Source organism: Callorhinus ursinus, unplaced genomic scaffold, assembly GCF_003265705.2.
Source record: "Callorhinus ursinus isolate GAN/ISIS: 27379988/994484 unplaced genomic scaffold, GSC_fseal_2.0 scaffold12, whole genome shotgun sequence".
In the NCBI taxonomy this organism is placed as follows: Eukaryota; Metazoa; Chordata; class Mammalia; order Carnivora; family Otariidae; genus Callorhinus; species Callorhinus ursinus.
In genome coordinates this window covers 33387168-33668838 of record NW_027397074.1, presented here as the reverse complement: position 1 = coordinate 33668838, position 281671 = coordinate 33387168, and the positions used below count along the sequence as shown (strand labels likewise).

The 281671-nt window shown below is 38.6% G+C and overlaps 5 protein-coding genes and 1 pseudogene across 31 annotated transcripts in view; 2 read left to right on the top strand and 4 right to left on the bottom strand.

Moving 5' to 3' along the window:
* Positions 1–9000, bottom strand: part of TSPAN13 (tetraspanin 13) — a 32482-nt gene extending 23482 nt beyond the window's left edge. The window contains exon 1 of the mRNA XM_025872981.2: positions 8750–9000. Coding sequence (XP_025728766.1) covers positions 8750–8812 — 63 coding nt within the window. The 5' untranslated portion in view covers positions 8813–9000. The remainder of the gene's footprint in view (positions 1–8749) is intronic.
* Positions 9001–51113: 42113 nt separating this feature from the next.
* On the bottom strand, positions 51114–112407 carry BZW2 (basic leucine zipper and W2 domains 2). 4 transcript variants are annotated; one of them, XM_025872978.2, is made up of 12 exons: positions 112268–112407; positions 90197–90261; positions 81397–81573; positions 77400–77503; positions 75026–75091; positions 71757–71892; positions 68096–68205; positions 63440–63610; positions 61423–61569; positions 59521–59659; positions 52630–52752; positions 51114–51581 (listed from the first exon to the last, which is right to left on the bottom strand). In XM_025872978.2, the coding sequence occupies exons 2-12, from the start codon at positions 90252–90254 to the stop codon at positions 51553–51555; spliced, it is 1260 nt and encodes a 419-aa protein (XP_025728763.1). In that variant the 5' UTR covers positions 90255–90261; positions 112268–112407; the 3' UTR covers positions 51114–51552. The 4 variants fall into 4 exon arrangements, 3 of the variants coding, with proteins under 3 accessions (XP_025728763.1, XP_025728764.1, XP_025728765.1); XR_012380239.1 differs by lacking the exon at positions 51114–51581 and adding an exon at positions 52845–53219 and having other exon boundaries at positions 112268–112399; XM_025872979.2 differs by lacking the exons at positions 90197–90261; positions 112268–112407 and having other exon boundaries at positions 81459–81573.
* Positions 112408–112759: 352 nt separating this feature from the next.
* ANKMY2 (ankyrin repeat and MYND domain containing 2) lies at positions 112760–150498 on the top strand. 5 transcript variants are annotated; one of them, XM_073898905.1, is made up of 12 exons: positions 113012–113078; positions 118383–118447; positions 122452–122578; positions 125872–126010; positions 127718–127816; positions 137069–137229; positions 141815–142029; positions 142804–142939; positions 145624–145752; positions 147728–147857; positions 148442–148645; positions 149334–150498. In XM_073898905.1, the coding sequence occupies exons 4-12, from the start codon at positions 125878–125880 to the stop codon at positions 149516–149518; spliced, it is 1392 nt and encodes a 463-aa protein (XP_073755006.1). In that variant the 5' UTR covers positions 113012–113078; positions 118383–118447; positions 122452–122578; positions 125872–125877; the 3' UTR covers positions 149519–150498. The 5 variants fall into 5 exon arrangements, with proteins under 5 accessions (XP_073755005.1, XP_025728761.1, XP_025728762.1 ...); XM_073898904.1 differs by lacking the exon at positions 122452–122578 and having other exon boundaries at positions 112760–113078; positions 148442–148801; positions 149334–149414; XM_073898906.1 differs by lacking the exon at positions 122452–122578 and having other exon boundaries at positions 112777–113078.
* On the bottom strand, positions 143495–199717 carry LRRC72 (leucine rich repeat containing 72). Of its 7 annotated transcripts, none has more exons than XM_025873287.2 (9): positions 199583–199717; positions 195189–195343; positions 189934–190003; positions 179707–179788; positions 178479–178589; positions 169693–169782; positions 168197–168349; positions 161536–161563; positions 155045–155280 (listed from the first exon to the last, which is right to left on the bottom strand). In XM_025873287.2, exons 1-9 carry the CDS (start codon positions 199706–199708, stop codon positions 155115–155117), a joined length of 981 nt encoding a protein of 326 aa, XP_025729072.1. In that variant the 5' UTR covers positions 199709–199717; the 3' UTR covers positions 155045–155114. The 7 variants fall into 7 exon arrangements, with proteins under 7 accessions (XP_073755009.1, XP_025729072.1, XP_025729073.1 ...); XM_025873288.2 differs by having other exon boundaries at positions 195189–195262; positions 199583–199715; XM_073898908.1 differs by lacking the exons at positions 155045–155280; positions 161536–161563 and adding an exon at positions 143495–143912.
* LOC112825272 (ATP synthase peripheral stalk subunit F6, mitochondrial-like) lies at positions 175015–178514 on the bottom strand (annotated as a pseudogene).
* SOSTDC1 (sclerostin domain containing 1) lies at positions 198356–255307 on the top strand. Of its 14 annotated transcripts, XM_073898917.1 has the most exons (9): positions 198356–198442; positions 200288–200373; positions 208172–208267; positions 226739–226842; positions 232033–232131; positions 240445–240538; positions 250195–250313; positions 251036–251432; positions 253933–255307. In XM_073898917.1, the coding sequence occupies exons 8-9, from the start codon at positions 251228–251230 to the stop codon at positions 254346–254348; spliced, it is 621 nt and encodes a 206-aa protein (XP_073755018.1). In that variant the 5' UTR covers positions 198356–198442; positions 200288–200373; positions 208172–208267; positions 226739–226842; positions 232033–232131; positions 240445–240538; positions 250195–250313; positions 251036–251227; the 3' UTR covers positions 254349–255307. The 14 variants fall into 14 exon arrangements, with proteins under 14 accessions (XP_073755018.1, XP_073755014.1, XP_073755023.1 ...); XM_073898913.1 differs by lacking the exons at positions 198356–198442; positions 208172–208267 and adding an exon at positions 199806–199916; XM_073898914.1 differs by lacking the exons at positions 198356–198442; positions 208172–208267 and adding an exon at positions 230202–230298 and having other exon boundaries at positions 199925–200373.
* The last annotated feature ends 26364 nt before the right edge of the window (positions 255308–281671 follow it).

Here is a 281671-nt window from a genome sequence, read left to right as displayed (position 1 = left end):
CAGGGTAAATGATTTGCTTTGAGGATGAAAGAGGAATATAGAACATTTGACAAAACTGGATTCGATTTTGTATTAAATTAATCAAAAATATTTTGTCAGCACTAAAATAAGAGAGAGAAGTTACGATACTAGTGGAGGATAAGAAATTTAAAACAGGAGTAAGACTCAGAGGGACTGCACCACCAAAATGTACCCCAGCATCCACAGATGCATGAAGAAAGCAAGGGTTCCAGACAGTCTTCCCTGTACCTGCTTCAACATTCATCATGAGCAATTACACTTGAACACTAAACTCTCCCTCTGAACTTCTGCCCAGTGTGGAAAACTGAAGAACAATTCAGTGATGATCAAGCAAGTGTTTCCATGATGCCAAACATCTGGATAGAAATTTGAAAATTCTATAAATAATCTAGATATTGCTAAATATCCAGACATTTAGTGTTGAAGCCAGGACCTCAGTTCCTTGTTTCATTTTCATTCTTCAAATGACACAAAGCAGCTTCACATGCCATTGTCACATGTTTTCCTTCCTTATGTTCTCCATGTTTCCAAGCAGATTTTCTACTTACCAGGCACAAAACACATATACATGTTACATAATATCTGCTAAGAAGAAGTTATATAAAAGGATTCAAAAGTAAGGGATCCTGACTTGTCATATTCCAAGAATAACAGTTCGAGGTGGCACTCACAGCTGCTAACCAAGTGCCAACCGCCCCCTACTCCTGCCTGCTGTGGGGCAGTTCTGGGAGACAAGAAGTGGGGTTACGGGTGCAATAGCCCCGCACTGATTCTGTCATTCAATTAACTAAACGTCAACCATATGCCAGGGCTGTGTTGGGCAGTCAGAAGAGGAAACATGATGAGGACCCTGTCCATACTGCTGAGGGGCACAGAGTTTGTCCTATGAAAAGCAGAAGGATAAATGCTCTTTCCAACAACCTTATTGATCAATTCCAGAACCAAGTCTTAGTCCCCATCTTAACTTAGCAGCATTTGAGACAGATGTTCAATTCTACCTCCTTAAAATGACTTGCACTTGGCTTCTAGGACACCAACCTCTACCAGGTTTTCCTCTGACCTTCTCAGGCTCCTTTCCTGGTTCCCATTTGTCTTCTGAAGCTCTTATTGTAAAAGGGCCCTTGGTTCACTCCACAGATGTCTGCACTTCTCTATCTAGTCTCACTAACTTGTGGATCTCATCCAGCAACACCCCTAAATCCCATTCTCTATGTTGATGGCTCCCAGGATTTAAACCCCCAGCTACTACTCTCCCCTGAACTCCATTGTTGTCAGCCTAACTGCTATGTGACATCTACATTTGGGTATCTGATTGGCATTACATCTAATATTGAACCCCTTTTCTTCCTCCCAAAGCCTTTTCCACCCACAGTCTCTCCATTCCTATTAATAGAAGATCCATCCTGCCAGTTGGTTAGGCCATACAACATGAATAATCCATGGCTCCTCTCTTTTTCTCATGTCCCGTTCCAATCCATGAGAAAATTATGTTGGCTCCACTTTCAGAATACACCCCAAATTGGACTATTTCCCTTACACTGGTATCACACTGGTCCAAGCTCTCCAAATCTCTTGCCTAAATTACTGCAGTAGCCTTACATATGATTTCACTGCTTCCACTGTGGCTGCCTATAATCCATTCTCAATTCAGTAGCCAGACAATCTTTTAAATGAAAAATCAGGCCCAAGGCCACCAATGGCTATCCATTTCACTCTGTATAAAAGCTCTCACCCTCCCAGTGGTCTCAAGGCCCTTCATCATCTGCATCTCACACTTTCTCTGACTCACATCCTACACCACTCCACCCCCTGCTCACTCTGTCCCAGTCATAATGGACTCATCTCTGTCCCTTGCATAAAAGGCGTACTCCCCTTCCTCTATCTTTTCAAAGTTCCATCTATCTGAAACACTTTTCCCAGATATTTGTCTTTCATTGCCTTCAAATCTTTGTCCCAGTGTTGTCTTCCCAAGCAGGGCAATCCTGGCCATATATTAAATATGCACTTATCCTTCCCTATCCACCCACGGCCTCACCACTCTTCATTTTTCTTGCTCCATTTTTCTCCACAGCACTTTCTTACCTTTTCATATGATGTATAATTTACTTACTTATTCACTTACCATCTACTTCATCCCATAAACGTAAAACCCATGAAAGCAGCACCTTTTGGTTTGTTTTGTTTATTACTCTTGATGTTCAATTAATATTTATCTTTGGAATGAATAAAAGAAAATATTATCTGGGTTCATCTTATATAAGACTAAAAATAATGTATTAGACTAATAAGGTAAAAAACCCTAGCCAACTATGATTTAGAGTACAATTTTACACAAAGTGGATTTGTCCATGGGAAATGTTATAGGAAAACCTGGGAAGTGTATGAAAGGTTGGCCAACAACAGAGGATAAAAGAGTATTTCAAGAAACATATTAGATCATACCAGGGATATATAAAAGTAATGCTTACTTATTATTTTTTAACCCAATGCTAACTTTAATGTTTTAAAATAGTTGGCTGCCTTCTAGATTTAACTTTGAATAAATTATCTTTTTTTTTTAAAGATTTTATTTATTTATTAAGAGAGAGAGTGAGCATGAGGTCAGGGGGAGAAGCAGAGGGAGAGGAGAGAATCTCAAGCAGACTCCATACTGAGCACAGAGTCCAACACAGGGCCCGATCTCACGACCCTGAGATTACGGACCTGAACCAAAATCAAAAGTCAGATGCTTGGGGCTCCTGAGTGGCTCAGGCATTAAGTGTCTGCCTTTGGCTCAGGTCATGATCCCAGTGTCCTGGGATCGAGCCCCGCATCGGGCTCCCCGCTCAGCGGGAAGCCTGCTTCTCCCACTCCCCCTGCTTGTGTTCCCTCTCTCGCTGTGTCTCTCTCTGTCAAATAAATAAATAAAATCTTTAAAAACAAAAAGTCAGATGCTTCACTGACTGAACCACCTAGGCACCCCTAGTATTTAATCATTTTTTTATGATACAATATTATAATCATTTTATCATGTTTATGAAGTTTTCATTAGGTATGTTTTGCCCCTGGTGAAAAGGGAACAACCAATTCTGTAAATTTAACTCAAGGAGTATTTAGAGGGTATAGCTTCTGGTTTTTGTGGGTTTTTTGTTTCTTTGTTTAAAGAAAATGCTACACACTGAAGGATCTAACAAAGAGAAAGCTATGATCTCTGCCAACAAAAAAAAATGGTTAATGGTCTAGCTGGCGTAGAGCAAACACAAAGCTATCTACGATATGGAGAGTCAGGATGGTCAACGGCAAAGACAAAGTAAAACAAAATCTTACGATACCGACTCTCAGCCCTCACTGTAATTTAGAACTAGGTAGGAAAAAAATAATCACATGCCTTCCCTTTCTCCCCAGATCTGACTGAATTAGTCTGGAGTGGAACTCAAATAGTAAGATTCCCGAGTAAAAATGTAAGGAAGCAATGCCTTCTGACTTAAGAAATAAGAGGCTTTATTTGAGTAACTTTACTAAGACAGAGCAAGGTATTCTAGGTTGAGGGCAGAGGATCAGCAAAAACAGAAGGGCAACAAAGGGCATTTTGTGTGGCGAATTCTCTGTGGCTAAAAGATGTCAAGGGCTGCAGATGGAAGGGGCAGTTGGTGAAAGATCTAAAAGAGCATGCTAAAGAATTTGAGTTGATTCCCAAATTGATTAAGAGTTTTCATCTATTATCACAAATGGGTTTGGATCTCTCGTTTTACAGTGGTAGAATAATGTGGAGTATAAATTCAGATGAAATGTGACATGAACAAAGAGGATCTAAACCTAACCTGCCTTTACCAGTCCTTCAAATGTATTTGAAGGGATAATGGCCCATTTTTAAACCACTTAAAACTGTATGTAAATCAAGCCACTGAAATATTCAAACCTCACACTTTGAATATGGGCTGAAATACAATTTTTCCCGAAATGAATTGTTTCTTTCTTTGTAATCCCTCTTAGGTCGCTAAACTAAAGTCAATAACCTCACTTCAAGTGAGAAATGGCATAAATAGCACATTTTTGTTACCGTCTTTAAATCAAAAGTTGGGAAATTTTACAAACATACTTGGCAAAAAGGCAGACTATAAATATCAGCACCACAGCATCACATGAAAATCTCAGGTTCTATAAACAGTGAATCATTTTTAAATCAAAATGCAAGAAAATAACCAGGAACCACTTAGATATTTTAAATTCATTCAGTAGTTTGAATGACAACACAGAGAGAAAGAACATAAACCTAACCACACATGAAAATATTAAACAAGAATAATTTGAAAACTGATGATTGGAATTTTGAAAAATGACAGTGCAATCATTTGGAAGTAACAGCAATGAGGAGATCTTTCTTTGGCTGGAGTACTAGTGTTTCTCATTTATTTTGGAGTTAAGACTGAACAAAATTATAGGTTTCCAGCACTCTAATAACCAGAATGGGACTCAAAAAAATGTACAGGTAAATCATTCCATATTTTTACTTACGTACTTCATTTTTTTCTTACAATAAAAGATTAATATTACGACTTTGAGGGCATGAACTCCTGCCTCCATAGGGCCTGCTTGAGTCAACACCAGCTAGCGTTAAGGGCTAGAAATTCCAATAGCTTAAAAATCTTCATTATCACAAGCAGGTTTGTAATTCAGAAATTTGAAATAAACTTTTTCCTCTTGAAGCTGTAACAACTTATTTTTTTCTTTCTGTAGCGCATCCAAAGCATTTATCCACATTTTTCCATTTTATCCTAAAAACTCATGAAGGAAGAATGAAAAATATCATCACCAGTTTATAAATGGAAAAACTGAAGCTTGAATAAAGTAAGCTGTTTGCCCAAGGTTAAATTCCAAGCAAGCTGTAGAGTTGATATTCAAACTTAAGTTTTCTTCCTGAACCCAATTCTTTCTCTCCCTATAGACTGCAGAGATCATTTTTTTTTACCTTTACGTATGGTATGTTTTATCTAAGACAATCCAGTTTCAGAAATATTAAAATGTAAATTATTATAAATCAGGGCCTGAGAATGGATATAAATTAGTATAATTTTTGATGCTGTATGGGGATTTTTCCCAAAGCAAGCAAAGGTATAGGGAAAAAAGTTGCAAAAAAAAAAAAAATCAATAAAACAAACTTAGAAAGAATTCAGGAGAATGAATATGGAAAAAGAAACAAACTTCTGAAATGACCCTTCTCATTTTAAGAGCACAGTTATTTATGTTCTTTACATTCTCAATTAAAACTATTCATATAAAGGAATATGTATTATATATATAAACTTAATACATATATTAAAAATCAGCAGTGCAACTCCTAAAAGTCTCTTCTTCTCTGCTTAAGAAGCACAAGGACATAAATTATACATCTTCTAAATGTTAACATATTTTAGAATAACCTTTATTTCATATTCTTAAAATTCCCCAGAAATCATACATACAATTTTAAAAAGTTTTTTGTGACTATTTGTCAAAACATTTTCAATCAAAAGTATTCTAAAAAAAAACTATTAAACATAAAATAGACTGTTTCACCAATTTTCATTTGCATTTATATCCTAAGGATTATGAAAAAGATACACGCTATTTCTACCTTTTCCCCAATTTCATTATATCTTCTTCACTCCCCCAACTTCTCTAACCCACAAAGATGTCCCCTCGTCCTAAATTTTAAGGCACCTAAAGTCAGTCATTCCCTTATATCACATTTAATTTTCCCATTCCATGAATCCCAACTAGATCCTATTTTCCCAGAGTAGGCAGGTATTTGCCTTTGTATGTGTTTATTACTTCCCACAGTTCTCAGCAGAGAATACACATTAGGCAAATGTTTATTGACTGAATAAAGCTCCTGAGGTCATATGGAGAAAAGACAGTAAATTAAAAAGAGGCTTCATAAAGCCATATTTATTTTAAAGCCCAGTTTGCTTCACTGATGTCTTCCCAAACTGAGAACAGTACCTGTCATAAATAAATATTTATTGAGTAAAGAAACGTTCAGTTTCTTGAAATATACTGAAGTTCTGAAGCCAGTCTCTTACAACACCATGAAGGTACAAGGAAGAGAATTCTGCTTCTCCTCTTCCTACCATATCTATAAATAGTTTATATTCACTATACTAACTTATTCAGTACTAGGAATTCTATTGATTAAAATGACCAAACCATAAATAACAAGAATCAACTGCACCTTTGGCTAGTGACCAGAAGTCCATGACAAATTTGGGGGACGTTCCTTCCATGCTATTTTAGTGACATGCTTTCTGGCCGGATCATGAATTCTGCTCTCATCTGAGGCTCATAGGCAGGCCACCTGAGCATGTTGACAGTCTGGCTCATAGAGTCCTGCAGGCCGTGGCCTTTACACCTGCCACTCCCATATGCAATTCTGGCTTTACTAACACTTTTAGAAATGACCTCAGACTCAATCCTGCAACTCTGTGCATATTTTAGGGGTAGTTACCCTGGTGGGATTGGAACCTATAAAAGGTCCACCTATTTGTACCTTAGAAAGAAATGTCTCCCAAGTCTTCAACTTCAACCCTGCCCCCAACTACTTCACATTTCTCATCTTAAATTGTTGAGGGAGAGATGAGGGAAGATATAGAACCTAAGTAAGAGTAGTGGCTCATTTTCATCATCTATTTAAGACTTAGTCCAACTTTTACCTTTCATTCACCTCCAATTTAAATTGCTGACCTTATTTAAGCTTGTTCACAATATATAAGAAGTAGACATTAATTCATTTTAAGAAATATCCTTTTAATCTAAAAAGTCTAGCATTTAAAAGATGCTAACCATTTTATAACCTTGTGAATTTCTAATTAAGGTTTACTGCATAGCTATTAAAATCAATAGAATACACTTTGAAGGTAAGTTGGATTAGCTATAAAAGTCTTAAAACGTTCCTTTAGAATAACCTTTCTCCTCGCTTTCCTGATACATAGTAAATACAACTAGAAGTGACATATCTTGAAAACAACTAGACTTAAAAATAATTTGCCTTTTAATATATACTGCACATTAATCTATATAAATTAACTGTATTATATATATATTGCACATTAATTTATATAGACCTCTCAGTCAAGTGAGCATGCAAAGTAGACCTTCTACTGTAAGCAGACATTATAAGGCTAAGTGTAGGGTGAACAGATGACTAAATCATGGGGGGGGGCAAAAGTCAGGACACAAAATGGTGAATTCAAAGTTCTAAGCAGGCCATTCATGCTAATAAAAGAAAATACCTGGAGAATTGGTCAGCATTTAATAAACAATCAATATGATCAACATGCTTCAGATGAGACAAAGGTGGATTTTGCTGGGAAACTTGATACAGCTCTCCAATTACAAGGAGCTGAATCACCAGGTGTTTTACAATTCCCCTCCCCCCATGTCTACTATCAGTGACCAAGTTGATTAGATTCCTATTAACTAGCCAGAAAAGCATACTTTATTCCACTGTCTCGCCTTCAAAGCTTTGCAAGCATGTTCAAATACAAAGGAACAGTAATGGTAAAACGATCCAGCCTCGCTCTCCTGTTGGTGACCAGAAGGCATCCTCTCCATTCCAAGGATGTAACCTAAGCTTGCACAGATGGCCTAGCTCTCTGCTAATACAGGGGAGGGGGCTTTGCTTTCAGGGTGGGTGCTGCAAACCGCCAGGTGTATTTATAGAAGGGAGCAAGATGAGGTTGGAGGGATGATGACAGAAGTTTCTTCCACCTGGGAGAGAAGCCTGGGGAAAGATCTGGATCCCACAGTCTAGGTCCTATTCCTCACTCACCAACTACCAGCTATGTAAACTTATTAAAAACCCTTTTTGGTCTGTTATTCTACGTATAAAATGTAGACAATGGCCCTTGCCTCGGATGGCTCAGAACGAGAAACGAAATTCTGGGTTGTGGTAGGCAATCGGTAAACCTCAGCCTGCTCCCCCATTCTCCTGTTCGCCCTGAATTGCGCCTCAAAAATCACAGAGACAGACTGCACCTTAAAACTAAAAGGCCCACGCTTGTTAGCAAAGAAATGACTTGGGTGGAGGCTTGCTTATTTACTGGAAGATTTCGCTTAAAATGGAGTTAGGATATTAATAAGACGGGAGACCACATCGAAAAAGCATCCAATATGAGCAAGCTGACAAGAAAAAAAGAAAAGAGAACCCTTAATGTAAGCACGAAACAAACTTCGGAAGCTGCGGATATCCTGTGAACCTAGTCGGTGACCTCAATTCAAATCACAAGAGCATGTAGAGCTAACCCAGATGCACACTATCCATATGCCGCCTTGTCAGTTTCAGACCACGCTATTTTTGCAAAACTGTCCTCAAACCTGAGGCGGCTCTCCCGCCTCCAAACCCGCCCCAGATGGGTTTGGAAGCCAGGAGGGAGTATCAGAAGGGATAGCGATGGGAAAGTGGGAAGGTCTGGTAAAATGACTGAAAAACAAGGCGGTGGGTGAGGGGGCGGGGTAGAGCAATGTGGCAGAGACGCGGCCAGTGAGCCAGAAAGACGACGGCTTCACAATGAGGGAAAGGAAGAGACTGCGACAAGCGCCGGCTCCTGGTCTCGGGCGGGCACTAATGGGGAGGCCAGGGGCGCGCAGAGCGTGGGAAGACGGGAAAGGGGTGCGGAATGAAGTCAGAGTCGCTGGTCAGGCAGGAAAACCTAGGAGCAACGGAGCAGGTGCAAAGCCCCCGGGAGGGGAGGAACGGGCTCAGGTTACTCACTGTGTAGAGCAGGTTCAGCGCACACAGGCAGTTCTTGGAACACGCGAAGCCCCCGCAAACCATCTTGGAGCCTGTGGTGCCTGCAACCGCAGGTAACCGTGGCTCGGGCGGAGCCTCCGGGACAGCCTCTTTGTCCTTGACTGTGGGGCCTGGCCGAGGCCGGGGTGGGGGGCCCTGGGAGGGGGCTGCAGTGCGCTGCGCGCCCGCCGCGACTCGAACCCGCTCTGGAACCTGCGGCCGCCGCAGCTGGAGCCGGAGCCCGAGCCCCGCCCAGCCCTCCCGCCTCGCCCCGCGCGCTGATTGGCCGCCGGCAGGGAACAAAGGTAGAAATATGCAAATAAATGCGCTCCGCCAGCCGGCAGCCGGGAGGGGCGGGGCGGCCCGGGGGAGAGGGGGAGGGGGCGGAGGCCGTAGGGGACCTAGCTTGAGGCCAGAGCGTGTGACAGTGGCCTCGCGGTCGTTTCCTGAGGAGCAGGTGAGGAGAAGAGGGCGGGGCTCGACGGAGATCCACGCTGGCAGGGAGAAATATGACAGCACCTCTCGGTTCTTGACCCTGGTGGATGACGTGGCACCATTTTGAATGAGGTTTTAAAATTAAGCACCTGGCCTTGTTTGAATGAAGGAATAGCGGAGAAATAAATTAATGAATGTGAAAGATTTAAAAGGGACAATGAAGTGGGGGAAAATGAAAGGAAGAAAATAAGTGAAAGAATAAAAGGAGAGAATGAAATCTCTGCTACTCTTAGAAAATAGGTAAAGTACATGGCCTATAAATGTGACTCCTGTCAGGTCAAATTTATTCTACGGGATTTGCAAAATACTAATAACTATGAATATGTGCATGCAAGAGAAAATCAGGAGAGATAATTTTTGTCTTTGAATCTTGATTTTCAATAAGCTTCTCTTTTTTCACAAGTAAGGATTGTGAAATTTTTTTAAATGATAGTCTTCACCTCAGTCAGTCCATTAACACTATTGAGTGTCTACTGTGGAAATACATCTTGTATCCTCAGAATCCTCAATCATAAATTGAGTTATTATGTAAAGCACTTTTTGCAGTGCCTGGCACAATGTAAGTGCTCAATACATATCAGCTAGTATTAGTAAATCTAACAGTTTTTTAATACCTGCTATGTTCCAGGCAGTAAACTAAGCCAATAAAGACTTGGTTGTTTCCTAGTACCTTCTACCAAAAAAAGGTTCCTTTTATATAAAGAAATGTTCAGATACTTATGTGGAGCCTAAAGGTTCATGTTGAGTAAATTATGTGATAGCAAATGCTAAATATGTGTTAAACAGAACACTGCAGCTGATCAAAATAGCGTTCGTTTAATTTTCTGCTACCTCTTCTAACCTCTCCTTACCTCTCCAAACCCCGCCACACCAAGAAGGCTCCACTGATTCTTTTGCTTTTGTATTACACATTAACCTTTTGTATACACCCAGAAGTATTCCAAAAATTAATCTGGAAAATGACCTTCTAACCCAAACAATACAGTGCTGCTCAGCTTTCCATTTTAAAAGCCAGAGACTTATTAAGGAGGTACTAGCAGGGAGATCTATTTTTCCTCTTCTCATTCCTGGATGCTGCCAACATTGCTCCCCCAACCATGGCAACTCTTCTTTGACTTCTTCACAATACCCTCTCCTATCTCTGTGTGGGTTGAATCTCTTTCTTTATCTCAGAGAAATGGCACCAATATATTGGTGAGGGGTCCAGCAGGAGATATAGCTCATTGAAATAGCATAATTAAAAAGAATTTAATAAAGAGATTATTTTTAAAAGTGTGGACAAATTTAAAGGAAGCCAACAAAGGATAGTGGAGCAGCTCAGATCTAGCAAGAACAGGTAGTTGTGATTTCCCTTAAGTCTGAACAGCAATTTAGGGAACAGTTACAAAAGTCTAGCAAGAGCTGTAGCTGTAGAAGCATTGTCTGATAAGAGTTATGGGCTTTAATAGAGAAAACTGAGGAACTACTACAAATTAGGAAAAAAATGAACATAATGAATTTCTCTTTAGGATTTATAAAACACCATTTAGTCCCATCTGAACAAGAATGAGCCAGAAACACTACAAATTCAGCTTAAAAAAATATATATATCAGAGAACTGAAGACCCAAAGACACCTAAAAGAACTAAAATCCAGGGAGAAATAAGATATTCTTAGGAAGAAAAGTTCACAGTTGCTTTTATCTTGTGTGCATTGGTTGCAGAAAGCAGACTCCATGGAATGAGAGACAAAGAGAAACTAGTTAATCATTTAACCATCTATTAACACCCATATGGGAACTAGTATGACAGTTCCAGGAGGCCCCAGCCACAGAATGAGTCAAAAACTACTTGCCAGCTTTAACCCATGAACCTTCACTTAGTACAAGGGTTACATGTTTCAAAGTCTATGGTCAGGGGCGCCTGGGTAGCTCAGTCGGTTAAGCAGCTGCCTTCGGCTCAGGTCATGGTCCCTGGGTCCTGGGATCAGCCCCATGTCGGGCTCCCTGCTCAGCAGGAAGCCTGTTTCTCTCTCTCCCTGCTGCTCCCCCTGCTTGTGTTCGCTCTCTATCAAATAAATAAATAAAATCTTAAAACAAAACAAAACAAAAGTCTGTGGTCAGAGAAGAGTGCTCTTTCCCCAAATATCTCAAGATTCACAGATCTTTCCCAAATACCAAAAAAGAAAAATAGTGGTTAACAGCTGGGGTCAGGACAGGAAAGATGAGAAAGACCCCTACAGAGCAATCCAGGTCTTTAATCCAAGGCACTGACTGCTGAAGACTAAGGGAGTAGCAGAAGAGAAAAATCCCTCTATGGTATACTGTAACAGCCCTCCAAATCTGAGACAGAACAGCAGGATAAGGAGAAATCTCACAAGGACATGAATGAACATGACTGGAGAACAAAGACCACTCCCCAGCAAACAAAATGGTAACAACTATATTGTAAAGCACAGAGACCTTCCAAGGCTCAGAAAGCTGGTGACTGGACATAAGGTACAAGAGCTCTCTACACAGACCTCCTTCCTGTCGAAGAAAAGTCTTGATCATGCCTTCAAAAATATTTGAAGCCAATGCTGATTGAATCTAATTAAAATTGTAACAAATTCTGACCCAGCTCAACTATAATTTTGACTGAGTTAGGCACCTGGAGTAGCAACCTGATAGAATAAGGCATGTACCATTTTCTGGGAGTAAATATTCCTTAATTCATTCTCAATAGTTCTTTTATATATACTATCTGACATATAATCAAAAATTATGAAAGATGTGGATAATCAAAAAAATGGTCAAAAGAAGAAATGGTCAATAGAATCAGACCCAGAGATGATTCTGATGTTAGAATTATCAGACAGGTCCTAAAAACTCAATGTGACAAATTTGTTAAAGGATTCAGTGAAATACATGCAGGAATATATGGGGAGTTTCAGTAGAAAGATCAAAATTGTTGAAAACAATTTAAATGAAATGAGAAATACACTCAGAAAAATTTTTAAATGTGATTTAAGCAAACTGGATAAAATAGAAGAAAAAAAATCAGTTGAAAGTACGTCAAAAGAAATTACTCAAACTAAAACACAAAGATAAAAAGTGAAAAAAAAAATGCACCCGGGCCTCTGATATCTGTGGCACAAAATCGAGTAGCGTGTGTGCTGAAGGTTAAGACAAAGAAAATGTGACAGAAGACATATTTAAAGAGAATAGTGGTTAGGAATCTTCCAAATTTTGTAACAGATATCAACCCACAGATCTAAGAATGGTCATTTCAACCATTCCCTACTGAGCAAAGGAGCATGAGCCTGCCCAGATTCAACGTGAGAGGAACACAGACTCCACCTATGATGGGAGTGTTGTAAGGTCACATTACAGAAGAGCACATATATGGGAAACACTGCAGTGTATCTTTGAAGAATAAAATCTGCCACAAGTAATGTCCTTTTCCATATTATGCCTCCAAACTGCCACTTTATTGACAAATTGTCCCCCCCTCTTTTTTTTTTAGAGAGAGAGAGCAAGTGATGGGGGAAGGGCAGAGAGAGAATCAAGCAGGATCCGTGTTCAGCGTGGAGCCCAAACTAGGGTCAATCTCAAGACCCTGAGATCATGATCTGAGCCAAAACCAAGAGTCAGATGCTTAACCGCTTGAGCCACCCTACAAATTGCCTTTGTTTATGTGAGAAAAAGAACAGGACATTGGACTGTAATTCTCAGAGAGTTTCAATGGAGACTAAGATAAGAGACTATATTTTATTAAGTGGAAGAGGAAGTTTTATGTTTATACAATAAATTTATCTTTGGCCATAAAAATCAATAGAATGGATAACTGAAATTTATTTTCTTTAAAAATTGGGTCTCCTAAGCAAACTGTTTTTAACAATTTTTAAATGGGAGTAACAAAGATAAACTAAATTTAATCAGTTTTACATGTAATGTCTTGGTCCTTAAATAAATCTTTAATATGAAATGATTTTTTAACAATTCAGAAGATTGGTACACTCCTTTCTCCTTCTCCTACTCCTTTGTTTTAATTAATTTTTTTTTTTTGAGCCAGGGAAACAGCATTCTTATGCATTAGTCCAGTTCCTCTGAGAAGCAGACACCAGGACTGGAAGAGATGTGCAAGAAATTTATTGGAAGACACATCTGTGAGCTTTCCTAGGAGTTACAGGAAGTTGTGATTGCTAACAGAACATAATGGAGATCTGACCCCTGTGAAGCAGAGAAGGAAGAAAAGAAGAGAGAAGGAAGGAGAGAGGGAAGCAGAGGGGAAGAAGAAAGATGAAGGAGGAGGGAGAGAGAAAGATGTTAGACGTCAGGGAAGTTTTAAGAAGATTTGGCAAGGCCAGAAAAGAGTCATTGAGCCAAGGTCATATGTCCAAAAAATCTAGCACATTCCCCTGGAATGTAGCTGCCTCAGTATCCCTACCACACTCAGTCATTGGCCGGAAACATCAGCATAAATGCAATGATGGATATCAAAGTATAACATTGAGACTAGCTTCAATTATGCTCTCCACAATAGATCTGACAGGGGCATTTTCTTGAAAAATAATTCTAACTACATTTTCCCCTTATGTCCTAAAAATATTTCTGTAGTCACATTTCAAACCATCTTTCAATTTTTCAGTCCTCATCATTTATCAGGGAAGGAAATACTCTAACTTCCTCTGGGTAATCCATTTCAGGTTTTAACAACCATTTAAAAACTCTTCATGGGGTGCCTGACTGGTTCTGTCAGTAGAGCATGTGATTCTTGATCTTGGGGTCATGAGTTTGAGCCCCAGGCTAGGTGTAGTGTTTACCTAAAAAAAAAAAAAAAAAAAAGGCTGTTAAAAACTTTTAATAAAAACTTAAATAAATAAAAATTCTTCATGGTTTAAATTGAGCTTGACATTGTCTTAATTTTTTATTATTTTTTTGCCATTCAAGTTTAAGGTCAACATTTTTTTTAATAATTCAATACAAGGACTTCATTGTGTTCAATAAAATTTTTTTTAAGATTTATTTATTTATTTATTTGACAGAAAGAGAGAGAGAGAGCACAAGAAAGGGGAACTGCAGGCAGAGGGAGAGGGTGAAGCAGGCTCCCCACGGAGCAGGGAGCCCAATGCCGGGCTCGATCCCAGGACTCTGGGATCATGACCTGAGCCGAAGGCAGCTGCTTATCCGACTGAGCCACCCAGGCGCCCTGTGTTCAATAAATCTTAAGCAAAATGACTCCTAAGCTTTTGTACAGCATTGTTAACTGCTCTACCAAAAGACTTCCTCGGCTTCTCAGAAATACAAACATGAAATTAGATAAACATGAAATTGTTCATGCACATTTTATAGTCACATAAAATATCTGTGATATAGCAAATTTAAAATCACTTCAACTACAGTACACCTTGCTATGCTAAACCCCTGTATGTTTCCTGAAATATTACTAAATAAATCAAATACAAATTTTTAAAATGTCTGTTAATGGTTTTAACTAAAATTGATCCAGGTAAATGATTTCTAATGACTAATAGATTTTTTATTACACATTTTTTTCATCCATTATTCCTCTGATATTATTCTGTCTCCAGGACAAATAAAGGAAAGAACTGCAGAATCTTTCCTTTGAAATGATTTGAATTTTTGGATTCAGTGAAGCATAAGAAGGGAGTTTCTTGGCCAAGAATAAGACAAAGAAGCTGATCAATAGCTGCTCCTCTCGTTCCAAGTCTATCTCTTCTGCTATTTTCCCTGTGTTATCCTTTTTGATGTTATGCCAGACCTTAGCAATTGAATGCAACATATTCTCCCGTCCTACAATAATAGTTTCCCTTTTGCTATGCAGGATGTTTCACTATTATTATGCCAAAGGATTTCAAATAACAATTCATTTACAGAAAATTTTTTTCTTCTGACCACAAATTAAACTTGAAGTTTTTTTTTGTTGTCGTTTTTACCAACTTTTTTTTTCCTTCCATTTGATGTCAATGGGACTAAAAGTATGCATATATAGGACCATCTTGTCATATGCTATGGCATTAAAATCTTAATTCTGAATTTCTGTGACTATTTTTAGTGGCATATTCAGCTATGATAGCATTGCATACAATTCCAGGGCCTAATGGGCAAATCCAGCTTGACGGCCAGACAAATCCAACCAGACCACTGATCAAGCTGCCTCTAATGAAGGGGTACAATCAGCTTTCAGGATGGGATAATCCGCTTACTCTTTGTCTCTGTTTTCTCCACATCCTCCCTTCCAAATTTTTTTTTCATGTGCTATATTAGTGAGGTACCAATGAGAGTACAATTTGAAATACACTGATATTTTTAAGGTTCCATCACACCTGAAAGAACTTTCTGGAAATCTACTCTATTAATTCTAAGGCCTGAGTCTGTTTCCATTTTGAGTATTGTAAATCCGCATGTATTGTATTTATTTAGTCCAAAGTTTACTTCAGTAAATGCATACTTTTTATATCTGAAAGCTAAAAATACTGCCTTAGTTAATACACACATATCAGAGAACAATAGGTAAAAATGAATAGGAAAAGATGCAATTAAAGGGGTCAACTGAATTTATTTCAATAAGCTGTCATTATGTTTGAGGAAAATGGAAGGAAACCTGACATTTATAAGGGCGACCAAATGTTAAATTTTTTTAAAAAGTATCTTTTTGCCTCTTATCTATAAACAGCTTATGAGTTGTAAAAGTAAGACTGATATAGTATAATGCAGCTCCTGGTACTGTGGAAATCATTCAAGCTGGAAACACTCAGATATCCATCAATACTGGAAATGGATAATGAAATCATGCTACAATCACATAATGGAAATCTACCTCCAAAGTGATAGTGAACCAAATACAGCTACGTCAACAATATGGATACGTCTTACAAACACGGCGTTAAAAGAAAGCAGAAATACAAGACTGTATATTGTATGATTCCATTTATGTAAAGCTCAAAAACACCAATTCTAATGCAATATTTAGAGATGAGTGCTAAAGAGTCAAACTAGAAATAAAAGCAAGGAATTGAGAACCATAAATGTCAGGAGAGTCAAGTATTTGAGGAGGTATGTGTGGAAAGAGTGATTAGAAAATGGTAAAGGGGGACTCCTGGGGTGAGAGTCATGGTCCTAGAGGATCCCTTTGTGATTACACTGTGAAATAGTGGAAGAGGGGAGAAAAATTTACAGCCTGAAGTAATCTCAGATTTTATATTATATAAACAATGTTCTTGTTATTCTAGAAAAAAAATAGTAAAACCATGTGTATTTTTCAAAATTGGTTTCTTGCACAAATTTTTCACTTGCACAGTAACTGTTTTTTCGTGAATAGAGCTGATAAATTGACCCTTGTCTTTTCACATCAGAGGGTTTTGTATATTAGCCGTTATTGCCATAAAGTGCCAACTGTGTCTTCATGATATTTTTGGCAAAGTCTACCAGGTACAATTTAGGGCAAAGAGACCTAGTTTTGGGAATTAAAAGTGTGCCAGAGTTAGGTCATATCCTGTTTACACAAGTTTAAATATACTGGCACACAGTGTTTAAAACTTTCCTGAAATAAGGACCATGGTAAATTTTCTGAGACTATACACTGGTCAGAAAATATTTTCATTCTTCTTCGTCATTTTATTAACAGCTCCTAGTATATTGACTTCCAGGTTGGAAATTGTTTCTCCTTATAAGTTTGAAGGTCTTTCTCTAATAAATTTATCTTGCAGTGTTTTTGAAAATTCCACAGTCTTTCTGATTTCTGATACTTTAAAGATTTTTTTTTTATTGACTTACTTGAGAGAGAGAAAAAAAGAGAGTGCAAGCATGGGGAGGAGCAAAAGGAGAGAATCTCAGGCAGACTCCACTCTGAACATGGAGCCTGAGTGGGGCTTGATCCCACAACCCTGAGATCATGACCTGAGCAGAAATCAATCAAGAGCCGGACACTCAGTTGACTGAGCCACCCAGACGCCCCTCCTGATAATTTGCTTATCATAATTTGTATTTTTTTTTCTCTTTGGAAGCTTGTAAAATCTTCCCCTTGACCTCAGTTTTCTGAAAACTTGGAGGAGCTCTTTAAGAAAAAGAATACCAAAGTACAAAAAAAAAAAAAAAAATGAACTTAGGTATAAAAAAATAATTGTCTAAAATGGAAAAAGAGGGCACCTGGGTGGCTCAGTTGGTTAAGCGACTGCCTTTGGCTTAGGCCATGCTCCTGGATTCCCAGGATCGAGTCCCACATCGGGCTCCCTGCTCAGCGGGGAGTCTGCTTCTCCCTCTGACCCTCTTCCCTCTCGTGATCTCTCTCATTCTCTCTCTCTCAAATAAATAAATACAATCTTTAAAAAAAATTAAATAAATAAATAAATAAAATGGAAAAAGAAAACAAATTCTAAATTTCTAAAATGATATACTACAAACCTCACAAAATGCCAAAAAAATCATATTGTTTTATTAACCACCTTATACAACTCTATAATACATTTTTCCTACATTTTGTCTACTTACTCTCTTCTTTATATGACAACCATTTTGTAGTATTTTCCACAAAAAGGATAGAAGCATAATTCAATCTTTCCTCTAGCATGGTTGATTGAAATTTCTTTTTATTATGAATAATTTAGATGAGCATTTTCTGCTTTACAACTTACAGTCACAATTCATCATTGGTAATGCTATATAAATTTGGGGAAAACCCCTCATCATTATCTACTTCTACAGAACACATTACCCCCAAATTTAATAGCTTAAAACAATAAACATTTTATTATATGTCACAATTTTATAGGTCAAGTATTTGAGCAGGGCTTGGCTGGCCAATTCTTCTGCTCCATATGGTACTGACAGGGCCATTTGGTGATATTCAGGTAGCAGCCAGGCTGGTCTGGAGGGTCCATCCTTACAGGCTGGGGTTCACCTGGGACATCCTTTCTCCATGTTATTTCAGGGTCTTTCCATGTGGTCTCTGTGAATTTACCACATAGTGGCTCAGTGCTCTAAGAGCAAGGCGAACACTAACATTCCTCTTAAAGATGGGACTCAGAACTGGCACAGTATCACCTCCACAGGACTTACTGGGCAGAGCTGTCATAGGCCAGGCCAAATTCAAGAGGAGAGGGAAATAGACCCAAACTCTTGATAGGATTGTGGCAAAGATTTTGCGGCTGTCTTTAATTATACCACAGTGATTCTTTTTTTTTTTTTAAGATTTTATTTATTTATTTGAGAGAGAGCGAGAGCACATGAGGGGGGGAGGGTCAGAGGAAGAAGCAGACTCCCCGCCGAGCAGGGAGCCCGATGTGGGACTCGATCCCGGGACTCCAGGATCATGACCTGAGCCGAAGGCAGTCGCCTAACCAACTGAGCCACCCAGGCACCCTACAACAGTGATTCTATTTCAGTTATCTCTCAGCTACCTAACAAACTACCCCTAAAACAGAGAAGCTTAAAACAATAATTTGTTATCAACTCTCATGGTTCTGTGTGTTTTGTATACTCAGCTTGGCACTTCTCACTTGAGATTTCTCATCTTGTTGCTATCAGTTGGAGGCAAATGTTAGAGTGATCTGAAGGCTCAAACTGGCCAGACATATAAGATGGCTTCCTCACCACATGTCTGGAACCTCAGCTGGGATGGCGGAAGCATATGGGGCATACAGGCTCTTCACATGACTAGCATGAGCTTCCTCACATGGCAATCTCAGGGTAATTGGACTTCTCACACAATGTATTGCTGCTCCTGGAGTACATTTTCCAAGAGATCCAGGCAGAAGCTGCAAGACTTCTTAGAACGTAGCTTCAGAAGTCAACTCTATCAGATCTACCATACTTGATTGGTCAAAACTCTGATGTGGCCAGCCCCGATTTCAGGGGAGGAGACTTAGCCCTTATACAAGGTCATAGCCCCCACCAGGCACTGGGGACTATCTTTGATGCTAGCTGCTACCCCCTAACAAATCTCTTTCATTTCAAGGCATTTCATAATCTTAAATACTCATGAATTGACAACACTCAATAAGTTTGCATTGATATCCATGTGTAGTGAAATATCAGGAGTTTTATGTATTTCTCTCAGATAGGAGAAAACTTCCATTTTGATGAGGTGTGGCTGAGACAAAATCTGCCATTTACAGTTTTACATATCTGATGATTGAAAAAGTTTTCTATGGACTTCTGGCCCTATATACATCACAAACTTTCTTTTTCATATTCTTTTTGTGCTGGGTTCTATAGGATAAATCTATAACACACTATGACTTCTGGCACTGCACCTTCATGTTTCATGGGGTGAGGTGACACCGTGTCAATATGAATTTTCCTGGAAGCCATTCCTACATGCGACTGGCTAAACTATATATGAAATATATATGGAATAACTAACTACATATGGAAGTGGCTGCAGGCTACAAAACTATTCACACTAAACCCAAACTAAATATATCCCCAACTCCGCTTTCCCTAACTCAAATCCAAATATGTTGACAGCCTCTACAAAACCATTCAACAAGAAGGAGCAGATTAACAGAGAGGGAAGTTGGCGTAGAGAGAGTCAGCTGATTAGGGTTAAAATATCGTATGTTCTCAAATTTCACAAAAACATTGAACTATTTGAACACATTGCTAGAATCCCTCCCAAAGCCTGCGAAAACGTTTATTTATATTCCTCTCCACCCCACCCCCACCCTTCATCCCCAGTCTCTCCATCCATTCAGGATAGCTTTTCTGGAGCTTGCTGTGCTAGCCTCTAAAACTAGCCTCCTCACTTCAGGTTTTAGCCTGCTCACACATGCAAAATTCGAAGTCAGAACAGCTGTCTTCCATGCAGTGACCCAAGAGCCTGGAGAACATCCACCTGCCGTTAAAGTCTCCAGTCAGAAGGGATCCATGCACCTTCTGCTCACTGTCCCTTGACTAGATGAATTGAATAATTGGAATAATTGGAGAACACCACGAACCTGGTCACATTATTCATCGAAGCAACCCCATCTACCAGCCCCATTGCCATCTTTACCACAACGTTCCCAGGTCTTTTCACCTATCTCCCTATGCTTTATTAATATATCATAAATTTTGTGAGAAAAAGAAGCAAATTAGGAAAGCTTAACGTTTTGTTCTCTCCTAGTCTCAGCAAATTCTAGGCATTCGGTTCATGCATATTGAATGAATAAACAAATGAACAAAACACTGCCACTGTCACATGTTTATTACAAGATTTCTAGCCCCTACTTTCCATAATCACCTGAATAAAGTATAAATTATAAAACTTATTTTTATCTATTCCTTCACTTGTTTTTTATGATACTCCAATGAGATCATTATAATATGTTATTTACTCCATTTCAAGGATCAGAAAGTTGAGGTTTTAGGGATTCGTTATTGAGCACACAGCAGAGTTGCTTTGTTCTAATTCCAGGTCCCAGTCTATATCTAGGGACAAAAGGGTTCATTATTTTGTGCAGGCCTGAGTCACTCAAGCCCTGCATTCCAAAGAAAAGCCAGTCTTGAGGACTGCCCTGGACCAGTTCCTCGGAGATGGCCTGAGCCCTTAGAATAGCTTACCTAAGTGTGTTTGTATGTCTGAGGCCATGGACTATGTTGTTTTTATAGTAAATATCTGTTTTGTTCTGGCAGGCGATGGGGACAGGGGAGGGACTGGAGTCTGAGCTGTGGTCAGTCACACTTGACTGAACATCTACATGACTGAACCCCAGTAAAAACCCTGGACATGGAGACTTAGGTGAGCTTCCATGGTTGGCAACACTTGGCATGTGTCGTCACACATCATTGTTGGGAGAATTAAGTGTGTCCCTGTGAGACAACCCTGGGAGGGAACTCCTGAAAACTTGTACCTGATTAATCCTGGGTCTCTCCTCATGCACCTTTTTCCTTTGCTGATTTCAGTCTGTATCTTGTCACTGTAATAAACCACAACCATGCATATAACAACCTTTCTGAATCTGTCTAGTGACTCATGGGGCCTGAGGGTGGGTTTGTCTCCCCACCCCATGCACAATATCTAATACACAGTGCTAAGTACCCTGCCAGGTCCGAAACTATGTTCATTGTAAACTTATGCTTTCAGTTGGAAAATAAATGCTTTTCATAATTAACATTTGTGTAATAAAACATTCCAATGCCAATTTCTATACATACATAGTTTTAGATTTGGAGTTTACCTACAAAATAGCACAAATAAGAAAGTTTTCAATCATTCTTGTGTTTCTTGGCAAGCATAAAGTAAACTTCCAGTTCTAGCCAATTAGCTTAAGGCAAAATGCAGTAAATAAGTTTATGCTGCTAAAAGTAAGTCTAATTATTGCCTCATTTTTTTTAGAAAATCATAGGAAATATGACTATTATATTTATTTAGAGAAGTGGTTTTGACATGTGGCACGATATAAATACCACTGATTTGGGAGTCTATAAATCTTGTTTTAGCCACGGATTAGACCTTGGTTAAGCCTGACCCTCAGTTTACTCATCTATAACCTGCAATTATACTCTTCTTGTAATACCTCATTAAATCACAGTGAAGAGAAAATGAGATAAAACATATAGAAAAAAATCTAAAAACATGAAAGCAGTATGTGACTATAAAACCTTGTTATATATTCTCAACTTAGGAGCAACAAAGCAGTATTTTCAGTGTAACTCATTTATTGCTCTTAAGTGGACTCTTATAGTAGTTACTGAATCCTAAGCATGAAACTCAGACTTAAAAACTTAAGAATTTTAGGGGCACCTGGGTGGCTCAGTCATTAAGTGTCTGCCTTCGGCTCAGGTCATGATCCCAGGGTCCTGGGATCAAGCCCCACATAGGGCTCCCTGCTCGGCAGGAAGCCTGCTTCTCCCTCTCCCACTCCCCCTGCTTGTGTTCCCTCTCTTGCTGTGTCTCTCTCTGTCAAATAAATAAATAAAATCTTTAAAAAAAAAAAGATGGTCTTTAAAAAAAACTTAATTTTAGTCATAGAAGTAACATATACTTCTGTTGTTAAACTATAGACCCAGTGGCAAGGCTGGGTAAGGAAAGGATGTTTTATATATTAATTTATAGCTCTAAAAGAGACAAAGATTGGACCATAAAGAGAAAATGTTTCAATAAACCAGCAGTTGACATCCACCAATATAAATATTGCATGATAAGTAGGAGATAAAAACACTTGAAAGTTATAACAGTACTCAGATAATCCCACGTATGATGTAATAATGACATAATATCTAATCAGGATAGGTTAGGTTATAATGTGGTAACATTAACCTGGATATCTCATGGATCAATGAAACCAAAGTTTATTTCTTGCTCATGCTGTCCCATCAGAGACAGAAGAGGCTCTGCTCTGTACTGTAACCTGATTTGGGTTCATGGAGGCTCTATCCTCTAGTGATGTGAGTATCCCAACATGGAGGCTTCTAAGGTTCTCATCGCACAGGAAGAGGGAGCATGGCAAACTTACCCCCGTCTTAAATGCCCCAGCAACTTCTTATAGATCGTTTTCTAAAGTAACTACTGCAAGGGACCATGAAGTTGCGCAGAAAACCAAATGTAGTCAGCACTGTTCCTGTCACCCATGGCATATCACATGGTAATGACTCATTGCAACTATGATAATACTGGTATGAGAAGATACACAAAGAAGGCATAACCTGAGTCTTCTCTAGAATCTAGTACAACATGGGAACCTGGGTGGCTCTGGGTCAGTTGAACGTCTGCCTTCAGCTCAGGTCATGATCCCAGGATCCTGGGATCAAGTCCTGCATCAGGCTCCCTGCTGAGCAGGGAGTCTGCGTCTCCCTCTCCCCCCTCCCCCGCTCATGCTCTCCCTCTCTCTCAAAAATAAATAAAATCTTTTTTAAAACAACCTTATAGAATCTAGTATGGCAAATTCCTGGGTTCCTTGGTAGATTGTACATTGTACAATTTTATGTAACAGACATGTGTTGGCCTATACTATACATTACGGGTTGGGTACCTCCCCAGTATCCATTTACTCCAACTACCTTCTCCCTTGATAAAAGTATACATTAATTTCCCAAGCAGCACATGTAACACAGAGGAAGGTAATCTCATTCTGTCTATAAGGATGAGTCTTCAGTGGTTTAATAGCTTTCCCTCGGCCAGCAGCTCTGATTCAGATGTAGACATGTGAAAAAAAAAATGGTCTGATTAAGGAGAATCTCAGTAGTCTTGCTTGAAATAGTTGGGCAAAAGTTTCCTTTCATAGTAGGCAGATGTAAAGCATGGAACATGCTGTGATAAGCCTGAGGATGATGGTAACATAAAGAAATCACAACCAATAGAATAAAAAAGAAATGGAGCCTGAGTCACTGGAATTAGTCAATACTGAAGCCCTGTCCTTCCTCTGAACTTGCAGACACAGGAGCTTGCATAAGTCTTCATAAGGCCATTGAGTCAAGTATTCTCTGGACAACCAAAGATATTTCTGAATTTTAAATTCAGAAAATACCTGCAGGTCTACAATATTTACAGTAAGTTCAAATATATGCAGTGAGGTGACCAATTAAACTTCATTCAAAGGCCTGGATAAAACTAAGTTTACATGAGAACACATGTGTTTGTGATCTTAATTGAATTAAAATTCATAACTCTACACGAACATTGTAATGAGGCTCGTTGTATTTGTCAGAGTTGTCCAGGAAAAAAAAAAAAAAACAAAACAGAACCAATAGCATAGAGAGGGAGAGAGAAGGAGATTTATTTATAGGAATTGGCTTATACAATTATGGAGACCAAAAAGTCCCATTATTTGCTGTCTGATGCTGGAAAAGCAGTAAGAGCCCTTGTATAATTCAGTTTGAGTCTCAAGCCTGAGAACCAAGGGAACCAATGGCATGTCTGAGTCCAAAGACCCCAAAATCAGAGAGGGGCCAGTGGTTTAAATCTAGGTCCTAGTCTGAAAACTGGAGAACTAAAAGTGCTGATGTGCAAGGTTCCAGAGAAGTTGGATGTCCGGACCTCCAGCAAAGGAGTGAATTTCACCTTCCTCTGCCTTTCCGATCTATTCGGGCATTCAAACCATTGGATGACCCCCACCCACCTTGGTGAGGTAGATCTTTACTCTGTCTGCCAATTCAAATGCTAATCTCTGGAAACACACTTGGGGACACACCAGGAAATACGGTTTTGCCAGCCCTCTAGGCCTCCCTTAGTCCAGTCAAGTTGACACATAAAATTAACTATCATACTCATTAAATAACCTCTCAGACAAGCTCAGCCCTGATCCTTTCCTTTTCTCTCTTTACCTTTTGTTACCGACTTCAGAAAATTTCCTTATCTTTTCTTTCATTTTACTCAAATATCATCCCTTACCCACTCCATCTCAGCAGTCTCTGACTTACGCAGCAATATTTAAGAGGTACACATATTAATTTTACAAGTGGCACCTATCAACTGCCCTTATTTTATATGCAAGAAGTTACTTAACCATTAACTGAAATTTATCATTAGCAAGCAAAAATGTTGGTAAGAAGGAGTTAAAATTGGCTGAACATTCTCTTTATTTTTTTAAGTAGGCTCCACACCCAGCATTGTAGCCCAATAGAGGGCTTGAACTCAAACCCTGAGATCAAGACCAGAGTTGGTATCAAGAGTCAGAAGCTTAACCAACTGAGCCACCCAGGTGCCCCTGAACATTATCTTTAAAATGTGGCTACTATATCATGGTATAAATTATTGGGGAAATAGAATTAAAAACAAAATCCTCTTTCAACCCAGAAATCCTCTCCACAAAGGTAGTAGAGAAACATCTTTGTTGTTGTTGTTGTTGTTGTTACTGAATAAACATTAAACCAGGATGCGAAACACATCATAGGCAACCCTCTAAGTGACCGCAAGAACAGAAAGGACTCACATGCCTTTGGAGCTAAGCAGACACAACCCATCATGTACATATTTGCAAGAAAAATAATACCTAGTTCTCAACTAAGAAGATGTGACCACACCATCTGTCACACATAGTTCATCCTAACTTTACCTGGTAATGGGGTGACCATCTATGTTAGCTAATTGGCTTTATCGAGAAGAAAAACATCTATCTTTATGACAGAAAGTAGTTCTGCAACTTGGAGCAAGGTGCCCACCTACGTTAGGCTACCATCATCCCATGGAAACTGAGAGAGAGGTGTCCTATCTCCCTTGATGTTCACATTTCAAGGAGATGACTCCCAGGTCCTTGAAAAACACATTCTCTTTCATACCGCTGACCAAGTGCCAATCTAGTCTTCAAAAGAATTTCTATGCATTTCAAAGAGAGGAGAAGTACTTCCAATTACAACTTTTCTGGAAAAAGAAAGAGAGGAAAATCTCTTATTTTCAACAGAGAGAATCAAGCCTCTTATTTTTCTTTATGTGATGTACATATTTTATTTTAGTGTCCAAGAAAATAAAGTAGATGAAATTTCATTCAACACATATTTCTAGGAATGTCTACTATGGGCAGGCATGTGCTGGGCAAATCCAAAGTCCTTTATTCTTATTCTAAAATTTAAAGAGCTCTGAAAATTATAAAGTTGTCATAAGTCTGGTGCAGAGATTCTTTCTGTAGCAAAACAACCTAAAATGACATGAGACTAAGTGTAGTCTTTTATTTATTCCACTTGATGTGAATAATTTTAACACATTTTACTGAGAATTATTAATGTGCTTGAATACCAGACAATATCCCAGACTCTGCTCAGTTAGCTTCAGTGACTGTTTTAATTTTTGAAGGAAAAAAAGCATTAAAACATGGCACAGTGAAAGGGAGGAGATTAGATTCAATACACATAAATTGCATTTCTAAAGAACTTAATGCCACATTATAATGTAGACGTAAGAAGTTAAATAACAAAAGTTTGACTGAATTTTAAAGATCTAATTGGTTTTATTAATTGATTCATGAATCAGGCAGCATCCTTTTTAGAAAGTAGAGGGCAGCTTCCAGGACTACAGAAAAAGAAAGGTTTCTGAAAGTAGAGAGGGCGTAAAAAAAAAGGAAATTATTAGCAAAGATTCCATTGTTGTAGGCAAGGTCACCCTCCTAAGGGAAACAGAAGGGAACTAACAGTACGTTTCCTAGTGCTGACCAGGAAATTCCCATGTTGGCTAGTTAAAGGTTACATTTCTGGGGGGTTGAAACTGCAGTGAAGTTAGGTATTAAGTCTTGGTTTACTGACTTGCGGCCTTAACCTAAGTGATGCCATTTTGAGACTGTGGTTTTCTTTTTAGCAAAGTAGGAAGAAAAATAGACAGACTGAAGGAAAGGGAAAATGCAAACATGATATATACATACATGGGCGAGGCTCATATTTGTTTTGTTTTTTGTTAAATATCCAGAATTTGGCACAGAGCCTAAAACAGAGTAGATACACAATAAACATTTGTGTCATGAAAGGTACAGGAGGAAAGACAACTGGACAAGAACAGAAAATAGAAAAAGACATTCATAGAAAAACCACAAAGGGAAAAGGAACGAGCAGCACATTCCTTAAACTGGCGGGACAGGGTTGGAGAGGGGTGCCACACTCTGAGCCACAGGACAGCTACGAAGAGACAGGAAGGAAGGAGACAGGAGTATCTGAACTATTAGCCTGGTGACAGCTCTATAGAGCAGAGAGAGACTTCAAGGTCTATAATCTTTGATCTTTTGAAATGCTAATTCGCTGATTCAAGACTTTCTGACACTTGTTATTTATACTTAAATTTTCAAGCCACAGCAGCTCACCAGGCAGGAAATTACTCTTTTGGTTGCACTGACAGTGACTTAAGAGCAGAGGTGATGGGGTGAAGTAAGTCCTGGCAGGGTCTGAGGCTGTCCACCTTTCCTTTAGAATGAGTAAAAGATACCCCAGCATCTGAGATGTTTGCCTTTGAAAAGAGATGTGACACAGCATGGCAAGAGCATTGTTCTTTCCCCTGTGATTCTTGTGTTTGGTAATGTCATCTACAGGCATTCATTCTCTAAGGAGACCTCTGAATAGTCATTGTTTCGAAGATCCTTAAACCTTCAAATTGTCCCACGGATGATGTCCCGGATTTTGATTTTTTCCATTGTAAAATGTGGTTGCTCTTGTTAGACCCCAGATTTAATCCAGGCACTAGGGAAGAGCAAGAACCCAGGTACGAGGATAATGGAGACAAGAGAAACCATCTATGAGGAAATGAAGTTATCATCAGTTAGGGGATGTTAGCACGAAGACTCACAAGATAATGAAAAAATTTGAACATAAGGTGAAAAACAACTTAATTTTAGCTTTCTGCTCATCTTAGCCAATAATTCTTAATTTTAGTGGCTTACTAGAATCACCTGAGGAAGCTTTCACATTTTTTTAAGGTTTTATTTATTTATTTGAGAGAGAGAGAGAGAGAGAGAGAGAGAATGCACGAGTGGGGGTGGGGGAAGGGGCAGCCAGAAAAGCAGACTCCCCGCTGAGCACGGAGCCTGACACTGACACCGGGCTCGATCCCAGGACCCTGAGAGATCATGACCTGAGCCGAAGGCAGATGCTTAACCCACTGAGCCACCCAGGCACCCCAAAGCTTTTGAACATACTGGTTTCTTGGTTTTGCTTCAATATATTTTGAGCCAATTGCTTCAGACTGGGTCTTGGACATCCATATTAAATGCATACACACACACACACCCCTTCAGGTGATCTTAATGAAAATCCAGAATTGAGTACCTCTGCCCTAGGTGATCAGCTAGTCTCCTGTCATACTGAATACTGTCTAAATGACCACAGTTCTCTTCTGACTTACACACTTAACTACATGTGTTGTTTTACTTCAAACTTAACTCTTGATTTTATTTTTTAATTTTTATTTATTTGACAGAGAGAGACATAGCTAGAGAAGGAACACAAGCAGGGGCAGTGGGAGAGGGAGAAGCAGGCTTCCCGCAGAACAGGGAGCCCGATGAGGGGCTCGATTCCAGGACCCTGGGACCATGACCCGAGCTGAAGGCAGACGCTTAATGACTGAGCCACCCAGGCGCCCCTAACTCTTGATTTTTATACCTCCCCAAAATTCAACTTCATTCTTCTTGGGTCTGCCGTCTCCTCCAAGGTACCTTCATCACTGCAAACAAACATCATCGCCACTGACTCATGCGAAAAACCTCCTGACATCTTGCCATACCTCACACTACCCCCACATTCCATCATCAAGTCCTGCCGATTTTACTTTTGGGAAATTTTTCTCCTTCCCCAGGTCCCTTTTGTCTTCACAGTGCTTCAGTCCCCCCTTGTATGCACCTGGGTTGCTAGGATGGTCTTTGGACCAGCTTCTTTTCTTCTGCTCTTCTTTTCCTACAATTCATCCTCCACATGCATTTGGTTAGAACTCACTCTTGCTCAAGAGCTTTCAAGATGTCTCTTAGACTTGATGGTTACCAGGGTCAGAACGGAGGAAATGGGGAAGTATTGGTCAAAGGGTACAAACTTGCAGTTATAACATTAAGTTCTGAGGATCCTTGTGCAGCATGGTGGTTATAGCCAATAATACTGTATTATATACTTAAAGGTTGCTACGAGAGTAGACCTGAAATGTTCCCACCACGAAAACAGAATGGTAATTATGTGATAGGATGGAGGTGTTCACTAATGCTCTGGTGGTAATCGTTTTGCAATATATAAATGTATCATGTCAATATGTTACACACTTTAAACCTACACAATGTTCTGTGTCAATTATATCTCAATAAAGCTGGAAAAAAAAGATATCTCTTTTGCTCTAAGAATAAAACCCAATTGTTTAATTTGGCCCAGTCCACTTTTACAGGCTCATTTCTCAACCTCCTCCCCTAACTCCCCCTGCTTCTGTGTCTTCACTGACCGTTTTTCTTTTTCTGTTTCTAGGCCACATCGAATCTGGTCTCCTGTGTGGCCTTCATGCAGGATCATTGTTCATTCTGCCTAGAACCATCCATCCTCCCATCTTTTCTTCCCCAACCCCACGTACCTGTTCCCTGCACCACCTCCCTGTCATGCTGACCTGACTAAATTTCGTGCACCCTTTGTTTCCCAAGTTAAATGTTACCTTCATACTAAATTAGGTCCATCTAATAAATGTTCTAACAACTTGTATTCTTCCTTCAAACCATTTCCAATCATTGCAATTAAGTATTCATTTTTGTATTTACATATTTTTCTTTCCCAGTAAAACTTGAGTTCCACGAAGTCACAGACTAGGTCTGTCTCCTTAGTGCTGAGGGCCCACCATGGATCACAGTATGGGTCTCCTAGTCGTCGAACACTAGATGTTTGTTAAACAAATGATTAAAAGTGGAGCTTCCTCTTTACATGGTATCAGCATCCATGGGATTCTCTTGACCGGAAGATTGATAAATCCTCATGATTCCCAGTTTGGCTCTAACAGGGAAGAGTTGAGGATGAGGACATCAAGATTGTAAGAAACTTTAGACATGATCCAACCGGGTAGGTGTAGCACTGAGGTTTCCTAGTAATCTGTGTGCTTTTACCTAGTCTGTTTTTGATAGATTATCTTCCTTTATAAAAGCATGTGCTTGTTTGCCCAGAAGGTCTTGGTGGATTACTGTTGAGTGTTATTCTAAAGCAGAGATCTGTCACGCAAGATGTGATGTAGCTCATAGAACATGAGCTGGAGGGGAGGTAGGACAGTTAAGAATACCACTGGAGTCACCCGCTGACACCAGGGAGCAGGAGATTTCCAATCACTAACATCCTTCAGTGATTCCATCTCCTGGTCCAGCAACACCAACCCGTCTCTTCTTGAGGAGCTATACAATCTAGAATCATCCTTACCTTCTACCCCATGGACATTTCTAAAGTTCCCCCAGTATTATATTAGCTATTTAACTAGAGTTTCTATTCAGTAAGGATAGTTGAGTCATTTCTGTTTCATAGGCTACTCACAGAAATATAAAATGCTTCTGCCACTTTTATTCTGGCCCAAAGATATTAAAACAATCAAAGAGGAATCTAGTCTTTTTTTTGGCAATCATCTAATAATCTAATTACCAATGAAAAAACAATGTAGTTTTTTTATGGCAAACAGTAAGTGTAAAAATAAGGGGGGTAAGCATGTAGTACCTAGAATTATGTAGGAAGATAGCAGAGGCATAATTTCTAACCAATCCAGCTTAAGCCACTTGGCAATGGCACAGTTAACTAGGCTCTAGAACTCACCAAGGAAACTTCTGGGACTTCTAAAACCATAACCCAGCAGAAGAATGCATAGCCTTCATCCTTCCAGGCATCTGATATCATGAGCTCAGTCATCTGCATGAGGAGCTGCACATTTCAATATATTGAGCACCTCCAGACAGCAAATAATGCACAGGAAGCAATCTTGGGGCAGTCAACCAATAGTCATCCACAGCCTGGAGACCTATTTTCTAATCTCAGGGGAACTGTGGAGAATGAGACACATCGTGAAACACCTGCAGACACCAAGTCCAACAGCCGTCCAGGCCTCCGTGAGCAATCTGGGTCTCCCTGCTCAACTTTCTGGGTTATCCCTACTGATACGCAGATAAAAGTACAAAGGTGTGCAGGTATAAAGAAAAAGAAAACATTATATATTTTGAAATTTATTTAGCATAGGCCAAAGATTTATTTCCCCCTTTTTTTAACCATTTTTTGTTAACTATTATCAGTGTACATAATAAGGACCCATTATTATAACATAAATCTCTTTATCCATTATTCAAAGAATCTTGTTGCTATTATTAACTAATACATAGTCAGTGCTTACTCTGTGCCTGACAATGTGCTAGGCATATTATATGCCTTTTCTCATCTAATTGTGACTACAAGTTTGTAACAGGCTAAGTAATTTGCATAACTTTGTATATGAGATATTGTACTATGAAATAACTTTCATCTCATTCAACTGTGACCCTGTGAGAAGTTAATAAACTTTTGTAATAGTGACTATAATAACATTAATAAAGGGAGGCTTGGGGGAGCATTTGTGGGAAAGCAAAGTCAAGTCAAAGAAAATAAAGTCAGATTTCCATGACTTGTTTTCTGTAAAAATTTGGATAACTTAGCGTTCCTAAGCTGGTTCATCAGCTATAAAGTCAGATTAATAATAGCTGCTTTGATATTAAAAGAGAACATCATTATTCGGCCTTAGGAAATTAAGTATAATTACCGAAACGAAAATTCTATTTGCCTAGTCACATTTATAGAAACCTTATTTGATTACTATAGGTTTTAATTTAGCAAATGTTTAAATTAGCTCTGGGTGACAACATTTCCAATATTGAAGAATTTTGGAAAATGGCACAGTACTGCGTATTTCATAGTATTTATTATATTCATCTGTTTCTAAAAGCAATTTCTGACCAATTTTAGGATGCTTGAAAAGTTGACATTTCATAATAATTCTATCCAATACCTTAAAAGATTTTTTTAGGTAAACTTGGTTCCAGAGAGCCAACAGAGCTGCTGGTGCTTCATCCTCAGAGTTCCGTGTGGATTCCCTAATAGTATTAGTTGGTGTCTTAGTCACCTCAGGGTGCTATGACAAACTGCCACAGACTGGGTGGCTAACGTAACGGACATTTCTCACAGATCTGAGGAAGTCCACAGTTGGGGTGCTAGCATGTTTGGGTTCTACTGAGAGCTCTCTTCTCGGCTTGCAAATGGCCACCTTGTCACTGTGTCTTCACAGGGCAGAGAGAGAGAGACTGCCAGCTCTCTGATGTCTCGGTTTCTAAGAACACTAATCCAATTATAGGGGCCCCACCCTCATGATCTCATCTAAACCTAATTACCTCCCAAAGACCCCACTTCTAAATACCATCACACTGGGAGTTAGGACTTCAACAGTATGAATTTTGAGGGACACAAGCATTCAGTCTATAATATTTGGCTAGGGCTGCCATGACAAAGGGCCACAAACTGGGCAGCTTCAACAGTAGAAATTTATTGTCTTCCAGGTGTAGAGGCTGAGAGTCTGAAATCAATGTCATAGGGCTGGTTCCTGCTCAGCGCTGTGCAGGATAACCTATTCCATGCCTCTCTCTCAGCTGCTGGTAGTTTGTGGGCAACCTCTGGCATTCTTTGGCTTCTGCTAGATCTTGTTCTCCCTCTGTGTCTGTGTCCAAATTTCCCCCATGCCGTAAGGACACCAGTCATTGGACTAGGAGCCTACCCTGCTCCAGAATGACCTCATCTTAACTAATTACATCTGCAGTGATCCTATTTCTGGAGAAGGTCACATTCTAAGGTATTAGGGATTAGGACACCAGCATTTGAATAGGGAGCACAGTTCAATCCCTAAAACCTAGTTACCTTTAGTATCTATAACACTTAGATAAGGTAATGAAACATCATTTAGTTCCCAGGTATTCATAGGCTATATTATTTTTTCACATTACCATAAAATATTATTTAATATATGATGTGGTCTATGTTTTCTCCCTTGATATCTTCTCTTTTGTGAGAAGTATAGGCAATTGAAAGAAAATTCTGAGCTTTGTGAATGAAAGGCAACACTCATCTACAAAAAGAAATTGAATCCTAAATGTCATCTGAGAACACTTTGCCAAATCAAATTAGTAATTTGCTGAGTTTCCTGGTATGGTACCTACAGTGTTTAAAAGTGATTTCTGAATTAGCTATTAAAAATCATTTAATTTTGCATAAAGCAGCTTTCACTACAGAGCCTTCATTAAAAGTCACTATTCAATTATTTATGTACCACTCAGGGTATTCAAATGATTTAGAAGGAACTAGCAAGTCACATTTTACAGATTTGGGCCCACTGACACACAACAACCCATGGCAAATTCAGAATACTATCATGACTTGCCTTCTTTGTGTTTGTCTTTATTAGCCTTTAGACAAAGCTGTCAGCTAATGCATTCTCTAATGAGATCAAAGCCAAGAAGATGCTGGATGTATTCTGAATACTCAAAAGTCTAGAGCAGTTTGGATCTCAAAAGTTTTACCAGCTTGCAGAAGAACAATAACGTTGATAATACAAACAAAATTTTTTTGAGTAGGCTCCAACGCCCAACATGGGGCTCGAACTCAAGACCCTGAGACCAAGAGTTGCATCTTCTACCAACTGAGCTGGCTAGGCGCTCCAATATAAACACATTTTGAAGAGCAAAGTAATAATCACACTGACGGAAAGAAGAAGGTTCTGTTAGCTAATGCAACAAGGCATCTGCAGCTCTTTGGTGACCAGGGAGGCTCTGGGGCCACTGGAGGCCCCAGTCTGGTGGGTTCCAGCCCTGGTCAGTTGCCTTAGGGTCTCCTTAAGGGAGGAGAGTTTAAGTGCATGCCATGGTCTCCCAAAACAATAAACAAAATGAATGACATCGGTACTCACCGCTCCTCTCTGATACCTTGATGATGTCCAAGGGGTGTTCTGCCACCTGGACGTCTACCGCAGGGGAGAGCTACCGAGGGTGATGCCGCCCATCATGGACAAGCAGCTCAGGCAGGAGCCGTAGGTATTATATTCCAGGTAGAAGCAAGTCAAGTAGTTCCAGGTGTGGCTGTTTGGGACCGAGAAGCACGGAGATGCAGCGGGGGCTCTCACCAGCTACAGCTTCAAATGGTAAGCCTGAATATATCTTTTTGTACACACAGTATCCCGAAAGCCTTAGTTCAGTTTTAAGTTTTACTACCTTCAGTAGTACAGATATTACAAACTTACAAAGTGAGTATCATTTGGAAGACTAATTTCTCTACACTTAGCTTTGAAATATTTGGAAAATTAATGGTTAATTTTTTTTAGTGGCAGACACTGACTAAAACAAAAGATTAAATTAAAAATATATTGTTGGGGGGCACCTGGTGGCTCAGTGGGTTAAGCATCTACCTTCTGCTCAGGTCGTGATCCCGGGGTCCTGGGATTGAGCCCCGCATCGGGCTCCCTGCTCAGTGGGGAGTCTGTTTCTCCCTCTCCCTCTGCCCCTCCCCTGCTTGTGCTCTCTCTCGCTCTCTCTCAAATAAATAAATAAAATCTTAATATATATATGTCATTTGGCCCAGAAACATATGTAAAGATGCTCAACATCATTAATCATTAGGAAGATGCAAATCAAAACCATAATGGTATGAACCCTCACACCTGTTAGGATGGCTACTATAAAAACAACCACAACAAAGAAAACAAAAAATAGCATGTGTTGACAAGGATGCAGAGAAATTAGAACCCTTGTGCGCTGCTGGTGGAAATGCAAAATGATGCCGCCGCTATGCACAGCAGAATGGCAGTTCCTCAAAAAAATTGAAGATGGAATCACACTTCTGGATATGGATCCGAAAGAATTGAAAGCTGGGTCTGGAGGAGATACTTGCACAGCCATGCTCATGGCAACATTATTCACGATGGCCAGGCGCAGCAACCCAAATGTCCGTCAATGAATGAAGGGATAAACAAAATGTGGAACACATATACAGTGGGATACTGTTCCGCCTTAAAAAGGAAGGAAGTTTTGACTCATGCTACAATGTGGATGAACTTCTATGACATGATGTTCAGTGAAATAAGCCAGTCACAAAAAGACAAATACCATATGATCCCACTACTCTGACGGATCTACAGTGGTCAAATTCATAGAAATAGAAAATAGAAGGGTGATTGCCAGGGGCTGGGGCAAGGGAGAAATGGGGAGTTGTTGTCTATTGGATACAGCATCTCAATTTTGCAAGATGTAAGAGTTCTGATGATCGGCTGCACAACAACGTAAATATATTTTAATACTACTTAACTGTACATTACCAAACAGTGAAGAAGGTACATTTTATGTTACGAGCTTTTTACCACAACAAAAAATGTATCATTCAAACTTTCTCAGTGCTGCATGAAAGTATAATAAATGTGACTGATTCCATTTTCAAATGATTGGTTTTTGTTTTTTTTAAGATTTTGAAGCATTCATACTTCTCAGATTATCAAAACTTAAAATGTCACTGACTTTTGAGCTAACCTATGTTTTGGAGCTTCCCTGAATTTGTTTTTTTTGGCTGAGGGTGTTCCCTAGTAGGTTTAGGTGAGCTGAAATGCCACTGCTCTAAAATCCATGTGGTAAATAAAAGCTTCAACGTGACTTTGAAGTACTTGATATTTTAGAAGTTTGTGTGGATTTGAAATGCACTTGCATTATTCCAGAAATTTCAAAATTACATTTGGCAATACTTCCCAGTAGAGTCTAAAATAAAATTTTAAGTGTATATTTTAGGATAGTTGTAAGAATAACTTAATTTTTTCTCACTTTGAATTATGAAAAATTTCAAATATCTAAAAAAGGAAGGGAGATGCTGGGACAACTGGATATCCATATTTAAGATTCACTTGCACACTATTGAAGTTGTTGATAGGTCAGAAGACTCACAAAAATACTGTGCTACTGAGGAATAAAGAATTTTATGTTATGTTTTGAAGACAACTCTTTTTAAAATCAACAAAGTATTTACTTGCAAAACCAAATTTTACCAATAAGAAGGCTATGGGACACTCTCCTTATTTAAATGACTAAACTTTAATTTTTCTATTGGCTGAGTTGCTTCTAACAGGATCAGTTAAGTTACAGTAATCATGAGGGCTGGTGAGTCATTTCAACCTCCTGAAACAAACATTGTTTACAACTTCAAGTGAACAAACACAATTCCCCAAAACACATATTTTCACAAACACTGCTTTCCATAAAACAAAATAGTTCTAAGGTCAACAGTGCTTAGAGCATATTTAATAAAACAATATTAAATATAAATACAAAAAAAATAAACTGAAGTATTAGGGGAAGTTCCCTTCTTTTAGTAAACAAACTAAGATACTTTAGGATGATAAGGAACAGATTGAATGTTGATTTAACTTACTTTTGATGGCAAATAAGGGCTAAATATTCTTAATCTTTCTTCCTTATTTCTATAAACATATAGTAATGACTGACCTGGTGTTTGTGAGTTTCTTGGAGTTAATTTGTTTCAGTACTGTTTCATTATTCGTCTCAGGTTTCACTTTCAGAATCATTATCTACAGTAGCTTTTTTTCCTTTAACTTAATCAAGGCTGAATTAAAGTACCCTGGGCTAATCATTTTCCTCTTATAATGGTTCATTGTGAGTGAGCATTATAACCAAGCTTCTTTATATCCTATTGGCATTTTGACCATTGCTGTATGTTGAATAATGCTACTCATCCCGTGCCCCCACCCCCCCCCCCAAAGATACCCATGTCCTAATCTCCAGAACCTGTGAATATGTTTCTTTATGGGGCAAAGAAGCTTTGCAGATGTGATTAAAGTAAGGATTTTGAGATGGGAGAGCGTCCTGGATTATCCTGGTGTAAGGGAGTCACCGGAGTCCTGCAAGAGGGAGAGCAGGATGCACACAACAGAGACTTTGTTGCTGGCTTTGAAGAGGGAGGAAGGGACCACAAGCCAGGGAAGACAGGCAGCTTCTAGAAGCTGATAAAAGCAAGGATCTGGACTCTTCTCTAGAGCCCACACAAAGAGCACAGTTCTACTCCCTCCTCTGTGGTGATTTGTTACAGCACCAGGAGGAAATTAACACAAGAATGGTCTGCAGGCAGCTTTCACTCTTCTCCTTTGTGGGATCCCAACATGTTGCCTGTGGTGTTGCTTTTAGGTGTGTTTGTGAGGCCAGTACTGCTTACATAAGTGCCTCGTGTCAGTAGCCTAAAATGTGGTTGGAACGTGAGGGCAATGGTACCACGTAAGCTGCCTTCTAATAAATAGCTGGGTTTCTCCCACGTGTGATGACCTCAGATACACATTAGAAAGCTGTTCACTATAATAAAAACACTAACAAATTAATTTGAAATAAGACAGACATTCTAGAGGACAATTCAAGGAAATGGTAATACCTAAATCCAATTAGTGACACTAATCAGTAAGTTTCAACTACTCTTCATCACCGCTTGATGTCATTTGAGCTTCCCATAAATTTGAGTAGAATATGGTCATCTTGAACCTTTATTGTTTTGAGATAAGTCTGGAACAATCAGACCAAATTGATATGAAAAATGTTTCCCGACTGCAATACTTTTATTCTCCTTAATTAAATATCGATCTTTGAGGTTTCTCTCTGATTATCCTGTTTCCTATTTGGCTCAGAGCCCAGATTGTCTATGGCTTACTTCTACTGAAATCCTGCTGAAAGATGGCCTGTAAGAGAAGAGATTTTTAATAAGGCAAGGCATGAAGTTATATTTAGTTCACTCTGGGTTTTACTATTCTAGACGCTAGCACCACCTCCAAACCTCCACATCATCAAGTTTCAAAAATCAGATCTTTAGCACTATGTGTTTTAATTTAAAAATTTTTTTTCAGTGTGAATAAGGCAAAGAGAAAAATAATCCAATTTATTCCAGACACTAGTACGTACAGCCTTGGTATAGTGGTGAGCAGAGCAGCCTTCCAAAACGGACACAAATAGGCTGTATTCCTTAGTTCACTATTGTTTTGAACAATTCAAGTTTACCACCTGAGTTTTTTAAAGTCAAAAATGTACCATGAGTTACCTAACCTACTCCATATTTCTTAGAAAATGGGCTATGATTTTTTTTTTTTTTGAAACAGTGCCTGTCGTGTTCTGAGGCCAACTCCTAACTGAGATGGATGGAAAGTTAGTGGGTCACTAGAGCGGGTGCTTCATTCCATCAGCCCCGATTCTTCCTTTGCCCATCCCTTCAGTTCTCTCTACCCTGAGATCCCTTTGCTCTTCATTTTTCCCTTGTGAGACTATGTCAGAAGGAAGTAAGACTAGCACCCAAGACAAAAATGTGTTGCGAGTGGGGGTGTTGACAATGCACACACATTTCATATGGGAGTTAGCCGGCCCAGCTGTAACTCTGCCAGGAGTTAACTTGCTACCGCTATTTGGCTGTTTTTGAATCCGCATATTCTTGCATGAGTTCTATGTACTTTTCCTGAATGTACACATTTCTAACATATTTTGCAGTCCAACCTTAGAGGCATCTACTTTGTTCATTTAGTTATTTGCAAATCTTTCACTACTAGAATCGTTCTTTATTTTCAGCATGATTTCAAGAACCGGAATATTTTCCCCACATCTAAAACAATGCGCACATCGTAAAAACCTCTGGGGAATTAATTTGTTTACTTGAAACTTTGTTGGTCATTGTCTATAGAAAATATTTTTTCTTTTAAACACAAGGGCAAGAAACAAACAAACCTTTGGCCTCTATCTAAAGCAACTTCAGGAATTAACATTTGACTTAACTATTTTTAACTACAGGATGGTGGAGGAACTGGTCAGTGGCTTTTATGAATTTTATTGAGCATTTTAAAAAATTGTGGTTTGTGGCATTAGTGAGTCTTTAAATCTTTCTTTTTTTTAAAGATTTTATTTATTTATTTGAGAGAGAGAGGATGAGAGAGAGCATGAGAGGGAAGAGAGTCAGAGGGAGAAGCAGACTCCCCGCGGGGACCCCCCCCCTCCATGTGGGACTCGATTCCGGGACTCCAGGATCATGACCTGAGCCGAAGGCAGTCGCTTAACCCACTGAGCCACCCAGGTGCCCTTTAAATCTTTCTATTATAACATTTTTTTGCGGTGTTCTGAGGGCATAGAGATGGGGCTCAAAGGGGTCAGAAAGAAGTTCTGGAGAATCTCCAAGTCTCAGGTCTTATGCTTGGAATTATGGAATCATACACACTTAGAAAGATAGGTAATTTTAGAGTTCATCATGTCTAACCATCTGATTTTGCAAGAGAAGTAACTGAAGTCAAGAGAAGATAAGATAAAAGTGAAGAACAGACAGCACGTAGTCTCTTTTTTTTTTTAATTAAAAAAATTTTGGAGGGGGAGACCATAGTCTCTTAAATCACATATGATGCACCTGTCCCAAAAATGATGTTATGTCAGATTTTGAACATAAACAAACATAATCCTCCAAAGCTATTATAAGAATAAATGAATGATATAGATCGATCGATCGATCTATCAATCATCTATCTCCTAGTGGTTTTATTCTTCTGGTAGAATTCTGACCAACACAGATTTTGGTATCCTTATATCTTGATATCACATTACAATAAAAACAATTGAGTCATTGAATAAGTTCTGTAATGTAATGAAACCCACAGTCTATTTTTAAAGTTATCATCAGTCTATTTTTAGAGTTTATCAGTCTATTTTTAAAGTTACCAGTTTTCCTGGTAAAACTACCAGGAAATAAGGCATTATTTATAATTTTGTGTTTTTCCTATCAACTAGAACATAACAAGGTATAATAGCTTTTAAAGGTGCCTATCAGGATACAAAACAATCAGAGGCCTGATAACTGCCCCCATCTCCCATGGTGTGATACTGATGCTCATTCACTGTGTGATATTAACTCTGTTATATCAATTATGACCTCAAGGAAGTCTCTCTTCTCCACAGTAGCATAATTCCCAGTCCCTGATTTTTTTTTTTTTTTATAGGGCATAACCACCTTCCTGGTTAAGTTTTAATAGAGATTTCTGTCCTTGGACCTTAAAAATTATTTTTATAAAACATCTGCTTTTCTTGCTTCTGCTAAGTAAGTAATGCCCAGTGGAGATGATATTTCAAGTAAAAAAGGGTTTCTAGAACCAGAGCCTTTTCCTTGGAGATGTGAGCAATCAACTGAACATAAGTTAACTGACTGTCATGTGTAGCTCTGAGTAGGATCTATGCATGGGATAGAATGTGAATTATTGTTTGAATTTAGCAAAGTCAGATGCCAAATTCATAGCAGACATAGGCTCTTCCTTGTTATCTTTTAGGTCTCTTGTGACTTTTGGGGTAAGCTGAACCCCCCTTTAAGCCATTAACAATAACATGATACATTGTTTCTCATATTAGCTCTCCAGATGTAGAAGCTACAGGGTTTTTTATTTTTTTCCAGGTTTTTTAATGAGACAAATATAACAGAGTCAAAAAAAGTTTACATGTAGTAAATATATACATGAACAAGGATAGGTGTGGGTATTATATGTATAGAGCTATAAGCTGGAATGGTGGGCTGTTCAATAAGATTCCTAAAAGAATTAATTGTTAAAGTTCCTGCTTCTGATAATGGCCAAGTAGTGTCTATAAGACCAAACTCCCTATAGGTAACAACTTCAAACTCCAAACAAAGTAAGAAAAACAATTATTTGAAGATACTAGAGAAGGACCAAAAAATCAGGCAGTTATGGTAGGGGCAACCAATGGGAGGAGTTGACACTTAGAGGAAGACAAGAGCACTGGGTGTCTCCTCCATCCTTTAAAAAAGTGTGTGTGTGTGTGTGTGTGTGTGTGTGTGTGTGTGTGTGTAAAAGCTTTGAGCTTGGGGGCAGTTCCAAAACATTGATTTGAATTCCCCCCACCTCTCATCAAAAAAAATGGAGGGCAGGCTACGGTGAAACAAGTTCTTTAACCAAAATGGTACGTAAATGGATAGGTATACAAGAAGTTTTTTTTTAATTAAAAAACACACAAAACTGTTAAAACAAAAGGTAATAATACTTCTGGAGTGTTTACTATTTGTAGACACAGTATATATGACAATTATTACAAGAAAGGATGGGAGAGAGGGTAAATAGACCTGTACAGTTACAAGGTACTTATATTTTATGTAAAGTATTACAATATTAACTCTAAATAGACTGAAAATTTGTGTTTGTTCATTGTAATCCCCAGGGCAACCACTAAAAAGATAATATGAAGAGGTATAGCTAGAAGGCAACAAATTAAAATGGAATTCTAAAAAAAATCAATTAATATATTGAAGTAGGTAGGAAAGAAGGACAGAGGAGTAAAAACCAGAGGGGAGAAATAGGGAAAAAATTGTAAAATTGTACACTTAAATCTAAATATATCAGTAATGGACCAAACATGCCATTTAAAAAGGCACAGATTATCAAGATGGATTTTTTTTTTTTTAAAGCAAGACTCAGTTTTATGCCGTGCACAAGAGTCAACCTTTAAATACAAAGACACAGATAACTTGGATGAAAAAAGATATGCCATACAAACAGAATCCTAAAAGGGTGGAGAGGCTATACTATCAGATAAAGTGGACTTCAAGATAAAGATCGTTACTAGAGGTAAAAAGGGACATTTCATAATGAAAATTGGCCAATTCATGAGAAAGACATAACAATCATAAATGTGTATGCATCTAATAACAGAGCTTCTAGGTATGTGAAGCAAAATTGGTCAAATTAAACAGAGCCATGGACAATTTACAATCAAGGTTGATTTTAATACCCCTTTCTCAGCAATTAATAGAATTACTGGACAAAGAAATCATTGAAGACAGAATCTCTGAACAACTCCATCAACCACCATGACCTCATATATATTTATAGAACATTCCATCCAACAACTGCAGATTAAACATGATTTCCAAGTGCACATGGTACATTCACCAAGACAGACCTCGTGCTGGGCTATAAAACAAGTCTCAATAAACGTATGAGCTCTGAAATCACAATGTGTATGTTCTCTGACCACAATGAAATTATGGTAGAAAGCAATAACATGTTAAAAAAACAAATATCTGGAAATTTTAAAAAATTATTTATTTTTAAAGATTTTATTTTTAAGCAATCTCCATACCCAATATGGGGCTCGAACTCATAACCCTGAGATCAAGACTCACACGCTCTGAGGTAGCCAGGCGCCCCAGTATCTGGAAATTTTAAAATGCACTTGTAAATAGTCCCTGGGCCATTGCCATTGTTCATAATATTTCAGAAGCCACTGAGTATTCACATGCTATGACGTGAAACAGGTTTTGATGTGAACAAAAGACTATAGAGGCCATATGGGCAAAGTAAACAAACAGCTTCTCTAAGCTCCATGGAAAACTTTAAGGTTTGGCCAAAAGAAGATCAATGATCAGCGAATTCATCTGTTATTTTATCCCCAGCAGTAATGTGGCATCAGAACTTCACAATTTTTTTTTTTTTAAGACTTATTTATTTTAGAGAGAGGAGGGGGAGTGAATGAGCAAGCAGGGGCAGGGGCAAAGGAAGAGGGAGAGAATCCTCAAGCAGACGTCCCGGTGAGTGTGGAGCCCAACGTAGGAATCGATTCCAGGAGCCTGAGGTGATGACCAGAGCTGAAACCAAGGGTTGGATGACCAACCGACTGAGCCACCCGGGCACCCCTTACCAATCTTTTGTTACAGGCTACTTTGCCTAAATGTAATTCTCCTATCTATGCATGTACACACGGAATTCATCTTTCACTACTCTGTTGCCCTTATGTTCCTCTCCATTATCCAGAAGTCTAGTTTGAGATATGTTTGGGAATACTTATCTTCTAGATACCATTGCATTTGGAAAAGCTGCTGCTTATTACTACAAAACCTGTGCTTGGTGATGAGCATATTGGAAAGAAGAAAAAATGAAATATATTTTCATTTCATTGCTCAATAAGAAGATAAAAAGAAAAAAAATCAGTGTTCAGAAGAACTATTACTTTTCAGAAGTCATTCCCACACACTTGGGAATGAGTTCATATCAGCTGCCAGGTACTTCCATGGCTTGATCTAGATCCTATAGCTACTACAGGGCACTGACATCTTCTATCCTCCTATAGCACTGAAGGATGCCAGATCATCTTGCCTCCAGAGATATTTTTCAGTCTCTGATCAGCCTCCAAAAAAGTCATGTTTTTCACCTCACTAACCTCTTATTTGTGCCAATGCCTGGTCCTGCCTGTGTTCTAATTGTCCTCCTACCCTATGTCTTTAGGAATGTGTGCCAAGGTGGTCTTCCACTTGAAGTTTAGGTCCAGCCAGCAGCTCTTAAAACTAAGCCTGCATCAGAATCACCAGAGTGCTTAAAATAGATTGGAGGGTCTACCCCCAGAATTTCTGATTTAGCAGATCCTCAGAGGATTCCGATAATATCCATTTCTAGCTTCCAGGTGATGCTGATGCTGTTGGTTCTGGGGTTCCACGGATAGAAAACCACGGGGTTTTCCTGTTCAAAGAGAGAATGCTAAGAAAGGATCCAGTATTTACTTAACGGATTTTTTTCTCCTGTAAGAAGTGAAGACTGTCTGAATTGAGATGTTTCACATTCTTTCACACCTCTTAAGAATACTTGAGAATTTCAGAGGAGACAGGAGTTTGAGAGAGCTAGGGAAGAAATTATAGAAATTCAAAAGCTTTCAAGCTAGTCCAACTCAAGGTTCCATTCTATGGGATTGGGTTGCTTCAATATCCCAGTTACCAAGGGATTAGAAACCATCTATCCCAGTGGTTCTTTTTTTAAAGAATTTATTCATTTATTTGACACAGAGAGACACAGTGAGAGAGGGAACACAAGCAGGGGGAGTGGGAGAGGGAGAAGGAGGCTTCCCGTGGAGCAAGAAGCCTGATGCAGGGCTTGATCCCGGGACTCTGAGATCATGACCTGAGCCAAAGGCAGATGCTTAATGACTGAGCCACCCAGGCGCCCCTATCCCAGTGGTTCTAAATGTGTGGTCACTGGACCAGCAGTAGCAGCAGGACCTGGGAACTTGTTCGAAATGCAAATCCCCAGGCCCCACCCCAGGTGGGCTGGTCAGAAGCTCTGAGCTAATGATCTAGCCCAGTGAGACTTTACCTTTCTTAGATCTGTTCTAGCATGGGGGTGTGGGCTGAGGGGCTCACAGTTGTTCAACACTGTGTTGTCAACACTCACAGTGCACTCTTATGGAGTCTGGCTAGACAATACTCACAACAAAGTATTTTTGTTTCTTTTGGAAACAGATAAGGGATGTTTCAGGATCATTTTGTACGTTATGGGCCCACATGTTATTGGCTCTGTTTTAGAGAATGACACAATTAATAATGATGCATTTCTGTAGAGTGCAATAATCCAAATTCTTACTAAGTAGCAGTCAGGCTGTGGTCCCAATGCTGAACTTGTAAAAAAAAAAAAAGGCATAGGAAAACATTAGAATGAATTTTTGATCAACCTTTAAAAGGAAATTCTTAAGGCACATTCGCTCAGTTATTTATTCAAACATTTACTGAACACCAACTTCTTACCAAGCTATGCATCAAAGATACACAGCTGAGCAGAACACAACCCACCTCCTTAGCTGAAGACATCAGAGATGGCAGAAATCAGCATGGGAATGGGCCTTAGAAACCATCTGCCCTTGTGGTTCTCAGTACTGTCCTGACACCAGGAGGATCAGTGATCACCCGAAACTTGCCTGCAGACCTTGCCCCTTCTGACCAACTGAGTCAGAAACTCCCGGTGCAGGGTTGGGGGGAGGCACAGCCAGCAATCCAGGTTAAGACCTTTAGGTGATCTGGATGCATGCTGAGGCTTGAGAACCATCACCCTAGCCTAATTATATTTTACCTTTCTTAAGTCACAGACCACTCAGAGAATCTGCTGAAAACAGTCTTGCATATAATATTGGGTGGTGTGTACTGTGAAGTCCCAGTTTAAGGCATGATCGTATCCAGGCCCTTATTTTACAATTAAGCAAAGTAAATACCAAGAGTTAAGTGACTCGCTAATTAGTTAAACAGCTAATTAATGCAGAATGCTGCCTCCAAGCTCAAGCCAAACAATCCCAAATTCATCTCTATACTCCTCTGCCTACACAGCAGCAAAAGCAAAATGTGGGAGGCAGAACACATAACTGAAGCCACAGTAATCTATGATTTAATTTTTAAGGAATCGATCTTGCCCACATAAAAATGGGACTACTCCTTCAGAGAAGGCAGGCATGATTTTCTTTTTGTAATGGCTACCGTGAGGAAATGTGTGCATTCCAAAACTCTCTCTGAAAAACAGATATTATTCTCTGTGCCAAAATAAAATAGTGTAACATTTTGGCTCATTAAAAAAATAATGTTCTCGGGGCACCTGGGTGGCTCAGTTGATTAAGTGTCTGACTCTTGATTTCCGCTCAGGACATAATCTCAGGGCTGTGGGATGGAGCCCACATCAGGTTTCACAGTAGATGTGGAGCCTGCTTAAGATTCTCTCTCTCCTTCCTCCTCTGCCCCTCCCTGCCTCCCTTAAAAAAAAAAAAAGTTCTCATGTTTCCCATGTTCTTTTTTTTTTAAAGATTTTATTTATTTATTTGAGAGAGAATGAGAGATAGAGAGCACGAGAGGGAAGAGGGTCAGAGGGAGAAGCAGACTCCCTGCTGAGCAGGGAGCCCGATGTGGGACTCGATCCCGGGACTCCAGGATCATGACCTGAGCCGAAGGCAGTCGCTTAACCAACTGAGCCACCCAGGCGCCCTGTTTCCCACGTTCTTGCTGAAAGAGCTGGGTATTACTGTCGGTAGACAGACTGTGTTCACTTAATTATATACCAGAAAGGAACTAAACACAAAGGACAGCAACAAAACGGATAAAGCAAAGTTGAATGAAAGAAGGGATAAACAAAATAACCTTGTCTGCATCCACTTCAAAGACAGGCCAAATGACTCTCCGCTGTCAGAACGCAGGATAATGATTTACGTTGAGGAGGCGAAGGTGGAGATCAGCAACGGCATAGGGGCCCTTCTGGGACTCTGCTAATGTTCCCTGTCTTATGTGATGGCTAGTTACACAGGTGTGCTGTTTCTATTCAAGCCATAAACTATGCATTTTTATTTATTTACCAATGAATCATTGAAACACACAAAACTAAGGTGTAGAGATTTTAAATGTGCAAAGATGAGCTCTAAAAAGGTGTTTCTCATGGAAGAAATGCTTTACTTACATCTATTTTACAAGAAGAGGGTCAGAGCAGTGGAGAAGCATCTATCTGGAGGGACCTTGAAGCCTACCATCTTTCAAAAGTACAGCGTGGAGAGAAATAATTGCCATTAGCTCGGAGAAGGTAAGGTCAGAGATGTTGAATCAGCTGAGCTGAGGACGCCACAGCGGCTCAAATCAGACGATTCTATAGCCAGGCAAGACCTGAGGTGTTTTCTGCTGGTTTTCTTGGCTTAAAAATGAAATATTTTACTTTCCCCTACTCTTACGATTTTATAAGTTGGATCTGCTGAATTTCAGAAGCTTAAACTTTCATATCTTTAGAGGCTAACAGTTTTAAAATTTCTGACTAAAATGATAATTGCCTTGAACTATCTCAAGATGGGAGTAAAATGCATTCAAATGTATAAATGCAAATTCAGAAAATAAGACCACTTTGTGTTAAAAATATTCAAATTCTTTGACCCAAATTCCGTTTCTATTTTTCTAAATAATCATAGATAAACAAAGACTTATGGGAAAATATTTTGAATGGTTATTTTTATTTTATTTTTTTATTTATTTTTTTAAAAGATTTTATTTATTTATTTGAGAGAGCGAGAATGAGAGAGAGAGCACATGAGAGGGGGGAGGGTCAGAGGGCGAAGCAGACTCCCTGCTGTGCAGGGATCCCGATGCGGGACTCGATCCCAGGACTCCAGGATCATGACCTGAGCCGAAGGCAGTCGCTCCAAAGGCAGTCGCTTAACCAACTGAGCCACCCAGGCGCCCTGAATGGTTATTTTTAAAAGCAAAAAGTTATAAAATATCTTATATTGAATCATAGAGTCATAAATATGTCCCATCCATAGCAAGAACAATTATATGTATTGTGAAATCATGTTTTTGAAGAGTTACTGATGTGGTAAAATGTTACAGAATAATATTTAATAAAGAGCAGGACATAAAATTGATGTAGAAAGGACTTATTGTTTAAAAAATTAAGCAAAACCATATTTGTAAAAATATAAAAATATTGGAAGTGCTCATCTCTGTGGCAAAAAACTATGTATAGTTTCTTCCAAAAGCTTTTTTATATTTTCCAAAATAAACATCCATTAATTTTTAAAATTAACAAGGTATTGCATGTTCTTTCTAAAGAAATTCAAATATACAGAGTAAAAAGAAAATTCTCCTCTCCTTCTTCCAGCTCTGCCCGACTAATGCAGAAATAACAAATATTAGAAAACATCATTCCCTTTCTATGTATTTGTAAAGGTACATTATATAAACACAGCTTTATATAATTTTCCCCTTAATGGGGAAAATATTCTATTTAACTTGTATTTTCCTTTAATGATATATTATGAACAACTTTTTCAGTCTACCTCAGTCCCTGATATGGATTTATCATAATTTACTAGTTCCTTTCTCAGACATCTTATTTTATTTTTTTAAGATTTATTTATTTGAGAGAGAGAGCGAGAGAGAGCATGCGGCAAGGAGGAGAGGGAGATAATATGCAAACGGATTCCTGCTGAGCACGAGCCTAACGCAGGATGGGTTCGGTCCTATGACCCATGAGATAAAGACCTGAGCTGAAACCAAGAGTCAGATGCTTAACCGACTGAGCCACCCAGGCGCCACCTCAGACATTTAGACAGAGACATTTTAAGAATGTCTCAGTTCATTCCAGTTTCATTATTTTCTTTTTTAAAAGATTTTATTTATTTATTTGACACAGAGAGACACAGAGAGGGAACACAAGCAGGGGCAGTGGGAGAGGGAAAAGCAGGCTTCCCGCTGAGCAGGGAGCCCGACCGGGGCTCGATCCCAGGACCCTGGGATCATGACCTGAGCCGAAGGCAGACGCTTAACGACTGAGCCACCCAGGAGCCCCGTTCCAGTTTCATTATTAATAGAATGACCACTGCACAAATGTCTGTGGGTACACCTATGGGATGGATTCCAGAGCGGAAGTGCTGAGTCAAAGGATACGCGTTTTTTTAAGTGTTAATATTTATTGCCAAATTTTAACTCTAAAGGCCATGTACAAAAGGAAAGAACCCCATATTCTTTTCCACACAGACCATTGCTGATTATTGGTTTTAGGAATTTTTTCCAACACAGTAAGTAAAATACTTTATCTTATTATTTTGCACATCTCTGATTAACGGTAGGATTAGGCATCTAGACTTTTCATACTTTGCACTTTCTCAATTTTTTATTGATTTATAGATGCTATTTATGCTGTATTGTTAATTCTATTATTTTTATAAAAAACATTTTCATCTAATCTTTTGAAACTCTACTGATCCCACATACATTTAGTGTTCCTTACTCATGTATGACTGTTTCAATATGGAAAAAGTTTTGACATGTTATAATCAGATTTTTTGGGGGGGCTTTGTGTTATGCTTTTTCCGGGCCTGTTATAAAGGTATTTCCTACATTTTCTTTTAGTGCTTTCATTGTTTTGTTTTAACATTAAATGAAAATTTGTGATCTATCCAGAAACTTTTGTCAGTTTTAAAAATACTTAAGATGCTTTTATAATTTGAGTATAAATGACACACATATAATATTACATTCTTTCAGGTGTACAGTATGATTCAACTCAATACATTATTATGCTATGCTCACCAGTGTGCCTACCATCTGTCACCATATGCTATTACAATACCATTGATTGTATTCCCTATGTTGTACCTTTTATTCCCATGACTTACTCATTCCATAACTGGAAGCCTGTATTTCCCACACCCCTTCACCCATCCCCCACCCACTGGCAACCATGTTTGTTCTTTGTATTTATGGGTCTGTTTCTTCTTTTTGTTGGTTCATTTGTTTTGTTTTTTAGACTCCACATATTAGTGAAATCATATGGTACTTGTCTTTGTTATTTTACTTAGCTTAATACTTTCTAGGTCCATTCATGTTGTCACAAATGGCAAATATATATATATATACCATTATCTTCTTTATTGATGCAGTAAGTCTTTGCTATTTGAGCATTTCCCCCCTCCATGCTTGCTTACCTTAAAATCACTATCTCAAATTCTGTTAATTCCTTTTGGGAAAAATATTCTGTGCTAAAAAATGTTAGGTATTTAGTATCCTAACATTGCTACATTTTATAATTTAGAAAATTGATCTTCTGATGTCTCCAGATTTTATTCAATAAAACTGCTAGTTTAAAAAAGCCACGTGCTTGGGCGCCTGGGTGGCTCAGATGGTTAAGCGTCTGCCTTCAGCTCAGGTCATGATCCCAGGGTCCTGGGATCGAGTCCCGCATCGGGCTCCCTGCTCCTTGGGAGCCTGCTTCTCCCTCTGCCTCTCTCTCTCTCTCATTAATAAATAAATAAAATCTTAAAAAAAAATAAAAAAACCACTTGCTTGAACTGTAATTTTCACTAATTTGACAGAAGAAAATGAAAATAATAATATTTTCATTAATTTGACAGCAGAACACAGCAGAGTACAGGTGTGGGACTCAGAAGCTGGGTCTTTAGTTCCATCTTGGACACTTAACTTTAAGGCGTTGGACAACTGTGCCTTTCTAGGTCTCAGTGTGGTCACCTTTGATATAGTGGGAACAAAGCCAAATATTCTCTAACACACTTTTTATTCGAGATCCCCTAAAATGAAAGGGGAAATTGTCTTACACATTGATGTATAAAATTAAACATCACATATATAAAATAAGACATAAAAATTGACAAAATTTTTATTACAAATTCCATTAATTTTCAAAATTTTACCTTTAATAAATCTATTTTGTCAAAATATCAGATACATATTTAACTTAATCCACTTCTGAAATATGCCATGTATCCTAATTGGCAATCAGCACTTACCAAATTAGATGGCCAAATTTATGTTCCAACTAAAATTTTTCATTTTTTTCCATTCAAATAAATACATTACCATGAAGTCTAGTATGTGGCTACCACTTCATAATTCTAATTTTTAGCTAGATGAAAGGGTAGCTAAATAAATGGAGGCTTGTCATGTATCAATGGCCTGGAAGGTATCAGACTCTTCTCTCTTCAAGTTCCTGCTTTCCCCTCACAGGACTATTCTGGAAGAACGACGCATTCTAGAATTATCCCCTTTGTTTAGTTCCAGGTGGTTTTCATCCCAGGGTACCATAACAGGATGAGGAGTTAATATTTTCTTTTATAAAAGAGCAGGGCAATTGTGAACAGACAGACTGGAAAAGAAATCTAGTCTGGAAGAGGGGCAGTGCTCAGCAGAATTTCAAGAAAGAACAAGACATATGTACATCCAGCGGTATTCTAATCACTTCAAGGTGCTGTAAAGCTCTTTATTCCTGGCTTAGTTATTCTGCCCTTACTAGCTCCTGTGTAATGAAAATGACATTCTCACATACAGATGATTTTTCAAAAGGATCTATTCAAATTGATATTTCTCTGTCCATTGTTGGGAGAGAGAACTTGAATACTCTAATGGGAAGAAAGGAATTAATCAAAGGCTGAGTGTTTAAAGGAATCCATCATGTTACAGATTTAAGAATGTGGTTAAGTCATAGGGAAAAGATTTCCTCTTCTTCCTGAGGACACATAGGTAACTAGAAAACTGTCTTTTGATACAGGATGATGACATGACAGTGATAAAGTTCTTTATATACTTCACTTGCTGAATGTTGTTTGCCATGCATCCTCCTTGTTTCAACTCTTACTCAGAGAAAATGTTCGTCTTGGAGATAACCATTGTCCTAATAGCAACAGGGGCAGTCCTTAAGTTTTTCAAGAGTTAAGAAAGAAGCATGTAATAAACTGTGAGCTTCTGCAATAAGTAAGATGCTTCATTGTTATTACTGAGGACAAGATAATTTAAAGACTAAACTCACCTAGTGGTAAACATAGACAAAGATCTATATACATATGTACATCAATTAGCTCTCCTCCAAACAGGGAAGAAATAGCGCTGAGGAAAACATGAAAGTGTGGAACTATAAATTTACATACCTAATAATTATCAATACTATCAATTCATGGTATTAGTGCTAATGTGCATGTATTTTGGGTCGATTTCTATTTCAGTATGAAGACAAGTGAAATGTGCTACTTAATGATGGTAAAAGGAACAGGGTTGTTCCTATAGATGACAAGAAACGTAAACATTCACAATGTTGGGGGGAGGAAAAAAGCATAACAATGAAAGGTCAACTGCGTAAGAGGTCATGTGCACTAAAGAAATAAAAGCTCTGAGAATATAAGCCCAGATTTTTAAAAAGCCATTTATTTTAAAAAACTGGTTTGTCAAATCACATACACGAGCAGATACACAACTACCAAAGTGGCCCTGTTATAGACACCAGTGGGGGCGTTCACCACACAGTACCTGAAAAATACAGCTAAAAAAGAGGAGTCTGTTGAGTATTTAATTTCTCAATTTGACTTATTTGACTCCTTGTTGAATGGCTTTAAGTTAGCATATAGTGAGTGAGAGGTAGAGTCCCAAGTGTAACAGCTGATGCCTCAGGGCTCCATTTAAAAACAAAACAAAAACAAAAACCATTTCCCCCTCTGCACAGGGGAAGCCTAGCCTATTTTTTTTTTCTCCTTTGTGAAAACAGAAGCCAAGTTTCTCTTCTCAGATGGTTCAGCATTCCCCGTAAAAGTGTTGTGTGGTAGCCTAGGTTTTGTGCTTCTTGAGCCATCTAATTTTCTTCACCTTCCGATTCGGATTCTAGGGAGAGAAGAGAGAGAAAAGTCAGGGTTTTTATTCAGAGATTCTTTAAAAAAATTTTTTTTAAAAACTTATTTATTTATTTTGAGGGAGAGAGAAAGAGAGAGAGAGCGCACCAATGGGGGCAGGGGTAGGCAGAGGGAGAGAATCATCAAGCAGACTCCCCGGTGAGTGCGGAGCCTGATTCAGGGGCTTGGTCTCACAACCCACGAGATCATGACCTGAGCCAAAACCACGAGTCAGAGGCTTAGTTGACTGAGTCACCCAGGCACCTGTCCTTTTAAAAAATTTTTATTAAGTACATTCTATGTCCAACGTGGGACTCAAACTCATGACCCTGAGTCTCATGCTCTGCCAACTGAGCCAACCAGGTGCCCCCAGAGATTCCTTTAAATAAAGTCATGAAAGAGTTTCTAATCTGTTACCCCACCCCAACCCTCAGAAGACATTTTTTGCCATAGGCATGCATTTACTAGGGAAGACAGACATATAATATGTGAGGGCAGTAGCAACCTCTGGCTCCTTTTTGCTTTTCAATGAATTTTGCCTTTCTAAAAATGCAGCATGCTCATAAATATTATTAAAGACTGTAATTACTTTTACTCTTCTGGGTCATCTAAAATAAACTTTTCATGCTTAGTGGGATTCATTCTCATCCATTATTCTTCCACCTAGTGCTCCCATTTTAAGTACCAGTCAACTGGTTAAGGTGCTATAAAAATCTATATAATCCCACGATGTGTAAGCCAATTTTTTTTTTCCTTTCACAATGGCTAATGATTTATTCCTTTGTCCCCCATTAGGATGGATAATTTAACAGGCTTTCTTTCTTTCTTTTTTTTTTTTTTTTTTTACCATGTAGAACTTTTCATTGCTTTGATTTCAGAAAGGAAGGTTAAGTTTGCAGGCAAGATATTTGATATGGAAAACACCCTAAGAACTTTGGTTTTAGGAAAGCATGAAAAATCTGTGGAAGAAGTAGATACCTTAAGTTAGAATGAGAAAGTGTGTGCTAAATGGCCACCAAAGTTGTTAAATGGAATCATACCTTCTTCTGCGTTTTGTAGCCACTCAACAAATTTCTTCATCTGGTCAAGAAAAACACTTTTGCCTTTGGCAACGTGTGCTTCTTTGTACCATTTCAATATTGCTTCTTCACTCAGTACATCAGCTGCAATTTCAAATCAGAGATTTCAAAGTTACTACATAAATGTCATGTTTTAAAGCAACTTTATGTCTTCTAATTTAATAGAAAGCACTTACTTTAAATATCAAAAGCTCTGTTATCACAGAAATCCATATCTGAAATTTATCAAGAAGACAGGAACCAAGCTCATTTCCATATAGCACAGTGCGGTATTTTGGGAATTCGATTAGCAAATACTTTAGTGATGATGATGATGATGATGATATACATCTCATCAGGCATGATATATTGCAAGCTTATCTGTGAATCACTACCGGGACTTGGAAATCCTTCCCAGTGCTAATGTGCTGGTAGGAAAGTGGGTTATTTTGTAATTTTGCAAATGAATCAGCAATTCCAGCAATTCAGAACACTCTGTGTTCTGCCAACTTCACACACGTCTTGATTAAGCAGCAACCTCCAATGACTGGGCTTTTAAGGGGATTTACTCTCTTAGGAGAAAAAGAAAAGGCAAATAAAACCACATAAGTAGAATGTAATAATGCTATTAATAATTAAATGTGAAGATGAGCTATCTGGGTGTATCATAGAACCAATACACATATTACTCAAAATTATACGTTTATTCTACCACTAAGTCACATGCATTACCTATAACATAATTTCCCAAATCATAAGAGTAATATTTTCCTTGTTACTCCATTAAGAGAAAAACAGAGGCATTAGGTAGACTTCTTACAGGTTTCCAGCAAAAAGCATTATCTGTTAACTACCCATTACCTTAAATTCTAAATTTCACAGATGTGTTGAAACCCTCAAGTTACCATTAATTTAGACTATTTAATGTTAAGAATAGGAAGGGGAATATGAAAATAATTGTCTACATATATTGCCAATGTTCCAATGGGTTCTCTTTTGGGATTTCAGAGTGAGAAATGAGATGGGAAGCAGATAAAAAGGATTTATTATTGTCCCTAATGACTGCCCAATCCATTATAAATGCTGATAAATCATGCTAATAATGTTTTTGCAGTTAAAATATGATTTTAACTTACAAAAATGACAAATAATTTGATAGTGTTTTCACTATAATCATCACTGATGTTTTCATAACCAAAACCTAAAGTTTTTCCAAAATTAATGACTGGCTTGGATTCAGTGGAAGAGACTGAATTGACTGAAAGTGCCCACGATTGCTTTTAGAAAATATCGTTTGTTTTCTTTATTTTTATCATTATATACACTACATTTTGCAAAGAAGAAAGTCTGGATTTACTCATTCATAAGAACTGGGTGTAAAAATTAAAATCAGGAGCCCTATAGAATTACTCTTAGCTTCTGGTCTTTTAGCTTCCATTTCCAGCTCCCGCTCTCCACTCACAGTGATGAAAGAACTTTCCTGCCACTTGCCATCAAAGCCCAGGGTTTGTAGAGGTGAGGAGCAGATACTTCACAGTCCGAGGAAGTGACTTGTTCTTGTGCAAGGCTGCTTTGCACTGATTTCCCAAGAACACTTACTGGCTCAAATATGGATTTTAAAAGTCCTTTTTATATAATTTGTCTTTATAACATTTTTAAGATGTTTGTGATTTATTTTTGATAAGATGCTATTTATTCATTTATTTGAGAAAGTGAGAGAGAGAGAGAGAGAGAGGGAGGGAGAGCACTAGAGGGAGAGGGAGAAGCAAACTCCCGCTGAGCAGGGAGCCCGATGCAGGGCTCGACCCCAGGACCCTGGGATCATGACCTAAGCTGAAGGCAGATGCTTAACCAACTGAGGCACTCAGGCATCCCAAGATGCTTGTGATTTAGAACACTTAATTTCCAAACTGTTTTGTTCACACTCTCTATCAGTAAGACAATTTTGAGCAAGTACACCCAACATATGTCTTTCAGTTTATAAATTATATGCAAGTACTATAGAACTATTACTATTATAAAAATAAATGGAGTTTAAAATATAACAAACACGCAGAAAAATGCTATTTTATCTCCTCACTTTAATGAACTGTGTGCAATACAATGCTCATGGTGGAAAGCTGAATTAGACTGCACGGGAAGGTGACTGTTTCAGGTTTTCCTTCTGAAGATTGAGAGCTCATTCATGTGCTTTATTGCCCCACAGAGGCTGAAAGAAGCCATGCAACTACTTAAACGCTTGTCAACCACAGACCCTAAATCATTAGGTAACACTTATCAGATGCACTGTCCACAGAAAACGAGACAACTGCAAAGATGAGTTCTTAGAAGAGCCTAATTTAGTAATGAATACTTGCTGCGCAACCAAATTTCTAGTACCAGGTAATAAACAATAAAAAAGAGACAAAAGCAACCACACAGGACAACTTTGGAGGCAAAGCACAAATATCAAAAAGTTTAAGAAAAAACTCAACTTTTGTTTAGTGAAAAGTCTAATCTAAAGAGGAGAGAACTTCCTGAGGTATAAAGAGAGAACTTTTTTTCCTCCCACTACGGAAAAGTATGAGAGGAGTTCATTAACACTGAAGAACAACAGCGTTTGTCGGGATCTCCCAGAAATGCCTGCTAGGAATATAGAATATCAGTAAAAATAAAGTAAGAAAAACATTCTATAAGTGCATGTAGAATTCCCTCAGATTACAAAATATTTTTCTCCATTCTATCTGGCCGAATACTGTGTGCCCTTCCTCCAACATTCCATCACTTCTCATCACCCTCTGTGTGAGTCTTATTTTAGAAATGAAATGGGGACTGTAAACCTTGGTTTTCTTATACACTCTGAAATTTAGGAAGTCAGGAACTGTTCTGTTTATCATCTCATTTCCAGCATTTAATGGAAGCCCTGCCATCTACTATGCATTTCATAAATGTCTGATGGACAAATTCATTTTGATGAGAAAACTACATTATTTCTCAATTCGCAGAGTTATAACTTAAATGTTGGGTTTCCACGAAGATCAAAGAGAAAATATAGTACAAATGGTTTAAGAATGGCAAAGCTGTAGGGAACATTACTTAGATATTTAAGTTAAAAACCATGTCACTTGTGGGGTGCCTGGGTGGCTCAGTTGGTTAAGTATCCTACGCTTGGTTCGGCTCAGGTCATGATCGCAGGGTTGTGGGACTGAGCCCTGCGTCAGGCTCCCCACTCAGCATGGAGTCGGCCCAAGATTCTCCCTCTCCGTCTGCCCCCCCCCACCAACTCACGCACTTGTACACGCGCATGCACCCTCTCTCTCTCTAAAATAAATACATAAATACATAAGATCTTTAAAAAATATATTTAAAAAACCCCCAAAACCATGTCACTTGGAATTTAAGAGACATCTTATTAGGGATGTCACAAAGGGACACAAGTCAAAAATAATTTACCTTAAGAATGCTGAGAATATATGGTGAGAGGCTCACTCACTTTTTTTTAGGATGAGAAAATAAAGTTTCTTTCAGAAAAATATGCATGAGGAACAGAACTTAACCTAAGAAATATCTGCAAATAAAACAATCCATGATAGAGGTACTGACAGTACTTGAGAAGAGACTAATATTTTTCAGATCCACATGCTAAGAATATGGTACTTAGCTTTAGGAAGAAAGGAAGAAAAATTATTTTAAGAAGTGAATAATGTGATGTCTGAAAATTAGTGATGGACTTAATATTTTTCCTATTGCACAGACACATAAAAATCTAGGTTTTAATACAGAAAGTGAATCTTTACTAAAGGACCAATCTCTACTTTTTTCTTTCATTCCTGAAATTCAGCACTATCATTTACAGTTTATTCACTTTTATTCCCTTATTTACATGTTAAAAAAAATCTTTCAATGATGGCATTCATTTAAAATAATTAGGTTTGTCAAGGAGACAGGGGGAATCATATCTCCAAGTTTCTGTTATCCTCAAGTTCTAGAAATACAGGGAAGGTATGTGTGTACATAACAAACAGAGAGATTAAATGGGAAAAGAGAAATTATTTCTATTACATTTTAAAAAACGTGCTTTAAAACAAAATGTTCCTTACAATAAATAAAAGGAACCCACATCACTACATAAAAGAAGCAAACAAGATACTATTTGATATCTGTTGAATGTGTATGTGTACATGGAATTAATGAGAAGTATAATCTTGGAATATGTTACTACAGTTCACAGAATTTTTCACATCTGGCAGTCAATAACCCTTTAGACCACTGGTCCTGACCAAGTCTTGGCATCATCTGGAAATTTGTTGAAATGCAAATTTGCGGGCCCAACCCTGGCCCTTCTGAACCAGAATCCCCAGGGAATCTGTGTTTTAACAAGCTCTCAGGTGATTCATATACGCAGCAGCATTGGGAGGAGAGTGCATTAATACATACACACTGTTCAGCACGCCTTTTTAGGCAGATAAAACACAGAACAAGAACAAACAAGTGTGGGGTGCCTGGGTGGTTCAGTTGGTTAAGCATCCGCCTTCAGCTCAGGTGATGGTCCCAGGGTCCCAGGACCAAGCCCCGCATCGGGCTCCCTGCTCAGCGGGGAGCCTGCTTCTCCCTCTCCCTTGGCCTGCTGCTCCCCCTGTTTGTGCTCTCTGTCAAATAAATAAATAAAATCTTAAAAAAAAAAAAAGAACGTCCAAGTCTTTGTAAAAACAAAAAAAGTACATCTCCTGGTGCACAGGTGTTTGTCAGATGAAATTAGGTCAAAGAAAAAACTACTATCAAAAAAGCTAAGAAGGTAAACACAGTAATTCTTTTAACAGCAGGATGGAAAAATCATTCCTCGGGGATTCCATGTTTCCAAGAGAAAAAAATAATGTAATTACTTCGTTCAGAAAAACAGACTATATGTATAATTTTGTGGGAAATTACGAAATTACCTAGAAAATAACATTTAGTTTTCACTTCTCAGTGATGTATTTTCAGCTGCCATTTTACAGTACCCTGATTTCATCTGCAAAAATAACTAAGCCAGGATAAAACTGATGTTGTCACCTTCCTGTGTTCCCTTGGGTTTGCTCATACTTTCCACAGACCTGATTTTTGATTATTTAAAAACTGACCACCTAGTAAATCAATGGCCTAAGGAAGAGCTAATGCTTCTTCTTTTTACTTCTTGGTACCCACTTCTTGGTTACTTTATAAGGTCAGGTCACTGTTCTTTAGCATTTGGGGCTGAAGAATAGGAAATAACTCAAAGCAACCAGTTCTGTTATCAGTAGTTGTAAGGAGCACAATGGGGAAGATGTTGGCATTAATGGTTAAAATGAGAAATTTGAAAAAGGATTTTAATAGATGCCAATACTGACAAAAAGTTGTGTGTGTGTGAGTGAAGTAAATCCAATAATAAAATGAGGTGCTCCTGCAGATAAGGCTCAAACAAGTATGTCTCAGTTACAAAAAGATTTGGTTACAGACACTGTTTAGTTGGGTTAGCTATTAAGTGACAAGAAAGTAAATTGTGTGCTTAGACTACTAGTTTAATTAACAGTTTGCTTTTCTGTAGAGGAAAATGGCCACTCACTAAGTGAATGTGAAACCTGTCTCACAGGTCTCTCTACCAGTTTACAATGGAGTCAGCCAGTGTAGACAGAATGGCCACGGGTTGGGTGGGCTCGGCTTCTCCTTCTTGGCTGCCGGGTACCACAGGTGGGTTGGCAATATGACCTGCAGGTTTTGTTCTGATGGGTCACCTTGGGCGTCCGTTAAGCCCTAGTTTTAGGATGTTGATATTTCATGACCATGTCCAAGAGGACCTCATTTGGATCTGGCCAGAGAAAAACACCAATTACTGAACTTCAGGTGGGACTTGGCAGTCAGCACATTCTCCTCCTGACATAGAAACTGTGCTGAGTACCTTAATGCCGAGAGAGTAAAGTATCACCCAAACACCCGTGGGCAAGATCTACGCATCTGGAGAATCTGGACGGCCAATTAAAACTCTGTGAGATGCTCGAACATTTTAAGACTAGCTATTAATCCATAATGTAAAATTTTTTACACTCCACATGCCCAAATTATCATTCAAAAGAGACAAATTTAAGAACACATCAAAAAGAAAAAAACCATTTGGTTGATGTTAATTTGTACTTTTTTTTTAATATTAAGTTGCCATTTAAGATTGCAGTACCTTCTAATAAGCATTTTATAATGTTCAAAATGTATTGTTTCTTCTGTGCACCTCCCCCCTCCCCGCCCCCCACAAAACTGCATGAACCCAGGCCAAAGAATAGTCCAGGATCATTTTTTATATACTACAGGTGTAGAGATTGAGATCAGTTAAAATTCTAATAGCGTTCATCTATTAAAGGTTGTGCCAGTTGTCACGACAACCTAATCCTTACAAATACAATGAAGACAGTAAAGTGAAAAATCTAAAAATAGTCATTTCATTGAAAAACAGGAGAATGGTTGGGCCAAATAATTAAAATACAAAGTAAAAAGCTGATTATTTCAGTAATTTTAGTCAGCTTTACAGCACCTGAGAAGGTCTGAATATACTATAGGCAGCCTTTGGTAGTCATTGTTATTAGAGCTAATCCTTACAATTCAAAAGCAGACCTAATTACTTTTTGTTACTACGGTATTCTTCACCATCCCTCCCCACCAAAAATAATAACCGGTTTATCACCAGTCTCCTGGCAATGTGCCCAGGGGCCTCATCATGTATATATGGCATTTGTGCTTTCTCTCTTCACACAATATGGCTGCCTCACTCAAACCTGCAAAAATTAGCATGGACCCCCAACGTCCCCTTCTGCCTCATCCCCTGCACTGGGTCTCAAAGAGCTTCAATAAAACATGGAAACATAGTGGTAAAGCAACATGGAGAGATACCTTTATAAAAGAGAACCACGATCTTCTGAAAAGCTTTCATGAAATGGATGTTGTCGTAACAATACTCTTGAACCTTCTGGAGGAGGATCAGCTCTGACTGGCCTTGGGAGCTGAACACAGCCAGCAATGGAGCGTATTGCTGGAACAGAAGTGGGGAGTAAAACCAACCATTAATTTTCATGGGTGGTACAGGGCCAACAATACTTGAATCACAGAAATCTGGAGATGTGCTTAGAAAGCATTCACTTTTAGGACTATCTTATTATTATTATAACACTGTGTCCAATCAAAATTAATTTTTTATCCTAGCATCTTACCAGATTTCTCTCACTGTACCCGCTAAAAGAAAAGACCAAATATGAAATTCTGACTTTTAAAGGTGGTGTTACTACGTCTGTCTAATGGGCACTATGAAAAGAAGGTAGAGGGGCGCTTGGTTGGCTCAGTCGTTAAGCGTCTGCCTTCGGCTCAGGTCATGATCCCAGGGTCCTGGGATTGAGCCCCGTGTCGGGCTCCCCGCTCAGCGGGAAGCCTGCTTCTCCCTCTCCCTCTGCCATTTCCCCCTTGTGCTCTCTGGTTCTATTTCTCTGTCAAATAAATAAATAAAATTTAAAAAAAAAGAAGGTAGAGTGAGGCCTTGGAGTGGCCAGATTAGTATTGGTGGAGTGTGGGGTTCTCTTTCCCCAGACATCCCAGACCCCCGCCCCCCCAGGTCATCTTTGTGGTTTTGTTCACATTATTCCCTTTGTCCCAACTGTCCTTTGTTTCTAGTCACTGATGTACAGCCGCTGTTTTCTCTTAAGACTTAACACAGTTCAACAGAATCTCCTCTGAGGAGCCTTCCCAGATCAACTTGACCTGCAGATTTTACTCACTGCTGTGTTTCTTTCTTTCTTTCTTTTTAAAAATATTTTCTTTGTCAGAGAGAGAGAGAGCACAAGCAGGAGGAGTGGCAGGCAGAGGGAAAGGGAGAAGCAGGCTTCCCGCAGAGCAGGGAGCCCAATGCAGGACTCGATCCCAGGACCCTGGGATCATGACCTGAGCTGAAGGCAGACGCTTAACCGACTGAGCCACCCACGCATCCCATCACTGCTCTGTTCTAAACACTGAGGGTTATCTTTAATCTATATTCTACCTAGTTCCTACTAGGTAGTCTTTGACTTATCAGTTCAAATGTAAACTCTGTAGGAAGGATCTAAGTCTTTTACTCATCTTAATATAGTTTTATAGGGAGACAACAATAAGAGCAAAAAGATGTATCCATGCACAAAAACATGCAATTTACACAATGAGTTGATTTCTTCCGCCACTCAGATACTTTTCAAATTCTAATACCAATCTGTAGTCTACTTAAAAATATTTCCAAGAACTTTGATTGTGCAGAATGAAAAAAAAAACCAAAAAACAATAGTTAGACCATATTTCTTTTTCACTTTAAATACTGAATATATGATTAGTCTGTGAATTTTCCAACATTGTGTTTATATTTTTTTAAAGATGTTTTAATTTATTTATTTGAGAGAGAGAGAGATACCATGAGCAGGGAGAAGGGCAGAGGGAGAAGTAGACTCCCCGCTGAGCAAGGAGCCTGACTCGGGTCTCCACCCCAGGCCCCTGGATCATGACCTGAGCCGAGGGCAGACGCTTAAGCAACTGAGCCACCCAGGTGCCCCTGACATTGTATTTAGTAAGAACTTACTCTACAATATATTTCATAGGCCCTTACATCTGAGACATTTCAGGTAGTTGCAAATTTGAAAAAAAAAAAAAAAAAAAAAAAACACCAGGAAATCTATCTTTGGCCTAAACCTGGGTGAACTGCAGCTAGAACGCACATGTCATGCATACAGTTAAGAGCTGCAACTGGTCTGCAGCCAAGACTGTTCCCTGTTGACCCTGTACCTTCAGGTGCTTAAGGGCCTGCTCTGCAACCAGTTCTTCTTTCTTGTTCCATTCAACGGCATTCATTATACAGGTCCACAGAAGTCCAATCACTGCTGTCTCCGGAAGATCATTCCTCTTCATTTCTTCTTTAACATAGAGCACCACCTACATTTCATGGAGAAAGGGGTCAGAGAGTAACAGGCAGATGGGAGTTTCCCTCTCACCGTGCCTGGTTAGTAAAAGGCTTTGGGTGGATAAATACTCAGCTCTGTCCCTCCTTTCCTGGTACCTATTCTCATATTACAAGAGGGAGGAAAAACACAATGATTTGTTCTCAAAGCACATTTATATTTAGACCAAAAATTAATAGGTTCGGCTCTGGCTAGGAGATGCTAGGGAAGAGGAAATAAGAGGGACTCTTTGTTTCTGAGAAGGTAATTCTTTTACTCACAGCAACCCCTCTGGGTCCCGCACAGCTGATTACTTGAGCCAGTTTGATTCCCTGGGGTTTCAACAAGGCAACAGAGCTGTAAATCTTTACCTCCGACTCTCAACTTTAAACCCCTTGATGAATAATGGTTTGGGTTTGTGTAAGTCCATTCACCACAATTTATTCCTTAATGATTACTTTTGATGACCCTCATGCCCCATGTGAATAAACTATCAAGTGCAAAGGCAATGTTTTTTATATGATACATATCAATGCAGCAACTCTGGATGGGTTATTTTCTAATTTATCCTCAAATCTGATGGCATGGAATAAAAGGTCAGCTTAATATATTTTATATCAAACTTGTTTGGAAAATTTTTTTTTCCTTTTGAAATACAATCACAAAGACAGGTTAGGTCCTCAAAAGTGATTAAACACCATAATCTATGTCAAATATACTATTATTTTGTGAATAGCACAGCTCTTTCCCCCTCCTTGCTCGCTAGTGAAAAGACACTGTTTTCTTCCCCGCCCTGGCCTGGGATACAGAGGTGTCAGGAATGGGTTAAGTGATGTTCGAGAACAGAAGGAACTGGGAAGTCCCAGTGCCTGAGCTGGCTAAAGAAAGCTGCAAAGACAGGTGACACCTTTGTGTCCAGAAGCATCACAGTGTTTTTTGGTTTTGCTTTTTTTTTCCCTCCATGGAAAATCATGTTCAAGTTCTTGCTTGGAAAATGTTACTCAATATATTGCTGACCTTACTGCCATGAGACTTAGAAATATTTTTTGTCCCACCACCTCCATCTGCTGGATAGCATCGGCCTGGAATTCTCCATTCAAACCACGTAAGGTGCCGTGTGGGGCTTAGAGCATGCAGAGTGCTAAGGGTTTGGGACTTGGAAGCAAATGGCAAAAGGGAAGGACCTGATTTAATTCTGGATTATCATGTAAAAATGTTAAAGTTTAAATAGGAAGTTTTCTGCAGACAGGAGTTTTTTAAAAAATTAAAAAGATACAGTCATAGCTCTATGAACTACTGTTATAAAAGAAATGTAGTATTTACATTTACAGGGATACCCAGCTACAGTGAGTGTGATCCAACAAGCCACTGGTCCAACTGGTCTTTTCCCATGATATGAATTCAAAACCCATCAAAATTTGTCTTAAAATTAAAAAAAAAAAGAAAAAAACTCTATGTATTCATACACAGTGATCCATGAAATACCCAGCATTGATTTCAAACACTAACCATATACTTAACCATATTATATTATCTGCGATAAAATGGAAAAACCACCACATAATGGTGTATGCTAATAGTGGATGGCAACTCTATCTGGTAGATGAACTATTTTTATTTTGCTCATCACAGTAGCCAGATAAAATACATCAACTGTGTGGAAATGACCATTCATTTCTGGAACATGCTAGAGGATTCTGAATCAAAACTTTGACACTGAGCTAGTTTAAATGGTATACACAAGTACACAAAGTTCACATAAGTAGACAAATGGAGGTCTCTTTCAGGAAGGTCAAGCTTGTGCGACACAATGCTATTCCTCTCATGCATGGGTTTTGTGGTGATGGAAGCCGATGGTTTCCCACCTCCTTGATTGGGCATTCCTGAGAAAGACGCTCCTGCAGCTCCTTCTGCAGTTCCTTCCTGGTGCCCAGGGACTGCTGGATGCGGAGGAAGTCAGAAAGCTCCTTCAGGCCTGCGTCGGTAAAGTATTTAGAAAAATGATCCACGCTCTGCCTATTAACTGGAAAGAGCTCCTGAAAGACAAAAGGAAGAAGACTGTTACACAAAAAAACCGTTCAAATTTCAGCAAGGCTAAAGGACAACATTTTCATACTAAAACAGCACTTAGATGGGGCGCCTGGGTGGCTCAGTCATTAAGCATCTGCCTTCCTTAATTAAGCGTCTGCCTTTGGCTCAGGTCATGATCCCGGTGTCCTGCGATTGAGCCCCGCATCGGGCTCCCTACTCCACAGGAAGCCTGCTTCTCCCTCTCCCACTCCCCCTGCTTGTGTTCCCTCTCTTGCTGTGTCTCTGTCAAATAAATAAATAAAATCTTAAAAAAAAGCAGCACTTAGAATATCTCATATTTGGAACACAAGAGCAGAGAATGATTGTCAAAAGAATAAATCTTGGGTATATTTCTTGAGCATTCGCTAAGCACCTTCTAAAATTAGGCAGTTTTACAGAGAAAGCGAAAAAAATGCTAAACAACTTACATAAACTGGCTTCACCCACTTTGAACCATTATTTACTTTTTTTCACTTTAATCAGAGAGTAGCATGTATGAATACCAAAGTAATCTTGCTAAATTAAATGCAAATAACATGATAACTTATGAGTTAATAGACAAAAGTCAGTTTTAATAATGCTGAGATGATTTGAGATAACGTTAGAAAAACATTGACTATTACCTCAAGAACCTCTATTCACATTCTGAGAAAATGCTAACTAGCTTGGAGCTAAAGAGAATTTTTGTCTTATCTGTTAATGATGGTGGCTCTAAATGAAGTCACAGTAAGATCTAATCGAAACCCACCTTACCAAACTCTTCAGTTCATTACATAATTCTGTTGGAAATTTTTAAAGAGAGCAATACACCATGGCTGCTTGCATATTTTTTACCTCATTTCCATTTTACCTTACACAGCTTGGCAGAATCTCAGTAACACTTAGTCATGTTCTAATCCTGTGTGATTTCAACACCCAACTAAGATATTAAGACAGTTTTCAAAGCGCTCACATTTTTCAGACTGCTGCAGTCTAAAAAAATAGATCCAAACTTTTATGGTGGTTAGATTTGCACATGTATGGTCAGTGTCTATATGGCTCTGGTAAAAAACCTCAGTAGAAAAATCTGTGATAGGTTTGCCACGTACAGGGACAGAGCCAAAGCCTTCCATGACAGGACTCAAATTTCAATATTCCCTATATCATCATCCCAAAACTTCCCTTGTGGAGTTATAAGCTTTAAAATGCCAGAAGAGTTGGTGGGAGCAGCTATTAAACACACATTCATGTGAAAGCAAACATTTCATATCAGACTAAAATTCTGCCACGACATTTGTTCTCCCGTTCAAGAGGTCTTCCAAATTTGGGATGCGGGGAACAAATTTGAGTTTCTTCTACAGATCAAAATGCGGTGGGCATTCTCCTCATAATTATGTAGAGTAAAAATTTTGACAAGATGAATTAAGTCTCTACAAGGCTAAGTAGCTTGACCCAAATTATGCAGCCAGATATATTTAAGGACATGGCTGAGTGCGCCCACAGCTGATGATCATTCTGTCACCCCACGCCGGCATTCGGTATTCAGTTTGGGAAGAATAGGACGGCAAAGTTTGATCTCCAGTTACGTTCAGAGCAATACGGCGTCAAATATATTACTGGTGGCTTATTTATGAACTCTATCCAAAGTCCCAATAAATGGCACATAATACATTGTAGATTATTATTCAGATTAAACTGAAGTCGAGCCGGTCTGAATCCTATCATGACATTTACTGGCTTGGAACGTGGTTTGTGTTTGCTAGAAAAACCCTATCCAGGTACAAACAACCATCAGATTAAGGTCTCCCTGCTTCTGCTCTTGCTTCTGAGTCTATTCCCAAAGTAAAGCCAAAGTGATCCCCTTTAGACCCCAAACACATTATGCACAGTTCTGCTGAGAATTTCCTGAAAGCTTTCCATCTGACTCAGAATAAAAGCCAAAGTTACTAGATGATATGGGACCTGCTACTTCACTGAGCTGATCTACACTTTCACTCTTACCAAACACTCTTCCTCTTTCTGTCCCCAACATGCCATGCCCCAAAACCTAGAGATACCTAGATAGCTCACTCCTTACCTCCTTCAAGTCTTTACACAAATGTTCCCTTGTCAGAGAGACCCTCCCCTACCACTGAAAACTGCATCCTTCTCTGACACTCCTTAGAGCTTCCCTAGTTAATCTTTTCCTCATAGCACTTTTAATTTTTTATTAGTTAATGGTTGATTTCGTCTGTTGCCTTCCATCCCCTTTTCAGAGTTGCTATAAATTTTTCTTGCTTCTGTATTACAGAAGTGAGTAACTGCTACACTCTGAGATACGCTTTTTCCCCTAAAATGTACTAGTACAGCCAGACAGAATTTTGTTGTGTTAAGGAAACAAAAATTTTCTCCCTGATGTTGAAACTGACCCTCTAGTTCCTCATTCACTTACTGAGTTAGCAAACATCAGGTGGCAGGGTCCACAAAGGATTACCCTATCCTCCCCGAGCTTACAGTGTTTCTGGTAGAAACTTCTACCTGTGCTTCTCATACCCCAAATATATGCAGACACAGAAACCTAGTAGGAACAGTTAAATGATGTGTTTTTCAAAAAGGGAAAGACATTAAAAAAAAATTTATGACATGACCTAATTAGTTTAACCGAGCTCTGCCTATTGACATCTTTAAGGAAGCATGCATTAGTAACAGTCTTGTGGCAAGTTGTTATAGACTGCATACTTGTTCTTAATCATTGGCCCCTCTCCTTCAAATAAGTATTGAGAGATGCCCCTCCTTGCTGTGTCTGTCTGAGGAAGTGCAATAGTAGGCTATGATAGAATGAACTTTCCCACCCACCCCCCTGCCAGGCTTCACTATCACTTCTTTTGGCCAGTAGAAGATGAGCTTTTAATGCACTGGAGTGATTCACTTCTGTTTTCTGTGTTCCTGTCCTTCGCCATGAGGACAGAATGGCCCACATGGGGGGTGCTCCTGCAGGCTGGGTCTCAGAATGGAAAGGTGTATGGATCACAGGGAGACCTGGCCCAGATACAGCTCATCTAGACTCAGGGACAAGAAGAATATGTTGCCTTCACGTAAACTTCCACCCTGCTCAGCCCACCTAGTCACTTATGATTTCTCCTTCTGTATAAAGGATCTACCCTAAGTCCATGAGAAAGTGGGTTCTTGAAGGCAGGTAACTTTTCTATCCTGTTCTCTCCTGCCTCCTCAGCTTCTAGGGCCATGCCTGGCACAAAGTAGGCATTCAAACATAGGCTGACTGAAAATTATTATCAGTGGCAGAAATTAACTAGATTCTACACTTTTTCATTTTTCTTTTCTTTTTTTTTTTTTAAAGATTTTATTTATTTATTTGAGAGAGAGAGAATGAGAGATAGAGAGCACGAGAGGGAAGAGGGTCAGAGGGAGAAGCAGACTCCCTGCTGCGCAGGGAGCCTGATGTGGGACTCGATCCTGGGACTCCAGGATCATGACCTGAGCCGAAGGCAGTCGCTTAACCAACTGAGCCACCCAGGCACCCGACACTTTTTCATTTTTCTTCTTTATCACATTCTAAAGACTTTAAAGACCCAAAAGGGCTATTTTAAGGTAAACTTCAAGAGACAAAGGAATTTTAAGTGATTGAAAGTAAAAGCATAAGCATTTACCGTTAAAATTATTCTTGGGTTTCCTGAGGGGAAGAGCCCATTTTTAGAATTACCCTACAGACTGACAGATACCCGTGCACACTGGAACACCTCAGAAGTGAAAAACAGAGGAGAGACCAGGTGAACAGAAGATGGCAAGGGTGTCTTTCAGTTTTAGACTTTGTTCTAGATTGTAAAAGCAAGGTCACTTGGAGAAATCTGTCATCTGCAGAGCTATTGCTTCTAGCAGGAAGAAATTTTAGGGAGCAGATAGAAATATAAGAACAAAATATTTCTTTTGCTTTTTTTTTTTGGAAAAACAAAGACAGAGAAATAAAAATATAATCAATTGTGATCATCAGAGCTTCAAATCAACCACAATAAACTTACCTGCTTTCTTATATACTTAAGTATTTCCAAGTATTTTGGTATAAACAAGGAATCCTGTTTAAGCTTTTATTTAGTTAACAAATCAACAACTACATGAGATCAGTGTCATCCATCTCTAACCTAACACATAAATGTTTAATTAGGTGGGATTGATGGGACTTTTTAATATTACAACTTTAAATCTATAGTTACTAGTTATAAAAGAACGTGTTAATTCTGATAAATGTTAACTCAGTCTCAACAAACAACAAAATTTGAAAGTCTCATTAGTCTCTTTAATTTTATCATTTCATTTTTTTTAATAAAGATTGAGATGGAATTCGTTTCAATCTGCCAAATATACAGAAATAAAAGGAACCACGTTCCAATTTAACACAGACCCAAGCATCTGTCATGCATCGTCAAAGCCACAACCGAAGCATGAAGCATACAACCCCTTGTCTAGACAACACTTACAAGCAGCCTCTTGTCTAAGTTGGCTTTTCTCAAAGAAGAGGTAACAGAGTTGGCATCTTTTTCTGCCATCCATGCTTTAAAAAGCTTGACAGCAAATGAGGCCGCAATGCCTGTTTAAAAAAAGAAAGAGAAAGAAAAAAGTGAGTTTCATTCCTTTCCTAAGCAAAACCACTTGCGACGATGGACAAGGCCACCCTGCCCACTAGGTGTCCTGAAGTGAGTTAAGAGCTCCAAGACTTGATTTGGTAGAGGTAAAGCAGCTCTGTAGGTACAGTTCTATTCTCTTCATTAGGCACAGTTTACTTTCATTACTCAAAAGAGAGCATTTTCATGAGAAGGAAAAAGAGTCAAAATATTTTTCAAAGTGGGTCTCCCTGATTCCAACCTGGTATAATTGTAAATTTATTTATTTATTTTTACCTTGGTTCAAAACACATTAAAAGCCCAGTATTTTCTAGTGTCTTTTGCCTCTCCTTCACCCTGTGGCTCACCAATATTTCACGTGTATAACACAATGATCCTGAGGCACAACAAACAAATCTTGAGACATAAAATGAAATGGTAACATGTCAACTAATTTGCTGATAAATGATACCAGTTAAGAACCATTAATAGTGATGGATATAAATAAAGTTATACAGGGAAGGACACTATTTACCTTACAATTTTACTTTTGTAAAAAGCACTTGAAAATACTTATAAGTTAAGCTATAAAAATATTGATGCTGTATCAAATTGAACTTTTTTCTTGTTATTTTTAAAGAGATGACTAAAAGAGTGATATTAATCAGAAAACCACTCAATTACATATCCATACTGACATTAAGATTTATTTCCAAATATAAGTGACAATCACTAGTAGACAGTTCTCCTGTGAACACTTCAAATTTCCAAGTTAATGTTACATTTACTGAATGAAGAGTTAAAATGTAGTTGAAATGTTAAACTGATTTTTCTCAATTGAAGGCTTCACTCTTATTGGTCTAAGAACCTCTATTCCCCTTTCCTCTTTCCTAAGAGAATTCCAATTTTGCTTAGGCTAGGTGACTTCTAGTCCAAGTCCTGGTACCACCTCCTTCTGCAATGATTAGTTTAGAGACCTCACCGGAAGCCCATCTGCCCAGGGCATTTCCCTGGCAAGTGCTACTTGGCCAAAAGTAGTCATGTGGCCTATGGCAGCCAATCAGCTGAAGGCAAGATAAACTCTCCTATGTTGAGAATTATTATTCTTCCACTGAATCTGAACAAGAAAGCATGGGCCATAACTGTACCAGCAGACATCTTACAATGACCAGGGAAATCATCCTTGGGGTGAAGTTGATGCTATGAACGGTAGTGAGAAATAATGGGAGAAAATATCCAAGACTTGGATGACATTGTTTCACCCTGAAGTCTACCCGACTTTTATATTTTTTTGTTACATAAGAAATAAATGTTCTTGTATGCCAACAAATGTTCTTATACAGCAATCTGAGTCTTGTCTTCGAGTTAGTTGCAGGTTAAAGCATCCAGTTGATATATTATTTATACAAACACTAACCTGGTCCAATTTTCTTCATTTGAATAAGCAGAGGAACTAGTCAAAAAAGAAAAAAAAAAAAAAACAGAAACTATGGCTAGGACAATAACACAGGTGCTACAAGCTGGGGGATTTTCTATTTGTTGACATGAGTTTTTAACACTCTCAGTTCACCAAGTTAGTGTAAAATTTAGTATATATTTATGTCATTAAATCAAAATAAAAATTAAAATGTGGTATGATCTGTATTTCACTTGAAATAAAGTAATGTTTTAAACTAGGAATCCAAATCTTGGCTTAAACCTATCACTTTGCATTAGTGGTGGTTCTTGTTGGAAAATTTGGGAAATTTCTCTGTACTCAAGATTTTCCTGAGTGGAATAAATCTATCCTCCAAAGCTATTTGTTGGGTGTGGGGTTGGGAAAAAAGTGTAATTTATCAATATGTTCCTATTTAGGAAGCAAAAGTTTAAGCCTCTAGTCTCTAAAGATGGTGGAGTACAAGAAAAAACTATATGACACAAGCACTGTCACCTCCATAGCAAATGTACTTTTCTTCTCCCCCTTTCCTCAAATTTCAATATATAAAAACAATTCAAATATGCAGAAAAATTGAATAAACTGAACTGTAAACATTCATATACCCACTATCTAAATTTTATTTTATTTTTAAGATTTTATTTACTTGAGAGAGAGAAAGAACACAAGTAGGGACAGCAGCAGAGGGAGAGGGAGAAGCAGACCCCCAGTGAGCAAGGAGCCTGATGCAGGACATGATCCCAGGACCCTGGGACCATGACCTGAGCCGAAGGCAGACACTTAACCAACTGAGCCACCCAGGCGCCCCCCACTATCTAAATTTTATACCTGTTAATATTTTATGCTTGCTTCATCACTGTCTGTCTGTCCATCTATATAATTATTTCTGATACATTGCAAAGGAACTTGTACATATCACGAAGGATTTTAATACAACCAGAAAGACAATTATTTTCTGTTATAAAGGCTAGGATAATCTAATATAATTAACATTTACTGTTTACATTTTACCTTGTTTTATCTAAGTGTAAAATGGCTCACAACATAAATAAGATGTGAAATATCACCAATTCTCTTCAGGAAAACACTTTAAAATGTCATAATATTAACAACACACTAATAACAATCACAGAATCTGAACTGTCATAAATCTATGTTAAGTCAAAAACTCTAGAAAATCCCTAAATAAATAACATCGCTTGACTTTCAATTTACTAATCTTTTTTCAGCTACAAGAAAACTATAATCCATTTCACTGCAGGCATGAACGAGGCTGGGACTTCAACATTTGTAGGAGAAAAACTAAGTTCTAAGAAGAAACAGATGTTTTCACAAAAGCCCTTTTATTTTTAAGAAAAAATAACTCTTTGTTTTGTGTTGCATTATAACTGGAATATCATGGTCCTCCTCCAAGAGCCAACTTTTGTTGTATTCTATAACCAAGTGATTGTATACATGCCTATCAAGCTCCTAATGCCTTAAAATTAAAGCAACACTTTGATGCAACCATCTGGACTTTCTTTCTAAAACCGAGATAATGACTATCTTAAACTGTGATCAAAATGAACATGTGAGCACAAGATTTTGAGAAGTAATGGTTTAGAAGAATGGTCCTAACCAGGGAAATAAACATTCGGGGCGGGGGCGGGGGCGGGGGGCATTTGGGAACATGAAGGGGCCTTTTTATGTTATACTAAATAGAGGTGGGTGCTACATGCTGGCATTTTGTGCCTGAGGGCAAAAAGGTTAAATGTCCCACAAAGCACAATGAAGCATTTTCCCAGCAAAATATGCCAGTAGCAACTTAATTGAGAGAAAGAGCTTAGACTGAATCAACTTCAGGGTATTTGACCTCGGCATTAAGTCTTACACCCTAAATTTCAGTTTATTATTAGTTTTTGTCTTTGTACAAGTGTATATTCTTTCTTCCAATTCCCTACAAGAAACAGGTACAATTTGTATTGTTTAAAGATAAACACAAATTTTCTTACATGGAGGATGAGTGGGTAGCAGAACACGGTAAGAAGAGGTGCTGGTGTTTCTCTAACCACATGGGGCTTTACTTTTTACATCTGCCAGGTACGAAAACACGAGAGCAATTACCTTCTTTGACTAAGCTGTCGGTGAACAGACTAGTGAGGATGGTGGCGGGAAGGGTGCCATTGCCCAGCAAGATCCCCGACAGCATTGCCAACTTTGTCTGCTCTGTTTCGGAAAAGGCTTTAAGGAAGAGGAGAAGCTGTGGGTCAAACAAAAGAAACCATGTCTATAAAGCAAAGGACTAAAGTAGGAAAATAACAAACAGAATACACATGCATGCCTAGATGGTGAAGAACTAGTTGATCAGATGCACAGCACAGTTATCATTCATTAGAAACACATACATTTGTTCACTTAGAAACCGGATGCTAAGGAAAGTGACTTTCTCAGGCATGGTTACTTTCTTCCAAGTTTACCTACACGTAGCTACAGATAACATCCACGGGAACAAAAAGAGATCTTTGGAGAACAGTAGGAATAGGTTACATAAAAAATTTACATCTGACTTTGTACAGAACAAAGGGTAAGTTTTACATGATGAGCATAACATTTACTGAAATAGATTACTGTCCTTCACATTTTTCATTTTTTGGGGTCCCCCCACTACATCTACCCATTTTCTTTGGGTTTGTTATAGCACAATGAACAAAAAACAGGAAAAAGTCAATAAGCTTTGACATCAGCATATGCTTTTCTGAATTCAGAGCATATAATACTCTTTAAAACAAGACTGTTCGGTGAGGAAGGGGTTTCCTAAGTTCTTGATGCTCTTTTAAAAATAACAAGACTCAAACTTGGTATTTCTTGGATCACGCAGCTTTACCAGCTCTGGTGATCAAGTAATGGAGGATCTGACCCAAGTTCTTAATGGAGAAAAGGCCAGGGACACGAGCTGGAAAGAGCAATTTTGGAGGGGTAATTGGAAAAGTAGCAACCCCAGAATGGTTAAAAGAAAACCAAAGCAAAGGGGATTATAGCCCACTTCCCATTTTTAATTCTAAGAGTAGCGAGTCACGTGCAATGCCCTGCTCTTTCCTAAGGCACCCACCTAGTGCTGTGACCCTCTTCTAGGACTATCTTCTCGGTTTCATAGTCCTTGGGCATGTTACCAAGATCCCCAGGGCTCACTATCACTACTGGGGCCTTGCTGACTTTTTTCATTACTTGGCACCAACAAAAGGCCATTAACTCTGTGCATCGCATAGGGCGATATTAATTTACTATCCCGGACAGTTAAAGGATTATTACGTTACAGCTAAGTTATGTGAACAGATATTTGAGTCCGTGGCAGAGCTGTAATCAAACTAGTCCATTTCACTCCCAGGTTATGCCTATTAAAGTCTCAATGAATTAAAGACAAAGTCACCTTCAAAGTGCATAAGGAAACACCGAGGGAATGAGAGCATCAATGGGTAAAGCTCCAGGGAACACCAGGAAGGAGGCAGAGTAAAAGGACTGACAAAATCATAGACACTTCACATCAATCTGGCCTTTTCCTCTGATTGTAAAGATGATTAAGATTCAAGTGAATAAGGAAAAATGGCTTCCAAAATAAACTTTTAAACACTACTTTTTAAGCACATCAATATACCCACATTCATTAGAAATACTCCATTATAACAAAATAGTGCAGTTAGATTTTTTAAATTAATATTTACATTGATCAATTATATTAATCAATGTTAAAATCAGATGCTGTATATATTCCAGAACATTCCCTGAAAAATGGATATACTGTGAAAAATAAATAGTTCTTGAAAACATATGAATATCATCACATGAATACAACAGCTAAGGAAGTTTTCAAGGAGCAAATGAGCTAAGAGAAGTAAAACATGAATGGTATTATTAGACAAAAGTGGTAAAGTGTTTATTTAAATGCTTTACATATTCCCCCCATTATTTCCATTCCCTTATTTAATCAAGTGCTTGTTTTTTTGTAGGCACCCAGCAATGTAATAGATCACATTTTTTCCCATTTAAATCTTTTCCTATTTAAAAAAGTTGTAATACACGATAGTAAGAGTAAAATCTACCACTACAGAATAATAAAAATGTGATCTCCTCTCTAATCCTGCTTCCTTAGAATTAACATTAGCTGTTTAATGGGTGTCCTTCCAGATTTTTAAATGAACTTATATAGGTCTACATACTATATATAACTATATATATAAACATGTATTGTTTTAACTGAATTATACATTCGTAACAGCTAAAACTTGTCAAGGGTACCAGCTATTTTTCTGAATACTTTTTGTGTGTTAATACCTACAAAAGCCTTGATCCTCATTTCACAGAAAAGTAAACCGAGGCATATAGAAATTAAGTAATTTGCCTGAGGTTAAACCACCAAATGGCTGCTTTGCACCTTCTCCAATTTATCATGGACATTCTCCCTAATCAATTTAAGTGGCTACCCTTCATTGTTTCAAGATTTTACTGTCACAATCCTCCATAATGTATGGATCCACTTTTTTGGGGGGGAGGGGGTTAGGTATTCACTTTGAATAGGGGGAAGCAAGTACATAAGTAGCAAAGTAGATGTTATGGTTCCTTTACTCCCTTGGTTTATAATTTAGGCAGATATCTAAAATTGGAAACAATGATAAAGCAACGTAGTTAATGTAGTGAGTGCTATATATATATATATACACACACGAGTTAGAAATTGGAAGAGGGAACATGTTGCAATTACTGAAAGCAGGGCTTCTTTAATGAGGTGCTACTATTTCTTTCCCTACTTACTAGAGGCCACTTAACTCTATTAACCACCTTATATGTTATCTCGTTTATTCCTACAAAACCATGAGGTATGTCATCTTATTGCAGCTATTTTACAGATGACAAACACCACTGAGGTTGACATTCACATATTATCTCCCAAGAAATGCTTTTATTCCCTTTGCTAAACTGTATTTTTGGAAATTAAAGAATTTTGCTGGGTATTAGCTGCTGTCCATATATTATTTCACATGCTTGAACTGATTAAATCACATACCTCAACTCTTCGCTTGATATAATCATTTTTCTTGCATATTTGGAATCTCTAGTTTTTATTTTAAGCCCTGCGAGGTCAGGAATCAGATGCTATAAAACCATTCCTATGGAATAAAGCATGCTGTCTTACATTAAACATGAATGAACAAAGTCTAGGCTAATCATGTATTTTTCCCCATAGCTATTAGCTAATGCTCTGTCACACTCATTCATTCAAGAAACATTAAAAACTTACTATGTCCATGTACGTCTGCACTATCACTGTATATGTAAAATTTTTGTCCCTTTCCATTTTATTACTTTAAACAGATAAGGCACTACAACTGAATTTTTACCTTTTTCATTTCATCCTCAAATGCTTTTTCCAAATACTTGTATCTCCTGATGAGTTTATTGAAGACCTAAACATAAAAGAGAACCATTCAATATTATGTAAACAATTTTAAATAAAAGACAATAGGGGTAGAAAGTCACCATAACCACAACATGGGCCTCTAATAATAATAATAAAAAAATTGTAGTTAAATATGTGCATTCTGTGATACAAGAGCGGGAAGCATTTCAAAGGAGTTATTATGACCCCTGCGGGGAAAAAAGGATGACTACATCAATGTAGAATAAAAGAAATTTAGTCAAGAGTAAAACAGGTAAGAAATCAAAACTAATTTTGATGAAAATACCATAATGTTAAAACTGTGAGACGCAGAGATTAAAAACAACTGAAATGAAGGGGGCTGCATTTACCATCACAAAGACCATGGATATGATGGAGAGGAGAGCAGACTTCAGGGGTATTCTACTCTTAGACCGACACAAACATGTTTATTGGCAGACAAGTAAAAATTGGTATAACTTAATAGTAATAAAAGATTACTGGCCCCCAGAATCTAGTTAGAACATTCAAGGAGGGTTTGCAACTGTGTCGGTGGAATTCTGGGCTGTTTTTTTTTTTTTTTTTTTTTTTTAAGTGGAATGATGTTTGCTATGGACTGAATGTTTGTGTTCCTACTAAGTTCATATGTTGAAGCCCTAACATCCAATGTGACTATACTTGCAAGTAGGAACTTTAAGAGGTAGTTAAATAAGGGTGGGGCCCTAATCTGATAGGACTGATGGCCTTATTAAGAGCCAGAAGAGAGACTACGCCAGGAACGAAACTGGCTGACACCTTGATCGGGCCTCCCCAGCCTTCCCAGCTGGGAATAATAAAGTTCCCCATTCTTCATCCATTCTATGGTACTTTATTATGGTAGCCTGAATAAAATAATACAGTGTTTTTATTTAAATAGAGATTTTATAAATGTTGACTATTTTTATAACCGAAAATGATTTCTGATTCTAATTCTTTTCTCTTATATTCCACATAATAAGCGCTCATCTAAAACTTTTAGCATGCTTATTGCTTAATACGATCAAGATGGAGCTCAAGGGTAAAAATGACACTGGTGCCCCATGAGGAAAGAATAATGACCCAGAATGCAATAAAAGAAAAAGAATAAATGGTATCAAAATCCAGCAAACTTGCTTTCCAGTTTGCACAGTCACTCGAGTCCTGGGACTCGCACTCCTAGTCTAGCTGAGAATAACACCTGACTGTTAAGAGCCAGTGACAGCACAGGAATACACCAATCCCAAACCAGCTAGTCACGACGCAGGTATGTTCAGCTTTACAAGGTCATGTTTACCAGGCTGTTCCATTTTACAGTCCCACCACTTCCTGACCTTCACTAGGGCCTAAAGACTTATTTTTTTTACCAATCCAATGAATGCAAAAGGGTATCTCACGATTTTCATTGAAATTTCCCTAATTACTAATAAGTTTGAAGATGTCTTCATCTGTTTCGGGGGAGACTTGTGTTTCCTCTCCTCCGAAATGCCTATACATCCCTTCCTAATAGGCTGCTTGTCCTTTTCTTACTGACTTGTAGTTCTTTATTGAATCTGGATGTGATTCCTTTACAGATTTTACATATTACAAATACCTTCTTGTCTCTTTCTTTTGAATAGCCACACGATAATCTACTAATACGAATTAGAAAACTTTAACGAGTACTCTGCTGATAGACTTTTGTGCTGTTTCCATGCCGTGAGGCTCTTACAAGTGACACAGATAACTCCCACTGTCTGTGTCATTCTACACACATGCAAGCTTATCTGCAGGATAAGGTCCTACAAGCGGAACTGCTGGGTCAAAGGGAGTGTGTAGTTTTAGTTTTAAAAGATAGCACCAAATTGCTCTCCCTAAGGATTGTACCAGTTTATACTCCCATAAGAATTTATGTGAGCATCTATGGGATGCCTGGGTGGCTCAGTTAGTTAAGCGTCTGCCTTCAGCTCAGGTCATGATCCCAGGGTCCTGGGATCGAGTCCCACATCGGGATCCCTGCTCAGCGGGAAGCCTGCTTCTCCCTCTCCCTCTGCCTGCTGCTCCCCCTGCTTCTGCTCTCTCTCTCTCTGATGAATAAATAAAATTAAAAAGCGGATTCTCTGTGTTCTGTATGGGTGAAAAGCAAAAAAAGTCTACCTTTGCAAAGTTTTAATGCCCACTGCCTTACTATGAATGCAGTTGAGTATCTCTTCATAGGTTTAAAAGCAATCTAACTTTCCTATTAGAAAAGTGGCCTGTAGAATTTCTGAACCCACTGTTTCCCTAAATCCTGCTCAAATGTTTCCCTTCTTACACAACAATCTCTCAATGAGGGGCTCTACCTGAGCATAATTTCGGATGGTTTCATGGTCTTCATTTGCTGAAAACACACAGTGGTTGGTCATCTTGGTCTTGTCACCATCATCTATGCGTGTTCCTCCAGGGGCTGAAAAGAGGAAGGTAATGATTAAGACAATACTGAAATGAGAGGAGCATTTGCAGAGCAGATCAATTCCTGCACATCGAGAACAGTAAAAGTAGATGTAAAAATTTAGAATCACATAAAAACTCATAGGATGGGGTGCATGTGTAGATGCATACGTTGTTACATATTTGTGTATGTTTCTAATATAAAGCAAACTGGTGGTTCCATTTTATAGTACTGCCATAGTGTGTGAGATTAATGTTCTACCAGGATCCTATCACTATAAAATCTTTGTCACTCTAAGTCTGGACTCAATTATTCTCAATGTTGTTCCTGATGTGTGCGACCTCAAGACATGGTTCGCTTTTTCAGGCTTAATAATATTTTGCGGGACTCCAGTTCACCAACACGGAGGTTGGCCAGACTTGGCTCTTGTAGCAGACCTTGCTAGTTCCTACGTGAGTAGGTTTTAAGACTGTTCCCTCCTCCACTAATGCCGTTATCCATGTAGGGTTGATCAGTCTACATTCCGACTCCTCACTATTTGTCTTGGAAGACCTGGCAGCTGTGTTGGCTAGGAAAGAGGGTATTTTACTCTCTCTCATCTTTTTTCCCCATGGCCTGTATAATATCATGGAATAAATGGACTAGAACAAAAGAATGTCTTTTTTTCTATGACTCAAATTTGCACATTCAAAGGCTCCTTCTGGAAGTTTCAGTGATGGCCATTACAAACACTGGGTGATTAGAAGAACAGAATCAACACTAGGTGTTTTTGTTTTCTGACTCTACTTCATTGTAATTAGGGGAGGGGGGTTCAACAAGCCAAGTTAGACTAATGCCTTTCATACACTCAACAAATATCTGAAGAACATATACTTGCACCAGCCACTTCTTTTATGCATTTATGTAACTGCCTTGATTTAACTTGTGATTTTAGATCTTTGGATGAAAGTGCTATACCTAGTCAACCTTTTTCAGACTCCAGCATACCATTTAATAAGCAAATTACTTTTCAGAAAAGTCAGCTCCTTCAGGAATCTATTTTCATGCAATTAATTTATGCCTAAGATTTAATTAGCTCTCTGTAATGAATACAACCACCTGGAACAAAATTTTATTAAGATGATAATCTTCTAAAAACTCTAGGCTAATGACTCCTATCTGACAGAAGTTACATAACTGAAAAGTCTGATTTTGAAACTATAGTGTTTTCTCTTAAGAGGTAAGTTTTAAAAAACTGCATTCTTTTATAAAACATTTGTTATACATTAATAATATTGCTACAGCTTCAGTAAATTTTTTTCCCCCTGATACCGGAATCAAGTATTAATTGCCCTTTCTAAAATTTTGGTGAGCCTGCTCTTCTCCTCAAAATATAAGTAAAAGAAAAAATAGTTCTTGTATCTACTCTACAAAGAACACAACTGAAAAACCAAGATGACTATTGTTTTAAGAACAATGGAAGAAGGTAAAATTTTTTTTTTTGGTGGGTATGAAGACAATTCCCATAGTCACTAAGTAAACAAAGTGTTTATGTAAAAAGAATGTGCCTGGCTGGCTTTCTTCATTACATCATAGGTCTGGCCCTGGTAGATATCTGGGGGTTGTAACAACTGTGCTCCTAAGTCTTACCATATGCTTTGCCCTACCTTTCTGGATATATGGATGTAGAGCAAAGGAGCAAAATCTGGGTTGCAGATATAAATTTGCTGATTATCATTATAAAGACGGTTAATGAAGATTTGAGATTATTGATGCAAAGTGTACAGATAATTTAATATATACGTGGGGGCAGTAAGTATGGAAACCCAAGAATCATGTGAGAGGCATCCAGAGAAATACAAGTCGAAATGATCTCGTGTAAGGGAAGAAAATAAAACATTTCAAGAATGACAGAGGGTCAGCAGTAGCTGCCAGGAGGGCCCTGAGAACTGAAAAAGGTCTATAGGATTCACTATTAAAGTCATGAGTGACTTTGGCAAGAACCAAAACTCGCTGAAGACTATTCTTGTGTAGAATTTACCAGTACATCAATAAAAGTATGTCATAATTAATGAAATACAAAAAGCCAATCATCACATCAGAAAATGTTCAACTTTACTATTGATTTAAAAGTTTTTGAATGAAAACATCACTTACCTAATTGGCAAAATTTAAAAAAACTGACAAGCTTGAGAGTACCTAATATAATTGTTAAAGGTGTATGTAAACAGGTAGGAACACATGATTTTTGGTAAAATGTTAATTAGAATCTTCCTTTTGAGGGCCAGTCCTTCTCCCTCTGATAGGAAGACAAAGATAGATATAGATATCTCTATTCTTCAATTCATTAATCCCTTATTAAATATATAAAGATATAATCAGATACAAGTACAAATCTATGTGTATGCAGATACTGATTACTTATAATAAAGGAAACAAGGAACAAGTTAAATATGCTTCAAAATCGGTATGATTTTGGTTCTTTTTGGAATCATCCAAGGTAACACCCCTGGGCATGAAAGGAAACAACATATTGTTGAATAAATACGAAACAGCCATGCAGAGTATCACACTTGTAAAATATCATCCCATTCTCACAAATTAGCATATGTAGGTAAAGAGATTGATAGAAGGGAATTAATCAAAATATTAACAAGTTATCTCTGGGTAAAGGGAGATATAGCTCTTATACTTGGACTTGAATTATCAGCAGTGAGAATGTGAGATCTTTAGATACAATGACAGCAACAAAACTAACGTGGTACGTCATGAAAAGCAGCAGTACAGATCAAAAGGGGGCCTGGGAGTTAAGTGGAGCCATGTCGCCAAACGGAGAGATTTCTCAGAGGGAGGAATTGAAGTGTGGCTCTACCTCAATATGGATGAAAGTATGTACCTTGTCCTTAATTAAGTAGGGTGGCTTAAACTGTGTTTCTCAATGAAAGGCACTGATATAGCACACTGGACAGGGCCATTTTTCGTTATTTTGAATAGCCCCTGTCCAGCAAAGTAGGAGGCATACCTATCTCCACTACCAAGTCTTCGTAGCAACCCAGACATTTCTACACACTTGCAAATGCCCCCAGGCAGTTGAAAATCCCTAGCCTAGGGGTCTGACGACTCCTCCTGATTTATGGTTACCACAGGAACTAATTATAAAAACTAAGTTCTAAGAATAACTATAAAAGAAACAATGGGTCATTATGACATCTCATCAACATTTAGATCAACATACCATGTCACTGAAATAGTATTCTAAAGCCTTCTTCCTAGATGCTTCTGCTCCCTAATTTTTATTCTGCTTTTAACCTATCTTTAATAATTTTAAAACTTCTATCCTTAATCCTTTTAGCTCTATCCTCACAACTACACATTTTTTAAAAACCAGATCTGAACTATATTTCTGACGTTTTATTATTTACAGATAAAATAGCATTTAATGACAAACAGAGAATTACTTTTAAATTTGTTGACACAGTTACATTTCACTGCATGAAAAAAGGGTGGGCGTCAAAAGAAAAGGTGCTATGGCATTGGGGGTTGATTAAATATACTGGAAGGAACTAGCAGACACACACAAAGTTGTACTCTACTGCATGAATTACTTACTCCTCCTCCTCCGTCTGCTCCAGAAACATTTAAGAATTAGGGACACATGGGAAGCTGGCCTTTGGCTATAAAGCAAAGTGGCTGTGGGGTGACATCAACAACAAAAAAATCGATATTTCTATGCCTTTCTTAACCAGTAACTGTGTCTATAGCCACACTACTACCATCCCAACTCGTAAACGAGGTAAAAATTGTACAGACTCCCATTTGTATTTCTTATCAACTCTCATAAATATAAATTTATAAAGATTCTACCTCATAAGGAAGTATTTCAGTGGAATTTCAAGTACTACAAGAAGACTCTACAGTGCGTGGCTTACCAAGCATACTGCCCGCCACCAGGATATCGAAGAGCGTGTCTGCATAGCGACGATAATCTAACCTTGAGCCTGTGGAGTCCAGAAACTTGGCTACAGCTTCAAGGTCGTCACCAGCTTCATTAAGCCCCTGGACAAGTGTATCCCTGAAGACTGTGGGTTCGAATTTCTCTTTTTCATCTAAAATAAGTAAGTTACGAAATTATTTCTTTTACTAACACATCCGATTCCCAAATGCAACCATACACTTCCTTTGTTCATCATTCTTTACTTGACAGTGTGATTATTTAAAAGTTGGAAGACAACTAAGTTTTTCTGAAACCCCTTGTTTGAACATTTGTTCAATCAAATTATTTATTTCCTATTTAAAGGGGCCACAAAAATACATTAACTCTAGTACATAATAACACTGATAACTGATCATTTCTGTCATCCACAGGCCACTGTAATCTATTAACCCTAACCACCTGAGAAAAAATAAAGTATAACAATCAAAACTTAAAATTTTCTTTGATTTAGGATAAAGAAAATGACTCAGGGAGAACCGCCTAAGAATAAAGGAGAATATACACATGAAAATAAAGATTAGGAGGGAGGAAATAAAGAGGGACATCTCTTTATTATTTGTTATTATTACTCATTATTACTCCTAGTATTGACATATATTAGTTTCAATTATCAATGTATCAATTATATAACTGACATATTAGTTTCAGATGTGCAGCAAAATGATTACCAGAGTAAGTCTAGTTAACATCTATCACCATATGTAGTTAGAATTCTTTTTTCTTGTGACGAGAACTTTTAAGATTTAGCCTCCCAGCAACTTTCTATTATACCACACAGTATCAGTAACTGTAGTCACCAAGCTGCAATTCACATCCCTGGAACTTATTTATTTCATTACTGGAAGTTTGTTCCTTTTGACTACCTTCACCCATTCTGCCCGCCCCTCACTCCCTGCCTCTGGCAACCACCAGTCTGTTCTCTGTATCTATGAGTTTGGGGGTTTTGTTTTGTTTTGTTTTGAAAGATTCCACACATAAGTAAGATCATATGGTATCTGTCTTTCTGTCTGACTTACTATCATAATGCCCTCAAGGTCTATCCATGTTGTCCCAAATGACAAGATTTCTTTCTCTTTATGGATCAATAATATTCTATTGCATATGTGTATATACCACATCGTCTTTATCCATTCATCCATCAATGGATACTTAGGTTGCCTCCATACCTTGGCTATTTGTAAATGCTGCAATGAACACAGGTGTGCCTATAACTTTTCAAATTACTGTTCTCATTTTCTTCAGATAAATACCTAGTAGTAGAATTACTAGATCATATGGTAGTTCTATTTTAAAATTTTTAAAAAATATTTATTTATTTATTTGAGAGAGTGTGTGCATGGTGGACGGGGGGGTGAGGAGAGGAAGAGAAAGTCCTCTAGCAGACTCCCTGCTGAGAGTGAAGTCCAATGTGGGCTGGATCCCAGGACCCTGAGATCATGACCTGAGCCGAAATCAAGAGTTGGCCACTTAACTGACTCAGCCACCCAGACGCCCCTTTAATTTTTTTTTTTTAAGATTTTATTTATTTGACAGAGAGAGACACAGCGAGAGAGGGAACACAGCAGAGGGAGTGGGAGAGGGAGAAGCAGGCTTCCCGCAGAGCAGGGAGCCCGATGTGGGGGCTCGATCCCAGGACCCTGGGATCATGACCTGAGCCAAAGGCAGACGCTTAACGACTGAGCCACCCAGGTGCCCCTAAATTTTTTGAGGAACTTTCATCCCGTTTTCCGTAGTGGCTACGCCACTCTATATTCCCACCAACATTTCATGAAGATCTCCTTTTCTCCACATGTATATCCACACTTATTTCTTTTTACAAGATAAGTTACTCAAGGCACTTAAATATTTAATATATACCATGAACTATATATGTATATTTATAGCTTCAGAGCAGATGTTCTCAGTCATTTTGGTCTCATGATCCCCTGTCACCCTTAAAAAGTACTGAGGATTCCAAAAAGCTTTTTTGTGTAAGGAGGTTATATCTATGGATATTTACTTTATAGAAATTAAAACAGAAAATTTAAAAGTATTTATCAAATTAAAAAAAATTAGTGTGAAGACAGGCTTTGTTTAATCTCTTTAATGCCTGGCTTAATAGCAAGAGAGATGGATTCCCTTAACCACTGTGTGCAATCTGTTGTGATATCACACATCATGTAGTCTCTGGGAAACCACCATACACCATGAGTGAATGTGTGAAAGAGGCAAATAAAATCTGAGTATTTTAATGGAAATAGTTTTGAGTTTGTAGAACCCCTGAAAGGGCTTCATAGGATGTAGGGATATGGGTATATGGAGTTTCCTACCCTCAGCTGGCTCAAGAGAGACTTGTTGTGGAAGGTCAGTTTGAAGTCAGATCTTTTTTTTTAATTTTTATTTTTTTTTAGTAATCTCTATGCCCAATGTGGGGCTTGAATATGAATGACCCCGAGATCAAGAGTCCCGTGCCCCACCGACTGAACCAGCCGGGAGCCCCTGGAGCTAGATCATAAACAAAGCAAGGATCATACACTGTTGAAAAGAAGTGAAGATGACAAACCAGAGGTCAGAAGAGGCAGGAAAAAAAATGACTAAATTAAAGGTAAAGGTAGGATTCAATTCACAGGACTTCACCTTCATCTCCCCTTTTAGAGAATGAGTTTGGATGTGGAAAGGGAGGGGCAAAGGATGAACCAGAAACTTCACAAAAATCCCATCATAAATACCTTTAGAGAGATAAGTGCACACTGCAACTTTAAGAAAGGAGAAGGAGGAGGAAGAAGAAAGGAAAAATAAAATGCTTTTTTAAAAAAGAAGAAACATTTCATGAATAAAGAGTTCTTGGAAATGGAAAGTATGATAGAAAAAGTAAAAAATTCAATAGAAGAGCTGAGAAAGAAAGCTGAGAATATCTCTTAGAAACTAGAAAAAAAAGCCAAGAAAAAAAGACGTAGAAAATAGGAGCAAAAAAATAAGAAAAAGGGCACACCAGTCAAATGTCCACATAATAATTTTAATGAGAAATTTTCTTTTAAGATTTTATATTTTTTTAAAGTAATCTCTACACCCAGTGCAGGGCTCGAACTCACAACCCGAGATCAACAGTCACATATTCCACAGAGTGAGCCAGCCAGGTGCCCTGAGAATTTTTTTTTTTTTAAGGAAAGAAATGATTTAAAAATTTCAAGAAAAGTTTTACAGAGTTGAAGGACATGAGTTTCTCAGTAAAGAGTTTTCTGCACACAAGGATTCAAAGCGGGCCCGTGATAAGATGCCAACGTTATCGCGTAATCTCAATGCTGGGAACAAAGCAGCTGTCAGCAGTTTCAGGGGCAAAAATCCAAATCACATATAAACTATCAAAAACAGAATCACATTAAAGATTTTTATTCATTTATTTTTGACAGAGAGAGAGCGCAAGCAGGGGGAGCGGTAGGCAGAGGGAGAAGCAGGCTCCCCGCTGAGCAGGGAGCCCAATGCGGGACTCGATTCCAGGACCCAGGGACCATGACCTAAGCTGAAGGCAGCCCCTTAACTGACTGACCCACCCAGGCGCCCCAGAATGACATTAAATTGCTCAACAGAAATACTAGAAACCAGAAGAAATTTCTTCAAAATTCTGACGGAAAACAGTTTCCAAACTCTAAGTCCGGGGTTCAATCAAACTGTCAGCCAAGCGTAAAAGCTGAATAAACGCATTTTGAGACATCCGAGGCCTCAAAAATGATGTTTCTCATACACTGCTTTCTAAAAAGCTGGCTTGAAGCAGACACTCCACACCAAAATGAGAGAAGATCACATGATCTTACTAAGTCATGAGATCCCAGGAAAAAGAGAAAAAAATCGGAGACAGGCAACAGGACTCTCCGGGACAGCGGTGAAAAGACACTGCAAACATCTCACATCCTGAGCTGCACTGCTGGCCTAGAGGGCAAGCTGCTGGGGGGGTTTGTCACTCTGATAGCGTAGTGTGATATATGGCAAGAAGTCCTCAAGTTTCTGTATTTAAAGGTCTACCTAACGAAGGGAAAGCTTGGTATTGAGTAGTGTTAAGGCACTGACAACAACAGCAACAAAAAAGGATAAATTATGACATTTAAATGATGAAACATTAACTTCAAAGACCAAATGATGTTCAGAAGAAGAAGATTAATCTAGTAACAGTTGAACTGTGAAGAGCACGAACAAAGTCAAAGTAACAGAAACCCTGCATAGTGGTCTAGCCAAAATAAACCCTGCTACAATAAAAAGAAGAGGTCTGCAGGTGGATAGGGCAGTGAAGAGAGCTCAATCCTCATCTACCGTAGTATCAAGTGCAGATACAATACGTCCCCCAGAAAAGTCAGGAAATAACCATGTAAGAATGTTACTTGGTTATGTGACCGTAAAATTAAAAGAAGCATATAAAGAGCAGAAGGCATTCCTCTGGGGAGTCTACTTGCTGTTGCTATAACATGTCTTGCAGGATGGTTTGACTATTTAAACCACGGGACCCGCATACATTTAAAAAACTACTTGGACACCAGAATAGCACCTGTCTGGTTTGTACAGACTGACTGCTTATACCGGTCTAGTAGGAAGGGGTGGGTTGTAAGGGGTTAACCCCACAGCATCAGAACCAAAGAATGGCATCCCCAGTAGCGGTCAGAGTCACACAGGGTAAGATGTCATAAAGACAGATGTAACCTGCACGCTCACGAACAAGAGATTTATCTCACGAGCAAGAGATAAAAGTCCTTTTGATGCCATAAGCAAAACATCATGCAGCCAAGAACATGCAAATGTTGACTGCAGGAAAAATATAATTCAGGTCTTGTTTTGTGGAGGGGGAGGACGAGAACGGGAACTCCAGAGGATGAGAAGCTGGAGGAGGGGGGAGCTGTGACTCCGCAGGACGAACTCAATGGCAAGCGAAGGACACTTCACCCCCCACTCCGGGTCCAGCCAAAAGGTAATTCTCCTAACCCCTTTGGCAGAAAAAGTTTTCTTTCCTGTTATATGAGAACATGAGAAGCGAAACCACCACAAGTTGTTTATTGTCTCGTAACCAGCTTTCAAAACCAACTGAGGCCATTCCTGCAACGGCACTACGACATACTTGAATGTTGACTCAGACGGTAGAACAGGCTTTGATGATACGAAAATTGTAACTCTGAGGCATTGGAAAATGAAAGTTAGTAAACAGGTAAAAAATCTAGACCATGCTAAGAATTCACGCAGAGGACTTCGTTTTGAATCAGAGAGACAACTCAAAAACTTGTGTTTGTATAAAGCCCTTCATTTCAGTTCTATCTTCCTAAGAGATCTGCCAAGGAAGAGGGAAACGAGAGGATGAAGACAGCATGTCACAGCTGAAGATACTTCAACAGTGAGTGATAATGCATTAGGTGAAGATGATGGCTCGTAGCTTGGGCATCTTAAGAAGTTGTGATGGCATGCTAGGATTAATCATTGTTTTGCAGGCTGAAAAGAAGCTCCTATCTGCTAAGATAACATGTCTATCCAGAGGAATAAAAAATTCCCCAACAAGAAAATGGCAAGAACACTGATGAAAATTTGGGGAAACACGACAATATTTTACCCCAAAGTTCTTTTTTATCAGAAACTAGACATTATATGTACTTTGTAGTTCACTTGAGGACAGTCTAGCAAAAATACTAACAAAATCCTAATGAAAATATGCTATTACTTCCTTGCGTTTCCATTTGACAGGTCTAACCTCCCTTGAAGCGGGAAGTATATAATTAGGGTCTCAAATTTATACTGTGTTGGTGAATCACAAGTGTGACACTAGAGAGTTAGTCACACTGGCCCTTATACTGACATAGAGAAACAGGCTTATTTCTGATGCTCAAATATGCCTGTAAGTTATCTAAACACACTGCTTTCTCTGGGAACCAAAGTAACTGGTTAATATAACATTTTTCCTACCACTGAGTCAGTGATAAATAACAAAACCTACATCCTTTTTTGAATGTTGCTTAAGTATAGTAAACGAGTTAGAACAACCATGGGTTTTCTAATTATACACATACATGTATATTTACATATATATATATTTACAACCATACATATTTCAGCATTCAAAGGTTTACTAGATTAGTTGTTAACACTTATTATAGATCTAAGAGTGATTTAAAACTGCCAAGACAGATGAAAAGTCTCAGGGAGAACCCAGGGTATGTGGGCGCTCTGGATGCCTGTAGTCAGTTATTTTTTTTCTCTCCTATTTTCACTAATTTTAATCCAATTTCTCTACAAAATTTATAGGGAGGCGAGTTCAGTTATTAAATATTTCACTTAGCCAAGCATAACAATGGCACAGGGGAGAAATTTCCATTGTTTCAAATTCCCACAAGCCACACTAGAAAACATAATTTCTTTGAAGAAAATATCATAAATGTGTATATTTCATAAAGGAAAACAGTCTAAGTAGATTTCTAAATGATGTGTCCTATCATAATGTTTAATTTTGATGTTAAGCAATAGAAAATACATTTTTTTTACTAACTTGGCATGGAAGAGCATTATCAGCTTTGCTAGCAAACAGTTTCAAACTGAAGACAGATCCTCAGAAGACAGCCTATGAAAATGACCTTGAAATAGCCTCACTAGATTTTTTGCCTCAGCTCTACAAAACTGCCAACCATTTATCTTAAGTCAGCCCTATCATAATTGCAAAAGAAAAGCCAAAGCATGATAAATCATCAGGAGGCAATTCACTAGTATGAAGTGTAGAAAATGAGGCTGACTCCATTTTTCTCCCCCCAGCCAGCAGTCTAGCACAAAATAGCTCAAGCGCTGCTGAAATCCCCAACAGACCTGAGTTATATAAATCCCGATCAACTGACAAATAATATATATTTCTGGGTAGTTCTCTCTGGGTATTCCAGGAGCAGAAAGACACAGGCACAATCTTACCCACTGAATGAATCAGAGACAAACCAGCTCAGAATTAGAGAAAAACTTTCCAGTTCAAAACTGAAGACTGACTCTAAGAGCCAGTTTACTTGTTGAGTCATGTTGGCTGTTGTGCAATCCTTGGGCCCTCTCTTGGCTTTTCAGCTCAGTTACCATGAATCAGCGTCACACGGATAAAGCTGTTCGTGCTGGGGATCCAGGTCTGAGATTAACACGTTCCCCCAGTGGGCAGGGGAAAGAGAACCTTTCTGCACCTCACAGTTGGGCATATATTAGATATTATCACATTACCGGGCTCAACAATACCTTAACTACAACTACCTTTCTGAACTGTATCATTCCTTCCTGACGAAGTCCTTTTAAAATCATCCACATCATTTTTTTTTCCCCATGACTGCTTTTAACCATGAGATAATGAAGGCACATTGACTGTAATGCCTTGTATTGATATCAACATCTGGATTTCAATGAGGAAATGTAGTGGGGACACAATTTGTAAGACCAAGATGAGGACCCACATGAGGACCAAGCAGAGGGAGATGGCTCAGGCCATGTGCCTTAGTTTATAAGGATGAGCCAGGGATGAAAAACAAACAAACAAACAAAAAAATAGAAAAGGGGAAAGCACAAGACAAAAATACTGTACAAAATAACCACATTTTGCTTACTTTATAGTTTTTTAATTTTCATTTTTTAGTAGGAATGTGAATTCCCAGCGAGCAGCATTTACAGCTAAATTCAGCCTCCACTGCTATCTAGTGACTCTCATGAACTCTTCTACTCCAAACCACTGATTGCATTCAGACTTCCTTTCCTTCTGCAAGGCCAGACTTGCTACTTATGCAGACACAGTACTTACGTAAGACAGCATAAGTTGCAGGGGCTACCTCAACATTGGAAATGCCAAAAGCCATATACTATGGGCTATCAATTCAACAATTTAGCACTTGGTGACCATTACCTGCCATCAAGCTTTGCAATCAGCAGTGAGGCCTCACAGAGATATCTAACTGTCATTCATCTTTCTGCATGATACTTTCTTAAATATGTTTCAGTTATTGTCCTCAGTGTTAGTCAACATAATAATTTCATATCATGTTTCCTTTTAAAAAAAGTTTCCTTACCACGTTACAGCTCAACTATTTTTTTTAAAGTCCAAAAGGACTTCTTTATAATTATGCAAAACTGATTAAAAATTGACAACTATTCTTTACACAGAAAGGATGGTAAGATGAACATAACATAAAAAGAAGTCACTCACACAAATAAATTTACCAGTCATCAAATGGGGTCTATCACTACCTTTCCACAATAAAAGAATGTGAAAATATCCCGAGCTTTAAAGATATTTAGGCATGAAATTTAATTTCACTTCTTAAATTTTCAAGTGTAAAAACTCATCAATATCTCCTTCCTTCCTTTTCTCCTAAGTTTTACCATCTTTGCTCTCAACATTTCCTTAAAAACAACAAAGAAAGCAAAACTCAATACAAATGCTGGATGTCAAAAACAGTAGAGTTTATCTATTGTCTTCATAGCCTCACAGGAGCGAGGAGGAAACCTTGACCAGATAGAATCATCCTCCTTTAGTAGATAAAGACACAAAGTTCAGACGAGTTAAATGACTTGTCCAAAATCAAACACGTAAAGAAGTATTCAAAGGCTTGAATGCAGAACTTCAGATTCTATATCCAGAGCTCAAAAGAACAGAACAAGGGAGGTTCAGTGGAAACAAGGATAATTCTAATCCTTCCGCAAATCTCCTAACTTGCTTAGAACGTCCCCCGCTCTCCCAACCCCCATACACACGCAAACGCACAGCACAACCTTACCCCTTTTCCGAGTTTTGAACCGTTGGCCTGTTAGCACTGGCTTCTGATGCTTATTCATAAAATTTCTGAAAACAAAGAAAATAAAGATTATTTCAAATAAGCAGTTCACATAAAAATGTATGGCTAATAAGCATACGTTCCACCTCACTTATACTGAATATACTTTTATTTTTTTACTATTTTTTTTAAGATTTTATTTATTTATTTAACAGAGAGAGGCACAGCAAGAGAGGGAACACAAGCAGGGGGAGTGGGAGAGGGAGAAGCAGGCTCTCCGCCAAGCAGGGAGCCCGATGCAGGGCTCGATCCCAGGACCCTGAGATCATGACCTGAGCCGAAGGCAGATGCTTAATGACTGAGCCACCCAGGCGCCCCTGAATACACTTTTAAAAGCAAGGTATAATTGTAACTGTTGAACTAGCAAAACTTTTAAAATTTAAGAATACCTAGTGTTGACAAGAGACATAGGGAAAACGACCACAGACATAAACTCTGACAGAGGGAATAAACTCCACGCAGTACTTTGGAGAAGCATTTGGTGAATATAAATATTTACACGTGCATAACCTGTAGTCCACAAATTCTTTCACTAGAAATTTACTTTGCCATTTTGCCCACACAAATATGCATATTTATGCCTGTGTGCACTCGTGTAAGTGCGTGTGTACAAAAGGACTGAGTCCAGCATTGCTGAATAAAAACTTGCAAAGTTAGGGGCGCCTGGGTGGCTCAGTCGTTAAGCGTCTGCCTTCGGCTCAGGTCCTGATCCCAGGGTCCTGGGATTGAGCCCCGCATCGGGCTACCTGCTCGGTGGGAAGCCTGCTTCTCCCTCTCCCATTCCCCCTGCTTGTTTGCCTCTCTCGCTGTGTCTCTCTCTGTCAAATAAACAAAATTTTTAAAAGAACAAAAAACAAAAAAACAAAAAAACTTGCGAAGTTAAATGCCCATAAACAGTAGTCTGGTTAAATAAGTTCTAAGAAGCCATCAAATGGAAAGTTATGAAGCTTTCCAGAAGAATGAGATCTAAATGCAGTGCTATGTTTCTTGCCCTGGCTCCCTCCCTGATCACGTTTCGGCCATCTGTGTCCCTCCCCCTCATTCACTGTGCCCCAGCCGACCCGCTCTCTTCTTCCAATGTGCCGGAGAAAGCTGCCTCTCCTCTGGGAAGGATCTTTCCCCAGCCATTCATATGGCTCACTCTCTGCCCTCACTCGAGCGCCTCCTTTTCAGAGAAGCCTTCCCTGGTCACCCCCACAAATGGTGTCCCATACTGAGGTATTATAAAAACAAAAACAGACTCCAGGTAGTCTGAAGCTTTTCTAGCAGGTGAACATGCTGCAGTTACTCTTTGCTGAAGATGTCTCTATTATGGAATCAATAAAAAATATTTTAAAAGTGTGAGCCTTCTCTAAAAGTTTTATTTTACAGTCGGAATACAAACTCATTGAATTCTCTAACTCTACCTTAGCATTTTGTTGCTGTTTTTCTGCTAATGAGGAATTACCCCAAAAACAGCCTAACGATCAGAGAATCACCCTATTTTAAAAATCTTTAGCTCCATTTATAATCTCTTCAGTTCTAAACACAAAAGTTTGTTTCTTCATGGTCTCTTCTGTGACCTTATTTTGCATACGCTCCTTATACCACAGGTGGAAAACAACATAGTAACATTTAAACAAAAAAGCATACAAAGATTCTAACAGACACAGCAGCAAAAATTAAAACAAGCACCAACAGCAACTCACCTACTGGTATTGAAAGACTAAATGAAGATACTCTGTTCACCAAAAGTCTCTATCGCTTAGCTGTTACTATTTAGAGCAGAGGCTTGGCTTGTCTCTAAATTTAGCCCTCCCAGCTACATTATAATCTGCTTCATAAGGCACTCACTGAAGCCCTGGCGGGAGAGAAGCAAGGGCACTTTGAATAAGAAACTGTGCTAGTTTCAACCTGGGAAATTAACGGAGAATAACAAAGACGGTTCTATTAGGCCAGAAGAATAACAAAGACGGTTCTATTAGGCCAATGTCAAATGTTTATTTTGATTAGATTGCACTACAATTCACAACTTGAAAACAACTAAAAATACATACACATAGGTATGTATAGATGCATACGTTAAATCAGTTTAACAGAATCCTCAGAGACAAAACTTATCTGGGGTACAGCCGAGCCTATATATGCATTCAAAAAACTATCAGCCAAACACACAGACAAAATAAAAATAAGCTCATGTCCCCCCCCTCCAGTGGAAAAGCTCCATGGTTTAAAATAGTATTACAAGAAAATTGTATGCAAAATGGTAAAACACGACTGGATTGAAATATTTCCCATGTCATTTCACAGACTAAATTTCTTGGCTGTTCCACAAGAGAAAAGACAATAAAATATTAAAAAGATTCAATCAATCAAAGTTCAAAACTAAGCACCCTATTAATGAAATAAACATTTTTTGAATAAACTAAACTGAAAGGCCCAACTGAAAGATGTCTCGGTTTAAAATATAAGAAATAAAATTTTACCCACCTCCTGTGTTACTATTCTTACTGTCCTGGGTCCTTTGCAGATTCTATCCCTTACTCCCAACTGACTCTGGGCCCAAGTGTGACAATGCGCCAGCAGCTCAGATGGGTTGGCCTCTTGGCAACTGTGTACTAATTCTGCCAGTTGCCCAGCACACCTTGAGTAGATTGACATGTTGTGTGTTGTCTTGCCTGTTTTTTCTTCTTTAATTCCCTTCATTTTGGAAAGAATTTGATCTAGCAGGGAAGGACTGATTTTCTTGTTGTTCCTATAAGGGGATGACAGTTCTGGTCTGGATAATCCCTAAACTATGAAAATCTGCCTTATATCATATGTTATACTGCTAATATATACATATAACTAGCTATTCAAACCACCTCAACTTTATGAATATGCATATGCTAAAGTGGGGTCACAATCATCTCCTATAAAGGGATAAAAGAAAATAGTTTAGGTGCTGTAAGCCACATGGTATCTGTTCCAACTACTGAGTTCTGTTAGAACCTGAAAGCAGCCATAGACAATATGTAAACAAGTTATTCCAATAAAACTTTATTTACAGAACAAGTGGTGGATCAGACTGGGCTCTCAGGCTGTGGTTTGCCATCCCCCATTCTAAAGCCATGTATTCAACAGAACTGTCTGTGATGGTGGAAATGTTCTGTATCTGTACTGTCTAATATGGAAGCTACTAGACACATGTAGTCCTTGAGCCTGTGAAATGTGGCTAGTGTAACTGAGGAATTTAAATGTATTTAATTTTCATTAATTAAAATGAAAATAGGGGTGCCTGGGTGGCTCAGTCATTAAGCGTCTGCCTTCGGCTCAGGTCATGATCCCAGGGTACTGGGTTGGAGCCCCGCATCGGGTTCCCTGCTCGGCGGGAAGCCTGCTTCTCCCTCTCCCACTCCCCCGGGCTTGTGTTCCCTCTCTAGCTGTGTCTCTCTCTGTCAAATAAATAAATAAAATCTTTTAAAAAAATGAATGAAAATGGCCAATATGGCTAGTGGTTACGTTGGGCAACCCAGTTCTAAAGAATTCATTATGGCCCAACGCATTTCATTTTGATAAAAGAGGTGAAAATACATCCAAAGAATAGAAAGTTTTTAATTAATTTTTTTTAATGAAATGGCTCTGAGGAGCATTTTGCCTGAATTTCAAAACCAGGTGGCTATCGTGAGAAAGAAAAAAAAATACCAAACTTCAAAGCAAAACTCATAATAAATGAATAAATAAATAAATAAATAAATAAATAAATAAAACCATTGGATAAAAGGTTGTTAGGGGAAAAGCACATTCACATGGTGCTGAAGAATCACTCCACAATTTACTTATTAATTGCAAAAGGGAAACTGTACCTTAATGATATCTGGAGGTCACCACCTGAACCTAACATCAAATGATTAATCATGGGATGATCTGACGTTATATGCCTCTGTTATGGACTGAATGTTTGTGTCCCACCCCCAACCCCCCCAACTCCCAAATTCATATGTTGAAATCCTAACCTCCAACGTGATAGTATTAGGAAGCTGGTAGGGCCTTTGGGAGGGGATTAGGTCATGAGGGTGAAGCTCTCCGGAATGGGATCAGTGCTTTTATAAAAGAGACCACAGAGAGCTCTCTGGCTCCTTTCCCAAGTGAGGACACAGCAGGAAGATGGCCATCTATGAAGTGGGAAGTGGGTTCTTACCAAACACTCAATCTGTATCTTCCTTGATCTTAGACTTCCTAGCCTACAGAATTGTGAGGAATAAATGTTTGTTAAGCCAAACAAACAAAAAACAAAGCGAAACTCTGTGTGTAGTAAATACTCCTGGAGGCAGCAAGAAGGAAAAAAAGACTTTCAATTCTAAGATAATAAAAGTTATAGGGCAACAATATCATCTCCAAAGTATAAAGTATCTCATAAAGATACAGTAACACTAGCACACAAACCTAGTAATGTAACAGCCACTTCATTGCAACATTCTCAGGAAGTACTTTGTGTTTAGGAGTAACTTTCAAGAACTACCTTTTATTCTATGTTCCAAATGAGCAAAATAATGTACCATAAAAACAGCAAACTAAAAATTGCCCATAGTTATAAACTATTCTCCTTTCCATTAAAGCTAAAACTCCAAGAACATACAACAGAAAATCCTTTACAGAAAGTTGTCATGTCCAGGAGTCATTTGGGTTGATAACAATCATCTCAAAAGAAGCAAAAATAATTAAGTTGCACTCTGCAAGTGTAAATTACTAACATTCTAAAGCAACAGACCAGATAAATGCTTACAATAACACTATACTTTGTTGCCCAGAATAGCATAAGCTTGTTTAATGTCCTTATCATGATTTTGTACCAGACAGCTTCTCTATAATCAAAATCACCCAGCCTCTACAAAATGCTTCACTGTATCTCCAAGCAAATTCTATGTAGGTTTTAGTTTTTATAATAATTGAAAAAAAACAATGAAATTTAAAATAGTAGCCTACCTATATAAGAAAAATGTTTCTAAATGAAATCAGATATTCCCTTCTTCAGCACAAAAATATTACTGTTATATTCATATCCCTTTACTCTTTCTTATCCTTACTAGTATAAAAGCACAAAAATAATCTTTCTTAAAGAGAACCAAACTTAGTAATAGTTCACTCCTCAAAAATTTACAGCTATGTATTTCCAGAGGGACATTAATGGCGGAAACTTAAATTGTGCTAAGCAACCACCTGACAAGGAAAGAATGACCAATGCCCAAAGGAATTACGTTTTGAAAAAGAGTACGAAGACCTAACTGTTCATCTAAATCTTTTAAGATGTAAAGGCATCGTGATAAAATTTCCATTATTACATTTCCCAAACAATTTCACACCTTAAACTTAGTAGTATACCTACCTTGTTTGTGAATGCTGCTATTCCGCTTTCCTTTTAGCAAAACTAGAAATATTCTACAAATTACATTTTAAGTATCACATACAACCTCTTCATAGAAATAAATGAAGATAATGTGTAATGTTATTTATTTCCTCTTAGTGAAGTTAATTTAGAAAACCGTCAAGAATTGAAAATAAAACCTTAAAATGCTTTCATCCCATCAATTCATGCCCTCTGCTTACAGTCACTTCTACAAAGTACCCTGGGCATGTACATTCCCTTCTCTGGGCTTCCCTTTTCCCCAGAGGCAATCTCTCCCAGATCATTCCCTTCCCTTAATAACTGATCAGGCATATTCATTCAACGTTACAGATGGTCTAATCTTGCTGATGTGATTCTTAAGTCTCTCAACACTTGGAAAGATGCAAGCACACATACACAACAGACATTGTAGCACACTTTGGGTTTTAGAAAACCAGTCCCTCAAATATAATGTTTCAAAGTATTTTAATAGCAAAATGCCCCCAAGCCTCTGTTCTAGGTAAGTTAAGGCACTTAGAACTTTTGTCTACCAGACAACAGCACTATGATGACTGCATACCTACAATATTTCCAAACCATAAATTTTGAGAACTTAGAGGAAATGGTGGTATAAGACAAGGAAATGCCCAAAGATTAGGCAGCTGTGGTTTAAATATTTATTAATTTGTATTTTGGGGGTGCTTATGTGTTAAGGACAGCGGTCTCATTCTGGGGTCATTATGTCCCCCCAGGGGACATGTGGCAATGTCTGTAGACCTTTACTTTGTCATGTTGGGGAAGTGGGGACACTACTGATATCTAATAGGTAGATGCTATGGATGCTGCTAAGTAATGGACAAGGCACAGGAGATCCCTCCTCAACAAAGGGTTCTCTGGTCCAAGATTTTAATTGTGCCAAGGGTGGAAAATCCTACACCAAAAAGGAAAAAATTGTGACCAAAACCAGAGATGGTCTTTGCTCTCAAGAGTTAAAAACTGTGCACATACAGATCAACCACCAGGCAGATAATTCCTCAAGTGACTTATTTCTGTTTGCCAAACATTATGTTAATTTTAGAGAAAACATATTTATCACTGAGTAGCTTGTCATAACTAAAATCAAAGGTGCAATTAGTATACAAAATAAATGCTTCCCGCAGTCTTTAATACTAATTGCCGTCTTTCCACATTGATGATTTTACACCCTCTGACAATTGGGGGGAAGATGGAGGGCAGGAAACAATACAGGATTGAAGAGGGAGGCAGAAAAAGAGGAGGATGAGCAAATAAATTTTCCTTACTTTTGGATATCACAGTAGTGAGAATAGAGAGACAACAAAGAAAAGATAAAATGTATGACTGAAAACTGCCATTGTTTAATTTTTCAGACTTGGAGAAAACAGTGATATGTTAAGTAGAAACAGCAAAGAAAACAACCCGAAACACAAAACAAAACAAAAACCACCCAACAAGTTCTATATATATATATGGTATGATCTAAGCTACATAAAGCACGTTAGCACTCAACAGTGGTCAACATGAGCAGAGTTCAAAGGGCATTTTATTTCTCTTACACTACTTTTCTATATTTTCTATAACATAAAGATATATAACTTTTTAATTAGAAAAATTATGTGTTTAAATGGAAACACTTTAACCTCTTTTGAAGTTTAAACCAATCCCCAAGGGGTCACAAGTAATCATACTATCTGTGCATAAAGAGAAATATGACAAACGATCTAAATATCATTTCCTACTAAAAGAAACAAAGGTCTCTTGGATAAAATGGCTGATTCCAAGGTTGGAACACGGAAGATTCCATATGATCCTGACATGTCTTGTGTCAGAAAAGTGAACTGCTTTGAACAAACAACAACAACAAAAAAAGATAAAAATAGATCAACCTACATAGAAACCATCCTGAGGACAATCCACTGGCATCAGCTGAGACAATTTGGCCATTAAAGTAATTGAAAACAGCATGGAACATAACTCACTCAATAAAGTAAGAATCTACAAGTTCATACTCATTTATTTTAGAGAAAGCAAATATACCAGTGCACAAGGGAAAGGAAAAGTAATTGGGAAGAAATGAAAGTTTTCTTTTCAGTAGAATGCCAACTGATAAATAGAGAAGGAAACATGGAGTAGAAAAACATCATTTTGCAATCATTGTAGCAAAAATTGATTCTTGCAAGAATCATCAAGGTATACTAACAGTGCCATGACACGTGTGCATGTGGGCAGGCATGCTTGATGATCAAAAGGATATTCAGATCGCCTCATGCCATCTTCACAAAAATTACAAAAAGAAAAATGGTAACTCGACAGTGGAGAAACAAGGTAACACCTTAAACCCAGGGACAACAGACACCACAGGGCTCTGGACGCTTACAGTTAGAACAGGATTATTTATGTGGCATTCCAAACAAAAATGCATGATCTCAATCTAATGACGAGGAAACAAAGGCAGATCTAGGGACATTCTCCCAAACAATTGGCCTGTATTTTTCAAAAATGTCAGTGTCTTAAAAATAAAAATCAAAGAACTGTAGCAAATAAAAGGAGAATCAAAAGGACATTTCTAAATGCAGCATGCAATCCTTGACTGGATGCTGTACGGCCCTGTAAAAATATTTTAATATACTTATGACATTACTGGGGCAATTGATGAAACTGGAGTATAGACTATGGAGATAAGTATGGTATCTATGTTAAATTCACTCAATTTTTATTATTGTACTGTGGCTCTTTATGAGAAGTATTTTCTTCTAAGGAAACACGCTCTGATGTAATAAGGGGCAAAGGGTATGCCACCCACTCTCAGATGGTTCAGAAATAAAGTGGATATATACGTATAGAACCAAGAAGCAAAGACAAACACTGGAAGTCCTACAGATTTCAGTGAATGAAGCTGAGCAAGGAGAACAATTTGGGGGGCTTAAACACTTAAACAACACAGAGATTCTTTATACCGTAACTTCCCAGATCCTACAGAATTTGGTCAGCTGGGAAGCAGGAAATAACCCTGCTGTATATGGACTGCACACTCCAGTAAAAAACCAAATAAATAAAGCAAAAAGTCAAATCTTGATTTGAAGATGCTTACAATATGTTACTCTGGTTAATACATCTCCTTGTATTCGACTGTCCCATGTGCAAGAAAATAGTCCCCCCAAACACCCTTACTGTAACATCAGAATGGGGATTTACACGGCTGCATACAGAGACTACACAAAATCCTTGGCATGAGCCAGCTATGACCTGCTTAACCATACCCTGCACTATGGGTATTATTCCTGCCATGGAAATAGTTTTCTATGTTACAGGCTTAATTGAGGAGAGATTGAGAAGTATATAAAATGAAACTGAGTATTATTAAAGATTACCATCATAGAAAGAATAGTCAGTAGAAAAAAAAATGTGTATGTACGCATGCAAAATAAGATGTGAGGCTTTTAAAGAGAGGAAGTTCTAACTTTTACTATTTCAAAACAAATACCTAAAGGCAAAGTTACGGTTCCTGAACAGAAAAGGCTTTTAAAAAATTTTTAAATAAAACAGCCCATTATTTTTCCCTGTATATTTAAAAAAAAATTCATCAAAGCAAAAAACATGCAAGTACAAAATATTATATAGTAAGTGATTTAGAAAGATATATTCCAGAATTTACTTATCAAGTTACTTTCTTCCTTCAATACAGGCTAACTGTACATTAAACTAATTATGCTGTCATTAATCAAAATTCCTTTTAATTAATATTTTTCTAAATTCCTTCTTTTATATAGTGTTCAAAGGCAATGAATATACTTAAAAAAAGATTTTATTTATTTATTTATTTGAGAGAGAGAGAGAGAGAGAGAATCCCAAGCAGACTCCGTGCTGAACATGTAGGCCTTGGCGCTGGATCTCACGACCTTGAGATCATGACCTGAGCTGAAACCAAGAGCCAGACAGACACTCAACCAACTGAGCCACTCAGGAGCCCCTGAATATGCTTTTTCAAAAAGCAATTTAAAACATTTCTTGATAAGGTGCCTGCCTAGCTCAGATGGTAGGGCATGTGATTCTTGATCTCAGGGTTGTAAGTTTGAGCCCCACGTCAGGTGTAGAGATTACTTAAAAATAAATAATTAAATTAATTAATTAAAAAAAAAAACCCCCCAAAAACACATTTTTGATCAACTGTATTATCAACAGAGTAAATACAAAATCTCACAAAATGATTATTTGGAAGGGTTATTATCTACCAAGATATGGTTTTATGTTACCCATTATTTGTTTATCTCATTAATATATGGTTACATATTTTATATATTATAATGCATATTTCTTGATTACTTGAATAAGGTGTGAAAAAATACTTTTTACAGAGAAAATAATTCCTTAAAAATTGATAATAAAATCAGCTCATCATAAATCCATTATTGCACATTTAGGGAAAATAGGGAAAAAAGAGGGAGAAAAAATATCTATAATTCTAACTTTAAGTAATGACCACCGTATACATTTTAACATATTGCTTAATTCTCCATTGGGGGAGTGCAACATGCAGAAAACATTTAAATCCAATTCTATCATCTTTTCTAATATCACAACAAAGAACAACTTTAACAAAATTGCATTGGAACACACAGTGATGAAATCTGATTCAATGACATCCTCTAGGATCTTTATTTTAAAAGCCATGTGTTCTAATGCATCACTTTAGGAAAATAGGAAACATTTTATTTTATTGAGCTCTTTTAAGCTGTAAAGCACTACTAATACACTAATGGAAAAAAAAAAAAAAAAACCAAACTAGCACAGTACAAAAGGGCATAAAAGTGAAAAAATAAATACCACTACTTTCCAACTTTCATTTGTGATCTCATGTTCATTAAGTGGAATCCCACTCCATAGAAAAAATAAATACTTTAATGTTGTCTTATGTATCCTTTCAGAAAATGCCTATGCATATATGTCAACAAGTACACACACATGTGTATAGAAAATGGGCTGAGGGGGCCTGGGTGGCAAGCTGGCTGAATGTCAGATGCTTGGTTTCAGCTCACATCACTTTCTTGGGGTCTGGAGCCTGCTTGAGACTTTTTCTCCCTCCCCCGTCCCTCCCCCTCAAATAAATAAATATTAAAAAAGAAAAGAAAATGGCTTGAACATTTACGATGGGAACCCAAGATATGTCAGACCATGTGCTATCAAATGATCCATAAATTCATCAGCTGTACCGAATGTACTACTCTGGTGGGGGGATGATGATAATGGCAAAGGCTATGTATGTGTGGAGGCAGAAGGTATTCAGGCAATCTCTGCACCTTCCTCTTAATTTTGCTATGAACCTAAAACTGCTCTAAAAAGGTAGTCTTTAAAAAAAGAAGAATCAGCAGGGAGTGGTGCCAAATGCCAGAGAGTAAGTCAGTTTATTAAAGCCGATTTTGTATCAAAAGCAAAACTGATGAGAGTATATATGACTACTAGTTCAAGTGGAAAGTCAGAAGATGTTGTTATGACAAGGAGGATTGAAGTATATTTCATTTTTCTCAGGATTTTAATCAAGGAGAGGAAAATAGGATCCTCTAGAAAAAAAAAATATCCTCAACAAATAACCAGTGGGAGAATTTAGCTTTGGATCATTTGCTTAAAAAACATGATAATGGACCTTCAGGAAGCTCAAAGGTGGTGGTGGGCAGGCATCCAACTTTCCACATTTCTGAGTTCTCTCAACCAAGCCACTCCTGCCTCATCCTCCCAGGAGGGGACCTGCCCAAGCCTGTCTAGCAGATGAAGCCGTATTTGAAGGGTTGCACACAAAAAACACTTACCATACACACGAGTACTTCACAATGGGCAGAGCATGAACTGGATAGAAATGCCAAAGCCAAGCCCAGGACCTAATGATACACAGCACACTGATGATACAGGACTGTATTGCCCGACATAATTTTATAGCAGTGGACTACACAAACTCAAATTTAAAAAAAAAAAAACAAACAAAAAACAAAAACTAAACAAACAAACAAAACAGCAGAGAGCTATAAATTCTCAAGTACATTTTTTAAAAGTTTAAACATAAAGAGAATCATGTATTTGTATTTATTTATCAAGCGTATGACTGGTACTAGTCAACAGAAACTCAACAAGGGCCAGCCAAAAAACTTGCATGGTGCTCACTTTCTAGCAGGTGGAGATTTGACCCAAGCATTGCACAAAAGCCAGGCAGTGTGAGTTAACAAGAAGTAAGGGTCTCTAGTATGTTAAAGTGATCAAACGATGCATTTGAGCTGCAGTTGTGTTTGTTAATGCTTTAATAATTAAATAGGTGTTTCTTAATTGATATCCATGAAGCATGGAACACTTTAAAAACCTGGGACCTAACACTAGACCCTCATCTAACAATCCAAGAAGGCTCTGAGGTATCACACCACTTGCTTGAGGTCATACATTCCATCCTAACATTGGTGATAAAGCAGAGATGAAAGCAAAACATTCCTTCCATCAGAAGGCTTACATTCAGCGAATAGTCAGGGCCAGAACCTAATCAACCCAATCTCCACTTAGTGCACTTTCCAAAAAGCCAACCAAAATTGTTGCCGTGTCTTGGGCAATTATTTTTATGATACTCGAAGGCAGCTTTTTCATTATTTACCTCATAGATTTTATGGTTTAGAATTAGAAAGAGTAAAGCATAAATATTAATTTTCAAGTCTGGTTCAGCACTTGCATAAATTGAATTGGCATATGCTGCCTCCCAAATGCCAAATCGTTTTCCATGGAGTTCTATTAAGGAAAAAACATGTATCTTTAGTGAGAGGAATTAGCAGAAGCCCTGCCCCTCAGGGACATGTAAGTAATAGGAAATTTATGGCTCCATGGCTTGTAGTACTACAGAAGCTGATTATCATATTGTTTCCTGTAGAGGCTCACCTCTGACAAAAACATAATCTTCACACTCCTGAATACTGATGCCGAGTCCCTTCCCCCTAGCCAGCAGTTTCCTCTGTCCCAGCAATGTGGGGTTCTCCTTCCTGTTTATAATAACCCAATTCTATTACCTTCTATACTAAGAAAAACACATGCCATTTTTTTTTCTTAGAAATGATCACATGGGACTTCATCAAGATAAAAAACTTCTACAGAGCAAAGGAAACAATCAACAAAACTAAAAGGCAACCGACAAGATGGGAGAAGATATTTGCAAATGACATATCCAATAAAGGGCTAGTATCCAAAATCCATGAAGAACTTAGCAACTCAACACTCAAAACCCAAAAAATCCAGTCAGGAAATGGGCAGAACACATGAACAGATGTCTTTCTCCAAAGAAGACATACAAATGGCAAACACACATGAAAAGATGCTCAAAATCACTCATCATCAGGGAAATCCAAATCAAAACCACAATGAGATACCACCTCACATGGGTCAGAATGGCTAAAGTTAACAAGTCAGGAAACGACAGATGTTGGCAAGGAGAAAGGGGAACCCTCCTACACTGTTGGTGGGAATGCAAGCTGGGGCACCCACTCTGGAAAACAGTATGGAGGGTCCTCAAAAAGTTAAATATAGGGGCGCCTGGGTGGCTCGGATGGTTGGGTGTCTGCCTTCGGCTCAGGTCATGATCCCGGGGTCCTGGGATTGAGTCCCGCATCGGGCTCCCTGCTTCTTGGGAGCCTGCTTCTCCCTCTACCTTTCTTTCTCTCTCTCTCTGTCTTTCATGAATAAATAAATAAAATCTTTAACAAAAAAAAAAAGTTAAATATAGAGCTACCCTATGACCCAGCAACTGTACTACTAGATATTTATCCAAAGGATACAAACATAGTGATTCAAGGGTGCACATGCACCCCAATGTTTATAGCAGCAATGTCCACAGTAGCCAAACTATGGAAAGAGCCCAGATGTCCATGGACTGATGAATGGATAAAGATGTGGTATATATATAATGATATATTACTCAGCCATCAAAAAGGATGAAATCATGCCATTTGCAATGGTGTGGATGGAACTAGAGTGTATTATGCTAAGCGAAGTAAGTCAATCAGAGAAAGACAAATACCATAAGATTTCACACATATGTGGAATTTAAGAAACAAAACAGATGAACATTGGGGAAAGGAAGGAATAATAAAATAAAAACAGGGAGGCAAACCATAAGAGACTCTTAACTACAGGGAACAAACTGAGGGTTGCTGGAGGGCAGGCGAGTGGGGGATGGGGTAACCACGTGATGGGCATTAAGGAGGGCCCTTGATGTAATGAGCACTGGGTGTTATATGCAACTGATGAATCACGAAATTCTACCCCTGAAGCTAATAATATACTACTATATGTTAACTAACTTGATTTAAAAAAGATCTTAAAAAAAAAAAAAAAGATCATAAATCCAGGAAGCTGTTGAAGTTAGTTTGGAAAAGTAATAAAGTCCTTTGTGGGAATGTACAAGAACAGGATGACAGTAGGATATTCTAAAATTGCTCACCTCACAGTGGCTTATGATGTATTCTCTGCAGTGTTTTAAGAGTTGGTATTCCTTCTTATTACTTACCTCTCCCTGAGGGTTTTATTATGATTTATTTAGAAGTCTTCAAAGATAACAGTACATCTAACTGTTTTTTGAAAGTCCTCATCTAACATAAAAATAAATTGAAATATGAATAGACAAAATATAATTCTACATCTTTCACAGATTTAAGTTATTGTTTTCCTACTAAAATATTATTTGCATAATTAAGAAAATTAAAGGCAGCCCAAAATGACACTATATTTATGTATATATGTATGTATGTATTAAAGAACCCATTTATTTAAGAAAGAGAAAGAGAGAGCACTAGCACAAGTCGGGGGAGGGGCAGGGGAAGAGGGAGGAGTGGGCGCCCCGCTTAGTGCGGGGCTCGATCCTAGGACCCTGCAATCAGGACCTGAGCCCAAGTCAGATACCTAACCGACTAAGCCATCCAGGTGCCCCAAAACACTATCTTCAATATTAATGTGGGGCATTATGCTTTTTTATATATTATCATTATATTTTTCTTTTTTGACATAAACAAAAGATACACCTGATATTAAAAATCAAGAAAGAATAACAAAGGCATTGTCTCTTTGGCATTTGCCAAAAGAATAGTTCATTCAGTAAGTTACCTAAACCTTTATTTTCAAAATAGATGGTTTACAAATATGACTATCAGAATAGATGGTTTACAAATATGACTATCAGAACATTTTTTGGCACTCTTCACTCAACACATGCCAAATTCAGAACAAGTCAAATCATTCCACTTGGCATTTAACTGCCCAAAAAACACTTACTAAAGAGACCCATGACATCAATAGCAACATTAGAGTGAGCTAAGAATGAAAAGTATTCTTGTGTATATCCTGCTAATATTTGCACATTTTATATTAAAAATCCAAAAATTATTCTGAACCATCAAGTATTTTATTCCCTAATAGATACCAAGGGAAAATGATGCTGAAACTCCTAATGACAACCACAATCCTGCATTAAAATGATTCACATTAATCTGATTATTAAATACCTGTCCTATCTCTTGGGTTTAACTGTTGCAGCATTCCACTGAGTAAAAGTAGGAAAAAAAAAATCGGAATAGTCTGACTGGAAAAAAGTCAAATTGAAAGAGTAAAAAAGTCCTAAAATTTCTTTAAGGTACAGATTTAAATAATTCCATGGATCAGATATTCAGATAGATTTTATTTAAAAAATAAACCTCACAAAGAATTTCCTACTTATTTTCTAGCTATTTATATTCTAGTTATTTTGAATAATTTCAAATCACTGTGTAATTAAGGGCAAAATATTCTAATAGATGTATGATTTTCTCTTCCATTGTTTGTTTTAATGTCTATTATCAACTTCCTGCTAACACCAATGCAGAAGACAGGTGTTTGTGATTTTGAATTTAGTCTGAAACATGTGATATCACGTTTTATAAAGTACTTGAGAGCAAGAACACCATCAAAGTGTACTTTAAAATATAATCTACTACTTTTATGATCTTAAAAAGTTGACACATTGAGGAAAACATGTTTTTGAGTGAAATCATTGCAAGTTCCAGTATGGTTGGCTGTGAAACTGTAGCCCATATTTATCTTATAAATATTTATAATGTTATAATATTTTTTATAATTGTTTTTCTAGGGGGTTGTTCTCCCTGGAATGCTGTCCATTCTCTGGCTTGCCAAATTCACCAATCCTTCCAGACTCAGTTCAAAATCTCACTTTCTCCAGGAATTAGCCCTCCCACTGAGCTCCACCCATTCTGGAATTCATACTCATGTCTGTACAGCTCTGGTTGGAGATTGAAGGCTGTGTGGAGGAGGGGTCACTTGAGCTGAGAAGGATCTGAGTAAAATTTGATACGCAGAAATGGGTGGAGGAGGGCATTCCAGGATCAGGAAGCCAGTGGGTGGGTAGAGGAGTAACAACATTGTTCCAATTAGAGCTGAAAGATTGGCAGGCGCCAGGGAAGCCACTTGAACAAGCAAAGAGTTCTCAAAGGTATCTAACCTGTGGGCTGACATAAACAGGGCAGAGCTTTAGGAGGTTTACTTCATTCAGTCCCTACTGGTCCACGGATTGGCCTGTCTCCTGAAGGATAGTATAAGCCTCTTGAGGACAAAGATCATGTCTTATTCTTTGGGATTTATTGATCATAACAGATGCACACCAAGATTTTTCTTATTAACATACCAATTCTGAGATATAATTATATCTTTTATGACTCTCTCTTTAAAAATAATTTTTATCGTGGGGTGCCTGGGTGGCTCAGTCTGTTAAATGTCTGCCTTCGGCTCAGGTCATGATCTCAGGGTCCTGGGATCAAGCCACACAGGTCCAGCTCCCTGCTCAGCCTCTGCTTCTCCCTACTGCTTCTGCTTGCTCTCTCTCACTCTCTTTCTCTCTCTCTCTCTCTCAAATAAACAGAATCTTTAACAAAATAATTTTTATCTTCCCAAATCGAGGAAGATAGGTGTATAGCAAATACTAATGTCAATACAATTTTATATTGAAATGTTTTATCAACTGGCCTATAATTGTGTTTTTCCCAACTGTAAACGACAGAACTGGCCCTAAAAGTAACAACTTGCTTTTATATAACATTTTACAGTACAGGGTATCCTCAAGCATCCTCAAAGTCACCCTATAAGCTTGGTGAGCATCTCTGTTTTATATATATGAAGAAACTGAAAGCAAGGGAGATTGCTTTGGAAAATACATCTCATCCCAGAAGCTGGAGCCATGGTCTTCTCCCTCCAATTCCCAGAGCTCTGGTTGTGCTTGGCTGTCTCCCAGAGACCATCCATAATCATTTCCTACCAGATCAGAAGAAGCTACTTATTGGGCCTGCTTTACTCCACGATCAACAGACCAGGAAGAGATTCTGCTCAGAGGGTGATCAATGTAGTTTAAAGGGCTGCTTTGTCTTCTGGGTTTAACACAATTGCACAATAGACAATCAAATGGCAAAAGACAAAACCACCAATTTTCTAGCCTAAATGTATTAATTGGGAATTAAAGGGAATACTTTTTCCTTCTGATGCAGAAATAGCTTTCTATTTTTAATTATTGGAACAGTTCTGTTATACTTAGATAAGAGGCACAGGCCTAGAGTTTTAAACTGCAAAGCAATATAGTTAATATAAATATGAGTTGAAGATGGAGATCTTCTAATCTCTGCTTCAACAATATCTGGCAGTGATAATGGATTGGCTACATTGTCCTTAGACTACTTCACTTTGAAGCTTAAGTAAATCTTCAAAAATCCTTCAAAGTCTGGGAAGATATGTCAAAAATGATACAAAAAAAGTCCATGTTGGCCTTGGGAAACATTAACATTTAAAAAGTCCAAAACATAAGAAAAGAAACATAAACATCAGGAAATATTAAGTTACAAAGTTGTAAGAATCCAGGAAGTAACTGTGAAAATAAGCATTTAGTTTAAGCAAATCCTGAGTAAGACTCCTGTAGGCACAAGTTCTGTCTGGCCCTTCTATTCCTACATTAATATACTTGTCCTAACAATGCTGATATTGCTCACAACAGTTTTGGTACTTCTTTTTTGGGAAATGGTTTAGGAGACATAGAAGAAAACCAGTATCTCCATTCATATCTTGTTTTTTTCAGTTAAATTAAATATTTCGTACCCTTTGTTCAGGCTGTCTGCAAATTACTTTGTCATTTTTCAGAAAAGATGAAAATTAGCTTCCAGTGAGATATTCATAAGCCTGTGACACAAGCACTGAGCAATGCCACCTACCTTTTAGTTTTGTGGAGAAGCTAAAATGTGATATGAAAAGTTTATGGAAATGCATTGTTCACAAGACAGTCCTTTGCAGATTGAGGTGTAACTCTTTTAACATTAAATGAATAATTGCATAAGCTAAACCCCAAGTATAGAGAAAGAACATTTGTATTCATATTACTTCTTCTGCTTTGTTAAACAACAATGACAATTTTTAGAGGTTGTAATACTTCCAAATTCTCCTTTCAAAAAACTTCATTATGGAAAAGTTCAAACATACCCAAAAGTAGAGAGAAGAGTTTAATGAAGTCAATGTACTCATCATCCAGCTTCAAGTGTTAACAAGTCAATTTCCTTATTAATACTCTTACTCAGTGTCTGTCCTCCATGGTCACAGAATTATACTGAAGCAAATCTCAGATGTCATATACTTCCCTCCTTAAATAATTTCATACATATCTCTAAAAGACAAGGAATCTTTTAAAAATATATCTACAATAGTTTTTTCAAATCTAAAAAAAATTCCATAATAGCATCAAATGCTCTCTCAGCCAAAAAATGTACCTAAGAAAATCAAATGTCAAGGAAACATGACCCAGAAAGATACAATGCTCAAAAATGAGCTATTCCCCTCCAAAGAAAAGGAAAAAGCAATCTCTCAAAGCAGAGAGTTGGAGGTCTGGGGATTTAATGGGGGAAATCCAGGAATGGTATGCAAAATCTGTAACATGTGCAAATCAACCATTTTTTTTTCTTGGTTGACAGCATTCATCAATCAGTGTGTCAAGAAGCTTGAGAACGAAACATTTAAAGACCTTCTGCCCTTGGTTATGGCTCTGTGTGCTCGGTGCCACATCATCTCACATGGCCAGGAAGGATTAGTCAAGTAGGGAAACAAATCCACCTAACATAACTTAGAGAGCAAACTAAATTCAAATCAGCAAGCACGGAGTATACACTAGGTGCAGACACTGGGATACGATTTTGAGAAACAAGGATAAATTAGTCCTAGTTAATTCAGAGTTGAGAAGGAGATGGGGTCAAAGAGATTCATAAGAACTATACCAGCATGTCATGAAAAAGTACTGCTTCAGGTATTTTCATGGGGAGCCAGAGGAAGAAGCAATGATTGGGGTGGGGAGGCATTAGGGCTCCTAAGAAGGTAGGAGAGGCTTAGAGCATGCCAATAATGGTGCCAGCGACTCCTGTGTCAAGATTTTTACTTATCCCCCTCAAACGCAAGAAGAAATGTGTTTCCTAGCATCTGTGATGCCCTCACTGGATAAGGTGGGAAAGGTGATCATGAAAAAAAGTGGTATTTTGAAAGTTGAGCAGTCCATCAGATCTGAGGAGAAGACAAGAGACTTAGTGGTGAAGGAAGGGAGGGCATTCCAGGAAGAGAAAAACAGGACAAAGGGGTGGAAATTACTGGCATGTGAGGGACCCAGCAGTGTGGTGACTTTAGAGTGTGTGGGAGGGGCTGGCTGACTGGAAAGGCAGGCTGGGACCAGAAGATGGAGCCTTCCAAGCAAGAACTGGGCCTCTGTTCTGTGGCCAGTGGAAAGCTATTGACACGTTTTAAGTGAATCAATTCTGTCTTTACAGAGTATGTCTCATCCTTGGGGGGATGATGGGTGCTCAAGGTTCACTGAACTGGTGGCACCTTGAATAAGCGCATGGGCTCGAGGTGAGAGAGAAGCAGGCTACTTAGGAGAGGTCTAGGGTGGCAGTAATAGAAAAGAGAGGAGACACAAAAATTTCAGACGTTTCAGAAAACATTATTTTTAAAAAGGTGACAAAAGAAACAGAAGAGAGACCGAAGCATCATGCAAATATTATTATGCAGTGTGGAAGTCTGTTTCTATGTTCCATTTTCTGTCCTAAAGTGGGAATATACATATAAGCCATTAACACATAAAATATCTCAGGAAGGATATGAGAGAAACAGATATCAGTGGTTGCAGGGCATGCAGAGAAAAGACTAGTAAAAGAGGTAGGGAGGAGGCTTTTGTACCTGTGGCATGCTGAACCACGTGAATGTATTATCTATTGGTTAGTGGAAAGAATATATAATTTCGCCCTTACTGCCAGCCACATAGACGGAAAATCGTAGAAAGAGAAAAGGTTTTGGAGACACATCTGGGTTCCAATTCTGGCTCTGACACTTCCTAACTGGTGGGCGAATTTATTAAGTTCTTTTAGTTTCTGTCCTCTTATTTGCCGAGAGAGAGATTACATTGGCTAATTCAGGTCACTCTAACAATGGTTAAATTTAATCCCATAGAAAGCATCTGCTAGAATATCTGGCACAAATTAAATACTCCATAAGTAGGTGGCAGCTATTTTATTACCAATAAAACTTCTAATACATTCTTAGTACAAGAAAAGTTCCTTGATCAAGTTTAAGGTATGCTCATTAGCTAATCTTATTCCTACATTAAATATTTACTCTGTACAAAATGATTAATCCATCTGATGAATGCTATCCATTACACATCTGTTTCTAAGAATTTAAACAACATATTATTTATCTGCATTTCTTTGTAGATGTTAGTTTTTGTCTTTAAATGGCATTGACTAAATGTACTGAAGTCATATAGTCAGAGGACTAAATATCAACCAGATGCCAATAAGCACCAAGAAAATAGGTAACAAGTTGCTATCCTCGAGGAACTAACAACTTCAGTGAGACAAACAGGTGTGACCTTCAAGTAACCATGGCCCCAATGTGGCACAAGAGATGGAAATACTGGCAATGAAGTACCCAATTCTGGACACACATCCACCATAAGATGTTCGGTTACATGTTAGAGGAGGTTACTCTACAAGCATTTTCTTAGGTTAGTGGGTTTCTTCTGCATGATTCTGTGTTTTAAATCAATTGTAACTGTGGCAGTAACAACATTTTAAGTGTTACAAAATATTGGTCACTCTCAAAAGCCTTACTACTTGTGTCTGAACAAGCCGCATCATTATTAAAGCATCATCAAACAACAGTTTCTTTGTTATACATTGAGAAGAATAATTACAAAGTATTTTCATGTGAGATGTTCTGGCTCAGATCTGCCCCAGCCTGTAAAGATGAAGCCTTAAAAAGAAAACAGCTGGAGTTTAGAAAAGATTTTGTTAAATGCAGGAAATAATGATGAACATCTTCCAGGATTTCAGAAGTGTTAGTGAATGCCAAAAAAAAAAAAAAAAAGGAAAGCAGAAAAGAAAAGAAAAGAAAGAAAGATCGAAGGCATAAGGCCAGAAGAAAATGCATTTCATTTCATATATGGCACTGTGGAGAGAAAGAGGGTGGTGGGGATGCTCAACAAAAAAGTCTAGATGATTATTCAAGTATTTCTCTTTGAAGTACATGGGTCTAGGAAGAAAAATCAATACTAGTCCACAGAGAAACAACAGTAACACATAAACACTAATTTCTAAAGAAGCTTTCATTGAGGCCGTAAATATGTTACGGATGCGCGCCCTGGAGGAATGACTGACTTCGTATTAGCCAGCAAGTCTTGCTTCTGGGCCACAAGAGGGTACACACTTGCCTTTACCTCCTAGCTACCTATGGTGGAAGCTCAAAGCTCGAGGCAACATATTACAGTTGAATCAAGGTTGGATTAAGAGGCTAATCTAAGACTATATATAGACAGCAACACCAATTTAATCTCCGCCCCCTTCCCCTCCCCTCCCTATTTCCATAAACCTCAAGATCTGAGTTACAAAGAGACTGGGAACTCTAGCAGAGCAGAGGCCCTCCTTTCCCCCTTCCCCCCCAGGCCATCTCTCATAAACGAAGTATTAGTTTAAGTGTAAATTGCTTCCAAACATCCTTAACAGGCACCATAGGGCGATCAGATCCGGTTTTCTTCTGTAGCTTCCACAGAGGCCAGAGATGACAAGTAGTGTGTGTGTTTTGGACAGCGCGGGTAGGGGGGTAAGGGGGTGGCTGACGGTCGAGGCTTGCCAAAAGAGAACTACCTTCTTCAGAGACTATTCTCATGATGCGTCCACCTCGCTCGCACTGGGGAGCGCTCCTCCCCATCCCACCCCTAGCCCCAAGCCCCAGTCCCCGCCTCTGGGAAGCCACATCTGGCGGTGCCACGCACGAGACGATATGCACCCGCCGCTTCCCACCGCGTGGCCCGCCCCCGCCGGCTCGCTGTCCCAGGGTCTCCCCGTGCGGCCAAATGTGGCAAGTGGAGAATCTTCAATCTGGGGTACTGATACGCAGTATACGCGATGGTACTGGGGTAGAGGGCAGGCTTCCCCACCGGGGGACAGGAAGCCACCCCAGCAGGCACATGCTTCCTGCCCGCCAGCTCCCGCCCGGATGGAAGCCCCCGGCGGGGCGGCGGCCGCGGTTCCCGCAGCCTTACAGGCTTCCCCTGTCCCATCTGGGTTGCTTCTCACCTGTCCGAGGAGGTAGCGGCGACGCGCGAGGCTGCAGGCTGCGGCGATTCCGGCAGCGGCGGTGGCACCCGCGGCAGTGGCGGCGGCAGACAATGGAGGAGTGAAGGACAGACACATTGACATCGACCCACAGAGCCCGGCGCCGCCCCGCCTCCCGCGCCGCCCCGCCTCCCAGCCCGCCCCCGGCCCGGGCTGCGCCACTCCTGGGAAAACGGTGGGGGCTTGTGGAGACAGCCAAGGGACCTCTGCACGCCCTGAGCAGCCATGGGCGGACCCGGAACTTCTGAAAAGAGAATTTAAATATTGCGTGTGTCTAAATGTCTGAACAGAGCGCAGGAAGGGGGTGGGGAACGTGGAAGAGGAATTTGATTCCCCCCTCTGATTTTCTCCATTGGGTTTTTCCTTGCCAGGCTGCTCCAGTAGGAGTCTCTCGCTGCCGCCTCCTGCAGCTCCTCCTCCCGGCCTGGCCAATGACGCGCGGGCGGGCGGTGACTGTCGCTGGGCTTGCAGCGACAGACCTCCTGGCTCGCCGGAGCTCGCCAGCTGCTCGCCAGCCCGCGGGAGGGAGGAGAGAATTCGAATGCTTCCGCGGTTGGCTACTCAGCGTCCTGGTCTCGAGTTGCCCCATTGCGGTTGTCATTCCTAACACACGCACACACACACACACACACACACACACACACACACACACAGTTTCTTTTTAATACCTCCAAAGAGACAATCATCTTCAAGCTGGCGGGAGCAATGGTTCATATAACGAAAGGCGAGCTGACCCAGGAAGAAAAGGAGCTGCTAGAAGTCATCGGGAAAGGTATGGGTGCTGGGCTGCAACGGGGCGCTGCCTGCCTGGTCTGGGGGCGTGGCGGAGGCCTGGGGGCGCCCCTGGCCGGGCTGACCCTCCACTGCGGTTGTGCGAGGTTCGTGGCCTCGCACCGGGAAATAGCGTTTCTCCCAGTGGTCTGGCACCGGTTGCGGGGGCGGAGAGGAGGGGGACGAGACGCTGGGACAAGAGCGGAGGCTGCAGGGGTTCGTCTCCCAAACCAGCTTTGGAAAGATACACATTTCCAGGTCCCAGCTTAGATTATAATGGGCGACCTCTGTGTGTGGGTCCCATGATGCGGATTCTTCGAAACTCTCCAGGTGATTTTGACCACAGTCTGTCTTGGCGACAGTGGCCTCAGGTTCTTAGAAGGGTGTCTAAAGGGCCGTTTCGACTTCCGGAGGCCGAAAGATCTGGATCCCATAGCTGTCCCCGCCCCCGCCTGGGGGTGGAGGGAACTCCTAAGGAGAAGGGTTCTTTATAAGGGCACAGAACTAGGTCTGTAATTTGCTACATTGAAGGTTCTGCGTCCGGGCCTCCCCGGCTTCCTTCCAGAAGCCCCCGGCCCCCGCAGGAACCCGCAGGGAAGCGAAGAGGTAGACTAGGCGTCCACAGCTCTCGGCGCACTTAGCACAGCTTCGATCCTCTCCCGGCGCTCTTCTGCGCCTTCCCTTCCACTCTCCCAACGCCTGTCCCACTTCCGCCCCTTCGGGTGCTGGGGAGGGAGATGTAGGCCGCCGGGACGAGCCAGAAGCCATGTTTCTCCTTCAGTCCCCGAGTGGGTGTCCCAGAGGAGTTCCCTGCTGAGTCCCGTTACCTGGCAGGTGCCAAGAGCGTGACTACGTGACTTCTCCTGCACAGTCACTGCTCGGGGATGGGCATGGGTGGGACTGCGGACAGAGTTAAGGTGGTTGGTTTACGCTCAAGAGTGAGATAGCCACATCTGCCCTGGAATGGCAGAGAGGCCAGTTATCGCAGCACAAAGGCTTCCCAGTTTCCAGTCTTCTTTCTCTTAAGCAGCCAGGCTCAAATCTGCATCCCCCAGAGAGTAAGGCAAATTTATTCTTCATACTGGCAAGGGAAGTCTAAATGTAAAAGAGAGAAAAAAAAAATCGGATTTGAACGCAACAGGTGCTGATGAGCTGAGCCCACCTCATCTGATCTCAACAACTTTAAGTCAGTCCCAGCTACATTTATCATAAGTCTTCTTTGCCTAGAACTGTGGGACATGGAGTTGATGCTTTTATTGTTTGTTCTGCACAGTTCTGGCCGACCTTTTTGGCACTGCAGTCTTTTGTTCTTCCTATCTCTGGGTAATTTCTCCCTTCCCTCAGTGGCTCTGGGATTCAGTTCAAAAAACATGTGAGCCCCCGCTGTGTGCCAGGTACTGTGCTGGGCAAAAGGAAACAGGATCCACTCAAAATCCACAGACATTCTGCTTTTAAACAGTCCAGAGCTATCAGTTTTTCAAAGTATAAACAAGTGAGCAGTTTTATAAAGTGGGTTTCTGGAAGGGATGGGGGGCGATCCTTGGATATTTTCTTAGGTGTACACCAGTTTTTATTTTAAAGATGGTGTAAAAGAGAATTAATGTCAAGTTTAGTCTGGTTAGTACTATGATGTTTCTAGGTCCACACGACATCAAGTTGCATTCGAGCTGAGACAACGTGGTTCACCAATTTCATTGGCCCAAGCCATGAGAAAATAACTGAGATGGACTTAAGTCTGTGATACATTCTTGTCAAGTGAAGGTCCTTGGGACATCACTGTACTCTTCAAGAAAAATAATGGGAGATATGAGAAAATAACAACTATAGTCAGCCTTTATTGAATGTTGGTATGAGCCACATAATTCTTAGCACTTTACATGTGCTGGTACATTTGATCTTGATGAGCTAGGAATTATTTTTAAGCAACAGCATGATGAGAGACTACATGGGGTGTTGGTTCACCATGCAGGTCTGATTTGGAATCCTACCACAATCATTTTGCTGGTGATGTGGCCTTGGGCAAGTTACTGTTTCTGAGCTTCTGGTTCTCCTTGGTTAACATTGTTGGGAGGATCAAATGAGTTAGTGTCTGTAAAGCATTTAAAGTGCTATTTGTCTTGTCTGTTATTATGGTAAAGACAGTGATCTCCAATTTATAGACACAGAAGCTGAGGAACTGAGAAGTTAGATCACTTGTCCAGTGTTACACAGGAAATAAGTGGCAAAGGAGAGAGAGCATTTGGCCTGTAGTCCTAGAAATACACTGGACTTGAAAACTAACTAAACAGGGGCGCCTGGGTGGCTCAGTTGGTTAAGCATCTGCCTCTGGCTCAGGTCATGATCCCAGGGTCCTGGGATCGAGCCCTACATCGGGCTCCCTGCTCAGTGGGGAGCCTGCTTCTCCCTCTCCTTCTGCCTGCCGCTATGCCTACTTGTGCTCTCTCTCTCTCTCTCTCTCTCTGTGTCAAATAAATAAAATTTAAAAAAAGAAAAGAAAACAAACTAAACAAAAAATGAAACCAGAACCATAGCAGTCCATACCATAGTCACTTCTAGAGGCATTTTAATTTCAGCCTCACAGTATCATCTGTCAAGTTAAATTCATTTTAAATTCTAAATGTTATTGATTTTGTAGTTTTGTGTGCATTTAATTTGTAAAATATTTTTTGGTTTACAATGGAATGAAGGTCCTAAGCAAAGTTTATATTTATATTCATAAGAAACATTTTTTTAAAGTGGGTGGGTAGAGTTCTTAATTCTTTTTTTTTCCCCTTTAATATATTTCTCGACTTTGGGAAGTACTAGATTAGTCAGCACTAGTACTTGGAACTGACAAATTTTCGGCCAAGTATGACCTGTCATTTTGGCCAATCCAAAATAAACTCAGCAAATTACTGAGTATCTCTCTTCAGTCAGTCAGAGCCTTCAGAAGTTAAGCAGACTGTGAGTGATACTTAACCATCTAGAGAATACTACACATTGCTCCTGGACATTTTTAGAATGATTTCTTCTTCAAGTGAATTCATATGCTAGGTAGTTTATAGAGTGTATATTTGTTAGAAATGCCAAGAAGAATTCCAGATAAAACTGAGTTCTTTCATATATACCATTCATATCATAGTTAATGATGGCACCCATTCAATGACATTTAAGAAGAGAAAATTGAAATCACTGAAGCACATCCAGTGGGCTTATATTACATGCAGATTGACCCATTCTTCTAAGTTCTGATATCTTTTTTGTTAAGCACTGAGGAAGCACTATTTCAAAATAAATTAAACTTTCCTTAAGGGTATAAACCAGAAGATCTTCATTACTTGTTTAGTACCTGAAATCTCTGGGATTGTGGACTTAATGAGAAAGTAATGAATTTACTACTTTTTTTCATTATTTACATAAAAGGAATTATGAAATAGGCTTAGACAATAAGGTTTATTTAACCAACTATATTGAGGTATAAAATACGATAAATGGTGCATATTTAAGTGTATTCTAAACCTTCTATAATTTTCTACTGATGTCATTAAATTAGGAAAATAAAATTAGAAGTCCATCACAAGTTTTTCTTCTTTGGGTATTTTGCTCATCTATTTTCCAAAATTTGTTTGAGAAAAAAATTTTCATCTTGGTCCCTGTATTTTAAAAGGCTAACTGATATTCAGTGGTATATGTGTGCATGCCTCATCTTAATTTCCTTACTTTAAATGGCTTCCTGACAAGACAGACTTAACTTAGACTGTTGGCCATTGGGCTAAACATTTTATAGAATTATTGACCTATTCTCTCACGTGAGCCAAATGTTTATTATTATAACCCCCACCCTCTCCCAACACGGAGCATGCTTTGACATGCTCACAGTCCCTATAGTATTCTCCCTTTCCTGTGTAAACATCTCCTGATCAGATGGAAAATCATTTCAATCGTTTCTCAGTGGATAATGGAAATCAGCCAAAGCATCTCCCTGAAGTGAAATTGGGGTGCCGGAGTTTTTGTTCTATTTTCATTCCTTTCTAAAGATGTAGGAGAAAGTCTCTGATGAGAAGGCCAGATATGGATAAGTTCCACATAGAACTTCCTTATGCTTGAGAGCTTTCCCCCATTCATTCCGTAGCCCTTCAGCCCGTGATACTAACTGCCCTCAGATGGAGTACAGGGTCAGAAAAATGCACTATTTACAAGATAGTGCTGTCAGAATCCAGGGACTTGTAGATCATTCACTTGACACATTTCCCCAGCAGAGCTATTTCTCTGTCAATCTAGGAGACATTTCTCTGTTCCCTGTTGGTGTGAGGCAACCAGACGACTTGCCTAAGGAGCAGGTGAGGGAGAGAGAAGCATACTAATCTTTATTCTGCATTCCACATTTAACTCTGGAAAACTAGCAGATTTTAGCATGTTCTTAAACTTTAATTTTCAGCTGAAAGAAGAAACTCCTAGTTGTGGGATGCTCCTATTCTTTTATGTCCTTGTGGAGAAGAAGCTCATCTCATCCTTTCTTCCTGAGAACGTTCAATTTCATTGTTCCTTTCCCTGTCAAATCAGAAATTTTTTGGCAGAACGAGTAGCTGACTATTATTAACGATGATAATAGCAACATTCTCTCTTGCAGCTACTTGATTGTTTCAGTATGCCTTACAGAAGACTGGAAAAACCTGACGGTTGTGGCCCAATTATAGCTTATTTCCAAATTTACAAAGGACTAACCTTCAGGTTTATGTTCGAGGACATTCATTATGACAGTCTGAGTACTGACCATAAGGCACTTTTCTATGGAACCAGCCTTCAAAGAAATGTTTACCTAAGCATTTCTAAACCAAGAATTCTATTATAAGTATGCTGCCATCAATTCACAGGGTCTGGTGATGACAGAGTATAGAAATACTGACTGTACTTAGAACTCCAATTATTAGATTGACTGGAATTTAAGGTTTAGATGGTGGGTTGGACTAGATGCCCTTCAAGATTTCAGTATTAAGAGTCTTATTTATGCTTTGTGGTTATTGTATCACTGCCAAAAGGAAAATATGGCCAATTTAATATACCCTAAGGTCAGTGGAAGTAAAAACAAGATGGAGCTATTTTAGTTTCTATAAATCTGTTCTTCTGGATAATTACTTGGTGGAAAAATACTGTGTGTTGATGCTTTATTTCTTAACAATCTAACCAGACTAGTTTTAGTTTTACATATAACCCTTTAACATTTGTTTCCATGATGATAGATTTTTTTTTTCTGTTGTAATGATAAATAACCTTATTTTGCATTTTTTTCTTTCCTTCCTTCCTTCCTTTTTTTTCTTTTTTAAAGGTACTGTCCAAGAAGCCGGAACACTATTAGCCAGCAAGAATGTCCGTGTCAACTGTTTGGATGAGGTAAAATTTAAAAAGTTGAATAAAGTGCTTTACTTTTTATAAGAATGAATAATATATGAAATGTAATGGTAACAGTTTTCTAGCATTTGTGCTTAAGTTATATTAATCTTTAAACCAAATGTAAGTAGACAGGTTACAAAAGATAAATAAGCATATAAAAACATGTTTAATTTTATTAATCAAATAAATCCAAATTAAACCAAATCATACCATTTCTTGAGAAACATTGGACTTTTATATACTAATGGATTAGGTGTAAATTGACCTCACACACTGGAGAAAATTTTAGAATATGTGTCATTTTTAAATGTGCATACTTTTGATACAGCAATTCTAGTTCTAGGGTAAGCTAATCAAACCTAAACTCAACTTCCTAGAATAATTGCTCTTCAAAACAATTTTCTGCAATGATGGCGGTGTCTTTTCTGACCTGTCCAGTATCAGCCATTAGCCATGTGGGGCTAGTGTCTATTTTATTATACAGTGTGGCTCTAGTGCTAGAAAGTTAGATGAACATCACTTGCTCATGCAAGAGGGGAAGCGGTTTTATTGCCTCTTTACCCAGAAATGTGTACCAAAATTAATGTCAGACAAAATAAAGTTTAAAGCAAAAAAATTTTAAAAAGATGACTTTTTCTCATAGATTAAATTAATAACCCACCAAGAATATAGTAGCTTTAAGCCTTCCTTATAAGCTCATAAGCTTTGAGATTCATGAAGAAAAAAATAGAATTCAAAGGAGAAATTTGTAAGGTCACAATGATACCTTTAAGAAACCACCAGATTAGTAGCAAAACAGTAATATAGGGAACAGAAAATTTGGATAACTAATTGACAGTCAATGCACTGTGTGTAAAATGGAAAAAAAAATAGTACATTTTCTGTATGTGGAACATTGATAAAAAATAGTCTATGTATTATACTATCTTGTAAAGGAAATTTTAGCTAATTTCAAAGAAGTTCACCTAATGCAGTAGAATACACTGAAAATAAACAAAAATATGATCCAAATAACAACCTGAAAAATTTATTTTAATTCTAGGTAATTCTTGGGTTAAAGAAGGAATAGAAGTAGAAATTGTCTACTATTTAGAACTGAAAACAACATTTATCAAAAGCTAACATTTATCAAAATCTGGGTTATATGGCCAAAGTGATAGAGGAAATTTTGCAGCATTTATTATTGTACTTTCAATCTGTGGTGTTCTGAGCTTTTAACTCGAAATTTTTAAAAAAGATTAGGCTATACTCAGAGGGTAAAGGAAATGAACCAGTGAACTAAAATAGAAATAAACATTTGAAAAAGCCACGAGGTACAAGCAACAAAAGAAAAAAATAAAATAAAAGTTTTTATGCTTCAAGGTATACCATTAAAAAAGTGAAAAGATAATCCACAGACTGGTTTTACAAATTATATCTGATAAGGGACTCATAACTAGAAGCTATTATAAACTTCTACAACTCAGTAATAAAAAAGACAACCCTATTATAAAATGGGCAAAGGATCTGAATAGATACTGCTCCAAAAAGATATTCAAATGACCAATATGCACATGAAAAAATGCTTGATATTAGTTGCCAGGGAACTGTAGTGAGATACCACTTCATACCCCTGGGATGGCTATAAAAAAAATGAAAGTGAAATGCAAATGAAAAAATGCTCAATATTAGCTGCCATCAAAACTGTAGTGAGATGGGGTGCCTGGGTGGCTCAGTTGTTAAGCGTCTGCCTTTGGCTCAGGTCATGATCCCAGGGTCCTGGGATCGAGCCCCACATCGGGCTCCCTGCTCAGCGGGGAGTTTGCTTCTCCCTCTCCCACTCCCCTGCTTGTGTTCCCTCTCTCTCTCTCTCTCTCTCTTTCTGTCTCTGTCAAATAAATAAATAAACTTTATAAAAAAAAAACTGGAGTGAGATACCACTTCATACCCACTGGGATGGCTATAATAAAAGAAATAATAACAAGTATTGATGAGGATGTGGAGAAATCGGAGCCCTCATTAATTGTTGGTGGGTGAATGATGCAGCCACTCCGGAAAACAGGTTGTCAGTTCCTCCATTGGTTAAACATAGAGTTTTTCTATATGACCCAGTAATCCTAGGTATATACCTAGGAAAAGTAAAGCATATATCAACACAAAAGCTTGCTCATGAGTGTTTATAGCAGCATTATTCTTACTAGCCAAAGTTGGAAACAACCCAAATATCCATTAACTGATGAGTGGATAAACAAAATGTAGTATATCCATACAGTGGAATATTCGTTCATAAAAAAGAATGAAGTCCTGGCAAGTGCTATAACATGGTTGAATCTTGAAAATATTTACCAAGTGAAAGAAGCCAGTCACAAAAGACTAAATATTATATGATTTTATTTATAGGAGATGTCCAAAATAGGCAAATCTATAGGGACAGAAAGTAGATTAGTGGTGGCCTAAGGCTGGGTCAGAGAGTAGGGGAGGAAATAGGAATAACTGATAATAGGTATGTAGTTTCTTGTGAGGGTAACAAAAATATTCTAATTGATTGTGGTGATACTCGTATAACTTCTGCAAATATACTGGAAACTATTTAATTGTGTGTATTAAATGGGTGAATTGTATGGTATGTGAATTTTATATCTCAATAATTTAAAAATGAAAGAAAAAACAAAGTTATCAAGACCAAAATATTAGACACAGTTTGAAAAGTCTAAGCCAGAAAATAATGAAATAAACACCAAGAAACTAAGAGAGAGCATGACTGCAATTATAAAGGAAATTTTCATAAGTTTTTGTTTAAGCCAATACATATTAAAACCTATATAAAAGTAACTTAGTAGAAAAATAAAAATGAATATATTCATCTCATATAGAATATGAGATTCCAGAAAACTAGAATAATTAAGGAACATTTGTGTAAATGTATTTAAATGCCAACCACTTTCTAAAGCTGCAAACCTGAGTAAGTGTTACAAAACCTTCAAGGACTTCTCATTTTACACAGATTATACTGTTAGTTCATAAAAAGACAGGAAGATACCCAACTCATTTGATAAGACTAGCATAACACTGATGCCAAAACAGGAAAAGGCCAAAGAAAACCTTGGGCCCAATTCAGTTTATAACTCAGATGCAAAAACACTAAGTAAGATACTAGCAAATTGATCCAGTGGTATATCAAAAGAATAATTAGACATAAATAACCCAGTAAGGTTTCTCCAAAAATGATAGGACGGTTTAGTTTTAGAAAATCTTTCAATATAGGGCACCTGGGTGGCTCAGTTGGTTGGGCAACTGCCTTCGGCTCAGGTCCTGATCCTGGAGTCCTGGGATCGAGTCCCGCATCGGGCTCCCTGCTCAGCGGGGAGTCTGCTTCTCCCTCTGACCCTCCCTCCTCTCATGTGCTCGCTCGCTCTCTCATTCTCTCTCTCAAATAAATAAATGGAATCTTTGGGAAAAAAAAAAAAGAAAAGAAAATCTTTCAATATAATCTATTATATTACAGAATAAAAGAGAAACAAATGTGATCATCTCAACAGATGATAAGATTCAGCATCCATGGATGGTAAAAGCTCTTAACAGATTAGGATACAATAGGGTTTTTTTTTCCTTTGGTAACTTGATAAAAGATAAAAGGTTTGTGGAAACCTTCCACAAACAATAGCATCCTATTTAATGTTAAAACATTAGACACACTCTAATATTAAGACACACTCTAATGTTAAGACCTTAGAAGAATGAGGATCAAGACAAGGAGATTCTTGGAGATGCTGGGGACAGATTTGGCTTCCTTGATATTGCATGAAGGCAGTACTCCTCTCCCGGAGAGTTTCCCACTTGCATTCTCTTTACCTGGAGGATTCTTCCACCCGTTATTTAAATCCTTTGTGTCTTCAGTCCCTTCAGGAAAGGATTTGTTCAAATGCCACCTGCCTAGAGGGACATTTCTTAACTGTCCTTTTTCAAATAATAATCTCCTCTTGCTCTCTGGCATTGTTTCCCTCTTATCGATGTTCTTTTCCTAGAGCACTTGTATCACCGCCTGCCTTGTCACCTCAACTAAAATTTAAATGTCAGCGACCTATACTGGAGGGGAATGGAATTAGTTCCTTGCTACCCACAGCGCACAAACCTGTGTCAGACATATATTAGGTAATCAATAAATATTTGCTGAATGAATGAATGCTTTAGGTAATGATCCAGAATTGTAACATAATAGGCTAATATTGATAAATTCTTTCATTTAAGAATTATGGGAGAGAAGCTTCAGTTCTTTTTAGGGTCATTAATATCTAAAGAATTTTAGCTGCTTGTTTTTCATGCATTTAAGCAGACTTCTTCCAAAATTGCCTTTGGGAAATGACAAGGAAGTGAGGATTTTTACTCTTGGCGTTTCAGTGATTCTAACATGCCATGGATTTTAAGACTCATCCAGATTTCAGAGATATTAAAAAAATGAAGGGGGTGGAGATTGGTGATAATTTGTAAGATTCTAGTATTTGTGAAATACAACTCAATTTCAGAGATCTTAAAATATGAAAATAAAGTGATTCTTAAAACTGATGGATTACAGGGGCGCCTGGGTGGCTCAGTCGAAAAGCGTCTGCCTTCAGCTCAGATCATGATCCCAGTGTCCTGGGATCGAGCCCCGCATCAGGCTCCCTGCTCAGCAGGAAGTCTGCTTCTCCCTCTCCCACTCCCCCTACTTGTGTTCCCTCTCTTGCTGTCTCTCTCTGTCAAATAAATAAAATCTTTAAAAAAAAAAAAACTGATGGATTACATATAACATTATGATAGCATTTTATGAAACCTTATTTTTCTTTTCTAATTTGAGCAGGGATGGACATTAGGTATTTTATTTTTCTAACTGATACTAACTTGTTCCATTTTTATAACTAGAACAAGACATTTTCAGTTTATTTTGAACATGGGAATATTCTCTTCTATGTCTAGTAGATTGATAGTATTTTAAATTATTCAATTCCTTTTCTTGATATTTATACTGGAATATACTCTTTTTTCTACTTTTTTTCTTTGCCCATTGAAATGTTTCCACAAATAACAGGCAGTACTGTAACTAAGATAATGCATCGTAAAAATTACATTCAAAATTTGTAATTCTTTTTGTTCTTGTAATCCAAAATTGAACTAAAATAAGAAAGTATATGTGATATCCCCTTAACTTGGAAAGTTTCTATACATTTCATAATATATACAAATATCAAATCATTATGTTGTATACCTGAAATTGATATAATGTTGTATGTCATTTTTACCTCAGTAATAGAAAGAAAAGAAAAGCTTACTATAAATTATCACTTAACACATGTTTGGCTTCTGTTACCCAGAATCAACCAGCCCAGCACTGAAACTTGATATGGGAAAAACATACACTGCATTATAGACATGACAAAGATAACAATTTCAGAGATTGCTTAGCAAATGATATGATTGGGTTTGCTCATTGCCTCTTTAAAAAGCTCTCATGGATTGGCTCTGAAAAGCCAATCCCTATTTAGACTGCTGGTAAGTAAGAAAGAGCAAAGAGAAAGAAAGGAAATTTAAAAAAAGAGAAAAAAGAGGAAACAGGATCAGGAAGCAGGGAGGCAGACAGGTAAATGGACAGAAGTGATCAACACAGAGGACAGTTAAAACACAAGCAGACATAAACAGGTGAGGACACTTTGCAACGTAACCTCCAAAAATTTTGCACATCTCCTTCATTCTTAAGCATCTTTTCTCATTGTATTGAATGCTGCTCTAGATTTATTTACATATAGGACAGTATTATAGTGTCAGGCTTATTCACTCAGAGCTAGATAACCTTTCCTTGTAGGATGGGACTGCTGTGTGATTGACTGCCCACCTGCCTATACTGTGTCCTGCCCCCACCCCCCTGGCTGCATGCTAGCTTCTTACGTCCAGGTTATAGCATCCTTCGGGGGCCATCACCTTAGTCATGCTCTGAATACATTTTTGCCTCATTCAAAAGGTAATAACCATATTGTTCATTTCCATTTCCTCAAAGCTGCGTCTGTATAGTGAGATCCTGATTGCCATACCCACCCGAGCCACTCCCAACCTTGAAATACATCATCCTTGTAGAGCATGGTACTTGCCCATCCAGTCCTTGGAGCTGAGAAGATGAAACAACTTGAGGAGTTCTTGAAGGCCGGTGCATCAGTTCCCCAGGCCCCCCAGCATCCTGTTGCATAAGTATTTTCAGGAGCATTGGGGAAAACAGTGGAAAAGAACATCTGAATCTGGGACACCTGGGTGGCTCAGTCAGTTAAGCATCTGACTTCAGCTCAGGTCATGATCCCAGGGTCCTGGGATCGAGCCCCACATTGAGCTCCCTACTCGGCGGAGAGCCTGCTTCTCCCTCTGCCTCTGTCATTCCCCTGCTTGTGTTCTATCTTGCTCTCTCTCTCTCTCTCTCTGACAAATAAATAAATAAAATCTTAAAAAAAAAGAATATTGATGGCTTATGTTCATAATAATAGTGTGGAATCATAACAATTCAAAGTATTTTAGTATTCCGAAGTTTACCACAGTAAAAGATTTTATGTTTTAGAGAGGTTTTTATCAAAAACAGCTTTGAAATGCCAGCATTTATATAGTTTGTCCTGGTTTACTTTGAAAATTCACTTATCTAGAACAGCTTGTTCATTTATCTACCAAATAGTATCAGATACCCAGAACAAATAAGGTTGGATGTTACACTGGATCTGTACAAAACATATGGACACTGAACAATGTAGTGTAAATACTACCAACCATTTCTCGATATTTATACAGTCATTTATATGGTCAAATCATATATGTAATCAAAATATACATGTGGTTTGAGGATCATTATTTTAAAAATGATATCATGATAATATACATTTCCTGCATCTTGTTTTTCTCATCGGCGGTAATGCGTGGGCATTTCTCCAGTTCACTAGATATAGATGCATTCAGTCAGTAGCTCCATGGTATTCCATGTTGTGGATATAACATACTTCATTCATACTTTCTCTTTGACAAGCATTCTAATTGTTTTGAGGTTTTTTTTTTAATATTTATGCATTTGTATCTGTTGGTTCATTTGTTTTCCCAGGAGCTATGTGTGGTAGAGATGAGAGCCCCCATGATCTAGGAGCCCCCATGATCTAGGTTTGGTGCCTGCCTGGCCATTTTACTGGTTATGTGAGGTTGAGCAAGTCTCCTCTGAATCTGTTTGCTAACCTATAATAAAAAAAAATCAGGTAACAAAACCATCGTTTTTCCTCAGCAGTGTATGGAAGATCCAAGTTAGGAAATCAACATAAAAGTACTTTACAGATTATAAAGATGAATTTAGTAATTCATGTTTCTTTTCTGTTTTTAAAGTAATTGCAGGAATTGTTCACAGGGGAAAAGGTAAATAAGTAAAACTAATACTTTTTTCCTTTCTATTAAAGAATGGAATGACTCCTCTAATGCATGCTGCCTATAAAGGAAAACTTGATATGTGCAAATTACTTTTACGACATGGAGCTGATGTAAATTGTCATCAACACGAGCATGGGTACACAGCCCTCATGTTTGCTGCACTTTCTGGTGAAGTTTTAGCATTTATTCTAATATATTAATATTAGTCATCCATACATATTTGGTATAAGTACATACATACTTTTAAATTAAATGCTTTTTTATTACAGTTCTGTTGATGTACTGTATCTTTGTGTTTTGAAGTAATCTGAAAACATCTTTGTTGTTATCTTGAGAAAACAGCTGGTATGATAGAGCTGTCTCTCTGCTTCCCTGACATTTATGTACTAAATTATGCTGATCCAATTAGAGACTTAACTTTTATTCATGTTGCTTATGATTTGTAAATAAAAACAACTGGGAAACATTTAAAATTAAGTGGAGTTATCTATAATTGTAGTTTTTTTTTAAGAAAATAAAGATGTAATATAATATTCTCACACTTTAAAAGGAGTAATCTGTATTTTTATAAGCCTGGAACAGGAAAGCATGGGGGGAGCAGGGGGCATAGATGGGCTAGATGGGTAACGGGTATTAATGAGGGCACTTGTTGTAATGAGCAACATTACATAAGAGCGGTGTTGTATATAAGACATGAATCAACAAATTCTGCACCTGAAACTAACATTGTACTATATGTCAACTAGCTGGAATTTAAATAAAAACTTGGGAAATAAAAGGAAAGCATTTCTAAATATGATATATGAAATGTATAATTCAAAAAGGATAACATTGACCAATTTGATTATATATAATTTAACATTTCTAAATATAGAATATACCATATATGGAGTAAAATACAAATGAAAAAACTAAGGAAAATATTTATTATATATCTTTAAGGGTCATATCAGTATATATCAGAAGGTCTCATAAATCATTTAGAAACAAGTGCTGCAATAGAAAATTGGACCGAAATTGAACAGAAAACAAAAGAAATACAGCTGGCTCATAAGGATATAAAACACTTTCACCAATAAACAAAGAAAGGCACATTAGAAGAATAAACAATCATTTATCACTTACCGTATTGACAGAGGTTGAGAAAGAGTGATAATGTCCAGCATTGGCGTAGGGACTTTTCTGCACCATTTTGGGATATGCACATCAGCACAATCTTGCTGGAAGTCAGCCTGGCAAAATACATTTAAAATATGCATAACTTTGATTTCTGCAGTGTTTTCCAGGAACTGTTCCTAAGGAAATGATAGTTGGAACTTGCTAAAATTAATGGAAAAAGCTGGTCACTGAGTATAGTTTATAATAGCAAAATATCTGTAATGATTACATTAGTGATAGGATGCAAATAGAATAAAGGCAAATGGATGTTTAGAGAGAAAAGAGTGTAGAAAGAGAGATGACTGTTAAATCATTATCCCAGGACCTATAGGTGTGAGGGTTGGGATGGGTTAGTAGATACTAAATGGAGACTTCTTTTCATTTTCTCTCTGTTTATTGTTGCTATTTTTCGTTTTGACTTTATACTAAGCATTATCTGTAAGAAAAATTTGTTTTGTTAAAAAAAAAAGTGATAATTCCATACGATTTGTGTATTGCCTGGAGGGGTTTTACAAAAAAAATGAGGTTAATTTCTGTGTGGATTTTTGGTATCATTTTCCTCTTTACTGTGGTTATGATTTACATTTTAGAAAAAAATGAAAATGTTCACAAGATAGAAACCTAAAACTAAATGGGGAAAAAGCGTCCATATAAATTAGGAGGTGTTTGAATTGTGCATTCCTTAATATGAACTGACATGTTCCTTTTTAACGTCAGGTAACAAAGACATCACATGGGTAATGTTGGAGGCTGGTGCCGAGACAGATGTTGTCAACTCTGTAGGAAGAACAGCAGCTCAGATGGCAGCCTTTGTGGGTGAGTTTTTATGGCAGCTTTAAAATTTAAGTTTTATCCAAAATGTCCTCCATGAAAAAATATCACTTTGCTTCTCAGAGTACAAATACTGTCATGTTTATTTTTTAAAAAAGCAAAATGTTTACAGTTTGCTAGGTTTTGTCTGACTTACGGAACTATCCAGTGACACTTTGGAGAAAATGAGGAGGTTATTTGGAATTTCCACTTTGTGAGATACCAAGAATAGTGGGGCCATTTTGGTTGTAGTTAAATGCTTTGAATGAGTATATTTTATTTCTCTGAGGGAAGTAGTTTAACCTAAAGTCAAGAACATGAACTGTGACGTCAGTAATCCTCACTTGAAATTCTGGCTGTGCCACTCAAGAGCAGGTTACTTAATTATTCTGACCTTCACTTTCCTCATTGTAACTTGGTTCATGGTTCCTGAAAGGATTAAATGAGATATTGACCTAAGGAGCTTTAGAGGTAGTACTAAATAGATGCCATCAGTTACTGTTGCTAATAAAAAATGTCAACAATGCAATTTTTTCCTAGAAAGGAACATTAATAATAATATAATATTATTGTATTATATATATATTCATTATCATCCTCCTTCATCCTCCTACATCCTGCTTCATTATCATCCTCCTCAAGTACAAACATTTATTGTGTATGCCCAGTATTTCTTGGTATATTCATACTGTTCCTGGACATAATATGAGGGGTTTGGAAGAGAATGGCGTGAATATTTGGTCATTGGTATTTTGGTCCCACTGAGCTGGCAGTTAAGGAGAGTCTAGAGATGGACAAGCAGATATGTAAACATCTGATTTATTGGGAATGCAGCAAGTGGTCTTTGTGGGACTAATAAATCATTATACAAATACTTAATGTTCACAGTGTTTATACCAAGCATCCCTCTAGGTGCTTTTGGTTACAGTGCTGAACGAGACAGAGGCTATCCACGTATTCATGGCAGTTAGAGACTAACAGCAGTGACAGGCATTGTGGAAATGTACTCCAAGGGACAACTTAAGGGTTTCATAGAAATATATCATAGAGAGGGATCTTTTATCCTATTCCAAGGGGGTTTCAAGAGAAAGTACATTTAAGTTGAAATATAGTGGGAATTAGTCTGATATAGGAGGCAGTAATTTTGTTATTAAATTATCTCAAAACTACTAATAGTAGCTACCAGTGATCAAGTCAGATAGTCAGTGAATCACTCTGTGACAGCTCTGTCAGAACAAATATTCTTATTCTACCTCGATTTCAGGAGGATTTGAGAAAAGTATGGCCTTGCAGTGCAAACGTCAGAGAAATAAAATTTATCTCCTACTGTTAGGGGCTCCTTGGTTGCCCCCAACTCACCTCTAAGCCAGTGTCGAGGCTGTCAGTACAAGGGGAAAATAAGACTAATCTAGGAATCTTGATTCTCATATTTTAGTTCGTGTCTGCAGCTAAGTCATTACAAGATCACAGGCAAATCCCTTCCCTCCACAGGCCTCCTGTTTTCTGATCTGTGCCATGAGGCCTGGCAATTTGATCATAGGAAGTTCTCCTGAACTCTGCAAGTTTTCATTTATGTCCACGATGTAGCAAAACAGAGCCCAGACAGAGATTCGGTAACTTTCCTCAGTTCACAGGGCTGGAAGTTGAGGAGCCTGTTCTTTCAAATACAATACAGTGTTCTTTTCCTTTTCTTTTTCTTAACACTACAGTATCCATAAAAATCTAAGGTAGAAATTGTCCACAATCCCATCCTATAATAAGAGAAATAAGAGTGATGTTTTCATTCCATTTTAATCTATATAGATTAATTTCATAGACAAAGATTAAACCCTTTTGGTCGACATTAAATTTTCCATTATGGTTAGTCTTTTCAAAAAGTCATTGTCCCCTTTTATTGCTCGCAAGTGGAAAGGTTTATATAAATACGTGCACACGTGTGCAAGATTCTTCTCTTTTAAAAAAGACTTTTATCTTTTAAAAAATATTTATCATACAGATATATTCCTTGTGACTTGTTTCCTTCCCTGACCAGTGTGCTGTGGAAGTCCCTCTCATCTCAGCAGGTCTAAATTCAGTTGTTCCAACAGCTACCTAATATTCCATGATACAGGTACCCACAGTTTATTTAGCTCTCCCCTAAGGATAAATTTTACAGTGTTTTTTTTTTTAATGATTTTATTTATTTCTTTATTTCAGAGAGAGAGCACATATGAGCGGGGGAGAGGGTGGTAAAGGAGCAGAGGGGGAGGGACAGACAGACTCCGTGCGGAACACAGAGCCTGATGCAGGGCTCAGTCTCATGACGGTAACCTGAGCTGAAATCAAGAGCTGGATGCCCAACTGGCTGAGCCACCCACGTGCCCCAATGGCACGATTTTAAAAAATCACTATAAATAATGTAATAATTATCCTCGAGCTTATATTTTTACATAGTACCGCTTTAATACGTGTAAAACATCCTCTCAGAAGTAAAATGGCTGAGACACAGGGTCTGTATTTTTAATTTTAGTGTAAGTCTAGATTGCTTTCCAAAAGGGCATAGCAATTCATACTCCTGTGAGCATCTTCATCAGAACTGGGTGTTTTCAATCTTTCATTTTTGATAGTTGAAAAGATGGTGTATTGTGAATTTGCTTTCCCCCCATTATTCATGAAATTCAGCTGCTTCTGTTGTTGGTCATCTATGTTTTTCTCTTCTGTGGATGGCTGCTCGTACTCATTACATATTTTTCCTTTGGGTTGTCTTTTTTCTTAATTGCTTTGAGGAGCTTTATTTTTTTTTTTAAGATTTTATTTATTTATTTGACAGAGAGAGAGACACAGCGAGAGACAGAACACAAGCAGGGGGAGTGGGAGAGGGAGCAGCAGGCTTCCCGCCGAGCAGGGAGCCCGATGCGGGGCTCGATCCCAGGACCCTGGGATCATGACCCGAGCCGAAGGCAGACGCTTAACGACTGAGCCACCCAGGAGCCCCGAGGAGCTTTATTTGTATTATGGATGCTGATCCTTTGTCTATCAAATGTGTTTCAAATAGTTCATTATATATTTTTCTTTTGACTTCATGGGAACTTTTGCCATAGAGAATTTATTTTTAAATAATCCTAGTTTTCTTTTATATTTTCCATGGTTCTTGTCTTGTCAAAAGAATTCTTGAGCATGGATTAGATAAGTATTCTCCTAAATTTCCTTCAGAATTTTTTTTTTTTTGTATTTTCAGGATTTGATTTCTTAGAGTTCATTTTCCCCTGTATATTTAGTTAATTGTGATAGCACCACTTACGAAACCACTCAGCACTTTCCTACTGAAAGTGAAATACCACTTTTGTGTTAAGTTAAATTCTCTTAAATACTGCTATCTATTTCTGGATCTCATATTCTCTTCCATGGGGCTGCTTGTCATTTTCTATATTAATACCACATTGTCTGATCACATTGACTTTAAAGCAAGTGTTCCCTTCACTTATTCCTCTTTTAATGCATTCCTCCCTCCCTTTTTTTTTTTTTATTGTTTTTTGCTTTTTATTTTTGGTTCTTGTTGGACTTTCATTAAGTGGTTTTGTAATTATTTGCAGTTATTGGCAACTGTATGATATGACATCCTATTCAATTGCATGGTATGCCTAAATATTGCTTTTTTGTTTCTTTTGCTTGTTTTTGTTCCTTTGGTCATACTCACTAGATTCCCTCACAGCAGGTCTTTTTTTAAATAAAACTACATTCTTTTTGGGCACCTGGGTGGCTCAGTTGGTTAAGCGACTGCCTTAGGCTCAGGTCATGATCCTGGAGTCTCGGGATCGAGTCCCGCATCGGGCTCTCTGCTCAGCAGGGAGTCTGCTTCTCCGTCTCCTGCTCCCCCCTCTTGTGCTCTCTCTCTCTCTCAAATAAATAAATAAAATCTTTTTTAAAAAAAACTATATTCTTTTCAAGTTTATTTCTAAATAGTTGGTAGTTATTACCCATATTTTAAGGAGAATTCCCACCACCACTTGCATACTCTGTCATTTGTAGCTGGTTATGGGTAATAAGGAGAAAGCTATTGATTTGGTTTTTTCTTTGTCATTTTTATCCTCGGTTTCATAGCTATTCAGTTTCATTTATTTTCTATTTGAATTAGCTCCAGGCTTCAAAGTAAGAAGAAATAATAATAGTGAAAATTGGCATGTCTGTTTTTTTCTATTTTTAATGGAAATATTTTTAGCTCTTCACTTTTTATGATACTGCTTTTGGTTTTACCATTGCTGAATGCCACCCTTTGTCTTGTTTCAGTTTTTAGTTCTACTTTTTTTCTGATAGGCCATTTTTTTTTTTTTAGATTTTATTTAAATTCAAGTTAGTTAACATATAGCGTATTATTAGCTTCAGGGGTAGAATTTAGTGATCGTCAGTTGCATGTAACACCCAGTGCTCATCACCTCAAGTGCCCTCCTTAATGCCCATCACCCAGTTACCCCTCCACCCCTCCAGCAACCCTCAGTTTATTCCCTATAGTTAAGAGTCTCTTACGGTTTGCCTTCCTCTCTCTTTTTATCTTATTTTATTTTTCCTTCCCTTCTGCTGTGTTCATCAGTTTTGTTTCTTCCACATATGAGTGAAATCATGATATTTGTCTTTCTCAGACTGGCTTATTGTGCTTAGCATTAATGCTCTCTACTTCCATCCAGGTCGTTGCAAATGGCATGATTTCATTCTTTTTGGTGGCCGAGTAATATGCCATTGTGTGTGTACACACACACACACACACACACACACACACACACACACACACACACACCTCTTCTTTGTCCATTCATCAGTCCATGGACATCTGGGCTCTTTCCATATTTTGGCTTTTATGGACATTGCTGCTATAAACATTGGGGTGCATGTGCCCGTTTGAATCACTGTTTTTGTATCTGTTGGATAAATACCCTCGTAGTGTAATTGCTGGATGGTAGGACAGTTCTATTTTTACTTTTTGAGGACCCTCCATACTATTTTCCAGAGTGGCTGCACCAGGTTGCATATTATAGCCATTCTTGATTACTTTTTGGGTTTTTGCATTTGTCAATCTCTTTACCCATCTCTTTGTTTTCAATCTTTATTATTTCATTTTAGTAGGGTAACTACTACTACACCTATATGTCTATAAACCCATGTAGGTGTGCTCAGTTCTCTAACCAAAATGACAGTCTCTGGCTTTTAACAGGTACTCAGCTTGTACATATATATGCTTTACTGATAAACTTGATTGCATTCCTCCTCTTTCACCTCATTTTTTTTGTGCTTTGTTTTCCTTGGCGGTTGTTTTTGCTTGTGCTTGGGTGTAGTGTGTGCGTGTGTGTGTGTGTGTGTGTGTGTGTGTCCTTAATGTGCCTGGCCTGGTCATGTTAGAGTACATTTATTTCTTTTATTAACTTGAAAGATCAAGAATGTTTTCCCATTCCACTAATGCTTACTCTCCTATTCACAACACTCTCAGTTAAACCCGTATTTGTCAGTTAATTAAAAGCAAGAACAAAACTATCCCCCGTGGTCCACCCCCAAGGCACTGCATTTGCCCATTTAGCAGTTTCAACGTGAGGAAATCCTTCCAACTCATTTATTTTTCCACGTTCTCTTTTTTTGCCTCGTCAGACAACACACTTTTCCTTTCCTCCTCCACCACTGCCACCAGCTGTGGACTTGGTTGAGAGGGTTTGGTATTTTTAGTACCAAAATGTTATTTGAATGTCATCCATCATGGGTTACTTCCCTTTGACTAATCCTCACAGTCAACAAGACAATTCCTCAGTCAAGTTGCCACCACCCATTATTCAGATTAACCATCTCTGCTGCCAAGGGTTGGTGTCCATGCCCCTCTCCTCCTTTGCCCCACCTTCAGTTGTCTGTTCCCATTTAGGTTTGGGTAACAGGACCTTCTCGCATGGTTTATAGGTTGAATATGGTTTGAAACCCATCGTAACTGAGATTCTGTTTCTCTCTGAAATGTGAGTCGTACCAGGGCTAGCTTCACAGTCCTTGTATCACTGTTCTTTTCCCTCAGTCGTATGTAGAAGTTACTTCACACTTTTCTAAATGCTTGGAAATGAGAATTTATTTTCCTTTATAAACTTTCCATATCTCATTCTGGAAGTGTGTTTCAATTTCAGTTTATCCTAAGAAATAAAAAGTTGTACTAAGATGTGTTTCGTTGTGTATGTGTGTGTTTTTGGTTATCCTGCCTAGGACTGACTCAGTGAGCCCATTCAGTCAGGAGGACTCAAGTCTAGCGATGGTAATCCTGGCCCCGGATGCACTGCCCACCCACCCTTGCCCAGCATTTATTTTCTATAATAGTAGTACTATTTTATTTGTATTTTATTCAGAATTCATTAATTAAATTAGACATCAGTAAAACTAAATATTTAATTGTTTCAATTATAAACATTTAAATATAAATTAAGGAAAAGTTTAGGAACTTTAAATATATATCACTCTAATAGAAGTTATTAGCAGGGTGCCTGGGTGGCTCAGTTGGTTAAGCGACTGCCTTCGGCTCAGGTCATGATCCTGGAGTCCCGGGATCGAGTCCCACATTGGGGTCCCTGCTCGGCGGGGAGTCTGCTTCTTCCTCTGACCCTCTTCCCTCTCGTGCTCTCTCATTCTCTCATATCTCTCATTCTCTCTCTCTCAAATAAATAAATAAAATCTTTAAAAAAAAAGAAAAATTATTAGCAGATCAGTTAAAATATCAAAATAATCTAAGCGCTATCTAAAATATAAAAAATGTAAAAATGATTAACCCTGAAATAAAGTAAAAGTAAAGTAATATTATGTTGTCCTTCCTACAAAGGTGTAATCTTAAGAGACCTCAACTCCTGTGATAGTGTCATTGTTATGGAGCTGGTATTTTTATGTACAAATATTGCCAGCTGCTCAGAGGGATTTTCCTGACTATATTAGTGGAGAGATTGATGAGAAAATAGAGTAACAAGCTAATTCCATATTTCCCTCAACTCCTTTATCTTCAGCTCATTCTCTGTCGATTTTGATTTTTTGTAGGAGCTATATTATTTTTAATTTAATTTTATTTAGGTTCAATTAACTAACATATAGTGTATTATTAGTTTCAGAGGTAGAGTTCAGTGATTCATCAGTGGCATACCATACCCAGTGCTCATTACATCACGTGCCCTCCTTAATGCCCATCACCCAGTTACCCTACCTTCCACCCCCCCCTTGTAGGAGCTATTTTAGAATATATACTTTTTTTATTAAATAGCATCACACATCTATTTATTGAAGCCGGACGTAGATTGTGTTTTAAGGAAACAGTGTAGTTTGTCTTCATCTCTGGTTCCTTCCTGCACCGTTGTAAATTCCCACACACAGTGACCTGTGTCAGTTTTGATGCCGTCATATTCATGTCCTGCTTGTAGTAGGGGATTTGCTTCATTGTTGTTGCCTTTCCCTTCATGAACGTTATGGAGGTAGAGATGATCTTTTGCTAAACAGAGCACTTCATATCTTTAATGAATGCTATTATTGTTTGGCTTCTCCTCAAGATACCTATATCAGAGCTTTCTGGTTAAAAAAAAAAAGGAAACCAAAAAGGAAAAACAAAACAAAACAAAACAAAACCCTGGTGTTTCAGTACTTAAGAACAGCATTAAATACCAAAAATGAGATTGTGATCACTACTAAAATTTCCCTTCAAATCAGGGACGTGTTCTTCTATCATTTGTTTAGTTATTCTCCATCCATTTCTCTTTTCCTTTCAGGGAGTTCTACTATTTTTCACCTTTACATTTCCTGGATCTGCCCTTCAGCTCTCATCTCTTCCATAATGATTTCCACTTCCTCATTTTTCTCTGTTTTTAGATATTTCATCCACTTCGTCTTCTACATTACTATTTTAGTCCTCAGTTGTAAACTGGATTCCCTCTTTCAGTTTATCTGTTAATTTTATTTTAATTTTTACTTTTTTTGTCTATTAATTTTAGAATTTTGAATCTTTCAGCAGTCCATGAAACTTTACATTTTGTAATTGATCTACTTAATTTAAGTATTCTTGTTTGGTGATTATGGTTATGGTTTGGTTGTGGTTGTGGTCCATGTTGTAAGTATACTTCCCACCAAAGAAGCCATCTGTTGGGGGCAGTGCATAAGTCTTCCATGGTGCTAGATCCCCTTGGGTACTTCACTCCTTATCTCCTAGGCAGCTGGGTCAAGCTGACAGGGGTTATGGCGCAGTGAGGAGAAGGGCCACAGTCTCTATACCTGTGGGTATAGAACTCCCAAGACCTGCCAGGCAAGCAGAGCCCTCTGCCAGCCTCAGGTACCAGAGTCTACCCTACCCACGGTGCAGTCACTTTGTCAGCAGGATCGAGCAGATGCTCCCAGGACCATGCACAAGTGGACTGGGGCCACATGGGCCAGCCAGGGCAGACCACTCTCTGGGAGCCCCTGTGCCTGGTCTCAGAACTCTCTGCTGCTGGTCCCTCTGCCTTCTGGATAGAGATCCCAGAAGAGCCTGCACCTGCCAATGTGTCCTGCAGGTTCTGCCTGTTTGCCTAGAGCGGCCACTTCCCTGCCCCAGGGAGTTAGTGGCGAGGGAGCTGGGAAGGGGGAAGTGATAGGAACATGTGTTCAGGTCACCAACTTCTCCAGGGACCGTTTTGCTTTCCTAGAACCAGTTTTACCTCTGGAGATGTCTAAGACAAGTGGCATAGGGAGCTATAAGAAGCCGTAATGTGAATTCCGAGCTTATGCCAGCAAAAGCTTTTTCTCTAATTCATTTCACAAAGAGGCCAAGCCTTTCTCAAATTCAAGGGGAGGGGAGATTAGTGTAATAATAATAATAATAATAAGCTTTATATAGAATAAATTTATATTCTGTGTAAAGAAAGCCAGCTGTTGATTTAGGGAAGAATGACCATCGTTTCTGTAGGGGTGGAAGAAGAGGCATTTAAATTTAATTAAGAACAAGCAATTTCTATCAAATATTTAAGGTCAGTTACAAATTGAACTCCCGTTTTTTTGTAATGCACATAACCTTCCTATGTACCGTAGATTCTGTGTCTGTCAAAGGGGATTATGTTTGGACTTCACAAAGCAGGCTTAGAAGTGCTCCTCAAAACATGGGCGCTCTCCTCGCCCCCTTCCACTCTCTTCTCCTGAAAATGAAAGAAGTTGATTCATGTTTACTTCATAAGGGCACAGCAACATAATTAATAAAAAATTGGAAAATGTCATATTTTGAATAATACAATAACAAATTTCCTGTTTTTCTCTTAAAAGGTCAACACGATTGTGTGACTGTCATCAACAATTTCTTTCCTCGTGAGAGACTGGATTATTACACTAAACCCCAGGGGCTGGATAAAGAGCCAAAGCTGCCTCCAAAGTTGGCGGGCCCACTGCACAAAATTATTACCACAACCAATCTTCATCCTGTCAAGGTAGTGTCGTGTTTATGGTCTTTGCTTTTTATTTAAATATTCCTTCAGAGTTTAAACTGCTCTTAATTATATAAGATCGTAGTTGTCTTGATTGGGTTCTGTGGATACAGAGCTTGAGATATGGGGCTCTGTCGTTCAGTCGGCACAGTGAAGGACTGCTCTCGGTTTAAGCCTGAGAGAGAGTGAGAGACGCAGGCTAGACTAGGAGGAAGAGCTAGCAAAGAGATGGGTTCAGCTGAAGCCTGCCTTCCACCTCACCTCACTGGGAGCTCTGGACTGTCCGTGGCTCCAGGGAAGCAAGGGAGCCAGGCTTTTGGATCACTCAGTTGCCATTGGCTGAAGCCTGTCCCCAGAAGGTAAGGACAGGCTTCCAGGTAGTGCTCAGGAAGGTGGCTTCTGATAGATGAAGGCAGTTGCTTAGAGCGGGAGGCAGCTCTGAGCCCCTAGCAGCCAACACTCCAGAAGCTGGGACCAGGTACCTAGGCTGGTAAGGGGATTTGGGTGGGGAATCAGCAGCCTCTACTACAATATTTATCCTTCCAGGAAATGTTCTGAAATGTGATCACGAGCACATACTTTAATTCAAGTAGCTATTTGATGCCTTTAAGTGTTATAGTTCTTGCAGTATTAGTCAAATCACACAGATTTTCAAACTTTTTAAACCAACCCAGAAGTTCATTTGGCTTAACGGAGAAACTTCAGGAGCTATTCAGGAGCTTCTGAACTATTTTCATTGCTCTTTTCTTCATAGTTTACATATACCCTTTTTACCTGGTTTACAAAATGTTTTTTTTTTAATCTTTATCTTTTATAAATCAGTCCAAGTGAGTATGGCTCTGTGTATGCTACAGTGATGCTGTTCTTTTTGAAATTTCACTCATCTATATCTTCACTCATAATGTGTAGATTTGATAGTAATTCAGGACTGTTTGGTAAGCAAGGTGGTGAACTGGATCAAACACTGAGATTTTCCCTTAATACAAAATGTTGTTATAAAGGCAGTAAAATTAAATTTCCCTTAAAGTCTATTATAGTGAGTCTGTGGAACATACCAAATACCATTAAAATAAGTGGACAGTTCTCATAAAGTAACTCTTTTGAGATTGGCACTCATTTGAAGATGTAAGTTCCAAATTATATGTATTGTTCTTACTTTACTGATGCTTGCCTTGGCATACAGACTCTGAAGCTCAGGAAACAAACAAACCAACAAAACATACCTGTCCTGTGGCTTTCCACCCAAATTACTTTTCTGGGCCAGCAAGAGAGATGACAAACTCTCAGAGCCTTTTCCAGAAGATAGACTAGTGGAGCCTGTTCTGTTTTTATTTTTCAAAACTCAAATATTGTCCTTCTCATTCTGAAAGAACCCCAGGAGGTAACACTTGTGATCCTAAGAGGGCAAGAAAGAAATTCAGCCGTGAACCATATGTTTGTATTTATGGTGGTGATTATATGGAACTTAGAATTTAACCTTTAAAAAATACTTAGCCTCGGGCGCCTGGGTGGCTCAGATGGTTAAGCGTCTGCCTTCGGCTCGGGTCATGGTCCCAGGGGCCTGGGATCGAGTCCCGCCTTGGGCTCCCTGCTCCTTGGGAGCCTGCTTCTCCCTCTGCCTCTCTCTCTCTCCCTCTCTTTCATGAATAAATAAATAAAATCTTAAAAAAAAAAATACTTAGCCTCTTCTGTATCAGTGGTGTTTTGTTTTTTGTTTTCCTTTCCCGGCATACATGGGCGAAGGGAGAACTCCCATATAGGAGCTCTCCCTGTCCATGGCACTCTTTCTCTTAGTGGTGGGGCAGGCTGGGGTGGGAAGACAGGATTTTTCCTAGGGATATAGTATTTCTCAATGTAGAGAATGTGTGTGGTTTTATAGGTCCTTGTTCTCCCTCTGTGCTGAGCATTATAGGATCTTCGGGTTTAGATAGATTTGAAGAAATTCCCTGTGTTTTTCTGATTTACTGTCTTTTATATCTATGTTTCTACACTTTGAGGTTGCACTAATCTCAATAATTGCGATAATTGAGTCTGTAGAGTAATTTTTGATGTTCACAAGGAACCTAGACTCCCAGGGTTAAATGTCCTAAGAATTAGTGTATCTCTAATTATCTTTAAGAGCACCTATTTGAGTAAATTAGAAGAAGGGTGTATTTATACAGGCAATGGTAAAGGTATAGAAACCGAAGTAGCCTAAATTCTATTTTTTTAGTACACTTGGTCTTATAAGAGATATTATTCTATGATTATAGTACCTTTCTTCAGACCAGACCTTGTTTTTTGTAGGCATAAATGATCTATTCACTTGAAAATCTTTCCCCCCTCCCCCCACACTTTGGATAAAAGTTGTGCAGTGCTTTTGTGGTGCCTTATTTTCATTGCTTTACCCCTTTCCAAGCCAGAGAGGGTCTTCCTGGGGTGTACTATAAAAAAGTAACAGCCATTCTATAGAGTCAAAGACCTTTTAAAAGCAGCACGGAAATCCTCCTCGATACACAACGCACCTTTTCACTACAGTGCACTTAACACATCTGCATTTGTGGCAAGGGTAAACAGCTCCTGTAGCATCAGGGATATTTGTTGTCAGCAGGGACTCGGGCAGTTGTGCTGATGCCCAGAATGCAGAGGTTTGAAAGGAGAAAAAACAAAATCACAGGAAAAATGACAACAGAATTGAGCAGTCTCTAAGTGGTCAGGAAACAGACGTACACAAGTGATCCTGTCTTTGATTATTAACTTTCTTAAGCCCAGAATTGTTGGTTTGGTAATTTTTTCTTAGAGGGTATTTAAAAAATAAAAAGAATTCAAAATGCCACTATATAAACATATTCTAACATTCTTCAGGAGATGAGCTGTATCAGGCTTTTCTGCGTAATGGAATGTATTTATTCCTCTTCGATAATAATGAGATTTTCTTTATAATGGATGACTTATAATGCTGCAGAAATTAGAGGAAGGAAGCTAGTTCAAATATTATTCTCTTGTGCGTATCTAGGAAATGTTTCATTAAGCTTGTAGTAGAGCTGTGGTTACATATCATTTTTCTTTGGGCATAGTGGTGTATACTCTGAAGTAAGTAAAGCCTAATGTCTTAACAAAGAAAAAAAAACCATTAGTCTGGGTTCTGAGATTTTTTAAAGTTTTTACTTGTAAGTTTAAGATCCTGTGCTTTGATTATAAATGCTTTACACAAAAATATTGAACAGTTTCAAATGATTATAGTTGACAGTAGAAATATAAACATGTAATTAATGAGACTTCTCTGCCAAAAGTTACTTTTTGATACATGTTATTGTAGGGAAAGTCGTCGGCAAATTTACCAACAAAGCTTCTCATTATACATTTCACAAGAACACTTAATCTTTGTTAAATTTCCAGGTAGGAGGCTAGGCATGGGATTCACAGAAGTTAACAAATGATCTTCCTTCCTGTTGGAAGAAAAGGATCTAATTCATGAAATCTGCTGTCTGTGATTCCCTGACATTTACATTCCCCAGGATAGGTGTTTCACCATAACACATAGGTTAACAAACACTGACTTTCTGCCCTGTGCATACAGTTGTGCCCTGTTACACATGTGTTTACATTACTGTTATGTCACCATGGATGTTTACAGTTGCCCTGTTCAGACCTACTTCAGGTAGGTAATTTTACCCAATAACAAAGCCAATAAAAAAAAGTACTCCTTATGACACTGATTTTGTGCTTAAATCTGTGCCTATATGAGAAGTGTGGGACTCATAATGCATCAGATTTGATAACTGTCGAATATTCCTCCTTGAAGCCTTTTAATTTGCTTTCCTCTTTGACCTTTTCTCATTACCATAGATGATTAGAAGCATATCATAAAAATTTCCACAGAGAAATGTAGTTAATTGGAAAGTAATACACCTTTTATTTTTAGACATCTTTCTGTAAAAATCTCATTTTCTTATAATTAATAAGAATTAATGAGAATTATAGTACTCCTAGCCATGAAATTCTAGTAATGTTAGCCAGAAGTAGTGATTGCTTGGTGATTTGATTCTGTATATAAAGGATACGTAAATATGCCATGTTTATCTTTAGTGGAAGTGCTTTTTTTTTTTTACGATTTTATTTATTTATTTGACAGAGAGAGAGAGTACAAGCAGGGGGAGCAGCAGTGGGAGAGGGAGAAGCAGGCTCCCCACTGAGCAGGGAGCCCAATGTGGGGCTCAATCCCAGGACCCTGGGATCATGACCTGAGCCGAAGGCAGATGCTTAACCTACTGAGCCATCCAAGCGCCCCAGTAAAAGTGCTTTTAACAGAGAATCTAAAACCATGACTCTGGGTAGCATACTGACACCCTGGTTTTGCTTGATGGCAGATCACGGGATAACTTAGATATACAGAGTTCAGGAGACTTCACGATGCCGAGGTCCTTCTATATTAGTTTTATAACTTTGATCATTGGCAATTTGCATTCTAATTTGAATTAACATAGTACACATATGACCCTGAGAAAGAATTTATTTGGTAATCTGTTGACATCAACCAAAACTAAGTATCTAATATGTACATGGAAAAGTCTCATGGAATTTCTAAGCTCACTGGAATTTCTTCTAGATCGTGATGCTTGTAAATGAGAATCCTCTGCTGGCAGAAGAAGCAGCTCTGAATAAATGCTACAAGGTGATGGATTTGATCTGTGAGAAATGTATGAAGCAAAGAGACATGAATGAAGTATTGGCTATGAAAATGCATTACATCAGCTGTATCTTTCAGAAATGCATTAACTTCTTAAAAGGTGGAGAGAATAAACTGGACACTCTGGTCAAAAGGTACCGTTTCTACCATGTCATGTGCAAAATATACTCAAATGGATAATGTTTTATTATGTGAAGCCTCCTCGTAGATTAAAAAATAAAGCATTTTAGCAGTACTTGTTATTGTTGGGCTCACATTTAGTCTGCAAGAAACAAGAGCAGTGTTATGTTTAGGTTGAGTGATTATCCAGTTCTCTACTTTTTACAACGATGCTTTTGTCATCCCCAGTTTACAGGTGAGGGATCTGAAGTTTGGAGAAGTTTAGGTAGCATGTGCAAGATGTGGAAAGTAGCCCAAGTCCGACGTTGAGGACCGGTATGCCATGCCTTAGGTTGTTGCTCTGAGTTCATCATGGCACTCCGCCTGTCTCCAGTACTGAACCTGGGAGAGCTGCGTGTTATCCCTGTCCTCCGACCATCAGGGGTCAAATTCCCGCATAGGTTTACTGAGAAAAGTGAACTGTGTCAGACGGGTGTAACTTAATGAGAGTTTTCACTCTTTGTACAAATAACTGGCATGGTAATAAGTAACTAGCTGCCCCGATAATGGCGGTTAGTGTGTTTTATGGCAGGGGTCCCTTTTATAAATACGTCCCAGGGCCCGTAAACCTGATAAGGGCTAGCCTAACCTGCAGGTAGAACAGCAGTTTGAATTAAGTCTATCATCATGTTTGGAAGAGACAGTGAAAATCTCAGGTAGCATAGAAACTACTAAAAGTTTATGGGTTCACCTGGGAGGAAATGCTTAGATACTCAACTCCAGTTACTTTTTAAAAAAATATCTTTCAGCTTGTTAAAAGGCCGAGCTTCAGATGGCTTTCCGGTATATCAAGAAAAGATCATAAGAGAAAGTATCAGAAAATTTCCTTACTGTGAAGCCACACTCCTCCAGCAGCTGGTGCGAAGCATTGCTCCTGTTGAAATTGTAAGGCCCCTCATAACTAAGTTAACTCTACCAGTAAGACCTAATTACCGTATTTTGTACAATTAGAGGCAAGTTCTCTTTAGCATTAATTTATTAATAATTTATTTATGTAGTAGAGAAATAATTATTTGTTATTTTAGACAGTTTTCAGGAACAGACGTAGTGATAGGTATGCCTGTTAACCCTGTTTTTGTTCAACCATTTCCCCTCTCTTGGTCCCCTTCTTTCATTTTTATATAGCTCATGGTTTAATAAATAGTATTCCCCTATGTCGGAATGTAGGTGGTTACATGGAAAATTACATTTTAAAGACCTCTGTGAAACCTGTAAAGGTGGGTAATACAGATACACACATGTACACTTGCAGCTCGTGAAAAACCAGTACAAAGTCCCTCACTAGATGGAAGTAGGAATTGATTGTCTAGGTTGATGGTTTCTGGTCGTGGGGATGTGAAGGGATGAGTCATGGGGAGGCTCAATGTATGTCCTGATAAAGAGTCTCAAAGTATATCCCAGCTTCTCATATTCCACCTTAATGCCTCTGATTATAAATGTTCCATACTTACCAAAATTCCATTTATACTTCCCAGCTATAGGAAGCAGATTTCAACTTTATTCTCTGTTCTTTAAATTATTTATTGCCCTTTTATCATATATTTACTTAAGTAGTATTTCATAAGATACTCCCTGACTTCCCTGTTTTGAACGCCATTTCTGTTCACCGTATCGACACCAGTCATGCTTTTCTACATTTCAGTCAAATCCTTTATCGGCCTTTGTCTATTGGGTAAGAAGCTGATCCTGACACCAGTCCCATCCATGGCTTCCTCCCCGCCCTCCGGCAATGTTGGTTCTTCTCTGCCTTCTCTAGGCTGTCCCATCCATCTCGGGGTAGGAAATGAGGAGAGGTGGGTTCTTGGTGCTCCTCCATACATTAAGACTCATCTGTTCAGAGCCACGCAGTAAGAAAGACCTGAAGAGACAAGATGATTTCATGAAGTTCATGCATTGATTTATCCCAGAGAGTTCTCCATGATTTCATGTAGAGATTTTTTACCCTTCCTTTTCAATACACTTGACTCTTTGGTATTTGAGCTTTTGGAAGATTAAAGTTAGCAAATTATGAGGGTGGTCTATCAATTATGAATGTGTTTTGGTACACATATCAAACTCCAACTAACCGTGAGTTAAATCAGTAGGGTTTATTCATTCCCATATACTCAGAAGCGTAGAGGTAGGCAGACCAGATCTGTCACAGTGGCTCAAAAATGGATTCCCATTTTTTTCCACCCAATATTCTTTAGCCATAGAGATTATCATACACGTGCTTATGACCTCAGAGCTGCAATGCATCGGATGCTCTTCCTCCCAGCTCACATTTTTACCCCAGGCAGGCAAGTAAAGGAAGAGGGTTTATAGCTGGCCAACACAAGCTCTCCCAGAAACGTACTGCCTGTGCGGTGTGAACACTCTTAGCTTCACAGGTTGTCTGGGGAAATGAGCAGTTTCGGCTGGTCTAGACCTTGCTACTCTGAATGAAGTTGTGCTTCTCTTAGTGCAGAAGTTGGGGGAATGGACATCAGAGAAGCAACAAGCACTGCCAGCTGTGGGCTGTTTCCAACACTAACAAGTGGTAGCTGACATTCCACCTTCAAAGGGGAAAACAGCAAAACTAAAAATAGCCCAGAGTACTTACAAAAAAGTCAAAGCAGACCAGTGTGGGGTTGAACAATTCATCATAGCCCTGTATCATAGAATAATTGTCGTTTGAGATGATGCAGTGTAATTGTTAGTGTTTATCCTAGTGATCTGAGTCATGGAGAAAAGGTTTATCAATAGGGAGAAGAGAGGATATAATGCATCTTCGAAAACTTTTCTTTCTTTAAAAATTGTTCTTTAAGAGTTATATGTTCTCTCTGGAAAACTGTATTTATCTGGAGTGCCTGTGGCTGTGAATGTCCCAGGAAGCCGCCGTTTACTTCCTGATGGGTTTTGTTAAACTCACAAGTTTACAAGCCGCTGGAGCAATACTCACTATTTCCTGTTGCAGGGTAATTCTCAGGGTTGGCTGCCATGAGGAGGATCATCCATGGCACTTAATGATAGTGCTGATGCCTGGGCCCTCCTGCAGAGGTTCGGGTTCCCTCCGGCTTCTCCCTGTCACAGAGCTCCGCAGGAAGTGTGAGGCATGGCTGCCTTTAAGTGTTGCATCCGCATTGTAACAGAATATACTCTTACAGATGTTTTGCTTTATCACTTGCCAGCGTATAATGTGACTTCTGGAAGACTAGCTAAATGTCTCTGATTTTACAGACTATGTTGAGTAAAGCATCCTGTTTGTCTTTAAGTTGATTATCTTTCCATGGGAGGAGCTCTGGTGCCTAAACAAATTCTTATTTAACAAAGTAGGTGACAAGATTTTGTATGACAAGAAAGAGCTCTTGCCACCTGGCAGTGACAAGAAAGATTCCATGTCCTTCTTCAGCTGTGCCATTGGTTCTTTTCTGAAGCCATTGTTGACGCTAACAGCCATGCTCCTAGATAAAGTCTGTGTCACTGCCAGCCTTCAGGACTTTGGCTCTTGTGTGCCTGCTTCTGGACAACATTGTTCATGGAGTGTCATCTCTGTAGTCTTTCCACGGTGATTTTAAAGTGTGTTTTCCTCTCCTTCATACCTACTCTAGGGTTCTGATCCCACTGCATTCTCTGTACTTACCCAAGCCATCACGGGTCAGGTGGGTTTTGTGGATGTGGAATTTTGCACTACCTGTGGAGAAAAGGGAGCAAGTAAAAGATGTTCCGTCTGCAAGATGGTAAGAATGAAGTTCTTTGAAGTTCATCAATCTGGTTTAGATTTCATATCCAACTTGATAATTGACTTTTGATATTCTCTAAGTATAATGGTTGACATTAGTTTTCTAATACATCCTAATATAAATTCTAATTCTGTGCATCTAATACTTAAAAGTAATTTTGAAAGAGCAGTATGGGATAAATGTAGTTCCGTGTAGTTCTGTGCCCTATCTTCTGTCAAACTTCCAGGCTGACCCAGCTTCTGTGTAGACCACCTCCAAGAAAGAAAGAATATGAGTGAATGAATGAGAGAAAGATTATCCATTAGGGATTGAGGCTGGTGCAGATATGAGAGCCTAGAACAGGGCAGTTCATAAATATGCCATCTTAGATCTTCTGATGGTGACTTGAACTACAAACTCACTTGAACTACAAACTCTTCATCTCTTCCTTGTAAAACTCCAACTCCCTTGTTACTGCCACCAATCTTTATGCTCTTCCGGCCCCACTTCTGCCAGCATGATCTTTGTAAAGGGCATATGTTCTCCTCACAGATATTACCCACAAGCATTCATCTGTACATTCACATTACCCTATAAGTTATATTAATTAATTTATTTAATTATATTAATCTCCTGTTGTTTTCAAGATTGGAATTCTTCAGCATATTAATAATACCCATCACATTTTGCTTTAACCTACTTCTCCAGCTTCATCTCCTTTAATTACTTACTTCTTTGAACCTCAGTTTCTTTGTATGTGAAATGGGGTTAGCACTGTGAGAATTCATTGAGACCATCTACATGAGTTAACTGTTGCTCCATGTAAAACACTTAAAACGACAATCATTTGCTAATTTCCCATGTTGGCAGTTGGCTGGGGTTAGCCAGGGCGCTTTTTCTCCGTGTGTCTCTTAATCCTCCTTGGACCAGCAGGCCAGGCTGAGCTGTTCTAGTAACAGTGGCAGAGGTAAAAGGGGACAAGTAGAAACACAGGAGGTCCTAGAAGTCTAGTCTTGAAATTGTCGTGCTCTCAAATTCCTTCGGCCCAAACAAGTCACACAGCCAAACTTAAGGTGAATTCTCCTTCCCTTCGGTGAAAAGAACTTTGAAATCTCATGAGAAAGTGTACACATGAAGGGAAAAATAAAGAATCGGGACCAATGAAACAATCTACAATACGTGTCCTCTGTATATACGGGCTTAGCACAGTGCTTGGCATATACTCTTGCAAAAAACCTAAGCTCCATTTACAGAAACTCCTTGCCGTCCTTGAACACATAATTCACTTCCCTTCTTGCATTTTTGTACGAGATGATCTCTCTGCTTGGAATGCTTCTTTCCCATTTCTCTGTCGACTGACTCCCTTTATAAAGAGTGAGTCACTGTTTCCTCTCTGCCCCTGTTGCTGTTACAACCTGTACTAGGATGTGAATCATGTTGTTGGGTATCAGCCTCCCTCCATGCTGCTCCAACCAGCTCTTTCTCAACCCTAGTTTCCTCCGAGACAGCTATGTCTTCCTTGTCATTGTACAATCCTGGCACATAGTGGGTTCTTCATAAATCATTTGTTAGAGTCTTTGGTATACCACTTATTATATATCCATTGTTATAATGCATAAGCTAAAAATTACAAATATAAATTAGTGCCCATCACTGTTTTAAAAGAAAGCATAGGGGTGCCTGGGTGGCGCAGTTGGTTGGCATCTGACTCTTGGTTTCGGCTCAGGTCATGATCTCAGGATCATGGAATCAAGCTCTGTGTTGGGCTCCACACTCAGTGTCGAGTCTGCTTGGGATTCTCTCTTCCTCTGCCCACCCCCACTCCCGATCTCGCTTGCTCACTCTCTCTCAAAACAAATAAACCTTAAAAATAAAAATAAAGGAAAGCATAGGAAACAACATTTTTTACAGCATGGTTCTTGGTGTAATGTCCTGGTTGGAATATCACGCAATCACAGCTCTTGAAATGAAGTAAACTTACAATTGTTTTCAGGTTATATATTGTGATCAAATCTGCCAGAAAACACACTGGTTTGCACATAAGAAAATCTGTAAGGATCTAAAGGACGTTTATGAAAAACAACAATCAGAAGCTGCCAAAGAAAAGAGTGAAGAGGAAAACAGTATGTATATAAAAAGCGAGCTCATACTGCTTCTCATTGGGAATAGGATTGATATTATTAATGATATTAACACAGGCACCAAGGAACTGAGTCTTCTCTGGGGACCAAGGAAACTTGGAGTTGACCAATATAAGAATCACATTTAAATATGTCCCTCTTTGGGGTTGTTGGGATAATGTATAGAATAGGGTTAGCCTAGAAGTCGCTGGAAAACAGAGAGGTATGGAATTCTAAGGAATATGGTTTATTCCGTATTCTACCTCCTGACTCACGAGAATGCCCCGCAACAGTGGGACTCGAAATGAATGTTCACTTACACTCGACTGACAAGGGATGTTAAGGTCTTTGACTAAGGAAATAATTAAATTTCCCCTAATGGCTACTCAAAGATTTTAAGGTTGGGAGCCTTTAGTTTTTTTAATTAAAATCCAAAGCTGTGGGTGAAATTACAGAGTAAATTTATAAATTACAGATTAGATTGCAGCTCAGATGTACAGATAAGGTTTCTCCAAGTATCTGGGCATTGAATTCCACATTACTTTTCCTCTCCCTCCCTCGTGAGGTGTATGACTCATTTTCATCAGAAACAGTGAGTTTCTTCAGCAGTGAGTCACAGACAATAGTGGAAACCACCTCCACGCCTGCGCCCCATCCTGGAGAATATATCGTACGTTCTGCGGAGCGCATCTGTCGTGGAGAAGTTGCCCAGTTGACTGATACAAAGCACTTCCACCTCTACCCCTCAGCAGACCGCATTGCCTTCACCACCTGCGTGAGAAACACTAGGAGTAAGATTGAACGAGTTGTACAAAATTTAATTCGTATAAATAAATTTATAAGAGAATCGTCAGGCTTTCTGACTGCCATGCGTCTCCTGTTTTCTGGGCCAAACTTCTGTAGCCTGTGTGTGGAGGACAGAGGCTGACCTCCGGTACTGTTACCAAGTGGGTAAGATGGTCCGGAGATTGGGAATTCCCGGTTGGTAAGCGTCAGCAGGTGCCGCACACTCTTCTAAATGTCACAGGCACCTTTATTCTCCACCGGTGTAGGTGAGGCTTTATTAACCACCGCCCCCCCCCAACACACACACACTTTACAGGTGAGGAAAGCACCCTGCGTGGGCAGTTACCTACCCAAAGGCCTCAAGCTCTTTCACGGCAGAGCCGTCTTGGAAGGCAGCTCCCAGACGAGCACGTCCATCTCAAGGCCTGGCTGCCGGGCCAGAGGCCTGAGTGCAGACCCTGGTTCTGCTGCTCTGCTGGCCGCGAAGCTCTGAGGAAGTTGCCAAACCCTTCTCTTCTCCGTTTCCGCACTTGTAAAAATCATGATCATAATGATAATAGGGATCATTTACCTCATGTGGCTGTGGTGAGGATTCAATAATTTCATATTCGGAAAGCATCCAGAAGAGAGACTGACACGTGGTAGGAACAACAAAATGACCTTTTTTTTCCCCTCCTTTTTTCTTTTTATCAGATGGCGGACTTGATGTCAGTTCTAACTGTGTTCGTGCAGAGCAGCTCGAGGCTGAAGCGGGGGTCTCCCAAGAGAGTTGTCAGCCGAAGGAGTCTGTGGAAGGGGAGAAAGACTGTCCTCAGAGTGGAGGCGGGTTGGAAGGCTTTCAGGATGCTCCTTCAGGTCGGCAGGAATCTGAGGAGTGAAAGGCAGAGTAGGTGCTGGCGTGGACGGTTTGTGCCCTGGCAGGTAGCTGGAGAGCTCACGTGACTGTGTCCTCATGCCTTGTGACCCCTGCATGGCACCATGGCAGGATTCCATGTCTCCTAGAATAGAGGCCTTCAAGCAAAGCTCTGTCTACCATGCCCTGAGTTCCCAGTGATTTCTGTACTGTAGTCAGACAGATAGTCTAAGGGAGAAATTTGTATTTCAAAGTATCGCAGAAACATTTTTAATTCCCTTTCTGAGGCCAGCTTCCCAGCAGTTGTTCTCAAAGCAAAAGAGATCCCCTTCAAGAAGAAATACAGTCTCTGGGGAACAGAGGGGCAAGCAGAACAGGTGTAGGAGAGATATTTTCAGGAAAGAAGAATTTTCTAGCCACTGACATGGGTAGTTAAACGGATCATAGCTTATATGTGAATAAGATGCATATAAATAGCATTTAGAATAGTGAAGTCCTACTTACTTAGATGCAGTGAAATGAAGAAAAGTTGTATGTTACAGGCTCTGTCACAGTTCAGCTCATTGTAGTTTTTATATAGAAATGATCCTGAGCAGTCTGAACTTCATATAGTTCCTGCGGTGACATTTTATCTACAGTGTTTGTACGTTCATAAGTGTCAGAACTAAGACATAGCCACGATTATCTCAGCATGTGCATTAAAAAGGCTGTTTCATGAAATCTCTGATTCAATAATGGCTAAACATAGTGTGTCCCCAGTTATAAAACCAATTCATGTGCCATATTCCACTTGAAAGGCTTTTTTCTTCCTGTAAGCTTTTCATGGGGCTCTTCTTGCCCAGAAACTGATTTATAACTGTCACTTTTAGAATGTGCTCACACCCGTTTTTAGCATAGGCAGTACGGAGGCCGAGCTAGGGCCTGATTGCCGAAGACAGCGCTGTATTTCAGAGTTTCTTGTGATGATTGTAAAATAAATCATGCCTACTGATATAACCACCTCCACATCTTGTTTCCTGGCTTATTGCTGTTGAGGGATGGCCAATATTAGAGAAATACTGGAGAACTTACATTTTAGGAAATTCAGCAAATACTTGAGAACAAAGTTAGAAGTATTTTCATGTGTAAAATTGCAAATCAAAATGACGACCCACCTCACTTCGCTGATCATATTCTTCTGTCTTGCTGGTTCTCCTCTTGGTTACACTCAGTGACTTTTCTGCACCTTTGCACGCCCTCTGGCATGCTATTGCATGAAGACTTCCTGTGAGTGAATTCAGTGTGAAGGGTTAGCTGGGTAGGCATTCAGCAGGCGATTGCACCTAAACTTGTCACTCATGACAAGCCTCTCTTCACCAGTCAAGGTACCTCATCTACACACTGAGAAACATTCCTCTTTGACGAGTAAAATCATCCTGCTAGGCTGCCCTCTCCCACCAGTGTTTTCATGTGCGTTATCTGGTTTTTAATTGTTGTTTTTTTTTTTTTGTATTCACGTTACTGCCATTTTGTGTTATCATTATGATGCCTGTTTTCGGATACCATAGAGGTTATGAAAAAGCAGGAGGAAATAGGAAAGCTGAGACATGTGGCAATGGAGAGGAATTTCTTCCCTTTGTTGAAGTGAATGCTGACAGGAATCAGAATCTAATACCACTATAACTGCCGGGGTATGAAGAGGACTTCAGGTATAAGCCATGTCAACCTTACAGTTTTCCACCCTTGTATTTCAGGGAAGAGATGGTCTGAAAATGGAGTTTAAGAGACAATGGGGTTGGTTCTGATTATAATCCCTTCCTTCGTCATACATAATCTCAAATAGGTGTTTCCATTATTATACCATCAAAATACGTGGTCATCCCATTCATTCTGGTTTTAGCCATGTTGAATTATTTTCAATTATTGAATTATTTTCAATATGCTATCAAGAAACTTTTCTTGGGGTGCCTGGGTGGCTCAGTCGGTTAACCATCTGCCTTAGGCTCAGGTCATGATCCCAGGGTTCTGGGATCGAGCCCCATGTCAGGCACCTTGCTCAAGGGGGAGCCTGCTTCTCCCTCTCCCTTTGCCCCTCCCCCCTGCTCGTGCTCTCTCTCTCTCTCAAATAAATAAAATCCTTAAAAAAAGAATCTAAACACTCCTGCTTCTGGGAAGCAGAATAGACATACTTTTCTCTATTCCTTCTGCTAAGTAAAACTAAAATCCCTGGACATTATATATCAAACAAACATAAGAAGATTCTCTGTAAGATGGAGAAAGAAGGCAGACTGGCTGAGGATCTCGGGATCCAGGCAATGACATTTCGTTTGTTCTCTGAGGGTTGGTTTTTTTGTTGTTTTTGTTTTGTTTTGCCTCATGAATCCCAGTCACGATGCCGAAGAAACTGACAGCATGGAAACACCAACATTACAGATCAAAATAAATCCCAACAGAGGTCTGCCAGCCTCCTGGCCTGCCCTGCAGATTTCAGACTCAAGAGTGCAACATCAACTCATTCTTAAATTTCTAGTCTGCCTTGGCCTGCCCTACAAATTTTGTATTTGCCAGCCCCCAATTCCTTAAAATAAATCACTCTCTCAAGTCACTCTCCTTCTATGCATATGCCCTATTAGATCAGTTTCTCTGGAGAACCCTGACTAATACACCAGGTGTCACCAGGTGTCTTACTTTGGGCTGCTATGTAACAAATTACCATAGACTACCATGACTTAAATAATAAACATGTATTTCTCATAATTCTGGAGGCTAGATGAGATCATAGCCAAGTGTTTGGTGAAGACCCTCTTCCTGTCTACAGAGGGCTGTCTTCTTGCTCTGTCCTCACATGATGGAAAAAAGGTAGCCAGCTCTCTGGCCTCTTAAAAAGACACTAATCCCCTTCGTGAGGGCTCTACTCTCATGACCTAACTAGGTCCCAAAGTCCCCACCTCCAGATACCATCATGTTGAGGGTTAGATTAAAATATACCGATTTTTTGGGTGGGGACACAAACCTTCCGTCTATGATATCAGGCATAGTTCCTAAAGGGCACAACTGCTCGAGGGATAAGAATCACAGTATTAGCTGACATCTGTCAGGTGCTAACTTTGAGAAAGCCGCTCTAACACTTTACATCCGTTATCTAACTTAAATCTTTGAAATTTTATGAATTATGATTACCATTTTAAATAAGAGGAAATGAAAGCTTAGAGAGCTTAGCTAGCTCGTCCAAGTAACAACTAGTAAGTGAAGAGCTAAGCTAGGTCTGATGCCAGAGCCCCAGCTTTTAGCTGCTACCCTGTATAGATCTATAAAATAGTATTTTTGGTTTCCTGGTCATGAGAGCTCCTGATAGATACTGAAACCGACTTTCACTCGAAACAGCTTGAATGATTCTCTGTTGCTTAAAGAATTTAAAACACCCTCTCAATTGTGTGTTGCATTTTGGTAGAGTTTAGGTTACTTAAGTAAGGATCCCTGTCTTCTATTTTGTGTTTCTCCCCAAATGGTATTTATTACAGTATTTTCAAAATCACAGCCATTCAGTAGCCCTTCATTACTGAATATTAAATACTGAGGAGTGCATTTTAAAGCAAATCTTTTTCTTCATACAAAGGAGACCTATTTCCATTAGTTCTTTAAAAAGGAGAGTAATTAAAATTTGCTAGCTATATTTTTGGAATTGGAATACTTTTTCATCCTTTTCAGTGATTGTGGGATTAAAAATAGAATATCAGACTACACATTCTTCTACAATTCTTTTAGTTGTTAACCTGGGGATTATAATATCCAATTTACTGCAATCTAATTCAAAATTAATATTGCTTATGCAATTTACGGGCCAGCTTAAATCTGATCCCAAATGCACCTTTTCCATCATGAAATAGCTTACTGCTCTGCCTACCCAACATTATTGCCTCATGGGGCCGATAGGACTCAGCTCATGGTGAGTAACGTCGGTCAAAGTTACTTGATGTTTGTTGGTCAGGCTCTTAGTACTGGGGTGGATGAAGTAGCATGCCTGAAGCTGCTCTTTGAACAATGATCAGTTCTCTGCTGAAGGTAGTATGGCCTTATTCAAGAACCTTTTGAGACTGTACCGTGACTTTTTTAGACTTTGCAAGACTCCACAAAGCCTCCTTACCTACCACAAATACTTCTACCACCATGGATTACACTGAGTTATCCTAATAGTTATCTATTGCTGTGTAAGAAATTACCCCAAAAGGTATCGGCGTGAAGCATCAATAAGCATTATCTCATATAATTTCTGTAGGCCAGAAATATAGGAGCAGCTTAACTGGATGATTCTGGCTTGGGGTTTCTCAGGAGGATGTGGAGCAGCTTTTGGCCAGAAGTTCAGTCATCTGAAGGTTTGATGAGATCTGGAGGATCTGCTGGCAAGGACAGCTCCCTCAGATGGTTGTGGCAACAGGCCTTAGTCCCTCATTGGCTTTTTGGAAAGTAGCCTCAGTTCCTCCCCACTGAGCCTCTCCAGAGGAGTGCCTAAATGTCCTCACCACATGGTAGCTGGCTTCTTGCAGAATAAGCGATCCAGAAGAGAGAATAAGAGAACATGCCGATCCTTTCTGTGACCAAATCTTGGAAGCCACACACTATCATTTTTGTCTTGAGCCACTCATCCACATTGATGCCCAAATCTCTGCCTGTTCTTTACCTCCATCAGGGATCATACCTGAATTTTCAGACCCTGGCTTTGTATAGAATTGGAAGTGCCCACAGGTGAAAGGAGGTTAGAGATTCTCAGGGACAGTTCACTGTTCCCTCTAGGGCTTCCGTCCCTTGGCTGATTTCAGCCCCACTTGTCCAGTGTGTCTCTATCCTGTCTGTGTTACACTGTGGTGGTGGTCTAAGCAGGAGGAGACGTCACTCTGCTTTTTGTAAGCTTTTGATCTAGCTCTTTAGCCCAGCCGGGGAAAACCAGCAAGGCGTTTTGTCTCTCAGCACCAGGCAACTGCTAAAAGCTTTTCTGGTTTCTCTTTCCCCTGAGCTTCTGTCTTCCGGCGAGGCCAAGCTCACATCATTAACCCATACCCGCAACTGGCAAATGCCTTCAAAGGTGACATGGAAAGACAAGAGGCTGGATAAATGTGGTATCATCATACAATGGAATGCCGTGCAGCAATGAGAATGATAGAGCTATCGCTTCTAGCAACAACATGAGTGAAGTTTATAATATTAAGAGAAGCCAGGCACAAAATAATTCAACTTCTCTGAGTCCACTTATATGCCTTTCAAACACAGACACGATTAATTTATGGTTCAGAATTCATAACAGTGATTCCTCTTCAAGGGTGGCTACTAATAGGGAATAGGACTGGTAACGGGAGTGAAGAGGCCGTTCACGTGCTGGTAATCGTCTCTCTCCCAATCCAAGACTGCTGTTACATGAACATGTTCATTTTTGGAAAATTGGTTGAGCTGAACCCTTAATGATTTGTGTACATTCCTCTAAACATGTTTTACTTTAACAAAAACATAAAATGTGTAGGGATTATATTATTGGTGTTTCTGCTTACGTTTACGTGGTTCAAATAATATAAGAAATATATAACATGCTTAATCACAGAGAAGTTTAATAAACAACAGAAATTCACTAGGATTTCTAGAAATACTAGGGTTTATCTTAGTGTAATTGTGAGCATTTGAGCAGGTTCTCTGTCTTTCTCATCAAGGTATTTTTCCTCTCGTGTTGGAACTGTGTCCCAGTTCAGGGAGGTAATAGCCATAGCAGATCTCTTCATGGACCTTACCAACACAGCATCTTCTGGGTCATCGAACACAGTTCTGCAAAAATGGCAATTACGTCAGAAAAAATAATCCATTAAGCCACAGTGAAATTTTCATTCAAACAAATGCCATATTTTTCTATGCTATTTTTTTTACAGAAATGACATTCCCTTTATTTCAAATGAATCTTTTTTAAATTTTTTATTGTCATGTTAATCACCATACACTACACCATTAGTTATTGATGTAGTGTTCCATGATTCATTGTTTATGCATAACACTCCAAGCAGAACGTGGCCTCTTTAATACCCATCACCAGGCTAACCCATCCTCCCAACCCCCCCCTCTAGAACCCTCAGTTTGTTTTTCAGAGTCCCATCGTCTCTCATGGTTTGTCTCCCCCTCCGATTTCCCCCCCTTCATTCTTCCCCTCCTGCTATCTTTTTTTTTTTTTTTAACATATGTTGCATTATTTGTTTCAGAGGTACAGATCTGTGATTCAGCAGTCTTGCACAATTCACAGCGCTCACCATAGCACATACTGTCCCCAATGTCTATCATCCAGCCACCCCATCCCTCCCAACCCACCCCCACTCCAGCAACCCTCAGTTTGTTTCCTGAAATTAAGAATTCCTCATATCACTGAGGTCATATGATACATGTCTTTCTCTGATTGACTTATTTCACTCAGCATAACACCCTCCAGTTCCATCCATGTCGTTGAAAATGGCAAGATCTCATTCCTTTTGATGGTTGCATAATATTCCATCATATATATATATACCACATCTTCTTTATCCATCTGTCAAGGGACATCTTGGCTCTTTCCACAGTTTCGCTATTGTGGACATTGCTGCTATAAACAACAGGGTGCACGTACCCTTTTGGATCCCTACATTTGTATCTTTGGGGTAAATACCCAGTATTGCAATTGCTGGATCGTATGGTAGCTCTATTTTCAACTTTTTGAGGAATCTCCATACTGTTTTCCAGAGTGGCTGCACCAGCTTGCATTCCCACCAACAGTGCAGAAAGGTTCCCCTTTCTCCGCATCCCCACCAACATCTGTCGTTTCCTGACTTGTTAATTTTAGCCATTCTGACTGGTGTGAGGTGGTATCTCATTGAGGTTTTGATTTGGATTTCTCTGATGCCGAGCGATGTTGAGCACTTTTTCATGTGTCTGTTGGCCATTTGGATGTCTTTGGAAAAATGTCTGTTCATGTCTTCTGCCCATTTCTTGATTGGATTATATGTTCTTTGGGTGTTGAGTTTGATAAGTTCTTTATAGATTTTTCAGGAGAATAGGTATTAATTCTTCTTTAAATGTCTGATAGAATTCCCCTGGGAAGCCATCTGACCTTGGGCTTTTGTTTGTTGGGAGATTTTTGATGACTGCTTCAATTTCCTTAGTGGTTATAGGTCTGTTCAGGTTTTCTCTTTCTTCCTGGTTCAGTTTTGGTAGTTGATACATCTCTAGGAATGCACCCATTTCTTCCAGATTATCTAATTTGCTGGCATATAGTTGCTCATAATATGTTCTTAGAATTGTTTGTATTTCTTTGCTGTTGGTTGTGATCTCTCCTCTTTCATTCATGATTTTGTTGATTTGGATCATGTTTTTCTTTTTGATAAGTCTGTCCAGGGGTTTATCAATCTTGTTAATTCTTTCTAAGAACCAGCTCCTAGTTTCGTTGATCTGTTCTACTGTTCTTTTGGTTTCTAGTTCATTGATTTCTGCTCTGATCTTTATTATTTCTCTTCTCCTGCTGGGTTTAGGCTTTATTTGCTGTTTTTTCTCTAGCTCCTTTAGGTGTAGGGTTAGGTTGTGTATTTGAGACCTTTCTTGTTTCTTGAGAAAGGCTTGTATTGCTATATACTTTCCTCTCAGGACTGCCTTTGCTGCATCCCAAAGATTTTGAACAGTTGTGTTTTCTTTTTCATTGGTTTCCATGAATTTTTTTTAATTCTTCTTTAATTTCCTGGTTGACCCATTCATTCTTTCATAGGATGCTCTTTAGCCTCCATGTATTTGAGTTCTTTCCGACTTTCCTCTTGTGATTGAGTTCTAGTTTCAAAGCATTGTGGTCTGAAAATATGCAGGGAATAATCCCAGTCTTTTGGTACCAGTTGAGACCTGATTTGTTACCTAGGATGTGATCTATTCTGGAGAATGTTCCATGGGCACTAGAGAAGAATGTGTATTCCATTGCTTTGGGATGGAGTGTTCTGAATATGTCTGTGAAGGCCATTTGGTCCAGTGTGTCATTTAAAGTCTTTATTTCCTTGTTGATCTTTTGCTTAGATGACCTGTCCATTTCAGTGAGGGGGATGTTAAAGTCCCGCACTATTATTGTATTGTTGTCAATGTGTTTCTTTGCTTTTGTTATTAATTGCCATATATAATTGGCTGCTCCCATGTTAGGGGCATAGATATTTACAATTGTTAGATCTTCTTGTTGGCTAGATCCTTTAAGTAGGATATAGTGTCCTTCCTCATCTCTTATTACAGTCTTTGGTTTAAAATCTAATTTGTCTGATATAAGGATTGCCACCCCAGCTTTCTTTTACCATTATCATGGTAAATGGTTTTCCACCCCCTCACTTTCAAGCTGGGGGTGTCTTGGGGCCTAAAATGAGTCTCTTGCAGACAGCATATTGATGGGTCTTGTTTTTTAATCCAATCTGATAGCCTGTGTCTTTTGATTGGGGCATTTAGCCCATTTACATTCAGGGTAAATTTTGAAAGATATGAATTTAGTGCCATTGTATTGCCTGTAAGGTGACTGTTACTGTATGTTGTCTTTGTTCATTTCTGGTCTATGCTGCTTTTAGGCTCTCTTTGCTTAGAGGACCCCTTTCAATATTTCTTGTAGGGCTGGTTTCGTGTTTGCAAATTCCTTTAGTTTTTCTGTGTCCCAGAAGATTTTTATCTCTCCTTCTATTTTCAATGACAGCCTAGCTGGATATAGTATTCTTGGCTGCATATTTTTCTCATTTAGTGCTCTGAGGATATCATGCCAGTCCTTTCTGGCCTGCCAGGTCTCTGTGGATAGGTCTGTGGCCAATCTAATGTTTCTACCATTATAGGTTACATATCTCTTCTCCCGAGCTGCTTTCAGGATTGTCTCTTTGTCTCTGAGACTCGCAAGTTTTACTATTAGATGTCGGAGTGTTGACCTATTTTTATTGATTTTGAGAGGGGTTCTCTGTGCCTCCTGGATTTTGATGCCTGTTTCCTTCCCCAAATTAGGGACGTTCTCTGTTATAATTTGCTCCAATATACCTTCTGCCCCTCTCTCTCTTTCTTCTTCTTCTGGGATCCTAATTATTCTAATGTTGTTTCGTCTTATGGTATTGCTTATCTCTCGAATTCTGCCCTTGTGATCCAGTCGTTGTTTATCTCTCTTTTTCTCAGCTTCTTTATTTTCCATCATTTGGTCTTCTCTATCGCCGATTCTCTCTTCTGCCTCATTTATCCTAGCAGTTAGTGCCCCCATTTTTGATTGCACCTCATTAATAGCCTTTTTGATTTTGACTTGGTTAGATTTTAGTTTTTTTATTTCTCCAGAAAAGGTTTCTCTAATAACTTCCATGCTTTTTTCAAGCCCAGCTAGTACCTTTAAAAAAATGATTCTGAACTCTAGGTCCAACATCATACTAATGTCCATATTGAGTAGGTCCCTGGCAGTCGGTACTACCTCTTGTTCTTTTTGTTGAGGTGATTTTTTCCATCTTGTCATTTTGCCCAGAGAATAGATGAATGAGAGAACAAAATGCTAACAGGGTAACAACGTCCCCAGAAAATATACTCTAAACAAATCAGAAAAGACCTGAAACCAGGCAAAAAGAAAGGGAAAGAAAGAAAAAAGCAAGAGAAAAAAAAAAGAAAAAGATAAAAACAAAACCAGAATATGATCAAATATGATCAGGCTGGTGCATAGATCAGTGCCATGCACTAGATTTTGGGTGTATTTTGGTCTGTTAGGAGAAAGTGCCTCCCAAAATTTTAAAGAAAGAAAAATGTATATATGTATAAAAATAAGGGTTGAATCGATGAAGGGATGGAATATGACTGTAAAGATGAAAATTATAAAAAATTTTATAAATGGAATTGGTAAGAAGTTGTTTGAAAAAAGAAAGAAGAGGATTAAAAAAAAAGAAAGAAAAAAAGGTGGGGAGAGAATGTGATCAGGCAGGAGACTAGAACAAAGCCATACACTAGAGATTTAGGGTATATTTTGATCTCTTAGAAGAAACTGTATCTCAAAATTTTAGAGAGAGAACAACTTATATATATATGCCAAAAATAAGGGTAACTACTATGAAGGGATAGACTATGACTCTAAAAATGAAAAATAAAAACGTTTTTTAAAAAAGGGATTGATAAGATGTTGGTTGAAAAAGGGAAAAAGAAAAATTTAAAAAAAAAGTGAAAAAAATTAACTTTGAAAAGACTAAAGAATCATGGTTAAAAAGCCATGGATTCTATGTGCAGTATTCCCCTAGTGGTGGATTTCTCCCGTTCTCATTGATCGGTAAACTTGGTCTTGGCTTGCTGGCTGTTCGTGCAGATCTTCTGGGGGAAGGGCCTGTTGCTGTGGTTCCCAACTGTCTTTGCCGGAGGCAGAATTGCCCCGCCCTTGTCGGTCCGGGCTAAGCAAGCTGCTCCGGTTTGCTCTCAGGAGCTTTTTTTCGCTGCAAGCTTTCCGTGCTCCTCTAGAGGATAAGAATGAAGATGGCGGCCTCCCAATCTCTGCCCCGGAGGAGCCGAGAACTCGGGGACCCGCTCCTGAGTGCGCCCCCAGAGAAAAGCAGTCAGTCACTCCCGTCTCCCCAGTCTCCGGCCGCTCTCCGCGCTCACCTGGCCTGTGACCGAGCGCTTGTATCTCTGGCACCAGACCCCGTGTGGAGTCTCCAAACCCAGCAGATCCCTGCGGTGCACTCCTGCGCCGCTCCTCCCCGGGGTCCCTGCTGGAGGAGCAGTGGCCTGACTGGGCCGCGGATCACAGTTTATGGCAACCCCGAGCTGAGAGCCCGCGCCTCGGCTCCGTCTCTGCAGCCGTCTTCCCCGCTCCAATCCCTGGGATCTCTGCCGCACTCAGGCACCCCCGGTCTTTCTGTGACCCTGAGGGTCCTGAGACCACCCTGTCCCGCGAGGGTTCCACCCCCCTCTTAGCCACTGCAGCGACGTCCCTCAGCGGAGCCGACTTCTAAAAGGTCCGATTTTGTGCTCCGAGGCTCTATCACTTGCCAGAAGCAGCTGACGGAGGCCCCCTCCCCCGCCGTCTATCCTCCTGAATATCGCCTCGGATTCACTTCTCCGCACGTCCTACCTTCCAGTAAGTGGTCGCTTCTCTGTTCAGAGAGTTGTTGCTACTCTCCTCTTCGATCTCCTGTTGAGTTCGTAGGTGTTCAGAATGGTTTGATCCCTATTCAGCTGAATTCCTGAGACCAGACGAAATCCAGGTCTCCTACTCCTCCGCCATCTTGCTCCGCCCCCCCCTTCTATGCCATTTTTAGCCTCCTACCGCTAACAAATAACTTTGGGCCTCTACCCACAAATGACTTGTAGAATAAGGAATGCTAGTTTTACCATATATATTGTTTATTTTTTAAAATTCAGTTTTTGAACATATTTGGGATTGGCTATTCCATTTAGATCTCACACGTGAATGTGTTTATGATTTGAAACCAGTGTTAAATGAGATGATTAAAATATTTGTAGATGTCGTATGCGTTATTAGTATCTTAAGAACATTTTGTTAGAATATTAAAATTTCTCTACATTTTGCTATTATTTTATAAATGTGCTTGGGGGTAATATTTTTCAATCTGAATCCAAAGAAAAAAATACCGAAGTGCAAAATCTAAAAAGAATGATGATTTTTAAAGTTTATCAATATTCATGAATTCAAAATGTTTTCCATAGTTTAATGAAGTATTTGCTATTGAAAATATAAATTCCAGAAAATATAAAATGTTAATCTACATAACTGCTCTCACTGAACATATTTGGAGGAATATTAAACATTTGCAATTTGCTAGTAAGTCTTAGGTTTTATTTTTTATGCATTGAATCAGCCTTTCATTTTTTTCCTGGTTATAATAATAATATTAAAAACATAAGTATATCAAATATGAATAAATAGCTTGAGCTTATTTATCACAGAAAGACGGCATTTTTTTCCCGCTCTATTGAAGTTATTCATTTTTTAACTCATTAAAATCTATTTTGGGAATTGAAGATAATTAAAGTCAACACAGTCATGAAATAATTTGATAATAAAAGTAAAGGTAAAAAAATACTTACTTGTCTACATTATTCGCAAATGCAAAATCTAAAAAAAATACATTTCTAAATCAGTATTTTTCAAATGTTTATTCAGCATTTAAAAACAATGGAACAATGCTATCAAGGAAAAGTCTAGAGCACAACTCTCTGCTTTTTGAATGGTTATTTAGATGAATAATTCAATCCTTCAAAAATGCCTTGATACCTAAACTCAAACTGAACTTTTCTGTTAGATATAGTGCCTTGGGTTTGCCTTAGGTTTTGAGGCAAATTCTTTAATTCAATACAGATCTCAAAACTCTGAGAACAGAATGCTTAATCAATTAAGTTACCAGTGGAATCCAAGTGGGGATTTTTGTAATTAAGATATTGAGTCTCATGCAGAAACCAATCTTTTTTTTTTTTTTTTTTTTCAGATAGACACACACATCTATAAATGGACTAACACACCGAATGAGGAGAAATATTTAGGGCAGTTTAAACCATTTGGATTCTTGGCATTAACCTCAAAGAAATCGAATAAACAAATCCTAGATCACAAGAATCTCCATCTTCCCTAGCTTTGGGAGCTCAAAGGCTAGTCCTCAAAGCCGGGATTTCTTATGGTATCTTCCAGAGACTGTCATTGCTTTGTTCATTCCTCTCCAAAGGCTAGTGCCAGGCTAGACATGGAATGTACCAGCACCTGTTGGGCCACCGAAGCCCACAATATGAGTCCTGCCAATCCACAAGCAGCAGGGAGCACACAGCCTCTGCCTTATGAGAGGAGTTCATGGCATTGTTCCCTTCACAAATGGGTCACCCAAGGCTCCCATTCCCTTTTGGATCTCCCCAGACTCTTTTCCTACACATTTTTTTTTTTTTTTAGAATTTCTATTTTATTTATTTATTTATTTTTAAGTAATCTCTACACCCATTGTAGGGCTTGAACTCACAACCCCAAATCAAGAGTCCCATGCTCTTTCAACTGAGCCAGCCAGGTGCCCCTCCTACATTTTTTAAGTTACAAAGTGCACCTTTTGCTTATAATGAATATAAACAGGAAAATAGTAGAAAGTGAAACTTCTCTTGACCTTTCTCATCCCTCTTATCAGAGGTATCACTACTGAGAGTTGTGTATGTATGTTTCCAGCCTCCTATGTGCATACACACGTGTACTCACACACGTACATATGCCCAGTTCCAATTTTGTTAGTACTCTGCATTACATTTCTCCATGATGTATTTTTTATACTCAATTTATCATAGAATAATTCTCAAGTACAACAGCTCATATTGTATGAATGTATCATAACTTAATATTCTATGAAGGACCAGAGTACTTTCACTATTTTTTCTATTACACAAAATGTTTCAATGAACAGTTTTACATGTAAATCTTTGTTCTTAGGTGCAAATACTTCTGTAAAAGAGACTTCATATTTAATTGCTATGTTGAATGATTTGCACATTTTATATGTTGATGGATGCTGCCCTATTGCCATGTGGTCTTCCAAGAAAGTTGAACTAGTTTACACTCTTATCAATAATATACAAGTTGTGCTTTTTCTCCCTTAATTATTAACTTTTATTAACCTTTTCAACTTTTATGTATCTGCAGGATGAAAATAATATCTCATTGTTTTATTTTGCATTTACTCACTCACTAGTAAGGCTGATCATTAGACAACACCTTTATTTCCTTCTCTAAATGCCCTGTCCATAGCTTTTGTCACTTTTTTAATTTGGAGTTTACAAATTGATTTATAGAAACACTTTAATATAATGGGAGCCTATTGTATATATTGCAAAGATTTCTTTCTATTATGTCTTTTAATTTTGTTCCTACATCATATAATGCTTTTCATTTATATGTAGTTTAAATCTGTCAACATTTCATTTTTATGGCCCTGGGTTTTATGTAAAGCTTTGACTGGCCTTCTCAGAATTATAAAAGTTTTTTTTTTTTCAGTACTTTTCAATTCATTTACATTTAGGTACTTAATCTTTCTGGAATGCATTTTTCCTTATGATGTCTCCTTAAGAAAGTGGTTTTAGTTTCTTCCTTCCTTCCTTTCTTTTTTTTTTTTTTTAAATAGGCTCCACACCCAGCGTGGAGCCCAACACAGGGCTTGCACTCACGACCCTGAGATCAAGACCTGAGCTGAGATCAAGAGTTGGAATGCTAACTGACTGAGCCACCCAGGCGCCCCAGTTTTAGTTTATGTCTTTAGCTCAGGACACTCCATGGCACAACGCCAGTGGCCCCCAGTTATTATTTTCTATGTAAATGGTGCCTACCTGGCTTCCACAGCATGCTCTGCTGACTGCTGATTTTCGCCTTCACAAATTCTTCTGACTCTGCAGTTTTCTCAATTCCCAACCAATCTCCAGATCTCACACTGGCCTCTGGTACCTCTCTGAGGCTTCATGCACAAAGAACACTTGGCATTTGCTTTTCGGGGTATGCCTGGTGTCACTCCTACCCAGAATCAGAGATGTCTTTAAAGCCTGGCTTCCTGAGCCTTCGATCCCCCAGTTTAAAACTTTTAATTTTGGGGGCGCCTGGGTGGCAGAATCAGTTAAGCATCTAACCCTTGGTTCTGGCTCGGGTCATGATCTCAGGGTTGTGAGATCGAGCCCTGCGTTAGACTCCATGCTCTGCGCAAAGTCTGCTTGAGATTTTCTCTCTCTCCCTCTGCCCTTCCCACTCCTCTCTCTCTCTCAGATACATAAATAAATCTTTAGAAAAAAAAACTTTTAGTTTTTACTTTTCTCTGGAATCTGTCCTTTTGCCTTATATGTGGATTCACCCACTGTGGTGAACTACCATTTTTTAAACAGTCTACCCGACTTTCTTTTTGGTTTTCTCCTTCACTCTTCCTAACACATGCCTCAGCTGCTAGGCCCAGGCTCTGGGACATCATCCCCCAGCCTGGTCTCAGCACCTGGAGTTCTGTCTTGTTTAGGGGAGAAGAGCAAATATCACAGAAACCCAGCAGTTTGACTTGGACCACTAGTAGACATTAAAAATTTTATTGATATTTTCATTTCTTTTAAGATTTTATTTATTTATTTATTTGAGAGAGAGAGAGGGAGAGTGAGCATGAGAGAGAGAAAGAGAGAACCAGCGGAAGGAGAAGAAGAGGGAGAGGGAGAAGCAGGCTCCCCACTGAGCAGGGAGCCCAACGCAGGACTCGATCCTAGGACCCTGAGATCATGACCCGAGCTGAAGGCTGCTGCTTAAACGACTGAGACACTCAGTTGCCTCTATTTTCATTTCTTTTAATCTGCCCTTAATGTCTTTCCCCATTTAGGTAGCTGGTGGGAAACCTGCAAATATCTACTTCTTTAAAGCCATATAAAAGCCCACAGCATTTTGATTCTGAGGTTATTGGTTATCATGCAATAAGCACCAAAGACATTAGTGGAAACAGGTGCCTGTGTTTTACTCATGTATTTGACAAGTATGGATAGCTGGGATTTGAAGAAACTCCAAGTTGACCTTTGCTTCTCAAGCTATTTGAATATAATTGGTTTCTTTCCCAATTTAAGATTAAAGATAATAAAATCAAAATGTGGTGTTAAAATGTGGTGTTAAAATTGCCTTATGAACAGTTTTAGGTATGGTTTCTTTCCAGTAAAAGAATTCAGAATCCTAAATGTTCATGTCACAGCAAGATGAGATTTATATTAAAGCAAATATAGAAACTATAAAACTATAAGCCATATTTTAAAAACCTACATAGCGGGTTTTATTAGTTTCATTATACATGGTCAGCTATTAAGATAAGCTAAAGTAAGCCAAGCTAAAGTATTGGAATAAAAATACTATTTAGTTGCTATGTTATACTGGCATTTTGTAGGAAATGAGAAGATTAGACTCATGCCAATTTTTAGGAGGGCTATAGTCAACATAGCTATGAATTAAGAACAACTCTCAAATGCAATAAAACATTCTCCCTATTCTTTCTTTCTCTGATTTTGTTTTTGGAGGCTTAATACAGAAAAGTAGTAAAGAGAATAAAATGCTAATAGTTTTTTCAGCAATCTGGTTGCACCAAAGAAAAGTGCTAAACATGGTGATCAGCGGTCCTCCTTACACCTGTAACAACTGTAGCACTGAGTAACAGAGGGGGTGGTCTTAACATTGCTTGTTATTGTGTAAGCTATTTTTAGGAGTGGAGATTTTCTATCCAGAGAGTCATTTCCTAGCACGGCATGGCTCACGTGCACTAATCCGATAAAATTCAGTTTGCGCCATCTTAACATGAAGTTGAAGGAAAACCAAGGTTGAGACTAAGAGCAGCTCAATTTATCATGCACTTGATAGGTGGCTGAGCAGGTGTTGCAATGTTTCCATACTAAGTGTCATCACAGCCAGAGGAAGATATGGTCCCTATTTTTAAAAATCAGAAAGCTGAAGCAAATTAATGTCCAGATTAATAAAACTTCTACTTACTAACACAGCTGGTATTCAATCCTAGGGTAATCTGGATCCCAAAGCTTGTGCACTTGCCTCTACACTGGTGGTTCTTTAACTAGCGTGTGTATCAGGATCACCTGAAAGGCTTGTTAAAACATAGCTTTCTGGGTCCCATCCTTGAGCTTTTAATTTAGTAGATCTCGTTGGGGGCAAGAATTTGCATTTGTAACGAGGTCTTAAGTGATGCTGCTGTTACTGGTCTGGGGACCACACTTTGAGAACCACTGTGCTACACTACACGCTTCTGCATCCAGAACATGTCCTACAGACACTTCTTCCATTCTCTGGGACATGGAGTCGCTAAAGAAACAAGTTCAATGACACCTCATAGAAACAATGATACAAATTGATGCATTCTACAGTGTAACTGGCCGAGTCCCTAAAAAAGGCATGGAAACAAATTTAGAAATCTACTTTAAATTTAAGAATAAAGGTCCATAACAACCAAATGTAATTATGAACCTTGACTGATTTCTGGTTTGAAAAAGCAGATAGCAACCATCTTGGAACAACTGGGAAGCTTTGAATATTATTATATATTAAATAATACGAGTACAAAAAGTATTTTTTTAAGTATGATGGCAGCATTGTGGGCATATAGGAGAGTATCCTTATTTTTAAACTTATAGACTAAATTATTTAGGAGTGAAGAGTCATGATGTCTACCAGTGAAACGTTCAAATGGTTCAGTGGTATTTTGATGTTTTCCATTTTACATTGAGTTTGGTGATGTCCAATCAGATGTAACTAGAATCTTCTGAGGGGGTCCTTCATGAATAAAAAGGCAAAGCCTCATATATGAAGGGTGAAAATGGCAGAATGTTAATAATTAAATTATACATGGGCATATGTAGGTATTTAACATTCTTTCAAGTTTTCCTGTATTAGGAAAATTTTGCATTAAAAAGTTGAGGGGAAAGTCTTGATTTTGACATCTTTTTTTTTTATCTCTTGCTCATTTTTGACTAACTTAGCTAGTTGTAGAATTTTTGGTTGACAATTACTTTTCCTCAGCATTTTAAAGGTCTTGGATCACTGTTTTTGACTTCTATAATTGCAGTTGGGGAGCTTGTTGTGAATCTATAAACTGTTATTTTGTAGGTAATGTCCATTTGCATTCTACTTTTAGATCATTTTGCCCTTGGTGTGGATTTTCATCATTGTACATTATTTATGTCTTTGGATATCCAAGGATTCATAGCTTATCAAATTTGGAAAATCCTCAGTCATTATCAGTTCAAACATCACCTTCTGCCCAATTTCTCTATTTTTTCCTTGCAGGAAAAATAAGCTGATACTGACCTTCTGTTTCCAGTGTCTCCTTGTCTCAACAGCTAACTAATATTTTCTATTTCTTGCTTTCTCTAGTCTGCATTCTGGGTAATTTCTTCAAAATTATTTCCCAATTCACATTTTTTCCTTCACTTCTAGAAAATATTTTTTGGTTTATTTTTTGCAAACCTATGTTTGTCTCTGTGGCAAAGTGTTGCGAGGGAAGGTTTTTGTCTTTGCACCTTTTTTTTTTTACATCCTGTGATGCCTGGTGGTTTAACAGCCACCCTGTAACTGAAAAGCACACTTAGAGTAGAACAAAAGATAGATATTTTCTTGAACACTGGTCATATCATTGAACTTTGCACTAGCACTGAATACCCTACCTTTGTACTCTTTGCTGTGTGAGAAAAATCTCTGCTTCCTTAAGTCATTGAACTTGGATTTCTGTTACATAGAAGAAATTCAATTCCAACAAATGAAACATCACTGAAGATATTCAAGTTATACTTATATATGATGACTGTGTATATGAATCCAACCAAAACATTAACAGCGATTATTTCTGGGTGAAGGAATTGCAGATGATCTTTATTTCTTCTTAATACTTTTTTTCCATGTTATCAACAACTTATAGCTTTAATTGGTGAAATTGTCCAGTGATAGTGGTAATAGTAACAACCACAGCTTATTTACTGAGCCTACTAGATACTGAAGAACTTCAAGATAATATCTCATTGTTATCACATTACTTCACTTAATTTAATAATTTAAACACATGAAGATAAAATTGCATATTGCTTTAATTAGACTAATAAAATTGGAAAATATTCATTGCACTATGTAGGTGCTTTGCTTATTATAAATTGCAGTTACTATTACAATCAAATTAGCCTAAGTCTGAGGAATTTTAATTTCATTTTTCTTCTTTTTTCAAAATACCTGGAGGTACTCTCTGGGCTGGTTTTTGCTTAAATGGTGCTCTAGGATTCCATGAGGCATCTACTCTTCCTCTGAATGCTATTGATTGAATGATACGAGTTCTTTCATGGTGAAAAATGGTAATCATTGCTCTTCTTTCATCTTCTGTAACTTCTGACAAATGCAAATAGTAATGTTATTGCATAGCATTATAGAGATGCAGAGGCTTTCAGAATACAATTCAACACTTTCAATTATGTGTTTATCTGAGCTATGCTATATGTGAACACCCCGTTAAAACCGTGAAGGGCAATCAAAGTTATTTCCATAATCTTACTGATGCTCAATATATGCCATCGTGCCACAAGGCACAGATACTCCTAATGCACCCCAAACACTTTCTAACACATCACCATGGATGACTGAAATCACAACTATGATACATTCCTTCATTTCCTCAGGGCTGTGAGGAATAACAGGAATAAATGTAGGTTTTATATATCATCATTAGGAAGTTAGTAATTAATTATTAAGAATGTTCAAACCTATGGGGGCGCCTGGGGGGCTCAGTCGTTAAGCGTCTGCCTTCGGCTCAGGTCATGATCCCAGGGTCCTGGAATCGAGCCCCACATTGGGCTCTCTGCTCAGCGGGAAGCCTGCTTCTCCCTCCCCCACTCCCCCTTTTATGTTCCCTCTCTCGCTGTGTCTCTCTGTCAAAATAAATAAATAAAATCTTAAAAAAAACAAAAGAGGGGCGCCTGGGTGGCTCAGTCATTAAGCATCTGCCTTGGCTCGGGTCATGGTCCCGGGGTCCTGGGTTCGAGCCCCGCATCAGGCTCTCTGCTTGGCGGGAGGCCTGCTTCTCCCTCTCCCACTCCCCCTGCTGTGTTCCCTCTCTCGCTGTGTCTCTGTCAAATAATAAAATCTTAAAAAAAAAAAAAGACTGTTCAAACTTATAGAGATGGATAGGTAGAGAGATGGGTAATATACTTGGAGGTAAAAGAGGCTCCCCCAAAATGTAAAGTATAATGAGGTGAGGTTGATTATCTTTGTGGCTTATATAAATCAGACATACTAGTTGATCTACAATGTTTAAGATGTATTCATGAAGAAGTTATCATTGAATATATGTTTTAATATATATATATTTACAGAATTTCAAAGAATACCATTTTTAGAACTTAAATAAGCCTTAAGAGCTTTAGGCCAATTCTCTCATTTTTGAAATAAAACACTAAAATGCCGGGAATAGATGAATAGATGATTCAACACATTCATGTCAAAATCAGGATGAGGAGACCTATTCTCACACTCAGTTAGATGGCCTTTTCAATACAGGGATCAAGAGAAATGAATTCCTAACCTAGGGCAAATTTCACAGAACAAAAATTTCAGAAATAAATCATTGAAAAACTTTCACTTACAAAGAATTATTTTCAAAGACTTTCAGAATTTTTAAACTAGTGAGTTATAATAAGACTGCCTTTCAAATATTTCTCTGCAAGAGGTATCCTTACGTTTTCGGTCAAGAAATTCTACTTCCGGAAGGTGGCAGATTATATATAGACGGTACAGTTTATATTGGCACAAAGGGTTTTGGTGGAGAGCTGCAAAGAAATAATCCAAATTAAGATGTCAGATTTCAAAACTGGTTTCATTTATCACTTGATAAAATATAGGAAATTGCAGAACTAATACAAAGCGTATGAACATGTAAAACTCTGCTTCATAGACCAAACCAGTGGCCCCACTCATCTCACTTATTCAGAGCAGCACTTATTTCCCATTTGTGAAATTCATTCATTCAACAAATATTTTGTGAATGCTTACTATATATATACGAAGAACTGTGCAAGATACTGGGGACATAGTGTTGACCCAAATCTACCACGAACGAGGAAAATTTTAACATGTCCTTAAGTTAATTAGTAAAGGAAGAGCAAGAAAACAGCTCCGTGGAAGTCTTTTTATTTTATTTATTTGACACACACACACACACACAGAGCACAAGCGGAGGGACCTGCAGGCAGAGGGAGAGGGAGAAGCAGGCTCCCCACTGAGCAGGGAGCCCCATACGCGGAGCAACCCCAGGACCCTGGGATCGTGACCTGAGCCGAAGGCAGGCGCTTAACTGACTGAGCCACCCAGGCGACCCTTCTGTGGAGGTCTTGATGCTGTTCTTTCATTTGTTCACTTGGTTCTCTTCTTCCAGTCTCAAAGATCACACAGGTGCAGTGTGGAGATGGGCAGAGATGCAGGCCACTGACCTCATATCGTTTTCTTTCTCTACTTAAAACTATTGCACAGAAGACTGTTGAGTCGCAGATCTGTACTTCTGCGACAAATAATGCAACATATGTTAAGAAAAAAGACAAAGAAGAAAATAGCAGGAGGGGAAGAATGAGGGGGAGTAAGTCAGAGGGGGAAAGAACCATGAGAGAGGATGGACTCTGAAAAACAAACTGAGGGTTCTGGAGGGGAGGAGGGTGGGGGATGGGTTAGCCTGGTGATGGGTATTCAAGGGGGCACGTTTTGCATGGAGCACTGGGTGTTATGCACAAACAATGAATCATGGAACACTTCATCAAAAACTAATGATGTAATATATGGTGATTAACATAATAAAAAAATAAAAATTAAAAAACAAAACTATTGCACAGAGTTCGCAGTACGTAAAGGCCAGTAGCCGCTTCAGATCTCAGCAGGAGCTGAGCTGAGCAGGTGCTGATCTTGCATCGTGTCTCCCTCTGGCCACACGCACGTGCCTCTGACTCCTTCGCTCAGGAGCCGGAATCGCTAATGAATCATGCTGTCTCTGCGGGTGGCTGCAGGTGGGAGGCAAGCGCAGGTGGAAGAGCTCCTGGCGTGGCTGACGTCACACGCCCTACGTGTCCGCGTGTAGGTACATTTCTAAAAACCCTCACCTAGAAGTCGTGAGAGTTTCATTTTTAGGGAAGGAGTAAAGTCTCTTTTCTGTTCTTCCCTAGATATATTAAACAGGGTTACTTTAATACAATGTGAAATAACACTTTTATGATTGCCACGTGGGTATCTTTAGCTCTTCGATTCTGCCTACCTGCAATTTCCAGACACTTCTGGGAAAGTACGTCGGGGGAGGAGAACCACTAGGTGGCAGTAGTAGAAAGAGTTCCGGCCATTGTATGATCACATCACGGAACGGGGCTCATTTATGGCACATATTAAATTTAGGAGTAGTGCTGTGACGTTTGACTGTAAAATAGAGAGAGGCTTGATAAAAGCACGAAAATATTAATCATTAGAAGCCCAGGAAAGAACAATTGGCAATATAAAGAAGACGGGGGCGTGCTGAGAGCACAAGAATTTTTGCTAAAAACTGAAAAAGTTAATCACGTAGATGTTTTCCCTGTAGATTATAAAACATTTTGATATTTATCATATAAACACAAACTTTTCTGGCTAATGAAATCATTCCATATCGCTCTTCCCTGTGGAAAACTTGAGCTTTAGAAGGACTTAAATCAAGCAATGGAAGACACCTGGTAGCTCATAAACAAAAGCTCTCAGAATGAGGAAGGCATAAAAGAAACTGGAGAGCCAGGAGCAACCAAGAATTTAAAAAGAGGGAATGTGTATGCAGTGGTGGAAAGGAGAGGAACACTGAAATGGAAGATTCGCAAGATTTCTTGAGTGACAAAAAGGGTTTACATTTTAATCTTAAAGGGAAGGAATTTAAAGTGGTAACCAATAATTATAACTACTGGACAGAGAGTAGAACGGATGTATATTAAACCAGTAATAAGGACAGATTTTAAAAGATCCACAGGGATCATGCATTGTAGTTTGAGCCAAAAAGAGAAAAGAACCTCCTTCAGTGATGGAAAAGCAAAACACAATTGTTGTTAATGAGAGTTTAGGAGGAAGAAAAAGTCACAAAGGCTTCTGCAGAAGTCTGCTCTGCGGTTGCTGTGTTGGAGAATCACATCTGACAACTCATTACCCTATTGTGCGTTCAAGCAGCCGGGAGTCAAGTCTGTCTATGATGCTCATAGGACATGTACCAATGACATTCACTCTTTGCATCCCCTTCATACTCTTTTCCCTCTGAGAATATTCCTAGTTCATTTCTTTCCTTGGCTTCTTCTCCTAGTCTTTAGTTAAGTCACTTCTTTATGTAAATTGAAAACGTTCTAGCTTCAGCGAAACAAAACATTAAATTTAGATTTACTGCTGTTACATGACTTATTAAGAACGTGTCGCCAATACTGAAAACTTGATGCGCTTATTGTGGCCCTCCGTTTATCTCATCCTAATGTAAAATCTACAGGACAGCAGGTCAGAACAGTGGGCTGTTAGCTCGGCCTCTGCTTAAATTAACTTAAAAAAATAGAATTAAGTAATTTGAGAGGCATCTCACCTTTATGATTTTTCACTTTTCTCCTTGCTCTTAAGTTTTAGAAAGAAGTAATCTTATTTTCAACTCTTCCCCCCGCTTTGTACTATTAAACATTTAACATTTTGGATTTATGAGTTTTTGATTTATGCTATAAAATTACCATAAATTAAGTTTCTCAAACATGAAATCGGTTTCCTGTGTCTGAAAGTTCTGAAAGCCTTCCGTGAAGTATGGGTACATTCCTTTAGAAACTATGAAGCGAAATTGCTTACACTTTCACTTTCAATAGGTTAATACTATTTAATCCACTTTCCCTCTAGGCTACTTATAGAGTATACCTCGGTGGCGCCAGCACTGTCTTGCTTATCTTAATTTGGGATTCTGAGTCTAAGCAATTTACATCTATCCAATAATATATCAAAATGTCTGTACTACCTTACTGCACAAGCTTGAATTACATGAGTCACATGTATGAAGCTACTTATTACTGAAACAGAGGAGAAAAAAGGTAATCTAAACAGTTGACTTCAATTTTTTTTAAAACTTTAAAAGCTAAATTAAGAACCATCATTTAAATGATGGTTTAAGACCACCTTTGAAGAAAGTGGATGTGATTGATAATGTACCAAAACATCCACTTTTAAAAAAGACTTATTTATTTACTTGAGAGAGAGAGTGCATGGGGAGGAGCAGAGGGAGAGAGAGGGAGAGAAGCAGACTCTGCTAAGCACGGAGCCTGACACGGGGTTTGATCCCATGACCCTGAGATTATGACCTGAGCTGAAATCAAGAGTCGGATGCCTAACCGACTGAGCCACCCAGGTGCCCCAAAACATCCATTTTAATATATGGGGAAAATGATACAGAGAAGTTAAAAGCAGTTGTGTTCTATGTCTATGCAGAACAGCCTGTAGGAGTGAGTTTAGCTGTCAATGGTCAGACACTACGATTTTTGAGGTTTTTGCTCAAGGTTACTTAATAAGGTCAGCATCTCCATTGTTACCACCATCTTGCTTTAAAATCTGTGGGCCACTGCACACCATATGCTTGTACTGAATACAGAAATCATCCCCGATTTTTGAAAAGCGAGCTTGGACTAAAGCAGGGGATGAAGAGAGTTGGAGGGGTCAGAATATTCTCTTCCTCAACACAAACAGCAAAGACACAGTTGGCTCTTTCTATTGGGTGATTGTTCTGTCTTGTTGTTTGGGAGGAGTTGTCCCACCTTGAAGGGCATTTCAGGTAGAGGCTCAAACGAAGAGACTGAGATCATAGTCCCGCCCTGGTCTCAGTGTCCCTCTTCAGCCCCTGGCTATTTGCGGTCAGCAGCGGACTGGGGCCAAGTGGAGAAGGAAAGAAAACATTTAAGAGCAGAACCTGAAGAAAACGGAGACCCTCTCCAGAAAGGGGCACTCTGTCTCTTATGGTGAATCCTTAAAGCACTGCTAGGAAGTAACTCTTAAAAATTAAGGAATGCAGGTGTCTAAGTGTACTTTCCAACAGTGGAGCTTAATGAAGCAAAGAAAACTTGAGAGAAATGAGGAGAGTAAAACTTTAGGAACAGGAGATGTAAGTATTTTGTGGCTGCTGGTGGTGGTGTTTTCCCCATGTGCTGGGCAAGAGGCAGAGAGACGGGAGGTAAGGGAAAGTCATCAGCCAGGAAGTAGATCCTGACTTAGAAAGACTTTGCAGAAAGGGAGGGAAGAGGAAAACAAAGGTGGAGAGGAAGGGTGTGGAAAGGTAGACCGCCTGGAGAGAAGAGGCGGGGCCCTCCTGGCTCAGCCTGGAAGTCGGGAATTCAGTTCCCAGGACCTCACACTCCGCAGCTGGCGTGGGCCTCCCTGAAGCTCCCAGCCCCGTGTCTCCTGGGCCATCTCTTGGAAATCCTCCCCATAAATGCCAGTGGAGGGGAAAATGCTGAAATGGATTAAAGGTTTCCCCTCCAGGCTATTTTCTCACCCTCTGAAGACCTTGTAATTGGAGTGGAATAATAACAACACTTGAGCATTTTATATGGTTTTAGGGCTTGAAAAGGCAAAAATTTTAGCACTTGAAAGTGCATGGATCTCTCAATTAATGAGCTGAATCTAATCCGTGATTGCAAATGAGGCTCACGGAAACTGAATCTGGGCACATAACTGCCCAAATACAGTTAGTAGTCTAGTATTTGGGAACCTTTTTCCCATATAATATTTTTAACCAAAATGGGTCAAGTGTTCACAGTGTGCATTATTTGCTACCCAAACTTTTCTAAAAATGCTTTTTTTGGGAAATTGGACAGAGCATTCGCTCCATTTCAAAAAAAAAGATCTCGCTACGAAGATTCTCAGTTGGAACCACTGTAATGATGTAACTTGAATTACAATCACTATGATTTTATTTATTTATTTATTTATTGCTGAGAAATGTATGTTTATTCTGATACAGTTGTACAACTAATCTAGGACAAATTACCAAATAAATTTTACATTCTTTCTTCAGGACTGGGTTTTTCGATGACTTCAAATTTTGGATCTTCAAATTTGAAGTCCGGGAACGTATTCATGTCTGCTTTACCTTACATTTGCTTGAGCTTAAAAAGCTCCCTCTCTAGGTCTTGCTGGTACTCTGGGCCAGTATCAACGGGTCCTCCAGACGCCTGTTGCTTAGTTCTGTATTCTCTAATCTTGTCCACGAAGAGTTTCTGTACAGGATCAAGTTCCTTATTAAATGCCACTGCTGTTAACACCAATGTTCCTCCTCAAATGAACTGAGACTGCAGACCGAAGAGAGAGGAGAACCTGAAGAGCCTCTGAAGAATCATGGTGATTCTGTTATGGACAGGAAACATCTCAGAGGCGGTCTGCCACAATCACTATGATTTTAAGTAGAGGTCACTTAAACTGTTGTGACAAGTAATGATAGGGACATTATAATACCAGGCTGGCAGAACAGCCTTTCAGAGAACTAGAAAAGGCACTCCTGTACCCCACCTCAGGAATGACACAATTCTGTGTTTGTGCACACACGCTTAACAAGGGAGGCATGGACTGGATTTCAGACTCCACTCACTCCCGGGCCAGGGACCTTCGTTCAGGGCATAATCCTGTTGACTATGATAGGACAACCTTGATTGCTAACTTCCAAATCTTGTATTGTAAAATAAATTCGCTCAAATTATTGAGTTCTTACATTTAGCACATCATCCAATTAGTTTCATATCAAGCTCCTTCAGCTCTCTAAAAGTATTTAGGCTGAAAGTTATAAAACCACAAACCATGGGACTTCTGTGTCCCCATGTATTAGAGTGTGACGTAGTGAATGCATGATAAATATTTACTGAATGAATGAATAAATGATAAATATTTATTAAACAAGTGAATGAATAAATGTGAAACAAAGAAACAAGGCGTGCGTTTAAGTTTCGACATTTCTTAGTCGTTTGGTTAAAGCTCAGAGATTTGCATTCCCGCCACTCAAGAGGAAATCATTCTAATCACATCATAGGATTGCTGTGAAGATTTAAATGAGACTATAATAAGAAAGCATTTTCTCAACAGGAAAGACATTCAAATATGTTGTTGTTATAATGATTATTGTTTCAAATGTCAGTTACATTGTTAAAATCTATTTACTACTTAGCAGACTTTCTAGTTTGTGAGCATCTTAATTCATCATCTAATTTACATAATCCACAGTAAAACCACTTTTGTTTTTGTCGTTGCTTCAAAATATCATTAATGTCAAGAAATGCTCTTTAAAAACAGGTCTTACAGAGTTAGCTTAATACTTGAGGTGATCCTGAGAGCTAGCTAGTAGCCCATTTTATGGAAAAATGAAGATACATGAGAGTTCCAGATCTAGCATAGTCAGTCTTTTCATCACAGAAGTGTTTGCTCAGCACACAAGGGCCAGGTAATTCCAGTACACGGGCCAGTCCTGAGTCTTTCATAGACCTTAACACGTTTCAAAAATAAGCATGGGATTATTTGCATGTTAAAAGATGTCTAAGGTGGCAAGGCGGCCATGTTGCCAGCTCCAGGGGACATCATCCTGCATGTAGTCAATAGAAATGCGCCCCTTGGACCTGTGCTCTGAGAAGAACGAGATGGGAGGTAACCAGAGATAATGAAAACTCATTTAAATGGGGGGAAGCAGAGAAGAAAGGCTGGTGATAGGTACATAGTAACTAGTGAGTGAGTAAGGACGGTGAGGGAGGGTGGATGGTCTCAACCAACTGCCCAGTTTCTGGCCTGAGTGGATATGCTGAGGGGAGAGTGGGATGTGGGAATCAACTCAGATTATTGTATGTTTGTGAATATCTGTCTCCAACTTCTTTCCAAAGGGAAAATCAACACGATTTTAGATTAACAACAACAACAACAAAAAACATGGAATTCCCATGAACTTGGTATAATTTTAATATTTGGGTTTGAACAATCTACGTATAAGCACATGAGTCATTTTTCCTCAGCACAGTAGATGTTCCCGATTAGCACTGAAAGCATATGAAAACTATAATTACTCTATGTATCGATCTGATCAGAACCTTCACCATCAACACCAGTTTGCACATATTCAAAACATTGTTTCAGGCAATTCTGAGAAATGAATAGAAAATGAATAGGAAAAAAACCACATCTATTTCATGACATTATATAAACAAGTCTCCTAACTCTCAAATTTGGAAACCCACTCATTGGTCTGAGTGTCTTTTCCCTTGGTACACCCAGAAACATTTATCCTCTGTTGCAATCGTGCATGGGTTATTTACCCTTCAAGATTATAAGCTTATTGAGCAAGAACTTTGTATTATTTATTTTTCCAACCCATTTCACACTTTCTTCCACTATGTAGGTCACCTCCTTGCTGGGTGTGATTCAATATACATGAATAAAATTTGCTGTTTACCCACTGGAAAACTCTAAAAAAACTTAATTTTTTTCTTTTGGTGTCAGCTTTATTAATATAATTCATATACCACATGATTCACCCATTGTAAGTATATAATTCATGTTTTTTGTATATTCGAAGACATGCGCAACCATCACTGCAGTCAATTGTAAAACAGTTTCATCGCCCCTAGAAGAACCCCCAGCCCCTTATTCTTCAGCTATGGCTCCCCAGTCCCTTCTGTCCTCCAGTCCTGGACAAACAAGAATGTATTTAAAAATAGTTAGTGCTCAGTGTGGTTATCTCCACAGGTGTGTCTATTCTGGACATGTCATGTAAATGGAATCACAGAATGTGTGCTAAAACTTACTTCCGAGATAAAACCAAACACACAGATTTAAACAGGTAAAACTTTGTTGCTTTCGTCACTTCCCTTTGGCATGCCATGTCATCTCTCAAAACATTTTTTCCACCTGTTATTCTTGCAACAACATGTTTTAAAAGAGAGTAAGATTAAGTCTTATTTTCAAGAATATTTAAGTATTTCGGGGCGCCTGTGTGGCTCAGATGGTTAAGCCTCTGCCTTCGGCTGAGGTCATGATCCCGGGGTCCTGGGATCAAGTCCCACATCGGGCTCCCTGCTCCTTGGGAGCCTGCTTCTCCCTCTGCTTCACTCTCTCTCTCTCTCTCTCTCTCCCTCTGTCTCTCATGAATAAATAAAAAAAAAATCTTTAAAAAAAAAGAATAAGTATTTCGTTATAAACATTGATCGATTTTAAACTAAAAAATGACACCTGTCCTCTGTTATTACTATTTTTTTTTAAAGATTTATTTGACAGAGAGAGACACGGTGAGAGAGGGGACACAAGCAGGGGGAGTGGGAGGCAGAGGGAGAAGCAGGCTTCCCGCTGAGCAGGGAGCCCGATGCGGGGCTCGATCCCAGGACCCTGGATCATGAACTGAGCCGAAGGCAGATGCTTAAACTGACTGAGCCACCCAGGCGCCCTATGTTATTACTATTTTAACTTATGGCCATAGAAACAAACAAACTAATACTTAGGATCTTCAGATTTGGCATCCCCTTTAATTCCCTCACTGTGGCGTCAATGTTTGTTAGCTCATTGTGGTGTAGCAGGAGTAAGTACAATGAAGGCAGAGAGTGAAGGCCTGAAAGACATTTTTTTACAAGATTTTAAACATTTTTTAATGTTAATTAAACATGCTAACTAAACAAAAGCAAAGAATACATTTCAGCTGGTACAAGGAGTCATTATTAAGAATAATGTGATTTATCATTAAGAATACAACAAAGCACAAGAATTCGAATAATTGAGTGTGATGTGGACATGTAGAGCCAACTTCTTTCCACTATTATTGTTTTCTGTTTTTTTCTCTGTAGCAATGATTTTTTTTTTGTTTGATTTCGGAGGGGTTATTTTCCTTACTCTTCTTTTTGTTGTGTTTTGTTTTGTCAGTGTTAGATTCATAAGGCCAATCAAGGGAAAAATTGCTCACTTAACTCAATACCTTCTCCCAAATTGCTCAGCTTAATACCTTCTTTACACAACAGGAAGCCACATATTCATATCACTTTTGTTGATTCTAAATTTCACATATTCGCACATTTTTAACAGAAATGAAAGTGGGTTGTGTCTTCACAATAGCCACATCATAGTTCAATTGGCAAGATTTTCTTTCTCCATGGTACATAGAATCATGGTGGATCGTAAAATTTACATTTTGACTCTATGATACATGATATTTAAAGCAAATGTTTTGTGCTGTATCTCTTTGTATATCATGATCCTAGTACATCATGTACTTTTGTACCTGACTTGAAATTGTCAACTTAGAGATAGTTACGCATGTAAAATTAACTCAGAGTGAAAAGAGAAAGAATTTGGCTGGTAAAAATTATAGCCATTGAAAACATTAAGACCACTTATAAAGTTATGTTTATTAATGCTCCCAAATATCATTAAAATTTGCTTCCCTAATACCCACTTTGTGTCTAACTGTGCAGGAGAATGGCAAAACTTCTATTTAAAAAAAAGATTCTTTTACATTTTGAATAAGGCTCATGACAATATTACATTAACACTGTAATCTGAAGCACATTTTTCAAAATGAAGTGTAAATAAGGACATTTTAAAAAATGGATTTCATCACATATTTTCAACAGAAATGTTCAAACAGATTTTTGCATACCATTAGCAGTACGATAGTTACCAGTTATTACTCAACTGAAAATCTATTAAATCAGCAGAAACCATTTAAGACATACCTCCTATGTCAAATATGGCATTGTTGTTCAGATACAGCTCTACCAGACAATAGTTTCTAGTTAAAAATGTTATTCCCTGGAGCTGAAAATGAAAGAGAATAATATACTTTCTATAGTAATTATACGTGTATATATATCTATATATCTATAAATAAATGTGAGTATATATATATTTATAAAATTATAATAAGATCATAGAAGTTTGATGTTTGCTCTTATGATGATTTCTGACCATTTGGTCTGGCCATGAATTTCCATCTGGGTTGTCTTTGAAGGCATTGCGATGAAAAGGATGTTAGAGCTAATTGAAGACAAACCTCTCATCCTGTCTCTCCCAAACTTCTTGCATAGTTTTAGATGCCTCTGTAATCTGGCCTCACCCCTTTGCTCTAACCTTGCTTCTCACAGTTCTGCCCCTGGCAGTAGATCTGGCCCCCCGTACCCACTAACTCAGCATCACACATTATTTAGGGACTGGTATGTGCCAGGGGCTTTCTCCTCAATGCTGAAGCCATTTCTGCATCTGTGTAGGAGTGATGTCTTCTCTTGCCTGCATGACTTTCTCCCTGGTACAATTCTGATCTTTTTTTTTTTTTTTTTAAGATTTTATTTATTTATTTGACAGAGAGAGACAGCGAAGGAGGGAACACAAGCAGGGGGAGTGGGAGAGGGAGAAGCAGGCTTCCTGGTGAGCAGGGAGCCCGATGCAGGTCTCGATCCCAGGACCCTGGGATCATGACGTGGGCCAAAGGCAGATGCTTAACAATCGAGCCACCCAGGCACCCCCCCCCTTTTTTTAAGATTTTATTTATTTGTCAGAGAAAGAGAGAGTGAGAGAGAGCAAGCACAAGCACGGGGAGTGGCAGGCAGAGGGAGAAGCAGGCTCCCTGTTGAGCAGGGAGCCCTATGTGGGACTCCATTCCAGGACCCTGGGATCATGACCTGAGCTGAAGGCTGACATTTAATTGACTGAGCCACCCAGGCATCCCACGTTTCCAATCATTCTTAAGCATCAGCCCTTGTCCAACAGGGCATACCAAACCATGCTTGAGGGATGCCTGCGTGGCTCTGTTGGCTAAGTGCCTGGCTTAGGTCATGATCTCAGGGTCCTAAGACCAAGCTCGGGGCTCACACTCAGAGGGGAGTCTGCTTGAGATTCTCTCTCTCCTTCTACCCCTCCCCCTGCTCATGTGCATGTGCTCTCTCTCAAATAAGTAAATAAATAAAAATTTAAAAACATCCCCAAAGGGATGCCTGGGTGGCTCAGCCATTGAGGGTCTGCCTTTGGCTGGGGTCATGATCCCAGGATCCTGGGTTGGAGCCCCTCCTCTGGGATATAGTATGAGCAGGGAGCTCGATGCAGGGCTTGATCCCAGGACCCCAGGATCATGACTTGAGCCGAAGGCAGATGCTTAATCGACCGAGCCACCCCGGTGCCCCTCACATCTTACTTTTAAGATTAGATTCGAAACTTAGTTCTATGAACTGCAAATAGTCAAAAGCAGTCTAGAAAATTCCCCAAATGAATCATTAAGTACTGTATATAAGAAACGGGGTCTTCAACTCTAGACTGAGGGTCAGAAGTGACTGTTACTCCGCAAAGAGAACTCTGTTTTAAAAATATATATATTGACTCTACAACCTCTATACAGTTTAACAATTTGTTTGAGTTATGAGGATGGTAGAGCCATAGAGGTGGGTCAGGTATCTTCTAAAAGCAGCAGGTAAGTTAAATATAAGACGATCTTTCTACCTAATACAGGATCTATCAGGGAGAATATTCCCATTAAGTAGTTACTGACCATGTGCTTAGTACTTCCTATATAGAAGTAAATGTTCATGATTATAAACTAGTTTTAGGTGTTTATTAAAGCTTATAGCGATTATTGTTATCAGTTAAGTAGAACTGTTTTGGCCTTCCATGGATTGATTCAGATAGATGCCGATGCATCTGATTTAGAGGATTTATTTCAAATTTTAGTCCTGAGACATAGCTCAGAAAAGCTATTTTAGGTTTGTATGCAAAGTTTCAAAACTGATTTCTTTTAATGCGTTTTCTTTAATGTGCGTTTGCAACATTCACAAATTATGAGGCTATAAAAGGCACGTGTGCTGCTTATCTCATCATTTCACAGATTCATCTGCAACCAATTATGTCAGCCCTCATGCAGGAGGACCACCAGCAATTTCCCACAGCTTTTCTTACATCACGAGAGTGACTACGTTCCTCCCAGGTAGGAGACCATGCGACGCAAAGAGGGTGCAGGGGCCCCAATTGCCTTTTTCTCCCTTTCTCCTCTTCCTACTGGCTTCCTGACGGCAACTCATTGCCTTCCATCCTTCCTTCCACTCACCACTCCCTGATCGAATGATAGCCACACCTGACACAAGTATAGACAACAAACCCTAGCCGAAACCATGACTTCTTCTCTTCTTTTCCAGTTGCCTGCCCGAACACACACCAACAGAACATTTCTAATTACTCAAGGGTTTAATTTCTCTTGCCTTACTTATTAACACATGAAGAATACTAATAAACTCAATAGTTTCATCTTGATTATAGAATCATGGTTTTCCCAAGAGCATTAATATTCTTTGGGCCATGATTACTGGGGTTTTAAGACTGCACAGTTTGTTGGGTGAGATGGGTAGGAGGATGGAGTGGAAAGAGATAAAGCTAGTTCATGAGGACTCTGGAAGCTATTACAAGATTTTGTGCAGAGGACTTTGTCTGATTTTATTTTAGAAAGAAATTGGCAAGGAAGAACATGGTTTAGAAGGGAGAGTAAGTATAATGGCAGGAGTTGAATGAGAAGGGGGTTACACTAACTCAGAAGACTATGTGGTGTTCCAGAGGAGAGTAATTGCAGCGGGAGAAGAAAAGTAGAGGGAATTGAGAGACAGTTCCAAGGTAGAATTCACAGGACTGAATAGATATTGCAGTGTAGCAAGCTGTTGAAGTCAACATCTAGGAGTGAGAACTGGAAGACATGCTGATTGTTCTGACACTCAAGCCATTGTTAAAGTAAATGGTATATATAAAATATATATAGTGTTATAATTATCCATTTAGAAAAATCTACACTATTAATTTGAAGGATCACCATAGGATTTATATTGAATGTGACATTTCACAAAACATTTATTTTAGTTCAGGGCTCGGACATCACAAGTGCTCAGTAAACAAGAGCGATTATTACTTAACCATTATTTTTTAGAGAGAGAGAGAGAGAGAGAGACCTGAGAGTACTTCCATTTAATGTAAAGCTCTTATAGGTAGCCCCTGAGGTACTAGTGGAGAAAAAAATATGCCAGCATGAATTTAAAATTAAGGAGGCATTCTTTTAGAACAGGCCTTCTCAACCTCTCTAACTATTGACATGTAGGGCCAGATTATTCTTTGTTGGGGTTGGGAGGGCAGTCCTGTTCATTGTAGTATGTTTAATAGCAAATCTAGTCTCTACCCACTAGATGCCAGTAACACACACTCCACTTGGGACAATCAAAAGTGTCTCCGGAGATTGGCATACGTCTGCTTTAAGGGAAAGATGTGTGTGTGTGTGTGTGCGTGTGTGCGTGTGTGTGCGTGCGCACGCAAAGTCCCTTCTTGTTCAGAACTGCTGATTTAGAGTCAAGGAAAGAGGGGAGAGTCATACTGATTAATTGCTAGTTATCAGTTGGCCCCTAGCTAGATGGCTTCACAGACATTATCTAATATGATGCTTACAATAGACCTGTGTTACTTGTTTTATCCCTATTTACCTAGGAGGAAACTGGGCTCAGCGAAGTTAAACAACTTTCTCAAGGTAACAGAGCAAGGATTCAAAGCCAAGTCTGTCTGATTCTCAAATCAAAAACTGTCATATAGTACATCATAATTGGGTTCATTAAAATAGAGGAACCTCTATATAAAGTAACCAGAAGACATTAATTTTGAACATACTTTGAAGTAATGGAAAATATTGTTAAAGAGTAATGGAAAATACTCTATAAATTATTTTTTCTACTATTTCAGCAATGTCTTTCACCAAAAATCATGCTTGAAATACATCCAGGGGCGCCTGTGTGGCTCAGTCATTAAGCGTCTACCTTCGGCTCAGGTCATGATCCTCGGGTTCTGGGATCGAGCCCCGCAGCAGGCTCCCTGCTCAGCAGAGAGCCTGCTTCTCCCTCTCCCACTCCCCCTGCTAGCATTCCCTCTCTCACTGTGTCTCTGTCAAATAAATAAATAAAATCTTTAAAACAAAATCAAATAAAATACATCCAAAAATATTTGGCATAAATTGGGAAAAAATAGAAAACTCATCTCTCAACATATATGTCCAGCAAAGTACTATACATATACTAAACCAACTAAAATTCCATAATATGTGTTGTAAAGCTACTGGGAAAAAAGTAGCAATTCAAAAAATTCTTTACAAATATTTAAAATAGCACCTTAAAAATAATATAATTTTTCAAATGCTCTAAGCTGTTTTTAGAACAAGATATATTTGGTATTAAATGAATAAATAAATATATATGTACCCAAACCTTATTGAAGGAACCAACTAAAATTGTATATATTGGCATATAGAATATTTTCCAATACTCAATCTAAAATTTTCCATTGCTCAAACTACTAATATTTTCTATTCAAAATATTTTAAAATTAACATCTTCTCGGTGGTATATATATATCAAATATATACCTGTTTAATCCTCACAACAAACTCATGAGGTATGAGTACTATTATTACCTTATTTTAAGGTTAAGTCATTTTAAATCATAACTAGATATATAGTGTAGATATCTATGAATTTCACAAGCATGCAGTGAAGCCTTATTTAGGTTATTTATATTGATTTACTTTTTTTGAAGAGGTTTTAAATATTTGGCAAAATATCATTCTTTCAACAAAGTTGACATAAAGGATAGAATTAATGTTGCCCTGAGGCAACAGAAACATGTAAGAGCCCAAATTATGTGGAATGCATGCTAGTTCATTTTATTCTTTAACAGCTCTTGTGCTCTACTATGGGATTTGTGTGGCTCTAAATCGCTTTTTGGACCAAAGTATGATATGTATAAATGAATAAATAAATATGTAGATACCTAAACCTTACTGAAGGAACCAACTAAAATTCCATGATGTATGTTGTAAAAGGTACTTGGAAAAAAGTAGTAAATCAAAGAATTCTTTACAACTATTTAACATAGCACATTAAAAAAGATTATTTCATTTTTTAAATTGTGATTTGCTAATTTTGTACATCAATGTTCCTTTCTAATACATACAAAATTGTGCTATTTACCAAATTCTCAATATGTGCTGACTGCTTAGGAGATAGGAAACAGTAACATATCTTTTTTTTAAATTATTAACATATAATGTATTGTTTCAGGGGTACAGGTCTGTGATTCATCAGTCTTACACAATTCACAGCACTCACCATAGCACATACCCTCCCCAAGGTCCAACACGTAGCCACCCCATCCCTCTACCCCCCTCCCCTCCAGCAACCCTCAGTTTGTATCCTGATATTAAGAGTCTCTTATGGTTTGTCTCTCTCTCTGGTTTCATCTTGGGAAACAGTAACATATCTTAGTGGCATAGAGAATGAGTCCAGGATCTTTCTTAAAGTGATTTTGTTTATTTTAATCAGAGCATTCTCTGGTCAGTTAGTATGGAACATGTTATTATAAATAAGTATTCAATGATTTTTTAGATGTTGAAGTTTAAAAACAATGACTTTGCCAGAAGAGGTATTTTTATTTGAATTTGGTTTGTAAAATTTGTCACCTATTTGGCCTTTGCTACATGGCAGAAACTCAGATTCCATTTTGGACTGTTGCTTGGTCCAATCAAATGCTTCTTCTAATCTGAGCCAAATGCAATATACCAAAGGACTGCTAGTTCTTCCAGAAATGAAAGGATAACAGCATTGTGGCACCAGTATTATGAGTTCATTACTGAATATGTGTAAAAGAAAATTTTTGAGGTGATTAGCCCAAACACAAATGGATCAAATGAGCAGACCATTTGAAATTGTAGTGTTAAAGGCAAGTCACTCTACTTCTCGTGGAAGGTTGGAAAGGATTGATGGTGACCTAAAATTCCCTCGGTCAGGCTTACTGGAAGATGAGACAAGGAAGGGAGCCTTTAGAAGGCCTCAGTCAATATGCATCTAAGAGCAGCTGCCTCCCACTGATTCTGTGAGGGGAGCCAAGCAAAAGGTGACCCAGAAACGGAGGTGATGCAGAACTAGCGACTGACGATGCAGTACAAGGAGCAAGTAAGCCCTCAGAGAGCATCCTGAAGGAACCAGAGTTGCCTGAGCAAATCTAGCAAGGCTGGGACATTGGAAACAACTTGTACTTATTTCATCTACTAGTCCAGGGTCAGACCAGAAGCTCCAGTTTGATCACCCACTAGGTAATAATGGGGAGAAGTGCCTCCGCTCCTAGCATGTTAGGTTCCAAATACATCAAACTATGTTCATTGCCTTCCCAAGACTATTACTTTCTGGCATTCCATTCCAGGCAGTTTGCAAATGCTCTGCCCTCACCACAAGCACAGCCATTCCGTCTGCCCTTAATTTTATTATTAGAACAGGTACCATCACATTTATTGTGATATATTCTATCAATGGCCTAATGCAAGTACAGAACAGGCCACATCAGATAGGAGGCTTTTGGCTCCAGGTAATTTCTGAGCTCGACTCAAACTGGCCCATTAATAAATGAGAACCTTTATTATCTCACATACCAAGAGGTCCAGAGGTTGTGAGAGCCTCACTCTTAATATTGCAATGATTCTCTGGGCTGTGCTCTTTTCTAAATGTCACATACATTCTCAAGCTGATGGGATGGTTCCTGCTTCATATCCAGGCAAGAAAACATCAGGGAAATGAAGGACCTCACTTCTAGTGCTTGCTTTTAGGAATGAGGAAACCCCTCATGAAACCTCCATGCAGATGCTATGTCTCTATTCCCATAATTGGGATATGTTCCCATTCATCGACTAGCTACTCACAAGGATGATGGGACTATACTGAATGGCTTAGACAGTTCAGGATCCACTCCCTGGAACTGGGGATAGGGTCACCTACCTGAGGAAAAAGGAGACATATATACCAAAACCTAAATCCAGATTCTGCTGGATAGGTAAAAAGAGAAAATAGATATTGAATGGACAACCAATAATATCCAGTACATACACCTCAACAAAATTACTGATGGAATAAATGAATAAACAACAAAGATGGGTTCATTTTACTACTTTGTGCCTTCATTTTTCCCAAATAGAGGGTAGTTTTAAGATATTCACTAGTTTAAGAACAATGCTGATCACAAATTCAGATCATTGTTAACAAAATGTTGCAATTCTAAATATTTACATTCTTATGTCAATGTTAATGTTTTTCACCATATTTCTCCACACCATTTCTATGCTGGTATAATGACTTCTTAGTGGTGATCCTAGTGCTGTCTCGATTTTAAAGAAAAGTAATAATCAAATTTTTACATATGAATTTTGGTGAAGTACTATCATATCTAACATGCTCACCAGAGTTTGGGATTCTGAATAAGACTTTAATTTTTCTTTTTTTAAAGATTTTATTTATTTCTTTGAGAGAGAGAGACAGATAGTGACAGACATAGCGAGAGAGAGCACAAGCGGGGAGGAGAGGGAGAAGCAGGCTCCCCACTGAGCAGGGAGCCCGATGCAGGGCTCTATCCCAGGACCCTGGGATCATGACCTGAGCCGAAGGCAGACGCTTAACTGGCTGAGCCACCCAGGTGCCCTAAGACTTTAATTTTTCATGGAGTGTGAGTACTCAGGCAGCTTAGCAACCAGTCAGTTACTGACCAATAGGAAAACCCACATGAGCTTTTTTACTTACCCAAGTAACACTTAAAACTTATTTTGGATAGCTTATCCTTTCAGCGTTCTATGAACTAAATAAGTCTGTTATTGTAAAGAACAAAGTTAAGTGATGATGATTTTGGAAATAATATAGTTTGTTGAACTGAAAGAGCCAAGCACAAGAAGAGAATTCAGCCTCTTGTTGCATTCCTTCCCCACCCACTGCCCTTCAGAAACAGAAGAAAGTGAAATAATTGGCAGCATATACAATCCCTTCCTATGTACATAATGTATCTGTGTATGAAAATTCAATGGTTGGAGATGGGATGGTATTTACTACCAAAAGCCAAAAAATATTTTTAAAAATCCTAATTATATCTCCCCCATGTTCTTTCCTTAAGAACTGAACCCTCACAAGAGGCACACAGGGAAAACAAAGATTAGTCATTTGTGCCATGCTTTTGATGATTTCCATCTTTTTCTAATCAGAGGTCACACACTGTGACCCAGGATAATTTCTGGCAGGGTGTTTAAAAGAGTTTTAAACTTCTGTGCCCTTAAGTGGTGCGTGCACTTTCCATTTCAGTTGCTAGTCGCCTGGGTCTTGAAGGTAATTGCGTTTGTTCTCCTAGAAATGATTTCAAGCTTATGAGACTTATGCTTACACTTAATACGAAAAGCACTTTCATTTTCCATTTCCCACTTAGTCGGTTAAAAAAAAAAAGAAGACTGAAAAATGCCATGTAATATTGCAATGCTGTTATAAACATGGCTGCTTAGGGATTCAGGGCTGTGAGTCTGGGCTACTGTTGACAAGCAGACTACTGCTGAAAAGTGAAATTATTTCTTTCTAATCAACTAGTGTTGGAAAGTCTAACTTCAAAATGTTCAGACTGGATCATCAATTTATAATGAACAAAAATACAAGCTGTTGGAATGTCAAATTTTTGAAAGTTGAGAATAACCAACTGACTAGTTAACTCTAATGATTGTTTGTGGGTTTGCATTTTAGTTCAGCCCTGTTCTTTGCCTTGGAGGGAACTGGGAGCCCCAGTCAGACACCCACTATAGGGGAGGCAGTGGGAGGGCATCGCCTCCTGTACCTTAGCCTCTAAGAGAAGCTTTAAAGGCCATACTCAGTGACCTTGACGAGAGCTCCCTGCAGTTGGGGACATGTTGGCTTAGTGTCTGGCAGTTCCTGAGAAAACTAGATCAGCTTGGGTAGCAGCTGGGAGGTAACCACCCCCCTTGGCTTCTGACAGTAGGACAAAGGTGTGTGAGTGCTGGAAAGTGCATGCCAGGCCATGGAAGGCATATTGATCTGGGGTACTTTACAAGGAATCCCACCCAAGAGAGTAGTCTGCCACAGCCCGGGGACTGTCAGTTGTAGGTACGACTGGCATAAAAGGGGAGGGGAAGTCAGGAGTGGCCAGCGAAGAGGAATTAGAGTTGAAGAAACCTACTTCTGAATAATCCACTGAGAGAAAAGAAGTTGACTTTGAAGATCTGTTAGTACCAGATGGTACAGATCAGATTAAGAACTTTGTTTCTCTCCAGCCCTCCCTCCACACCTCCTCATTCCATATCAACCCTGGGTAAGGCTGGGGAGAGGGAAAGGAGAGGAAAACAACCAGGTACACCCTCCTAGCTAATGAAAAAGGCACCTGCAGTCAACCCCAGCTGGATAAGCAAGGGGATGTAGGGAGATGTCTCATTTACAAATGAAGATTGAAAGTGAATTAATATACTCTCCTAAACATTCTCATTTCCTTTTTTAAAGACTTTTTTTAAAATTAATTAATTAATTAATTAATTTTAGACTTTTATTATTTATTTTAGCGCTCATGCTAGCTAGCAAGTGGGGGGAGGGGCAGAGAGAGACTCTTTAAGCAGACTCCCCGCTGAGCATGAAGCCCTACTCGGGGCTCAATCTCATGATCCATGAGCTCCTGACTGGACCTGAAACCAAGAGTCTGACACTTAACCAACTGAGCTACCCAGGAGCCCTGACAGTCTCATTTCTGAACTGGAACCATGACTAGGACTCCAGTGGACTATAAGATTTTGAATTACATAAGAGAGATGAGAAAAGTCACTAAGACTGTCCAAGTTTCCTTCCAGGAGTCCAGGAAGAAATAACCTCCACTGGGCAGTTTTGACAGGACAGGAGAGATGAAAGTAAAGTTGCAATCTGATACCATCTCACAAATTGTGCTAGTCAATATAGTAGTATATGTATGTGTGTGTGTGTCTAAAGTTTCTTACCTAAAGTTGGGAGTACAAAATATTAATACTTTTAAGATTAATTCCATCATAAACATGAGAATAAGATAGTGATTTAGTTACAGAGCTATTTAAAGATAAAATATAACACTACCTTGTTGTGCTGTAGCCATAAGTATTTTAATTTTTTAAACCTAGATAGATCAATGACCTCTGTCAGATCCCTGGAAAGAAAGGAAAAAGTAAACATTAGCAACAATTAATTTATTCATGGGTAAGGTAGGTTATATAGTAGGACTTTGGAATAACTGGAAATGCCTCTCTTTGTTCTTTCAAAATTGTTGGCACATCTATGTACTCATTTCTGAAATACCATCATTAAAACTTTATTCATTTGGATTAAGATTTTTGTCAACCAGTTTAAAGGAAATACTGAAGGAAACACTTTACCACATTACTAGAAATTTACACCTCATTATGATTACTTTTATTGGGACCTTAATTTGAAAAAGAAAAAAAGATTTTACTGGGGTCAGGGCAGAGGGGGAAAAGTGTGGAAGACATTGGATTTGCACCTAAATGTCGAAACACTATTGGCTCCTACTTGGACAACGTCTGCAAGGTTGTTACTTTGCGCTCGTCCAGATCTTGGCCACGTTGTATTTAAGATGTGTAAATGACCGTGTGCCAGGAGACAGAGACCAGGTGAAGTGTTTTATTCTTCCCTTCTTGTTTATTAAATATGGAGTCAAAATATTACCATCCTTCTTGAACTGTGCAGGTGATCCTGAATCTTGTCGCTGATGCTGCTTTCTCAGCAAAGGGACAGGCATGGGGTGGGGAGGGGGAGTGATCAGCAAATCGGGCAAAGCCCTGAGGATAGTTGGTCCTTGATTGCTGTGGGCTCGAATATTCAGATCTCTTTTATTTCTCAGGGCAGAGACTGTGCCCGGGTCAGGTATGTATACGTACATGTCTCTATGCATCAAACACTTAGCACACCCTCTGTGCCAGGCAGTTTTCCAAGCCTTTCACCAATACTAAGATTCATCAATGTTACATATATTAACTCATTTGTGGCAACATCCTTTCACAAGTTTTTTTTTTTTTTTTTTAACTTCGGGATACTGAGGAGCTGATATTTTTTTGAAATACTTTAATGAAAATTTTATGAAATTTTTAAGGAAAATTTTTTAGGAAAACATACTTTTTAAATCATGCAAACAATATTTCTAAATGAAAGAAACCCCTTTCAACAACGTTTTTATATTGAAAGATATCAAAACTAAGTTGAAGGAATAATACAATGAAAGTTTGTGTAGCCCTCATAATGTTTAATATTTTGCCACACTTTAGGTCACTCCCTCTTATCTATGTAACATATGTACTTATTGGTTGATAATTTTCTTGCTGAATCATTTGAAAATAAATTGCAGACTTATCATCGTTAGGGCTCTCACTCCTAAATACTTCAGCAAGCATATCCCTCAAACAGGGACATCCTCCTGCATAGCCACAATACCGTTATCACACCTAAAAATTAATTTGAATTCAAAAATATCATCTAACATTCTTTTCTGTATTCAAGTTGTCCCTGTTGTCCCCATGTTGTTGTTGTTGTTTTTTAATAGTTTGTGTTTTTTTCAATCTGGAATCCCACTGACATTCATGCATCGCATTTCAGTTGATATAATCCCTTAGTCTCCTTAAGTTTAGAATACTCTCCTTTTATTACCTTGACATTGACTTTTTGAAGAGTCCAGGACAGTTGTCTGATAGAATGTCTTACGTTCCCGGTTTGTCTGCTTGCTTCCTCATGATTAACTTCAAGGTGGACCATTTTTCAGGAACAAAGGTGGTGATTACTGCATCACAGGAGGCGGCAAGTAATGTCACTTTGTCCCACCCTCTTGGTGAAGGAAGGTCAGCCCCTTGGTTTGGGCTGCGTCTGCCAAGTCTCTTCATTGTAAGGGTACAAATGCTGTCACTGAGAAGTAATATGTGGGGCAAACCTCCGACGACCATGTGTATGTCTCATGCCCCAACCACTTATTCACTTTCGCTTCAGCTGATGGTCCTTGCTCAGTCAGAAGATTTGGGATTATACAATGCTGATTTTTCCCATGCTCTCATTCTTTTTACACTTATTAGCTGTTATTCTGTTAAATAGGTGATGGGTATTAAGGAAGGCACTTGTAATGAGCACCGGGTGTTTTATGTAAGTGAGGAATTCCTAAATTCTGCACCTGAAACTAATATTACTCTGTATGTTAACTACCTGCGATTTCAATAAAAACTTGGAAAGAACATCCAGCCCTCCCCTTCCTCTTTCAGTCTTTCTCTTTCCCACCCTACTTGTATTTGAAGTTTTTTCTTAATCCTTTTCCATTTTTTTTTTTTTAATTCTCAAATTATCCCAAACGAAAGACTTCAAGCAGACTACACGTCCTTTAGACAGGTACTGTTAGTCTTTGAGCGTTCCTCTGGCACAATGAAATATTCCAGACTCTTCCAAAGCAACTTCTAATAGGAGACTTATACACATAATGCATGCTCCTCTCTCACTGTAGATATGTAGCCTATTTCTGGGAAGAAGCATTTAGATCCTGATACACCTAAATTATTGCATTGGGCAAAAAAGATAATACGTTGGCTTCATCTGTTCCCATGAAAAATAAAACAATCATTATGTGGTAGCAGAGAAACTCAAGCCCCACTTAGAGTATTTCCCCAAGGATTTCCCAGAAAAGATATTTTAATACATTAATACTTTGAAATATCACCTGTGTCAAATTACTGTCATTAATTTTCCTGTACTAGTGAGATTGATGCTGAATTTCCAGCTATTTACATAATGTAATAAAGTGATTCCCTTTTAAAGGGATTTTAACTCAGGTCAGAAGGGTTAGTTCTGCACATAAACCTGTTCGAAATCAATAATGGGCTGTTGCATTTCAAGGTGACACTGATGGAAGACAGAGGAAATTCGACTAATGATGGCAATGACTCGTGCTGACAATAGTATGTCCGCATCGTTGTATATGTTCTCCGTGATTACTCAAGGAGATGTTTGACAAGATCTCTCCCTACACACACACACACACACACACACACACACACACACACACACACACACCCAGGGCAACAGAGACTCAGGCAAATAACCTAGTTTACCCAGTGTATTGGTGTCTGGACTGAGAAACATTTTTTTTTTTTTTTTTGTACCCGGATGGATTAAATGGTAACTTAGTATTCTTGGGATATAAAATGTATTGTCTTTCACTGGAGAAGACCATTAATTTCCCACCATCAGAGGATCAATATTTCTAATTTTTTTCTAGTGTTTTAAAGCTTTTCTTATCGTTCTCTACTTACCCTTGCAGTGTACTCTTGTTAAAATCATGAAAGGCTTAGAGTTGCAATCTTTTGACCACATAAAATATGTATTGTTATTCTAAAACTATCTGTAGAAAGATTCAAAGAGTGACTTTAAGTGTGTCAGAGGGCGCCTGGGTGGCTCAGTTGGTTAAGCCACTGCCTTCGGCTCAGGTCATGATCCTGGAGTCCCAGGATCGAGACCCGCATCGGGCTCCCTGCCCCGCAGGGAGTCTGCTTCTCCCTCTGACCCTCTACCCTCTCGTGCTCTCTCTCTCTCATTCTCTCTCTCTCTCAAATAAATAAATAAAATCTTAAAGAAATAAGTGTTTCAGAATTATCTACCATACCTGTTCCATTCTAAAATATATATTTTTAAAAATCTTAAATTGGCCAGCTATTTTTCCCCTTACTACCAAGAGATTCAGGACTGTTACCAAGATAAATATTTTTCTCCCCACTTAGAATCTGAAAATGTATATATGTATATACACATAACAAAAGAAATATGTGTATTAATAAAGGATTTCCTCATATCACCAGAGATTAAGTGATTAACCTCAATGATAAAGTAGGACATCTTCTTTAGAAAGTAGCTGAGTTCCAAAAAAAAAAAAAAGAAAAAGAGTAGCTGAGTTCCAAAGTTTACATATGAGTAGAAATATGTCAAACCTATTTTAAAATCATACATGGAGTTCATAGAGATTAAAAGGCATGAAAGGGGGGAAAGAAGAGTAGGAATAGGGTCATTGTTATTAAATGCTAAGTCTAGCTGCACAGATGTCACTTGTAGGCAAGTAAAAATTGTGGTGGCAGAGTCCCATCCAGCCCATAACTTCCTTTTCCTCTTACCCCTGGGTTCTTTCTCAGGCCCTGTGACTGCTCTGCAGGAGAAGAACCCACTTTGCTGGCTGCCACCTTGGGGAGTTGGAGGAGGTTGTTACATAAGCAGAAGGTTTCCTACTTACTAGTAAAATAGTACAGGGGTTGTTGGCTCGGGGTATAGTATCATAGGATTATTATTATAATGTAGGGGTATAATGAGCCATTATTCTCTAATAATAATATTATTAACTGTATTAATGCTCATTGAGTGCTTACTGTGTACCAGGCCCTCTTTTATCTCCTACTAACTTACCTAATCTTCACCTAACAACCCTGTGACGAAGAGAGCATGATTATACTCAGGCAGGAGTCTTGCCAGATGAAATATGAGACCCATTTACATGTGAATTTCAGAGAAACCCAAGGAAGTGTGGGACAAACTTAATACTAAAGAAAAATTACATTCATTTGTTTCTTTGAAATTCACATGTGACTTACTGTATTTTTTTTTATTTTTTTATTGTTATGTTAATCACCATATATTACATCATTAGTTTTTGGTGCAGTGTTCCATGATTCATTGTTTGTTCATAACACCCAGTGCTCCATGCAGAACGTGCCCTCCTCAATACCCGTCACCAGGCTAACCCATCCCCCTACCCCCTCCCCTCTAGAACCCTCAGTTTGACTTACTGTATTTTTATTACTAAACCTGACAACCCTAACAGGGAGGTTGATGACATGCCCAAGATTACCCAGCTGGAAGAGACAGAGCTGGGCTTCAAACTCAGCCTGGCTCCATAATCTTTGTTTTTATCCATTTCCATCTTGCCTCTCTAATAGAGACTGTGGACACCAATGAATGGTAAAGTAATTAGAGTGTGGTACTTGCCTATCCAGCCCTTGGGGAAAACAATGGAAAAGAACATTTGAATCTGGGACACCTGGGTGTCTGTCAGTTAAATGTCTGCCTTCAGGTCTGGTCATGATCCCAGGGTCCTGGGATCGAGTCCCGCATCAGGCTCCCTGCTCAGGGGGGAGCCTGCTTCTCCCTCTGCCTGCCGCTCCCCCTTCTTGGGCTTGCTCTCTATTTCTATTTCTCTCTCTCTCTCTGACAAATAAATAAATAAAATCTTTTTTAAAAAAGAACATTTGAATCTGTGAAACATAATATGATGCTCTTCTACTTCTTATATAAAGTACACTTACTTTTGAGAAAGGAACAGCTCAAAGACATCAGCATCCCTCTTGAAGCCACATATCTTTAGTTGATCTTCAACTGCCTGATAACATATAATTAATCTGTCAAGCCACATTCCATTGAGCAAAAATACGGAGACATTTGCAGTCAATAACAATAACGTCTACAAGAAGATCAAAAGAAAGGTGAATATGGAGGCAACCACTCTAAACTGATAAATTCCAACACCACAATTATATACTATTTAATCATTTTTGTGGTTGAATTTCATTATCCTTAATCCTGGGCACAGATGTGTAAATAATTTTTAATCAAAGAGAAAAAAATGCGTATGTGTCCATATGCACCAAAAACAAGTTTTCGATTCTCTATGAGGCAAAGTGATTTGGTCTTTAAATATTCTTAAATGTTCTTTCAAACATGAAGAATTCATATTTACGGAAGATATTTGGTATCATGATTGCAGGTGGAGTATAAGATACAATGCACATTATCATATAGGTGCTTGACACCGAGTTCTCAATAAATGTCAGACGAATGCATCAGTGAATAAATGTCATTTCCCTTTCTTTGCAAAGGAACCGTGTCTTCATTTTTCACCAGTTACTAACATACTTGCACCGTGGGAATTTTAGCTGGGGAGTAATTTTCATTCCCATAGGCTTTGTTTTGAAAATACAAATCCAACAATAGCAATTTAAGCGCTTTGCTTTTTCTTCTTAAGAGCCTTTGCTAGATTACAAAATAACATTTACAAGCCACATGGCCTAAGATGATATGGAAAAATTAAAGCCCATCTATAATTTGCCATGAAGGACTAAAGCTAACAAGACACAATAAAAGTGGGAAGTATAATTGTTGCACTACTGGCATCTGACAAACGTAATTATCAGAGTCAAAACAGTGACCAAATTTCAGTTGGGATTTGTTGTGGGGGGTGAGGTTGTGATGTCAGCAAGTGATTGATGAAATTTTGACAAGAGTTTTGTTATTTAGTAGAAGACTTTTAATAAAAGTTAGATTATTTAATGGGATGAACACATATCAAAAGAAGTGAGAAAGATAGATATATCAGGGATTAAGTGTCGCTGCTAATTTGTATCCCAAACTTCCTTTGTTACCTTCTCACACCAGCTGAATCTTGGGGCTCAGAGAATTCACTGGCTCAGGTGGAGGCATTTCCATCAGGGTATTTTGTGACTCAGTAAAGAGCAAGATGAATTTAGGTCTTGGAAAAAGCCTATTGGAGGAGGCTTCCACATCTGGGTCTGGATGGTTTAACTTAAACATCTAAACTATCGGCTTCTACTGTACACAGTCAATCTCAGCTGTGTCAAAGTTTTTGGGATATCAAAGACCAGTCAAAGTGGAATTAAAACTTTGCAAATCACTATGAAAGTTATAAATGTGCTTTTAACTTGATCCTGCCATTCTACAATCCAGCACTCCAAAATATAGCAGGGTGTGCGTGTGCACACATACACGATTTGATTTTCACTGCTTATCTCAGCATACGTTATCTACATTTGTGAAATATACCTCATATTAATGGGACTATAGGTTAGATTAACATGTAACTTCACAATAGAATCCTGTGTAGTAGCTTAAAAATATATAGATATAGATATCTTCACATCCAAAAGTAAAAATGCCATTGATGGTATATGTCTAACACTATTTTTGTTACCAGTGACACTTATTTTTTATTTATTTATGTATTTTAGAGGGAGAGAGAGAGAGTGCAAGTGGGAAGGGCAGATGGAGAGGGAGAGAGAAACTCAAGCAGACTCCGTGCTGACTGTGGAGCCCCATGTGGGGCTGGATCTCACGACCCTGAGATCATGACCTTAGCCTGTAGCTTAACCAACTGTGCCACCAATGACATTTATATGCATACAAAATGCACACACTCCAAATTGTTAATAAAATTATCACTTGAAATCATGTGGGATTTTCATGTTCTGAGCAATACATTTAAAAATAATTATTTGACAAAAATAAAAATAATATTTGAATATTTTAAAATAAGCACCTATTAGGTTAGTCTTCAGAAATTAATACAAATTTTGAAAATTTTAGCCATGGAATGAATATTTAAGGATTTAAGTCAAACTTTGAAAATTCAGAGATGAAAAAGGAAATTGAAAGTTTCAGCAGAATATGTAAATCCCCGGTATAATTATTTATTTACGCAGCTTTTAATCATGGTATGTTTTTTTCCAACCAAAAATTTCATATGAATCTAGTAACAAGTATTAATGTCAAAGAACCAAAGAACCCAAAAACGTGCCAAGAAGTTTCAAATTTCAGTGAATCCGTGGTGGAGCAGTTGCAGTTCCCAATCAACATACAACTTCACGAGCAGCATATTCCTTTCATCTAAATGAGCACAACAAGCATTCTTTCCCTGAACTATTTTTTTTATTGTGGTAAAATATATAGAATGCAGAATTTACTATTTTAACTGTACAGTTCTGTGGAACCATGGCCACTATCCATTTCCAGAAGTTTTTCATCTCCCCTAAATGAAACTGTATGCATTCAATACTCACTGCCCATTTTCCCCTTCCTCTTCCCCCCACCCCCCCCACCCCTGGCAACCACCCTGCTATTTTCTCTCTCTGTGAATTTGACTACTCCAGGTGACCCATCTAAGTGGAATCAGACAGTATTTATCCTTGTGGGACTGGCTTATCTAGCTCAGCATAAGGTCTTCGGGGTTCATCCAAATTGTAGTGCGTGTCAGTCTTTCCTTCTTTTTTAAGGCTGAATCATGTTTTATTGTAGGTATACACTACATTTTGCTTTTCTGTTTATCTGTCTATGCACACCTGGGTCCCATGGATCTTTTGACGCAGCAAGGCCTCAACTTTGCAACAGCAACGTGTATGATGGGCTGAGGTGCCGAGAGAACTGCAGACAGGAAGCAAGGCTGCCTCTGGTCGATCAAGGCAAGGCGCCAGGAGAGTGGCAAGTGGGAAGGAGCAGTGAGCAGATGTGACAGAGGGTGTGCAGAGACAATTGATAGAAACTGGCAAATAATGGGGCAGAGAATAAGGGCGAGCAAAGTCACAAGTGGTGATGCTAATGTGATGATATGATGATGAGAAGTGACTTGGAAGGGAAGATGAATTCAGCTGGAAACGCTGAAATTGTGGTCCTGGTGAGACACACGGGTCAAGGCATCCACCAGAAAGCTGCTGGTGGAAGAGAGGAGCTCAGCAGAGGCATCAGGCTGGGAATGGACAGCCTGGCCAGTCAGGTCAGTGTACAGAAGGGAGTGGGACCCCGGTTCGATCGCTGGGAAGTGTACACATTTAGAGAGAGTAGGGAGTCAAGCTGCGAAAGCAGAAGGAAGGAGGTTTGGAGGGATGGTTACAAAGTTAGAAGGGGAAACAAGAGCACAGTGGGAGCCCAGAAAGCAAATTTCAAGAAGGTAGAATTTGAATCTGCAGTGTTGTGTAGGGGAGTAGAGGATATTACTCAGAAGAGGTATTGAATTCGGACAATTAGAGTTGTCTGATTGGGGGGGGGGGGAGTCAGCCAGATTTCAAATTAACTCACTAACCAAACAGGGAACCAAACACAATCCAACATGGAAGTGGGGTGTGGATGATTCTGGCACAGGGAGAACAGAGGTTTCCTCCCTTGCCCGTTTCCTGAGGATCTAGATAAAAAAAATGTATTTGAAAATTGTGGGATTATAAAAGCCCAGAAGAGTGAAGTCTGTATGAAAATCTATAGAAGAAAACATTCTCTTTGCTGACTCAGGTACTGCAATGATAGATTCCTATAGCTGCATGCAACCCACACGCACCGCAGCTTCATCAGGACTCAGTGTGAGTAGCTTTCAGATCCTTACGGAAGCCCCAGCCTTGAGTTACAGGGCAGCCCCAAGGCTCCCCAGACACTTCCTAGAACTCTTCAGCCCTTGGCTAGCTCCTGTGGCCAACAATTCTGACAGCTTTTCCCGCTCAAGCGTTCTTGAAGCCTCCATCTTAACTGCCCTCAGCGCTGCTTGTACTGCTCATCAAAGAAACCTTCCTCCTCCATGTGTCCACTTGCACTTTAGGGGAACGGCATTTCTGGGTTATTTATATTTGTGGGAGAGTCAAGACTCCAAATTTAGGGCTTTATTATCTAATCTCTAAACGGCCATTGTTACATATGCGGCAGGTGGTAAGCCAGAAAAGGTTCACGTTAGGTCCACCAGCGGGGATCAGAGGTATCCCCAAACCCTACCCTGGAGCTGACAGACTTCTCGCCCCAGTGGAGGGCCGGGGGTCTGCCATTGTCCCACCCCCTCCAGCCGACCCCAGGGGCAGCCTTGAGCTGGCTGGGGCTTTGGCGCAGGGACCCGGGGGGGGGGGGCTCGTGGCCCGGAGAAGGGGGTGCCGCTTACCCTGCGGCTGATCTCGAGGGCAACTTCCGGAGCCCTGACTAGGCTCGTAGAGTGCAGGGAGATGCGGGGCAGACGGTTCAGGTCCCAGGCCATCGGGGCACCAGGGAGGCGAGCAGCACCTACCATCCACCCAACCCAGCCCCACAGTTCATTGTTCCGTTACCAACAGCTACCGCCATCTCGGCGACTTTAAAAGCCAATCCAAACTAGGGAAGATCTGAAGCCAGTCCTTCTATGACGTTTTCACGTGTAGTCCTGCAGTGCCCACCGTGTTGTACCTGGGACACCGTCGCGTTTCTCCCGTGTGTGGTGAAGCTTGCTGTGGGTGCCAGAGGTCAGGTGATCAGCTACGTCAGAGCACCCCATTGTCAATCACCCACTAACAATCATTTCATTGATCTGAGCTCTAAATATCAGAAAACTTAGCTTTCTGAAGATGAGATGTACCACTGGCCACATGTGGAGGGTGGGGGTGAAGGAATGCCCTGCAGAATCCTAGCGGAGCCTGAAGCAAAAAAGAAAAAAGAAATCAGGACTGCTCATCCTGCCTTTATTTAAAATTTTGACATTCTGCTCATCATGAATGCTGTTGTATTAATTTTGAATTTCTAAAAAAAATATTGCATAAGACGTTTGTTTTGATTGCTGAGTTTGGTTGCTTTACATTTTTGTACTAAGGCCAGTGTCTTACTTGGCTCATCCTAGCCCCAGTCCCAGGATGCAGGTGGAGGTGGCAGTATCAAGGAGCCCCAGATCCCAGGCGCAACTCTTGGCTGATCATATAGTGAAGGGTAAGTGCATTTTGGTTTAGTAGCTGAGAAGTCCTCCCTCTGGCAGAAAATGGGTAAGTTGAGCCACTATTTGGCAAGTTTTTTCCAATCTTCAAGTTGTTGTTGTTTAATTTAGAACCTCTTGTGTAGGCTATGTTATGATCTTATTTATGTGAGTTTTGTTCCCCTCTAGCTTGGGACACTTTGGAGGCAGGATTCTCTCCGTGTCATCATTATTTTCTGCCCAGGCCTAGTACACTGCATTCAGTAAATGTTTATTCAATTGAATGAGCTGGTTTCTTGGGTCCAAATTTGAACTTGCAATCTAGAATTAAATGTAGCTGTTAGAAATAGGTCAGGCTACTTGCATTAAAAAAAAAATGCTGGTGTTGGAATAGAGCGTTTAAAAATGTCTCGGGGAAATCAAACACACACTCTTTTAGTACTTCTGAAATGTGTTAGGGTCTGGTAGAGGTGGGTGGGTAGAAGTCTTCCAAGTTATCACAGAAGGAGGGATCATCTGAGAATGATTGTTGAAGTGGTTTTTATATCCCAGAAATAAAAATCAGTTGAGAGGAATGATCCACTGAGAAAATGCATAAAATAATTTTCTGGTCTCTTGTCTCCCTTTTTTGCTGTTAAATATGGGTTATAGAATTTCAAATATCATTCATGTATCTGCTACATGAAAAAATGGAAATACATACTTTTTGTTCAACTTCGTACATTACACAAATGTGAGTTTTAGAATCATATGCAAAATACTTTTACAGAGTGTCTTACATAAGTAAACTACTGATCTGTTAATGTCTACTAAAATCACATTTAAAAATTTATCCTTTATTTTTTAAATCTTTTTACTCTATCAAGAAGAGAAAGAATTTTTAAAAAAGCCCTATTCTTAGTAAAGGAACTCAGAAACTCATTTATTATAAGGTCTTAATGTATTCTCTCTTTGAAAAAAATTCACAATTTATTTTATTATTTTTTTAAGATTTTATTTATTTATTTGACAGAGAGAGACACAAAGAGAGAGGGAACACAAGCAGGGCGAGTGGGAGAGGGAGAAGCAGACTCCCCACTGGGCAGGGAGCCCAATGTGGGGCTTGATCCTGGGACTCCAGGATCATGACCTGAGCTGAAGGCGATGCTTAACGACTGAGCCACCAAAGCGCCCCAAAATTCACAATTTAACTGATCACAAGGACTAAAGTAATGCAAATTTAATTACAGAATGTCAAAGATGGAGGTTAGCGAAGCACTTTTTTGGTAAAAAGGAACTTCCTAGAAATCCTCATATTGGTGGCACAAAATTTTTACAAAAGAAGTATCCCTAGCAGAGTGAGCAGAGAGTTTTTTTTTTGTTGTTTTATTTTTTACCTTGTGTGAGATGGGATTAGAGCCTGAGGAATTCAGCTTGAAATTTTAAAAATCCATGTAAAATGTATATTCTGCTTTACAATCAATCTTGTTTTAATATAAAAATAAAGTTGCTCCCTTACCTCCCCTCAAATCTTTGAGTAATATTTACACTGAAGCAAGACACCCTGTGTTTATCCTGTGGCTTTACCTCCCTGGCATATTGCCATTGCCTGCAGGGGTGTGCATACCCCAGTTTGAAAGCTCTATCATATCATGTATGTGGCTTTGGATAAGAAGAAAGAGCCTGTGCTCCAAGTCAGGGCATGTGGGGTTTGGTCTTAGCTCTGACATTAACTAGTTGTTGGCCATTTTCAAGTCACTTAATGTCTCTGGGCTTCAGTGTCTTCAATAGTAAAATGAACAAGTTGGAAGTTTAGCTCAAAAATCTACTATTTAACACTCCTCTAGACAAATAGTATGTACTGTTCACAGAGTAAAAGTTCATGTTGAGATGTTGACATGCGATTGTTTTTTAAGAAGAATTTTCCAGTGGAAAATGTGTGAGAAAAAAAATTATGGGTGTGATGGTTATCATAAAAGCTAAATAATTTTTAAAAAATATTCTTAATTTTGCCTTGAGTAATTCCAATAATCAGCCTGGATGCTATTTTTCCAAGTGAGTGAAAAATATTTATTGTATGAAATAATCATTATCAGCCATTTTCTACTGTGGAGAATCTGCATTAAATGAGCAACATATCAGCCACAATCAAAACATATTCTTATATGTATAAAAATATATCTTTTTTATGATATTTGATAAGCACAGTGTCAACATTTTCATTGTTATAAGTTTAGGTAAAATATCATTTTAGTTGACAGTTACAATTTTTTTTTGCTTACACAAAATGAGAATGAAATGGAATATTGAGAATTCCTGTAATTCTCTATGAGTCTTTCAGGTTACTCTAAGTCTTATAGAAGGAGACACTGACTGCCTTTGTTCAGCACTATATTTTAAATTTTTATAACGAACACCCTTGGAAGATGTAGTGTCTACCTCCTGAACAAATAGTCGGTGTGTTTTTGTTTTTTGTTTTTTTAATAAGCAGCATAATAAAGGCAATGTCTTCTTCCCTTATAATAAACATAAGATCAGGCAGGGTTTTACTGCCCAGTATGAAAGATTAAGATTTCTAAGTTTGGTGTTCCTCTCCTCTAACACCACCCACGTATGTGACCACATCACCTGGCCTGCTTCTCATTGCCCTTTGGAATTTGTGGCTGGAATTCGTGCAAATACTGATACTCGGGCTGTGCTGTTACTGTGAGTAGTAAACTGTCCTTAGTCTCTGACCCAGAAGTCTCCTATCATCTGCCAGCATGTATGAAACTGGCTTGCTAACTTGCTTCTGCCTGTGTAGGTTTTTGTTGTTGTTGTAGTTGTTGTTTAATGGAATACATCCTTCTAATTTGTTCTTCAGCTTTCATGTTTCTCTTTACCATCTCATGATCTTCCATCTTTCAACCCAAACTACTGAGTTGAATTGTTGCATAATGTTCCCCTGTAATGTTTGTTACAGTTTATTTATGCATTACTCTATTGATGGACGTTTATGTTGTCCAGTTTTCTTTTCTTTTTGCTATGATAATCAATGCTGTAAGAAGCGTCTTTGTGATCCTGGGTATTACATCAGGCGAAATTCTTTGATGGTATTAATGAGATATATATGTGTGTCTCTTTCTCTATAGGATGATATTTTGTTGAATTTTGCCAGTCTAATTGGAGAAAAATTTTATCTCGATGTTTTAATTTGTACTTATTTAGTGAAGTTGAGTGTCATTCAAATGCTTATTGGTCCTTTGTATTTTTTTCTGTGAGTTGTCATTTCATGTTAATTGCTTAACTTTGAACATGCAGATCGAAATGACTGAAGCCCTACAAGCTAGGTGTGTAGAATTTCCCAGTTATTCCTTGAAGTTACCCAATGACTCAAGTCATCTTTTAGCATCCTGCACAACTGTCTTCCCTTGTTTTCTCTCCCTGGCTAATGCCTGCTGCACTTCAGACTGCTGAGATAAACTTTATTTCTCTGTCCCCAAAGTACTTTCACTGATCTCTGGGATCCATGCCCAGCATGCTATCACCTGATGTTGATAGTGTTGCCATTGTTTAAATTATTGGAAGGATGGTGGGTTCTAAGCTAATAGGGAAGCATCAATCTCTCCACAACCCCATGACATGTTTTATCATCATAGTTCTAAAGGAAATTTGCCCATATATATTAGTTCTTGAACTCTCGCAGAAAGATAGCCATTTCCAGTTCTTCCTTACATACCTTATTTCCTCTCAAAATTCACACACAATCCTCCAAATAGCTACCTGAATAGGAACAGGAAGTGGTTCAGGTTTGGAAACATTTCTGTACTCTCTGGAAAAGCTAAAAACCTCTAGACAGAACTATAGCTTCACCAAATAATATAATTTTCAATTCTAAACCTGTGCTGGTTTCTGTGTGATTTCACATTTTCTCCCAAGATCAATGTGTCCCATGTCTAAGCTCTATCCATGACCTCACATAGCCACCCTTAGACTATTCCTTGTGCCTAGAGGAGCACATGCCTATCAGGGTTCTAGATATAGAGTGTGAAAAGATGAGGGGGCAAGAACTCCAGGTGGGTTCATCCAGTTGCCCCTTGGGGTGGGCAGGATTGGGGATGGTGAGTTCAGAGGAAGACCTGAGCAGGGCTTTTAAATCATGGGGCCTAGGACAGAAGACCTCTTGCCTGAAACTAGAAATGGCAACTGGGTGGAAATGTCATACAATTCTTTAAAATCAATTTCCATCATAGGAGTTCGTTGTGTGTTATCATTAAAATTACTGACCCTTCCTTCACTGGGTTCGATTTAGACTTCTTGAGTTGTTGATAGAAATTTATCCTAAACTGGCAGAGAAGTCTTGATAATACTAGCAGGAGGGCTTTGTTTTGTCATACACATGATGTCACAATCAGGCATTTGAAGCATAAATTCTCTATATAAATGTGTGGGGATTGTGTGTATAGTGTATGTATACACACATATACTTACACATATGTGTGAGTGTGTGCATGCACGTATGTGTGTATACATGTATGTTCACACACACACACACACACACACACACACACACACACACACACACACTAGACAACCTCTAAAATATCCCCAGTGATCCCTACCTCCTGGTTTTCACATCCTTGTGTTACTCCCTTCCCTTGCACATGGGCCAGATTTATGGGCTTCTGATAAATAGAATATGGCAGGAGGATGGGATATCACTTCTGAGATTAGATTACAAAAGGACTGTGGTTTCTGTCTTGGGCCCCCTCTCTCTTGTTCTGTGGTCTGCTCTGAGATAAACTTGCTATCATGTTGTGAGCTGACATAGAGAAAGGCCCACATGAGAAGGTATAGTTGTCACTAGCCAAAAGCTGGAGAGGACCTGAAGCCTGCCAATAGCCATGTGAGTCAGCTTGGGAGTAGATCCCCCCCACTGAAGCCTTCAGATAACTATAGCCCTGGTCTGGCTTGTATCCTTCTGGGAGACTCTGACCCAGGGTCACCCAGTTGAGCCACACCCAGATTCCGGATGCTCAAAATGGAGATAATAAATGTTTGTGGTTTTAAGCTTTTAAATTTTGAAGTAATTTGTTATGCAGCAATAGATAACTAATTATACATTTATATGTCTATTTTTGTATTACATGTATATTAAATATGTATATATGAATTTAAATTACAAGTACAAAGAGGTCTGAAAAGCTATATGTCTATGGTCAACTCAGTTCTTCTCAAAAGAATTCTTGTCCCCTGTTACCATATGTAGTAAAAATTTGACAAAATTTCTTATCCTAACAATTTCCAGATTAATATTTAAATCTGGAAAGCCAAATTTACTGTTGGAATGTAAGCTACATGCAACCACATGTTTAGATGTAAACATAAACCTAACTCTTTTATCATAATAGATGGTAATTTAGTTGAAAGATAATTTTTAAAACATTTATTATTAAACTACAACTTAATCTAAGTTGTATTGACTTAAAAAAAACCATCACTGAATGAATACTATTAGCAAGTCAATAAGTTTTTTTTCATCTCTTTGTGAAAGCTTTTTCAAATGTGATATATACTTTAAAATGTTGGGGGTTCCGTTTCACCTCTTAAAATAACAGGTTTCTCTTAGACTCTTTCTAACTCAAGCATCTGAAACTGCTGAGATTTTCTTCTCCATACTCCCATAACTTTTAAAGTACAGAGAATGAAGACTCAGCTTAGAAGTCATTTTCCTTTACGGCCTGGATTAGTTTTGCATAATAAGATCGCTGTTAGCAGTGACATCCAAAATTCTTGGGGACAGATTTTTTGTTGCTCTTATTTACATACTATAGTGACAGGAAGAGACTCCCATACTAGCTCCAGGAAGCCTGGGTTACCATGTGTGGCCAGACTTGGGCCATCAAGCCATTTAAAGAGCTCTTCTTTCTGCATGAGGAAGCTATTTTACATGGCCCTACGTCCTTCATTTATGCATTCATTCATTCAGTCAGGCATTGAAATTGACTGAATCCCTCCCATAAATCACACTCTCTGTCAAGGAATGGAGAATGTGAATAAGACACTCCAAAGAAAGGAAGTTACGAAGCAAATGGTGTTAGCACGCATAGCTCTAAACATACTTTAATTGTGTTTGGTTCAGCTTGATACTGACTGGCATTCAAATGGATCATTAAAGATGTTACTATTATTTGCTTAGAACCCAAAGTGTTTCAATTACCCTGGTACAGAATTCCAAACTGTCTTATTGACTAATAACTGTGTGCCCTTTATTGCCTTTATTCAGTTGTAAGGTTCTTACTAATGACGCTTTCTTTACCAACTCTTCACACAAAACAAATAGGAGACAAAAGTTCAACAATCATTTTAATTATAGGCACTACATTTTGGAAATAGTTCAGAAGAAATCTTTTTCAGAAGAAGTACAAAGACATGAAGAGGCTTTTTGCATTGCAAGTTTAATGCTTCTAAAGTTTTAGAAAATAATTTTTGTTTCATGAATTCATTTTATATTATAACAAAGAAAGAAAATGTGTTTCCACAATTAGGGTACAGTTTCCAAGATGTTTGGCAATTTTCCTTAAATTTGGATAGAAAAGATAGACAAACAGCTCATTTAGGTTTTGCCCAATTCTTTACCCTTTACCTAGAGATCTGGCTTATGAAGTAAGAAGCAGAAATCAAGCTCAAGGCCACCAGATTCCTACTATTTGTATAGGTGATGGCTGTGAGTGGCTCTTGCAAGCATGAACTACTAAAAACGGTGGGGGAATCAGGGAAAGGGAGTGGAAGAATAGAACAAAGGAGAAGGAGGAGAGAGCAAAAGGAAAGAAAAACAGAAGGGAAGGGGGTGGAGAGAAAAGAGAAGACAGAGGGTGAAGACAAGAAAAAAGAGAAGAAAACAAATGTAGAGAAGCAGAGAGAGAAAGGGAAGAGAGTAGCAAAGGAAGGGACATAATTGTGATTAGGAATTATATTGTTGTCTTTTGGTCGCCCTCATCTTCTCTTCTTTTGAAAAGAGGTGTCCTTCTTTAGGGGCACTGCTTTATCCCTGATCGTATGGCCCAGGGAGGCTGATAATTATAGCTCTCAAGGCTCCTAGTATCAAGGGTGGGAATATAATCCAAAATAGGCTAAGCAGAATAATTACTCCTAGATTTTTCCAGTTGGAATTAAGGGGAAAGGAAGCTATGTGGTGTAAGACCTGAAGTTAGTATTACATGCTGCCTTAATATCTAAAACTGGGAGGGCCTAAAATGACTGAACTGCATGTTCCCTTCCTAGAGGAACCATCCTTATCCAACAGAACAAATACAATTGCCGCTTACCCCAAAGTAGCAGGTTTCACTTCCCTGCAAGCTCAGAGAATTATTCCAACAATCCAATCACCTTCTTGTGTAGGAACCAAGGCATCTCACCCTCTTGTTACTACAGAGTCTGCCTCCCAAAGGCCCTGGCTGTTCACTGTCTTCCAGAGCACAATCCCCATGTAGTGCTGCATGGCCTGCAGTGTCCTGTCCCCTGGGCTGTGAGGACAGGGAACTGATAAACTGCTGTCAGTCACATCTCTCTAGAGTCAGGTGTCATGCATTTGGTCATCCCCAGAAGCCCGGGTTGGGGCGCCCTCTCTTCCCAATGAGTTGAAGAGAAGGCAGTGAACCAGGTGCCGCCAGGTATGTGTCCAGCCACGTAAAGGGGCTGGGCTGGGAATGAAAAGCCAGCACAGGAAGAGTGGTAGAATTGGGAGAAAATGGGTGAGGGATGCATGCAGACTTAGTTTCTGGCTCCATCACTACTGAGGTTCTGCCTTTCCAGCAGTTTTTCCTCTTTTATTTTTGCTTCTCCTTGCTTGATTAGGGTTTCTTTCAAGGACATCCAAGAGTTCAGACGGATACAAACAGCAAGGGAAAAGAGGGGGAAGAAGGAAAAGAAAAGAAAGAAAAGTTGTACATGGTGAGTTGGAATAGAGAATCAGTAACAGTCACCTCAGTGCTAATCAGTGAAATCAATATTTGGTTGCCTTTATTTGAATACAAATCAGTGGCCTTGTATTTACTTAATGTGTGTGACTTGTATATTCCTTTTAGAATGAGAAGGTACATAACAGGTATGGAAGGCTAGTGATAATCCAATACCATGAACAAGGAAAAAAAGGTCTCTAGAAACATAAGGTGTATTCTATAGTGGGATAAGGCAGATATCACTTTCCTAACAATCACCCCATGTGGAAAGTCAAGTATTAAGAAATTAGAATATAACCTATCAAGTAGTATTTATATTTAAAAGCACTGAAATTCGGGCGCCTGGGTGGCTCAGTTGGTTAAGCGACTGCCTTCTGCTCGGGTCATGATCCTGGAGTCCCGGGATCGGGTCCCACATCGGGCTCCCTGCTCGGCAGGGAGTCTGCTTCTCCCTCTGACCCTCTTCCCTCTCATGCTCTCTCTCTCTCATTCTCTCTCTCAAATAAATAAATAAATAAAATCTTAAAAAAAAAAATAAAAGCACTGAAATTCTTATTGGAAGGCTCCTGGTTTTTCTGTCTAGAAAATGAAGGGGTCTTAAAGTTTATATGCTGATGATCATTAGAAAAAAATTTTTTTTATTGAGGTGAAATTCACATAAACATCATTTAAAAATGAGCATTTTAGGTGGCTCAGTCGGTTAAGCGTCTGCCTTTGGCTCAGGTCATGATCCCAGGGTCCTGGGATCGAGCCCCACATCAGGCTCCCTGCTCAGTGGGGAGCTTGCTTCTCCCTCTCTCTCTGCTTGCTGATCCCCCTGCTTGTGCTTGCTCTCAATCTCTGTCTCTATCAGATAAATAAATAAATAAATAAAATCTTTAAAAAAACGAACAATTTATTGGTATTTAGTACATTCACCATGTTATGAAAACATCACCTCTCTCTGATTCTAAAACAGTTTCATCATGCCCAGAGGAAACCACATTCCCATTAGGTAGTAATTCCCCATTTCTCCCTCCCTGCTACCTCACTCCCACCCTGGTAACCAATAATCTACTCTTTCTTTATGGATTTACTTGTTGTAGATATTTCATATAAATGGAATAATATAGGTCTTTTTTCCCTCAGAAGAATGTTTTGGAAGTTCATACATGTTTTACAATGTATCAAAAATTCATTCCTTTTAAAGCTAAATAACATTCCTAAGTAATATTGATATACCACAGTTTGTTTACTCACTTACTGTTGGTGGTTACTTGGGTTGTTTCTATCTTTTGGTTGTTGTGAATAACACTGCTATGTAAATTTATTTGTAAATCTTTGTTGGAACACTTGTTTTCAATTTTTTTGTTGTATGCCTAAGAGTGGAATTACTGGGTCAAGGGTAATTCTGTTTAACTTTTCAAGGAGCCATCAAACTATTCTCTACAGTGGCTGCACCATTTTACTTCCACCAGCAATGTATGAGGGTTTGAATTTCCCTGTTCCTTGTCAGCACTCAGTATGGTTTGCATTTCCCTAAGGACTAAAGATGTTGAGAGTCTCTTCATGTGCTTGTTGGCCATTTGTGTATCTTCCTTAGAGAAATGTCTATTCAAGATTTTTGCCCATTTTTACATTGTTTTGTTTGATGATTTGGTTTTGGTTTTTGAGCTCTAAGAGTTCTTTATATATTCCTAAGACTAGACCCTTGTCAGATACAGAACTGGCAAATATCTTCTCCCATTCTCCAGGTTATCATTATAACTCGATGATTTTCTACATACTGTTTCTTCCCCTTCTCTAATTAATACTAATTAGAACTTATCCTATGCATATTATTATTGAGTATTCTTTTTTATACTTTATCATTATTTTTTTATTTACTTTTTTAAAAAGATTTTATTTATTTATTTGAGAGAGAGAATGAGAGAGAGAGACCACATGAGAGGGGGGAGGGTCAGAGGGAGAAGCAGACTCCCCGCCGAGCAGGGAGCCCGATGCGGGACTCGACCCCAGAACTCCAGGATCATGACCTGAGCTGAAGGCGGTCGCCCAACCAACTGAGCCACCCAGGCACCCTAAAATTTACCATTTTATTCACTTCTAAGTGTACAGTTCAGTGGCATTAAGTACATTTACATTGTTATATAACCATCACCATCATCTATTTCCAAAACTTTTTTCATCTCACAAACTGAAACTCTGAACCCATTAAGCAATAACTCCCCTTCCCCCTAGCCCTGGCAACCACCATTCTATTATCTGTCTTTATGAATTTTATCCTTATAATGAGAAGTTTGGTTAAAGCCCAAATGAGTTAGAATAGGCAGGACATGACCCTACCTCCCTGGGCACAGTTTTTGGTCCAAATGTGGGGACCTAAATGTAACTAGATTTCACAACCTAGCCACAAGTACTGGTCCACCACAGAAGCCAGTACAACCAGAGTTCTTGCCTAAAATCTTTTTATTGTCTTATCATTAAGCTATTAGTGTATGAGCCTAGAAGCTGCTATTAGCCATGTTTCTACATAGAAAGTGGATTTACAGTAGAAGAGAATACAGCTAACATACAGAACAAGAGAAGGTCAAGTCCAATGGTAGTCCCCCCTTGCCACTAGCTCCACACCTGCTTTTGGTTGACTGCAGTTTGGTTATGCAAGTCAGTATACTTTCCTTTTGATTTAAGCTAGTTTGCATTAGATTTCCCTACTTTAAATCAAAAGTCCAACCAAGTTCGTTGATGTGGTAATATTATCGTGAGGGTGAACCTCACAATGTCATGGGATTTTCACATATATGTGTTATTTCTTGGTTCTACATCTGGCCCACACTGACCCTAATTTTTACTGTAACACTTGCCTAGAGCTTATGCCTACTGACCTCTCTGCCCCTCCCCTCCACTAAATTAATAACTGAAAGGAAAATGTGAAATTATTTCTGGTAGCATTGTATCTTTCTCTTTCTCTCTAAAAATCTACATTACAGTAATTGGATAACTGCCAGAGCTTGAAGTACAGCTGCATTTTTGAATTAATTAAATATCATAATCCTGTTTGCAGCTTCTGTCAGTAACTGGAATGAATGTTATAGAAAGAGCATTTACTAAAAGGAATGTGTCGTGTAATTTAATGTATGCTAAATGTAGGTGGTCTAAAAACTATTTCACTGCATTCCTACTTTTGCTCATAAACTTTAAAAATTCTGTCACTAAAGTGTGAATACCGTTCAACAAAAAGAAGTCAACTAAGCCCTTTATATAACATTATTTTAAATAATCTTTTCTATATTTTCGAAGTCAGATTGTATAGTTAGTTAATCCATCTACCTATTATAATATTAGGTGGTGAAAAATGTCCTGCATCCTGTCTCTATACATTCTTTTTCAATTTCCTTTTGTTGACTTTTGTTATATTTTGTATCATAGCTTTAGTAACTAGGATGTCTTTGGGTGAAGAAAATCCCTTATTTCCGATCTTTGTCATTTGCAAATTAGTGACTCAAAGTATTACATGTCCACTCCCATAATTGTTTATCTTGGTGTGGCCCATGCTGAATATTATTGCTACTATCAAAATTATTTTGTTCTTTGACATGATCTCTTGCTTTTTTTTTTTTTTTTTTTTTTTTTTTTTTTTTTTTTTGGTTATGTTTTCTCTAAAAGTTCAGGAATTGCTTGTCGGAAACCCTTTGACAAGAAAATTTACCAAGGACGTTACTGCACTGGTAAACTTGACAGTTTCTTTGCTAGGAAATTCTAGCTTCCAGAGCTTAACTTCTTCTTACCCTACAGCTATTTTTTTCCTCCCGCATCATTGTCTTCATATACTATTCTTGTTTGAATAAACTGTTTTTTATTAACTTCATTTTATTACTTTGATATGGATCACACCTAAACTGTACAGCAATGGTAACATAACAAGTTCACACTTTGTATTAATTAAGATAATTTAAGAAGCTTTATTTAACTGATAGAATGACCCTGAGGCTGTCATTTCGAACTCCACCTAGGAGAGACCCATCGGAAAATCACAGTCTAATTATAGTTTTTCCTATGGCAGCTCCCATACCCTGGATCATATCCTGTTTATCTGTAAATGCTCTTGATTGTTCCTTCCAGTAACCCTGAGTGTAAGTCCCTCTGATTCATCATGCACAGGGCCACTAGCAGACTCACTGTCAGGGACAGGTGTCAGCTTTGGAGTAAAGAGATTATCATCAGTTATGATGTTTTTATTATAATATCAGGACCCTAAGCTTTACGTGTTTAAACAGCATGGAAATATCTTGCGTCCATTAACAAGAAGTCCAGGGGGAGATCAGTTCTAGGCTCTAAATAGTCAGGACCAGAGCTCTAGATCTCTGCTCGTTTTAAATCCTACACTCCTCGGGGCGCCTGGTGGCTCAGTAGGTTAAGCGTCTGCCTTGGGCTCAGGTCATGGTCCCAGGGTCCTGGGATCGGGCCCCGCATCAGGCTCCCTGCTCAGCGGGGAGGCTGCTTCTCCCTCTCCCTCTGCCTGCCGCTCCCCCTGCTCGTGCTCTCTCGCTATCTCTCTATAAAATAAACAAATAAAATAAATCCTGCACTCCTCTATGTTGGCTTTCTTTTCAGGTTTTCAGTTAGCCTTTCCCCTTACGAGACAGTAGTAGCAGCTCCGGGTTTTACATTCTGATATGCCACTACTGAGGGGAAGAAGAGGACTTCCTTCATGTTCACCTTAGGAGAGGGACAACGTTTTCCTAAATGCTTCCCTTCCACATGTCCTTGGCCAGAATAGGGTCACATGCCCACCTAAAATCAGTCACTGGCAGGGGGAGTGGTATCGCTAGGATCGGTAGATAATCCAGATCCACTCTGATGTGTTCTCAGGTTGCCCTGCCAGGTGGACTCATCCCTCACTTTGTTTGGAAGCATATAGTTCACACTCATCTGCCTGGACTCCCACATAGATGCACATAGATGCCCTCCCCCTGCTAGAGCTTCTGCACCACCCACTGGCTGCCCTTCTTCCACAAGGACATGATCCTCATGTGGCTTGAACTCTCACACTGTACACACTTGTCTTCCCATCTACCCTCTCCCAACCCCTGTGGCTGCTCCGGCAATGGGCCGAGGCTCTGAATCCTCGTATGGGCCCGCTGTAGGGATGGACACCTCCTTTACTCCCTTGGGTTCCAGTACCTGTGCCCTCCTTCATCCTGCGGAGACTGACTGCTGGCCCAATAGTGTTCTGTTCCAGAAAGAGTTAAACATTGCTCAATGCAATTTTTATAGCAGTCTATTTAAAGAATAACAAATAGCTATCTATTTAAAGAATGGCAAATAGCTATGTACAAAGTAGTAAAAAAAAAAAAAAGCAATGAGATTTTTTCCACTCACAGGAAAAAAAAGGTGTCGGAATAGAAAGCTGCAATAGTGCGTGCACCCTGTCACTATAGTACAGACAGCTAATAAGTGTGGTTTCCATACATTAAGACAAATATATAACTATTTCCCCACCCATCAGCAGTATCTCAAGTTATAGAAATGGAGAATAGCAATTTCAAAGGACATTTTAACTTTTAAAACTGGTTAGTGATCCCTGTAAGTTGGAAATAGAATAAGAATGTGGTCTCGTTGGCCCCCACACTGAATTTAAAAGAAAATAGTTGCTTTTTTTACGAGTTAATGTCATGGTACCTCTGATCAGTCCCCAGCATAAGTGCGTTGCAAGGAGGCAACTTTGAGCGGCAATTAATCTTTGAGGTTGCTACGTTACCTGCAAAATTTCCCCAACAGACTCTTTTTACAGATGAGCGCCTACAGATGTGGCTCGGAGGGTTAAGTACCTGGTGCAGGGTCACACATCGGGGAAGTGGAACAGGCACGACCCACTCCCGGGCAGCCTGGCTCCTTTGCCCTTCCTCTCTGGTGTGTGTGCTGATCTGTGGGAAAAATACCTGACTGCGGTATTATCTTTAATAGGAGAAAACTGGGAAGTAACTGTAGAAGAGAAAGGATTAATGAATCATCCGTTCTGTGGAAATGAAACAGCTATTGAAGAATGATGCAATCGAGTCGCATTTATTGACAGGGAAAAATGTTTAGTGTATCACACAATGTTTGCTGTAAAAACTGAGTAAGGACCATCTACGGATTATAAAGAGAACCATTTGGATAAACTCATAAATGCCCAAAGCAGGGTAGAAAGATTCCAGCCGAATGTCCACAGTCTGGTGGACAGTCTGGTGAGGAGAGCAGAATTTGGGATATGAAAAGAGGAATGTCAGGGGATGGACATGTATCAACAGAAAGGAAAGGTTGAACAGGTCAGCTGAAGAAGAATGCTCAGGAGGTCTATGCTATTCGGAGGATGGGGGTAGATCCCACAGGCTAGAGGCGAGGACTCTCGTATCTCAGTTTAATCCAGGGAGATCAGCTGCCCAGACCAGCTCCAAGGTGATTTCAGGCATATCTAGGCCAGGTGTGCTCAGCTGGGTCCCTCATCTTTTCAGGGTTAGCAGGAACCCTGTGCCTCCCAGCCCATCTCAGATAAATGCTGCACAGAGCTTGGATCCGTGGAGGGTCCCTCACCAGATGGAAAAGCTCAAATGGGTTCCAGAGACTCAGCTGTCCCTTGTGGAGCTTCTGTTGTGGATTGGCCAGCCCTCACTCATGAAAGGTCTACTCAAAATCTTCTCATCTGGCTTCAGGAGAATTCAGGAACCTCCATCATGTTCTGGGAAGGTGGCTGGTGTGGGGGCCCTCACACAGCATTGAGACTCAGTTCTTGGCGTGGGAGTGAGTGGCTAGGGTTAATTTGACAGTCTCTTGCCTTTGAACCATCGTCAGAAAGAAACTTTCTGATGACGAGGACCAACTTCCAGAATTTCAGGTCAAATAGGTGAGTCTTGGAGCCCTTCTGTCATAGTAACTTCTTCTGTTTTCATATCAGTTATCATACGATGTTACTTGTCAACATATGAGTAACACTGAGCCTCCCTGCTGGTGTTAAACTGCACAAGGGCAGATCTTGTCCCCATGCAGCCAAGAACCTGAGCCCAGGATCAGAGGGAAGACTCAGCCTGGCCCTTCTGAGGCCTCTCTAACTGGTCACAAGGTCCACAAAATATTTGGGAGAGTCCTGGGGACTGGTAAAGGGGGAAGGTCCCCATGTTTGAAGTCTACATTGCTACCCTCTGATGGTGGCCCCAGGTGGGAGAGGATAGAACTCCAAGGCTTCTCCCAAGATGGTAGTGTGGTTATCCTCATATGCTTTCATCTCTTAGCAAATTCACTACTCAGTTTCAGCATTTTCCTAAATCAATCTGTTTAGCAAATATCATTTTGGGTAAAATTTGATAACCTATGGAATTTAGAAACTTGATGAAATTGAAACAGAAATAATTTTATGGAGAAAAAAGTCCAATTGGGGTTGTGTTAAATTTATAGATTAATTTAGGAAAAATTCAGATCGATATAAATTACTGTGATTTCCCATCCAGGTGCAGGAGCATGAAATCTTACTTGATTTGAGATCGATATCTCGGAGGTCAAGATCATCTTCTTTGCTTCCCCCCACCCGTTTTTAAATTTTTAAGGCTGACTTGGCTATTTGTGGTTAAACATGGGATATTGGGCATAGTCCATGACAGAATTTGTACTTGATCTTAATTGGGGTAAGCCTTCTGGAGCAATTTGAGGAAGTGGTGATAGCATTATTCCAATATCTTTGGTGAATCCTTTGACTCTGGAAGTTTCTTATGTGGTGATTTTTGAAATAATGAAGAGCAAGTTAACCATAGTGATTTTATTAAATAACATTACCATTAGCTCTCTTCTTTCTGTCCATTCTTACTTCTCACAAGAATTTTATTTATCCAAAAAAATCTGCTTAAACTCTCCTATAATACAAGCACTGTTTTAAGCACTAGGGACTTAAATAAAAAATAAAAATCTCCTTAAGATTACATTTTAGTGAATACAACTCAGTGATACAACATGATGTATCTTTGTCCATAGTTGGGTCTGTGAAAAACAGGAAGAAGTTGACTCTTTCCCAGAGAAGGTGTAGTACCCTTTGAGCTGTGTGTCTTATTTCTGCCCCCCAACCCCACCCCCTGCCCTTTGCAGCACGTGGTTAAATTCTTTGCTCTCTTCTGATTGAATGGGGCCAGGTGACTAATAATTGCTGATGAGTTGTAAATAGAAATAATTTGGGTCACTTCTGGGTGGGAGCATTTAGATGGCAGTATAATATCATCTAGGATGCTTATTTTGTCGACATGAGGGTGGGCGGCATTTGAGACGGTGGCTGCTTCATCAGTCTGGGCTCCCGAAGGACAACTACACAAAAAGACAGCTTCCCCCTTAGCTACTCCCAACCGATGAGAGGATGAGAGTATGGCTGAGACATTTTGCGATACTTATCTTCTGAGATTTTGGGGGGGAGGCATTGTTTGTCACTGCAGGATAGCTCAGCCTACACCCACTGATACAACACGTTTGAAGGAAAATGAAGTGAAACATTTTATATGAGGACCTGCAAGCCCGCCAGGTGCAGAATTATACTTGTACAGCACAAGTAGGCAGATACTGATCAGCCTTTGTACAATATTCCTTCCACTAGAATGCACTGGAATCATCTAGTAACTGTCTCTTGTCTTTTCCATTTTCCTGTTCCTGATCAGTGGCCCCACATTCTGTGCTCACAGCTCTGGGTCCTTCCCTATTTACTGCCTGAGACCCTCTCTTCATACACTTTGTAACACTGTTGAATTGGATCTGGCTTTGACCTTTTATTGTGAATACACCTATTTCTGGTTTCAGTCTTTTTTTAAAGATTTTATTTATTTATTTGAGAGAGAGAGAAAGCACATGAGAGGCGGGGAGGGTCAGAGGGAGAAGCAGACTCCCCGCCGAGCAGGGACCCCAATGCGGGACTCGATCCCGGGACTCCAGGATCACAACCAGAGCCGAAGGCAGTCACTTAACCAACTGAGCCACCCAGGCGCAGTCTTTCTATGTGCTACATTGTGCCAAGTACAACATGAACATCTTTTTTTGCAGCCAAAAAGGACAGTTTAGATGACATGTTAATTTATCTGAGTGGGCTAAGGTAATGCTACTTTGTTCCAATGCATGTTGATACACTTAGGCTGACTATCATTTCCAGCATTATTACTTTATTAGTAAATGATATTTTAGTTATCTATGTCCTGTCCACTTTCCTCCATAGTTTAAATGAATGGGGGATTGGTAATAGTGGAGGACCACTTAGGCAACTAGAACTCTGGGGTATGTTTTGAGGGCAGTTTTTTCAACATTGGCTGTATGATAAAAATCGGGAGATCTAAAAGATCCCAGAGCCCAGGCAGCACCCCAACTGATTGCAATGGAATCACTGAGGCCAGGACTTTGGCATCAGTATTTGTTAAAGCTGCCCCCACCCCTTGACTCTGATGGGCAGTCGAGGTTGAGAATCACTCTTTTAGACATTAGTGCTGGGACGGATGAAGGCAGGTAACCTCCGTAACTAGCAGCAGGAGGACCGAGAGAACAAGGTCTAGGAGATAATGTTTTGCAGGGCCTCCCAGCAAAGACTGACCTGCCATAGTGTTGCTCCTGACATGCATCGAAGCTGGGCTCAGACCCACCTGAAGACTGCCAGGATTCTGTAATTCGTGTGGGCTTCTTCTCCTCTCTCTTGCTGCAGCCAGAGCATGAAAAGCTACTAGCAAATATTTAAAATCACATCTAGGTGAATAGAATCATACTGCAAAGTCCAATGAGAGAGAGGCAAAGCCTGAAGTATGAAAAATCGGGAAGACACTGGAATGGAGTCGGGGAGTTGAGCAAAGGTGAGAGGGAAGGATGGAATTCCCACACCAGGCTACAGCTAGTCTGGGGAGACCCAGGTCCGGTGTTGGGACAGCCACCGTCAGAGAGTATGCTGAGCCCGGGCTGGGAGGAAAGAGCAGATGGCATGGGGCAGAGTTTGAAATAGAAGCCAATCCTTAACAAGGAATAAGAACAGCCTTCTAGCAAAATTGCTTCTGTATTTATTCTCCTTGAATAATACAATTGGGCTATATTACAGGGTTTTTTAAGGCAAAGAATATTGTTCATTTATGAGGGAAAAAACCTCAAGCAGTTGAATAGCTCATAAAAATGACCCATCTTAGGGAGAAAGTAACCTGAGTCTACCTAGATATTGTACCTCAATGTAATTCTACTAGGGTATGTTAGGGGTAAGTGTTTTCTATTTTTGAAGTATAAAGTATCTTTATGCTCTATAGTATCTACTTCCATGCTTATGTGCTTTTCCGTTCTCCTCCCTAACATCCTTTTTACCCCCTGACATTTTCTCTCCTTTTTTCTCATCTTTCTCTAGCCTTCTGCATTTTTTTGTTTCCCTGCCTGCTACAGAGACTCCACCCTCCAGATCAGCACACTGGGCAGCACTTGCCCTAACTTCTGCTCATTTATTCTGTTCATCATCACTATCACCCTTTCTGGCCACTTGTGTCTCTTCTCTAATCTCAAATTCTTGCCTCTGTCAGGAGGCTTTGCCTAATCCGTGAGACCTCATTTCTCTGTGGCTTCCACAAGACCCCTGAGAAGACTGAAGCTGCAGCTAAATCTCCCCAGGACTCTTTGCAGTGACTTACCCAGTGAAGCTTTGTTTAGCCTTCCCAAGAAGTGAGGCACTTGTGCCCTCCATGTTTAGGGAAAGCTCCTGCTTGTCTACGGAGGCTGATGGAGGGGCTGCATGCTCCCGGAACCTGAAATCTACAATCCCCACTTGAGAGTGTCATTATTTCCTCTCCTTGATCTGCTTGCTTCGGATCTAGTAGATCCTCTCCTTGTTCTGTCTCTTCCAGTCATAGGCAGATCCTGCCAGAAATCTGTCTGGGCATGATTCCCTTGATGCTTTGTCTCTATATACTGTAGTGAAAAAAAAATGGCGATGTTTCAGGTAGAGGAGGTTCGGGGCAGCTCCCACATTCATTCTGCCTCTGCATCTCACTCTTTGATGTCCTGGGACCTCTTGCTTCCTCTCTGTCTGCTGTCTCCCCAACCCCTGCCATTAAATGAAGATTCCTAACTCGGTGATGAGGGGAAGTTGGGGTAGGAGGGAGAGAATACAGAATCTCTCAGAATCCCTGGAAGTGGGAAATCATTTAAAAACTTTTCACTATTATAAGATTACTGTATATTTTTAAAATAAACAAAAAGCCTTGCTTTTTTAAAAAAAAAGTTATGCTCCAGTAATTTTATATTGGCTAACTGCAAAAATTTTTAAAGGAATCTCATTTTTCTCAAAAGAGAGTCAATTTTGTTACTGGTCAGTGTAAAATTCCTTACTTGGTTCACATTTGTTACAAAATAGATCATTAAATTCTTAACATCCTATTAAAGAAATACTTTATAGATGGCATTTTGTACATCTTATTACATCATTCAGGGGACCTACAATGTCTTCTGACTTCTTGGTGATTTTTTTTTTTTTTTTTTTAGATTTTATTTATTTATTTGTCAGAGAGAGAGAGAGAGCACAAGCAGGGGGAGCTGTAAGGCAGAAGGAGAAGCAGGCTTCCTGATGAGGAAGGAGCCCAATGTGGGACTCAGTCTTAGGACCCTGGGATCATGACCTGAGCCAAAGGCAGATGTTTAAGCGACTGAGCCACCCAGGTGTCCCTGTTTTTGGTGATCCTAAGAAGGATCTGCAGATTCAGGAGTCACCAGCCAGATGATCCTGTTGTAACATTCTTATCCACCTTTTCCCTAAAGGTTTAGTGCCTTTGATATTGCCTAATTTCTTTATTCCATCAAGGGTTGCAAAATGGTGACTTTTCTTGCAGTCTCTCTGTATTTATTAGCTCTCTGTATTTATTAGCTCTATAAATAACTTTCTCTTGTCAACGATGTGTTACCCAGAAATACCATTCGTACCAGCACAACAGAAAAAGCGCTTTATGTTTTTTAATTTATTGATTCATTTTCAGAACGGTGGATTGGTAGTAGAAACCTCCAAGGATGACCAATGAGTTTTTCTTAAAGTTTTAGTATGAATTCATGGATTTTCACATGTTTCAATCCACTATAGTCATTGTTATTTTTCATTCTACTGTCATTATATTTCACAAAACAGTATATTAAGTTTTTCCAAATTTTCTTGTCTGGTGGGCATACACAGGTAACACAGCAGAAAATCTTAAGGTCACCTGTGTGTCAGACTCTATGATGAGTAAGGGTTGGTAGTTGTTTTATATTTATGAAAATGGGCCTGGGTATGGTAAAAAACTAATGATAAGATTATGGTAAAAGGTAATGGACATATGGCTATTCACCATAAAATTCTTTCAACTTTGCTGTAAGTTTGAAAATTTTCACAATTAAGAAAGTAAATGACTTGGATATTAAGTTAATACTCTGAAATAAATAAGCGGGACTACATCAAACTAAAAACCTTCTACACAGCAATGGAAACCATCAACAAAATGAAAAAGCCACCTACAGAATGGGAGAAAATGTTTGCAACTCCTATATCTGATAAGGGGTCAATATGAAAAAAAAGAACTCATACAATTCAAAAGCAAAAAAGCCAAGTGATCCAATTTAAAAATTGGGCAGAGGACCTGAATAGACACGTTTCCAAAGAAGACATAAGATGGCCAACAGGTAAATGAAAAGGTGCTGAACAGCAGTAATCGTCAGGGAAATGCAAATCAAAATCGCAGTGAGATTTCGCCTCATACCTAATAGAATGGCTATCATCAAAAAGATAAGAGATCTCAAGTGTTGGTGAGGACATGGAAAAAAGGTAACTCTTGTACATTATTGGTAGGAACATAAATTGGTGCAGCCACCATGGAAAACAGTATGGAAGTTCTTCAGATTAAAAATAGGACTACCATATGATCCAGCAATCCCACTTCTGGGTATGTATCCAAAGGAAATAAAAACAAGATTTCGAAGGGATACCTGAACTCCCATGTTTACTGCAGCATTATTCGTAATAGCCAAGATATATAAACAACCTGAGAGTCTGTCAACAGATAAATGGATAAAGAAGATGTGGTATATATATATGCAATGGAATATTATCCAGCCACAAAGAAGAAGGAAACCCTGCCATTTGGGACAACGTGGCTAGACCTTGAGGGCATTATGCTAAGTGAAATAAGCCAGACAGAGAAAGACAGATGCTTCATGGTTTTGTTTCTGTGTGGAACCTCATAGAAACAGAGAGTAGAAAAGTAGTTACCAGGGGCTGGGAGGTGATGGAGAGGTTGGTAAAAGAATACAAACTTTCAGCTATACGATGAATAAGGTTCGAGAATCTAATGTTATAGCATGGTGTCTATAGTCGATAACACTGTATTGTATAATTGAAATTTGCTAAAAGAGTAGAACTTAGATGTTCTCTGCCCTTCCACCACTGCAAAAAAGGTAAATGTGTGAGGTGATGACTCTGTTAATTAACTTGATGGGGAGAATCCTTTCAAAATACACATGTATGTTGAATCATTACGATGTGTACTTTAAGTATCTTATGATTGTATTTATCAATTATACCTCAATAAAGCCAGAAGAAAAAGCCTCACTTAGTGAACACATTGAAAGTTGTAGCATCACACAAGAGAATAGGAATTAAGGAGTTTTTAGATTTTGAATATAGAAGGAGATGTATAGTCTATCTTTCCCTTAGTGCATTGACATTTTTCATAGTGGCACTCACACATCTACAAGGTCTGTTGACCTCTGATATGGGAAATTTTTCTCAAATTAAATCAAGACTATTTAGCTATGCAGGGATAAAAGAATCTTGATTTGTTTGAGAAACATATTTTGAAAAGTTATGATGAAGTTTAATGGGAAACATACTTGTATAGAAGCCTGGGCATAAGGTTGAAATTGATCATCACATTGTTTGTTTAGAAAAGAAAACATAACATTTGAAGAATATGTTAGAAGCATTGGATTTCTTCACATGAGAACACACACATTGAAAATGATGAGGCTTGGATAAAGCATACATTACAGCTCTTTTTTCCTTACTTAGAAGTGTTGAGCTTAAAAAATATGTATATATTATTGGGTATTCTAAAAATCAGAATATTTTTGCATAGGGAATACTTTTAGGGAGAAAAGATACAAAACAATAGAAACATTCTGTGAATAATACTAATGATCAGACTCTGACAATTATTCTACAAATGGAAGAATAAGATGACAATTTACAGCAAGCCAAATATGTAGATTTTAGGCAGTAGCCTATCATTGCTCGCCTGGGTGGTCTCCCACTTCCCAGAATAGAGAATTGTTGAACTTCATGGTAGTCATGTTGTACTTTGCACCTTAGGGGCCTCTGTGTGTGGGGAGGGTGAGGGGAGCGGGTGCTAACTTCTTAAAATGTCATAGAAAGAGGTCAAAAAAATCACAGAAGAAACTTTGTGAGTTATATAAACCAACCCATTTACCCCTAAGAAAAACCACACCTGAATTCTTCCAGGCAGATTAGAATCTTTCTTATTTCTAAAGACCTCCTGAGAAGGAGTTTCCATTTCCTTACTTTAGTGTTTAACGGGCTTCACTCTCAAGACCACTGCTCTTTTGCCTGTGTTCAATCTTTCAAGACACTGCCAAGATTTTATTTGTTCTTATAATTTCCTCTACCCGGAAGGAGGACAGCCAACTCATCTTGCTTCAGGAATACTTTGTCCCTCTGTTCCCCCTGCTGCCCACCCCCAGCCTTTTCTATGCTTATAATTTCCCCCTTCTTAGGCAGGGATTGCAATGCCTTTAGGGATCAGGCGGATAATATCTAACTTAAAGGATTTAAGATTGTAAGGAGTGGTGTCGGAGTGGAGAGAACCAGTGCTCCTTTGAAGGCATTTAATTGCATAGTCATTATATGCACATTATATGACTTTGGGGTGAACTCTGCTTATGAGCTACCCACTTAACATCCTTGCTTTAGACCTTCCTAGAAGGGTAGAACACGGAAATAAGATTGCATTTGGCTGTGTATACAAGTGGAAAACCGAATCTTAGTTTAACTCTGGTGAAAGATGTCGTCGGTCTGTATTCTTCAGTACTCTGAGCACTCTTATTGTAATATAATTTCTTCTGGATGCAAATATTCTGCAGGAGATTTTAATGTACACATGAGCTCCGAGATGGCCCGCGGTGATCCTTGTCTCCCAGTGTTCATACCCTTGTGTGTTAGCTGTGTGTGAGCAGCAGGATGTGGTGGAAATGAGGACGTGTGCCTTCCGAAGCTAAGTCGTGTAAGTCATGTGCAGCTTTCCTTTCATCTCTTAAAGCACTTGCGCTGGAGGTCCCTAGAGCTGCACTGTGAGGAAACTTCAACCGCCCCGTGCAGAGAACCGCGGCCCTCAGCCAACCGCCGGGACGAATTTGCCAGTCTCATGAGTGAGTCCCCTCGAAAATGTATCCGCCAGTCCCAACCCCGCCTTCAGAGGCCTGCAGGACCAGGCGACAGCTGACTACAACGGAAGGAAAGACTCTGAGTGAAAACTGCCCACAAAAGCCCTGAGTTCATGGCCAACAGAAACTTGAGATGTAATAGACGCTTATTATTGTTTCAAACCACTAACTTTTAGAGAGACTGGTCGGGCAGCCAGAGATGACATGGCAGGGACAGTGGGTGGATTTAGAACCATCAGTCCACAACTTGCGGTGTCTATTACTTAAAAGGAGTAGACACCTCGAAGGAGCAGATGAAAGAGGCCGATGTCTAAGTGGCTGTGATTTTTTTTTTTAAATGCTACATAATTTCTCTACCCCAAAACATGCCTACAAATCCGATAGCACGGTTACTTCAGTTTCATACGTATGAGCCTTAAGTGTTTTTCAAAATTATCTCTATACAGGGTAGTCAGTCAGTTAATGAGTATATGTTCAGCAGGTGTGTGCTTTGTACCCCTTCTGGGGAAAGCTGGGGTGTCGCCCTGGCTTGTGAAAGCGAGCCTGCTGTGTTTGCGGTTGCAGGGAGCCCAGCTGAGCCAGGGCGCCAGCTCTGTGCCCCTCTGTCCATCCCCGTCTGCACCGAGGCCATGCTTCCCAGGAGTCATTCCTGGGCAGTGAGTGAGTTGGCAGGGTCACAAATGGGAAGCTCTGTTCTGTGGGCTGCAGGACCCCTCTGAAGGATGACTTCACGAGGCCCTGCCAAAATCTCTTACCACTATACTGCACTCCAAGCCTCTCCCTCCCATCCTTTTGCTTTGCCTCTCTCATTCACCTGAGGTGGGACAAGCATTAGGGTCTAACGGGCACCCCCTTCCCCTGTCCCTCTCCAGATTCCCCTCACAGGTGTTGTTGCCTCAGATTTATCTCTTGCATATTTAGTTCTGCCTTGGCATCTGCTCCTTAGAAGGCATGGACTAGCACGTACCGCAGCACATGGGGCATCTGGGATGACACTGTGACAAGAAGATGTCATGAGCAAGCCTAAAAAGACTTGAGGAGGATTCAAAAGATAAGTAACAGGTTGTATAATTTTGGTTAGGCAACACTGGTGCTGTGCTTAGAAACAAATCAAAGATTATTTATGAGGACTTTAAGAGGAGCCCTAGTAGCAGTGGAAGTGTGATCTGAAAAATGAAGATACGTAAGGATGGGATATGTGGTGTTCTGTCTGATAAAGTGAGGTAGATTTAGGCATCTAAAATAATACATGTAGCAGATGCTTGGGTGCCCTGCTTCCTCTTGCCCTTGGCCCACCTCTGATTTTAACTGTGGCAGTGGTGGACGATTCTGGACAATCTCAGACTCGGGACGACAGCATCCTACCTCGGGCATGTGCCAGGAGAAGAGTTACCAGATTTAGAAAATCAAGAAGGAGAGAGAGGAGGAAGAAAAGAAAAGAAAAGGAACAGAAGAAGAAGAAGAAAAGAAGAAAGTTTGCCCAGATAAATAATGAATAATTTTTTAGTGTGACTATGTCTCATGTAATACATATAATGAAAAAGTATTTACTATTTTTTATCTGAAGTCCTAATGTAACTGGGCATCTTGTATTTTACTGGCACCCCTAGCCAGGAAGGTCTCTACTTTTCTGTCTTGGAGCTTTTTTTGAAGCCGTGGGAGCTTTCTCAACTTGTACCTCTGCAGCGCAACAGCGAAAAGGTTTTAACGTCCCAGCAGGAACCCTCAACTGAATGGAGAACTGTAGCTAAGGGATCAACACTCAGCACCTGTCCTTCCAATGGAAGAGGGGGCCTTCTGTCCGGCTCTGAGGTCCCGGCAATATGGAGTCTCCGTTTCCGACAGCAGCGGTCTCGGGAACACAAGCCTGGCCTGGCCTCTCCTTGTCCTCCCTCTTCCTGTTTCTTCTGCTTCCGGTGGTTGTCCTTCAAATAAATCTAATTCCACGTCTTGGGATCTGCATTTGGGGGAATCTAAATTAAGACAATGTAATTATTGATAAAGGCGACTATATGCAATCCCTTTTCCCAAAAATAATTTCAAGCACCCATAAATTTGAAAAATGAGTTTGCAGAAATAGATGATTACTTAATTATATGAAGATATAGTTTTGGGTTCTAGTAAATCAAAAATTAGGCAATTTACACTTCAGGAAGGGACATTTTCCTTATTCAACTGTAAATAAAATAAACCACCTATTAACTTAGGGTTAAAAAAAATTCTCATGAAAACATGAACCCAGCAGTATGTAAAAAGTCAGCAACTAAACCTAAACAAGTCTATTTTCTAGCGCACTTTCAAGGCAGTACGAGTTTTGTTTAAAGAAGCGATAGAAACAGTTTGTACGGGTATCTGTAGTGAGTTTGGGAAGTTTGCGATTCTGAGTTCTCAAATACTTCTGGTCATCAGTATAAATATTGTGATACTATTGAAGAGTTACGTTCATTTTTGGCACTGTTTTGCCTTTCATCACAGTTTTCCAGTGCCTTCAGAGTGTGCGAGGTTGTGCATAAAACAATCAATCATCCCCTTTTGGCTGTTTGGCAGAGACAGCCAATGACTTGTTCTGTCATGAACTGAATTCATATATATTCATGAGGCCCAGAGAAACACTTCATTGTTTCAGATTGTTTTGTTATTTTAGAATAAATCATAAAGACACCATCCCACCCATTGCTGGTAAAGAAATATTTGTCCTATGATCCTCACCTTTGTGGTTTGTAGTGTTTTAACTTGCACAGCTTAGCCCACATTACATGTTATTTTTTTTTTTTACAGTACGTTGCATACCTTTTTAAAAACACCATGCTTGTGTTCCCTTGTATCAGCAAAAATGAGAAGCATCCAAAGACTGAAATGACATGTGTCCGAAGTTAGAGTGATTTCATTTTCCCAGAATGAGGGATTCGTGGAATAGTAAACTTCCTACAGGTAGATACTGTGTAAGCTTCCAAATATCAGCAATCTCAACATTTTTTGCCCCTCATTTACTGGTGCATAAACTTCCAAGAATTGGTTGTAATGACATGATTTTGTACTCTGCCAGGGTGTCTGCGTGAACGTCAGTAAGAGCCACGGTAACAGCCAGCAGCATGAAAACAACTTGCTGAGAAAGCTATTTTAACACCTCTGATTAACACAGAAAAGGAGGTGGGTAATTATATTTAAAGCCATCCAAATTCCTCCCATTGTCTGTCTTTCCTAATCAGTAATCATATGCTGGTCAAATCATGTAAAATCGAGGGAAATAAAATCCAGAGACAGTGAATCCCAGAGACATAAAAGCCATTGAACACTCTTAATCACCACCAACGTGGTTCTCAGAAGAGACAGTTTATTGGATCGTCCCTTTGAATTATGAGTTCAGCAATAAGACTTGATTCAAACATTTACTGTCTTGGCTCCTAACAATGGCTATTTGTTTAGGTGGCACAGTGCCTATTTAAGACTTAGTCAAATTCTTGCCATGGGGATCAACAATCTTTAAGAGGACAAATGGTAATATAAATGTGGCTCCACACAGGGCTGGAATCAGACAACTTGAGTTGAAATCCTGGCCCTGGATATATTAGCTGGTGAAACTCAGACAACTTATTTGATTTTTAACCCTGGATTTTCTCATCTGTATAATATAGATGATAGTGTTTATCTTATTATTATGTGACTATGTGCTGGCCATAAAGTAAGAATCTATGCATTTTAGCTATTGTTGCTATTCTTATCTGCAAAAATATGGAACCCAATCCATCTAGATTAAACAGATAAAGAATTTATTAAAGGAGACCCGGTGCCTCAAACATTTTGGAAGTACAGAGAATCAGATGTGGAAGTGACATAAAAAGGGCAACAGTCTACGTCATATTGTAGAGCTGTTGAGGGGCACATACACTGGGGCTCACACAGGAGTGACATAAATTGTGGAGCACAAAGCAAAGTGAAAATACGAGGCATGAGGCCACTTGTTCAAAAAGTGGGAAATTTTCCATTAAAGTCACTAAAATATAAAGCTCTCTCTCCCTTTTTTCTGCAGTCTCTCTCACAACCCGTCATGGTGGGTGTTTTTTGTTTTTGTTGTTGTTATTTTTATTATTTCATGTGTTCTGAGCAAAGAAAAACTAAATTTAAAAAAATTTTTAATATGAATTTTATTCATTTTCATGTCATACCTCGTCAGTCTTAAATGCAGATACAGAAGCATTTGGCTCATATGCAGAATGAATGAAATCACTGCAATTCATATATCATAACCTGTGTGCTTATGTATTTCATTCTTACCAGAAGAGTAGAAACACTGCCCAATATTAACTCAACTTTTTATTTCACTTCTTCATATGTGAGTATTCTACCAAAGCTCTCTACCTGTGGCATTCTAACGGGCAGGAAGAGCTGATAAGAAAAGGAGACATGGGTTGCCCCATTTGTTCCTTTTCTTCTGTATCAGCCTTTTTAGTGTCATAGAGTTGGCGACCACAGAGGAATAACATGAGTCAGAACAGCCATGAGAAGGTTCCTTGGTCGTTTGTGTTTCTTGGCCTTTTTTCTGTTTTGGAAGTAAGATCTGGTTCAAATGGGGATGTGTGGCCTCTCAGGGCTGTCAGCGCTCCTCACCCCCACACCTATCACTCTGTAGTAAATGTGAACACGTTTACTTTGTCCTTGCTTTGAACCTTGCTGGACTCCTACACATCATGGTTCTATGGAATGCTGTGCTTACTGGGTCAGTAGATGCAATATGCAGATGGGCAGTAGGGAATTGAGGCAGACGTGCATATTGTGCAAATTATTACATGTAGCATAATCTGGTTGGGGTATTCCTTGGGAGGTTTTATTTTTAACCCAGAAAGACATATGCTTTACTGTCTGAATGTTCTTTTCCAAGAAAGTAAATGCTAGTGTCAGAAAATGCATCTACTTGAAGAAACTCACATCATGCTGCATGAGGCCAAGTGAGAGAAACATGTATATAAATTTGTCAGTGTCCTCTTAGGTGCAAAGAGCCTAAGAACAAATGTCATCTGACAGAGTATGTTGCTTATGATCCAGAACTAAAAAAAAACAATTCCCTATTGGAAAAATTTGCAGGAGCTTAAGTCATCTTTGTTATCCCATAAAGTCAGTTCCCAAGGATCTTCCCTTGTGACCTGTCATCAATATATACCCTCAATACACACTGATGAGCTGAACTCATATTAAAAAAAATGCCTCCCCTCTAATAACTGGGCTTGAATGTGTAAAATCAACATGATAGGCTGTCCTGAATTCTTGAAATTCATTTTCAAATTCATTTTTCATTCTATTTTAGTCTCATATTATTCTTTCAAGTCAAATTTGTTCTTTAACTTTTAAAGCACATTAATTTTGGTGTGTAACATATTTCAGTCTATCTGATGTATTATTCAAATAAATTATGTGAACAATTTCTTGGCTATAAGATTGTTGGAATATTAATCTTCCTTTCTGTTTTATTTCACTCTTGTAAAGACCTTACATTTTGCCTGCTATAACAAAATGTTAAATTAAGTCAGAAATACACAATTCTTTTTTTCAGGATAGAAATACTGTAGATAACCTGGCTTCTATTTCTTCACTAATATTTATCAATTCAGATGATTCGAATGAAATTATATAATACAGATACATGCACGGCACACTGGGAACTTATTTGTTACTTTATTTGTCGTGTGTTTTTAGAACTGACATAAGAACGTATTGCTCAATACATATTTGTTAGGACAGATGATTCTATGAGTAACTTATGAGCATTCTAATGAAGATATTGATCCACCTCATAATAGATAAAGAAAGGTAAAGAAACTTGATAAAACTAGGTTTCTCATTTTGGGTTACTAGCATTTTCAATTACATTTTAAGAAATTTTTAAAAAGGGATTAGATCAAGGAGAAGAAAAGTAAGAAACTTCTCTGTAAAAGTGGTCACATGGGTGTTTTTCGAAGCTGAATCGTGAAGTTATTGAGCACAGCCTTGATAGTCTACTAGTTCTGCCTTTACTCCTCAGGAAAATGAAATGTAGCTGGGTTCACGATGGCCCATATTAAATTTCCCCAACCCTCTTGAAGCTAGATGTGACCATGTGGACTGGATTTTGAGACCAATGAGATATGAACAGAAAGGGATGTGTGCAATTCAGATTGTGTTATTAAGGGTAGAAGAATAAAAATCGATCTTATACAAGCGCTTGTGATTTTGGATTTATAGTACATATGGCCACATTTTAGTTCTAAATAATGCAATATCCAAGATAGAATGTTTTGGGGGACAAAAATATGGTAAGAATTCATTAATTTTCCAGTGAACCAAATTAATGTAAGATGGAAATAGTTGAGATATATATATATATATATATATATATATATATATATATACATGCAGATATGTGTGTATGTACATGTCAAAGATTTGTCTTCCAAATAATTTGCCTCTATTCTCTACTTGTTTTTGGAGCTCCGGTTTTCATCAAACACTTGCCTAAGTTGTCTCTGGCCTTTCAGGAGGCTTGAGTGCTGGTAAGGTGGTCCCGAAGAGCTTAAGAGAATAAAGTTGATTTCCTGTAGGACATGGAAAGACTTAAAGACATTGTTAAGAAAGGCAAGTTACAAAATAATGTATAAAGTATAAATTCAGTTGAATAACAAGTACAATAAATAAATTTATATATAATTTAGTATGTATATATGCAAATTCATGTGTGTGTGTGTGTGTGTGTGTGTCCATGTGAATATATAAATTAATAAAAAAGGCTTTTGAGGATATATGGAGAATTGTTTATAGGAGTTACTGCTGGAGAAGAGCAGGCATTTGGTTGGGAGGAAGGTGAAGGTGAAATTAAATTTTTCAGTCCCTATGCTTTTTGTTTGAATGCTGTATAAAGAATATGCTTTCAGAAATTACTCATGGAGTTTATATATGTGTATGTGTAGTGAAATTGAAATATATTATTAAAATTAAATATATATGTAGTATATACTTATTAAATATTTATATATGACAAAGTAAAAGCAAACTCAGGAAGGCTTAGTTTAGTTATGTTGCCTAAAGAGACTTTAGATTTTTTTATTTGATGATAAAATCATCCCTGGTTTGACTCCTGGTTCAATAACTTGCTGGCAACAGTTAATGGGTGAGTTACATGCGTTATTAAAAAGCATAGGTTATGGGGCGCCTGTGTGGCTCAGTTGGTTAGGCGACTGCCTTCGGCTCAGGTCATGATCCTGGAGTCCAGGGATCGAGTCCCGCATCGGGGTCCCTGCTCAGCAGGGAGTCTGCTTCTCCCTCTGACCCTCCCCCCTCTCATGCTTGCTCTCTCTATCTCATTCTCTCTCTCAAATAAATAAATAGAATCTTTAGGAAAAAAAAAAGCATAGGTTATAATGTAACCTTGGAGGGTGGCTGTTAGTATTGTATGTAATATCACCAGACCATTCATGCATCATTGCCTGATGCATTAGAGGCACTCAGTGGATGCTATTATTATGGAGATGATTCTTAAATGTGGAAAACTGGAATGAAATCTTTTTGATATATCATAGTTACAATTTCATTAAGCCAGGTAGAAATTATGATGAAGGAAAAGAGGAAGCTTGATAGGAAAAATGTAGGCAATGTTTGATTTTATTTTTTTAAGGATTTTATTTATTTATTTGAGAGAGATCACAAATGGGGGGAGGGGCAGAAGCCAACTCTCCACTGAGCAGGGAGCCTGATATGAGGCTCAATCCCAGGATCCCGGGATCATGACCTGAGCCGAATGCAGATACTTGACTGACTGAGCCACCCAGGCACCCCGTAGGCAACGTTTTAAATGAGCATACTTTGTAAGTGAATTCAGTAAAGTTACATTTAAAAATGTTTTATAACATATATAATGTTATCTATAAATTAATTTATAACATTAGGGATCAAATAAAAAATAAAATGAAGAAGTCCTATTCATAATAAAGAAACCAATAATATAAACAGACACAAGAAAACCAGGAAAGACTTTAAAAAGAAGTCTGCCAATCCTATACAAAGAAGATAAAAAAAGTAATGTTGAATCTTCTTAGATTGTATATATGGGATATATATCATTAAAGTAAGTAATTCATAAATTATATAAAATTCCTAAAAATCTGATGTGTTCTAGTTATAATGTTATCAGTCATAATTTAAAAATGTGTGTCATAAAAATATTGGTCAATTGCACCCTGTGTATGTGTGTGTGTGTGTGTGTGTGTGTGTGTGTGTGTAAACTCTCACAAGATCCTTAACCGTGGCTATGTGTATGTCTTTTGTCATTTACGGTTATTGTTTTACTCTGATGTTTTTGCAAACGTGCTCCAGATAAAATGCTTCATCTTCAAAGAGATTCATGGAAGAGAGCCTGACAAGTACTGTAAAATAGAAGATTCTGAGAACTTTAAGATCATAACAATGAACTGGGTAAGAATTTCTAAAACTCTAATGGAAAACTGATGGATTTATAAAGCTGTTAACTGAAGATGAAGCAAAACAAGAATTAACTACATAAGATGAATGAACTGATGAAAATATTACAATTTTTATGACTTCATTTAAAATATTGCTGGTTCTTCAGTGCTTTTCTTTCCAGATTTAAAGTACAGCCTTTTTGGTTGTGATCACTCTTTTAAGTGATCTATAACTTCCTGTAATTTTGTAATGTATCTTTGTAACCAAAGTTAAAGTATTTCTCTTTTTCTCCCTACCTGATCCTTCCAGAATTCAGAAACCCTTATTAAATATTCTTATTTTTCATGACAATATATGTATTTGCATAATTTGATAAGAATCTGTTTTCCTTATAACAAGACACAATTGGACAAGTCCTTGGCTTGGATTCTTAGCCTCAAGAGGCTTTTGAAAGTCGCATCTGAGAGTCCTTATGAAAAGTTCCAGCAAAGCAGATTTAAAAGTACCTACATGATCAAAAAAAAAAAAAAGTACCTACATGATCAATCACTATTCTTGTTGTATGTATGTAAATACTCAGGCCAAGTTTATTGAAACTAGACTTAATTTGCAAACAGATCAGTGTTACTATGGTTATCTTTGATAGAAATGGGGATGATTATAAAGAGAAGAAAAATTATGTTTCAGTAATACTCCTTTGTGGATATCAGATTCTAGGGTTATTAATTGTCTCTGAGGTTTTGTTTTCTACCTGTAAACTGGACTGAATCCTAAATTCTTAGGATTTCCTCTAATATTTGCCTAGAACTCTCCAAACTAAAATTTGCAATTTTCTCCCACTCTTTTGACTTGGAATTACTATAAAACTAAAACTGTCATTTTCCTGAAGTCAAGCAAGGTAGAGCTAGACAGCCTGATAAAAAAACTTTAGAGAAATCAGCACAACAGCTTGTGTGTGGACAATCTTCCAATCTTCATGCCTGTTGCTATGTGGCCACTTAGTAAGATCACCAGAGACATTTATACTGCAAACTAGGGAAATCTGTCCAATGGTCACTGTCTGCCCTCGCTCCATCTGAAGATGCTGTGAAATTTTCTGACATCTAGAAGTTTTCTCAACCGGTTGCTGTCCAAACTCAAACAGAACTTTTAATTTGTTCAAACTATTTTTTGTTTTTCTTTTGTTTCCATAGAGATGCATCTCATTAAAGTACCTGATTGCTCACATTGTATTGAGGCCTAATCTAGGTGGAAGTGCATCTAAATACCACTCTTTGAAATAAAATATCCTCACACTCATTCTGTCCCAAGTAATCGTGGGGATATATGATTGCTAATACATCATGTTGTGCCAGTGTAAATAACATTTAAAAATCATAATTCATTTGAGTTATTTGATTGTTTAAGTCTTGGTTCCTGGGAGTCTCTGCTCTGGGGAATTTTTCAATCCTTGGCTGTTGATCTTATAGTCATCAGATTAACCTCTCTGGTATGTTTTATACTCTTGGGGGCTTTAAATGCCTGTCGGCAGCCACTCACCCAACAAATGGTATCCATCAGGATTGAACAACTGGGTGAAATCAACAATAACCACATAAATGATGAAGACGATGACTACATGGCCCTCCGGCCTGATGACTCAACGAATGGAAACAGCAAATATGTGACTCTTCAGCCTGGCTACATCCATGGTGCTAACCGAGAATAACGATTAATGCTGTTCTGGTTGGTCATATTCTCAGCCTGCCAAAAGGGGAGAATTGTTAAAATAAAAACAAATAGGGACCAACCTTGAAAATTCCCTGAGCAGAAAAACCAGTGTGGTCTCACAAACAAAGCTTAAATTAGCATATTTTCCAATACTAATGTGACCTGGACCATTTCTTGCTGATGCCTCTGAAAATCAAAAGCGAAACTTAAACTGCTTTTCAAGGCTGGTATGAGGTAACCTCTGACCCATTCCTATCATTTAAGAAAATTCTAATTATTATAACCAATCGCTGTGAAGAATAAACAGTCACTGATTCCTCACTATGCAGACTGCTTTATAACAAAATAGCCCCAAGCCTCATTCCACGTTTTGGCTTGAATATTCCTCTTTTGCAAACTGTCTTTTCAGTGTGTGCACAATAAAATTTCACTAATTGCTACTTCGGTGCTTCATGGGTTTCACTTTGGCTGTTTCTGAACTTTTGACAAGTAGCACTTCTCCCAGTTACCCAATGGAGGTGGCCTCTGGAAGTGTGAGACCCCAGAGGAATTGCCAGTTGGAAGGTGTCTATGCAGTCCTCACAGATGGGCGACAAGCCCGTCCTTGAAAGGCAGCTGGGGGGATGCACCTCCGTGTCTGCCACATTTTGGGGAGAACTTGACAAAGTAATTTTAAAGCTTAACTGGAAAATTATGCAAACACGAAGAGCCAATGAATTTTGAAAAAAGAGAATAATGTGAAGGGATTTGCTCTGTCAGGTATTGAAACATATTTTAAAAGCCTCAGTGATCCCTGGTAGTACTGTCATAGGGATAGATCGAAAGCTCAGTGACACAGATCTGAAGGCCAAAACAACCTCCTGCTCACCTAAATATTTAGTGCATGACCGTGGGACAGCAGTTTTGTTTTTTGAGATACTCGGAAGGTGAAGGCAATGATATAATTTGTGAATATCAGGGTACTGTCCTGTAGACTTGCTGATAATCGGGTTTCTAAAAAATAAAAAAGAAAACTTGGATAATTTCATGCTGATAAAAATGTCCATAAGTGGAAGCAATTAGGTTGTTGATGTAAGATCTTCTGGGATGAGGATATAAACCCCAAATATGTAAGATATAAACCCCAAAACTTTAAGACTCATAACAAAGCTGGAGGTGGACCGTTCACTCCGCTATGACAAGCCTCTGTGTGGAGGGTCACCAGCAGCTGTCAGTCCGGTGACTGACAAGCCAAGCAAAAGCACCTAAATCTAGTGTATCTGCTCCTTTTCTGTGGATCTTTGCATTTATGGATGTTTTGCTAATTAAATCATAATTATGGTACGTGTGAAGTTGAGTAGAAATGTGAGGCTTACTCTCTTCTGATTAATCTGTAATTCTCCTGAAGCTCTGAAATGTTAAGGGACAAAATCAGTGGGAAAGGTTTAGATGTTCAGTAGATTTTTTTTTTTTTAATTTACTTAAAAATCGTTATTTTTTTTCTGAGCGGTGCTTGGGTGGCTCAGTTGGTTGAGCATCCAACTCCTGATTTCAGCTCAGGTCATGATCTCAGGGTGATGGGATTGAGCCCTGATTTGGGCTCTGGGCTCAGAGGGGAAACCGCTTGAGATTCTCTCTCTCTCTCTGCTCCTCCCCCTGCTTGCATGCTCTCTCCCTCTGTCTCTGAAGTAAATAAATAAATCTTTAAAAAAATTTTTTTGAAGGGGGAACATAACAAAAAAGATCACTACCTGCATCCTATCCCAAATAAACTTTTTATAATAAAGTCTGTGAATCACAAAGAATAAAATGTACATATATGTTTATCTGACCCTGGTGATCGGGAAAGCCTTTATAAGCTTTAAGATATAGTCAGAAACCATAAAATAAATGAAATATATATGTGATCATGCCCCCACACACATAGATTAAATCTTGTATGCAAAAATCATATACGATTGCCCAATGGAAGTGGCCTCTCAGCAGAGTCTAAGACAGAGATCCACGTGTGGGTAGTTTATTGGGAAATGTGATCACAGACTGCTTGAGTGAGTGACAGAAGGAGGAATATAGGTCAGCAAAAACAGGCAATGCAGGGGTACATAATCCAGTTTGCTACCTTCTGTGTGTTGGATTACTCGATCCCTAGAGAAATTCTGAGAAGACTCCAAATAGCCACTTGAAGGGAAAAGGAAAAAGTTCCACTGCCCCCAAACCTCGTTCATCAAAGGTGGCAGTAACCAGAGAATATTGATTCCTCCACATTTTCAGTTTGCAAAAATGAGTACCAGAGCATTCCTGGGCGTATGCTACTCTGAGGTCAGAGAAAGCCCAGAGCAGGAAGCAAGGGGATTGGGGCAAAGGGTTTCAGGTGAATGCTCTCAGGCTACACCCCAGGGAAGCTGGGTGTCGCCAGCAGGGAACTGGACTCCGCCACAGCAGCTGGAACAAGAGATGAGGCTGGAGCCCGAGGAGGTGCACAGGAATGCTCCGGACAAGGAGCAAGGAAAACCATCAGCACGATTAAACGGCAAACAAAAACCTGAGAGAATACTTTTTATTCATGATAAAGCATTAGTAACTTCATAGGTGAAGACCTCTTACAAATAAATAGAAAGAATAAAGTAAATACAATTTAAAGATGAAGAGGCAAGGTATAAAGGAAGAAAAAATCTGATGCCAAACATGAAAAATGGTCCCGTTCATTGACAGTTTTAGAGATGAAAATGTGATATTTAAGATAGATAGTTTTCACCTACTAAATTGACAATTCAGTAAAAAATTATTCTGCTCAGGTTTAGGTTGGATCGAAAGAAATGGGCATTTTCACATATGGTTGATGATTATACAATAGAATATTTTTGAAAAGCGACTTGGCATTATTCACCAAAGTGCTAAAATGAACACATACAATAATCAAGGAATCATTCTTTTTATTATGCTTTCAGAACTTAAGCTAAATAAAAACATGGAATAATTTGCAGAATAATTAAAAATGGCCAATTAATAAATGAAAAAAGCACCAAATGCAGTAATGAGCAAAGAAATGAAAACATGTAGTATTTCTTCCCCCATTAAATTTTAAAATATTCTTTATCAATTAAATATCTGGGATTTAAAAAATTGGCAGTGCTAAAGGCTTTTAAAGGTGGAACTTCTGCACTGCAGGTGAGTTTGTACATGAAGCTCTGAAAACAATTGGACATCAGGTCCTGAACATCATGGAACCCATTTTAAGGAAACAATAAGAAATACAAATATTTATGCACAGAGAGATTTGCCCCAGTGTATTGAAATTATCAAAGAATTAGAGACAACTAAAAAGTGTCCATTTAAAATACAACTACATGCATGAACGTTAAGGATGAAAGACTAGAGTTTCTCGGTTCAGTCAGGAACAGTGTAAGATTGCTCATTGTTGCTGCTTTAACACTGGTGGAAAGTTTTAATTAGAAGAATAAATACCGATACATGATGGGAAGAAATATAAGATATCGAAAAGACAGGAACAAAGTTATGATTGTCGGACGATGTGATTACCAGAAAACACTGAGTCACTGAAAGAAGTATTACACAGTATTAGTACTGTGGTCAGTTACAAGATCAATGATCAAATTCTGCAGCTTTTCAATGAACATTTAGAAAATATGATGGAAGAAACTCATTTCAACTGCGGTCTAAAACATAAAATAGGATTATGACAACACTTACAAAACACACAGACAGTTATGAAGAAAACCCCAAAACCTGACGCGAGGACAGAAATAAAGAGAATACATGGGCAAAAATTTAAAAAATAAAGGAGGTAGGAGGAAACTTCGGGAGGTGATGGCGAAGTTTACGGCCTTGACTGTAATGATAGCTTCCCAGGGGTCAAGTTATATACGTTACCTATGTACAGCTTTTTTTTTATGTCAGTCATACCTCAATAAAGTGTTTTTTTTTTTTAAAGAAAATAATCTGTGTCTTTTTGAAGAAAAAGAACGCTGTTGGAATACCCTGACTCTGACTTCCCTGCCCCTCTTCTGTCCCCAAGAGGAGAGCTATGATTTGTGCAGCAAATGTTTCTTCCAGATCACTTCCGCCTTGCCCCCCTCTTGGTCTCCTCTTCCGTCTCCAGTTCTCCGGTCCCCATATTTCCCCCATTTCCTTGTCCTTTTCTGTTTTTCCTCCTTAGTTTTTCTTCCTTTATGGTAGTCCTGACCCACAGAGGTGATGGTTGAACCCTCAGTTTCGGCCCAGCCCTGTTTCCAAACCTGGCTTCTCTCCTCAGTCCTCCATTTGATTTGAGATGTGTTCATCCTATGCTAAATATTTCTGAATTTAAAATTCTTCTACAATCCCTCAGAATTATCTATCTAGAACCCCAAGCCAGTTGTGTCACTTCTTTGCTCAAAAATGTTCTAGGGGTCCACACGGACTTTATTATTTTTTTTTAAAGATTATATTTATTTGACAGAGAGAGAGAGAGATCACAGAGGCAGAGGAAGAAGCAGACTCCCCACTGAGCAGGGAGCCCCATGCGGGGCTCGACCCCAGGACCCTGAGATCGTGACCTGAGCCGAAGGCAGACGTTTAGCCAACTAAGCCACCCAGGTGCCCCCACACTGACTTTAGAATAAGATTCAAACTCCCTAGGTTGACAAAATGTGGTTATTCATACTCTTGCAGTGCTTAATTCTCCTGCCTCTCTTCTAACTTGTCCATGTGAGGCATTTCAAGCCAAACAAGACAGTTTTCATTTCTAAACAGTGCTGTGCTTTCTCTCACTGCCTGACCTTAGTGCACACACGATTTCTTCTGTCTAGAATACTGCATTTCATTTGCTTTTTCATTTGTCTGTTTCTGTTGATCTTCAATACTTCACTCAGAATTCTACGTCCCCTAGGAATCTTCGTGGTCCTCACCACTGGCTTTGAGCTCTACTTCTAGTCTTTGATTCTCTCCTCCCCTGACTTAGATCCATACTGTAATTATCCGTTTGACTGTCTTTATCTTGTGCGGTGAATTTAAGGGAGGTAGCTTCGTTCTATCACTGCAGGGCGAGCCACAGTCTCTTGTACATAATAAGCACTCAGTATGTGTTAGCTACAGTGGTAAATGAAGGGGAACAAAGAAAGCATATTAATCCCATGGGAGGGAAAAAAAACTCATGCTTTTGGCATTGATAAGGAAAAATCAGTTTTTGGGTCGAACATGGGGAGGTTGGGCAATGAAGATGAGGATTTAAGATGTGAATTCTTGAAAGGCTGTAGGCCTTGTTTTGAATCATATGATGATTTCACTGGATCAAAGAGTGGTTTGGCAAGCAGTTGTTAAGGAACACTGAAACTGTGCCAACATTTCTGAGCTGATCTACTCCAGAGTGAATAAATTTTAAGGAACTGTAATTATCGTGTGCATTAGCCACCTTTAGAATTGGAAAGGTAAAATAGCACGGAAACAGTGCTGTAAATGACAACATTTATGTGCTTAAGGGTTGTCTTTAAAGGCTCAGTCTTAGGAAGATTTGATCTGCAGGGATGCAAGCCTTTCAAGTGCCTCAGCCTCCGACTTGCATGGTATTCGGAGACAGTCACCCTAGGGCGTGGCCGCGCACAGTTGTATTTTGTTTTGCTCAACTTCTGAGGCTACCCAGACTCCCGGGACTACCAAGTATGGCAACAAACCCAGCAGGACATTTAGATGGTCACTGAACAGCTTGCGATGTCCTGGCAGGAGTGGACTTTCCCCAGTCTGTTTCAAGTTCTTCTTTGGCTGTTTGACAGAGGAGCCTTGTCTCCCCAACCACTGTCAGGCCAACAGCCCCCAACTGCTATATAAACAGGCTGCAGAATGAAGCCTGAAGGCAATATAAACTGTTAGTTGACATAATAAAATTCTAAGCCATAGACATTTTAAGGATCCTCTCTGTCTTTCCTTGTTGAAAGCAATTTTAATCAATGCTTCTTAATCAGAGAATAATGGTTAAATAGTTTCCATGAGCTTTTTAATTGACTTAATCTTTTGCCAACCTTAAACCCAGGCTAAAGCCTTCAATAAAGATTGCAAAAGTACCAATTAAAGGTAAAAAGCAATGGCAAACAAAAAATTAATGGTCATAATTCAGGCATGGCTTTTCCATAAAGAAATTACTTTTTCTCTTCAAAATAAACTATTAAATCTTTTCTTTTCATATTATGTGTTCCAAACTATGCTTGATGTCAGTGTGAAATCAGAATGATATAATAGATCCTTAAAGTAGTAAAGGCAGGGTTTATTTTTGTTGGAATTATATTTTAAGAGAGCAAACGGGTATCACAAAATTCCACATGTAACTATGTCAAGATAAAAGAACACTATCTCAAATGGGAATTTTCTCTTTGACCAATGAAAAGGAACTATCCTCTTATGGATAAAAAGTCTCCAGAATTAAAATGCAACTTGAAAAATATCAAAATATATAAAATAGCTTGGTATTTTGGAAATTGCCAATGTTTATAAAGATGGTATGAATTCCAGGATAGGAGGTTAGATGTGGGAAAATATACATTAAATACATAAAAATATACATGCATTTCTTTATATTTTTAAATCGATTTAATTTAGAACCCTGGCCCTCATGTTCCTTTCTCTCCTTCCCTTTGCCTCATCAAGGGCTTTGCAGAATTTCCTCCATAAGGCCAAGGCACTCGGGAAGTTCCTCTAGGCACTGATCATCTGCAGTCATTCCTCACTGGCTACTACCAAGGTATCCATGTCCAGGCTAATGCTCCCTTTAGGTCCAGAGGCTCTGGCATTACATACCCTCCTGGAAACTCTAAAGAAGGTGGTTCTCATGCCTTTCTGAAGACTAACCACCTGTCCCGTACACCGTCAGGGAGTAGAACTTGTCTTCTGGTCTTTCGTGAAGCACACATACCCAACTCCACTCCTTCACTCCCAATTCTACCCCCTCCCCAACTGCCTGGATGAAGGAAAAGGGGGAAACAGGGACTAAATAATTGTTCAGAGCAAATATCCTGCCCCATATATAAAGGAGATCATCTAAAAACAATCTAAATATTTCATCAGTAGAGAATTAATGGATAGTTTATGTCACATCCATATAGCCCATCCAATGTTAGGGTTAAAAGGAAGGGGATGAATCTGTATGCTTTGATATATGAAGATGTCCAACATAGGTCACTAGATATACAATGTAATTTGAGAAGTGTATAGCATGGTCCAGTCTTTATGACAAAAGTTAAAAATATATAAGTGTATGTATATACACACATATGCATATACCTAAATGTGCTCGTAAATGCAGACAATGTTGGAAAACATCACAAGAAACTATTGACTGTGATTATTTCTGGGCAGTGGGGTTGGAAGAGAAATGGAAAGAGGTGGATTTTATCCTACCCGATGAACTACTGACATTTTTTACAACATGCATGTGTGTTTTCAGAATTTCTTAACCCCAGTTTTTAAAAAGGTAGAAATCTGATGTGACTCTTTTCCATAATAGAATAATTTTTGTATTTGTTCAATAAATCTTTCAATAGGCAAAATATTATGAAGTAATCAGGTTAATTTTCTTGTTAATGGCATGAAAGCATTAGGAAGGATACTTGTTCAGAAAATTTAAAAATGTAAAGCAGTATTCTCTTTCAAGTTTCATAAATTAAATAATATTCTGTGCTGAAATCTGCATATGTTCTTTTCTCTACTTTAATACTTTATTATACTTTAAATAATTTTACTGATCTTAAATGCATTGCACTATATATTAGTGTTAGAAATGTAAATCCCATGATTTTACTGTGATTAAAATCAATGTCTTTATATTATTTTAAATTGTAATACATAATTCTCAGTGACCTATCTCCCTCATGTTCAGAGAGGCTTCCTTTTCCCCCAATTGTCCTTTCCTTTGTTTCTCATTATTTGTTAATTTAGTCTATATATTCAATAAAGGCTTCCAAGGACAGAATTTTGAATAACGGAAAGAAAATTTGTAGGAATGATTGGCATAAAGGCATTAAATCAAATGGTGAGCATGAAAAACTATGATAGAAGCATAAAATGTGGGGCGCCTGGGTGGCTCAATTGGGTAAGTGTCTGGCTTCAGCTCAGGTCATGATCCCAGGGTTCTAGGATCGAGCCCCATGTGGGGCTCCCTGCTGAGCGGGGAGCCTGCTTCTCCCTCTCCCTCTGCCCATCTGCTCTGCTTGTGCTCTCTCTCTCTCACTCTGCTTCAAAAAAATAAATAAAATCTTAAAAAAAAATAAGTACAGAATGGCAAGAAAGGAGAGTAGCTGGCTCATGAAGGTGTTTGTTCTGCAAGTAAAAGGATCAACTAACAATTTATTTTAATTTATTAATTGATTTATTTATTTGAGAGAAATTGAGAGAGAACATGAGCATGATGGGGGGTGAGGGACTTTTTTTGTTATGTTAATCACCATACATTACATTATTAGTTTTTGATGTACTGTTCCATGATTCATTGTTTGTGTGTAACACCCAGTGCTCCATGCAGTACATGCCCTCTTTAATGCCCATCACCAGGCTAACCCATCCCCCCACCCCCTCCCCTCTAGAACCCTCAGTTTGTTTCTCAGAGTCCATAGTCTTTCATGGTTGTCTCCCCCTCTGATTTCTCCCCCTTCATTCTTCCCTTCTTGCTATCTTCTTCTTCTTTTCTTTTAACATATAATATATTATTTGTTTCAGAGGTACAGATCTGTGATTCAACAATTTGCACAATTCACAGCACTCACCATAGCACATACCCCCCAATGTCTATCACCCAGCCACCCCATCCCTCCCACCCCCCACCACTCCAGCAACCCTCAGTTTGCTTCCTGAGATTAAGAATTCCTCATATCAGTGAGGTCATATAATACCTGTCTTTCTCTGATTGACTTATTTTGCTCAGCATAATACCCTCCAGTTCCATCCACGTCGTTGCAAATGGCAAGATTTCATTCCTTTTGATGGCTGCATAATATTCCATTATATATATATATGTATATATATATATACATACATATATATATATATATATATATATATACATACATATACCACTTCTTCTTTATCCATTCACCTGTCGATGGACATCTTGGCTCTTTCTATAGTTTGGCTATTGTGAACATTGCTGCTATAAACATCAGGGTGCATGTACCCCTTCGGATCCCTACATTTGTATCTTTGGGGTAAATATCCAGTAGTGCAATTGCTGGACCGTATGGTAGCTCTATTTTCAACTTTTTGCAGAACCTCCATACTGTTTTCCAGAGTGGCTGCACCAGCTTGCAGTATCTCGTTGAGGTTTTGATTCAGATTTCCCTGATGCTGAGAGATGTTGAGCACTTTTTCATGTGTCTGTTGGCCATTTGGATGTCTTCCTTGGAAAAATGTCTGTTCATGTCTTCTGCCCATTTCTTGATTGGCTCATTTGTTCTTTGGGTGTTGAGTTTGATAAGTTTTTTATAGATTTTGGATACTAGCCCTTTATCTGATATGTCATTTGCAAATATCTTCTCCCATTCTGTCGGTTGTCTTTTGGTTTTGTTGACTGTTTCTTTTGCTGTGCAAAAGCTTTTTATCTTGATGAAGTCCCAATAGTTCATTTTTGCCCTTGCTTCCCTTGCCTAAATGAGATGTTCAGATATGCATTTTAAAAAGATCCTGCTGGATCTTTTTGTGGAGAGTACATTTTAATGTGATAAGAATGGAAGACGAGAGATCAGTGAAGCAGCCCAGACAAATAACGATGAAAGCTTGAACTAAGCCCAGTGACTATCTAGGCAATAAAAAAGGGATGTTGAGAGATGTTTATTATTTATGGTTTCACATAAAACATAAGGCTTACATTTAATAAACTTGTAGAAATATATCTACACAGTAGTTCATACTACTTGGGAATTACTAAAAATAAGGAATTAGATTTAAAAAAAACCTGGGGCAGGATTAGATGACAGTGGATATGTAAATGAAAGTCTTAGTGTTACCTCACAAAAGGTTTCTAAACCAAGTTCTATCATTATACTCTAAGAAAGCATCCTACTGAACTTGCTGTCAGTCGCCAGACAGATTTCTTGAGCTCTGATTCTAGTTGTCTTTTAGACCATTTCTCTCGGCTTCCCACCAGCACCCTAATGTCATCTTAACCCAGTCCTGGTTCCCCTGACACCTCAGTCTTCCTGGTCACCCAGCTTTAAGACTTTGTTTCCACCTTTGTCTTCATTTCCAACCACCTGCAAACCTACCTCCTCAGTGTCTCTAATCTCTTTCCTAGCCTTTCCTCTTTCCTTCAAGTTTAGGATTTTATTATTTTTCACCTGAGTTCTTGAAATAATGTGCCCCCTTCCTGTGGACCAGTGTAATTCCACCTAACCCATTTCCTACATTGCCGCTAGACTCAGTGTCCTGAAACGGTGTTGGTCTTGGCCTTCCCCTGCTTAAAATCTGTCAGGGCTAGTGGACATTTCAGTTAATGAGATCACTTGGGAAAACTCTTTGTTATTATTTACTAAAGTTGAATATACAACATCCTCAGTCTCATGCATTTTATGACCAGAGTTATATCTAACAAAATGTCTATCTATAGATGCCTCAAAAGACAGGTACAAGAATGTTCATAGCAGCTTTATTCTTAATAGTCACAAGCTAGAATCCATCCAGTCTAGACTGGATAAATACACTGTGGATCTCTATGTGATGCAATAGTATACAACAATGACCAGTCAAAATTAGTAACTGACGTCCGAAATCAGAACAGTCATTTATTTTAGCGAGGAGGAAGGAAATGGTTACTAGGAAAGGGGACAGAGGGGGACTTCTGGGTACTGGAAATTTTTTGTCACTTTACCCGGGTGTAAGTTACATGGTGTTTTTATTTTATGAAATTAAAAATAAACACACATCCACATCCACATCCTTCAATGGCTCTCCATTGTCTACCAAATTATATCCAAACTTCCAAACCTGCAAAGCAGGATTGTAGTCAATGACCTGCTCCAATCTCCCTTTCTAATCAATGCAGTCACGCTCGTTTTCCATGTTCCCTACCACATACCCTTGTTTCCAGCTACATGGTAGTGGCACGGCCCCTACACCACAGCTTCCACCTGTACATAACTTAGAAGCAGATTACTTCATTAAAAATATCAGAATTGGAAAAAAAATAAAAATTAAATTAAAAAATTAAAAAATATATCAGAATTGAAATCAGAAATTTCTGCAGCACCTTAATTTCCCAGAAAAGCCTGTAGTGGTGTTGGGCCCATTCCTCTACTATGTTCTTTTTGTTCTCCAGTTTTCTGACATACCGGGGAGCTACAAACTATTAAGTCTCTGCTAGTGATGGAAGGACCTAACAGATTTAGGCTTGGCCAGGAGACCCACTGGTACCTGAATAAGAGATTCCCCAGGAAAGAGTGAAGCCAGACTGCATGTTGCCAGGGCTAGGAGCCTGAGGTGTCTGTGGAATGCTCCTGAGGTTGGTGGACAACAATCAAAAGCACAGTGATTAAAGTATTTTGCCTAAATCTGGGTCAACACTGAGATCTGTGAGAATCAGATATGGCTGCCAAAATTTCTAGTGAGCAATGATTTCACTATAGGTAGTAATTGTCATGTCCATCTCTGTGGATCAAGGCATTAATCAGTCACTGGCAGACACCAAGAATATCCAGGCCCTAGGGAGAAATAAATACAGGAAAAGAAAATGGGTTCCGGTTTTGGCCGACTGAGCTAAGGTTTACCGCCCGGCTGTCATCAGACTGTGCAGACTAGAAGAATCTGGAGCAGAGTCCTAGTTAAACAGATTAGGCAACTGTAATGGAGACTATGGGGACAGAGCACAGGTGTATTCTAGAGCACTGCATCTCAAACGTTGGCATGTATAACAATGACTAGGAGAGTTTGTTAGAACACAGTTTCCTGGGTTCTACGCCAGAAGATTCTGACTCAGGGTCTGAGGTCAGGCCCAGAATTTGCATATTTAACAAGTTGCCAGGTAAAATATGGTTTTAGAACAACTATCAAGCTTGTGGAACAAAACTAATTCTAGCTCCCACTATTGGGGACAGGTTATTTAATATGCTACCAACTTAGGTCACACTGAGTTCAGGGACTTGCATGAGCAGAACGCACGGTGAGGACACCGGTTCCTACCGTGGGAGGTAGCAAAGGCCAGTGGAAAGGACAACTTACTACTCTCCCTAGTTTGTACAATCATATGGAAGCCCTGACTGTCTTCACCTCCTCCCTAGAGCTTGCATGGGAGGTTTTCCTTAATAGTAGCTTGCTGGCATTTTTAGGAAGTTTACTGGAGAATTTGCCTAGACCAGTAGTTTATAACCCAGGCCTATTTTGCACACCAGGGGTACATTTGGCAATGTCTGAAGCTACTTCTGTTGTTCACAATTAGGTGAGGGAGGTGCAATTGGTGTCTGATGGATAGAGCCCAGGAATGCTGCTAAACATGCTACAATATACAGGATAGCTCCCATAAAAAACAATTATCTGGCCCAATATGTCAATAGGGCCAAGATTGAGAACTCCATCTAAAAATACATCCACTGGAGTTGGAATTTCCACTTGGGTTTTATTTCAGGTGACACTGGGCATTATATCAATAAATGTTATCTATGTTGGGGCAGCTTGTAACAGCAACAAAAACATTTATTTTACAAATAAAACCAAAAAGCATGTAAACAAAATAAAAATAAAGAGACAACTAATAAAGGTGATGAGGGAGGAAAAAAATCATTAAGAAGGATCAGGTTAAGGGGAATTCCTTTAGTGGACTTCTAAACAGGAACTTTTGGGAAAAGGAAGACAGCAAGCTCCATTCAGCTTTGCAGACCCTGGCCTACCCTGTCGTTGACAAATACTGGGCTCAACACATAATGCTGTGAAATGAATAAAAGATGTTAATCCATCCTCTTTTTAAGGATTTTTATGCTTGAGGATTCTATAGTAGTTTTCTTTTTCTTCTAAACTGATGATGGTCAATTGCTTTGCCAGTTAACAAGCTCTATCTTATTAACTGGAACTCTCTGAACATAGTTTAAATCCACAGAGGACCAGATATAGGTCATTGTTGCATTCAATAAATAAAAATTTATTCTGGTTCTTCCCCTGTCAGAGATTAAAAAAAAAACAATTGGTCAGGCTAATTATTTTTAAGCAAAAAACATTTACACATTTTTTATTATTTATTTAATTAAGCTAAACAATCTCCTTCCTTTTAACTTTTGTTCTCCACCTTAAATTGAGTTAATTGTATTTGTTGGGGACTTCTCTAATCTTTCCAAACTCATTTTTAAATTCAAAGACTCTAATGAGAAACAGTACTCTTAAACCATATTCAGTGACTATTTTTTCCACACTTCTTCTGGGCCAGGTTTTATGCTAGACATTTTCATGTTTTTTATTCCTGAGTGAGGTAGGTAAGTTTGGTCATGTTTCACACATGAAGCAACCAACTTAGACAGTTTCATGAACTATAACCAAGTTCAAAGAGATTATAAAGAGCAGGAATAATATTCAAATTTAGATTTTCTGATTCTAGTGCTAGGGCTCACATGATCAACAATACTATGTAAAGCATTAAAATTACTTTCCAGCTTTTGCCCATCAGACCAATAGTAGTAATTCTATATTGTTATTTGATAGTTAATAACAGAACAACATTGATAACTCAGCTGAGGACTGGAAAATAGGTTTCAAAGCCCCAAGAACGGAAGTTGCCCAGTCACCATATTGAATGATTACGCATCTAAAGCTTCCAAGGCTCTAACATTATTCACAAAATTAATAGTTTAATTACTATATCTTCATTTTTAAACAGATAATATCGTATCATCTATGGATATGTAACAAATTACCCCCAAACTTAGTTTAAACAACATTTATTAACTCATAGTTTCTGTGAATGCCTCTGGCTTAAAGACTTTTGTAACATCACAGGGCCTAAGCCAGGGCTGCAGCTTCACCTGAAAGACTGACTGTGAGATTTGCTTTCAAACTCACCCATGTGGTTATTGATAGAATTCAGGTCCTCACGGTTTCTTTGGCTGAAGACTTCATTCCCTTGTTGGTAAGAGACATCCATTCCTTGACCCCTGTGCCAACTGTCCACAGGAAAGCTTACATCATGGTAGCTGGTTCCTAGCAAAGCAAGTGAGAGAGCTAGAGCCAGTAAGGAAGTCTGAAGTCATAGTCCTTTGGTAACCTAATCATAGAATTCACATCTCATTACTATATTATATTCATTAGCAGTTAGTGACTAGGTGCAATGCACATTCGGGAGCAGATTGCTTCAGGGGTGTAAATACCATGAGTAGAAGATTATTAGGAGCCATCTTTATGACTGCCTACCACAAATATTAACCAGTTTCTGAGTACGTGAAAGGATAGTTTTTTCTATTTTTTTTGAACAACTAATTTATCCACTCATTCAACACTATCCATAAGATAAGAATAATTCTTGTATCACAAGGCTTTCAAAGCCATCAGACAACTAACCACTCTGACACAATGGATGGGCTGATGACTCCAGACTTGAGGAGGTAGACAGCAAAGGAGTTTCCTTGGTTCTAGTTCTATCAAAAGTGAGATTTGAAGGAAAGACATGTATTAGCCAATGAAGAAGGGAATGAGGAAAGTATTAGAGAAAGATTTTCCAAGCAGAAGGAGAAACATGTACATACAGAGTTTTGGAGATGAAAAAGAACATAGTTTGTTCAGGGCAATACTTTCTTAATCAATTATATCAAATATTTCTACCCATAATCTTAGAGTTTGTAGTTATTCCTAATGAAATAGTTTTAAACTGGACAGAAGAACTGTTAAATACCAAATTTATGATTATTTCTATTTTATCAAAGTAGTTTTCTAATTTGGTCCCCAGAGAAGTATTGGACCTAAGAGCTCAGAATTTTTCCTATCCACATGCACCAACTATATTGCCCTCATCCCTAATTTGCTTCTGCCTGAGGTATTATCAGGCAGAATACTAGGCTCAGATTTAACAATTATAAATAAATTCAGTCAAACTGATTAACCCACCATAATAAACTGCAAATTAAAGTGTCTTCTCCTACACACACACACACACACACACACACACACACACACACACACACAGGTAATGGGGAAGAGATTAGATTACTTTGACCCTCTTACTTCCTTTAGGCATTAGGTCTACTGGTCAATGGTTAATATTAACATACTTCATGTAGTTAATATCAAGTACCCTGATAAGTAGTATAAAAACTTCTGTTAGTATTTTAGATGGATGCCTGTTGTATAATCTCCATGTGCATGCAGTAAACTGCTATCTTATTTTTCAGAAAAGATGTTCGAATAAACGACTACATATAACGTTAGGATAGGGATCTGTTATTAAGCCATACACATTAAATTGAATTGTTTTACTTTAGTTTTTTAAAATTTTGATTATGTAGAATTTTGAATATACACAAGAGTAAATAGAATATCCACCATCCAGTCCTAACAACCATTAACCCTGACATTGTTTTTTTTTAATCTACTGGGAAAATGTGGAAAGTATTTAAATATTGTGTACAATGCATATACTCTCTACAGTATTTTGTTTCAATTAAAAATTCAGCTGCAGAGACTCCTACATACGTATGTGTGCAGAGTCTGAAATTTTGCATATCAAACTTAATAACTACATTTTAAACCAGTCTTGCCTCGCCCACATTTCTAACTAATCCCCTCCCAAATTATTTCTGAAGTTTACTCCAGACATCGTATCATTTCATCGAAGAATATTTCAGTATCTACCTCTAAAAGACAAGTAGTTGATTTTAAATAACAAAACCATAATAATACTTTTCTTCTAAAAAACCCTCGTAATTTCTTAGTATTTTTAAATAATTAGTCTTTTATTCTTAATTTTACTTTCTTTTTATAGTGAGATAGATGGATAGATAATCGGTAGTTCTCCACTAGGGTGATTTTAGCCTGCGGGGGATAGTTGCCAAAGGCTGGAGACATTTTTTGTTATAATGGAGGGGGTGGGGCTATACTAATGGCATCTAGAGGGTAGAAGCCAGGTGTAGAGCTACATTCACAGAACAGCACCCCACAACAAAGAATTATCTATTCCTCCTTGTCAATAGTGCCCCTTGGCACCATGGATAGGCAGGTAGTAGGTAGGTAGATAGATGGGTAAGTAGATAGATAGGATAGCTGTTAAAAGTTTATAAAGGGTAGAGATACAAAATATCCATGCCATGAGTTCATTTTCAGAACCACACAAAAGGCAAAAATAGATCTAAAACGGCAAAGAGGGTTCGGAGTGTGTAATTATTCCAATCAAAATGTCCCATAAATCAGATGAAATTTCATGATTTTTTTTTTTTTTTTTTTAAGGAATGGAGAATCACAGTGTAAATGGCACATCTGTTGCAGGGGTGGATAAAGAAGTTCAGGAAAGTACTCATTTCTTACGTGGGCAGCTGAGTCAAAGGAAGCAATGAACAAAATGCTTAGTAAATACAGGTAGAACGTGTGTTATGCAGCACATGCAAAACCTAGCAAAAATTATTTTGAATTTGCTAAGCCATAATCTGTCAGAAATGGCTTTTCTCATGCAAAATCATGCTATGAATGTTCATGATTGTGACATATTTTTCCAGATGAAAATTGATAGTAGCCACTTTAATGCAGAAAGAGCTATGCTCATTATTCTCCACACAGAACCCCTGGCAATAATTTACCTAGCAGAGCAGCGGCTCATGCAGATCAAAGCTGCATTATTTAAGTGTGTCCAGGGGGCAGATTTGAGCTCTGTGTGCCTTATACTTTAAAGGGAAAAAATATATATTGGTTTGCTTCTTGAGAAACAAAATATGTTTAATAGGTGCTTTGTGCAAGTCCCACAAAACTCAAACGAATTCCTCCTATTATGTGGGACGAGACCACTCCCTACCCTCAATACTCTAAAATCTGAGGGGAGTACAGAACAACTGAGGGAATGTAAATCTCTTCAAATGAACAGCAGTGCATTCTCATTTAAATTAAACCCGAATGTGAACTAGATTCAGGAAAGGAAATGGCAGAGAGGGAGATACTCTGGAGTTGCTATAGAATGTGCCTGACTGCTTTAGCTCCCAGAAACTGATGAAGCCCAACTCTGAAATTTCAGGCAATTTGTATACCAAGCTCCTCCTTTTCTGTAGTCTTCTCTTCCATTGGTAAAATTCTTTTGCAGGGTCATGTAGGGATCCCACCCCTTCTCTGTGTTTTCACTCTGAAGCTCTATACAACTTTACACCTGAATGAACGCCAAACCTCACTGGATATATAAAGGGGACCTTGAGGAGGAATTTCACAGTTACAGTGCAGAAGCAGCAGAAGGAAAGGAATTAACCAGCTCTTCAGCCAAGCAAATCCTCTCCTCACCATGCTTCCTCCTGCCATTCATTTCTATCTCATTCCCCTTGCATGCATCCTAATGAAAAGCTGTTTGGCTTTTAAAAATGATGCCACAGAAATCCTTTATTCACATGTGGTTAAACCTGTTCCAGCACACACCAGCAGCAACAGCACGATGAATCAAGCCAGAAATGGAGGCAGGCATTTCAGTAACACTGGACTGGATCGGAACAGTAAGTGTGTTTTACTTGCCTGGATTTGGGTTTTTTTTTTTCTTTTTTTGGTAGCATTAGCTCACATTCCTATAGAATTGTTTCATTGCTAACTAACCTGAACCATGTATATTTTGCTAAACAATCTGGGAGTAATCTACTGCATGTGTGGATTGGCATTCTTCCCTACAAAGTTAATATAACTGAAACAGTGGTTTGATAATGCAGGCGTGTACTTAAGTTCTATCAAGCATCCAAAAAAGAAAATGTTTCTAGGAATTAAACTGTTGCTTTTTAAAAATCGTGCAAAATGAGAATTTTTTAAAAAAAGTGTTCTGGATAGTTGAAACTCAGGTTGGTTTCTGTGTATTTCAGGACATGTGCAATTGTGGTAAAGTGTATAAACATAACTAAGCAAAGTATGTATAGGAAATCACAGGCTTTCCGGAAAAAAAGATGGTTCACACAGATTTCTAAAATATGTCCACTGAAATAGTTGAGAGTTTTGATGATGATTGGTGTAAAAGAGAGATGTATCTAAAAATACTGGAGAATCATATTTTTCTGCGATAATTACTTATTAACCAGTTCAAGATTTGGGTAATTGTATATTTCTGTGAAAGACTGGGGAAACTTTTGTGACTTTAGAGTTTTAAAATAATAACAGGACAATACTATTTTGTACAGCAAGTATTTGTTTTGTCTTCTGTTTCCTCAACTGACACACTAATGAACCACTAGTTGGAGGGATTCAAATTTCTTCTCCTAACTTTTGCTTCACTTCTTTCCTTCAAGAAAAGTTCCCATGCTAACAATCAGGTTTTAAGAGAGACACAGAGAAACAGTGCCCAGGAAATCTGACCCACGTCTTTTGCTCCATCTCAACTCCATTCAACTGCTAAAAGTAGCTTTGACCTTGAAAAAGGCAAAGCAAGTATGACTATTAATGTCTTCCTGAGAAAACCAAGGTGTTTTGACTTTCGTGAAGAGAGTTGCTTTTAGGTACACAGGAAGAATCTGCTTATTATTAGATTACGGAGCAATGGGGTGGGTATTCATTGTCACTGAGCTGTCACTGCAAAAAAGCCGAGTCCCTGTGTACACGGGAACAAAAAGCTAGTCAAGTCAAAATCATCTCTGGCTGTTTCCAGGTGCATTCCTAAGGCAGATGTAGGAAGGGAAGCTGGAATCAGTCACACAGGCAGAGCACACTGACCAGCCAAATAGTTTGCTCTTTCATTTTACTCCCGCACTGTGTACGGATGTGTGTGTAGCTACATAAATTGTCTTAAAACTACTGCATCCCTTTAGGCTACATCTCTCACCTCCAAAGTACTGAGGCAGAGAGACAAAGTACAACTCCTAAGTCAGTATCTCCTCCAAATTAGCTTTCGGTTTTCCACTTCAGGGCAAGGCCATTTCAATGATCCTTAGAGTTTTTATCTTTCGAATTTCGGCAGTCTGTACTTATAAACATTCTTTCTGGTTAAGAAGCTTTGATTTCTTTTCAAGTTTGTTATAGGCCATTCTCCTCGAGTTTGGATAACAAAGCAATGGAGAGGAAAACTCAAATATTTCAAGATTAATTTTTGTTTTAATTACATAAGGCATGCAACCAGAAACAGCCAATTAGAGAACATACTTACCAAATTCAAATACCTAAACAAAAAGTTTGCCATGACCAATGTTCAGGAAACAAACACACCATGGTTCCTTTTGCAGTTGTAAATCAGACATGTTAGGCATTTTTCTGCCATAAAATTCATGGAAATGTAGCCAAGTTGTTATGGCAACCATACGTTCCTGATTTGGGAGCTTTTATATTCTTCAAATTTTGAGTTGTAGTGACATTTTGCATTTCAAACATTTTAATATTTGTTTTTAAAAGATAGCTTGGGAATTTATGTTTAAAATGTAGTTATTAAGTTTGATATGCAAAACGTCAGACTTTGTACACATACGTATGTATGAGTCTCTGCAGCTGAATTTTTAATTGAAACAAAATATTGTAGAGAGCATATGCATTGTACACAATATTTAAATACTTTCCACATTTTCCCAGTAGATTAAAAAAAACTAATTAAAAGCACTTGCAAATATTAACTGATACGACCTGTGAGAAAAAGAACGTTATGCTCTTTTTTAGCTTACTGAAGAATGAATATTTTACACAAGTGTAAGAGCTGCTTAACCCCTGCTGGGGAATAAGTCTTAAAAACAATGGGATTTTCGAATACTTTAGTAAGCAGTTAGCTAACGTTATCCATGAAAACAGAAATCAGGCCTAGTTTATTTTGTTTCAAAAGATGTATAGCCATGTAAACCGATAATTTTCATGAAAGTATCTCTATAATCATCCAGGCAGACTTTTGCATTGTGAAAATAAAGTCGGGGTTCACTTTCTATTTAACAGTTTGCTATCATTTGGATACAATTTTTGTCACTGCAGATTACTTTTTTCTTTTTTTAAGTGTTCATTTGCTTCTTGTCTTCAATGCACATTCTTTTCTGTTTCCTGCAGCTCGAGTTCAAGTGGGTTGCCGGGAACTGCGTTCCACCAAATACATCTCTGATGGCCAGTGCACCAGCATTAGCCCTCTGAAAGAGCTGGTGTGTGCTGGTGAGTGCTTGCCCCTGCCTGTGCTCCCCAACTGGATTGGAGGAGGCTATGGAACAAAGTACTGGAGCAGGAGGAGCTCTCAGGAATGGAGGTGTGTCAATGACAAAACACGTACCCAGAGAATCCAGCTGCAGTGCCAAGATGGCAGCACGCGCACCTACAAAATCACAGTGGTCACTGCCTGCAAATGCAAGAGGTACACTCGGCAGCACAACGAGTCCAGTCACAACTTTGAGAGCATGTCGCCTGCCAAGCCAGCCCAGCACCACAGAGAGCGGAAAAGAGCCAGCAAATCCAGCAAGCACAGCCTGAGTTAGAACTCAGACTCTCCGAACTAGACTGACTCGTAACCATCTGCTTTACAGATTCGATTGCTTGGAAGACTCGAGCCTGCCATTGCTATTCTGTTACTTGAAAATATATGCTTTCTGCTTTGATCAAACCCACCAAGCTGTCCTAAGTATCAGGACCTTCTTTGGGAAGAGCTTTTCCTTTTCCAGTTTTTCAAGATGTATGCATATCCAGGAGGGCGATTTGCATTTAAACCCTAGGCAACCTGTAGATTTAATTCCCCACGGTTCTTGAAAGACTGGTGGTACTGTATACATCACTGAATCGTTACTTTTTTAAAACAGAAAAGGGCTTCTCCTTTACCCTGCACTCCCCAACCCATCCCCACTCCCATCCCCAACAAAACCCCTTCAAAATTAAAAAGTTAAAAAAAATAGTTGCCACGAGTCTTCACAGTAACACTTCAGAAAGGTGCTTTTTTTTTTTTTTTTGTAATCTTCATGGTAACAGTTTAGTAGCCATGAGTGATCCCCTTTGAAAGAGGGCAAGATATTGTGACATTTCACTTCAAAAATCAGCCCTGTAGCTTTTGACAGTCTCATAGTATGAAATTATACCCTGCATGCTGACCCTTGCTTAGAACGGAATGCCAGAAATGCATGGCAGCAGCTAATAAGTAAAACTGATGAACTATTTATTTGTCAATGTTATTATTTAATGAGCTTTCACGTGTGATTTTTTTCAAAATGTTAATTTTTTATGTTTTGAAGCTTTTCCATGTACCTAAATATTTTCCTGTATGATTTGTGGTTGATCTAGAAATATGAGAATACATGTTGTAGATATGTAAAATAAATATTTTAGTCTCCTTATTACATATATGTGACATCATGAACTTTATCAATAGTATGGATCTTTTTAAATCAATAAGATGCTTTGTAAAGCTGAAATATGTAATACTTTTTTTGTTTAATCTGTGCAATCAGAAGGTGATTTAACCTTCAATTCCATAAGTTTCTTTTAACAAAAATAAACACTGCTAAAAGCTATTGTCCTTGCCTTTAACATGTATGGAAAAGGTACATGTTTTTAAAAATTAGAATATATGTAGCAGAGTAACTGATTTTTTTGATAAGTCACATTTCAGTTTTGACAGAAAGTTCTGCAGTTAAGAGGGGAGAGAGAGGAAGAGAGACAATCTTTTCAGCAAAGGGATGATTTAAAAAGTTAAGTGGCAATCCAGCAGTGAATTGTAATGAGAATATCATATTTATATACACCCATGATGCCAGGTATGCTGCCCATTATAATCACCTGGCAGAGATAGTATAAGACCCAATGTCCAGGCTGTCATCCAAATTATGTCATAATTTCTGGTGGTAGAAATCAGATATCAGCAGTTTTTACGGTTTTCCAGGTGATCCCAACATGCAGCTAAGTTTGAGAAAAGAATTGTGAAAAAATCACTATCGTATCTTGGGAGAATTTTGAATACTATTGCATGGCCCCCCCAAACAACAAATAAAACAAAATAAAAACAACAAAGAAAACAAAAACTAATTTTTCAGTGTTTTCAAGTCTGGCATGTTATAATATTAAGCAACTTAATCAAAGTCTTAAACCAGATTATATATATATATATATATATATATATATATATATATATATGTATACACACACACACACACATATACATATATTTATATATATATAAATGACCGATGTACCAATTCAATCAAATGATTTATCTCATAACTCCAAATGAGAACCAAAGGGGCTTGGTTATGTACTGATAAGATCTTCTGGGTTTTCCCTTTTGGATTCTGAGCATGAAGGGGTCCTTGGCACTCTTTTGTAGCAGGTTGTATTCTTTGTAATTGCAAGTTTAAAAGTCACATGTATATTACACATGGCGCAGTGAGTTAAATAAGAACATTAATATTGTCCCTTTCCTATGAGAGGTAGAAGAGTCTCAACATATATAAAGACAGAAGACATCTTTAGATTTTATAATAATGCTAACTGTTGTACCATTAGATAAAGTGACAATTCATAGTCCACTATTGATTTATCTTCCAGCTTTACTAACTAGATCTTAAACTATATCATATTATATCATCATATTAATATTTGAGACATTCATGATAATATATCATAGGTTTAATATACCAAAAATATATTGTTTCATATGTCTATTTCAGTTGCTTATCATTGCTCCATATAGGATATTTAACATAATAGAAATTTAAGACACTTTAGTCATTTCTTCCGTCTCGACTAGATAGCACTTTAGTAGATGGCCTTAGAGTTAATCTTAAAAATTTGTGTTCCAAAATCTGAGGCATAAAAAGGACTTGACCTGACAATAGCTTTTCACAATCAAGAAGACTATGTTGCTACCCTTTCATAAGAAAACATCGAAACAAAAGTTTTGGTGATAATATGCTGAAATCATCACTGATTTGATTGCTAGTTGTGAACTGGTAAATGAATGTACTAGGAAAAATAAAATGGAATAAGAAGAGAAAAGACTTCTGTAGTCTCTGCTAAGTCAAGAATTGGATCTATTTCTCATGGTCACATTCAATTTACTAATCTGTTTTGGGCCTTGTTACATTGATGATGCATTCATGGCATGGGATTTGACATCAAATGAGAGGAAAAGGTCAGCAATCAATAAGAAAGGCCTAGGATACAATCAGGCTTCCAGAGAAGTGCAAATTAAAAGTCAACAGAAAGAGTGGCTTTATAGTTATTATTTCAAAATGCTAAAAAGCACTTGCATCTGAATTGCTGATTATATTTCAGGTTTTTTTTCCCCCTCCGGTTAACTCACATATTCCTATCTAATTAAACTCTGCATAATTGTCTTCTCGCCTTAGTAACTATCATTTCAAAATGGTGAATTGTGATAATTTTAGCAGAGTCTGACCTCCAGTTCACATTCATAATATCTATTCATAAAGGATTTGTTACCAAATTTATTTTTGCCACTATGAATAAAGTACTTCTTCAAGGGGCTCAATAAATAGAAGATAAATATTAATATTGATATTTATACATGCATTAGAGGTATAGATAGATGTCAATAACAAGAACGAAAGGAAAATTAATAGCACATACGCAAATAAATAATACTTGTAGTGTGCTATACCCAAGTTAAACATGGACATACATAGAGCCTTTGGAAATATCTAGTTGCAAAAAAAAATATTTTAACTACAAATCCTTTATATTTATTCATTTATGTTAGTTACAAATAACTGCTAATTGACAATACTCTATCAGCCATGTTTTATTGTGTATTTTTTGAAAAGGATGAAAATTAAGTCATTTTCTTTTAAATTAAAAAAAAGTGAATCTTAACCTACTCCAGCTCAACATCAAATTAGTAAGGTTTTACAAGAGATCTTGCTGTATCATTCACGCTATCTGCTATTAGAATTATTATTTTTTAATTATGTAACCTGATATGTCTATTTAGCATGACATATACTTTACTTTTTAAGATATTTTTATTGGATATAGAAATCTGAGCTCATCAATTTCCCCCTCCCAGCACTTTATTTATTTGTTTATTTATTTATTTTTAAGTAGGGTCCACGCCCAGCATGGGACCCAATGTGGGGCTTGAACTCACAACTGTGTGATGGAGACCTGAGCTGAGTTCAGGAGTCAGTCTGTCGCCTAACCGACTGAGCCACCCAGGCGCCCCAATATTTACTTTAATAGGTACTGAACAGAATGGTTGTACTAGGCAGTTATGGTGGAAAGAATAATATTTAGTCAAAGCAAAACCAGGAAACCTTAAAACAGCTGAATAAAATTAATGTCTTCAAAAGTTTACATTTAGTGTGTGAAATATCCTTTTTTTGCAATCACTGTGAAATTTAGGTATCAAAATCAAATTCATTATAGTTGGAATTAAAGCATTTGGATTTGATGTAACTCTTGAAAATGTTTTTTAGCACTGAAGTGGCAACTCACTGCATACCTTAAATTCAGCATTTGTATGCTTCCTCTAGTCATATAGTTCTAATAAAAAATGAAATGCATAGGAAATCTTTGATAAAATCCTGTAGACACCCAGAAGGAATTCAGTGGGAAAATGATTTAGGGCCCTCAGTGCTAGAGTGCGTTCTCTTGTTAGAATGCTTCCTTCCCTCAAGGGCAGACAGATGACTTCCATCTTGGTCTTATTGGAACCTATTAGAATATAGCCCTGTGTTGAATTAAACGAGTCTAGATTTGTGAACTAAGTAGATGTTTGGCCACTATTGTTAAATCTACAAAGAGAGACCTTTTAGAATAGATACCCTAAAAGACGTTCTCCTTGTCAGTGTCATTTTCAATTCCATTGGTTTATCCATTACTCCTGACTCATTAGCTAACATTGCATTTGGTGCCTTAGCCTGCATATTTTGCAAATTGTCTAGAAGAGCTACAGGGTAGCAACTACTACAGAAATCCCAATGGAAAGATGTTTTAGCTTCCAGGTTCAAGAACTGATTAAAATGAATGCCAAACTGACTGCATAACTATTTCCAGTGCAAATTAGACTGAGTGATAGTTTATCATCTGCACTGGCAGACTTGCTGAAGGATTTATTTTCTGTTACAAATGAAGAATGAAACAGTTTGGGGTGATTTATGCAGGAAACTAAATGTTTTCCTTTGAATTTTGCTAACTGCACACTAAGAATTACCTTGTATTATTGATTTCAGATAGTGGTGGGATTAAGCCCTTGAATCTGAGACAAGGGTGTCTAAACTGAATGGCATTGTCAATGATACCAATATGTTCAACCAAAATTCATTGTTATTAAAACTGGTCATGGGTTTGACAGGCTTAAAGACATTTTACTATTAAAATATAAATATCAGGTTTTTTTTCAGTAGGAATAAAGGCCATTTTGGGGGGAATTTGTTATTAAATTCACACAAATTTAAAAATCTTTTACATTACAATCTTGTTGAATTTTCACACAAACATTATTTGAGTCCTTTTATTCATTGAGGTGTTAACCTAAAGTTGGTATTGAAAGACAGACTAACACACAAAACCCAGCAGTTTAGTAATCAGGACTTTTTGGCAATCCATTACAATCTTTAATTAGCACTATATGTTAATACAGTTAACCCTTGAACAACATGGGTTGGAACTGTGCTGGTCCAGTAATACATGGATTTGTTTGTATAGTATTGTAGATGTATTTTCTCTTATGATTTTCTTAATATTTTCTTTTCTCTATCTTGCTTTTTTGTAAAAATACAGTATATAATACATATAACAAACACAATGTTAATAAACTGTTTATTTTATCAGTAAAGCTTCTCATCAACAGTAGAGTATTAGTAGTTAAGATTTTGGGAGACAAAAGCTATACATGAATTTTTTACTGGAAGATGTCGACACCCTTAACCCCCACATTGTTCAAGGGTCAACTGTGGTTGACAATTTTTACTAACTGGAGGTTTCTATATATTTTTTTGCCTTGTTTCCTCTCTTACTTCTCATTTGTGTGGTTTTTTTAAAATTTCTCAAACTTAGTTAAAAAAAAACAACTCTTTCTTGCCACATATTTCTTTATTGTAAACCAAATATAAAAATTGCCAGATGCATTAATAATCTAATGAAAGGTTACCATTTTGCCTGTATTATACTATCTTTCCTAAGAATTGATTAATTTTGTCCACTTTGTGTACTAATTAGGAAGAGTTTTACATTTAATCTGTGACAGTTTGACATTGTTTTATTTTATTTTATTTTATTTTATTTTTTTAAAGATTTTTATTATTTATTTGACAGAGAGAGACACAGCAAGAGAGGGAACACAAGCAGGGAGAGTGGGAGAGGGAGAAGCAGGCTTCCTGCCAAGCGGGGAGCCCGAGGCGGGGCTTGATCCCAGGACCCTGGGATCATGACCCAAGCCAAAGGCAGACGCCTAACAACTGAGCCACCCAGGCACCCTGACAGTTTGACATTTTAAAAAAAGTAATAAACAATAAAGTTTTCAATTTAACTTATCTGCAATTCTTTAGTCGTTTTATACAAGTGACTTCAAGACATGCGAACTTTTTTTTTAAGTTTTTACTTAAATTCCAGTTAGTTAACATACAGTGTAATGTTAGTTTCATGTATACAATATAGTGATTCAATACATCCATATGAAACTGGGTGCTCATCACAACCAGTGCATACCTTAATCCCCGTCATCTCTTTAACCCATCCCTCCACCCACCACCATTCTGGTAACCATCAGTTTGTTCTCTACCTGGGATGTAGTTTAGACTATCTGCTGTGAAGCGGTTGGGTGAAATTATACTTGTGTCTCAATGGTTCTCTGGCCCAACTACTTCATCAGTAAAATAAAGGAGGTGACCTAGATAATATCGAAAGTGCCTTCCAGCCCAAAACACTCATATTCTGTTAGCCCAAACAATTTGTCCATATTTTCAATCACACTGATGCCCACAAAGGCAGATTTGACTGGTTCTGATGTTATTCTCTGGTTCTGATGATATTTCCAGTTCACTCAATTGTAAAATTTCAGAATAAGATTTTGGTCAGACTTGTTATGGAATTGATAAATTCCATCATAATCAATACCTTGTTAATGCAAGCAGTGTAAGATGAAATTGGAGACCGAGCTCTGGGAAGGCTGAGACTATAGTCTGTTACTGGGCATTTTCCCCATTTTTGTCTAAACTTAAGCAAACCCCAGGGGCATATTAAGGACCAGGGAAAAGATGAGGCAACTTTGCACAAAAGGTATTAACAATTTGCTCTTCAAAAAACACTATTGCTACTCTGTTGCCTACTCATTTCTATAGGAAATAATAAGAGAAGTGGCTATAGCCTATACAGAGAATTGGGTTTTATTGTAAAATAATGACATTATGCTCTTGTTGACAGTTTCCATTTTGAAAACCTCAAATATGAATACATATTGTGATGTAAGTGGGATAGTGATATTTCAGGTCAAAATATTTTGTGATATTTGGAATTCATTCATTGATCTATTCATTCATTTAGTATTTGTTGAAAATCTAGTCCATACCTATTAGGTTCTCAGAACACATTGGGGGACAAATGGCAATTTAATTAAGAAAATAACAAATGCCCTACTGCAAAATGCAAAAGTAATTACATTTAATCTCATTTTGAGCAAGATTCATAGGGCAACGTTGCTATGATCCATTACCTAAATTGCACTACATGGACTTAAAACAGGAAGAATATATTTAAGAAGAGAATGCTAACATTGTCATAAAAATTTGGGGTAGACTATAGCAAACAGTAAAAGTATACTGGAAAATATTTTTTTTTCCTTATAATTGTTAGGTCTGTCAAATAGAGCTGAAGCTTTTATTTTTAAGCAGACATAATCTTAGCACTAACTTCCTGAAAAGAACCTATCTTCTTATATAAAGTTGTTATAAATTTTATAGAGATTTTTCTCTTTAATTATTTAGATATTCTTATAAGTTGTTTTTTGTAGACCATCTTTTTTCTCAACATTGACACTAAATGTAAAAATTCCTGTTTCCTAATAGTTTTCATATAGTAAGTGGAGCCATTTTATTGCTAATCATAGCATGAGTAAAGGCAACAGATACAGACAATTCTAGCAAACAAAATATTTAGATTTGTTCATCTAGGACACAAAATATTGCTTGTATCCAACATTTACATAGAAATTTTAAAATAATTGTAAACTTTAGAAATAATGTCATTGCAATCAATTTGCTCAGGAGAGGAGTAGTATGATGATTGGCCTGGCTAAGTATGGTAAGCTCTCAGCAAAGGAATCTCCAAAAATATGGAGACTTTTATGGATTACAGCAGATGATTGCAGTGATATCATGCAACCCATACTCATACTGCATAACTTAAGCTGGTTTTCAGTCATTAACATATGTTCAAGGGTAATAATATTTTAAAGACTTGAATTACATTTGTTTAAATGTACATTATATCCCCATTCCTCAATCCATATAATGGGGGGAAAATCCAAGAGAATGCTTCTGGCAGATGTTGGAACTGGAACAAGGCTCTTTTTTGATCATTGTGTTCTTTTTGAGTTAGGACATTTCTGATTCAGCAATATTATTAAGCTGAAACAGGTGTGCTTTCTGGACATTCTGGGTTAAGAATTTTTTATTGTGTTTTGTTGTCCCTTTTATTACCAGTAGTCGTGATAAGTACGTTAGATGGGAAGATGACCATAATGCCAGAACAGCTGTATGTGGAGCTGAAATGAAGAGCTGGAAAATGCTGATGATAGGGGGAAAAGGCTTGTAAGGACACACAATCAACACCATAGCATAGCTTTGGAATGAGTTTTGAAAAGCCACAGTCTCTCAGGACTGCTGCCCAGAATAAGAACCTTCAGATACTGTTCCACTTCAAGGCCATCAGAAGACCTGCTTCTCTCCTTCCCTGGTAAAAACAACAAAAAAACAAAGCAAATACAAACAAACAAAAATCCTCTCTCCAGCTCTTTTGTAACTACTGATACCCAATATTCTACGTAGAAGATCATTTCCATTTTTTAGCATTTTTGGGTTTTTTAAATATTTTTTTAAAATTTCAATTCAATTAGCCAACATATAGTACATTATTAGTTTTTGATATAATGTTCACTGATTCATTAGTTGCCTATAACACCCAGTTGCTCATCACAGCACTCCATCTTTTAACATTTTTTGATCCCTCTCAAATAAAAACATCTCTGGAAGAGAAAATACACTAAGGGAAGGTTTGCAAAGTCAATGCCTAGTAGGACCAGTAGGCTGGGAATAAGACAAAGGAAAATGATGAGGATGTTAGAAAAAAGCCTCTCATAACAGAGTAAGTACTCTGAGATACAGTAGCAAAATTCCACCCAAAGTACAAATGCTATATATGAACTTTCTTAATTTTTAAATACTAGCAGTAGACTTCAAAAAAAAAAAAATCCCATACCTGCCAAAGTAAGCATATCAGTCTACTTGTTAGGTTTAAGTTTTTAAAACTGTTTAAGATCAGTTTAAGCTGGTCTGTGGGCCATATGGGGCTACTTAAAGGATCTCTCAGGAGTTAGGAGACTTGAATTCCAATTTCAAGTCTACTATTTCTGAATGGCTAAATTATATACTTCTTGAGATCTGAGTTGACATCTCTGCATTAGTTAACATCCCCAAAGAAAACAGACAGCACACTCAGGATAAGTTAAGGAGGATTTATTTACAAGGGGACTAATGATAAAAGTCTGGGTTAGATGTAAGGAAAGCACAAGGTAATAGTGGAGGAGCTCAGAGCCAGCCACAGCAAAGCTGTCACAACCCCAGAGACTAAGAAGAGAGGGAAGGATGAAATTATTGGACTCTGGCAGGGGAGGGCACACATCGAGAGGAATAGGGCGCTCTGGTCAATCTCAGGAGGTGGGCAAAGGATCCAGCAAATCTAGGGAGCCAGGGGAATAATACCTTTGTCACTCTCCTTTCTCCTGCCTCTTTCTTTCTTTTTGAAAAAAATTTCATTTATCTATTTGACAGAGAGAGTGAGAGAGCACAAGTAGGGGGAACAGTAGAGGGAGAGGGAGAAGCAGGCTCCCCGCTGAGCAGGGAGCCCAAGGACCCCGGGATCATGACCTGAGCCGAAGGCAGATGCTTAACCAACTGAGCCACTCAGGTGCCCCTCTCCTTTGTCTTTCTAAGTGATCCCCTGCCAAGGCTCTCTACTGGCAATCTTCATTGGAGGCCATGGGTTTGGGAATGGTGAATATAATTCATATAGGTTAACCTTGGGGCAGAGGGCAGGGTGCAGGGTAGAGGGGGGATATGCAGAGCAAAACTTAAAGCTGCCTGGGACAGTCTCCTCAGGCATACTTTTTTTTTTTTTTGACAACATCTGTAAGGGTGTAGTACATTAAGCAGACACTGAAATGTTATAGTGTTATAGAATCTTTCTTTGTTGGGACACCTGGGTGGCTCATTCTAAGCATTGGACTCTTGATTTCAGCTCAGGCCATGATCTCAGGGCTGTGAGATCGAGCCCTACATAAGACTCTTTCTCTCTCCTTCTGCCCCTCCCCACCACCTCTCTCTCTCTCTCTCTCTCAAAAAAAAAAAAAAGGAAGAAGAAGAAGAAGAAGAAGAAGAAGAAGAAGAAGAAGAAGAAGAAGAATCTTTCTTTGTTTTTCATTTCCAGAATGTAGATACTAAGATGCTCTCCAAGGTCCCTTCCACCATTAATCTTCCCATTTCATTATTTTATACTTGAGGTGAGAACCTGAAAGAGACATTTGGGAGAAATTCTGAGATTTTAGATGGCCTAGCTTAAGGTTAGGTATCATATATTTCAAGAAGCCAATCAACCTGGTAAAGCCAAAAAGATACAAAATCTGAGATAGTTTTTTGAGCAATATCTCATGTAGCACATGAAAAATTGGGGCATATTTACTGTAGACTCCTATAGCTTCTGAGACATTTTCATTTATTTACATTCTATGGATAGAGTTGGGGGGTAGGAGTTAGGTGTTTGTTTTTGCTATTATCATTGTTACATATTTTAATAACAATCAAGTCATTAGGACATGCAGTCATAGGTGAAAGATTAACTATAAATCAATTTCTTTTTTTTAAAGATTTTATTTATTTATTTGACAGAGAGAAACACAGTGAGAGAGGGAACACAAGCAGGGGGAGTAGGAGAGGGAGAAGCAGGCTTCCCGCTGAGCAGGGACCCCGATGCGGGGCTCGATCCCAGGACCCTGAGATCATGACCTGAGCCCAAGGCAGACGCTTAATGACTGAGCCACCCAGGCACCCTATAAATCAATTTCTATTTGAGTTTATTTCATGAAAGCCATTCAAGCTCTGAAATAGTATTAGTTGGAAAAAGAAGAAACCATCAATTCCAAAAATCCCTTACAAATTAACTGAGAATGACTTGCCAAATACGATAATGCTCACCAAACAGCATTATCTAGAATACAGATATATACTATGTTAAGTCTGTTCCACAACCTTAGAAAATAAAGCTTTTGAATCTGGCAGTGTTTAAGCTAGGCAGCCATTGTGATCTATGATGAGAAGGAAACCTCAGAACTAAAACCATAAGGTTGAAGGTTGATGGATTAAAAGAAGGTTGGCTACATTACTTCTGCATGATTTCAAAATGTGTAACTCTTACCCATTCGCATTGTACCCTCCAGCACTCATCAGTGTAACCCATGAACTGCACAAAGTCATAGAAGGATATCATCATGGTTCCAAATGCAGCTAGTCTCTTCCTTTGGGACGGAGATGATCATATCACAGTTTCACAGAGTGGGACGGATCCAGGGAATGATGGCAGCAGAATGCCAAGACACTTTAAGTACACATCAAAGCCAATTTTGAAGCTTGGCTTAGGTGTGGAATGATGGGAAATGAAGCACTTGGCTTTCAGAATTTCAAAGACTCATTTTAAGAGGAAGCACTACATAGATAAAAGACGATGAGAAAGAATGAACAGCTGTGCCAGGCTTTGCTTAGTGGTTACACTGCCGAGCACAGCCTTCAGATGTACAAAGGATAAGAAGCAGTGCCAACTTTGCAATTGCTTCTTCACCTACATCTGAATGCATAGCAATAACATCTGTAACTGGAATGGTTCCCTGTTCTTCTTATTCCATTCCTTTACACTTGAAAGGCCATATGTTGGGTTTAATCCACTAATGATAATATTACTTGATCAAACAAAGGTTCTAGAATGTTAGGATCCTAGGAATGGGAATGCAAAGAAAAGATTCAATAGGGAATCCATTTAAACCACTTTTATTTTATGTGGTGTATTGTTAGATAGTATTGCATTGTAGTTAAGAGTAAAGGTACTGGAGCCATCATACCTGGGTATGAATCCAGGCCTTGCCCTTAATAGTTGACTATTTAAGCAATAGGTACTTTAATTTCCTCCTCTATAAAATGGGGTAATTAAATCTGCCTTAAACAAGTTCCTGAATTTAAGGGCTCACAGTAATAGTTTTTACTGCTAATAGTATTGTTATTATTATGTTTCTTAGTTGACACCAGCTTGCCGAGTGGGGGAGAATGCAAACTTGGGTAGGGATTTCTTCTCTAAGCCCTGGATCCAGAAAGTAGATTAAGAGTAAGACAGGGGAAAACACGGGAAAAAAGGAAGAGTTGGTAAGGTAGGAGAATGCAAGGTTGAGGACACAAACATTTTTGGAAGATATTCTGGATTGATCTTATTTAATTTTAAGTGAAAATGAAAAGCTCTGTCATTTTGATAGCTTTTAAAGAAGGAGTGTGCGTGCTCTCTGTCTCTTTTATTGTCAGTGCCTTTATCCATTGCCTTTTTGAATCATCCTAAGTTTGCTTTTCTAGGCTATGTTGTCATTTCCCATTTATTTCATGTATTTTGTCACAGAAAAATTGGTGTAGGAAACATTTTCATGCATTTATGCTCCTTTTGCCCCTATACTTAATTCTGAAAACTATTGGATTTGCTTACTTTACCAATATGTCATCCAAGGCTCACACTTTCTCACTCATTTCCTCAACAACGGAAACAGTAGTTTTCCACTTCATTTCTGATTTTTCGTATTTCCAATGCAATATATCAATCCAATTCTAAACGTTCAGACTATTGCTTTATTCTACCTTTTCTTTTTATAATTTATGTTAACTGATGACATATAACTCTCTAAAGTCATTCTCTAAATGTTTTGAGCATGGCTCCACAAGGAAAAAAAAGAACACTTTGAGTACCTTAATCCAATACAAATTTATTTACTTACAAGTTATATAACCATATTAATGCATTATGTACATTACAAAACACACGAATACAAATTATTTTTCCTGTAGCCCAATGGATCATTAAAACTTAATAATAATAATAATAATAATGACAAAGAAGAACGATAACACGTGAACTTGAAAATAGTAAATGTCATATAATTTTGGAAAACTTGTGCAAGATTTTATACTGTTTAATTAAACTATACTTTTAAGTATTTCTTGCACATTTCTCAGTCCTCTTTTACAACCTCCTTCAAATGTTCTATGCTCTCAGTAACTGTGTTTTATGAATTATCATCTTCTTTGAGAACCTGATTAACCTTTCCCTTATTTACTAATTTCTTTGTCAAACGTATTTTCTTCTAGATGCCATCTCCTCATAACTTTATGAGGAGAAACCCAGAAGATAATGACATAAATGGAAGTAAAACATTTAGCACCATTCTGAAAAGCAATGGCAAAATTCCAGGTTAATGTGCCTGCTGTATCTGGAAGTATATCTTATCCTTGGCCTCACAAGAAGATATTTAGAAGGTATCAATAGAGGCTTTGTTACTAAAGATTCTTTCAACATAGTTTACTGGCATTAAAAAAGTGATGAAATTTTTTTATACCAGTATACCCTTAATGTGCTTGGCAAATTTGTTTTATGTCTTTCAGAAACATTACATTCCTAATTAATGTCTGTATTTAATATGGATATTAACTCTCCATTTGCATCTTTTTTTATATTAGAAAAGGAAGAAACACCAGAAACATTAGAATTTCCATTTCTATAGGTGAAAAAATTAATTTTTAAAATTATTCTACACTAGAAATATAGTATGACTTGGTCATTTTTTTTTAAAGACTATATTTATTTATTTGCCAGAGAGAGAGAAAGAGAGCACAAGCAGGGGGGAAGTGGCAGGCAGAGGGAGAGGCAGGCTCCCTGCCAAGCAAGGAGCCCGATGCAGGGCTCCATCCCAGGACCCTGGGATCATGACCCCAGCCGAAGGCAGACGCTTAACTGACTGAGCCACCCAGGTGTCCCTGACTTGGTCATTTTTAAATAGTGGTTAGCTATTTATCACTTTTTTCTCTCCTGTTTGTATTTGCTTCCCATAGGTGAAACTACAAGTTACACACAAGTCATACCAGCTCTGATTAGTAGGCTATTTCAATTATCATTCAGCACATAAGCCTTGGATTAACAATCCAACTCTTTCGAAATGGAAATAGAAATCATACTATTGAATGCCTATCATCTATTACAACCACATACTCGACCATTTAATTACACTAGGTTTTGTGTACATCATTTTCCCCCCTTCAATTAGATTGAATTTTCTTGGAGAGGTAAACCATATTTTGTACCATCTGCTTAGCTCTTATGTAATAAGTTGGTAGGCTCCCGGTGAGGAAGAATTCCTCTTGTTTTTCCAAACCAGGGAATTCCTTAGTGGATGAGGGAGTTGGTGTTGACTGCTGCTGTGAGACAGGCAGAGCTGTCAAGACCCTGTTGATACAGCAAGATGGCCAGAAGGGCCACCTCTTCATCTTCCCACCATGGGAAATGTCTCCTAAACTGTTGCAAGGACGCACGGCTGCAATTCCCCCCTCCTGCTGATGGTAGGTCTTGCACAATCCCTGATTCCTGGCTGGTTGGGACCCCACGGCAGCAGACGAATGCTACACAGAGAGCTGTAAATTAATTCCCAGAACAACAAAAAGTGCTGGTGAGATTTGATGGAAGAGGTCGTTTAACACCAAGGTTGGATCCAGCCTCTGTCGAGGATTTATGGAAAGTCTATTTCATGTAGATGGTGTTTTCCCCAGTGTTTCTTATTTCTTTCCAACTTTTTCCAAGCTCGTTATTTCAACTTGCAATTCCCTTCCATGTTTCTTGATTCTAGAGTTCAGTCTTTTTGAGAGGTGAAATCAGAATCTCAAGCAGATTTTTGAAGCCCAGACAGATGACTAATTACAGTGTATATACACTGCTCTTAACACAAAGATTCATTGTCTAATAAAACAGAAAAAATCTTAGCAATGTGGATGAAACAAAGTAGGTTTTTGTGCAAGTCTAATAGATGCATGCTCTCTTTGATACGGTTTTCTATATCAACATAGGGTTAGTTGAGTCAGGCAGTAGTATTTTGATTTGTTCCTTCTTTCTTAGTCCTAAGCTTCTTTTAAGGATGTTCATACAAAAATCTGTTTTCAAACCATATCCAAAAAGGTGTCAATATGGCCATATTCTTTTAACTCGATGAAACCTGGGAGAGCTTAGACAGCTCTTCACTTTAGCCCTTACTTTCTACAATTTGTTATTTCTTGAAACAGTTGTCTTTTTCTACTATAGATGGGACCTGAGATTGAATAGGCCTTAGCAATGGCCTACAGTGAGTAAGTGGTTTACTCTTACACAGGAGCTAGTCTGTTTCTGGAAAGACAAACATGGCGCAGAAAATGTGTTAGTAATAAGATTAAATGGGTGGAAAGGATTCCAATCTGGAAGACATTATAAAAGTCATTTTGGGGCCAGTGCTATGCCCCGTGACCTCATTTCTCTGGTACATCTAAGAAGAGTTGTTGATTTTTCAGGGTTTTATTTTTTTTATTTTTATTTTTTTTACTTGTTGTTAGAACAAAATGTGATCTCTAAGCTCTTTATATGCTGAACTGTAGTCCTGTTTTTAAGACTCTCTCTAGTTATAACTTGGATAAGCCTTTTAACCTACTGACGAGTTGCCCTGGCTATGGCACTCGCCCCTTTTACCATCTTCTGGGAAACACGGTCATAATCAGGCTGTGCATACTTAATGACCCTGTGTCACTTAACTATGTCTTCAATGCCACTCCATTACAACAATCACAGAATTCCAGTGGCATAAATAATAAGCACTTATTTAGATCATTGTCTAAGGATTTTCTGGAGGTCAGTTGATCTAAACGGGGTTTGGATTAGCATGGGTAGTATCAGCTGGACTCATGTCTGCGTCTGGAGGACAACTGGAGTGCAGCTGATCCAAACTAGACTCAGCTGGGGCAGTTGGGCTCTGTTCTTCATGTCTCTCAGCTTCCTGCAGTGACCGGGCCTGTTAGCTGGGTATCTGAAGGAGAGGCTTTCGGAGAGGCGCGAGAAAGCCTACCAGCACAGGTGCTTTCTAAGCCTTTCATCACTCATGTCCTCTGACATTCTATTTTCTAAAGAAAGTCACATCACCAAACTTAAAGTCAAAGGGTGGGGAACTATACTGTTTCTTTACTGGAAGAAACTGCAGGTAACATGCCAAAGCGTGTTGATACTCTAGAAGGGGTAAAGATTTAACGCAATTAGTAGAATATTCTACACATACCTTTATCCAAATCCAGTCTATGTCTCAGACCTTGGAACTCTTAGACTCAACCTTCCTCAGTGTATTTATAGTTGTTGAGGAAGAGCATAGTAAATTTTGAACTGAATTTCTCTCAATTTTCATTGTATGTACTATAAAGTACCTATTCTTTAGATGAAAGACTGAAAACTTTATTACTCTTCAATATGATTTTGTTAGCTGCTTTTGATAAAAAGAAGTGAACAAATAAACAGTTCATCCAAAAAACCCACTGATCCTTAGAACTGATTTTGATCAGACTGTATAAAAAGAAGAGAGTAAATCTCATCCCAAAGAGAAAATCTCACCAATTTTATACACTGACAAAAATGATTTGTTTTATTTAAGTAATGAAAAGGATGAAAGTGTTTTGGAGGGCAGTCACAATAAAAATATGAATTTTATACTATTGAAATAAAATGTCCAGTCTGTTCTTGGTCAAACACTTTTTATACAAATCAAATAATCATTTAACCCAAAGTTTTAAAGAAACAAAGCATATGTCCACTTATGAATCCCAAGAATACTATCTTAATCTTAGGGCACCTAATTTGATTAATTTAGTTCTCTGTGTCTTCAGCTACATAAAGAGAAGCTGGAAAGGATGAGACTAAAATGCCCTCTCAAGTTAACATATCCATATTGTGTTATGTTGTCCAAGTGGTATCACTTATTCCATTGTATCTGCTATTTGTGCTTGAAAACAGCATTCAGTAAGGAGATCTTTTTGCAGGGGTGCCTTTTGGCAAAATTATGAAGCGGACTGGAAATCAGTTTGGCTTCTTACAAAGCTGAAACATGAATGAAAAGTTAATAGTCGTTTGGATACTTCTAGCACCTATTAATTGAATTTATTCAGCCAAAACTTCTTGAGTGCGTCCTAGGTGCTCAGCACTAGGACAGGTACAGGATATACATTGATGAACGCACCAGATAAGATTCCTCATTTGCATACTACTGGTCAAAGTGGAAATTGGTTTAACCATTGTGGAAAACTGTGTGGCATATCTACTGAAATTGAACATATGCATACCCGATGGCTCAACAATTACAGTGCTTGATATACATACCACAGAGATATGTACATGTGTTCACCAAAAGATGTGTTTTTCATGAACATATATTTATAGCAGTATTATTTGGAGTAGTTCCAGATAGGAATTACCCAAATGCAAATCAGCAATAGAATGGATAAATTGTGGTGTCTTCATACAAGTAATAACATAGAGCAATAAGGGTGGTTTACAACTATACAAAACAATATGATTCTCATAAAAGTTATGTTGAACAAAAGAAGCCTGACACAAAATAGTACACACCATATAATTTTATTGTTATTAAGTCCAAGAAGAGGCAAAAGAAATCTTAGCTTTTAGAAGTCAGGAAATGCTTACCTTTGGAGTGTAACAGCTGAGCACATAGTACCAAGAATCTTCTGGAGTGTTGCTCATCTTCTGTTTTTTAATTTGGGTACTTGTTATACAGTTGTGTTCAATTTATGAAAGTTTGTTGACCGCTACACTAAGGATATGTGTACTTTTCTTCATGAATATTATAATTTGATCACAAAATTTTTCCCTCCCTAAGAAAAATGATCATGGGTAGTTTACAGTTTAAAGTGGCAATTAAGAAATAAAAAAATAGATAAATGGCAGTAAGTGCAGGGAAGGAAGTGAAGAGAGTGTAGCAAATCTTAATCAGGTATCTCCAATGGAAAAGCACACAAAATAAAACAAAACAAAACAAAACAAAACAAAGCAGCTGATCCTTTGTTTTGTTGATGGTCCCTTGTTTGACAATGGAAGTCAATATAAACAGAACATCTGGATATTCAAAGCTGCCATTTGCCTTCCAGTACTGAGAGTACTCATTAAAAGGGAGGTGCCCCATCTCTAGTGGAAGATGTTGTAGACTGGTCAGTTGATTGTTGTGATTGTTCAGTAATGTGTGATTACACAATGCTCCTTGCATATTCTTGCTTTAAGATCTCTAATTATTTTGTCCAACATGCCTATGGCTGCACTTCCCCATTCTGCAAGCATCTGTTCCTTTTTATATCTCCCCTGTCCCAGAGGGGGTGCTGTCAGCATTTGAGGACTTATAATGGGATGGGTGACATTAAGAACATATGGGAAGCTGGTACTTTGGCTTTGTTGTAAACAAACATAATTTAGACCTATTAATTAATTAATTTTTGCTAGCTGAGATCTAGATATTACACAAATCTTTTTTTTTCAATCTTCAAAAGAATTTTTTTTCTTGGTTATGTTCTTAGGCATCTGCAAAATCTACTGCATATATTTAATAATGAGAGTAGCATCTGTCACTTAAAAAAATAGCCCCACTGTATTGTAGTAAATGAACATTTATAGATTAAACTCTAAATTAAGTTCTATTTGAGCCCAATTTAGTCATCCGCCCAAAAGAAGTTTAATTATGCCAATTGGCCTGTGAAAATCCCTGGCATCCTGGGATATGAACATGAGTCAATAACTAAGCCTTCATCATCACTTTTTCTCATAATTAATGTGTGAGCAGAAAAATCTCTTTTTAATAATTATAACAATTTTAAAAACACAAAATCTGTTTAAAACATGCTGTTAATATGTAACAGGCTAAGCAATGTCTAAGAAATGTAATCCTGATTAGAAAAAGATTCATTTCCACTTACTCTATGCTACCAAATTTCTTGGTTTGGTCACCAGACCCCTACATGTTGCTTGCTGTCAGTTTACATTATCTGCATGAGAATCAACTGATCTTGACAAATTGAATTCTCCAGACTGTAAGGAGACAGCAGTTTGAAGTCCTCTTTGAAAAGAGCTATTTCAAGTCAACTCTTGGATCTCACTACAGGACCTAATTGTCTAGTTCTTTTTATCCAGGACTTTGCCTCTCCTCTCACTCCTTGCCTTTTGGTCAATCCATTCCTTATTAATGGACTCACCCAGTGGTGGGCAGGCTGAGAAAAGAGAAAGGAATTTAATTGGTCGATTGAGTAACTGTACACAACTTTGAGCCTCTTAGAATTCTTATAGAGAATATTTGTAGAGATAATGTTCAACAGTTTCAAAAGAGTGTTATTTATCAAAGTGAAAAATAATATATCTGAATTTTGAGTCTTAAAGCACATTTAAACAGTACTGAAATGAGATATTTTCTAATCTTCAAGTTCATGATTCCATTTTCAAAGTAAAATAATGATATCTTGAATGGTTGAACCTTAAAATTCGTTTTATAACCTCTTTGGTTTGTGTGTAAAATAATGTCTTGGGTTATATATTTGGAAAAAGGTGTAATTGGTCCAAAGAAAGGTATATCTTTAAGAATGGATGTTCAAACAGTGTTGTTTTTTTTTCTTCTTTTCCTCAAACATGAAATTATGGTCCTTAAAAAAACAGAAGCTTAGATAGAACTGGGTTTTAACTGAAAGGATGCCCATGATTTATGTACATTTAAAACAAATATGCATACACATAAATGCAGGAGAGCAATTGAAATGTAATTTGAATTTGGAGAGGGAGTTTAAACCACTAGAAAAGAATTCAGCACAAACTAGTTGTTGTTGGTGTTTTTTTCCCCCAATTTTTTCTATAAAGACAGAAATTGGAGGAAACTTTTACTGAACTAAATCAAATTAATGGTTGGGTAAATACTTCAAATTTTTAATTGAGTACACATATTCTTCATTTCCCCGAGATGTTTAATTCCTCACCCAACAAGTGTATTTATTGAGCACTTGGATATATCAGGCATTGCTCGGGCCCTGGACTTGCTGTGGAGGTACAGATAAATTCTCTATCCACAGAGATTTCATTATGGGACAGGATGACAAAGGAGCACCATTATGGAACAAACTCAAAGGATCATGAACAGAGAGTAGAGCACAAAAATTGCCTTGCTGATTAACTGCCAAACTACCAACACTTCTGTGGGTGGCAGGTTGATTGCCTAGGCAGGTATAAATCAGGCATTCTCTTCATTACATGCTTTGCCTTTTTACTGATAAAAAGTGCTTGGGGGGGACACAAGTTGGTACTGGTTGGAACCCCTCAAACACCACAATCTTTTTGTTCAAAAGCACGGGCAGGCTTGAAAACAGAAGGCCACCATTCTTTAACCTCACCACCCCCCAACCCCCCCCCCCGGCTTTTTTTTTTTTTCTTTTTTTTAATTCATTATGGGGAAAACATTGTGTTAGATCCTGAAGGGAATGCGACAAAAGCACAAGGCAGGGAGGAACCTTTCCTTCCTTTTGAGTACAAGTTAGCAGAAGATGATAGAACCACAAAAATAATCACCAATGTTAGCATAGAGTTTTCTTTAGAGCTGATGACAAAATTTCATTTATATGACTCACATAAATTTTGTTCTGAAAACTACCCTATGAGGTAAGGCAGGAAAATGATATTATTATGGCTCATTTATGAAGGAAGAAACTGAGCTCAGCAAAAATGAATGACTTTTTCAAAAATCAAAGAGCCAGGGTTGGAGCAAGACTTAACTTGTTTCTTCTTATTTACGACCATTTATGTTTCAAACCACATCTAGCTCTTTCCCATAAGAATGTTAATGATATATAGACCCTCATTCATTCATTTATTCGTCTATTTATTGAACATATTCTATTTGCGAGCCACCGTAAGAGGTCTCAGGGATACAGAAATGAGCTATTGTCTGCTCTCAAGGTGTTCCCACACATTTGAATAGCACTTTATCTCTTACAAAACTCTTCATAAAAAGGATACAGTCATCACTTCATCCTCTGTAATATATCATTATTGGTTATATTTTGCACATAGAGGAATTTAGTAACTCACCTAAAGTCATAAAGAAGGTAGGGGCCCAGGAAGATCCAGTCATTACTTAAGTGCTAAAATGAGTACAGAACTATCGAACACTGGCTCTAAATTTTGTTGGACATGTATCTCTATCACTAAAAAAATTTTGAGCATGACTAGCAATATACATGTAACACATTTTTAGCTAGTATACATCTGCTGCTATACTAGTGTTAACACATTGTGAAACTCACAAAAAATAAAATTTAAAAAAGATGAAAATGAAAGCAAATGCAAATAGAAGCTTTAATATTTACTTTCTGTTCTCGAATGGATGATCTTGCACACCTTTGAGGGTACACATACCTTTCTTTAGAGATCACTATTATAATGGATGATTATAAACAAGTATTAAAAGGGGCCAGTCAACATGGGTGAGTGGTACAGTGGAGGTGGTATTGCACTGAGTCCTGGCATCTTTTAAACTATGAGTGAATAATCAGCAATCTAAAAAAACCTTGATCTTCAGACTCTGGTCACAAATGCCTCCATCAAACACTAGAGAGATGCAAGTTTTTTATGTTCACTTCTCCTAGTTTGTGTCTCAGTTGTGCTTTTCAGCTTTTTGACAACATGACAACAAAGGAGTTCGAATGCTAATGATTATAAGCACGAAAATTTTGAACAAATGGATGTTTGTCCTAGAAGCACAAAAAGGAGAAATACTTAGATTTTATTCCATTCATATGACAAAACTTAATTAAAAGGGGAACCTTTGAACCAGCAACATTTTATTTTAATGCCCAAATAGCTATTAATATAATTTGTGTTGTTGCAATAACTATACCACTTTATGGAAACATTTAGCTATCATTCATGAAGAAGAGATCACTTTCTCTCCCACAACAAACTCCTTAGTGGAGCTCCATTTTAATTACTTTTTAATAATTTGAACAAACTCTTCCTTCACAGAAAACAATTTTCCACTTCAAACTGAGGGTAAAGTTCAATTTTTTAGATGTTAGCTCAATGAGTAGTTTTTACCAGGGAAAAATAAGCAAATTTTAATTCATCCTTTCTTTGAGGGAACTAAAACGCACAACTTAGGCATATAAAACCAATTTTGTAAAATCCCAAACCTAATATACAAACACAAAAACCCTCACAGTCTTCTAAAATTAGTTAACAACAAGCAATGGAATAACAAATGAAAGTTTTTGTCTGTACCGTTGCATTACCCAACTTGAGGAGTCAAAGTTTGCAACGTATTTTCTAGCCTGGTGTCTCCTGGAATTTTGCAACATGGTGGCTTTGGTCCCTGGGTATTATGCTAGGACAAGCTAGCAAATGAAAATATTGTTTTTGTAAAGGGTTGTGATGTCTCTGTGTTATACCAGGGATCTTTGAAAAAAACAACTGAACATGTTTAAAACTTTTAAAAAACTTTTTTTCAAAGTCAGGAATAAAAGCCATTAAGAATCGAGTCACTGTGAAATTTGGGGGAATATTTCATCATGAATGTGGAGTTCAATTTCAATTTATTCATATTACACTTCTATTCAAAACGAGTTGTGGTGGCTTATGTCAGACAATTTTTGAAACGAAAATTTAGAAATAATAGAAAATGTTGAAGTCAGGTAAGAAAGTGGGGAAGTAATAATGTTTGGAGAAAAAAACTTAATTCGTGTTCTAGAATGATGATGTAAGAGCCATCATTCATGATGAAAAGAAATCTTGATTTCTAAGGCATCTTATAGTTTTCAATGCCTTCTTCGCTTCTAGGCTTAAAAACTTAGCTCATCTCATTTTATGATTGTGTGCTATAGGTCCCGGTGAGCAATATCTGAAGAATAGTTTATTGTAAAATTTGGTCAAGATCAGCAGTGAAGAACTGAACGTCACTATGAAGAGTACTGAGAACAAACTGAAAACCTTGACCTCTCCTTTGGAGGTCAGCATAGTTTACACAGCCCTGGCATCCCAACCCACCACTTCTTTTGTCAAGTCACTAATTTCAGGCTCCCCATCAGCAAAAAGGTAACAACGATCAACCTCCATTTCACACACGCAGTTGTGAGACATGAAAGAATTATTGATATAAACACATAAGACTGTTCTTTGCATGCAATACACATAATTAAGTATAATTACTCAACAAGTTCATGGAACCACAGAGAAAAAGTGAACCTCTCCCTTGATTCAGTGCTCAATCCATCATGCAAACCAGTTAGATTTCCACCTTTGTGGATAATCTAGTAGAATGATTTCCAATAGCTCATCAGAATTAGAACTTCCAAGCTGTCCCCTCAGAATCTGATTCAGCATTTGCACCTGTAAAAGCCCTACAGATGATTTTGATGTGTAGCTTCTCTGAGAACTACTCATCTATAATATGTGCCAAGAAGGATGTGGACCTTCTTTTAACCTCCCAAGTTTCTAGCTCATCAGTTGCCTTTGCCTTAGTTGCTGTTATTACTATGGGGGTCTCTGTTTCCACCTGCATTAGGATACGAGGTTTGAACATACAGGCCAAAGTCAAAGTCATCCTCCCTCTCACACACCATCTGATTTTCCCCATCTGTTGACAGTTTCTTCCACTCTTTCCTGGCCTGACACATTTACTCATAAACTTGTCACTTACTCTTCAGAAAATTGGGGACTGGGGACAGTGCTCTCAGAACTGCTTACTCCAGTTCTAGTCCTAAAATATGAAGAAGCAATTCACAGTTCAAATGTAGACTAGATGATTTGAAAAGAGGGGTCTAATTCAGAAAAACAAGGTAGTTGAAATGGGATCCCCTGTCCATATGAAAGAAATTAGGCAAGTGCATTATTTTTCTCCTAATTATTTAAATTAGGCAAGTGTTACCACCAGGGTGTTGTTTATAAAAAATTGAGAACCAGGGATGCACAAACTGAATCAAGTTTGTGCATCTGTAATAGATATTCGATGCTTTGGCTCTTTTTCCAAGATAGCGTAGGTTTAATGTTCAGAAATTCCTGGTTGGCTGAGTCTCTAACTGTAGCTGAAGAAAATAAAAACCTATATCATTTTGTAGAAATGGCTCTTTTTTTAGAATAAATGGACACAACAAATTGTAACAGAGCTTACAGTTTTCACTTTGGGAGTAAAGGAAGTTGCTTTCCAAATTGTTCATAGACTTTCAAAGAATTGTGTTTGTCACCTCTGTTACTGCAAGTACTTCCTCATATTTTTAGTTTTATTGAATTCTAAATTAAGAACACCATTAACACCACTTGAAATAGTTTTAACCGATTAAAGTTGAATTTAGCACTTGTGATTAGAATTTAATAAGTGAAAGAAAATACAAATAATGAAGAACTGTCACCACCACTGTTTTGTCATCTAATAAAGGGCTAGCTCACACAGTATGACTCTGAGGAGAGCTTCTCTTTGAGAGAGACCAAAAGTTGTCAGATCTTGGAAATCAGTTTTTGGACTATCCACTTGGTATGTGTAACAATAGGGCCTTCATTCAGTAGCAGAAAAATTTCTCTGGTACATACTCACTTTGCTAATATTTGGCTTTTACGATGGTAAAGAGGATGGTTTCAGGCAGTTATTGATAGCTTATAGTACAATCTGTAGAAACAAATTCCAAAGAGCAGATAGGGCCATTCAGGTCACCCTGCATTTCTTTGACCTTTCTCTCTTAGAAATTACCTTTTGAATCCTCTGCCCTACTGTGGCCAGGAATCTATGGAGTCTATAAATTTGAGTAGACGCTGCCCTGATCTGAAGACATGAATCCCCAAAATGGGTGACTGCCGCCTGTAGAAGTTTGTTTGCAAAGATGGTCATTACTAATTCCTCCATTCCCCGTGTGTGCTATTCTTTGCTTCAAGGTGTGGAGCCATTTCCCCTCTTCTTGAATTTGGGCTGGTCTTGTGACTTCCTTTGACCAATAGAATGAGAAAGAAGTATTGTTCTGCCAGTCCTGGGCATAGAATCTATGAGGCCTAGTGCAATCTACCTTTGATTTCATAGAACCCATCCGCTATGTAAAGAAGGCCAGGGCATCCTGTTGGAGAAAGATCATGTGAAGAGAACTGAGATGTCCCAGCCAATAGCCCAGCACCAAGGCCCCAAACCTATGAATGAGTCCATCTTGGATCCTTCTCCAGCCTCGGTTGAACTTCCCCAGTCAACCCCAAAGGAAAGACAGATGAGCTGTCTTCATTCAACCCAAGCCAAATTCCTGACCTGAAGAATTGAGAACAATAGAATGGTGTTACTTTAAGACACTAAGTTTTGGAATGGTTTGTTGTAAAGCAATAGACAACTGGAAAATAAATTTCTAAAATAATATACTTCTTGTTCTTCAGAGCTTAATCTGATTTAGCAATTACATAGCACACTTTTTTTTGACCATCCATTCAAGATAAAGGTTAGTAAGTGGATCATTTTTAAGATTAGACGGTCACTGGCCTCATGTATAAGGTATTTTTCTTGAGTTCTTGCTACTATTTCCAGACCTTGGAAGTTTCCTGATTTAAAACATCATGTTTTTATTTTTTTCTATTTTATTATATTTGTTTTAAGATTCATTTTTCTATGAGAGGGAGACAGAGAGAGCACACACATGCACATGAGCAGAAGAGGGGCAGAGGGAGAGAATCTTTGAGCAGACTCCCTGCTGAGCATGGTACCCAACATGGGGCTCCATCCCCTGACCCATGAGATCATGACTTGAGCTGAAACCAAGAGCTGGATGCTTCACAGAGTGAGTCACCCTGGCACCCCAAAATATCATGTTTTTATATTATATTCTGATATTTACTAAAATGGAGATGTCTCAACTTTTATTAGTTGTCCTTTCCTAAAATGAGTAAGATGGTTAGATGGTTTCATCACTTTGAGATCCAGGTTTACTTGGGTAGAAGGACCTTAGTTCATAACTCAATCAATCCTAGATCTTAGCAGCAACAGCCAGTGGGTATAGGAAGTATATTAAGGCCAGGTTATAGAACACTCCAAGGAAACCCAGGCATCAGAATTCATAGGCCTGACACCGTGGTGGCATCTGTTTTTATGTGATTGACTTTTTCAGAGAAATTATCCAGCCAATTAATTGGAAATCAGCCTTCTGGTGACTCAAGACTTTCCAGTCAAACCAGGGTCCTGTTCCACCTTATGCCAAAAAGATGGGGAATTCTAAGCAAGAGGAAGGTTGTCAGAAGGTGGGTACACCCCGTGAACAGTAAGGCAGATCTTCCAGACAATGACACAAATTCAAAATGGAACCCTTCCACAAGATGGGGCTGCTTGTCCTGGTGAGGACTGGCAGGGTTGAGTACACAGGTGAAAGTACAGATGAACTACTGGGCAGCAGAGCTGATGCTGAGTTGCCTAGCTCAGGAGATAGTGAGGAGAAAGAGAGAAGGACCAGGAAGGCAAGATGCCAGGTGGGCCAAAGACAAACATACAGAGATGTGAGCATTTGCCCAGGACCAGTGTTGGTCAGTTTGTGCATATTTTTGTTATTGAACTGTAGCACTTAATAGTAATCATGGATTTTTATAAAGTTAGGAGAGACTAATTGCTAAAGAAAGATTTGGCAAAGGGAAATGTTTTTATTTTTAATCTTTTGTCAAGGACTTGAGGTCTTTTAAGAAACAAATGATAGGAGAGGTAGAAGAGATATAAAGTTGGGGTGAGGAGGGTGAGTGCAAACTTAAAATTGAAAACTTTTTTCCATTTGGTAACAGTTTTAAGCATTCAGATATTTCTGAGGACTAAGTGAAAACTGGTCTTCATGCATTTAGGTCTATATCCACTGGTACATTTAACATTCTTTCATTTATTCATCCATTCTTTCACTTCTGTCTTAAACCAATTAGCGGTAGCCATGGCCACAAATGGAAATATTTAATTTTTCTATTTAAGTTATTTCTATTCACATACAGCATAAACAACAGAGTGACCTAATTTCTCCCTCTTTGCAATCTGCCACAAGTTACTTCTACATGAAACACTGTCTCTCTGTCACCACTTAGTGCTTCTTGTCTAAGCCTGTCTAGTTTATTGTTCTAACTAGAATTTCCACCATCCGTCCAAACTCGGTGTTCTTCTTGTCCTCCTTCCCCCACTCTGCTTCTTCTTCCCTTCTTCTTTTTCTTCTTTTTCCTCTTTTTCCCTTCTTCTCCTCCTCCACCTCCTCCTCTTCCTCCCAGTCACTAGCCCAGTAAGTACCACATGCCAGAGAACAACGAAGCAGCACTTTTTAATTTTATTTTTTTACAAAAGTTAGACGCTTGTTTATATCCTCATATCCTTTGGATGACACTGAAGAGACTGTATTACCAATGTCTCCGTCTTCAATCTCTCCCTCAACCCTGCTATCCCACTGGCCTCCTTGTACCTTTACCTGACCACAGTCTCTTTTGATCTGCTTAA

Coding starts and splice junctions, on each gene's coding strand:
- BZW2 (XM_025872978.2), bottom strand. CDS start 90,254: ATGAATAAGCATCAGAAGCCAGTGCTAACAGGCCAACGGTTCAAAACT. Junction 68,206..71,756: donor CGACAGCTTAGTCAAAGAAG/GTAATTGCTCTC, acceptor TTTTTTAAACAG/GCATTGCGGCCTCATTTGCT. Junction 52,753..59,520: donor CGTGGTTCTCTTTTATAAAG/GTATCTCTCCAT, acceptor TTGAAATTGCAG/CTGATGTACTGAGTGAAGAA.
- ANKMY2 (XM_073898906.1), top strand. CDS start 113,012: ATGGTTCATATAACGAAAGGCGAGCTGACCCAGGAAGAAAAGGAGCTG. Junction 127,817..137,068: donor TCAGATGGCAGCCTTTGTGG/GTGAGTTTTTAT, acceptor TTCTCTTAAAAG/GTCAACACGATTGTGTGACT. Junction 147,858..148,441: donor AAAGAGTGAAGAGGAAAACA/GTATGTATATAA, acceptor CATTTTCATCAG/AAACAGTGAGTTTCTTCAGC.
- LRRC72 (XM_025873287.2), bottom strand. CDS start 199,708: ATGGTAGGTGCTGCTCGCCTCCCTGGTGCCCCGATGGCCTGGGACCTG. Junction 195,344..199,582: donor CCCTCGAGATCAGCCGCAGG/GTAAGCGGCACC, acceptor ATCTTCTTGTAG/ACGTTATTGTTATTGACTGC. Junction 178,590..179,706: donor TGCCATATTTGACATAGGAG/GTATGTCTTAAA, acceptor AATGTCTTTCAG/GCCTTCACTCTCTGCCTTCA.
- SOSTDC1 (XM_073898917.1), top strand. CDS start 251,228: ATGCTTCCTCCTGCCATTCATTTCTATCTCATTCCCCTTGCATGCATC. Junction 251,433..253,932: donor CACTGGACTGGATCGGAACA/GTAAGTGTGTTT, acceptor TGTTTCCTGCAG/CTCGAGTTCAAGTGGGTTGC.